The 288,358-nt window shown below is 37.6% G+C and overlaps 1 protein-coding gene and 4 pseudogenes across 2 annotated transcripts; 3 read left to right on the forward strand and 2 right to left on the reverse strand.

Moving 5' to 3' along the window:
• Positions 1 to 15,044: 15,044 nt before the first annotated feature.
• Positions 15,045 to 15,998, reverse strand: LOC119540614 (annotated as a pseudogene).
• A 33,790-nt stretch (positions 15,999 to 49,788) lies between these two features.
• On the reverse strand, positions 49,789 to 77,652 carry LOC119540976 (annotated as a pseudogene).
• A 1,035-nt stretch (positions 77,653 to 78,687) lies between these two features.
• On the forward strand, positions 78,688 to 93,282 carry LOC119540615 (annotated as a pseudogene).
• Positions 93,283 to 97,873: 4,591 nt separating this feature from the next.
• Positions 97,874 to 159,822, forward strand: LOC119540616 (annotated as a pseudogene).
• Positions 159,823 to 238,044: 78,222 nt separating this feature from the next.
• HMGN3 (high mobility group nucleosomal binding domain 3) lies at positions 238,045 to 272,429 on the forward strand. 2 transcript variants are annotated; one of them, XM_037844880.1, is made up of 7 exons: positions 238,046 to 238,227; positions 261,561 to 261,611; positions 267,370 to 267,399; positions 270,075 to 270,125; positions 271,312 to 271,425; positions 271,546 to 271,588; positions 271,956 to 272,429. In XM_037844880.1, the coding sequence occupies exons 1-7, from the start codon at positions 238,213 to 238,215 to the stop codon at positions 271,967 to 271,969; spliced, it is 318 nt and encodes a 105-aa protein (XP_037700808.1). In that variant the 5' UTR covers positions 238,046 to 238,212; the 3' UTR covers positions 271,970 to 272,429. The 2 variants fall into 2 exon arrangements, with proteins under 2 accessions (XP_037700806.1, XP_037700808.1); XM_037844878.1 differs by having other exon boundaries at positions 238,045 to 238,227; positions 271,546 to 272,429.
• Positions 272,430 to 288,358: the final 15,929 nt, after the last annotated feature.

Below are 288,358 nucleotides of genomic sequence, written 5' to 3' on the forward strand. Positions count from 1 at the left end.
TTTCCCTTAAAGTGATTATTTCAAGCCTCCTAAATATTTATACAAGCCTCTTAAGAAAGATAAAATGCTCACCTTGGCCACTGTTGTCAGCTTATAGTCTTTACATACCCAATGAAATATTTCATCCTTAGAAACAAAATTCCTTGTTAAAATATCACTGTAATAGGGTATATACTCATCTTCACTTCTCACTCATTTGTTACCTAGTTAAACCCTTTCATGGAAATATTTCCCAAAACACTCAATTTTTTAAATTATTTCTTTGTGATATATGATTAAGTAATTTTATATGAAATCTATTTTTAAAGGTTATATCTTAAATATAACTGCTAATCAAAACAAATTAATTTATACATGCACATGGTTTAAAAAAATTTTTTTAGCAGTACCAAATAATATTCAATGAGAAGTGAATTTCCCTCCAATATCCTCATCCCATGACCCTTAGGCAACCACTGATAGCATTTTAAGTGCTCCTTCAGAGGTATTCTATGCATATGCAAGGGTATTTGTCTAGATATCTCTCCTTTTAGAAATACAAATGGTAGTATATGATACTTCCTGGTTTGCACTTTGCTTTTTTTTTTTTACTTCATGTCTAGTTTATAAATGTTGCAGTATAAGAAAAAATATACAAAATCTTCAGTTGCCTAATGGGCAAAATTTTGTCCTTAAATATCTGCTGGTGTATTTTTTATAAATTTTGCGTCTACACTATTTGCAAGCAGTATATCAGTAGTCTTTATTATTAATAAATAAAAAGCCAATTTTGGTAGAAAAAAAACTAGATCTGAACTTTGAAGGGAAAGTATTAAAAATGAACTCAGTGCTCTATACATATAGTTTTAGTAATGAAAAAATGAAATATTTTGACTTCATTTTCAACCATCTCATGATAGTTAATAAAACTGCTGCAGCAATCCATATCTGGGATTAACGACCATCTGCACTTATTGTCTTTTTGTGTCTCTAAGGCAGATATTAATCTCCAAGACTTACCCTGCTCCTAATTGATAATAACAATATAAAGTTTTGCCCCACAGTTCTTGTAATGTTATCAAGCAATTTGTGAGTAGTTCTCTGTGCATCATGCAAAATGGATGGAGGGAGAAAAGTAAGACTAAACCACAAAATTAAAAATCCGTAAATGTCTCATATCACCTTTTCCTTTTAATTCTCATGTGGTTCAGCCAGACAACACTGCCTGTCCTTTTCTGATTTGGCTGATTTGGACATCTTCACGGGATACAGGTTTTCAGAGTTGGCTCTGTGCAAAAAGTTGACAAGGCTTCCTTCATTCCCTTGCTTTCTTAGTATTTAATTCTACACATTTTTCCTTCAATGTAGCACACTTTTCCAAGACCCATACTTAGCTGTCTCCAAGTTTCCTCTCTCTCAGAATCCAGGATGTCCATCCCCCTACTCAGGAACCTTTGCCTCTGCCCTTTCCATGAACTTTCCACAAGAATGGCGACAACAGTTCACAGTGAGCAGAAGCAATGAGGACCCAAGAATGGTGTTTTTGCTCTACAAACCAGCCCAGAATTGGTGTTGGCAGCCACTTCTGACGCTTATGACTAAGGCTGGCCTGCATTCTTTTTATAACTTTGAATCCAATCCATATTGTGAATTACAATTAAGTGGTATTTTGGCAGAATAAATACTGAAATAAACCTGGATATTGAATGTGCCTCACATGGATTTCCTTTAGAGGGCACTATTGATTCTCTGAAACCATGGAAACCTTTCTTCATGTTTCCTTGGTAAAGTTGGCCAATTTTGAAGTCATTGGGTTTCAAATCTACTCATATAATAGGAAGTTAATACTATACTTGTTACTAATTCTTACTTTGAGGAAATTGTCCATGTACAGAATAATTTAGAAGGTAAGCCAGAATGCTGATTTTTGTGACAAGTCATGAATACAACATACATCATTCTCTATTTGGAAACTTTGGTTTATTTGCTTTTGAAAATTCTCCAAATGGGAATTTCCTTTTGTAAATTGATGCAAAATTTAAATTAAGCTATTCAGTCTTTTTTTAGCACTTCTTTGGAAACTAATGTCTCATTCTATAAATAGATCATTATTAATACATTTTTGGAAGAAATCATATTTATGGTATTTTCTTTGACATTCATTAAGATCTGGAGATATTCTACTAAAATTTGTTCATCAGATTTCTTAGGTTTCATAGACTCTGTCAATTCATAGAATTTTGATAAACACTTTGTTGGTAAAGTATTTTTTCTTTCTATTTTCATCCTCTAAAGTTAACAGAAATAGAAATTTTAACTTGCTCATTGCAGTCTTAAACTGATTCTAAAATAAAGGAAAATGCAAAATATTGCAAATCTCAGAAACATAATTTTTCAGATGTTAATATATCCAAACCACCATTTACCAGTGTTTGCTTAGTTTTCCTATCATAAGGTACTCTTCCAACACATGTTTCTTGTAATTTCTTACTAAGTTTCCAATATTCTAGGTTAGTAGTGGGTAGTAGTCTCACAAGTGTTGTAAAATTAAACAAACAAAAAGGTCATATACCAACGATGAGTAAAAAAAAAGATCAATTTAAATATAAATTCCTCAGACGGACTTTCAAGACTCTTCACAGAATGACCTCTGTCTACCATCCTAGTCTCAGCTTCCTCTACAAGTCATCTAATGGCCAAGCAAATAGCACCACATGCTATCATCTGGACATTTGTGCTTTCTCATAATTCCTTCCACCTGGGATGTATTCTTCTCCCCCCCCATCATTCCCAAACCCAAAAATAGAAGTCCAATCCATCCTTCAAGCAGCATTTTGAATACCACTAACTCAACTGTGTCCCCTTTAGAAGTGATCTCTCCATCCCACAGCTCACTGGGTACAATTTCTTGTGGCATTTATCAGTTTTGTTTTGTATTCCAGTGGTTTGAATGTTTATTCCATCTTTCTGAATTATAAACTTTTTAGAGCTTGTTTTGGAATCTGTATCAAGTCCTAGTGCCCAGCATGTGGTAAGGGCTCAGTATGTATTTTTAAAAATGAATCATGTTAATCTGAGGCACTGTTGCCATTTGTCAAATGAGGGGCACTGAAGGCTGAAACTTTGATAGTGGTGGGAATAGAGGGGTGAGGATGAATGCCAGGACATTAAAAGTGGAGTGAAAGAATTTAACAATTGATTGGATGTGGAAAGCAAGCGCTCTGTCACTCTTATACTTCCTACCCTGTTTTATTTTTAATCATTGAACCCTATCTATCTGATTTAATACAATATGTAGTCCTTCACTAAGGTGACGCTCCATACAGGCAGGAACTTTGTTTAGGTCACCACTGTGTCCCTGGCATCTAGAAGAGATGAACGCAGATGTTAGATGTTCAATAAGTATTTGGTGAGTAAATGAATGAATTAATAAGGATTCAAAGGTGACAGCAAGTTCCTATGAGAAGGACAACACCATCAACAACAGTTTGGTAAATATAAGAGAAAGAATAAGTTTCGGGAGAGGATGATGATTTCATTTAGTTAGAGATGGATAGATGGACATCCAGTTAGAGCTGATGAAGAAATAATTTAAAAGTGGCATTATAACTTGAGGAAAAAGTCAAATATGTAGATTTGGGGTTCATGACAGCTGTGATTTCTGAAGCCATGAGATTAGATGGCTTTTTTTAAAAAATGCAGTTTTATTGAGATATGTTCACACACCATATAATCCATCCAAAGTATACAATCAGTGGCTCACAGTATCATCAAATAGTTGTGTAATCATTGCCACAATTTTAGAACATTTTCATGACTTCAAAAAATAATAAAAATTAAAAAATAAAAATAAAACAACACCCAAAACATCCCATACTCTTTATCCCCTCCTTATTTATTTATTTATTTGTCTTTATTTTATTACTTATCTGCCCACAAACTGGACCCAGGTAGTGTCAGTCACAAGGTTTTCACAATCACATGGTCACACGATAAAAGCTACATAGTTATACAATCATCATCCAGAATCAAGGCTACTTATTACAGTTCAACAGTTGCAGGTATTTCCTTGTAGCTATTCTAATACACTAGAAAACTAAAGGAATGTCTATATAATACATAAGAATAGTCTCCAGAATGACCTCTCAACACTATTTGAAATCTCTTAGCCACTGAAACTTTATTTTGTTTTATTTATTTTCCACATTTTGGTCAAGAAGACAGTCTCAACCCTATGATGCCAGCGGCAGGCTCATCCCCAGGAGTCATGTCCCACGTTGCCAGGCAGATTTACACCCCTGGGAGTCATGTTCCACATAGGGAGAGGGTGGTGAGTTAATTTGCAATGTTGGTTTAGAGATACAGGCCACACCTGAGCAACAAAAGAAGTTCTCTGGGGATGACTCAGGCATAGTTATAAGTAGTCTTCACTTCAGCACTGGAGAGAGAAGTTTCACAAAGGCAAGCCTCTGGGGCTTGACTTATTAAGTTGGAAGCCCCTATTGCTTAAGAGAATAGCAGGAATGCCCCAGATGGGAAAGTTTAATATTTCCACATTCCCACATTTCTCAAGAGGACTTTGCAAATACTTTTTTTATTTTCTGCCCAAAATATTCTGAGATGTATTGGGTATTACATTATCCTGTACAGAATAACAAGATCTCAGTACTGCTTTTGCTGCATCCCATAGGTTTTGATATGTTGCATTCTCATTTTCATTCATTTCTATATATTTAGCAATTTCTCTTGCTATTTCTTCTTTAATCCACTGATTGTTTAGGAGCATGTTCTTTAACCTCCAGGTATTTGTGAATTTTCTAAGTCTCTGATGGTTATTGACTTCTAATTGTATTCCATTGTGGTCAGAGAATGTACTTTGAATAATTTAATTTTTTTAAATTTATTGAGACTTGTTTTATGTCCCAGTATATGATCTATTCTGGAGAAAGTTCCATTAGCACTAGAGAAGAATTGTGTATCCTGGTGATTTGGGATGTAATGTTCTATATATGTCTGTTAAATCCAATTCATTTATCAGATTGTTTAGGTTTTCAATTCCCTTATTGGTCTTCTGTCTGGTTGATCTATCTATAGGAGAGGGTGATGTGTTGAAGTCTCCCACAATTATTGTGGAAACATCAATTGCTTCCTTTAGTTTTGCCAGTGTTTCTCTCATGTATTTTGTGGCACCTTGATTGGGGGCAGAAATATTTATCATTGTTATTTCTTCTTGCTGAATTGCCCCTTTTATTAGTATGTAGTGGCCTGCTTTGTCTCTCATAACATCCTTGCATTTAAAGTCTATTTTATCTGAGATTAATATTGCTACTCCTGCTTTCTTTTGGCTGTAGCTTGCATGAAATATTTTTTCCATCCTTTCACTTTCAATTTCTTTGTGTCCCTGTGTCTAAGATGAGTCTCTTGTATGCAACATTTTGTTGATTCATATTTTTTGATCCATTCTTCCAATCTATATCTTTTAATTGGGGAGTTTAAAAAAAGCATTTCTTGAATCAGCCATCCTATCATTTGGTTTATGTTTGTCAGATATATTTTTTCCCTCTCTCTCTTAACATCCTTTATCATACTCATACTGAATCTCTTTAGTAATGAACCTTTCTCCATCTCTCTCTCTCCTTTCTTTGTTCCTCTGTCAGTAGGGCTCCCTTTAGTAGGTCTCTTGTTAGCAAATTCTCTCAGCATTTGTTTGTCTGTGAAAAATTGAAGCTCTCCCTCAAATTTGAAGGAGAGCTTTGCTGGTTAAAGAATTCTTGGTTGGCAGTTTTTCTCTCTCAGAATTTTAAATATGTCATGCCACTGCCTTCTCGCCTCCATGGTGGCCGCTGAGTAGTCACTATTTAGTCTTATGCCATTTCCTTTGTAAGTGGCGAATTGCTTTTCTCTTGCTGCTTCCAGAATTTGCTCCTTCTCTTCAGTATTTGACAGTCTGATCAGAATATGTCTTGGAGTGGGTTTATTTGGATTTATTCTATTTGGAGTTCGCTGGGCATTTATGATTTGTGTATTTATGTTGTTTAGAAGGTTTGGGAACTTTTCCCCAACCATTTCTTTAAATACTCTTCCCAGACCTTTACCCTTCTCTTCCTCTTCTGGGACACCAATGAGTCTTATATTTGGACATTTTATATTATCTATCATATCCCTGAGGCCCATTTTGATTTTTTTCTATTTTTTCCCCATTCTTTCTTTTGTTCTTTCATTTTCCATTGTCCCATCCTTGAGGTCACTGATTCACTGTTCAACTTCCTCTAGTCTTGTACTATGAGTATCCAGAATCTTTTTAATTTGGTTGACAGTTTCTTTTATTTCCATAAGATTGTCTATTTTTTTATTTACTCTTGCAATTTCTTCTTTATGCTCTTCTAGGGTATTCTTCATGTCCTTTATATCCTGTGCCATGCTCTCATTGTTTGCCTTTAGTTCTTTGATTAATTGCTCCAAGTATTGCGTCTCCTCTGATCTTTTGATCTGGGTGTTTGGGTTTGGGTCATCCATATCATCTGGTTTTTTCATATGCTTTAAAATTTTCTGTTGTTTTTGGCCTCTTGGCATTTGCTTAACTTGATAGGGTTCTTTTAGGATATGTAGACTTATTCAAACACTTATATCTAATTTGTCAAATCTGCAACTTGGTGGACTACACTTTAACTAACCAATGTGTGGCATCTGCAAGCCACCTATTCCCCTCAAGCCAGTTCTCCCCAACTTTGTCTTTGTGGTGAGTGGGGGTCTGAGTCTTGTGGGGGTCCAATTGGTGCACCAAGTTTGTATGTGTAGTTGGTGCTGCCTGCCCTGAATGTGGGGCGTGTGTCTGTGCAGTTAGGGAGGAATGATGGCTTTGATAATCAAATCTCCCAGGTGTTCCTGGAGATTTAAAGCTGTTGCAAGAGTCTAAACCTTCAGTTCAGTCTCACCACATTTTGTCTCTGCCACTGACCCACAAGTCCTTGGTATTGGCGTATGGTCCCTGGGACATCCAAGTGGGTCCCTCTTCCAAGCTGTGCCCTCCTAGGGCCTCTGCTGATGGAAGGTTGTGCTATGTCACAAGTGTGCACCATCCCTCAAGGGAAGCCAGGCCATGTAGGCACATTCCCAGCCTGGTGTAAGGGTGGCTGTATGGGGTGTGTTAATTTCCCCCTTTTCACATAGCTTCACCTTCCCAGCTCTGGGACAATTAGCTGTGGGTGTGTGAAAGGCTATTGTCCATGCCAGATATTGTGGTGTGTGCCTGTATTGCTGGAAACACTTCCCATTGCACTGGGTTGTTTGGCACATCTCTGGGCTATGGTGCTGGCACCGGGCAGGAGCATTCCCAGCCTGCCAGGAAGATGGCTATAAGGGGCGTGGTTATTTTCCCCTTTTGGCTAACCTCTGCCTTCCTAGCTCTGAGACAATTAGCGGCGGGTGCGCTAAAGGCTATTGTCCATGCCAGATATTGAGGCTGCCCACAGGTTGTGGGGACACAGTTCCCACCACACTTTGCTATGCGGTTCTCGCTGCCGTATCTGCAGCTGCTTTTGGGTTTTTAAAACTAGCCTGACTCCAAATGACAACCCACGGTTTTCCCAGACTGCAGCATGGCTGCCAGTTATTCAGCAGGCTTACTCACTTGTTTCAGAATGCGGACTCCCAGTTTCACCAAGTGCATGGTCTCTGTGGATTTAGCAGAACTTGTCCAGCTGGTGCATCACTGGAACTGGTGTTGTGGGTCATTTTCTGTCTTTTATCTAGTGTTTTTCACAGAGATTTTTTTTTGCCCTGTTTCTCCTAAGCACCATCTTCTGGAAGCCCATCAGATCTCATTCCCTATTTTATTCTAGGTTCCAGGTAATTACATTGTTTAAATAAACTGACCAGACAGGTTAAATTAGATCATGTACTATAGAAAATGTAAATTTTGTACCAAATAAACCTCTCTTCCTTTGGTCACATACAAAAGTTGGAGTTTTAAAATACAGTTAATATCATTCTTTTACCCTGTATTCTAATTTATCTTAGTCCTAACCAAGTCTGTTTCATTCATATCTCTAATTATAGTCTGATCTCTCTTTTTCAACTCCTTTAACAGTTGCTGTTTGGAGTAATGCTGACTTTCAGAGCTGCAGAATTCTAACTCTGAGTCTCAGGTGTCACACAGATACCCAAATTTCCAGGGAACTACCAGGTTATCTACAAAGAGCTCAGCATCTCAAAAGTTAGAAATAACAGTTAAAAGTCAGGCATAGATGTGACTGCTGTAAGAGTTTACAATCTAGGAACCTTTCTGTACTCCTTATTGAACATTCCGTACAATTGATTGCCCATCTCTGCCCCCATTCTATCCCCAGATAGCCGATGCTCTTAAATTCAATTCTCAGTGTTTGCTGATTATAGTTAGTTTATACTAGTGAGGCTTTACAATATTTGTCCCTTAATTTTTGGCTTATTTCACTCAACAGTGTCTTCAAGATTCACTCACCTAGTTGCCTGCCTCACAACTTCAGTCCTTCTTGCAGCTGCTCAATATTTTGTTATATGCCTACACCACAGTTCACCATTCTGTTCGTCCATCAGTGTACCCTTAGGCCACTTCCATCCATTGAAAATCGTGAATAATCCCACCATAAACATCAGTGTTAAAATGTCTATTTGTGTCCCTGCTCTCATTTCTTCCAAGTATACACCACATAATAGGGTTGCAGGATCATATGACAGCCCTTTACCCAGCCTCCTATGGAACCACCACACTGTCTCCAGAGGGGTTGTACCATTCTACTTCCCTACCAACAGTGAATAGGTATATCTCTCTTCACATCTGCTCCAGTACTTGTATCTTTCTGTTTATTTTTTTTTATTTTGAAATAAATTCAAAGTTATAGAAACAGTTGCAAAAACAATACTAACCCCAAACACAGAATTCCATCATACTCTGACCCCCCTCCCCCAATAGCTCAGTCCCCCAACTTAAACATGCTGTCACATCTCTATTTCTTTCCCTCCCTCCCTCCCTCCCTCTCTATCATCCATCATCTATTGCTCTGTCTTCTGAACATATGAGAGCTAGTTGCACACATCCTTGAACATACACTATAATTCACATATACACTTCCCATGAACAAGAACATTCTTTTGTGCAATCCCATTAAGCGCAGCTAAGAAGTACAAGAGATTCAACAATGATACAAAGCTTACATTCTATATTTCCTTTTCCTTATGTCTCAACTGTGTCCCTTTGAGCCACCTGTCCTCTATCCTCCAATCCCATCCAGGTTCATCCTTGGCATTTAATTGTCATCTATTTAGACTGTCTTTTTTTTTTTTCAGTTGTGGAAACATATATACAGCCTAAATCTTCCCATTCCACCCACTCACTAGCTTTCCATTAGTGGAATTAATCATGTTTAGAATGTGGTAATGCTCTTTCCCACCATCCATTACTAGAAATTTCCCTTCACCTCAAACAGCAACCCTACACTCATTTCTTAACTCCCCATTGCCCCTTCCCCCCTTTCTCTTAACCCAAACTCTACTTTTCATCTCTATGGTTATATTCTCTGATAATTTCTTTGTGTTTACTGTGGGGCTTAAAATTAACCTCTTAAATCCATAACAATCTTGTTTTTCTTTGATACCACCTTCACTTCCATAGGACACGTAAACTATGTTCCTATACTCCTCCATTCCCCCACTTTTATATAGTTGTCTAAAATTACATATTTTACATTGAGTTCAAAACCACTGATTTGTCCTTAGAGTTTGCATATTTTATATCATGTAGGAAGTAAATAGTGGAGTTACAGTTCAAAAATTATTGACTTCTATTTGTATTCCATTGTGGTTGGAGAATGTGCTTTGAGTATATTCAGTTTTTTTTTTTCCTTAAATTTCTTGAGGCTTGTTTTATGTCCCAGCTTATGGTCCCTTCTGGAGAAAGATCCATGATCACTGGAGAAAAATGAGTGTCCTGGTGATTTGGGATGTAAGGTACTATATATGTCTGTTAAAATTCTCTATATCTCTTTCTCCTTTGTGTCTCTGTTGGTAGGGCTCCCTTCAGTATCCGAAGTAGGGCAGGTCTTTTATTGGCAAACTCTCTCAGCATTTGTTTGTGAAAAATTTAAGCTCTCCCTCAAATTTGAAGGAGAGTTTTGCTGGATAAAGTATTCTTGGTTGGAAATTTTTCTCTCTCAGCATTTTAAATATGTCATGCAACTGCCTTCTCGCCTCCATGGTGCCGCTGAGTAGTCACAACCCAGTCTTATATTGTTACCTTTGTATGTGGTGAATTGCTTTTCTCTTGCTGCTTTCAGAACTTGCTCCTTCTCTTCAGTATTTGAGAGTCTGATCAGAATATGTCTTGGAGTGGGTTTATTTGGATTTATTCTATTTGGAGTTCGCTGGGCATTTATGCTTTGTGTATTTATATTGTGCAGAAGGTTTGGGAAGTTTTCCCCCACAATTTCCTTGAATACTCTTTCTAGACCTTTACCCTTCTCTTCCCCTTCTGGGACACCAATGAGTCTTAAGTTTGGACGTTTTATTTTATCTATTGTATCCCTGAGATCCATTTCAGTTTTTTCAATTTTTTTTCCTACATTCTTTCTTTTGTTCTTTCATTTTCTGTTCTGTGGACTTCTAGGACACTGAGACGTTGTTCAGCTTCCTCTAGTCTTGTATTGTGACTATCCAGAGTCTTTTTAATTTGGCCAACAGTTTCTTTCATTTCCATAACATCTTCTATTTTTTTATTTACTCTTACAATGTCTTCTTTATGCTCTTCTAGGGTCTTCTTTATGTCGCTTATATCCTGGGCCATGGTCTTCTTGATGTCCTTTAAATCCTTTGCCATATTTTCATTCCTTGATTGTAGTTCTTTGATTAATTGTGCGAGGTACTGTGTTTCTTCTGGTATCTTGATTTGTGTGTTTGGAGTTGGATTCTTCATATCGTCTGGTTTTATCATATGCATTAAGATTTTCTGTTGTTTTGGCCTCTTGGCATTTGCTTTGCTTGATAGGGTTCTTTCAAGTTGTAAAAAAAAATACATATCTAATTTTTCAGAAACACGGTTTGGTGGCGTACACTTTCTCTAACTAACCAGCACATGGCGTCTGTGAGTCACCTTTACTCCTCAAGTAAGTTCTCCACCTTGTCCCTGCAGTATGTGGGGAAATGATTCTTATGGGGTTCAGTTGGAGAACTCAGTTTGGGTGTGTTGCTGGAGCCATCCGCCCTGAATGTGGGGCGTGTGTACAGGTGGCCAGGGAGGAAGGATGGCTTTAATATTCAAATCCCCCAGGTTCCTGGAGATTCAAGGCCGCCACAGTAGTTTAAGACTTCATTTCATTTCAGCCCCAGACCCTCTCTCTCGCTGTCCCACAAACCCCCAGACTTGGTGTAGTGTCCCTAGGTTGTCCGAGCAGGTCCCCCTGCCCCACCGCAATCCTCCAGGACCTCTGCCGAGGGAATGCCATGCTGTGTCACCAGTGCGCACCATCCCTCAAGGGAAGCCCCGGGCTGCCAGGCCGTGCCGGGGCGCTTTCAGCCTGATGCAAAGATGGCGGAATGGGGCGTCTCTACACTCCCCTTCTCACACAGTTCCTCATCCCAGCTCCGAGACAACTGGCAGGGCTCTGCGCTGTGGGCACAGCCCCGGGCAGGAGTTTATCCAGCCCTCTGGGGAGCCAGCTGCTAGCCGCAGGGTTTCTTTCTGCTTCCAGCTCTCCCCTTCGTTCCCCTGGCCCCGAGGGCATCTGCAGCAGGCTATCTTCCAGGCCAGACATCAAGAGGCCAGCCCGGCCCCCTCTTGCTGTGTTTTGCTGCGTGGTTCCCACTATCGCAGCTGCAGCTGCTCCTGGGTTTTTCCCTTTTTTTTTTTTTTAAAGAGCCCGTCGGTCTCCAAACGCCAAACTCTGGCTTCCCCAGACCACCGGGTGACTGCGGGTCTTACAGCCAGCTTACTCACTCATTTCAGAATGCAGACTCCCAGTTTCACCAAGTATATGGCCCTGTGGAACTAGGAGACCTTGTCCAGCTGGCACATCGCTGTAACTGGTCTTCTGGGTCATTTTCTGGTTTTTATCTAGTGTTTTTCATGGAGGTGTTTTTTTTGCCCTGTCTCACCTAGCTGCCATCTTAGTTTCCCCTCTGTTTATTTTTTAAACAGTTTTATTCACACAACATACAATCCATCCTAAGTGAACTATCAATGGCTTCCGGTATAATCACAGAGTTATGCGTTCACCACCACACTCTATATGAGAACATTTCCATTTCTTCCACAAAGAAAGAAGGATAAAAAAAAATAAAGAATAATACAAAAAATTAAAAGGAGTGACAACCACAATGACAACAAGAATCTCATACCCCTCCCTTATATCCCCCACTTATTAACATTTAGCTTTGGTATATTGCCTTTGTTACAATTAATGGAAGAATATTACACTGTCACCATTAACTATAGACCCTAGTTTGCGTTGATTGTATTTTTTCCATATACCATCCTATTTTCAACCCCTTGCAATGGTGATTGTGCCAGTTTGAATGTTTTATGTCCCCCAAAACACCATTATCTTTGATGCAATCTTGTGTGGGCAGATGTGTTAGTGTTGATTAAACTGTAATTCTTTGATTGAGTATTTCCATGGAGGAGTGGCCCCGCCCATTCAGCGTGGGACTTGATTAGTTTACTAGAGCACTATATAAGTTCAGACAGAAGGAATGAGCTCACTACAACCAAGAGGGGCACTTTGAAGAACACACAGAAGCTGAGAGAGGAGCTTCAGCTTACAGAGACATTTTGGAGGTGGCCTTTGAAAGCAGACTTTTGCTCTGGAGAAGCTAAGAGAGGACAAACACCCCAAGAGTAACTAAGAGTGACATTTTTGAAGAGCTGAATCCTAGGGAAGGACGTCTTGGGAGAAAGCCATTTTGAAACCAGAACTCCGGAGCAGACACCAGCTACATGCCTTCCCAGCTAACAGAGGTTTTCCAGACCCATTGGCCATCCTCCAGTGAAGGTACCCAATGGTTGATGCATTACCCTGGACACTTTATGGCCATAAGACTGTAACTGTGTAACCAAATCAACCTCCTTTTATAAAAGCCAATCCATTTCTGGTGTTTTGCATTCTGGCAGCATTGGCAAACCAGAACAAGTGACATTCATTTGTTCTCCCTCATGTAAAAACATTCTTATATTTGTACATTTAATCATCATCATTGTCCACTCTAGGTTTTGCTAAGTTATACAGTCCCAGTTTTTATACTCTGTCTATCCTTCTGGTGTCATACATTCCCCCAGCCTTCTTTCAACTATAGTCACACTCAGCTTTGTTCATTATACTTTCAGTATTGTGCTACCATCAGATAGTATTTTACTAACCATTTCTGGATCTTTACAATCAATCCTGTTGAACATTCTATACTCCTTCAGCATCTAAATGCCGAATCTCCACCCTCTTTCTATCTTCTGTGTTCTTAACTTTAGCGCTTAGAGCTTGCTCATTATAGTTAGTTCATATTAGTGAGACCATACAGTATTTGTCCTTTTGTTTCTGGCTAATTTCATTCAACACAAGGTTCATCCATGTTGTTATATGTGTCATGACTTTATTCTGTTCTTACAGCTGCATAATATTCCATTGTACGTATATACCACGTTTGTTTATCCACTCATCAATTGATGAACATTTGGGCTGTTTCTATCTCTTGGTAATCATGAATAATGCCGCTTTAAACATTGGTGTATAAATGTCTATTCATGTCCTAGCCTTCATCTCCTCTGAGTACATACCTAGTAATGGGATTGCTAGATCATATGACAATTCTATACTTAGCTTCCTGAGGAATCACCACACTGCCTTCCAGAGTGGTTGCACCATTCTACACTTCCACCAACAGCGAATAAGTGTCCCTCTTTCTCCACATCCTCTCCAGCACTTGTAATTTTCTGATTTTTGATAATGGTCATACTAGTAGATGTGAGATGATATCTCATTGTGCTTTTGTTTTGCGTTTCCCTAATAGCTAGTGAAGTTGAGCATCTTTTCATGTTTTTGAACCATTTTTATTTCCTCTTTGGAAAACTGTCTGTCCATGTCTTTTGCCCATTTTTTAACTGGGTCCTTTGTTTTTTTGTTGTTGAGTTGTAGGATCTCTTTATATATTCTGGATATTAAACCCTTATATATAGTTTCCAAATATTGTCTCCCATTACATAGGCTGCCTTTTTCCTGACAAAGTCCTTTGATGCACAAAAGTGTTCAATTTTGAGGAGATCCCATTTGTCTATTTCTTTTTTGTTTGCTCGTGTTTTGGGTGTAAGGCCTAGGAATTCACCTCCTATCACAAGATCTTTAAGATATTTCCCTACATTTTCTTCTAATAGTTTTATGGTCATAGCTCTAATGTTCAGCTCTTTGATCCATTTTGAATTAATTTTTGTGTAAGGTATGAGATAGGAGTTCTTTTTTTTGGATATGGATATCTAGTTCTCCAAGCACCATTGGTTGAAGAGGCTGCTCTGTCTCCATTGAGTCAACTTGACCACCTTATCAAAAATCAATTGTTCATAGATGAGAGGGTCTATTTCTTAACAGTCAGTTTGATTTCATTGGTCAGTATACCTATCTTTATGCCAGTACCATGCTATTTTGACCACTCTAGCTTTGTAATATGCTTCAAAGTAAAGTACTGTGAGACCTTCCACTTCATTTTTCTTTCTCAAGATATTTTTAGCTGTTCCAAATAATTTGCCCTTCCCTTAAGGGAATAGCTAAGGGAGGGGCATGAGATTCTTGTTGTTTCTATCTCCTGATAACATGTGTTCTTAACTTTAACGCTCAGAGTTTGCTCATTATAGTTAGTTTATATTAGTGAGACCATACAGTATTTGTCCTTTTGTTTCTGGCTAATTTCATTCACCATAATGTCCTCCAGGTTCATCCACGTTGTTATATGTTTCATGACTTTATTCCATCTTACAAGTGTGTAGTATTCTTACTGCTATTCCAAATAAATTTGCCATTCCCTGCCATTCCAAATAAATTTAATTATTGGTTTTTCTATTTCTGTATTTCCATAAACATGAAGACACCCATATTGCAGCTATAAATCCAGGCCAGCAGTGATTATTGGAAAACTGGCCACAGCACTTAGAGAGTGAATAGCTATTAACCAACAGCAGGTGTCTATTGTCCAAAATATTCCTGAAAGGAATCCTGGTAAGATTGCTTCAGGATATAGTTTAGGACTATTTTTCATGGCTATAAAGTAGGCCAGAAAGTAGACCATACTTGCAAGAAAGATGTCACTGAAGTGTGCAGAAACATAGCCTAAATTCTATTGACTTGTCCCTGCATATATACTATCATTTCTTTTACTGTGGTCCCTGATATAAATGATTGGCACAAACATGGATCCATAAAGTATTCTACATATCACTGTAAGACTACAACGCACTATGTGGTGTTGCACTATAGAAAGTTTATCTATCCAGGAATAATCACAGCAGTTATCTTGAGTTTGGTTGACTTCATGGTCTGTGATTAATGGTGTGGTATGTTACTTGGTATTTCACTTTTGATGAACAAAAATATGAAAGCACTTAATACTTATAGCCAAGCTCCAATGTAATTTAGGAGGGGTTTTGATACTTCTTGCACATCCATTCCAAACCAGCCAAACCTTGAGCTTGACCAGCCAGTTAATGCATTAAATGTTCCCCAGATTAAGATTTGAAGGCCTAAACCAATGGTTTTGATAACTGGGACAACAGCAATATTCCCTGTTGCCCAAATGCAGCCCTTGAGCATTGCAAAAGGCCAAAATTTAGGGCAATGCAAAATCAGATTGACCACCAAGGCAACAAACCATATGGCAGCACAAAGAACCCATTGAAGAAACATTCCATCACCAGTATCACATTTTTTAAGTGGCACAAAGTTTGAGCCAAACAAAATGACAACTACAGAAGAAGAGATGAAACCAGTGGTTAGAGCTGTTTCTTTACTGCTCATGGTTCCCTTTCTGCCTGACTTGAGCTGGCCCATTTTAGACTGGACGTACTTTTTGAGAGCTTTGGGCTCCAGGCTCTAGATGGCTTTTTGAAGGGGCAAATGTAGGGAGGTCTGCCCCAGCTACATCACTGGTTAGCACCTCTGTTGAGGGGCAGGACTAAGAGTCCAAGAATGAGTAAGAAATTGCCAGAGAAGTAAGAACATAACCAGAAAGATTCTGTGCCCTTTTCTTGATTAGCCTCTCTGTTCTATTTGATAATATTGAGCCACCTTGAATTTCTCTTCTCTTTTGGTTTCACCATTTTTTACTGGCCCTTCTCATCCCACACTAAATGCTGTAGATTTTTATTTCCTAACTATCTCTTGCATTCATTCTATCATCTTCATGCTCACCACATAGCTGTATTTCAGAAATTTCATCATCTTTACTGGACTATTTATCACCCTCCTTATTGGTACTCTAGCTTCTGGCCACCTGCCTGCCTAGTTCATCCTCCACCATTTCATCAGAGTGATCTTTCCAAATTTAAATCTGATCATGTCACTTCTTGGCTCAAAGTTCTTCAGTGTCTGCCCATGATCCACATTGCATTGTCCAAACCCTTGGCTGACTTGGTCTCAACCTTTTTGAACACTTCTGTCTCCTGCCCCTCCCGCACACTGTACACCCACAACCATACCAAGCCACTGGTAGCTCCCTGACTGCACCATGCTGTTCCCTGTTCCTTTGTCACTTTTCAATTGACAAATATTTACTTTTCCTTGAAAAGTAAACCAAGCATTTCCTCATTGTGATGCTTCCCTGACTCCCATCAGGTTTGGATGCTTCCTTCTCTTGCATGACTCCATTATGGCTCTTACCTGCTGTTCCACTGGCTTATCTCCTCACTGGTCTGTGTATTCCTCGAGGGCAAGGTGTGAATTTTTTTTAGTGTTTGCCTTCTCACCATCTATCCTAGTGCTTGGTATGTAGTAAGGGGTCAGTAAATATTGGTTGAATAAATGGGTACAAAGGAGGAGACAGATTCATGGAGGAGGATATGGTGATCAGAGCAGTTAGAACTGGCCAATGGGATTTGCATTAGTCTACAGTGAAATGACTCTTCAAGAGATCAGATTCAGTGGCATGGTTGATGCAGAAGCAAGAACCAAATGTTTTGGCAATGAATGTAGACTATGCTTTCAATAACTGTGGTAGGGAAGCCAACATAGCTTGATGTAGAAGGTTTGGGGAAACTTTGATTTTTATTTTATTTTGGTTTTTGCTTGTGGTTTTGGGTGGGGAAGAAGCATAGGCAAGAGGATCCAATAAAAAGGGAGCTATTACAAATTCAAAAGAAAGAATAAATTAGCACAGAAAAGTTCCATAGTAAGGAGGAGATGGATTCAAAGACACAGAGTGGACCTAGTGACAATCTAACCAACATCCAGTACCCTATCTCATGGTAACTATCCTAAAGTTAAAGTATTTGCAATTTCTAAGTCCAGAGCTGCCAGCTGAATAACTCCAGGAAGCACTATTTGCATTGTATTTTTTTTTAATTCAGTTTTATTGAAATATATTCATAAACCATACAGTCATCCATGGTATACAATCAACTGTTCACAGTATGATCATATAGTTATGCGTTCATCACCACAATCTATTTCTGAACATTTTCCTTACATCAGAAAGAATCAGAATAAGAATAAAAAATAAAAGTGAAAAGAGAATACCCAAACCATCCCCCCATCCCACCCTATTTGTCATTTAGTTTTTACTCCCATTTTTCTACTGATTTTTTTCAATTTTTTAACTTTGTTTATCAAAAATTTAAAAACAAACAGGCAAACAACAACCAAAAATACCCCACAACATTTCAAACAAAGCAATGGATTAAGGAAAACAAATAACCTAAAATAACTACTTTGCTTCCAATATGTTCCTACCATACCCCAAGAAAATTAATAAACCATGTCCAAACAGAGGAATAAGAAAAACAAATAATCTAAAATAACTACATTGCTTCCAACATGTTCCTACCATACCCCAAGAAAATTAACAACCCCTAAGAAAACAAAGGAATAAGAGAAAAAAAAAACCTAAAATAACTCTATTGCTTCCAACATGATCTTACTATATCCAAGAAAGTTTACAAACCATAATCATTCCTGAGCATTCCCATAACATTGAGATTACCCTCCATAGTTTATCTGTTCTTATTAGATTATCATTCCCCCTCCACTAATTGGTATCTCTAGGTCCCCTACATTCTACAGTATAAAACATTGTACATTTTTCACAGAATTCACATTAGTGGTAACATACAATATCTCTCTTTTTGTGCCTGGCTTATTTTGCTCAGCATTATGTCTTTTTTTTTTTTTTTTTTTAATCTTCATTTTATTGAGATATATTCATATACCACGCAGTCATACAAAACAAATCGTACTTTCGATTGTTCACAGTACCATTACATAGTTGTACATTCATCACCCAAATCAATCTCTGACACCTTCATTAGCACACACACAAGAATAACAAGAATAATAATTAGAGTGAAAAAGAGCAATTGAAGTAAAAAAGAACACTGGGTACCTTTGTCTGTTTGTTTCCTTCCCCTATTTTTCTACTCATCCATCCATAAACTAGACGAAGTGGAGTGTGGTCCTTATGGCTTTCCCAATCCCCTTGTCACCCCTCATAAGCTACATTTTTATACAACTGTCTTCGAGATTCATGGGTTCTGGGTTGTAGTTTGATAGTTTCAGGTATCCACCACCAGCTACCCCAATTCTTTAGAACCTAAAAAGGGTTGTCTAAAGTGTGCGTAAGAGTGCCCACCAGAGTGACCTCTCGGCTCCTTTTGGATTCTCTCTGCCACTGAAGCTTATTTCATTTCCTTTCACATCCCCCTTTTGGTCAAGAAGATGTTCTCCGTCCCACGATGCCAGGTCTACATTCCTCTCCGGGAGTCATATTCCACGTTGCCAGGGAGATTCACTCCCCTGGGTGTCTGATCCCACGTAGGGGGGAGGGCAGTGATTTCACCTTTCAAGTTGGCTTAGCTAGAGAGACAGGGCCACATCTGAGCAACAAAGAGGCATTCGGGAGGAGGCTCTTAGGCACAACCATAGGGAGGCCTAGCCTCTCCTTTGCAGCAACCGTCTTCCCAAGGGTAAAACCTGTGGTAGAGGGCCCAACCCATCAAACCACCAGTCCCCTATGTCTGTGGTCATGTTAGCAACCATGGAGGTGGGGTAGGCGAATACCCCTGCATTCTCCACAGGCTCCTCAAGGGGGCACTACATCTTTTTTTTTTCCTTGTTTTTTTTTTTTTTTTAACTTTCCCTTCTTTTTTAAATCAACTGTATGAAAAAATAGTTAAAAAGAAAACAAACGTACAATAAAAGAACATTTCAAAGAGACCATAACAAGGGAGTAAGAAAAAGACAACTAACCTAAGATATCTGCTTAACTTCCAACATGTTCCTACTTTACCCCAAGAAAGTTACCTAATATAGCAACATTTCTGTGAACTTGCTCCTACTATATCCATCAGAAATTAACAGACCATAGTCATTCCTGGGCATCCCCAGAACATTAAATAGCTTATCTGTTCTTGGATTATTGTTCCCCCTTCCTTAATTGCTCTCTATTGCTAGTTCCCCTACATTCTACATTATAAACCATTTGTTTTACATTTTTCAAAGTTCACATTAGTGGTAGCATATAATATTTCTCTTTTTGTGCCTGGCTTATTTCGCTTAGCATTATGTCCTCAAGGTTCATCCATGTTGTCATATGTTTCACGAGATCGTTCCTTCTTACTGCCGCGTAGTATTCCATCGTGTGTATATACCACATTTTATTTATCCACTCATCTGTTGAAGGACATTTGGGTTGTTTCCATCTTTTGGCAATTGTGAATAATGCTGCTATGAACATTGGCGTGCAGATATCTGTTCGTGTCACTGCTTTCCGATCTTCCGGGTATATACCGAGAAGTGCAATCGCTGGATCGAATGGTAACTCTATATCTAGTTTTCTAAGGAACTGCCAGACTGACTTCCAGAGTGGCTGAACCATTATACAGTCCCACCAACAGTGAATAAGAGTTCCAATTTCTCCACATCCCCTCCAGCATTTGTAGTTTCCTGTTTGTTTAATGGCAGCCATTCTAACCGGTGTTAGATGGTATCTCATTGTGGTCTTAATTTGCATCTCTCTAATAGCTAGTGAAGCTGAACATTTTTTCATGTGTTTCTTGGCCATTTGTATTTCCTCTTCAGAGAACTGTCTTTTTATACCTTTTGCCCATTTTATAATTGGGCTGTCTGTACTATTGTCATTGAGTTGTAGGATTTCTTTATATATGCAAGATATCAGTCTTTTGTCAGATACATGGTTTCCAAAAATTTTTTCCCATTGAGTTGGCTGCCTCTTTACCTTTTTGAGAAATTCCTTTGAGGTGCAGAAACTTCTAAGCTTGAGGAATTCCCATTTATCTATTTTCTCTTTTGTTGCTTGTGCTTTGGGTGTAAAGTCTAGGAAGTGGCCGCCTAATACAAGGTCTTGAAGATGTTTTCCTACATTATCTTCTAGGAGTTTTATGGTACTTTCTTTTATATTGAGATCTTTCGTCCATTTTGAGTTAATTTTTGTGTAGGGTGTGAGGTAGGGGTCCTCTTTCATTCTTTTGGATATGGATATCCAACTCTCCCAGCCCCATTTGTTGAAAAGACCATTATGGCTCAGTTCAGTGACTTTGGGGGCCTTATCAAAGATCACTCGGCCATAGATCTGAGGGTCTGTCTCCGAATTCTCAATTCGATTCCATTAATCTATATGTCTATCTTTGTGCCAGTACCATGCTGTTTTGGCAACTGTGGCTTTATAATAAGCTTCAAAGTCAGGGAGTGTAAGTCCTCCCACTTCGTTTTTCTTTTTTAGAGTGTCTTTAGCAATTCAAGGCATCTTCCCTTTCCAAATAAATTTGATAACTAGCTTTTCCAAGTCTGCAAAGTAGGTTGTTGGAATTTTGATTGGGATTGCATTGAATCTGTAGATGAGTTTGGGTAGAATTGACATCTTAATGACATTTAGTCTTCCTATCCATGAACATGGACTATTATTCCATCTTTTAAGGTCCCCTTCTATTTCTTTTAGTAGAGTTATGTAGTTTTCTTTGTATAGGTCTTTTACATCTTTGGTTAAGTTTATTCCTAGGTACTTGATTTTTTTAGTTGCTATTGAAAATGGTATCTTTTTCTTGAGTGTCTCTTCAGTTTGTTCATTTCTAGCATATAGAAACATTACTGACTTATGTGTATTAACCTTGTATCCCGCTACTTTGCTAAATTTGTTTATTAGCTCTAGTAGCTGTATCATCGATTTCTCAGGGTTTTCTAGATATAAGATCATATCATCTGCAAACAATGACAGTTTTACTTCTTCTTTTCCAATTTGGATGCCTTTTATTTCTTTGTCTTGCCGGATTGCCCTGGCTAGCACTTCCAGCACAATGTTGAATAACAGTGGTGATAGCGGGCATCCTTGTCTTGTTCCTGATCTTAGAGGGAAGGCTTTCAGTCTCTCACCATTGAGTACTATGCTGGCTGTGGGTTTTTCATATATGCTCTTTATCATGTTGAGGAAGTTTCCTTCAATTCCTACCTTTTGAAGTGTTTTTATGAAAAAGGGATGTTGGATTTTGTCAAATGCTTTTTCAGCATCTATTGAGATGATCAATTGATTTTTCCCTTTTGACTTGTTAATGTGTTGTAATACATTGATTGATTTTCTTATGTTGAACCATCCTTGCATGCCTGGAATAAACCCCACTTGGTCATGGTGTATGATTTTTTTAATGTGTCTTTGGATTCGATTTGCAAGTATTTTGTTGAGGATTTTTGCATCTATATTCATTAGGGAGATTGGCCGGTAGTTTTCCTTTTTTGTAGCATCTTTGCCTGGTTTTGATATTAGATTGATGTTAGCTTCATAAAATGAGTTAGGTAGTGTTCCATTTTCTTCAATGTTTTGAAAGAGTTTGAGTAAGATTGGTGTCAGTTCTTTCTGGAAAGTTTGGTAGAATTCCCCTGTGAAGCCATCTGGCCCTGGGCATTTATTTGTGGGAAGATTTTTGATGACTGATTGGATCTCTTTGCTTGTGATGGGTTGGTTGAGGTCTTCTGTTTCTTCTCTGGTCAGTCTAGGTTGTTCATATGTTTCCAGGAAATTGTCCATTTCCTCTACATTCTCCAGTTTGTTGCCATACAGTTGTTCATAGTATCCTCTTATAATTTTTTAAATTTCTTCAGGATCTGCAGTTATGTCACCTTTTTCATTCATTATTTTGTTTATATGGGTCTTCTCTCTTTTTGATTTTGTCAGTCTAGCTAGGGGTTTGTCAATCTTGTTGATCTTCTCAAAGAACCAACTTTTGGTGATATTTATCCTCTCTATTGTTTTTTTGTTCTCTAGGTCATTTATTTCTGCTTTAATCCTTGTTATTTCTTTTCTTCTACTTGGTTTAGGATTGGTTTGCTGTTCATTTTCTAGCTTCTTCAGTTGATCCATTAGTTCTTTGATTTTGGCTCTTTTTTCCTTTTTAATATATGCGTTTAGTGCTATAAATTTCCCCCTTAGCACTGCTTTTGCTGCATCCCATAGGTTTTGGTATGTTGTGTTCTCATTTTCATTCGTCTCTATATATTTAGCAATTTCTCTTGCTATTTCTTCTTTAACCCACTGATTGTTTAGGAGTGTGTTGTTTAACCTCCAGGTATTTGTGAATTTTCTAAGTCTCTGATGGTTATTGACTTCTAATTGTATTCCATTGTGGTCAGAGAATGTGCTTTGAATAATTTCAATCTTTTTAAATTTATTGAGGCTTGTTTTATGTCCCAGCATATGATCTATTCTGGAGAAAGTTCCATGAGCACTAGAAAAGTATGTGTATCCTGGTGATTTGGGATGTAATGTCCTGTATATGTCTGTTAAATCTAATTCATTTATCAGATTGTTTAGGTTTTCAATTTCCTTATTGGTCTTCTGTCTGGTTGATCTATCTATAGGAGAGAGTGATGTGTTGAAGTCTCCCACAATTATTGTGGAAACATCAATTGCTTCCTTTAGTTTTGCCAGTGTTTCTCTCATGTATTTTGTGGCACCTTGGTTGGGTGCATAGACATTTACGATTGTTATTTCTTCTTGCTGAATTGCCCCTTTTATTAGTACGTAGTGGCCTTCTTTGTCTCTCAAAACATCCCTGCATTTGAAGTCTATTTTATCTGAGATTAATATTGCTACACCTGCTTTCTTTTGGCTGTAGCTTGCATGAAATATTTTTTTCCATCCTTTCACTTTCAGTTTCTTTGTGTCCCTGTGTCTAAGATGAGTCTCTTGTATGCAACATATTGATGGTTCATTTTTTTGGATCCATTCTGCGAATCTATATCTTTTAATTGGGGAGTTTAATCCATTTACATTCAACGTTATAACCGTGAAGGCATTTCTTGAATCAGCCATCTTATCCTTTGGTTTATGTTTGTCATATTTTTCCCCTCTGTCTATTAATATCCTTTATTGTACCCATACCGAATCTCTTTAGTACTGAACCTTTCTCCAAGTCTCTCTGTCCTTTCTTTGTTTCTCTGTCTGTAGGGCTCCCTTTAGTATCTCCAGTAGGGCAGGTCTCTTGTTAGCAAATTCTCTCAGCATTTGTTTGTCTGTGAAAAATTTAAGCTCTCCCTCAAATTTGAAGGAGAGCTTTGCTGGATAAAGTATTCTTGGCTGGAAATTTTTCTCACTCAGAATTTTAAATATATCGTGCCACTGCCTTCTCGCCTCCATGGTGGCTGCTGAGTAGTCACTACTTAGTCTTATGCTGTTTCCTTTGTATGTGGTGAATTGCTTTTCTCTTGCTGCTTTCAGAACTTGCTCCTTCTCTTCTGTGTTTGACAGTGTGATCAGTATATGTCTCAGAGTGGGTTTATTTGGATTTATTCTATTTGGAGTTCGCTGAGCATTTATGATTTGTGTATTTATGTTGTTTAGAAGATTTGGGAAGTTTTCCCCAACAATTTCTTTGAATACTCTTCCTAAACCTTTACCCTTTTCTTCCCCTTCTGGGACACCAATGAGTCTTATATTTGGACGTTTCATATTATCTATCATATCCCTGAGGTCCATTTCGATTTTTTCAATTTTTTTTCCCCATTCTTTCTTTTATGCTTTCATTTTCCATTCTGTCATCTTCCAGGTCACTGATTCGTTGTTCAACTTCCTCTAGTCTTGTACTATGAGTGTCCAGAATCTTTTTAATTTGGTCAACAGTTTCTTTAATTTCCATAAGATCATCCATTTTTTTATTTAGTCTTGCAATGTCTTCTTTATGCTCTTCTAGGGTCTTCTTGATTTCCTTTATATCCCGTACTATGGTCTCATTGTTCATCTTTAGTTCTTTGAGTAGTTGCTCTAGGTGCTGTGTCTCTTCTGGTCTTTTGATTTGGGTGCTTGGGCTTGGGTTATCCATATCATCTGGTTTTTTCATATGCTTTATAATTTTCTGTTGTTTTTTGGCCTCGTGGCATTTGCTGAACTTGATAGGGTTCTTTTAGGATTTGTAGACCAATTGAAGTCCTTATCTCTAATTTATCAGATCTACAGCTTCGTGGAGTACACTTTAACTAACCAGTAGGTGGCGTCCATGAGCCACCTGTTCTCCACAAGCCAGTTCTCCCCTGCTTAGCCTTTTTGGTGAGTGGGGGAGTGAGTCTTGTGGGGTCCAATTGGTGTACCAAGCTTGCGTGTGTAGTTGGTGTTGCCTGCCCTGTATATGGGGCGTGTTTCTGGGCAGTCAGGGAGGGGGGAGGTGGCTCTAACAATCAAATCTCCCTGGTGATCCTAGAGTTTTAAAGCTGCTGCAATAGTCTAATCCTTCAGTTCAGTCCTGCCACAGTTTGTCTCTGCCACTGACCCACAAGTCCTTGGTATTGGCGTATGGCTCCTGAGACTTGCAAGTGGGCCCCTCTTCTAGGCCGTGCACCCCCTGGTCCTCTGTTGAGGGATGACTGTGCTATGTCACAGGTGAGTGCCGTCCCCCCAGGGCAGTTCTGGGCTGCTGGGCTGTGTAGGGAAGCTCCCAGTCTGCTGAAATGATGGCTGAATGGGGCTTTGTTAATTCACACTGCTCTACCTTCCCAACTCTGGGACAATCAGCTGAGGTTGCAGGGAAGGCTAATGTCCACGCCCAGTTTTGTGGTGTGTGCCTGTTATTTGAAGCACTTCCGTCACACTGGGTTGTCTGGGGCCGTTCTCGGCTATGGGGCTGGCGATGGGCAGGAGTGTTTCCTGTCCACCAGGATGATGGCTGTGAGCGGACACCCCCCTTTTCTTGGGAAGTTGTGGTGTTTAGTGAATTTTCTCAGCCACTGGATTATTGCGTTTTGTCTCAGATCTCTCCTAGTTCTGCTCTTGACTTGATCTGCCCAAATAGCAAGTCTTTGAAGCTTTCTGTGTTGGGCTTCTTAGAGTAATTGTTTTAGAAAAAGAAAAAAGGATTAAAAAAAACAAACAAACAAACAAACAAACAAAAAAAAAACGGGCCCTCCTCAGAGATCTAATGGCTTATTGAAATGCTAAGAGACAAAGCAACCAGGGCCATTAAGGAAAGGTCCACAGGGCAGAGAGATCAGCTTTTCTTCGGGATTTGTATATGCGCCTCAGGGCCCTTCCCCTTTCTATGTTCACCAGAACTCCAAAAATCCTCCGCTTTTATTTTGGAGTTTTTCGTGTTGTTGTTTTTCTATGCCTGTCTCCTCTCTGCTGGGCTGGCTGCTCTCAGATTCTCTGGTGTCTGGTCTCAGTGTATCTATGGTTGGAGTTTGAATCAGTAGAATGAGTTTCCGATAAGGGCTGCCACTGCAGTTCTCCCTTCTCCTTCCCGGAGCTGACAGCCCCTCCTCCCCCGGGACTGAGCCTGGCAGGGAGGGGCGCGGGTCCCCTGGCCGCAAAAACTTACAGATTTCGCTGATCTCAGCAGTTCCACGTTTTCATGAGTGTTGTATGACGTATGCCCAAAGTCAGATTGCTCTGTGGTGTCCAGTCCATGCAGTTCCTGGCTTTCTACCTACTTTCCTGGAGGAGTAACTAAAACATACAGCTCACCAGTCTGCCATCTTGCCCCGCCTCTTGCATTGTATTTTATGTGAAAGGCATAGAGCAGTTCCAGAATAGAAATCCATATTAATGGTGCCTCCTGGAACTGTGCAGTGAACAATGCTGCCTGGTATCCCATATGTACCAGGGAAAGTTGACTCAGTCTTGTTTCTAGAAACAGATATGGGGGGCTGGGGTGCAAGCCTAAAATAAGTAACATGAACCTATCACCTGATATTTAGTCATTTAATTTAGATATGAGAGGAGTCTTCTTGGGGCTTTTGAAAAAGCAGCTTCTTTGCTCTTCTGTGGAAAGTACTGGAAGCAACCCTGGTTCTCTGTTTGAATGTGAGCAAGGAGGTGTGTGGCCCTGGAAATGCTGCAGCCATCTTATGATCATAATGGGCTCTAGCTGTAAGCTGAAGCTGATATCAACAGAGGTAGAGAAGAGAGCACAATTCAATTCCTCGTGACACTGGTGAACTGCTGAAGCCTGCTCTCCCCCTGGTTTTCCAGTTACATGAACCTGAAATCCCTATGTAAACCCTATAGGTTTCAGTTACATCAACCTATAAATCCAGTTTAAGCCAGTAACTGATACAAATAGAGCTGGGATTGCCTCAGAAAAAGAATATAACCTCTTCTTCATTCAAGACCAGAGGGTGAAGATGCAGAGATACATTAGAGTAAAGAATAAGAAACTTTTAAAAAAAATTTTTGCTAACGTCTCTATGTGTTTTCTATTTTCTGAAGTATTTAATATTTTATACTTTTTATTTCACATATCCTAACTTTCCTATGAGAATTATCACCCCCATTTTATATATGAGTAAACTGAGGTTCTAAGAAATTAAGCAATGGGCTAGGTCACCTGGTCATAAGTAGTAAAATTTGCAAATGAGTAGAATATGAATCAATTTGCCCAAGAGTCTTTGTCCTTTCTGCCCTCAGCCATTAGTGTAGACCACAGTGGTTTTCCCGGGAAAGTAGGGAGCATGCTTCTCTGTAGAATGAGTGTGGAGAGGGAATAAGGAAGTGCCTGAGGAGGGTGGAGAAAGCAGGGATTCAGTTTTGAGATAAATGAAAAGTATTGTTGAGTGAGAGAGAGATTCTGGAATATTGAATCTGTGTTCCACAGATTATTTTGAAAAATATAACAAGGAAAAACTGAACTGCCCCATGACAGTATACAAGCTTATCTTCATATCAAGTATATTGAACTGAGGAAGACTTGAAAGGTCAGAACCGAGTTAAACTGCCTCACCTTGTAGATGTGGAACATGAGCTCCAGGGAGGACACTATGTAATACTTGTAAAAACTAGAGCCTCTGACATCCACAGCCTGGCCAGTTCTCCCAGGATTTTTTGAGAAACCATGTTCCAAGTAAATAGGTTAGATATGAATGGCATTTACAGGGGTAACTGTACCAGGCAGAGATCCAACCTAGTACCGTGTGTATAGACTCAGACCTAGTTTGTCAATGGAATGTAAACACTGATTGATACCAGGAACTTCATGCTTCTACTATACCTTCTTTCTTTCAGGAAAATCTCTTCAGTTTTTGCCTCCCACTTTTTGCCTTTACAGTCTTTTGAATGTGCCTGGTGGTGAGAATAGCACTAGAATTTGAGTACTGGAAATCCAGGGCCAAGTTCCTCCTCAGCCCTGACTATGCTGTGGGCAGTAGGTGCCTTCTCTGTTTTCCTCAGCCACGCTTATCCTGCTTACCCCAGAGTTGTGGTAAATGAGTGAGAGAGGGGGTATCCATTGGAATATTGTATAATGAAATTCTCTGTGAAAAAGCATTTGAGACATCAGGGACTGGTAGAACTTGAAACCAGGCCAACTTCTAGTCCTTGTCTTTTACAAAATGGTTTTCAAAGATGAGTAAAGGTAGAGAAGGCTTACTTAGTAATATGCGGGGGACACAACTGCAAAAAGAGGTAATGTATTGTTGAACAGAGTTAAGAATCAAAATGACTTTGATAGACTTGGATATAGGGTAAAACAAATAATATATAATTTGAGGATTAATATAAAGGCTGGAAGGTGAATCATGAAGTATTATAACTGTATAAAGCCTGCTTTGGAGTTGAAGAATTAATAGAATAAATTCAAATTAGGGCAGATGGACCTTAATATTGCTCATGTGGAAATTCTATAAAAGTGTTTCAGCTGACTTAGTCTTGGTATGAACCTCAGCCTTTGCTGCATACAGATAAAGGGAGCAAATAAGTGGAATGGATTCTGGCCACCCTAAGCACATCAGGAACATGGGGCCTATTCTGGATGACCCACTGCACACCAGTCAGTCATCCAGGTGCTGACAGCTGAAGGACCCACAGAAAAGTGTGGCATGTGTGCAGGAGGAGTCAGGAAACCACAAAGAAAGACTGAATCAACTAGGGATGTTAAACTGAAGAAAAGATTTAGGAAGCACTGGGAGGTGTCTTTAAATAGTTGAAGGGCAGCCATATATAAGGAACAGGAGTTATTCCACATTTTTCCCAAGGGAAGAGATAGGACCAGCTAGTGGAAACTGTGGGGAGGCCGACCCAAGTTCCATTTAAGAAAGAACAAATATTTGGATTCATCTGTGAATGGAATGAATTTATCTGGTGAATTAGTGAGCAAGCATCACCAAAAGTATTCAAGCATCATCTGTGAAAGATAAGGTAAAAGAGATTCTAAGATTAGGTGAGAAATTGAATTAAATGATCTCAAAATCCCTTCAACTCTAAGATTTAATGATTTATGATCTTCCAAATCATGTCTAATTCATGCAGAGGGAACCATTATTAACCTAGTATAAGTAACCTTCCAGTGCTTTCAATGTATATTTATATGTAATTATTCATATTCTGTATATTCTACATATTTTTTCTTTATAAAATGAGTAATCTGTATATACTATTTTATAATCTGATTTTTTTCACTTAACATATAGTAAACATTTTTCTATGTCATCAAATAATATTTTACAACCTGGCTTTATAGGCCACATTTTAGGGGTACTCCATAATTATGCAATTAGTCCCATATTGTTGGACACTTAGATTGTTTCCAAAATTTTAATGATTATAAATAGCCATGCAATAAACCTTCATATCTTCTCTTTGGCAAAAATGGACTCATCTTTAAGGAGAAGAGGTTTCATGAATACATCAAACAAACCAAAAATCAAACCAGAAAAGAGAACTAATTTGCTCTTGACATTTTAAAAGGATCTATTTTCTTTATAGTTTTAATTAGCCTTGAAACATTTTGAGGCAGGAATTCTTGCTTTTAAATATTCTATATAGCAAGGAACACACCATTCATTTTATGCATATGTGGTGTGTTTCCATTTATAAAATTGTCCCCCCATGTTAAAATTACCTCAGAGTACAAGTACAATATATAAAACATTTAATTAGATTAAATAAAGCAGAACACTATTATGGTAGCATAATTAATGTTAACAACAATAAGAAAATATTATAGCAATTTTTGAAAATGCAGAAGAAAACCCTAGGTTAGTTTTAAAAATATAGGATGTGAAGTATTTCAAATTAGAGTTCAACATAATAAGTAACAGTACCACACATGACCACATTAGATACAAATTGAATTATTTTAAAATAATGCTGTTTACTTTCCCTGTTTGTTTCATTGCACAATTCTGAGATAAGTACACTAAAAGCAAAATAATTCAAGGGATTTTTGGATTCAAGATCAAAAAGTAGGTGTGGATAGGTATGAGCATATTTGGAAAGGTTCCCTTTGCAACTAATGGTTGTTTTTATCAATTCAACCCCCCCTTTATTTTTGTGCCTTATGATTTAGTTAAACAAGTACTTATGGAAAGTATTTTATTTGCAAATAAAGCCCTTTGGCATCATAATGTAGACATAAGGCCAAAGTTGGGTCCAATCTACTTTTCAAAGAATTAAAAAAAATTTAAGATAGGCAACCCTTACAGAAATCTCTAAAGATGTTTAGGAAGACTGAAGTTTAGCTATGAATCAAGATGGTGAACTCCCCAGGGACAAACCATCTCCCCATTATCCCAGAAGGCTTTTTCTGGCTAAACATTTACTGAGCGAAACAGGCTGGTCAAGAAAGGAATCTCAAGTAAGACCAACAGCCACCTGGAAACAGAAAGTGTTACCTTAGTGGGTAGTAAAGAATTCACCTTACCCAAAGAAAGGTCTGGCCTTTGCTCTTAACTCCTGGGAGATGATTTCCAAGCCCTTGAGATATGCCTGATAAGAGTGTCTTTGTTTACCTGGGAGGCTTGGACCATTTAACAGTGTAATTTAGAGAGGGACAGGGAGCCATGGGGAATTAGCTTGACCTGTGGAGGGGCTGGAGCTGAGGTCAGCTATATGGGCAGCCAACCAGATGTATGTGACCGAATCCTAATAAGACTCTGGATACCAAGGTTCTGGTGGGCTTTCCTATCAGTCACTATTTCCACTATTCCATATGTATTGTCACATGCCATTGCTAAGAAAGTTAACGCTGTCCAGGACTCTGCTTGGGGAGGACAACTGGAAGCTCCAGGTTTGGAAATTTCCTGGACTCTACCCCCTGTATCTCTTTCCTTGGCTGATTTTAATCTGTTTCCTTTCACTGTAATAAACCACAACCTTGAGTATAACTGCTTTCAGTGAGCTCCGTGAGTACTTCTAGCAAACTGTGGAGTCTGCGAGTGGTTTGGGGGACCACCAAAATTGCAACTAGTGTCAGGAGTGTGGTCTTGGGAATCCCTGCACTTGCAATTAGTGACAGAAGTGAGGGTGATCTTGGACTGCTCCCTAACTTTGCATTAGGCAGCAACCCAGTTCTCTCCATTGTTCCTCATAATGACTCACCTGTGAACTATGTCACCTTCTCCTCCTCCACATTTCCTCTTTGGCCCCCACCCCACCACTCTAAAACCCAGCATGCCCACTATTGTATAAGATCATCCCACCCAAAGATTCCCCCTTTACCTTCCACTACCCTTTCTCCAGGAGAAATTGTTCTAGTCTGGTTGCTCCCACCATGATTTCTCTCATCCATGAATATTCTGCCTTTACTCAGTCTGTTTCCTTGCCTGGAGTCTCCTACTTATGCCATCTAAATCCTACTTGTATAAACATTTAGAAAGAGAGAGGGAAAAATGTCTGGGGAAATTTATTTGAAATAAAATCAAGATCAATTATAAACTTGTAGGATGAAAGAAGAGGCAACAGTCTACTTTCATTTATGTTGATGAAATGATGTAATGGCTGCAACATTCCATATCACCAGAATTCAATCACGAAAGTCTTTTGTCTGGTTTTCAGAAACAAATGATAATTTGTTGATATCTTATTCTACTGGGTTCTGTGATTAGTCTCCTCTGCTCACAACCAGCATTATCCTCACACCTGGACAACTGGAGGCAGTAGAAGAATGTCTGGGACTTCACCTGTTCTAGATTAACATTTCTGGATTTGAGGTCTCTTTATTACAAAAGTACGAAATGTTGAAACACAATTTGTTCTACTGTCAGTTTTCTGAATGTATTCTTTGCTTTTTCCCCCTTTTCATCGTATAGATTTAAAGAAAAAAAAATGAAAATATGGATTTATGCATTTGTACCTCGATAATGCCAAAACATAGAAATATACAAACTACCTAGACCATCACAGCATTTCCTTGAATTTTCCTGATATTTTCTTGGCTGCCTGCCATAATATTCACAGCCCAGTTCCTAGGTCTCAGGTGACACTGGTGACATTAGAGACTGGCCAATTGCAGTCCAGAGGATCCACCATACCCCAAGCTGCACACTGCTGTAAAACATTCAATAGTAATTATAATGGTAGGTTTACAAAATGGACAGTCGTTTAAAGGTCCTTTTGAAATAATTTCATGCCTAGCTTGCTTCCAGTGTTCCAATTCCTTAACAGATGATCTTGTACCATATCTGTACTTGTGTATTCAGTAACGAATGATCTTTATGACATTTTTTTAAGAAATGAAAGTTCTTAAAATGTCATATCCTGCCTTTGGTGGGATGTTTACAGATTTTTCTCACTGCCCTTTCATCCCAATATAGACAAGGAGGAAAGACACCCAAAAATGGAAGGGCACTTTGCCTTGGATCTATTGGAATTTCTGATTGGTAGCCTCAGCCCTGTATTCAGGAAAACCCAGTTTCTTCAGCACTGGGGAAGATGCTTTAACAAAGCACACAGCGTTTCCACCTCTTTCTATTCCAGAGCTGCTCCAAAGAAGTTCACACGTCCTTAGGGAACTGTCAGGTTTATCAGGTAATATATGAACAGCTGTCAGGTTTTTGCTAAGCTCACCACTGCCTCAAACACAATTCAGTGCCTCCTCGCTCTCAAGGGGCTCTTCTATTGTATATCCTTTTCCTCCATCAACACTAGCCACCCTCTTCATTCCCCTACACCTACCCAGCCTCTTCCACAGCTTTAATCATAATGATTTTCCCACCCAGAATGACACCTTTTTCTCATCCCATCTCTTGAAGCTAGCCACCCTTCAAGGTCAGCTTCAATAGCCTTCCCCATCATGAAGGCCCCTGTGCTAAAATCCCTTCTAATTTTAGTTTCTCCCCTCCCTGACTCCAAATGAACTAATATACAAAATACTCATAAAATATTTAGTTGGAAGGAACTTTGGGGACCTTTCAATTCCACCTCCCACCGAATGCGGTAATTCGTCCCAGTCCATATGTGAATTCAGAAGAGCAGCAGAGCGCCCTCCTAGACTGCCACTCGGACTTTGGATAGCTCTTTTGTTGGAAGTTCTTCCTCACACTGAGCAACAGTCTGCTTCCCTGCAGCCTCTTGGTGTGTCCTCCATACCGAGTCAAATAAATGAAGTCACAATTGATGCAGGAGGTCATTTTTAAGGTCAGTGGATAAGATATGGTCAAAATTACCCTTGAAAATCTGTTATCACCCAGAAATTATAGTAAATTTGGTTTTGTGTATGTAGTACCTTTTTTTAGAACATCTACCATAGCCAGTTTTTTCCCCCGTTTTTGGAACAAATTGCTACTTCTTTGGCTGAACACCATATGAAGTCGTTGATTTGAAATCAAAGGCTACCATATACATATACATATGTATATAATGTTTTTAAAATACTGCCATCACATTAATATAGAGATATGCTCACAGATGAGAAGCATCAAGGAACTGAGACCAGTCAAGGTAATGGTAGGTTTATGTTCACTTGGGGATACATCTACTCCTGACGATGGATTTCAAATGTTTAATGGTAACTTTCAGCTATCCCCAGATTGTTTTTGTCATTTTTGTCGCTTTGATGATCCCGCTGCTCCCCACTATTCCTCGGTGGTTTTAGTCTTTGACCTGACAACTCTGATGTTGATGTTGCAGGGTTTCCTGAGTTTCCTGAGAAAGAGCAGAATTTCAAATTTAGATACGTTGGGTTGAAGTGAGTGTGGGGCAATCAAGCAGAGATTGTCCAGGAGGCAGGTGGGCAGTTAAAGTATCAGAGCTGAAGCTCAGGCAGGAGATCAGAACAGAAAATACAGACTTTTGGAGTCACTCTCAGGAAGATGATATTTTTGATCTCACAATCAGATTATATGATCTCTTGGGAGCAAGGGCTATGCCATATATTTCTCCGAATCCTCACGGCATGAAAACAGAGCTCAACAAGCACTAAACAAGTATTTGTTAGATTACAATTCAATCTGAGTCCTAGGGAGCCCAGAACATAAAAGCAACTGGTTTAGAGAAAAAGCAGGGAAGGAGGTATGAATATGTTACATTTTTTATGAACAAAAGAATCATCTTCCTCTCCACCCCCCTTCTAAGCAGGCATGTGTGTCCACACACACACACACACACACACACACACACACACCATATCCCTTACAAATTGGCCTACGCAGAATTCCTCAGGGATAGGGAGCGGCATGTGGTAAGGAGGGAATAAATGAAGAGGGCTTCAGGCTCCCCAGCCAACCCCACTTCAAGCAAAGCAGCTCTGTTTTTAATCTGTTGTTCACATAGAACCTCCTGGTAAGACTTTCTTTGATGAAAGGGTCTGGGGGAAGAAAGAAGAGGAGGAGTAGATGCATGAAGAAGAATTAAAAACACTGCTGTATTCCACAGCAGACCAACGTTAAAGGGCCATCTGAGCACCAGAGGTCTCCAGGCTGGGACTATCCAAGCCATCATTCTCAGGGTTAATGGCTGAAGGACACTTGATCTGCCTCTTGCTTCCACTCTGCTCACTAACAATCCTCTTTTTTTTCTGTTGTAATACTTTTTATAAATTGTCAAACTGATTATGTTTACCAAGGGGCACCATTGCAGGAGAGAAAGCAATAAGATAGCTCTATCAGACCTAGTTTTTGCACTTCGGAAAAACTAAATATGATTTCTCTACTTTTGGCAATCTGTCTAATGGCAGAGAAGTCTTGACAGTCTTTAGATCTACTTAATCTATGGCTCCCATTCAGTGAAAATTCCAAATGCACCCTTGCAATAGAGAATCATATAAATGGCAATGGAGATGGGTGGTGGGTGAGAAAATAATAGCTTGAGCTCCCATGAGCAGAGACAGGGCATGGCTGAGGATGTCCAAAAGACCCTTCCAGTTGGAGCAAAGAGTGACAAATAAAGCCACGTCTCAGGTGGAAGGACCCTGAATGCCCAATGAAACAATTTGGACTTTATTCCCTGGGCAGGGAAGAGCATTGGAGGTTTTTCTTTTTCTAAAGGAATAATCAGAGCAGTGCATTAAGATGATGCACTGATGGAGGTGGGGGCTGAGTAGGCAGACTGCAACTCATGAGGTGTTTTTGTTCTGTTCTTAACTTCTCTGAGCCTTGGGTTCATATCTCCAAAATGGGGATAATATGACTCCCTTTAGAGGGTTGTAGTGAGAATTGAATGAGAAACTATTGTTGCCATTAACTGTTCCAGCGGCAGTGTGGCAGGAGTTTACAGGCAGTCTCTGGATTCAAATCCCTGCTCTCCTGATAAATTCTGTCACCTCAGGCAAGTTACTGTAAAATAGGAATGATAACAATAGAATGTGCTTCATAGGGCTGGTGTGAGGATGAGGGTTAAATAAATGCAAAGTGCTTAGTAAGTACAGTGCTATTGTCCATGTGAGAGGTATAACCCAGGATACTGCCAGGGGGAATGGAAAGGAGCAATTAAATGTGAGCTACATTATTAAGATAGAATATGATACAACTGAATGTATGTGAAAGATAAGAGGGAGGAGTAAAGATAACTGTGAGATTTCCCTTCTTAATGACAAGAGAAAGTAGCATCATTAACAGAACAGAGACACCGGGAGGATAAGCAGGCCTGAGAGGATAATTCATGAGGTTTTTGGGGGTATATTGAGCATGCTGACACGACATCCATATGGAGATACCTGGCAGGTGGTGAGTATTGCAGGACTAGAGCTGAAGATCGAAGCAAGGGCTGGCAACATAGGGCTGAGGTGTTTACGTGGTTAGATTCAGTGGTTGAAATTATGACACTGGTTGAGATCACCAAAAAGAGAGTGAAGAAAAAAGAGATGACAGAGGGTAGAAATTTTAGAAGCCTAGAAAGGTCCATTGTAATACTTGCTCACTGTAAATAGCTCATAAATACATGAAAGTGCAAGGCAGGGGTGGGGAGAGCATGGATAATAACCATTATGTATTACATATTAACCATTTAATATTTAGGTATGGTTCCTTCCAAATAACTGTATCTGTTTCTATCTCAATGGGGATTATACTACCTATGACAGTATCATATTCTTTTTTTTTCCCTCATGAATGATATGATTCATTCATCAGCATCTTCTCATGTCATTAAAGATTCTAAGGGAGCATCATAATGAGTGGCTGCATAATATACACATCCCTTAAAACTGACAGGTCAAAACTGTGGTGAAAGGGGCATAATCATTTCTATTCAAATTTCAGAGGGAAGAGTAGCAGCCAGGACTTCCTGAGGCATTATATTTCCTGTCCCTGGGGCTAGGTTACAGCTCCCTCACCCTAAGGAAAGATAACCACCATGTAAAACACTTAACCTGAAATTAACAGGAACAGCTGTCAACAAAACCAAATGTATTGTTCCTCACTAAGTCCTTGTAAATTACAATTGTCTTCCTAGAAGCAAGAATGATCCCTTTAGTGTTTGAAAGCCACATTAAGCACTTCTGAAAAAGGCGTTCTTTGCTCTTTGACCAGAAAGACTCTACCATCTTGCACATTAGTAGAAAAGACTTGAGCTCAATAGGTGTTTTCAGCCTGCCCAGGTACATAAGATAGCTTTGTATACAATTATGGCAGTACCAGATGGGGAAAAAGAGGTTGATTTCATTATTTTATTATCAGAATCTCACAAGCTAAATAGACTATTCAGGAAGAAGGAATCGGTAAATTGTTCCCCTAGGCTCGTAAATTTGAGTTATCTGCAAAAGTGTAATACATCAACTTTCCCCACTATCAAGATTATCAAGATGATCTTATTTTGTTCACCCACAGAAAACAGAAGAAGGTGAAATTAGAACTTTGCTGGTTTCTGATAATAAAACTTAGGGGCCAAACTATGGGAAAATAACTAAATCCCCCTGAATCTTCCCTCAAGTGCCTAGCAGTGAGGTAAATCTCTCAGCCCATGTGATGTGTTTTCCCAATTATTTCTCTTTAATGATACTACAAAAGTGTTCAGACGGTATACAAGACAGGTGTGTCAAAAAAGGGGGAGGAAATTATATTCAAAATGAATTCAGAATTCAAGAAAAAAGGTAATTCTCCATTTCCTTTCAACCATGTTGCCCTGGGTTTGTGTAGCTCGTTTGGTGCAGAAGGGAAGGAGACTGTTTCAAAGAATGGATTCTACCAGTGCTGTCACCTGGAGCATGAATTTGGTTCACAATCAAGGAATTTTTTTAAACATAATAAAATACTCTCTATTGAAATTCCAATTAAAATACAAGAATTCACAAAAACATAAAACAAAAGAAAAAATTTAAGCTTAAGAAAAAACTATAATTCAAAGGAGATTAATGTCTCCTTGTGTTTCTGCTTTTTGCAAGGAGAAGAACATGCCTTGGTTAGCTACTGGTCCAAGGAAGATAAGAGACTCTTGGAGCAGACCTGGATCCAACTTGTAGCCCCAAGCAATACTAACCAATCCACTGGTACAGAAAAGAGACATAAATGCTTATTCCTTTATGCCATTGAGATTTTGTGGTTGGTTGTTGTGCAGGGTTAACGTGACAATGGTTTGACTGACACGGCACAAACTTGCTCTTTCCATTCACTAAGTTATTTAATCCTGGAAGCAATCAGATGAGGTTATAGTTCAGGAAGCTGAAGCACAGAAGTTAATTATCTTCCCTGAAGTTCCCAGAGTAAGTGGTGGAGCCCAGGCTCTCTGGCCCCAGAATTGAGCTCTTATGCTGCCTAGCATTTCAACTGTGCATGCTTCCATTCACTCCCTTGAAAATTTTACACAATCTGAAGCTAACTCCCCATTCCAGTCCCCTCTAACTTCATTCTTTTTGGCAGGCACTAACTTACTCTCTTTCTCAGATCCTTCATATCATTGGTTTTCAAGCTTATTTGCTCATGTACCTGCTAAAAGAATTTGAAACACTACTAAGTCATACAAAGTCTGAGTCATAACAAAACTGTCATTTCCGCAGGTTAAAATGGTCAAACATGAGCAGTCTCATTTGATGCAACTTACCCCTTCACACATTTTAAAGTAATTTTTTTCATTCTAATTTAAATTGTTGCAAATAATGTGCTTTCAAAAACATTGGAAATACTGCATTTTCAAATAAAAATTTACTGCACCGTTAATGTATTCAATGGGATCTAAATACCACTGAAGTAAAATTCACGTGACATAAAATTCACCATTTTAGCCATTTTAAGTATACAAGTCAGTGACTTTTAGTACATACACAATGTTGTGCAACTATTCCTAGCTTCTAATTGCAGAACATTTTCATCACCCCCAAAAGAAATCCTGTATCCAGTAGCAGCCTTTCTCTGTTTCCCTAACAAATCCCTCAGACCTAGGAAACCACCAATTTACTTTTTGTCTTTAAGGATTTGGCTATACAGGACATCTCTTATAAATGGAATCATACGATATGTTGCCTTTGGTGGACAGCTTTTTTACTTAGCATAATGTTTTCAAGGTTTGTCCATGTTGTACATATCAGTACTTAATTCCTTTTTTATGGCCAGATAATATTCCGTTGTGTAGATATACCATATTTTGTTTATCCATTCATCAGTTGATGAACGTGTTTTTTTCCTATTTTTTAGCTATCATGAATAATACTGCTATGAAATTTGTGTACAAATTTTTGTGAGAACATATTTTTTTCTGTTCTCTTGGGTGTGTCATTTGGACTGGAATTGCTGTGTTATTTTCTGAGATTCAGCTGCTTCTTCTCGATTAAACAGTTCTCTGGTCACTGTAAGCTTTTGATTATATTCTAGAGTTCCAAATAGGTTGATTCTGAAAGTTTTTGCCAGTATATTTGTTGCTTTTGTTGAGGGATGGACTTTTGGAGTTTCCTACTGTGCCAGTTTGAAACTGTTATGGACCCCAGAAGAGCCATGACCTTTTAATCCAATCCTGTTGGGTAGAAACTTTTGATTGAGTGTTTCCATGGAGATGTGACCCACTCAACTGTGGGTGAGAACTCTGATTATATTATTTCCATGGAGGCATGGCCCCGCCCATCCAGGCTGGGTCTTAATTAGATCACTGGAGCACTTGAAGAAAAGCTGACACAGACGTGAGACACTTGGGAGCCAACAGAGATGCTTAGAGATGCTTGGAGATGCAGATAGAAGGACATTTGGAGATGCAGATAGAAGGACATTTAGGGATGCTGAGTTAAGAGATGAAGCCCAGAGTTTGCCCTGGAGAAGTTAAGAGAGGACTCTCAGATGCTAAGAGAGAAATGCACCAGGAGAACCAAGCAGAGAGCCGAGAGAAGCTAAGAGAGACCCAGAGACATTTTGGAAAATGCCGTTTTGAAACACAACCTGGGAACCAAGGACCAGCAGATGCCAGCCATGTGCCTTCCCAGGTGACAGAAGTGTTCAGGATGTCATTGGCCTTTCTTCAGTAAAGATATCTTCTTGTTGATGCCTTAGTTTGAACACTTTTATGGCCTTAGGACTGTAAATATTTAACCAAATAGACCCCCTTTATAAAAGCCAATCCATTTCTCATATTTTGCATAATAGCAGCATTAGCAAACCAGAACACCTACCCTGAATTTTCACTGATATTCATTCTACCATGGCAAAATACTTGAAAAAACTCAGAATAGTCAGAAATTTTACACTATTTCTTCTCCTTCTTGAACTCATCCTTCTTCTATTATAGAATTTTATCTTAAAATATATCTTTATGCAGAAAACTCCTTTATTTATTACTCTATAAACTCTGAATATATATAAAGTTTAAAAATTCCTTTGATTGTAAGCTTTTGCTGTTGAAATTGTCCCCTGGATTAAATTGTAATTACAATTATTATAACTCATCATTGATTTAAATATAGTAAATATATTAAACATTTGCTAGATCTAATCAAATTTTTTCAAACCATATGAGATGGATGAGATGTCCCCTTCCACTCAGTTCATGTACCTTTGGATAAATCACTTACTGCTCAAATGAGGCAGGCACAAGGGCCCAGACTGAGAAATCTTGTTTGCTTAAATAAGTAAATGGAATAGAAGAAGTTTTATTACTGCAATGTCACTCAATTCTTTGAATTCCATTTGGGTTAGATGCCAAAAACACATAGTAATCTATGTAAACATTTTTATTTTTAATTTCCTAATGCTGAGTAACTTCTATTCATCCTTCTAGGCCTACGCCATCCTTTTCTATCCTACTTTCTGCCTGGAGGCTGACCTGTATTCCATGGACTACACGCTCTCTTCCCTTTTTGCTTCCAGTTGGATTTGACCAATGAGGAGCCTTTCACAGGAGATCATAGGGAGAGAAGAGAAGGCTATTTTTAACCCTAGATCCTTCTCTGTGAGATTACCTCTCCTCTCAAAGTTAATTTCTCTAAACTGACTGTTTTCTTGGTTCTAGTAAATGCTCCCTCTCCTTAGCCCATCAGGCCCAAATATCATAACTACCTTCCTGTTTCTACCATCTGGGTATTGCAGCTATCCTTTGGTGTTTCCCTATGTCCTGCTCACATTTATAAATTGTCCATTTATTAAACCCACCTTGACCTATTATCCTGCTGTGAGTATGCCATTTGTTTCTTGCTGGGACCATGACCAATTCAAATCTATCCGTGGACAACACAAATAAGTTTTCCTTCAATTCTGTTGAAAACAAAGAATTATACACCACCTAATTTATGAAAGGATTTATTAGTCCTGCACTGTACAGTATGGTAGCAACTAGACAGGTGTTTAAGTTTAAATTAATTTAAATTAAATAAAATTTAAAATTCAATCCCTCAGTCACATATGCTATATTTGAAGTGCTAAGTAGTCACATGAAGCTGGTGGCTCAACATTGGACAGTGCAGATACAGAACACTGCCATCATCACAGAAAGCACTGTATTAGACAATTATTTGTATGGTAACCAGGAAATTAATGCTATATCCTGGGTCAAAATTTTATAGTTCTTTGAAATATTCATTTATGAACGAACAATTTGTTTTCCTTATATTTGTTGATGTATAAATCGTTCAATTTTTAAACTTTTCAAAAAATAAAATTTTCTTTAAAAGTTACTCAATGTTGATTAGCTGAGAATTAAAACTATTAAAGGCACAATGAAGTAGATTGATTTCAAACATGGACACTGTATTAGTTTCCTGTAGTCACAACAAATTGCCACAAACTTGGTGGTTTAAACAACAGTAATTTATTCCCTCACAGTTCTGGAGTATGAAAATGAGGTGCTGGCAGGACCTTTAGAGGTAAAGGCTGTAGGGTGGATTTCACTCCTTGCCTCTTCCAGCTTCTGGTGGCTGCTAGCATTCCTTAGCTTGTCGCCACATCACTCCATCTCTGCCTCTGTCCCTATATGGCCTTCTCCTCTCTGGTCTGTGTGTCTCTCCTTTGTGTGTCTCTTATAAGACACTTGTAACTGGATTTAGTGCCCACCTAGATAACCCATGATGATCTCCTCATCACAAGATCCTTAACCTGCTCAATCTGCAAAATGCTTTTTTTCCAAATAAGGTGCCATTCACAAGTTATGGGGATGAGAACATGAAGATATCCTTTTGGGGGTCACCATTCAAGACCACAATTTCTTGCATCCCTATATTACATGCCACTTCTCCCATCAAAAGATGGGTCTATTTACTCAGCCCTTGAATCTGGTTTAGACATGGGGTTTGCTTTGACGGATAAAATGCAGCAGAAGTAACATTCTAGAACTTTTGCGCCCAGGCCCACAGAGGCCACATAGTTTCTGCTTTTCCTCAGAAGGAAAAATGAGCCACCATGTAAAAAAAAAATCTAATTATTCTGTGGGAGACAGAAGCCACATGGAGAGAGAAACATTTTGGAAGATGAGAGACTGTGAAGGGAGACAGAGAGAGGTGCAGCCAGCCCCCAGCCATGCCAGCCACCCAGCTGAGGTTCTAGAAACATAAGTGAAGCCATTGTGAACGTGTCACCTGAGGTCCCCAGTGAATGGAGCTGCACAAATGACCGCAGTCCACACCCTAAGGAACAGAAGAATCACTCAGCTGAGCCCAGCTAAACCAAAGCAGCATGATGAATAATATATCATTGTTTTAAAGCATTCAATTTGGGGGTGTTTTCTTATAAGGCAATAGAAAACTTTTATAGAAATTGGTACCTGGAAGTCAGGTGCTACCTTAATAAAATCTTAAAACGTGTTGGATTGGATTCAGAATTGGACTGCAGGTAAAAACTGAGAGAGCAACAAGGGGAATATTCATGGAGGTTAGAAGAGCAATAAGGAAATTATTATTGGAGGCTGGAGAAAGAGGGCTCTGTATTAAGCAATAGGGAACCATTTGTCACTACTTCTGCAGGAATGTGGCAATAGAAATGTACTTAATGGATGTGTGGATCTGGTTCAGCAGGTTTCCAGGCAGAATGTTGAATGTGCCAATTGGCTTCTTATACCTATATATGAAAATGGTAAGATGTGGCAACAGTGAAATCAACTAAAGAAGGAATCATACAGTTTTAACTAGGACTTGCTGGGTTGAAAATAGAGCTTTTTTCTCTTTCCCAGATATTCTTATAGTAAAAAAGGGCTCCAGGAGAAAGAGCATATCTAGGACATTGTCAATAAAACCTGGCTTTAGGGTGAAGATAAAAACAAGGGTGTAGCTATAAGATACCTGAAAGATTTAAGGCAGTGCATCACCAACCCTCTCAACCAAACAAAAGGGCTTCTAAGAATTTTAAGGGTGTTGTCCCATGGCACTCTAACTCAAAGCCTGAAGTAGAGATGGGCTTATAGTGAAGAGGTTTGCATGTGTGACTTTTGTATTTATAATTTGATACATTTTAGATTTTGGATTTGTAATTTGAAACACAGGGAACTCAAATATTTTACGGTCATTATGTATCAGCTTGGACTAAAAAGGACAGAGGCAGGGAAAAAGAAAAAAGGCCTTTGGACCCACAATTTTCTTTAGGCAAAAAGTAGTCCAAGAAAGCTACAGAGCTGCAAACATGGGACATTTCTTACGAAAAAGGAAAGATAACTCAGAGGGTGGAGCCCAGAGGCCAGAAGGTGAAACCAGGAGCTATGAAGAGCAATGGATTAGAGAACCATTTCCAGATAGCAGAACTGGGCGCTAATGAAGAAATAGTCCCTGCTCCAGAGTAGGGGACATGATTCAGAATTGCTATTGACTAGTGACTGCTATGTGTCTCAGTTTCTCCCCCTTTTTAATGGGAGTGTTTTATTGTGACATCCTATTCCCCTTTTTATCATTATATTTTGGGCATGGAGGTGCAGAAAGCTTATCCTTTAGCTTCACAGTCCTCTATTTCAAAAGAAGCTGCACTTATAAAGCTGCATACACATCTGTATGATCCCAATGCAGATCAAGGGATACTGGGTTTACAACCAGATGTCATAATAGGATGAGACTTTGGCAGTCTTTGAAGGAGTTGAGTATAATTTGCCTGGAACGGGTGCAAAGTTTTGTGGCAAGAGGACAGAATATGGTAGATTGATTGCAATTATGATAATACCAATTCCTTTTATCCCTGCATGCAGAGGCCACCTCTCCCAATAAGAGGTTGGATCTGTCTTCTCACAACTTGAATGCAGACTGGCCGGGTGGTTTGTTCTGATAAATAGAGTGCAGCAGAAGTGATATTCTGTGACTTCTGAGCCCAGGACTTCAAAGGTTGTATAGATTTTGTTTTTACTCATAAGGGAAACTCACAGCCATGCTGGAAAAAGAGGCCATGTGGAGAAAAAGAGGCCCGTGAGTATAAGAGCCTATGAAGGGAAAGAGAGAGGCCCAGCCAGTCCCCAGCCATTTCAGGCAACCAGCTGAGCACCAGGCATATGAGCAAAGCTGAAATGGACTCTCCAGCCAATACCATTTTGCAGAAATCAGCTTTCCCTACTGAGTGCTGCCTGAGTTCCCAAACACAGAATTGTGGGCATTAAATAGTGGTTTTAAACCAGTAAGTGTCAGGGTGGTTTATTATGGAAGACTGCTCAGCCTCTATTTTTTGTGTATATTTGACATACACCTAATTAAAATTTCCCATGTTTGCCACTGCTCTTGCACCCTGGTCTTCTGGGCTACATAATCTTTCAGGTAATGGCACAGCTTGTTGGAAAATCAAGTGTTCAGCTGGGGGCAGTAGCAGCATCAAGTACGTCTAGCCATCACATGAGCCTACAAGGAGTTAGCTGTCTCCAAATCACTTGTGTCCAAGAACATTTTGTTTTATCAGGAAGCAACCTCCATGCCTTTGATAGGGAAGTGTTAGTTATGTTGAGTCTGAAAAGGGTGAGAGAAAGACAGAACAGGTTACTGCTGGCCATCTTTCAGATTTAACCTCGTGTTGAAATGACAGTTGTCTTCACTGAACATGCCTCTCAGAAGTTGGAAGTACAAAGTTGAGGGCTACCAAACCCAATTCGGCTGACTTTAATGGAATGATTGATTCTACTACTTGCTTACAAAATGAAAACATCCAGGGCAAATGCTAAACTGGATGGGATGCAGAGTCTTTAATCCAGGATTTTACCAGGCAAACCAAGAGCTTTTCTGTTTTTTGGTTTCTGATAAATATACCAAAAAAGCTGAATCAAGATTTTCCAATTGACTGTTAGCTATGCCTGTAATACTTTCTTATAGAGTCATCTTCTTTGTGGAGCTGGATTTGGGCAAAATCTAGTAAAAAAATAACCCCATAAAATTGGAAATTGCAACAATTATTTTCTTCATCCGTGAACAAAGAACTATTTTATGCCAAATTTCAATATTTTAGGTTGACTTGAAGGGCCTTAAAAAGGCATGGCAGATGGCTCTAAAGACAGACACTTGAGAATTAATACATATGGGTTGCTTAGTAATTTCATTTCATGGTTGAAAATTAAGTTTATGATTACACATTTGACAGTGTTAAAATATCAATATCTAAGAGGAAGGAACTAATCCTAATTAAATAAAAAAATATTTTCTGAAGTTCGGGATATTACATCCTAGATTGCATTTTGAGAATATTTTGTCATATACCCATACCTAAATAGATGTTCCACTTTAAAGATGTACTTGTTTTCTTACACTGTTGGGAATTGAAAGCAAAACAAAAAGAAGGTATTCAGTCCCTAGTAATTGCAGGGTTTATAAAAAGTGACTTAATGATTGCTAAGTGCATTATCTACAGCACAGCAACATTAAGTACAGGCATAAACATAATGATTGATGATTGACAGTGAGTAGTAAACGTTTGTCCACATGAAAAATAGACATAGATTTCTGCTATACAATAATCTTTCAAAAAGATGTGACAATATTGCAAGTAAACATGTACATTTTGATCTTTTCTTCCTTGAAACCATGCAAAATACACAACTTAAATGCAGGCCAAGACACAGGTAAATAATACAACCCACAATGCTCATTTTCACACTAAGTATCAAAAATGTAGAGAGAACATACTTTTTAGTAGATTTGAAACATCCAGGCATAATTTTCACAATTAAATATTCTAAGTCCTTGATAAATAGATAAAAACCTATGATTCAAAATATCTTTTCATAAGTTTGTAATTTGGGTGAAATAAGGCCGCTAGGCCTTCAATATTTCTTACTGATGATCTTTTTCCCCTGCTCTGGCAACATTTCATATTTTAAAGGTAACTTTTGTTTGATGAAAGGTTACACCATCCTGGGAAAAATACATCATGATTGGATTCAAGAAGGATGAGAGTTTGTTCTTCTTAGGAAAGTGGGAGAAAGGTGATTTTGGCAAGAGGAGAGGAAAGCCTGTTAGGCAGGGCATGTGTTTTAGGAACGAGTACATATGAAGGGCAAGAATCTGGAAGATGATTCCCTTAGCTTCCCCAGTTCATGTATCCTTGGGGAAGTCTCCATGTACTCTGATGTACACGTACCCCCGTTTGAAGAGTGCTACTTCACATTGTCTTATATGTGATAATCAGGTCCTTTAATTGGTTACCCATAGTGGGGTCATCTCCACTACATGCTGTAGTCTGCAGTGTTGTACTTGTGTCTTCATTTCTGCCCAGGAAACGAATATTTTTGTGACTTTAAATTGGATGAGAGTTCAAATTCACACATTTTCTTCCGTCTCTCTGTGCTTTATTACATGCTTAAATGTTTTAACATTTATTGATTACAGGTGTTTTATTTTCCAGTAATTACTGGAACTCACTTGATTTAATTATGCCAATCTATTATCTTCAAGAATTATTTTTTAAAAATTCCTTTTTTAGAGTTCATATTGTGTCTCTGGCTCTCTTGATCTAAGAATATTCTAAGAAATGTTATCATCTTACAAATGATCATTTAAAAGGATTTACTGAGGATTTGTTTTCTTATGCTATATCAAAGTTTAATAACAGAGAATGGTATTTGTAGATTAATATTTGGGGCAAATTCTCAAATGCTTTTCTAGCAATGATCTCTACACTTTCCTCCTGAATACAAAGTAATCTGCTTCTGTTTTAATGGGAACAGAAGTGGATAACACAGTGATGTAATTCCTCATTCAAAATATTTCTGCAGCTCCATAATAAAAACATTTTTGCTTAAATGACTTACATTTTTACTTATCATAGAAGAACCACAAGAGGAAGAAGAAAAAAAAAAGTGTTTTCCAGATGGTCCTTTCTGCATTAATATTACTAACACAGGCATCAAAAACAAACAATAAGGTGTTGAAATATGTAAGTTGGGCCAAAATATCACAGCGTTGAACTTTGAAGGGCTTTGCAATTTTAAGAGACAGCTTGACGTGCACATGAAACCCACGTGGCTATGATTCTCACCGCTTTTGTGTTTCCCTTTTCTATAGCGTCATTATATACACATTTCTTCCTTTGGAAACAGAATAATGATTATAACCATTATTGCACTTGGGAAAGGCATGGACATTTGTTTGCCTGTTGGAAAGGGAAAGGAAAAAAAAGCCTGTTTCAACCTTTATAGTGGAATCAGTTGTTTTTGTTTGCCTGGTATCCATCTGCCTTTCTTCCAGTAAAATAAGGCATATTTTCCTCGGGGAATCCCCCTCTTTCCCATTCCTATACACGTGGGACTCATGACTCCAAATTGACCCAATGAACCCAAATCCTGGAACTTTTATAGAACTATTGAGAAAAGAAAAATTTATCTGGACTGGGAGCTCCTGGCGTCTCCACATGGAGATAACATTACAGAGGAAATTACAGAGGAAAACAAAGCTGAGCTATGGGGATGGGGAGAGAGAGAGAGAGAGAGAGAGAGAGAGAGAGAGAGAGAGAGAGAGAGAGAGAGAGAAAGAGAGAGAGAGTCCTGATCTTGACTATTTCAATTGCATGAGCCAAAAATTCCTTCTTTGCTTAACCAGTATGAGTCAGGTTTTTCTATCACTTGCTTCAGAATGAGTTCTGACTAAGACAAAATCTGTCCAGATGTGATCATGTTCAAAATGGAACAATTTAACAGATGTGAGGGTCATCTACGTGCTACACTCTGCTGGGTCCTGGGGACATCCAGGTATCACTAAGACAGGGTTTCTCTGTACAAGAATGCTGCTACAAACACTTGAGCTTATTTCCACCTTCCCAGTGACAGTTACCTTCATGGAATCTATTTTTTCTAGGAAAGATATCTTTTTACAGGTAATGGGAAAAGACTGATTCTGATTGTGAGAATAGGATTGTGTATTGTTACTGTAAGGTAAACGTATTTCTGAACTCCTAGAGAAATTACTAGTATTTAAGTAAATTTTTCTTTAGGACATTGGGAAGGAGAAGAGCTATTATTATTTAAACGGAAGCCTTGGGCAGCAATGCCTAAAGAGGGAGGAACATCCAAGGCCAAAGACTGTTAACCTAATTATCCTGCTAAAGTTGTAGGTTACACAATCATTCTGACAGAAGATCACATAATCAGAAAAAAATAGGTTATGCTGCTAGGCCCTCCACTAAACAGAGATTTCATATAATATGAATATATATGTTAGTCTATTGCTGGCTTGTAAATGAAGGGAGTTATCTGTTTAAGATCTCTCAAATATTTCAGTAAAATCCCTTGTCTACCAAATATAGGTGGAAATGAACAGTTATCCTCATGCTCTATTTAATGTAATCTTTGGATTTCTAAAGCCCCTCAAAGCCAGCACAGGCCCTGTCTCAAACATTTTAAAAGTACAGGTTATCTGTTTTTGTTTGTTTGTTTGTTTTCGGGAAAAAAGGGAGAAGTAGAGATTGCCACTGGTGAGCAATACTCAGCACACCAGGTGAGTTCATGTACACAGAAATATCTGTAGTACAGTAGGAGTGAGAAGATTATATCATTTAGAGAACCATGAGTAGGCATTCTCATTTCTCTGAGTCAGAGGTTGTCGAGGTCTGTTGTACATCTTTGAGATCGGCTTTTGGGACCACCTTCCCTCATTTCTACCACTTGACACTCCCCACTTCCCCACTCCCTAACAGAAAGTCAAGTGGACAAGTCGTGCCACATTCACTATTATTGTCCCTTTTCTATGCAGAGCTCCTTGGGGAGCACTAACGGATGCCTCTTTCTCCACGGGTTCAGCCACAGAAGTCCACAAGTCCTTTAGGAATCAGCACTTTCCATTCACATCCTCAGCCATTTCCACCCAGGACATACTTGCAGTGCCGAGGGTACTGGTCCAAAGAAGTTCTGGCACCAGCCTTGCACTGGGTTCAGAATTAGTTCCCCTAAGCTGAGTAAGGTCCTGGATTGAATCATGGTCAACCAGTTCAGTCTCTCCTCCCTTATGGTAAATTATATCTTGGAATTTAATTATCCTTTCAGCCTTCTGGCCTCTGTCATGACTTCTGAAGCCCATCAGGCCCATTCTGACAACTCTGAACCTGAGCTTGGAGGAGTCTGATGGGGACACCCATAGGCTTAGGGGGGAGGGAGGGCTATGAGACTCCATCAGCCCATAGAGCCAGTGCCCCAGGGCCAGATCCTGCGAAGTCCAGGTAATCTCCTCCTCTTAGCACAATTGGTGACTATTTCCTTTACATTTATGTCAAGTAGGGCCTATTCTAGGATTTTCTCCCCCAGAAAGAAGCCAGTTCCAAAGGTGGGTTGACACTTTCATCATTAGAGACAGAAAATTTCCAACAGTTTCTAAGTAACCTGTTTCCAGTTTAAAAGAAAATAATAAATATATGTATCATACATTTTAAAAAGAATCAGACAGAGCAAAATGCATTGAATATTGAAACTCTGATGAATGCAGTTTTTGGATAATTAAGAAGCAACCTCAACAGTTCTTAAGAGCCATCACTGTAGAAGTATAGGAGTGCAAATTAAAGAGCATCCCAGTTAACAGAAACCTGGATACAAGATTATTTGTTGCATTTATTATGTATTCACATGTGTGTTGCAGGATCTTAAGAATTAAAGTAGTAACAACCTTTGCTTTCTAGGAACCTCTAATATTTTTTATTTTTTTTGAATTTTTTTGCTATTAGATTTTTTAATGTAATTTTGTTTAGCAAAAGGTTGTATATATTTTAGTGACATTTACAGCTCACTTCTCAACACAAAACATACAGCACATCAAAAATGTAGCCTCTTCTATGAGGAGAAATTGTCTTCCCACAGAATTCACAATTTAAAATGAATTTTTGAACCAAAGGATCAGTTTCCTCTGTTTTTGTATAAACAGAAAGTGGAGAGAAGTAAGAAAGTGATAGATGGACCCTTTTTTTTTTTTTTTTTCCAGAAAAAAGGTCCGAATGTATGCTAGCTTAGAATTTTAGCCCTCTGATTTAGTACCCTCTTTTGGTGCTGGAGTTTAATTCAGACATTGGGTCACCAACATGAGTGTCCCTTGCGAAAAAGAAACATCTCAAAGAAATGGATAAAACGTACCTGGTAGTTAAAAGTGAAGTTATTCACAGTGCAAAAAGTCACCACTTACTAAACCATTTTATTTCATTCCATTGAACAACTTTAAGGTGGGGCTGACCTAAACTCCAAAGTAGCATCAGCACATATGCTGACAAATACCAAGCTTGGCCCATAATGTGCACTTTTAATTCACATATGACCATACTAATGTTCTCTGCCTAAAGCACAGAGTCCATTCAGGGTTATGTGAAGAATGAGGAGATAAACACTGGGGTCCTTCAGGATGACAGCGTTCACAGATGACTGCCGTGTCTCCATGTTAATGTCGACTAAGGCAAACAAATGATGCACAATCCCAAACATTTCTGTATCTTTCAGAGGAGCTAAGGTTGGGTCTTCAAGATGAGATACTCCATCATCTAATAGAGCAAGTGACGGAGAGTAGGAATAATCTGGAGCTTACAGCAAGTGCCCAGCAGAGCTGCTACATTATCTGTCATTTCAAGAAGTAGGCCGCTGTAAAGAGCTTCTGATTGCTGCCTACGTACTCCTGCCTCAGACTCCCACCCTGCACACGGTACCCCACCTGCCTCAGGAAGGCTGTGAGGTCCTTCTACTACCGGGGCTCCAGCCCCCCCAGCACCTCCATTGGGGCTGCAAGGCCGCTGACCACATCATCCATCAAACACTCTTTCCAGAACGACAAGTAATTCATCATTAAATAGGACTGTCTGGAGGATGTTGTTCAAAGCTGTCTGTTGCTGCTCCAGCAGCTCCACAAAGGGTTGAAATTCTTCTCCAAGAGTAGAGATTCTTGTTTTAAAGCACTTAACTGCCCTTCCTGGGAAGACATCCCATGCCCGGCATCTGGCAAGTCCACAAAGGCAAACTTTCTAAATACCATGGGATCCAAGTAGACAGAGTCCCTTCACTTCTCGTGCTCAAAGCCACGACACTTCCCTTGCAGGAGACAGAATTCAAACTGGCCATCCAATTTCACATGTAACTCAACAATGCCATAGGCAATGATGGTGGAAGCCGGGATCTCCAGCACCACGTCATGTCCTTTATGATGTTCCCGTCCTCCGTCACTGACACCTGCACAGGCTTGGTCTAGATCCCCACCAAGCCGCCACACTTCTCCTTAATCTGAATGTGCTCAGATATCATGCACTTCTGTGACATCACTATCTTCTGTGTCAAGACGCACAGGACCTCATTCATCCTCTCCAGCACCTGCTGTAGCACAGGACTTTTCAGGTTTATTCTTCTCTAGACAGAGTCTCTGATGAGCTGCTGCAAGTCCACCCCCTCTTCCTCAGGGTTCCAAAGGAAGACAGACTCTCCACAAGGACTTTCCCTCCAACATTCAGTTTGACCTTCCCCAGGGCCGACTGGATGGTCCCAGTCACGTGGTTTTCAAATTTGCCCTCATACTTACTTCACAAATTCCGACTCCACGACCACTGGACTCAGAAACTGGTCTTCTGTGAGTACATCTCCAAGGGTGATGGATAAAAACTGCTGCTTGGGTGTCTGCCAGCACCAGAATCTCTTCTTTTTCATGACTAGACTTAGAAGTTGTAACTTATGAGAGTCATTCGAGTTTGATACTGTAATCAGGTTCCCACCAGCATCTACTTCACTAAGAAAATTCCTTGTTGCCTTGGCAAGCATTCTGAGGGCTCCAGAGCACCCAAGGTCATAAGAAAGAGAGAAGCAGCCCTGACGTCTGGGGGCTCAGCTGGGCTCTTGTGTTGTGACAACCTGGCCTGGTCCTAGACCAGGGCTTGGCAGTCTCCCTATGCTGCACAGCCCAGGTAGCTGCGTGCTCCCCGCCAGCACCCACCTGATGGAGGAGCCCCGCGCGCGGCGGGCCAGGGGCAGAGGAGTGCTGGAACCTCTAATATTAAGTTAAAAGAATGCTATTGTCATGGGCCACCAGTACAAATCTGATACTCCCCACTGTTCTTGGCATCTTTCCAGACAGTATCTGAATTCCCTGACTTGTTGTGGGTATTGGGGATGGCGTTAGAATAGAAGAGAACAACTTGAGGGAGTGCAAACCATGGAACTGGGTTACATGGACCATATTCAGGAAGAGAAGGCTTTGGCTGCAGCAAGTGGTTTCAACAGGGCTCTGTTCAGATGTCTCGGGAGTCTTCTAACTTCCCACTGGGGCAAGAGGGCAGGCTTGAGCGGGGCTGTGCAGATTTTCTCAGATGCTATTAGTTCTAATGTTTTAGGTTTCTTGTTGATCACTCCTGTGATGTGGCTGACATCTTCTTTGTTATAGATATATTACCATTACCTACTAGGGAGCTACCAAGTTAGGATCTATCTTTTTTTTTAAATTAAATTCAGTTTTATTGAGATTTATTCACATACCATACAATCAACCATGGTGTACATTCAACTGTTCAAAGTACGATCATACATAGAAGTAAAAAAGAACATCAAAATTGTCCCCCCATCCCACCCTAATTTTCATTTAGTTTTTGTCCCCATTTTTCTATTCATCCATCCTTACACTGGATAAAGGCAGTATGATCCACAAGGTTTTCACATTCATACTTTAAGCTAACTTTGAATATATTTCCTCTTATCTGCAGGATCTGTATAAATGAGGTATTCAAGACAGATGGATAGATTCAAATCCTTGCCCTGCCACTGATTTGCTCTATGGCCCTGGATAAGTTCTGTATCCTATCTGTGCTTCATTTTCTCATCAGTAAAATGAAGTTAATAATAAAATCTCCATTATAGGCTTGTTATGAGAATTAAACTTCTTCTGTAAAGAGCCAGACAGTAAATAAGTTTAGGCTTTGGGGATCATAAAGTCTCTATTGCAACTAGTTACTCAAGTATGCTGCTGAAGCATAAAAGCAGCCATAGACAATACATAAATGCTTTAGTATGGTACGGCCCCAGTAAAACTTTATTTACAAAAACAGGCAGTGGCTGAGTTTGGCCTGTAGGAAATAGTTTGTTGCCTAATACTTGTGCACTAATACTTTGCCTGGTCCATTGTAAGAATTTAATACATAATAGCTTTTGCATCGCTTTTTATTGTTGTTATTGTCATCATCATCATCATCATTATATATACCCTCATTCCAAAAAGTATAAAGTTCCCATTATGTGCTAATTTTATAATAAAGCTCTCAAAGTGTTGGATAGGTTTTGCTGCTGCTTCTATGCATTTCATAGAATTTCATTTCTACACTTGAGGTCTCAAACTTTCCACTAAAGTCCCTTTTTGATGGCAGAGGAGAGTAAACTCCCAACCCTTGGTTCTGGGGTTGGCAATAGCTCTAAAAGCAGAACACGTCTTTGAAATATCATATTTTATCTTAAAAATTCATGTGATTTTTGCATGTAATCTATGTAATGTTTTTTTTTAATATAAAAAATGGCTATTTAAGTCATTCATCACTGAGTAGAATTGACCTTGTTAAGTGTGTGTTATAAACGCATACATTTATAAAGTGAGAATCATGGCCTATGATGACGGGATTTAGAATGTGAGGGAAATAATCTCCTTGGGGATTAACAGCCTTGGTAGTCTCTGTGGCTATTCAACCTTTCTCAACAAGAGGGAATGAAATTAAGAAACGTGGATACCAAAGGGTTCACTGCAAATTTCAGGGAACTCCGTCAGCTCCCACCAGGCAGGGCGATGAACCGTGGGTCTTGGCTCCTGCAGCTCTGCCCTCGTGGCTCCGGAGCGTGGACGACACACGGGAAATCAGCATCTGCCCATCAGGCCATGACAGACAGAAACTGCCTGGGGTCGATCTAGGAACGTAAAAAGGAAACTAACACACGGGATACTTTGTGTATGTTAATGAGAATCATTGCAAGTTGATGCATATAAAATTCTCAATATTTGACCATTTTTGATATGTAAAAATACAATTTCCTATGGTTTAACCTAATATTTCCTCAAAGCTTATTAAGCAATGATATGAACAGCACTGCTTTTTAAGTGAAATACTGCCACTGTCGATCATAATAAAGATAGCACTTTCAGATTCTTTGTAAAAAGTGCATACAGAATGTAGAATGTGGACATAGACAATAAAAATTGGAGGATAATGCTGAAAACAATCAGAACGCTTTATTTTCAGTAGCCTAAGGGCTGCTTTGTGATCAAGGTTCACAGTCAGAATCCTTCCAGACAATTCTGATAAATGATCTTTGTGGGTGCTTGCTGATCCAGCAGGTGTTAAGAAATAAAACATCAGGACCAGAAGAAAAGCCTTAAGAATTGTATGAGAGCACTTGGAGAGATGAAATCCCCTGTGCTTTCTGTGGCCATAAACAAAATGCATTTATTCAACCATTTTATCAGTGTGAGATGAGAAGAAATCAGATGTTTTTCTCCTCCTCTGTTTTCATCAGCTGCCAGACAATGCTCTCTAAAGCCGTACGGCCAATTTCTCTTAACATCACCATTTCCCTTAGTGGGCAGCTTAAGCGCCTGTAACAGACTTTTTACACTTATATTTTAACCAAGATGCATTCTTTCCTAACACTCATTTAAATTCCAGTCCTTATCTCAAATTTTAAGTTTTATACAGGTAAGCACAAACTGTTGATAGAACCACATGGGACACAAACAAAGTAACCACCTCAATAGTGTTAATGACATCTCTATAGCACAAGGATGGCATCTGTGTTGACCTTTGCAAGTTGGTATAGCAATTCTGTCATGAAACAACCCTATGAGTGTCTTTAAATTTTAAATTCCCAGATCTGGATCTCAGTTGGGTGGAGAAGAAAAATGGAAGTTCAGAAGTGCTTATTTGGGTAATCAAGGTGGAAAACAGAGTGTTTCTATCATACGTGAATGGTTTATACGTGTAGTTTGGTGTACCTTATATAGTCTTGGATTTCAGATTTGCCTTCTTCATTATCTCTTGGATTTTATGACATGAAGCTTCAACTGAAGAGGGAAGGAAAGAAAAAAAAAAATTAAAAACCAAAAAACAACCAAACCAATTTCAGAAGAATATACACAATAACTAGTAAGCAAACAGTTTTCTGATGGAAACTTCTCTGTCAAGCAAACAAAAAGCTTGGTCCCACTATATCAGATTTGATTCAAATGGAGAGTATTTTCTAATTAAAAACTCTAGATATGAAATATCTAAAAGTAGAAAATTCATAAGATACGAAGTAGATTAGAGGTTACGAGAGGGATGACAGGAGGGGAGATTTGTTGCTTGGTAGGTATGGAGTGTAAATTTTTGAAATATTTAAATTCAGATTTTGAGAGAATAGTAAACAAGCCACTTAGATTCAACAATTTTCAAATTTTTCCATTGTTGCTTTTGCTATCCCTTTTGTTGTTGTAGCATTTAAAGCGAATTTCAGCTCCATGTCATTTAACCCCAGATACACTTCAGTATCCATCTCTTAAAAAGTAAGGATATTTTCTTTCATAACTACAACACCATTTGGGCAAAATTTAAATAACAAACACATTAAAAAGAAGATAACTTTTACTTACCTTTCATTCATACTCTGCCTCATTGCAAAACATGCATACAACAAAAAAGGAGAAAAAGAGATAAACCTAAATGGAAAATAAGACTAGAATAGCAAAATGAAGCCAGGAATAAAAGTATTGACCATCAATGTACATGTAAGGTCCCATACTAACAGAAAACTTAATCCTTTGCCTTTTTTGGAGCCAAAGCAGGAAGGAAATCCTGGCAGTCATAAGCTTCTATGTCCGTACAAGAGAAATATCACCATTTCTCAGGAGAACGTAATTTTCCCTTCTGTAAAGTTTGTGAAGAATTTCTCCTGGATAGCTTCATGAAGAAGACAGTATGAGATTTACTAGACAATGTGCTTAAAATTCCCACAATAAATACAGACATGATTTTGTGCTGTTCCTTATTAGAGTTCCCTTGCTGCAAGCTGAGACACAGCAAAAGTTGAGTAAAAAAAGTTGAGCAAAAGTGTTCTGACAAGGGACAAGAGCAGTCATGTCCCAGTGGTGGCTGCCACCCCAAGGTACATCATGAAACCCAATTCATTTCAAATAGTTTTTTAATCTCCCTCTCAGACTTCCATTTCCCCATTAATTTCCCCATTAATAATACAGCCCTAATTTTAAAACTCTAATCCAGCTGTTACTACTTTTAAGTTCTGTTATACATTGCAAGTCAGTGTGATGCCATATGCGTCTTCCACATTCATCATTTGTGAATTTGGCCCAGCCACTGGATTTTCTTTCTCCTGTTGTTCAAGAGGGTGCAAATGCCAAAAGCAATCAATCTATGGAGCAAATCAATGTGAGCAGCCATCAGGGGGAAGAGCTAAGCCTGCAGCTATCTGTTATGTTTTTGAAACAGCAGCTGAGCTTGTCTTTGGATCTAATGACCAGAAAACTCACACACTAAAAAGGCTGTCTCCCTTCAGATTTTAAAAAATTATTATTTAGGGCTAACTTTGCAGATAGTTTCCAAGCTGCAGCAACAGCATGAGGCTGGGGGTGGTGATCCTGCTCCTTCGGCTGCAACAAAGCAGCTCCAGATGTCCTTGGCTCTCCCTCACCTCCATGCTGCTGCATTGATCCCCGATAAGTGCTCTGGCTCCCCAGCATTATACTACCTACCACCGATATCTCAGTGGAGGGTGCAAAATGCAGTTTCTTTTTTATCTTCAATGTTTGTGTGTGAGTGTGCGAGACATAGCTTATCAGGCTTCTAAAGATTTTCTCCTGGCTTCTGCTAACAGTTTTGCATGCTTCAAACCTGTTTGATGCGGCCATTTCTTGGGGGTCCAACCAAAAAACATACTGAAATCATATATTTAGTTCAGCGGACACAAAGGAACAATGAGGAAAAACAATCTCAATAAATAGGATGAAATTTTGAATACATAAATATATTCTGTCAAACTAAAAAAAAAAAATAGAAATATTTTGGGACATCTGATCATACCTACAGTGGCAAACCTGCTCCCACATTGCATGTTTTCCTGGGTATAAATTCCTATTTTGAAATTGTAGTTATAGATCAAAGAAACAAAATGTCTTGAAAATTCCATTTTCTGGACGTAGCACTGTATGCATAAAAGCTTTTTTTCCTACTGAAAATTATATTGCAAAAAGCATGAAAAACGTCAACTCAGAAAACAGAGTAAGAGAGCTTCTTGGAAGATGGTGAAGTAGGTAGCTCCAGGACTCAGTCTCTCCATGAGAACAACTATTAAACAAGCAGGAACTGCCTGAACCAACTATTGTGAAACTCTGGAGTCTAGTGGAACACTGTGCAGCACCCAGGGAAGAACAGGAGAAGAGGCTGGTAAATTGAGGTAGATACTAGTGAACTGCACTCTCTGGGCAGTGATTACCATCACCCACCCCCCAGTCTTGCTGCAGGAAGCAGTGAGGTACTCAACCCCAACCCCTGGAACAGCTTGCTGGTGCCAGGGTGGCTATACACACCTTGTTCCCCGAGATCAAGGGTGTGCAATCTAATAGCAGATGGCTGCTTTTGATCAGCTACTTCAGATTGCTGGGGTCCCAGCTCTGAGGGTGGCATAGTTTCCTACCTGCCTGGGCAACAGGGGCAGAGAACCTTAAAGATAGTACCCGTCCTCAAATCTACCAAGAGAAGTGAAAAAGTTGCATTTACTGGGCATTGCTGAATCAAGAAAACACAGTTTCAAAGATCCATAGGAGAAGCTCCTGGCACCCTTGCTGGCCCCTCCTTCACCCCCTCCCCAGGGCAGTTTGGAGCCTGCTGATGGTCCTTTTCTGGGTCCCTGGCCTTGTTCCAGCAGAGAAAGACTGACCAGGGAAACTTTCTAGTCCCCCCACCTTTCCCCACCCCCAAATTTGCCCTCCAAGCAAAAGCAGCTTGAGACAGGGAAAATGGTATAAGAAACAATTGAGTTGGACAGCCTGGGGCAAAGGCTTACCTGTTTTAAGTGCTGTGGGGGAGCACCCAGGAGGGAGCAAAGGTCTCTTCCCTGGAGAGGAGAGGGGTCATTCAAATTCCTGTAAATAGGGGAACTCCTGAGGCCACTAGCAAGCACAAGCCCAGGACAAGACACAGGCTCAGAAAAGACAGGAGGACACTGCACTTTGCATTCACTTTGGGCTGACGTTCTTGATAGCTGGGCTGAACACTGAGGTACAGCACCAGCCAAAGCAAAGCCAATCTGCAAAGACTGTAAAAGGTTCTCTTTGCATTAGTTTGTTTGGTATTTTTAGCTCCTGACACTTAAGAAAACTGCTGTCATATCACTATCTGTATACAAACTCAAGAAACAGAGAGCCTGGGAACCAAATACTACAGTTGACATTTTCAAATATTAAAATATACAGTATGCAACAAAAGATTATAAGAAAAACAAATAAACTGGAAATGAGTGCCCAGCTATGTTGGTTTGAAGCAGTATGTACCCCCAGAAACATGTGTTCTTAAGTCTAATCCATCCCTCTGGATATAAACCCATTGTAAGTAGGTCTTTTGATGAGGTTACTTCAGTTACAGTGTGATCACCTCAATCAGGATGGGTCTTAATCCTCTTACTGGAGTTCTTTGTAAGTGGGAAGAATACAGACAGAGAGAGAAAGTCACAGAAGCAAGAAGCTGAAAGCAGCAAAACCGTAAGTGAAGGGAGAGACCAGCAGACGCTGCCACATGCCTTGCCATGTGGCAGAGGAATCAAGGATCACTTCCAGCTGGTCTTTGGGAAGAAAGCATCGCCTTGATGATGGCTTGGTTTGGACATTTTCCTCAGCTTCAAAACTGTAAGCTACTAAATTCTCATGGTTAACCCAACCCATTTCATGGTGTCTGCTTTCATTTGCCTAGGAAACTAAAACACCATCCAAAGGAAGAGAATACAAATCCAGAAAACATCAGTGAAGATCAGATTGTGGACATACTAGATAAATACTTTAAAAAATTGTCCTCAATATGCTCAAGCAAATGAAGGAAAATACAGAGAAAGAACTAAAGGATATCAGGAAAATAATGAATGAACAATATGAGAATCTCAATAAAAAGATAGAAATTTTTAAAAGGAACCAAATAGGAGTACTGGAGTTGAAGGCTACAATAACTGAAATGAATAATTCCCAGGAGGGTTTCAACAGCAGCCTGGAGCTGGTAGAAGAAAGAATTAGCAAATTCAAAGACAAAACAATTGAAGCGAGTCAGGCTGAGCAGCAGAAAGAAAAAGAACTATAAAAAGAGAAAATAGCCCAAGAGACTTCTGGGACACTATCAAGCATATGCATTATGGGAGTCCCAGAGGAGAAGATATAGAGAAAGGGGCAGAAAGACTATTCAAGGAAATAATGAAAGAAAACTTCTCAAACCTAGCAGAGAGCATGAATATGCATGACTATGCAACTCGAGAAGCCCAGAAAACACCAAAAAAGATAAACTTGAAGAAAAATATATCCTGTCACAAATTGATCAAACTGTTGAATGCAAAGGACATGGAGAGAGTTCTGAAAGCTGCAAGAGAAAATAATGTGTTGTGTACAAAGGGGTCCCAATTAGATTGTCTATTCTTCATCAGAAACTACTGAGGCAAGAAGGCAGTGGATTGAAATAGTTAAAGCGCTGAGACAAAACAATTCCCAACCAAGAATTTTATATCTGGTGAGACTTTCTTTGAAAATTGAGGAAGAGAACCTTGAGGACATTATGTTGAGCAAAATTAGCTAGAACAAAAAGACAAATACTGTATGGTCTCACTAATATGAACTAACAATAATGAGCAAACTCTGAAAGTTTTAGTTAAGAACACAGGTTATCAGGAGGTAGAAAGAGGGTAGAGATTGGGCATTTGATGCTGAAGGAGTAGAGAATGTCCAACAGGATTGATTGTAAAGATCCAGAAATGGATAGCAAAACACTATCTGAAGGTAGCACAATATTGTAAGCATAATGAACAAAGCTGAGTGTGAGTATGTTTAATAGAGGAAGGCTAGGGGCATATATGATACCAGAAGGAAAGACAGAGGATAAAACTGGGACTGTATAACTCAGGAAAAACTAGAGTGGACAATGATGGTGATTAAACATAGAAATATAAGAAAGTTTTTATGTGAGGGAGAACAAGCGAATGTCAATATTGCAAGGTGTTGAAAATGGGATGGTATATGGGGAAAACACAATCAATGAAAACTAGGGTCTATTCTTAAGAGTAATATAATATTCTTCCATTAATTGTAACAAAGGCAATACACCAAAACTGATGTTGAGAGGTATATAAGGGAGCGGTATGGGATTCTTGTTGTTGTTTCTCCATTTTCATTTTATTTTATTATATTTTATTTTTTTTCTTCCTCTTCTTTATTCTGCAGAAGAAATGGAAATATTCTTAGACAGATTGTGGTGGTGAAAGCATAATTATGCAATTATAGTGGGTGCTATTGATTGTTCACTCAGGATGGATTGCATGGTGGGTGAATAAAACTGTTTAAAAAATAAACAGAAATATACAAGTGCTGGAGAAGATGTGGAGAGAGATATACCTATTCATTGTTGGTAGGGAAGTAGAATGGTGCAGGTATATGCTTGGAAGAACTGAAAGCAGGGACACAAATAGACATTTACACACTGGTGCTTATGGCAGCAGTATTCATGATTTGCCATGAATGGAGGTGCCTAAAGGTTCATCAACAGGTGAACAGAAGGGCAAAATATGGTGTATACATGCAGTGGAATATTGAACAGCTGCAAAAAGGAATGAAGTCATGGGGTACGAAACTAGGTGAACAAATCTTGAGGATATTATGTTGAGTGAAATAAGCCAGAAACAAAAGGAGAATTGTTGGAAGTCCTCACCAATATAAACTTACTATAATGAGCAAATGCTGAGAATTGAATTCAAGAGCATAGGTATCAGAGGATAGGATATGGACAGAGATTGGACAATCGACAATGCAGAAGTACAAAGTGTTCAATGAGGCTTGTTGTAAAAGTTTGTAAATTGTAAGCTCTTACAGGGTACACCTATTCCTGAGTTTTGACTGTTACCTAAGAGAGGTTTATTTGTTATAAAATTTATATTCTCTGTAGCCCACTTTCTAATATAACCCATATGGTCAGTTTATTTAAACAATGTGGTTGCATGGATCCTAGAATGGGGAATGAGATCACATTATTCTGTACAGGTTAATATGATACCCCAATGCACCCCAGAGTACTTTGGGCAGAAAATACATAAGTATTTGCAAAGTCCCCTTGAGGGAATGGGGGAAAATATTGAAATATTAAACTTCCTCACCTGAGGAATTCCTGATTTTCCATGAGTATTAGGGAATCCCAGTTTAATAAGTCAAGCCCTAGATCTAGGGACTTGCCCTTATATGAAATTTATTCTTGCAAAGGAGAAGCTAAGGCTACTTATAATTATGCCTAAGAGTCACCCCTGGAGAACCTCTTCTGTTGCTAAGATGTGGCCTCTTTCTCTCAGCCAACTCTGCAGGTAAACTCACTACCCTCCCTCCTACATGGGACATGACTCCCAGGAATGTAAGTCTCCCTGGCAGTATGGGACAGGACTCCCAGTGATGAGCCTGGCCTTGATATCATGAGATTGAGAAAGCCTTCTTGATCAAAAGGGGGAAAAGAAATGAAACAAAATAAAGTTTCAGTGACTGAGAGTTCTCAAATAGAGTCAATAAATCAATCTGGAGGCTATTCTTACACATTATATAGATATTCCTTTTTAATTTCTAATGTATTAGAATAGCTGGAAGGAAATACCTACATAAGTTGAATGGTAATTCAGTAGACTTGATTCTTGATGATAATCATATAACCATATAGCTTTTATCATGTGACTATGTGATAGAGAAAACCTGGTGATTCACACTCTTTTAAACCAGTGTATGGGCAGATGAGTAATAAAATAATCACAAAAAATATATAAATAATGGGGGGTGCATAAGGAGTATGGGATAGTTTAGGTGTTCTTTTTATATTATTTTTATTTTCTATATTGTTTTTCTTTATTTGGGAGTAATGAAAATCCTCAAAAATTGATTGTGGCAATGAATGCATAACTATATGATGATACTGTGTGCCAGTGATTGTATACTTTGGATGGATTATATGGTGTGTGAGTATATCTAAATAAAATTGCATTAAAAAATTGAGGAAGAGATTAAGACATTTTCAGATAAACAAAAGCTGAGGGAGTTTGTTATCACTAGAACTTCCCAGTAAGCAAAGCTAAAAGGGAGTTCTTCAGGCTGAAAGGAAAGGACACTAGACAATGAATCAAAGCACCAAAAAGAAATAAAGACCCTTTGAAAAGGTAATCAAATCAGTAACTATAAATGCCAGGACTATTGTATTTTTTAGCATGTAATTCCACTTACTAATTCTTACAGGTTCAAAATGCAAATGCATAAGAAGAAATGATAAATCTGTAGTTTTAGACATACAATGAACAAAGATATAATTTGTAGCAAGTACAAAAAAAAGGTATGGGGACAGAGGTGTATAGGACCAGTGTATCTGTAGGCTATTAAAGTCAAATTGGTATCAAATGAAAATTACTGTTACATATTTAGGATGTTAAATTTTAACTCCACAGTAACCAAAAAGAAAATGTATGAAAAATACATCCATAAAATAATGAGAAGGGATTCAATTATGATAGCAAACAAAAAAATCAAATAAACATGAGAGTAGGCATTCATGGAAGAATTGAGGGTAAAAAAGGTAAAGACTTGCAAAATCTAAATAGCAAAAAGGCAGAAGAAAGTCCTGAATTATCAATAGTAACTTTAAATGTAAATGGATTAAACTCTCCAGTTAAAAGGCAGAGATTGGCAGAACAGATAAAAAAGCATGACCCAACTATATGCTATTTTCAAGAGACTCATATTAAATTCAAGGACATAAGCAGACTGAAAGTGAAAGGATAGAAAAAATATACCATGCAACTAATAAACAAAAGAGAGCTGGGGAAGCTGTAATAATATCAGATAAAATAGACTTTATGTCAAAAAGTATTACAAGGGACAAAGGTCATTATATACTGCTCAAGGGATCAATTTAACAAAAAGACATAAAAATTGTAAATATATATGTACCTAACAGCAGAGCCCAAAAATAGAGGAACCAAATATTGACATATTTGAAAAGAGAAATAGATGGTTCAACATTAATAATATACCACTTTCAATAATGGATAGAACACATCTAGGTAGAAAATTAATAAGAAAATAATAGACATAACAGACATACATAGAACACGCCACCCCCACCCCCACCCCCCAAAAAAAGCAGAATACACAATCTTCTCAAATGGCTCATTCTCCAGGAAGACCATATATTAGGTCACAAAAAAAGTCTCAATAATTTAAAAAATATTGAAGTCATACCATTAATCTTTCTCAACTAAAACAGTATGAACCTAGAAATCAATAACAGAGGGAGAAATGGAAAATTCACATATATGTGGAAGTTAAGCAACTTATTCTTAAATAACCAATGGGTCAAAATAGAAATCACAAGAAAAATTAGGAAATATCTTGAGGTGAATGAAAATGAAAATACAACATACCAAAATTTATGGGATGCAACAGAAGCTGGGAGGAAATTTTACATCTCTAAATGTTTACATTAAAAAAGGAAGAATGCCAGGGTTAAGCATAGCCCTGGCATTGTGGGATTGGCAATGTCTTCTTGAACAAAAGGGGGTAAAGAATTGTAACAAAATATGGTTTCTGTGACTAAGAGATTTCAAATATAGTTGAGAGGCTATTCTGGAGGTTACTCTGCTGGTTTGAGTCTATTATGTACCATGTTATTTTAATCCAATCTTGTGGGTGCAGGCTTACTGTGGGTGGGGCTTTTTGATTAGATTATTTCCATGGAGATGTGACCCTGCCCATTCAAGGTGGGTCTTAATTATTTTATTGGAGTCCTTTAAGAGAGCTCACAGACAGAAAGAAGCTCAGAGATGCTTAGAGAGAAAACACCCAGAGACATTTTGGAGACTGCCACTGAAACCAGAACCAGGAGAGAAGCTAAGAAATGAAATCCAGAGTTTGCCCTGGAGAAGTCAAGAGAGGATCCCCAGACACTTTTCTGCCGTGGCAGAAAAAAGCAGGACACACAGGAGCTGGAGCTGAGAGAGAGAAGCTAAGACAGAAACCCAGAGACATTTTGGAGAAAGCAAAGGAAACCAGAAGCTAATCCCAGGAGAGGCCCAGCAGATTCTGGCCATGTGCCTTCCCATGTGACAGAGGAATCCCAGATGCCATCAGGTTTTCTTCAGAGAAGATATCATCCTATTGATGCTTTAATTGGGACATTTTCATTGCCCTAGAAGTGTAAATTCATGAACTAATAAACCCCCATTGGAAAAGCCAATCCAATTCTGGTATTTTGCATTTCAGCAGCTTTAGCAAACCAGAACAGTTACTCTTATGCAAGCTTCAGCTAGATATTGCAAATTGCCATGGTATGCCAAGCCTGGGCTCTATCCGAGACTTTATAAAAGTTTCACTCAGCAGGTTTATTTTTCAGAAACATAAAACCTCCAGATTGTTCCTATGCCAGATAAGCCCAAAAATTGAAGGGTACCATTTTCTCCAAGAACATCAACCAATTGCATCCCCCTACCACATAATGTAGACACTCCTTTTCAACATGACGAAGTTAGAATGGTCATTGCCCAAATTTCCCTGAAGTTGAGCAAATGATCAAATGAGGAGTTATAACAGAGAAGATAGGATTTAACAATTGATTATGACTACTGAATCATTATATAGATATTTCTTTTTAGTCTCTAATGTATTGGAACAGCTAGAAGGAAACACCTGAAATTGTGAAACTGTAACCCATACCATCCTAAAATTATAGGTTAAACTATACCTTGAAATGTATCACTTTTCTGCAAATAGGTTATATTTCACAATAAAAAAAGTTTTAAAAAATCTTAAATCAAAACAAAACATAACAAAAGGAAGACTGATCTCAAATCAGAGACTTACCCTCAAAACTGGAGGATCCAGAAAAAGAAGAGCAAACTAAACCCAAAGTGAGCAGAAGGAACAAAATAATAAAGAGTAAAGTGGAGATACTGTTTGTTGTAGAGGAAATCAACAAAAACATAAGTTGGTTGTTTCAAAGAGCAATAAAATTGACAATATTTTGCTAGACTAACAAACAAAAAGGAGCGAGGACAGAAAATAACTAAAGTAAAAATGAAAAGGGTGACATTGATACTGATCCCACAGAAATAAAAAGGACTATTAGAAGAGACTATGAACATATGCCAACAAATTAGATATCCTTGAGAAAACAGACGAACTCCTAGAATCACACAAACTACCTACACTTAACTCAAGAAGAAATAGAAGATCTCAACAAACAAACAGCTAATAAAGAGATTGAACCAGTAATTAAAAACCTCCCCCCTCCCTCCCCCCAAAAAATCCGGGACCAGATAGCTTCACAAAGAAATGTTACAAAACATTTCTGTGATGGTTAGGATTATGTGTCAACTAGGCCAGGTGATGGAGCGCAGGTGTCTGGTCAAACAAGCACTGGCCTAACCATTACTGCAAGGACACTTATGGCTGGTTAATAAACCAGAAGTCTGGTTTATTAAATCATCAGTTAATTGACTGCATTGCAGCTGATTATATCAATGAAGGGTGTGTCTTCTGCAATGAGAGAAATCAATCAGCTGAAATTAATCCAACCAGTTGAAGCCTTTAAGGGAGAAGAGAAAGAACATTCATTTCTTCAGCTAGCTAGTGTCTCCTGAGGAGTTCATTGAACATGTTCATTGGACTTGCCAGTTTGCTTCTTGCCCTACGGAATTTGGACTTGTGCATTCCCACAGTTGTGTGAGACACTTTTATAAAATCTTATATTTACAGATATCTCTTGTTGGTTCTGTTTTCATAGAGAATCCTAACTAATACACATTCCAAGAAGAATTAACACCAATCTCACCCAAAGTCTTACAAAAAATTGAAGAGGCAGGAACATTGCCTAACTCATACTAAGTAGCGAACATCATCTTATACCAAAGCCAGATAAAGATAACACAAGAAAAGAAAATTACAACCCAGCATCTCTTATGAGCATAGATAGAAAAATTCTTAACAGGATATTAGCAAATTGAATCCAAACAGCACATTAAAATAATTATATACCATGACCAAGTTAGATTTATCCCAGGTAAATCTTTCAACAAAAGAAAATCAATTACAGTATTATTCCACATTATCAGAACAAAGGATAAAAACACATGATGATCTCAATTGATTCAGAAAAGGCATGTGACAAAACCCAGCATCTCTTCTTGATAAAAATAGAAAACTAGGAATAGAAGGAAACTTCCTCAACATGATAAAGGGCATATATGAAAAACCCATGCCTAACACCTACTTAATGAAGAAAGACCAAGAGTTTTCCCTTTAAGATCAGGAACAAGACATGCATGCCCACTGTTGCTACTGTTATTCATAATTGAACTAGAAGTTCCAGCCAGAGCTATTAGGCAAGGAAAAAAAAAAAAAAGCATGAAAATTGGAAAGGAAGAATAAAAACTCCCTATTTATAGATTACATGATACAGAAAATTCTGAAAAAGCCACAACAAAGCTCTTAGAGCTGATAAATTAATTCAGTAAAACAGTGGGATAAAGATCAATACCCCAAAATTGGTAGTGTTTTTATATGCTAATAATGAACAATCTGAGGGAGAAATCAAGAAAAAAATTAATTTACAGTAGCAATCTAAGGATATAAAAGACTTTTACACAGAAAACTACAAAATATTGCTGAAAGAAATCAAATAAGACCAAAATACATTAAAGAACATTCCATGTCCATGGACAGATTGGAAGACTAAATATTAAGATATGAATTCTACCCAAGGGGACTTAGAGATTCAACACAATCCCAATCCAAATTTCAACTGCCTTCTTTGCAGAAATGGAAAAGCCATTCATCAAACTTATTTGGGAGGGTAAGGGGCCCCAAATAGCCAAATCCAACTTGAAAAAGAAGAAAGAAGTTGGAGGACTCATACTTCCTGATATTAAAACTTACTGCAGAGCCATAGTAATGAGAATAGCATGGTACTGGCAAAAAACAGATTTATGGAATGGAATTGAGAGTTCATAAATCAACCCTCAAATTTGCAGCCAACAGATTTTTGACAAGGGTGCCAAGTCCGTTGAATTGGGAAAGAACAGACTCTTCAACAATTGGTCCTTGGAAAACTGGATGTCTATATGCAAAAGAATGAAGGTGGAACCCTACCTCACACCATATACCAAAATTAACTCAAAATGGATTTTAGACCTAAATATAAGAATCAGAACTATAAAACTCCTAGAAGAAAACATAGGGAAGCATCTTCACACCTTGTGATAAGCAATGGTTTCTTAGACTTTATACCCAAGGCACAAGCAACAATAACAACAAAAAAGATAAATCTCCTGAAAATTAAAAACTTTTATGCTTTAAAGGACTTTATCATGAAAGTAAAAAGACAACCTACAGAATGGGATAAAATATTTGGAAGCCACATTTCCTATAAGGGTTTAATATCCAGAATATATAAAGAAATTCTACAACTCAACAACAAAAAGACAAACAATCCAATTTTAAAATGGGCAAAAGACTTGAATAGACATTTCTCCAAAGAAGATATACAAATGGCCAAAAAGGACATGAAAAAATGCTCAACATCATAAGCCATTAGAGAAATACAAATCAAACCACAATAAGATACAGAATGGATAATATTAGAAAAATGGAAATTACAAATGTTGGAGAGGATGTGGAGGAATAAGAACATTCATTCACTGTTGGTGGATTTGTAAAATGGTGCAGCCACTGTGAAAGAAAGTCAAATACAGAATTACCCTATGACCTGCCAGTCCCACTTGTAGGCATATACCCAAAAGAATTGAAAGCAGGTATTCAAAAAGATATTTGGACCCTGATGTTCATAGCAGCATTAATCAAAATTGAAAAAAATGGAATCAACCCATATGCCCATCAACTGATGAATGTATAAACAATATGTGGTATTTAAACACATGTATATTATTTGTCTATATAAAAGAATGAAGTTCTGATAAATGCTGCAACATAGATGAACCTTGAAGACATCAGGTTGAGTGAAATAAGCCAGACACAGTAGGACAAATATTGTATGACCTCACTGATATGAAATAATTAGAATAAGCAAACTCATAGAGTCATAATCTAGAATATAGATTGTCAGGGGCCATTACAGGTGTAGGGAATGGGGAGCTAACGCTGAAATTGTAGTTTCTATTTTGGATGATAGAAAAATTTTGGTAATGGATGATGACGGTAGCACAACACTGTGAACATAATTAACAGCACTGAAATATGTATTTGGATGTGATTAAAAATGGTAAATTTTAGGTTGTATATATGTTACTAGAAAAAAATTTTACAAAAATATCCTAGTACTGTACAACACACACAGTGAACCCTTGAGTAAGCCATGACTGGACTATAGTTAATAGTATCATTATAAAAATGTTCTTTCATCAATTGCAGCAAATGTACCACACTAATAAAAGGTGTTAATAATAGGGTAGTATATGGGAACTCTGTATTTTATGCAGGATTTTTCTGTAAACCTACAATTTCTCTAATAAAAAAATAAAAAACAATAAAAGTAATGGGTGGTTTTCAAAAAAACAGGGATTAAAATGTTCATGAAATACTGTGCTCAAATGACTATTGTTAATATTTAGGTAGAATTATTCCCCACAGGCAAGAACATAATAAGATGCCTATAGGGTAATATATAAAACAACAGTGGCAGAGGAAATAAAGCTAAAAATGTTAGTAATTTTTTAGATCATTTTAGAAAGTTGGCAGAGAGAATATCCAACAACAGGATAAGGTTTGTTAATATTGCACAGGAGCTGAACATTTCAGATTATTGTTTATTTTTCTAGTATACCAAAAAGAAAATCTTAATTCTCATGCTCTTAATTCTCTCCCATGCAAACCCAGCCAACCTTCCTTTTAGTTTTCTATTTATAATAAAACAGTATTTTAAATTTCCTAAATGCACTCCTTTACTTAGAGTGTTTACATTAAAAAAAATCTAGACATTGAATCATACTTTTCTGTTTGCTATTAGATATCTGCTTTCCTGAGTTCCAAAATAGCAAGTATTTCAAATGTGCTTCACTGTTTTTCCATTTTAATTGAAGTCTCCTTGTAAGTATTGCGTTCAGTATCTGGGGAGTTACAAGACCATGTAATCAAGGAATTCACAATTAAATTTAAAAAGGACAAAGAAACTTGACAGTAACATGTGGATTCTTGCCAGAAGGAGGTGAAGCTCAAGCTCCCTGTCCAAGAACTGGAGGGATTTAGGTGTAGAGGATAGGGGAGGCTGTTCCAAACAAAAAGGATGTATAAAACCACTCAGCTGCAGAGGGTACACTTGGACAGCAGCGGGGTACCTGACAAGAGAGGGGCAGGGAATTCTTCCTTGCCTATGATCAATGGTTATAAAAGCCATACTGCTGACAAAGTCCAGGGCAAGCTCTTGAAGGTGTGGTATTCGATATGCCCTCTTTAGTTCCAGTGGGGGAAAGCAGGGCCATTCACCCACCAAATGCACCCAAAACCACACCAGAAGAAACGGGCCCCTGAGATGAGGGCTCATGAGGAGCCAGGCCAGGAAAGCTCTGGGGATGATTAAAGTGTTTGGTAATGAAATGTTCCACACTACACTGCATTGATGACCCAACTCTTCCAATCACTGAGAGCCCTTCTGGAACTCATCAGCATCTACATCTACCATCCCTGAGTCTTTTTCATCCTAATTAAGGGGTTCCAATTCTTAATTGCCTAAATCTCTCCAGGCAAGTCTCAATACACAAATCACAGATTGATTTGTTTGTGGCAGGACAGAATTACCATGCACTGCCCCCCCCCACTCCCCCACCCGCCCTCGTTTTCAAATCTCTTCTAAATACTCATAAAACTCTATGATTGGGGTCATTCTTGATATAAAGCAGCGGCATATTACAGGAGAGGAGATTCATAATGATCCCAACCATCTGAGGACTGACTGTAAGTTCAGGATACCCAGATTTACAATCAGGCTCCAAGATTTAAATAAAGAAAGGAGTAAGGATTAGAGAAGAGCCTTTAGTTCTCTACTTGAGACTCTAATTTGGCATAATAAATGAGGATGAATAGTCACTCTTTCTTTAAAATTAGGCTTAGAATTCTTTATATTCTCTTCAGTGGTGGCAGAGCAGAATGAGTAAAATAAGTGTTTTATCATTTTATCCTGAAAAATCAGTTGTCCTAAGGGGCGCTTTCACAATGGCCAGAAAACTACCTTCCTTGAGCCCCCAACCATGATGCCAACTGGTTGATCAACAGCAAATAGTTTTGCCTCCATTCTGCCTTAGCTGGAGTTTTGAAGAACTGTTTGCCATATAGAGAAATCTGTCAGTTTTTCTGCCAGTTTTTCCAGCTAAGCCAATATCAAAGAGTTTTGCATTCTCAATTAAAATGAGTAGCAAAAGGTGGGGCTAATATTTAAATTCTGGGCACCATTCTAGCAATATAGGAATTGGGAATGATTCTTTGGGGGAAGGATTTCTAAGTATTGCAGTGATAATCTGGACATCAGCTACACAGCTTGGTACATACCTCTAGCTGAAATAGTAAGAAATCATATACCAACCCCCTTGGAGTCAACTTTGTTAAGGACGCACTTTTATATCTTACTATATTTTTGGGTGGGTTGGGGGAGGTAACAGTTCTTTAAAAAAAGATCGGCTCTAAGGCACTCCAAATATTCAATCAGAATATACATTTTAGTACTAGATGTGCTTGAATTGCATGCAATTGTGATCTGTTCAGTCATCCTCTAATAAACTGTTTTCATTTTTCTTTCTCTGTCTCTTCTAATAGTCAACTGACTAAAATATAATGAACATAGCCTCCTGGCAATGAATATTTCCCAGTAAACTCAGCTCCCTGGTTCTACCATGGCTCACCATTTATAAATGCCTGTGACTCACACTGTCTCCAACCCAAGGCTGAATTTACTGTTTCTGTCACGTTATGAGACATTGGATGTGCATGGAACCAAAGGGTCTTTCTCTGTCCTAGACATCCCTGACTAATCAGTATGAAAATCATCCAACGTAGTAAATGCCACTTTAATCATAAGCTTGCTCCAACTGGATTAGAGTAAAAATAAGCATGCTTAAAAAAAAAATTAGATATGAAAAGCGAAATTAGTAACTGAGCTTCTGGAACAAGAATCCATTTTTATTTCATGATTAAGTGGTTTTCTTTTCTAATTCTCATTTAATGTTCTCATTTCCACCATAAACCTACACCAGCATCCAATCCCAAACCTTGTTTCTCAAGTGATTCCGTGGAAGTGAAGAATCAACTTTGTTTCCTTTTTTACTTGCTATTCTGGTATAACTTCAGGTTTACTGCCTCTCTCCACTTCAGGGCAGCCCTAGTTTTAGATGCAGATGTTAAGCATCAAGGAAAAGCTGTAACAGTAGAGATTACTAAGTAGTTATGAACAGTGGCTTCAGAGTTAGACTTGGCTTCGAATTCCCAACACTTATTAGCAGTGATTCCTGCACAAGTTACTTAGCTTCTCTAAGATCCCATTTCCTTAGTCATAAAAGAGGAAGAAATAAGGATAAATGAGCTAAGGTAGGCAGTGCATTTAGCAAAGGATCTGACAAATGCTTTAGGATCACCTGACAAATGCTTCTTAGTGATATGGCTAGGAGGATGCCCCCCAAATCCCTGTGTAAATCTGGGATCAGGAAGACTCACGTTCAAACCCCAGCTCTGGCTATTGAGACCTGTGTGACTCTGGGCCAGGTGCTTAACCTCTCTATGCCTCATTGGCTTTTTTTACAAAATGGAGATAAAAACACCTGTTTCATAGGTATCATTTCTGGGTGCCCTGTCGATTAACAAGGTTTCTTCTAAAAGTGGAGTCTAATGCTACATTTAAATATACAGAATAAAGTGACTACCAAACACCTTTCTTTGAAATACCTTGGTAATGAAGAAGAAAAGGTGATCATCTCTTGTACACATTCCCAGTGGCATTTACTCTTGCTCTGTTCCCATGGCCTGAGATAACACTTCAATCCTTTCTATTTAAAACACTCAGATCATTGTGACAAACTTCTTACTTAAGGCCAGGTTCTCTGAGATTAGAGTAGACAGAGCTATGAACAAGTTTTTCTGCTTTGTATTCATTCTACAGATTCAAATTACATTAGGAGGGCAACCAGAACAGCTGAGCCTAAATCAAGGCTAACAGGCTCCAGAAACCACGTGGCCTAGTGTTTATAATTTTGAAGAACCAAATACCTCAAACATTTTTAAAAAGAGATTTCTTTTTCTAGTCAGGGATAAAAGTATTACCTATGAACCAGCTACATTACAACAAGACATATAGAAGAGAGGGAGAGCTGTTTATTTAACCATTAGCAAAAGTGCCTTGTGGTAGGTTGTGTTATTGTCCCCAGTTATTTGCTGCTGTTCTCTGTGAGGGGATCATACTTCTCATGAGAGTATGGCTGAGTACCTGGCCCTTGACTTACTAATAGAATCCAAGTATTGCAAAGAATTATAATAATCTTGGGTGATGAGAAAACAATTCACTTTTTATGTGCTTTATTATTTGAAAGTTGCAGTAGTACACATTATCAGGAATGGTTAGAAATTCAAGTTTAAATAAGACTCCAAGAATATGGTGATATTCTCTCTTCCCTTCTAAATTGGGAACTCACTCATTGCCCAACTACGGTGTACAAGAATATAGTCTGGTCTTCTAAATCAGTTCTATTATTTCTGGGTTTTGTTGATGCTTTGTTGTTGTTAATACAGGCTATTTCAAGAACATTGTAGCTAACTTACTCAAGAGGTAATATCTTGAATAGATGTAAGGGTAAACAAAAAGTTTTGCCTAAAAGCCTAGATGGTTTAATGTATGTTAAATAAATGTCTAACTTAACGTGACTAGACAAAGCCTCTTCAATTCATGATTGATAGATTTACTAATTCATCGAACATTTATTGATCCCCAACTGCATGCTAGGCACTATACTAGGCATTGAAGAGAGAACATTGAACAAGAAAAATAAAATCTATTTTCTTATGATTTTATATTCTAGTGGGAGTGGTTGACAAATAATTTTTAAAAATCAGGCAGTGACAAGTGATCTGCAGCTAATTAAATAATGTGGCATGACAGAAAGAATCTGGTAGCTCCTTCAGTGCTTCTCAGTGTCTTGGCACCTGGTTTTCTTTCTTTGAGCATCTACCTGGAGAACAGACCCCACTGGAGGCAGATAACATTAGTCCTTCCTTCCCCTTGCCCTAATATCACTGCATCACATAGGGCATCTAAAGACAGAGTGGGCAAAATTTCTGGTTCCTCTCTCATTTTTTCACTTCCTCTTCTATCCATAACAATTTAAAATCTATAAATGAGAAGGAAAACATTCAGAATAACAAACTTCCAGCCTAGGATGCAGCGTCAAATCTGGTAAAATGAATACATTTTGGTTGACTTTCTCAAACTCTTCTCCATCCAATTCCAGGGAACAGCTTGGGTTGTTCTGATGGGATGAATGCATTTCTTACAAAGGTATTATCAAGAATTTTCACCCTCCTAAGCTTATACTTCAGTGTCTTCACTTACTCCAGTATAGGGACACCCTGGAGGAGATGTTCCTATAATTCATACAAAGATCCAAATAGGACAAAAGATGAACTGTAGTGGATGCTGTGATGTGCACCCCAGTATCTCCTTCAGGACAGAAATTTACCCCCATCCCTCAGTTATCAGCACCTTCAAAACTAATTGCCTCAGGTGAAGAGAATTGTCTCATTCAAGGTTAAGCCTCCTTGCAGAGCAGCTGGCATCCAATGACTGTAGATGCAGGAGTATAATTGCCTAGCCCCCTTGCCCTGACTTATGACAACTCTGAAAAGTCATTTCAGATACAGAGCTCTCTGTTGGATAGACCAGGCCTTCACTGAGACTGCACTGCAGCTCAACTTCTCCCTCTGCTCAGTCCTGCTTCAATCCTTCTCTTCCACAGGTGGTGATCCCAAGGGCACTTCTGTAGTAAGTCCCCTGTTAGCTAATTTCTGTTCAGAGACAGTGACATAGGATGTCTCTTGGACCTCCTTCTAATTTGGCTTAGGGTGACTCCCTATGTGGGTTGAAAGTGGGTGATGGTCATTGGACTTCCCACCCACTTTCTTCTAAAACCACCCACTGATCTTCTTAGCAATGCTGCATGGATATGCATAGTTATGGATAGCATTTCACTTTAGAATGTGTCCTCAACTTTGGTTTTCAGTCAAAGTATACATGCACACACATATAGAAACCTCACATATATTTATTTTTTTCTAGACTGCTGAGTAAATTCCCTGTCTTTTGTTATCTTCTGTGAGATAATTTGACTTCTTAATGCAGTTGGAAAATGTGGTGCAAATGATACTGTAGTAAATGAAATAACTTCATCAACTTCTAATTAAAAATTGAATCACTATGTGGGTAGCATAATAAAATAGCCTACTTTTAGTTATCTACAACAGAAATTATTTCAGGGAAGACTTTATTGAAAGGATAAGATTTAAATGCTCTAATTAAATGCACTTTAAAAATGTCCCCCTAACTTCCGGACCAGCGCAGTCCAACTGAACTTTCTGAAACGATGGAAGAATTTTATGTCTCTGCTGTCCAATATGGTGACTATTAGCCACATGCAGCTATTGAGTGCTATAAATGTGACTAATGCAGCTGAGGAGGTGAATTTTAAATTTAATTGATTAAATTAAATTAATTTATATTTAAATTTAAATAACCACAGATGGTTAGTGGTTACTGAGTTAGGCAGTGCATCTTAGACCCTGCATTGAAAGAGTATCTTTTCGCATCACCAAAGCACTCTTTCATGTTACTATATTTGGTACTAAGAAGCTTCCATGTGTGAATTTGTGTGTATATGTTTTTACATATATGTTTATATATGTATGTATGAATATACTTGTGTATATATGTATAGAAACCTCTCTCTCTCTCTATGCAAGTACAAGACAATCACACCGTTTTTTTTTCAGGCAACCATACCATTGTAGATCTAAGAAAGGAATGTCCTTTCTGTTTCAGACTCATATGGGTGCTTTCAGTGGTGATCTAATCCAGCTTTAAGGAGCAAATCTTACAATAGAGTATTTTCCCCATGATATTCCCAGTACACAAAAGACTAACATCACATCCTAGAGCTGAAAGCCAAAGACATTCTTATCAAGTCCACCCATCAAATCTGGAAAGGACTAATCCCAAATTATCCTAAAAACTTATAATATTATACTTGCAAATCTCTATACTTTAGCTCCTCATCATTATAATGGGAATTAGACTCCCAATTCCCTCAAACAACAAATTTTGTTGCCCTGAGTGGTTAAATTGAAATTAGCCTACATTTCAATCTCAGTATATAATTAACAAAGGAGTTTACATCCCCCAGTTTCAAAGGACTCATCTCATTACAAAGATGTAGTATTCTAGGATCTACTATAATTACTAAGAGCATGGGCTTTAGAAAATGATAATTCCTAGTTGTAAAGACTGATTATTTGGGAAGTCTCAAAAACTAGAGGCATGGGTATTATTAGGGACATTTGGATACTGAGTCTGTTTACGTCCTCATGTATATGGCTTTCATAGACCTTCTCAGGGAGTGGACTCTAGGGATTTCCTTGCCAGTACAGGCCACATTGGTCATGGCTTTAGAGAGGTTTCTGAATCCTGGCTAATTAGTCTATTCTTACCATGGGTGTGCTGTGTTTTCTTAATCTATAGAGCACCGGAAAGACTTAGAACATTATTCCACTTCCTTACATCAGTGTAAGAATTAAACAAGTTAATTCATTTACAGGACTTAGGATAGCAATAAACTAATATCATGCCCTCAATAAATGCTTACTGATGAGGTTTTTATTTTTATTAAGATTAAAAGTGGGGAAAATGTAATTTTACATGAAGAATAAAAGTCTTCTAATATGTGTAAGCTCTTTTGGAATGAAGGGAAGGACTATTCAGTAGAATAGTATGCCAAGTATACTATTATACCCAGAATACTGACATCAAAAAGCACACCAATGACAAGGTTTTACAATTTTCTATTTTAAAAAGTTTGATGGAATGACTTGTAGATGAGGCTTCCTTCTACAATCTGGCCATGACCGACCTTGCTCTTTATTTCATCTGAGAAAAGGAAGTTAGTTGTTTGTAGTTGCTCAAGTGCCAGACCCTGGAATTTCTACAGGATTTCATCTCCGGTTTCCCTCAGCCTTTGGACTGTAATTCATAAAGCTCTAAGGCAACTGCCCCTCTGAGCAATGGGTCCCAGAGGAAGCTCCTATAATTGTTTCAGGGATCGCCTCTGCATGCAAGGGGGACAGAGGAGGATGCTAGTCATCAAGTCTTCCTTCAACAGACAAAGAAATCCCACCATCAGGATCAACGTCAAATACACCCATCACCCATTCAACTCGGATTTTCTTTACTTGGAAACTAACTTGGGTGTTTTGAAAATATACTAACTCTTTCAAACACTGAATTTGACACTGCAAGAGATAATGTCATTTTCCAAAGTGGCTGACCAGCACCAAGACCTGGCTTAGCAATGAAGAACTCAAATTAATATAGCAAAAGAATATTAAAACATGGGAGCAGCTATCTTACAATGTATAATGTAAAATGTCTATCAATTTTGTATCAGTTATTTCTACTTCTAAAGACAATGTATCGAGATTATTTTTTCAAAATACAAACAGAGCAGGAATCAAAAGGCATGGGTTTATCAGGAACATGTTTTATAGTCGTTGTATCTTTATTCCCTAGGGAAAAATGTAAAATTCTACACAGCCAAAGTGTCAGCTTGATTGCTTCATGATGGTTAACATTTAGGAATTTGCTCTGGGGAAAATAAAGTGGGAATTTAAATAGTGTTGCAACTTGCCATTAGTGCTGGTTTTCACTGTTTATTTCCAAATGAGGAGACAAATGAAAGATAATGGGGAACCAATTCGAACTATATTATGCTCAGTCAAATCCTCTTCTGCTTATTGATTCTGTAGCTACACAGTGCTTTAACTGCATAGATGACTTTGTTTTTAAGCTGTCAGTCTTTAAAGACACTTTAAAGTTTCTTTATTTAGCAAATATTCCTATAGTCCTTGGACACAAAATGTCTACATATACATACAGAAGCAGAGCTATACTTCATATCCATCAAACAGAACAATTTATTTCAAGTTGCAGTTGTCTCCTCTAAGAAAATAATGACTCTTCTCATTGCTGATTATTGTACATTCCTCCCCCCTTGCCAGATTATATACTGACCAGTGCCTTTACTTTTGAACCCTGGCAAAGGCACAATGCACTGTGACTTGAGACTAATAAAATTTTAGGGCATATCCAAGTGCTAGAAATAAAAATAAGACAAGTGCATATATAATAACAATAGTAATCGTCAGAGCTGTCACTTCAATTAATTAATGCTTTGTAATCAACCAACCTAAACATCATAATGCAAAAGCAGAAATAGAATTTCAATTTCAATTAACATTCTGCACAGTAAAAATCAGTAGGGTAAGGGTGAAATTGACAAAGATACTTTTACTTTACCCATGTAAACATCAGACTGTTTTTTCTCCCTAGGCTTGCTTTTCTTTCTTTGGCATGACAGTTCTGATTCTTCAGCCTCCCCATGAAGAAGAGAAAAATTCCCTTGAAGCTGAACTAAATTCATCAGCAAATGGAATTACATTCATTTGATAAAATGCTAAATGGAAAAAGGCAGGTTTATTTTAAGCCGTCAACAGACTGTTTTAGTTAATCATGCACAGTGCAGAAGACAGGAGTTTGGTTGCTAAGAAAATGGTTGGCATGCTTCCATGAGATCCATGTGATGTAAAAATGCATCTGTTCATTTTAACAGTGAAATAGAAAAAAAAATTAGCATTTCAGGGTATATTTGGTGACTCATTGTGGAACACAGGGCCAAAATAACTTATATGTATGTCATCAGTTTATTTTACATAACCTTGTTGTTATGTTAGCCTTTTCTTATAATCAAAAAAATTCAATTTAATAGTCATATTTTACTAGACAAGTAATACATATTCATCATAAATCAATTGAAAAATATAAAATAAGAAAATAAAAATGTACTACAGTTCATACATACATACACAAACAAATCAGCCAATATCTACAATGCCTGACACATGCATAGTAGGTGCTCAATATTTATTTGCTGAATGAATTAATATATATAATTTTCTTTAGAAAAATAGGATCATAGTGTATATACTTCCCTAACCTGCTTTTTGTCCATTAAATTAAATGATGTGTCATAAATATTTTCTATGTTATTAAATCTTCTTTAGAGTATCACTTTAATAGTTTCATTATTGTGGGACATGGATGTTGTTCAGGAACTCCTAAAAAACTTCGTTGGCCAGGAACTGAATACAAGCATCTCCCTAATGAGGCTGATACTGTGGCACTGATAAAATCTGAACATGTTCAAGATTTTTCTGCTCGGATGTCACACCTATTTCTCCAGTTACTGAAACAGTGAACGGAGTCTCAGTTGTTCTGATCATGTGTAATTCCACTATTTCCACCACCAGATACAGAGCTTCATTATGTCTGGACAAGTACTTGCTATCTGCATCCAGGTGTACAAATGTGGGAGAGAAAGGCCAAAAACAGCAACCTGTCTGACACACCCCTGCACAGCTGCACAGTGTTGTGGAGCCACCATTACACTGACATTTACACCATCTTCATTGTGTCAGCTGTGGACAAATTGGAAAGGCAAAATGAACACTGTTAAGTCACAATGCAAGAGAATATACTGATTAAGGAAGCCACTGACTGCATCATCCAGAAGGCTGAGAAGTTCAAAGCAGAAAAATCAGAGGCAGAGAAACGTGGTTGTTTTCTTCTAAGAACTCACTTGAATCCACTGCCTTCACTAAGGGCAAAGTGGAAAGCAGGGAAATTCAAGGTAAAAACAATGATAGAGGGAGACAATACGGAAGATACAGTAAAGTCACCAGCTGGCTGAACAAGACCAGCCTGCTGAAAAGAAAGAATTTGAGTGTCTGCAGGAATATTGGAGAATGTCTGCAACTTCACCTTTATGAGCTGTGTCAGGGAGCTGAGTACATGCCAAGAGAAATAGCTTCACACAGAGAGCCTCTGTCACAACGTGCCTTGTCTGAAACCACTAGCAAAGGGGGGATCTGTGCTGACCAGAAAGAAAGCACGCTCCACCGACTTGTCAAAAGTTTAACTATGTGGCCAAGTCAATTCAGCGTCAGTTTAAAAATTTGTCTTTGAACTATGGATTAATTGTAGAGATAAATAGATCCAAAATTGTATAACGGCTCAAACAAAATAGAAGTAACAGTGAAAGGCAGGTGTTTGAAGGCTGCTGCATGGTTCTGCTCCACACAGTGACTCAGAGACCCAGGCTCATTTTATCTTGTCTTCACCATGGATTCATCCTCATCATCTGAATCCAATTAGTGGAAGAGAATGAGAGCAAGAGGGAGGCACATCTGCCCAGCAATTTGGTATTCATCCTTTCTGCTTACATTTTACTGCTAGAACTCAATTTGTGATTTAACTGCAGGGAGGCTGGGATGTGTAGTCCAATTAAGTGCCCACGGAAAAGAGGAAATGGCTTTGTTGGGAGAGTGGATAGCTAATATTATCTGCTGTTGTATAAATCTGGTTGTATTTTGAATACTTGGGTGTTCTCATTGTACTATAGCAGGGTTGTAAATGAGCAAAAAATAAAATTCACATCTTGGTGAATAAAGATCCATTTTAAATTGATGCCATAATAAACACGGAATTTCTGGGCCAAATGGCTTACAAAATTCTAAGTCTTTTCATTAAATATCATCAAATTGATCTTGAGAAGTTGCAATTTTTATTCTCACCTGCAATACATAGGAGAGAAACTGTCCTCCATGTCATCATCCTACACTCTTGCTAACGCTGCATACAGCATTATCATTTAAAAAGTTTTTTTTTCTTTTTGTTTAAGAACAGGACAACACATCAAACAATAGAGAAAAGATACTGAGAGATGTTTAAAAAAATCACCAGAAGTAACCACCATTAATCTTTTGTTGCTGATCTTTCATACAACTTTCTCTCTCTATATATATATTCCACAAATAAGATAATATTCATACTTGTTGCTGTTGTTGTTTAATCATTGGAAGCATTCTTTTTCTCTTGTTCTATTTTTCCTTCTTTTCTTTTTTGGTTTATCTCCTTTCTTTCCTCCCTCCCTTTGTCCCTCTCTTCCTTCCTTTTCTATTTTCTTTGTTGGTGCTCCTCATGGCTTTACTTTTGGATGGTCATGACTGAGTTACTTTACTGGGTCAGTCCTGACTTTAGGAAGAGCCTATGGCATGGTGATTAAAAGCATGGACCCTAGAGCCACACTGTTTGGACCTGAATTCCAGCTTGTCCATGTACTTGCTGTTAGAAACTCTCTGTGTCTCAATTTCCTTATCTGTAAAATGGGATAATGGCAGCTACCACATTGTGAGGTTCCAAATCACAGTACCTAATAATTGTGAGAATTAAATGAGTTAATATATGTAAGTTTCCTTTAAAAATGCCCAGTGCATAGCAAGTGCTGTAAGTTTTACTATTAATCTGTCATATACTTTACAAGTATTTTCTCCTGTCTATTGTTTGTCTTCTGTCTTTCTTTATAGTATTGTTTTCCATACAGACTTTAAAATGTTTCCATGAAAACTTTAAAATGTTTTTAGGCAGTCAAATCTATTCCGCATTTCCTTTATAGCTTTTGCATTTCTATTTGTCTTATTTCCTTTTATGTCACACATGTTGCATATATATTCTCCTAACTTATGCTTGCTTTCAAATAAAATTTATAGTGGAGATTTGGTTAATGTTTTGATAAAGTGAAAGCTATCATTCTATTTCTTAAAGGTTTCTACGTTGAGTGTTAGCTTAGATAAGCCTTTGCTACCCATTTACAGTTTAACTAATGTGTTAAGAATTCATATAGGCAGAGATATATTTTTTTTCTAAATTGTTTGCCTGTTATCCCAACACCATTTATTACTCTATCTTCTGAATTAAAGGGGTCCATCAGGGGATGCACAGAGGTTTCCTCCTACAGCTTTCTCATCAGGGCTTGACTTGACTGAAGCCTTGTTTGGTTACAGAGGAGGTTAAGAGAGAGGTCTGTATGTAGAGTTATCTCTTAATTACCAGCCCATACACAATCCACTAAAGAAAGCAATGTAATTATAAAAAGCCATACTCTTAAAAGATAATCACAGGCTGTGATCCTCACACTACACTCTATTAGGCTCTGCTCAGATACACTCTTTTAGGCTCTGCTCAGAAAAGCCAGTCTATGTTAACTTTACATAAGTCAGCTTGGAAGAATAATTATTTTAAGTTATATAAATGTTTTACAGAGCTAACTGCAAATGAGATTTGAAATTTCCAGCACCTAGTTCTCTGCGCATTGGGCTCTTCAATGATTAAGTAATGGAAAGCTGAATTCTGTTTCTGAAAAAATGAAATCTATATGTTTTTACCCTGAATCAGGAACTCTGGTATAATTTTATAGAATGGGATTCAGAAAAGAAAAGGGATTAAAGGAAGTTTGGCAGAAAAAAGTCACTGGGATACAGGTTTTTGGCACTAGATTTTAGGATTTTCAGCCAACAGTTTGCAAAACCTTTTTTATAAGACCCCCTTCTCTTGAAGGATTCAAAAACCAAACTTTCCTCATCATAGAGTGCTCAAACCTGAGCAATATATGAGTGAGGAGTTCAAAGAATATGAGAGGCCATCACGTCTTTTTTTAAACCAAAGTTTTTATTAACAGAGCTATGAATCTTGGACTTTAAAATCTGTTTCTTAAAATACTTATGGCTCAGTTAGGGTCTAGGCTAATGCTTCTCAAGCTATCTGAGGTGAAGAACCAGTTATTTTTTTCCAATCTGCTACAGAATATTTCTATAAAATATAATAATAATGAATTACTGGAAAAATTAAATTTAAAAAATACACATACACAAAATACAAGCACAATTTTTCATGATTGGGTTTAGTAGATACATAATTACTATGTTAAAATTGCTCTAAAAGTTTTGGAATTCTAACTCTAATTTCTGTATTTATTTCATTGCACACAGTAACAGTTAGTGGACTGATCTAGTCCATATATCACACTTTAAGTAGCATTTCTCTATACCATTCCTGGCCCATAAGGCAATGCATTTTTTCAAAGACAAACGCTCCTACCAAGTAAGAGAAGGATGAGGCAAGGACCAATTTAAGTGTCATGTATGTACCATGCAGCATGGCCTCTTCATTCCTGCCATGCAGAATGATCTCTTCATTCCTGTGGTCTGGTTAGATACAGTTTCCAAATTATGTCCTTGGCTTGGTATTTAGTTCCAAACTGATAAAATCATGATGTATTTAGAATTTCTTATTTTGTAGATTATGTTCAGTCCTAAACGTGCTGGTTGCATAGCACGTTCCCTTTTATAAGTGAAAAAAAGTATTTGTTTTCCATGCTTAAGAATAATTTTTAAACAAAATCAAGATGTTATCTCCTATGAATTTGGTGTCATGTGGAATAGCATATGGACCTCCCCATTTAAAGTTTACTCCACATGAGAGTTCGCCAGAATTCCTTTGGTCTATGGCTTCCCAAACAGGGCTCTTGACATTTTAGGCAGTGTCTCAGCTTTTGTTCTGAGCATTGAAAGGACTTCTTGTATCCAAAAAGGAGCATTCATGGAGATCATTTTACTGATTTCTTCTCCTCTACTCTGTATGACTCCTCTTAAGCCTTTGTCACCTTGTGTTTTCCTTATGATGTAAACCATTCAGTGTGATTAGACTAGAGAAGCTTACAGAAAAATCATGCATAAAATATAGGGTTCATATATGCCACCCTATTATTAACACCTTGCATTAGTATGGTACATTAGTTACAATTCATGAAAGAATGTTTTTATAATTATACTATTCACTGTAGTCCATTGCTTACAATAGGTTTCACTGTATGTTGTACAGTCCTAAGTTTTTTAAAAAATTTTCTTCTAGTAATATATATAAAACCTAAAAGAGAAAACCATTTCTTGACTGTCCTTTCTCCCTGAAAAATGTGGATCTCCCAGAGAAAGAACATCAATTTTTATGCAGTTTACATAGTGGTATGATAACTCCATTTTATTGTTTAGACTTCAACCAGCAATTTTCTTCAGCAATGTTGCCTTATATAACAAAATATTGGTCTTTAGATTATCTTTAAACATTTGTAGTGGTAAGAAAAAAATTAAACCATTCATTCACCTTTCAGGGTATGGCTTTTTCACCTATCTATGATTAGAGAGTGTGTTTAGAAAAAGTAAGCATATGGTTAAATGGTGGGCACAAAAAATAAGCAAAATTTTAGTGTCAAGTTTCCAGTAAAATGCCATCCATACTGTTCCAGTTTGCTAATGCTGCCCATTATGCAAAATACCAGAAATGGATTGGCTTTTATATAGGGGGTTTATTTGGTTACAAAGTTACAATCTTAAGGCCACAAAGTGTCCAAAGTAAGGCATCAACACAGGGTACCTTCACTGAAGGATGGCTGATGGCATCCAAAAACCTCTGTTAGCTGGGAAGGCACGTGGCTGGCATCTGCTTGCTCCCAGGTTGCGTTTCAAAATGGCATTCTCCAAAATATCTGCATCAGCTTCCAATGGCCATCTTCAAAATGTCTGTCTCAGCTACAGCTACTCTCTCAGCTCCTGTGCATTCTTCAAAGTGTCCCTCTTGGCTCTGTCAAGCTCACTCCTTCTGTCTGAGCTTATATAGTGCTCTAGTAAACTAATCAAGGCCCACACTGAATGGGCAGGGCCACACCTCCATGGAAATTATCCAGTCAGAGTTATCACCTATAGTTGGGTGGGTCACATCTCCATGGAAACATTCAATCAAAGAATTATAATCTAATCAACACCAATACATCTGCCCACACAAGACTGCATTAAAGAATATGGCTTTTTCTGGGGGACATAATATATATACAAACCAGTACACATACTGTAAATTTTATCATAATATATCTTAGTTCATTGACCTTATGGACAGTTCTATCTTAACCTTAACAGAGTAGCTGACCTCTTTTAGGTTAATAGCCTTCCTCTTTCACTCCCTACATTTGTTACATTATCATTTTAAGAAGAAAAATCTGCTAACGTAAAAGTTCACATTTACCAAACATACAGTACTCTGAAGGCATTTGTATGCCAATCAAGATATGTAATATACATAGTTATACATATTAATTAACAACAATATATAGGAGGATAATTTCTAAGCCCTACTCTAGATAAGTTTTAATCATTTGCCAAAAGGAGAAAGTCTATTAATAATCTTAAGTTTCTCTGGGTCTGCTTCAGAGACAAGGCTGTAGCTGTTTGAAGGAAGAAAAGGGTCTGAGCATCCAGAAAACAGGCACTTCCCTTTGGCTGGGGAAAGAGGGTGAGAGAAGACCATGGTGGGGTCAACCACAGATCGTTGGTTGACCAATTAGTTGACTTTGGTTTTACCAATTAGTAAAAACAGGGTTTGAAGTCATCAACACTGTTGCCTAATGACCTAAAAGTCTTGAGGCAAACTATCCATCAGGCATTCTCGTCTTGCCAGGACTCATCCTATCACTTCCATTCTGGATTGCACCTCTTCCATCATCCTTCCCCCTCTGGGACCCTATGTCATCAATTATCCCGGACATGTGCCTGCATAGAAATCAAGCCCAGGGAGCGTCACCATATTCTCATATCTCATTCAAGCAAAGGTGGTAAAGCCTCTAAAACATTTCTTGCCAATCCACACGTCTATAATATCTGGAATTTTACAAATGAAAACCCACTTCCGGCATTCACTATCCTAATTATCAAAACCTCTGGGGTTGATCAGAGGTAAAGAGAGCTTAGGCACTGTTGCTGCCTCTGGAGCTTGGGCTTTTGTTTAAATGCTACCACTAACCACCTTTGGAGCATGTATTCACAATTAGAATAACTGCCTGCTTCAGGATCTGGATTAAAACAAACTGAAACACTTATGTACACAAATACATAAAATATGTCTGCCACAATATTTGAAAGTAAATCACAGACCACATAACATCTTCCCTTTATAAAGACTTGAAACGGGGACCTACACTTAGGATCTCCTCCTCTTTGCGCTCTCTTCATGATTAATCCGGGGCAATCCAGCCCTAAGGCTTTTCCTGCCCAGGTCATTTATGACCTAATGCTGGCTAGACTGTGCTGGGTCCTAGCGCAGTTCCTGAAACAGTTTTAAAGCATCAATTTTCATTCCTATAATTTTAGGAAGAGTTGACTGTGTCTCAATCCTATTTTTCCCTTGCCGCACACTCTGAAAGTTTTAATCAAACTTGTGAAAAACCTTGATTCAGGTATGAAACAGGAGAGTCTGGAATAGTAATTAAGTGGAATATGCCATGTTCATTATTCAGAATTCTCACCTTGCATGAAATAGTTTTAAAAAAAAGTCAGTTTATTTCAGTGAGATGCCAAGCTCTCCTACAAATACCCATCCAGACAATCCAAATATGTAGAAGTATCTGAAGATAATGGTCAATAAATGTCTCTGGGAAAAGCACATTTATGTAAAGATTTTCTCATGGACAATTTCCCACATTTTTCTAGCAAATCCAGTAGAGCCTACAAATTGTTGACAACAAGATTCTCTCATATATTAAATGCATAATATTTCCTTGTACATACCAGTTTTAACTTCTGTTCAAAGCCTTCAGACCAAATAAAGAAATTAGAAGTAGGTTATATGTTCACAGGGCCATTTCCAGGGGTGCATTGGTTAAATTATAGTACACACTGTTCCAAAGCTCTCTGAATCTTAATTCAACACAAACAGGAAATGCATGTTTTCCACTCAATGGTATTTGAGTGCTTTCCCTCCCATAGAATGGAATGCTGGGTGTGTCTTTCTTTCCATTCAAGTGGATAATATATATGTGCATGAGATGTGGAAGATACCCCTAGTAATAACTGAAAGTTCAAATGAGAAAAGCCTCAATTACAGAGAAATAACAACAGATTCAGAATGGGTTTGGGGAGCTGCCAAGTCATAAGTAGAAACTTAAAAAAATCCTTCTCTTATTTTTTCTGACACTCAGAATTAAGAGAGCTCCTCTGATTATCTTTGAAATGGTCCTACCATTCCTAGAAAGAGCTACAAGGAGCATAAAGGATAACTACATGAGTAAAAGTCAGGAGGGAGAGAAATTCAGGTTCTGATTCAACCTACATTTAGGATGGACCTGATAAGTTTCAGACTCATGCTTGGTGCTTTCTCAAACAGTAATATGCCATTGTGTACTCTGCTTGTACACAAAGATACCAGCTCAGGGAGGGAAAAGAGAGAAAATGTATAAGGATACTGTATTAGTTAGAGTTCTCTAGGGAAACAGATCAACAAGAGATATCTATAAATATAAGATTTATAAAAGTGTCTCACACAACTGTGGGTATGCATGAGTCCAAATTCTGTAGGGCAGGCAGCAAACTGGCAACTCCAATGAAGATGTTCGATGAACTCCTCAGGCAACGAACTGGCAACTTCGATGAACTCCTCAGGAAACGCTTCACTGGTCAGCCAAAGAGGAAGTGAAGGTCCTCGATCTGTCTCACTTAAAAGTCTTCAACTGGATCAAATCCAGCTGATTGCATTCTCTCATTGTGGAAGACACGCCCTTCTTTGATGTAATCAGTCACAGCTGCAGCCAATTGACTGATGATTTAATAAACCAGCCTTCTGGTTTATGAACCAGCCACAAATGTCCTTGTAGTAAGGGTTAGGCCAGTGCTTGCTCGACCAGACACCTGGGTACCATCACCTGGCCAAGTTGACACATGAACCAAACCATCACAGATACATATATTTTTCTTTTTCTTGTCATTGATGTATGCATGTGTGTGTTTACATATTTGTTTCAACAATTCTAATTTACAATTTCCTTTTTAATGACTGAGTAAACATTCCTCCAGGGATTATACCTGAAATGTGTTTTGTCAAGGATTCTGTTCTTCCTTAGGTAGTCTCAGTTCCCATTTACTTCCCATATTGTGGAAGTCTCACTGTGTATAAGGTGATCCTGGTGTTTGAAGTAAAGTATTTTTTCATGTAATATGACCCCTAAATACCAGTCAAATTTTCTTCATATTCTCTGTTGAAGAATTAGTAATCATTCTAGTGTTGGAATTAAAGCTGGTTGTGTCCAGTAGCCTGGACACTAACATGAAGACTTTCTATAAGGTTCCCCAAACATTCTGAGTTTAGAGTCTAATCCCAGTACAAGATGTGCCTCCAATGAACTTCCTTTAGTTTAATTCCCACAAGAAACCTGTGAAGATTAATAGATTTATTAACAGTGTCACCCACTCCCTGTATGGTAATAGCCATCCCCTTCCATGCAGAACTGCTCCACTCTGACTCCACCCTCATCATTGATAATTATGGTTTCCTGCTTCCAGATAGGAGAGAGCACATGTGACTCAGGATGCACCAATCAGAGTAACCTGTTAATCTGGTCACAGAGATTTGTCCAGGGATACAGACAGGGTGTTCTGGTTTGCTAAAGCTGCTGGAAATGCAATATACCAGAAATGCAAATTTACAATTCTAAGGCCATGAAAGTGTCCAAATTAAGGCATCAAGAGGTATCTTCTCTGAGGAAAGGCTGATGGCATCTGGGGTTCCTCTGTCACATGGGAAGGCACATGGCAACATCTGCTGGCCCTTCTCTCTTCAGAATGTCTCTGGGCTTCTGTGTGTCTTTGCTTGTTCCTCCCAGGGCATTTCTATCTCAGAGTCTCTCTCAGCTTCTCTGAGCTTTCCTTCTCTGAGAGCTCTCTTAAGGACTCCAGTAAACTAATCAAGACCCACCTTGAATGGGTGAAGTCATCTCCATGGAAACAACCTAATCAAAAGATCCCACCCACAATAGGTCTGCACCCACAAGACTGGACCAGAAGCATGGCTTTCCTGGGCTCCATAACAGTTTCAAACCAGCACACAGGGGATCCAAACTAGGTCCTTCATTGTCCTCCCTTACAATTTTTTTTTTTCTGGGATTAGCAGGAAACAGCCTTTCTTACCTTTCTAATTAAGTTATGTAAAAATATTATGTTTAAGTGTCAGAAGACCACACCCCCATCTCATAATGCAGCCTGAAAATACAGAGAGGAACAGAGATGTGAAGTAGAGAGAGGGTCCTCTCGGTATCCCAGCCTCTGTATCCAGTCATTCTAGAGGGCAGTTTCGACCCTCGTTCTGCCCAAGACTTATTTTGCTTGTTTTATTTTTCATTCTTTGTTTAATTCAGTGAGTTGCCCCGGAATCCTTCTAATTATTACCCTTTTTGCTCTAAGCAAATTTGAGTTAGTTTCTTCCATTTGTCTGTTTCACAGATGAGGAAGGATATAGTTCATAGGTTAAACAACTTCCTAAGTTCCCAAAGTGAGTAAATGATGAAGCCAGCCAGCTGCTAGAACCAACCATGTCCAAGGCACTATTGCAAAATTCATATGGCTGAGATTTCATTGTTGTGAGAGTTTTGGTGGAGTGGGATAGATTTTACTTTACTATTTTTTAAGTGAGAGAAGCTCCTTTTCTACATAGGCATAGAAAGAAAGTCACCCTAGATGAGATCTTTTTCTAAGAAAAGTCATTAAAGTGATGCCCCTCCATTATACAAATGAATAGCAACAAATATTCTTCTGGGAGGAAATTAAAACAAATTCTGGAGCTCCATGAGGGCTCAACTTTGTACATTCTGGTGCTGCAATTTACATAAGAAACCCAAAGTTTTCTAGAAAGCAAGACATCAAGACCCCAATGTTTGCTCTCCAAGGTTCAAATTTGGAAATACTTGTTGTGGCACACTGGAATGACCCTGCGGAGTCTCTGGTTGGGGAAGAAAAGGAGGGCCTTTATGTTGCCTTATTATACAGCAATTCAATTCTTCCAGATATGACCACTTAGATGAACTCACTCAGTGTTCCCTCACTGACCTGAGAGGTAAACTCGGCACAATCCTAAGCAGAGTAGAACATCACTTAAGGGAAAAGCCATTTGCACTGCAGTGTGTGCCTTCTGTAGGATCTGAAACACCCAGGGCAGCATGATGATAACAGTAGATAACAGTTATTGAGTCCTTCTATGTGCTGGGTCCCCTATTAAGAGTTGGACATTAATATATATTGCAATCTTACCTAAACTAGCAGTCCTGTCTCTTCCATCATTCTCATTCTCCTTACAAGAAAACACTGCTGGCAGGTAACAGAATCAAGATTTGAATTCAGCTGTGTGTGACTACAAAACTTTTGCTTTTTAAAAAAAAACATTTGGTAAAATTGCATAACAAAAAATTAACGATTTTAAAATGAACAACTGAGTGGTGTTTAGTACATTCACAATGTTCTGTGACTATCACATCTATCTAGTTCCCAAACATTTTCAACACCCCAAAGGGAAACCCCACACCCATTAAGCAGTCTCTCCCCATTCCCACCTTCCCCAACCCCTGACAACCACTAATCTGCTTTCCCACTCTCTGGATTTACCTGTTCTGGAAAGCTCATAAAAATGAAATCTTAAAATATGTGGCCTTCTGTGTCTGGCTTCCTTCATTAAGCATAACATTTTGGGGGTTGTTGTATCAGTATCAGTACTTCATTCCTTTTTTACAGCAAAACCTTTGCTTTTAACCAGCAAGTTATACTGGCTTCCCCTATACAGAAGTGGTGGATGGGTTAAAATGGGCCAGTGGTGGCAGGAAATGAATGAGAGGAAAATTAACTTTGCCCATTTCACATCTCAGCTCAAGGTTTGGCACATGCTAAAAGACAGGTTTTTTGATTAAACAAATCTGAGTTCTTTACCTGAATCTACCACTCCCCACCGGCGTGACTCCAAGGCCAACTAAAATTTCAGAATTTCAGTTTCTTCATCTGCTGTCTCCTAAAGGTTTCTGAGAGATTTAAATGAAATAATGGTGGTAAAAATATTGGAACAGGTGGTAACTTCTGAATAAATGTTACCAATGATCCCAAGAAAAGAGATTGGTTCTAACAAATAAACCAGCTCTCCTTTGCCTCCCCCACATACAGGGTTGTTTACAGGGCTGGGCTCCAGTGACTGCTGTCGGTTGCTTATGACTGACTGATCAACAACATAGTTCACTCATATTCATCTAATCATCTTTTGAAACCCTTCTCTATTTGTTCTCTGCCAGTGCCCCTATAGATACAGTGAGATCTCAAATGTGAGTGTCTAAAAGGGCCTTGCTTGTAATGAACATAAGGATCCAATCATAACAGTGGAAGAACATAGACTCTTGTAATGAATGATTGGGCCATGCACATTCCTTCTACGAGGAAGCCCCAGCCTATTAGTTTTGCTCTGCAAATGTAAAAGGGTTTTAAAATATATTTTCATATTTCTTTGGCAAGCATACAACGTTGCTTGACTTCCAAGACTGTTTCTGTCTATAGGATAAATTCTTAGACAAATGTCCTGTTTCAAGTGATGGTGCTCTTATTTTCAAGGATACTGTAGTTGGGGCTTGAGACATTTGGAGATATTTGCCCAGGGCTGTCACTATGAGCTGGGAGAAGCACACAGATTTTCTGACAACTAGTTGAGTAGGCATTTACTGCTGTCTTTATTTACTATATCAGAAGAGGTGACCATAGGTGTGATCATTTTTTCTCTAGTTAAGAACCTGCTCTAATTTTCAATTATGAGGACCTCTTTTTAATATCGATAAGTATTACCTATTTCCACCCCACCCCAAGAGCAGTTGTCCATTGATTGAGGAAATATGTAATGAAAGACAATTATAGTGAATTAACTAAGACTTTTAAATGAACTGATGTTTTATGAATCACATTAACATCTACAGACAGCTGAAAGATGGTAGTGTATTTATGTGTTTGACATTTTAGCTATGCAGTGAACATCCATCCAGAAAGCAAGCTGAGAATGTTTTGCATTGACATACTGGCACCTCAGAGGCCTACATCCTACAAGAATTTGGAGAGGAAAATACCATAAAGTTAATTTGAACTTTATCTCTCTGAGTGGTCTATAATTCTACAAATGACTTTCTGAATTTAAAATTAAAATAATGATAGGTTAACTGTAAGTATAATTTTGTTTTTTGAACAGGAAAGTATGAATTTCTACTTGCTTCAGAGCCTAATTTTTAACTACGGTACACTGATCTAAGTCTTAGCAGGATACTAGATAGACACAATTTGAAACAATGAAGGTGTAAACCCAAGGGAACAATGTATAATGCTTGAATTATGTTCAAACTGATTGAGGGAGTAGCTAAGGGGGTACTAGATTAAAATTATTGAACAGGAGAGTGACTTTAACCACAACATAAAAAGCAATTTGCAATTATCCTTCTACTTTCCTCCATGTTCCATTCTAATTTAGTGCTTTAGTAGTTTGTAGAAAAACTAGGATTTTGCATCTTTTGGGTTCCTAATTTTTTAAAAGAAAGAAAAAAACTTTATATTTCATTTCAATGGTACCATGTAACAAATTGCTCTAAATTTAAAAGAATTAGTTACCCCTCTGACCTCCTTTCTTTCACTAATGTTAAAGGGAGTTTCCGATTTACATAGGATGAGAAACTGATTCCTTTTCTTTTATCATTAAGTGATCAGGCAGGTGACATTGTTGCAATCTGAAAGAATCTGAGGATGAAATATATATGTTACATTATGGAAGTGAAACCCTTTTTAGGTGAATCAGTATTTTTAAAGTGGGATCAAATAAAATTATTTATTTTAATCATTTCAGGTTGACTTAGCTCTGGGCTATCTAAAAATGAATTTCTTTATGTAAGAAATACTCAGCTGTTTAAAATAAATCCCTGACTTTGAAACTTACATACCTAAGAATCCTGGAATACAGGAACACTCAAAAATGATCATTTTTTCATGTATTTGGGGATAGAAATGCTACTATTTCTTCTCTTAGTATTTCGTTGTTATTTTAAAATTCTGGCTTTATGTTTTAAGAATTACAATAGAAAATTAAGATTCAGAGCAAAAGCTTCACAAATAAATGTGTAAACGAAACTGTGAGAAAAAACTTTGTAAATTAAAAAGAAATACTGGGGCCACATCTATCAATAATATTTAATGGAAAAATAATTTCATAAATAGGTGTAGTCATTCATTCATTCCTTTATTTACTCAACATTTGTGAGTAGCAGGCATTCTGCCATAGTCTTAGGATTCATTCGAGGCAGTGGGGAAGCCGGATATTTTAGTTTCTAGAGTCTGGGTTTGAATTCTGGCTTCATCCTTACTTATTGTGTGGCATTGGGCAAATTACATGACCTTTCCATGCCTTGATTTCCTCTTCAGTAGAATGGGGATATCAATGGCTCTTAACTCAGAGATTTTGAGGATTAAATCATATAATTATCATAAAACTCTCAGCACAGAAAGTGCCTGGAATGATGGTTTGTAACCTTGAATGAGCATTAGAATCACCCAGGGAGCTTTTAAAAATACCAGTGTATTCATCGGTTGGCTACAGCTCTAGCAAAGTGAGAATGTTGATGTAGGTTCTGACAGCTGACTCACAAGTGTCATGGAGAGGACATGCAAATCTGGCTTCTCCTGACTCCTTCAAGGAGAGCCCGGTATAGGCTGGGGATCTTGCAGGTGGAATTTAACAGTTGCTTCATTTATATTCACAGTCATAACTTTCCCCATATCAATATGGATGTGCATAAATATCCCAACAGAGTACGAAAGAGCCATCATCTTTAGATTGGGCCAAATTTTATAAGGAAGAGCCAAAGAACCTGGTTTGTTTTTTATTCTGCCATAAATGATAGCTTGATCAAAGTGGACATAAGAACTATTTCATTGTATATTCTTTTTGAGGAGATTCTTACCAAGGATCCAGTGACAATTTGTGTGGATGATGTGGTTTGTCACCAAGTTCAGAATGCACCATGGCAAATATCACCAGTGCTGACTTGGAACCCAATTTTGGCACCAAACTTTCTCAGGTCCTCTGTGACAGAGAAGAAATTGCACACAACATGCAACGTATTTTGGGTGATGCTGCTGATGCCTGGGGATAGAAGTGGAATGTGAGGAAATTGAGCGAATGCACCTGTGTGACTCTCAAAAGCCACAGGTTCAGAAGCATCCCACAGCACACAAGCCAAGGTCATTGCAGGTCAGAGAGAAATGGCTGCATTCTGGTCTCTGAATGAAGTCTCCATGGTCATCACTGAGTTCCTTGATGCCCTTACATCTGGACCCTCCAGGCACGAACTACTAGCCTTTCTGAGAAGAACATTGATCGTCTTCCTCATTTCACAGATGTATGATGGAGTATTGAATTAGTTTCCTAGTTAATTCCTAACAAATTACCACAAATGTAATGGCTTAACATAAATATTTTATCTTACAGTCTGGAGGTCAGAATTGGAGTCAGAAAATGGGTCACTTGGGGCTCAGATCAAGGCATCAGCAGGGCTGTGTTCCTTCTCGAGGCTTTAGGGGAGAGAATCTGTGTCCTTGACATTTTTTGGCTTCTAGAGGTCACCTGCATTCTTTGGCTAATGGCCTGTGTCCCTCTCTGACCTTTGCTTCCATTGTCTCATCTCCTCCTCTCTCTCACTCTCCGTCCTCCCTTTATCTCTTATAAGGACCCTATGATTACACTGGGCCCACCTGGATAATCCAGGATAATCTTCCCATCTCAAGGTCCTCAATTTAATCACCCCTGCAAATCTCTTTGCCATGTAATGTATTATATTCACAGGTTCCAGGGATAGGATCGTTGGGGGTGGAGGTGGGAGCATTGTTTTTCCTCACCAGAGCATCATGGGGCAAAATACTGACCTGATGAGGTCAAGGCAGAGGCTAGCCTTCAACACAGAGGAGAGACTAGGGCAAGGTGAATTTGGCCTTCCCCTTCCCCACAATTTGAGTTTGCTGTGTTTAAAATGTGCAACAGATGAAAGAATTGTTAGTCTGTAAATATTGAGAGACTTATAACTTGTTGATTTATGTAAGAAAATCTCTTAGCCTTCATAATATTTGAGTTCTTCTTTTCTTTTGGGTTATCATTGAGAAGCAGGTTAAATTTCTCTTCTTTCTGGCTTCCATAGAGTCACTCTGCACCTGGAAACAGGACAAAGTCCAGTGGGCAGGTAATAGCCACCACCAGACCTTCTCTTATTCTTCTCCTCACTTCAGAACTTCTGAAGAAAGTATTCCACAACACTTGTTTGGTCTCTGAACCCAAACTATACTTCAAAATAATCCTCACCTGGGAGTAGGCATTTCCTTACCAGCGCCTGCCAGCACTGGGCTCACATAAGTGATCCTGACAGAGGAAATAGCTGCTCTCTTCAAGCCTCAGTTTTTTAGTCTGTAACATTAGGAAGCAGCTTCCAGCTATCAAAGGCCTATGAATCTGTGTACATGATCCTCCTCCTCCTTCTGGGTCTAGAAGGCCAGAGGTTGACATTTATATCACTTCTTTGAGGCTCTGAGTTCACTCTGAAAAGTCCTTACCCAAAGCCACCCATGGTATCTGTCCTAGGATGGACAACTCTTGTCTGCCAGTGCTTCAAGAGTGACCCCCTTATCCATCCCCTGAGCTTAATCCACATTCTGTCTTCCCACACCCACATTCCTAGCCAAGCCCACTGGAGGCATCTGGAATTCTCTGTCTCAGAACTCAAGTTGCATTTCTTGTTTGAAGTTTAAATTTTAGTTTTATCTGCTTTCTCAGAGATATCACCCCATTCTGATTGAAAATCCCTTCTCTGACTTAGAATAATGATGTTTTTGGTTCCTTGAGTTTCCTTAAATCTGAATTCCAAGCACCATCCACCCCCTCCAATTCTGCCTTTGAGAAGTTGTAGTCCATTAGGTTGGAACTAAATCATTAGGGAGGGAGGGAGCCGAGCCGTAGATCCAGGATGAGAGAGTGAGGGCAGCTGTCCCCAAACACTTGATGTATATAAAACTGTTCAACTTTTATAAAAAAAATAGAAATAAAACAAAAAATGGTGGTCTATCGCCACTCAAAACCTGGCTTGGAGCCTAGCATCTGAAGTTTTTAAAAATTCCTCAGGATATTGAAGTGTATAGGCAGGATAGAATAACCCTGGCTCAATAAATATTGGGTACAAAATAATGGTAATCATGATAATAATGAGAAGTTGAAAAAGGAACCTCCAATTCAGTGTGGATAAACAACCTACCCAAATGCAACATGATAATTACCGTAACAGGAGTAGTACTTTGAGAGTATACCAAGGGGGTGCCTGAGCAGACTGGAAGGGGTGGAGGGAAGGAGGGAAGAAGGTAATGTTTGTTTTTAAAAAAAACACTAAGGTCTGACAAGTGTGAACTCATGCCAAAGAAAATACAGGCTGGTACTATATGCATTATTAATTGTATAACCTTTGACTATACTACGAAAACAATAGAATTCTTATTTGGAATATGTTGAGACGTGTGCATTAAAAAGAGTAATAATAATGGAAATCAATGGAACAGAAAATATGTTTCTGCTGCCAAACATTTGCTCTTAGAAGCCTGGGAACCTGGAGCTTGCAGCTACTGACTCCTTATTTTCTTAGCACCTTCCAGCCCAGAGAAGTTAAACATGTGCACAATAGCAAAAAGCACCAGGCCTGGCCCAGCAAGATGGAAGAGGTGTTTTATGGAGCAGTATGTTGATGAATAACTGAAGCCTTGATGTCTGGTTCCCTGGGGCCCAATTACCACACTAGACAATGTGTCTGAGTGGTAAGAACAAGGTTGGATTCAGGCCTCTGTGTGATGCTCAATGTGGTGTTACCCAGCTGCTACCAAGGAGGAAAGTACCGGCTCAGGACCCGTGGCTTTCTGGACTAAAGAACCTTTAGGGCCTTGGCCAAACCACAGCTGCAGAGGTGGGCAATACCTGGAGAGCTGACTGCATTCTTTGATTTTTATAGAGGTCTATATCTAATGCCAGGCTTCAAATAGGACTGAAGCGTCAGCTAATTTGTTTGAAAACCTTTGTTTTTCAAAACAACTTTGAGGTATTTTTTTTTAGTTATGATTTTTTAAAAAGTATTTAAGATAATTAGGCCTGCTTGGCTAAAAATCCCAGGGCAAAACTGAGTTGTTAGCCAAGAATTAAGTTAAGAGTATAAATAGATGTAGCAAATTAACAGGCCAAATGCTGTAATAAAACTTAAAGGATCCTGTTAAAGCTACTCAACCTCAACTTGAACCTCTTTAATTTCTAACATAACTATATAAAATATTTGTAATTGTATTTTCTCTCTATTCCTTTTTCCCCTTCCCCCCCCCCTTAACCCCATAAAACAATCAGTTCATTTCCGTGACCTTAAATTTTGAGGCCTTGCGCGTAAATGGTGAATAAATAGAATATCTTTTAAGATCTAAAAAATGCAGTAAACCCACACTTTTAGAAAATCACTGTGCACTATCTTGAAATAAAATACAGGTCCAGAAGAGCAACTGATAGCACTAGAAAAATGTATCACTAAAATTCATAAATGAAATTCTGACTTCTGAAGAATCATGTCTATTGATATCACTTTGACCCAATTTAAAAGTCAAAGTTTACGCTAGAGTAGAAAACAGAAACAAAAGAAAAACATTTCTGTGCTGTTTGCTTTTTGACTGACAGGAAGACAACCAGATTCAAAACTGTGATTTCCAGGAAAATAAAATTAATTCAAAGTTCTCAGGAAAAACTTTTTAGTAGTTTTCCTTTGTGGAAGCCATTACTACATGTTTAAATAAAAAAGGTAGTTTTTATATGGGGACCATTTTAGATAACTAAGAAAAGTGGATCAGTAGAGGAAAAACATAAAAATGTTGATAAGATACTAATAAAGAGAAATTGTGCATCAGGTGATGAGATTAGTTTCCCAGTTTTAAGTTGTGCTTTGCACTCACTGACCTCTGTGGTCAATTGCTGCTTTATGCCACTCTATTCCTAATTTGATTTTTTTTTTTTTAATGCAGCTAGAATGAATGATGCTGTCAGAGTATTTAGCACCAAGCAGGGCTAGTGATGAGTAATTTTCTAAGTGCAGGCCGCTAAGAGATATTTTGTGTGCACAAATACATTGGGGGTATGCCTTCAAGTAATTTTTTCTAAATTATTATTTCTCTCCCTCTGTTGGGGATAAAACAGGGACAGGGAGGAAGAAGAATATGAGCACTTCAATAATTCTCAAGGATTTAAATAATCCAAAAGAGAAATTGTGAGGTCCCTTAACTGCTGATAACTCCTGTGTGCAGGAGAAAATTCAGGAAAACATTGGGTAGCTGTGACATGACACCAAGAGGGCTACAATAAACAGTCCATAAACGTCTTCAAAAACCAATCATGTTTTATGCTCTTTCTTTTCTTTAAAGAGATTTTATCCTTCTCAAATTATTATTGCAGTAAAAAAATCACATTTCCATTTTATGAGGTTGAATAAAGTTGCCTGGTAGTCAAAAGCATTTTTCTAGCTTCCAAATAACTAATGAAATGTCAGTAAAGTTTTTACATGGTCTCAGCCATAGGTAATCAGAATTGCAGTTTATGAGGTTGGATCTTGGACCTTGGAATGTATAGTACCACACAGTTGTTACAGTTCTTTACCTTAATGCTACAACTTCTTTCCAAATACTTCTGGTTTGGGTTGAACTTTGTGTCCACCCAAAATATGTTCAAGTCTCCAAGAAAGTGACCTTATTTAGAAATACGATCTTTGAAGATGTGATTAATTAGAGCCAAACTGGATTATGGGGGGCCCTACTCCAGTATGATTGGTATCCTTATAAGAGGAGGAAATATGGACACAAAGACAGACGGACATCGGGGAGAGCGCCATGTGGCTACGGAGGCAGAGACTGGAATTAGGCAGCTGTAAGCCAAGGAACCCCGAAGATTGTCAGCAAATCACAGCTAGGAATAGGAAAGTAAGGATTCTGAAGGAACAAGGCCCTGCAGACACCTTGATTTCAAACTTCTAGCCTCACAACTGTGAGACAATGAATTTCTGTTGTTTTACGGTACTTGGGTTAGGCAGCCCTAGGAAACAACTTCCATTACTCTTTTACCTTTTCACAAAGTTGAGGATTACATTGGAAACACACTGGGAGCACACCAGGCAAGGGCAGACTCACCAGCCATTCTAAAAGTAGTGTTAGGAAAAAACAGCTTGGACCCTTTAATACAATAAAACCCCTGCCTGTCCACCCAGTGCTGTGGTTCATGCCAGATCAATGTGGAAGGAGAGCTCTCTGCTCTTAAGTCAAGGTCATGTCTCCTTGAATTAAGATGTCATTACTATCTTGGCAGTACATCCCTTACCAGGAATAAACAGGTGGGTGCAGTTGGCAGTAACTGACCCCTTTTTCTGACTTAGAAAGGACGTGGCACACGCTCCACAACACTTAGCAAATCCCAGAAGCCCCAATCATCAGGTAATTGCTTGATTGTGAGTGGATTAGTCCTGGGGGCTAGAAGTGCCTGATAAGGAAAAGGATACAGAACTGTGGAACTCCATTTTTCTGTTGTATTTGGCATTTCAGTAGAAAGCAGACCAGGATCACATTAGAACTTTAATAAAGTAGACTTTTTCTACTCTCCCATCACCCTTTCTTTTGCCACACACAGCCCTTACCTAGAAATTGGTGGGTATTCTCTATGTGGTGAGAACAACACAGCTCAGAAGAAGAAAGCCTGCTAGTTAAATCTGCTAGACCAAGGAAAGCAATCAATTATCTGAAAGATTTGGACCCCTAATCTTCTGTGTCCTGTACTGCTCAGATAACTCAGGTGAAAATAGGGCTTTTCCTAAATTGTCTCAAAGTTGCTTCAATTTCCTTCTTTGCTGGTGGAGTTTTTGTAGCATTGTGCTTTTTCAGCTGAAAGGCATTTCAAACAGGAAGGAGGATAGAATTGTCCTTGTGTCAATAGGATGGGTGTGGGTTTTCTGAGAGATTAATGTGTTTGCATGTGTTTTCTTCTCACTGATTACTGCTCTCCAACAGCCCCAGAATGCTGTTGCTTGTACTATAAGCCAGTGCCAGCTTAGGCCCTGGGCAAAACGGTTAAGGAAGAAGAGATCCTGGTGAGAAAAGAACAGAAGTTGTGGTAAAATATGTCTGGGTTCCTCTCCTAGGCCATTCCACTATTTCCTGCATGCCTTTTGGTAAATTGCTTAATCTCTCTAGCCCTAGTTCCTGATCCTTGAGAGGACAGGCTTCATAGGATTGTTCTGACAGTCAGATGAGAGCACAGATTTAAACAGTTAGTGCAGGGGAAATATAAACAGTCAGCATCCAAATTCCCTTCTTTACCACCAAGGAATAATGCCCATACATCCTGGTTTTCCTGTTGTGTAAGTATAATTATTAATAGCCCGCAACTATCTTGGTAAGGATGATAAATTACACAGTTACCCTATACACAGGTAAATTGATCTTTGATCACTTGCTAACTCTATTTGTCTATTTGTCAGAGAGCTTTAGTTGCAAGAAATGGAACCCATTCAAGCCAGCTCAAGCAAAGAGGGGAATTTACAGGGAAACTGCAGAGGTAGTTTACAAAACAGCCAGGCTTCCTGAGGGGCCAGCTCTCAGAAACTGAAGTCACTATTTGCTCTCTCCAGAGATGCATGGTCTCTTGCTGCTTCTCTCTGCACATCTGTTTTATCTTTTCTCTTTATGCATACTCGCTTTTGCTGCTTTAGCATGAGAGTGGCTACCATTTTCTCCAGCTTTATACCATCTTTCAGTTCTCAAGTCCAGCAGACATTAAAGTGAGATCTTTAACTCCAAATTCCATATTCCTGAATAAAAGAATACCTCAGTGTTTTCATGTTCACAAATACATTCCAAATACAACTGTCTTGGGTCTAATATCCAACTGTGGTTAAAGCAACTGTGACTAGCGAGGAGAGAGGATGTCACGTGGTTGGCTACCCATATATTGAGATATATTCACATATCACGCAGTCATACAAAGTGAGTATCCCCTCCGAGAAGGGAGCATGGGAAAGTACACTGAGTGTGGAGTAGAGAATAAATGGTTGATAGAGGAAAAATGGACTTTTCAGTGACCCCACCCCTCACAGTGGATATTCTGATCTCTCACTGAGGCACTTCGTACCATTGTTCAAATGGGATGATTTTTTACGCTCCCAGAATTCAATCATACTTATGCTTCTAAGGCTCATTAACTCACGTATTTTCTCGGTGCTAGGAGATATATAAGCTAATAAATTAACTGTCCTCAAGTGTTCATATTTGAGAATGAATTTAAATGTTCTCTCACTATTGCCAGTCAACATGTTTTGTTTTACCAGAGGCTTCCGAAGGACAGGGTGTCTCAAACTAGAACTTCTCAAACTTTTCCAACAGAAAGAATTCATATTCTGAGGGTTCTAGGATTGTAGCACAAAGTAAATGTGAAATTTCTAATATTTCAGCTTTTAAGCACAGTTCAAATTTGCATTTTATGAAACATTAGCGTTTGTTTAGATATAACGTTTTCTCTCAAGTTTTTGAGTGCAACCACTGTTTTTGAATAATGTACCATGCTTTTCCTGTGTTCCAGTGCCTCCAGGCACATTGCCACATATCTGCCAGGCTATGCATGTCCTGGTTTGACAAACATGGAATTTAGGTATTAAAAGGGAGTCATTTGGGAGTAGAGGACCTCTTATTTTTATTTTTTATTTTTTGCCTCTCGGCTCATGTAACATTTGAACATCTGTGGGTGGGGTTGGGTATGAAGGATATTCATTCTTTCTCCCACTTTCAACTAACTAGCTATGGGATCCTGAGCAAGTTACTGGGCTTTTCTTGACCTCTGTTATCTTATTTATATATTAGAGAGGTTAATGAAGGACTAGGGTAAAAACTGAATGAGATATTATACATATACTACCTGGTATGGTATCTGGCATATGTTATTTCTCCTCTTCTCTTTCTTTCTTTCTTTTTTAAATTCAATTTTATTGAGATGTATTCACATCCATGCAGTCATACAAAACGTACAATCAATTGTTCACAGTACCATTATATAGTTGTGCATTCGTCACCAAAATTAATTTTTGAACATTTTCATTACCACACACACAAAAGTAATAAGAATAAAAATTAAAGTGAAAAAGTATAATTAAAGTAAAAAAGAACGCAGGTGCCTTTTTTTTTTGGCCCCCATTTTTCTACTCATCCATCCGTACACTGGACAAAGGGGAGTGTGATCCACATGACTTTCCCAATCACATTGTCATCCCTCATAAGCTACAATGTTATACAATCATCTTCAAGATTCAAGGCTTCTGACCTGTAGTTTGATAGTTTCAGGTATTTACTGCTAGCTATTCCAATTCATTATAACTTAAAAAGGTTACATTGTGCCTAAGAGTGCCCGCCAGAGTGACCTCTCAACTCCTTTTGGAATCTTGCATCCGCTGAAAATTATTTCATTTCACATCCCCCTTTTGGTCAAGAAGATGTTCTCCATCCCACAATGCCAGGTCTAGTTTCCTCCCCAGGAGTCATATTCCATGTTGCCAGGGAGATTTACATCCCTCGGTGTCAGATCCCAAGTAGGGGGGAGGGCAGTGCTTTCACCTGCCAAGTTGGCTTAGCTAGAGAGAGAGAGCCACATCTGAGCAACAAAGAGGTATTCAGGAGGAGACACAGGCACAATTTTAAGCAGGCCTAGCCTCTCCTTTGCACTAACAGTCTTCCTAAGGGCAAGTCTGGTGATAGAGGGCTCAGCCCATCAAACCACCAGTTCCCAACGTCTGTGAGCACATCAGCAACCATCGAGGTGGGGAAGCCCAACACCCCTGCATTCTTCCCCAGGTCCTTAGGGGGGCTCTGCATATGTTCTTCATTGTTTTTTTTTTTAATTAACTATTAACTATATAAAAAAATTTTTTTATAAACTTACAATTAAAAAAACACTTCAAACAAACCAAAACAAGGGAATAAGAAAAAGACAACTAACCTAATATGACTATTTTACTTCCAACATGTTCCTCCTCTACCCTAAGAAGATAACCTAATATAGTAACATTTCTCTGAACTTGTTCCTACCACACCCACCAGAAATTAACAAACCATAGTCATTCCTGGGCATTCCCAGAATGTTAAATTTACCCATGATAGCTTCTCTGTTCTTATTGGGTTATTGTTCCCCCTTTACTAATTGCTCTCTATTGCTAGGTCCTCTACATTCTACATTATAAACCATTTATTTTACATTTTTCAATGTTCACATTAGTGGTAGCATATAATATTTCTCTTTTTGTGCCTGGCTTATTTCGCTCAGCATTATGTCTTCAAGGTTCATACATGTTGTCATATGTTTCACGACATCGTTCCTTTTTACTGCTGTGTAGTATTCCATTGTGTGTATATACCACATTTTATTTATCCACTCATCTGTTGAAGGACATTTGGGTTGTTTCCATCTCTTGGCAATTGTGAATAATGCTGCTATGAACATTGGTGTGCCGATATCTGTTCGTGTCACTGCTTTCATATCTTCCGGGTATATACCAAGAAGTGCAATTGCTGGATCGAAGGGTAACTGTATATTTAGTTTTCTAAGAAACTGCCATACTGTCTTCCAGAGTGGCTAAACGGTTATACAGTTCCACCAACAATGAATAAGAGTTCCAATTTCTCCACATCCTCTCCAGCATTTGTAGTTTCCTGTTTGTTTAATGGTAGCCATTCTAATTGGTGTGAGATAGTATCTCATTGTGGTCTTAATTTGCATCTCTCTAATAGCTAGTGAAGCTAAACATTTTTTCATGTGTTTCTTGGCCATTTGTATTTCCTCTTCAGAGGACTGTCTCTTCATATCTTTTGCCCATTTTATAATTGGGCTGTCTGTACTATTGTCATTGAGTTGTAGGATTTCTTTATATATGCAAGATATCAGTCTTTTGTCAGATACATGGTTTCCAAAAACTTTTTCCCATTGAGTTGGCTGCCTCTTTACCTTTTTGACAAATTACTTTGAGGTACGGAAATTTCTAAGTTCGAGGAGTTCCAATTTATCTATTTTTCCTTTGTTGCTTGTGCTTTGGGTGTAAGGTCTAGGAAGTGACCTCCTAATACAAGGTCTTAAAGATGTCTCCCTACGTTATCTTCTAGGAGTTTTATGGTACTGTCTTTTATATTGAGGTCTTTGATCCGCTTTGAGTTAATTTTTGTATAGGGTGCAAACTATCCAACTCTTCCAGTCCCATTTGTTGAAAAGACTGTTACATCCCTTTTCAGTGGCTTTGGGGGCCTTATCAAAGATCATTCAGCCATAGATCTGGGGGTCTATCTCCGAATTCTCAATTTGATTCCATTAATCAATATATCTATGTTTGTGCTAGTACCATGCTGTTTTGACAACTCTGGCTTTATAATAAGCTTCAAAGTCAAGGAGTGTAAGTCCTCTCACTGTGTTTTTCTTTTTTTAGAATGTTTTTAGCAACTCAAGGCATCTTCCCTTTCCAAATAAATTTGATAACTAGCTTTTCCAACTCTGCAAAGTAGGTTGTTGGAATTTTGATTGGGATTGCATCGAATCTGTGGATGAGTTTGGGTAGAATTGACATCTTAATGACATTTAGCCTTCCTATCCATGAACATGGAATTTTTTTCCTTCTTTTAAGATCCCTTTCTATTTCTTTTAGTAGAGTTATGTAGTTTTCTTTGTATATTTCTTTTACATCTTTGGCTAAGTTTATTCCTAGGTACATGATTTTTTCAGTTGCTATTGAAAACAGTATCCTTTTCTTGAGTTTCTCTTCACTTCGTTCGTTTCTAGCATATAGAAAACAATACTGACTTATGTGCATTAATCTTGTATCCTGCTACTTTGCTAAATTTGTTTATCAGCTCTAGTAACTGTATTGTCAATTTCTCAGGGTTTTCCAGATATAAGATCATATCATCTGCAAATAATGACAGTTTTACTTCTTCCTTTCCAATTTGGATGCCTTTTATTTCTTTGTCTTGCCAGATTGCTCTGGCTAGCACTTCTAGCACAATGTTGAATAACAGTGGTGACAGCGGGTATCCTTGTCTTGTTCCTGATCTTAGAGGGAAGGCTTTCAGTCTCTCACCATTGAGTACTATGCTGGCTGTGGGTTTTTCATATATGTTCTTTGTCATATTGAGGAAGTTGCCTTCAATTCCTACCTTTTGAAGTGTTTTTATCAAAAAGGGATGTTAGATTTTGTCGAATGTTCTTTCAGCATCTATTGAGATGATCATTTGATTTTTCTCTTTTGATTTGTTAATGTGTTGTAATACATTGATTGATTTTCTTATGTTGAACCATCCTTGCATGCCTGGAATGAACCCCACTTGGTCATGGTGTATGATATTTTTAATGTGTCTTTGGATTCAATTTGCAAGTATTTTGTTGAGAATTTTTGCATCTATATTCATTAGGGAGATTGGCCGGTAGTTTTCCTTTTTTGTAGCATCTTGGCCTGGATTTGATATTAGATTGATGTTAGCTTCATAAAATGTGTTAGGTAGAGTTCCATTTTCTTCAATGTTTTGAAAGAGTTTAAGTAAGATTGGTGTCAGTTATTTTTTGGAAAGTTTCTTTTGTGTCTTCTATGTGCATAAAGATTGTTCTCTCCCTCCTTTCCTAATAATTTACATGTTTCTTTAGTCATGTAAGTACCCTTCTTATCTCTTTAGTTGAAGTATCTATGTACTCTGCCTCATGAAAATAAGCCAGAGATGGGCAGGGCTAAAAATCAGGCTGGATTCCTGTAGATCTCTCAATGTAAATTAAATGATTCTTGTTTTGTAATTCACATCCACCCTCCCTTCCACCTTTTCCTTTCACGTATCATATGGAACCCAGAGATAAAAGGGTTACCAAAAAAGTGGTACAAGCAATTTCAGAATTGTCTGTAAAGGTCCATTCCCCTCATGTAAAGGCCACAGGCAACTTAGAAGAAGCACTGATGACTAACTTGGGGCATCCTGTGGACTCCTTCCTCCAGTTTGGTGCCTGGTTTTTGTCTTTCTACCTAACCCTAACCCCCATTCTATCCTTATGCCTCGACTCTGTCTCTCAGAAGCTCAGCATAGCAATTCAGACTTGTTTCTGCTTGCCCAGGAGGTAGAATGAGGGTGGAGATAGATTTCACCTACTTGTGAAAACCATCCTCAATGAATTCCTTAGAGTAAACAATATAACATGGACTCAAAACTTGCGTCCCAAAGCACTGCAGGCCCTGAAAGCAAGATGCATTTTCCTCCCTCTGGTAGATTTGCCATGCATTATTTTTACCTAAGTAAGAACAGAGCAAGAATTGTATAAGACAAATTACCAGGAGACCCCAAAGAGAAGGGCACACAGAAGTACAATAGCACAAGGCACAATAGCACAGCCTCTCCTTCTATGAATTGTTTAAAGGAAGTACCAGGGGGAAAAAACCATAGTCCTTTGAAGGCCCTTAGATTCAAAGCTATCAGTCAGCCACCACTCATTCACCTCCCCTCTCTGCCCCCATATACACATACAAGGAGGGATCCCAAGGCATGAGGGTGGCAGGGAGAACAACTACTTGTAAAGGGTCCAATATAATGGCAAGTGTCTCAGCTTCAGGAGAACCAGGTATTAGTCAGCTTTTGTCTCAATAATGCTGTATAACAAACCACCCCAAAATGCATTGGTTTATAGTAACCAGCTGGACTTGGTTTCAAGCTACCGGTTGGGTTCAGGGCTGCTTCACATGTGCTGGTACCTGGGCCTAACTAAGGGGCAGTAGCTACCATGAATTTATCACGGTGGATCATGAGGACTCAAGAACTCAGTAAAACCGGGCAATCACATTGAAAGCCTCTGCTGAGCCATGTCCGCAAATATTTCACTGGTCAAAATAAGTCACATGACCAAACCTATGGGGTTAGGAATTATACTTGATCCCAAGAAGGACAGGCTCAAATTGACTTTTTGCTGGACAACAATCCATTCTATCACACCAGGTTCAGCCACATACAGATCCCACTGACACTAATTCATTGAACCCTAGCAGCTTAGAAGTGGAGGGGAAGTTAGCAGTCATTTAGTACCAACTCCTCTTCCCAAAACAGGTATGCTCCCCACAGCATTCCTGAGAGGTGGTGATGAAGCCTCAGTTCTAACATGTCTGCTTGATCTAGAACTTTCATTATCTATGAGGAAGCATTTTATAAGATTCTCATGTTAGAAAATTCTTCCTAAAATCCTCCTCTTTCTTTCACTCATGTGTCTTGGTTCTGGATGTGGAGCCACATATAAAACATTTAATCCCTTGTCCAGATGGTAGACCTATAATAAAGATATGCTTAACCAGGCCGGGCATTAGCCTCCACAGTGGGCCTGAGAACAGGCTCTAGAGTCAGGCTTCTGAGGTCAAATCCTGTCTCCACCACTTCGAGCTGTGTGCATTTACAGTGTGCCTCCATGCCTCCATTTCATTTGTCCATAAAATGGGGTAATAATTTCCACATTACACAGTTACTGCTAGTCTTGAACAAGCAGTGACACACTGTAGTAGTACTTAATAAACACTGGCTAGTATAGAATTGGAAAAATGCCATTACCTCACGTCTTCTTCCAATGAAACATCCTGTATTCTTTCAACTGTGTTGTATGCATGGTGTCCCAGTGCCTCCCTCTCCTCAACCTCTGGTTTAATGTGGTCTGTGTTTTTATCTCATTGGGCACAAGGGAGGCCGCCCATATTCTCCTTCACATTCAGGACAGCTGGCTCCTTGGTGTAGCCTAAGATTGTATCAGCTGTTCTGTAGTCCACTCACGTTTAACTCACTGGAGCACACCTAGCTGTTTCCAAATGGATTGTTGTTAAGTAGTCTTTCTGCTACTGTATTGCTACAGGAAACTTTAAAAATTAAGTACAAGGTTTTAAATGAATTCTGATTAAATTTTACCATTTACTTTGCCCAGTATTTTAGCCTTTTAAGATCTTTTTTGAATCCTGATCTGTTTACTTTTCCCATTTCTTCCCCAGCTCAGTAATCTTGATGAATGTATCTTTGTGATTTCATCCAAATTATTAATAAACATATTGAACAGGGCAAAGCATCCTACAAGATTCCACTGAAGTAGGTCCTCTAGGTTCTTTCATTCAATCATCAAAAATGTATTAAGCACACACTAATGCCAGGCCTCTTGCAAGGCATTAAGGATATGGTGGTGAGAAACACAGCCATTGTCCCTACCCTCATGGAGCTTACAGTTTAAAGGGCGAAATGGACATTGACTACAAAATCACACCCCTAAAGGTATACTTGTAAGGGATGATAAATATTTTGGAGGAAAAATAGAGGGAGCCAGGAGGGGAACCTGACCTTATATGAGGATTCAAGAAAGGCTTCCCTCATCAGTGCTATCTGAGCTGAGATCCAAAGGAAAACTGGAAGCCAACAGGTGAACAGGGGGAGGGCACTGCAGGCAAAGGGCACAGCTAAGGCAAAGGCCTAGTGATGAAGCACAGTGTGGTCAGGAAACAAGTGAAGGTCGGTGTGGCTGGAGCACAGATACTGAGGGCAGTGGTGTGGGACAAGGGTTGGTCTAGAAGTCGGCTCTTTACTGGGAGAGCAATGGATAGATTTGGAAGGTTTTATGCAGGGGGATGGAACAGTAAGATCTTCACTCTTAAAACTTCACTCGGTGTTGAGAAAGGTTTAGAGAAAGGCCAGAGTGTTTATGGGGAGACCATTTGGGAGGCTACAGTGGTAATTGAGACAAGGGACGAAAGTAGTTTGGACTTGGGTATGGGCAGTGGAGGTGGAGAGAAATGGATGGATTCAAGAGGTACTTGGGAGTGAAATAGGACTAACTGACAGCAAAAATATGAAGAGGGAGGAGAAGAGGTATACAGGATGGCCCTTTGTTTCTCATTTTTATAACTACATGAATGGTGGTGCCCTTGATTGTGCCAGGGAATACTGGAGGTGGAGCAAGTTTGGGGAGGGAATGGGATGAGTTTGACTTCAGACATGTGGAGTTTGGGTAACACTGACACATCCAAATAAAGATACTGAGGATTAACAGTGACAGCAAACACTTGTGTCATGCTGCACGTCAGGTACTGTTCAAAGCACTTTGCACATAAGATGTGGTTTACTCTACAATAACCCTACATGACAGGTTCTATTATTAATTCCATTTTGTAGATGAGGAAACAGAGGCAAAGAAAGGTTAAATATTCTGCCCAGAGTCATACAACTAGTTAGTAGAGTTCAATATGCAAGTTTAGAACTAAGAAGAAAGGTCTAGAATGAAGTTATACATTTGAGAACCTCTTGCAAGCCATGGGTATGGAGGAACTTGCCCAGAAAGAAAGCATAGAGAAAGAAGAGCTGAAAACTTGGGACTTTTAAGAAAAACTATCCAAAATCTATAAATAAGGCAAAGTGGATGACTGCATGTCCTTTCAATGTTATCCTGAGTCATTGTTTATCAGGCTCACCCATGGATTACTTAATTTTCTAGGAAAACATATCATTGTTTGACTTTGCTTTTTACTATTAAGTAAGAGCTTGGACTCTATGAAATTCCATGTACTTGTATATTTGTGCCCAGTAAATATTTCCTATCCTGTGGGAAAAAAAGAACCCAAACGTTACAATTATTAAGAACATTAACCAATTCATTAACAAAACAGCAATCTTACATTCTAACTTTTTTTCCTTAAAAGAACCACATAAACCTCAGTTCCCCAAATCCTCTTAGGACCAGCTTCATCATTTTGTTTGTTCTATCATTAATTGATGAGTTGAATAAAACCATTGGCACATGTTATTCTCTATTTGTAAGAGTCATGTTTTAACTTTTGAGAATTACCCAATGAAAGAACCAGGCCTTGAACATCTTCAATAATTTTGGGGAGAGTCATTTTACTAGCCACAAATCCACCCACAATTACCAAGCCCACATTTCTCCTTTTTTCATTTATTCTGTCCTTAAAAAGTACTATTGGAAAAATGTTTAGTACAAGGCATTGTGTAAAGCTCAGGGCATGGAGGTGGGGATTCAAATATGAAAAAGACATCTTTGGGATGCTTATGGTCTATGGGGAGGAGGTAGACAGACAAATCAACAAGAAATTGTAATATGAAAAAGTCCACAGAAGAGCTACTTGGCCTGCCCATTTTTATTGCTGTAAGCATGACACCTGTATGGGATTTTTAAAGCAAATTTTAATTGTGGTAAAATATATACAACACAAACTTTCCCATTCTGACTGCTGTCATATGTACAATTCAGTGATATTTACATTCACAATGTCATGCTACCATCACCATCATCTATTAACAAAACTGTTCTATCACCCCGAACAGAAACTCTGTACCCATTACACAATAACTCCCTGACCCTCCTACCTTCATCCGCACCCCTGATAACTGTTATCTACTTTCTGTCTCTATGAATTTGCTTATTTTAGTTATTTCATATACATGAAATCATACAATATCTATCCTTTTGTGCCTGATTTATTTTACTCAACATGATGTCTTTAAGGTTCATCCATGTTGCAGCACATATCAAAACTTCATTCCTTTTAATGGCCAAATAATATTTTACTATTTGTATATACCACAGTTTGTTTATCTTTTCATCTGTTGGTGGACACTTGGGTTGCTTCCATCTTTGGGTTGTGAATAATACCACTATGACTATTGGTGTACAGATATCTGTTCTAGTCCCTTCTCAATTCTCTTGGTTTTATACCAAGAAGTGTAATTGCTGTGTCATACAGCAATTCTTCTGTATGGGATTTTGAGTCAAGAGACAAAGTTTCTCCTTAATGTTGAAAAAGAAAATAACCACTATAAAAACAGAGAATTAAAAATAATCACCAAGGTTTCCAGATTTATTTTCTGAGAAGGTGGCTTTGAAATTCATGCATAAAAGAAGGAATAACTATCTAAAAGTAGATCTTCAAAATGATGTTCCTAAGTTTGTCCTGTACAAAATCAGACAAGGCAGTCCTTTTTATTGCCCTGCTCAATGTTATAAGGCTATATTTTCTGATACAGATTTCACCTGCATTTATTGAGTCCTTACCATGTACCTAGCATGTGCTGGTTCCTTTCACCTTATCGTTCTTACTTCTTATAATGACCCTGTATGATTTTTCTTTCCATTTTACATTTGTTCTAGTTTGCTAATGCTGCCAGAATGCAAAACACCATAAATGGATTGGCTTTTATAAAAGGGAATTTATTTGGTTACACAGTTACAGTCTTAAGGCCATAAAGTGTCCAAGGTAACACATCAGCAGTCGGGTACCTTCACTGGAGGATGGCCAATGGTGTCCGGAAAACCTGTTAGCTGGGAAGGCACGTGACTGGTGTGTGCTTCAAAGTTCTGGTTTCAAAATGGCTTTCTCCCAGGACATTCCTCTCTAGGCTGCAGTTCCTTAAAAATGTCACTCTTAGTTGCACTTGGGGTATTTGTCCTCTCTTAGCTTCTCTAGAGCAAGAGTCTGCTTCCAATGGCCATCTTCAAAATGTCTCTCATCTGCAGCTCCTGTGCTTTCTTCAAAGTGTCCCTCTTGGCTGTAGCTCCTCTTCAAAACATCACTCACGGCTGCACTGAGATCCCTCTGCCCATCAGCTCATTTATATGGCTCCAAAGATCAGGGCCCACCCTGAATGGGTGGGGCCATGCCTCCATGGAAATATCTCATCAGTTACCATGTATAAGTTGGGTGGGTCACATCTCCATGGAAACATCCAATCAAAAGGTCACACCCTAATCAAAAAGACCAATCAATCTGCCCCACAAGATTACATCAAAGATAATGGTGTTTGGGGGACATAATACATTCAAACTGGCACAACATTCAAAAAGAATAAGCAGAGTGCCCAAGATCTTAGAACTGGGTTTGAACCCAGACCTTCTAACTTAAGGTGCCCAAAGTTAGCTAAAGAGCAACTAGTTGTCAGGAATTATTTTCTGTACAGGCTTCCTAGCTCAGTTGGCAGGTTACAGTGTTCCTCTGTATACCCATGTTCCTCTTATACCCTTGGGATTATGGACTTTGTTCCTACAGTGACAAAAGAAGATCCTGGAGCTCCAGTCCTCTTTACTATTACTCCCTATCTCAGGTCCAAGGGACTTTACTCTTAGAACATCTATTAAGTGCTTAAAACATCTTATAAGGTCCTCATTGTATGAATGCATCTAGCTAGACTATGCCGTTAATATAAACCAGGCACCTAGTTAGGGACTAGAAATAGAATCCCAGTCTACAAGAACCATATCAGAATCTTCCACAAAGATCAAATAGCTCTTTCCTTGCTTCTAGGAGAAACCCTGTATTCTGGTTTGCTAATGCTGCCTTTATGCAAAATAGCAGAAATGGATTGACTTTTATAAAGGCGGTTTTATTTGGTTACAAAGTTACAGTCCTAAGGCCATAAAAGTGTACAAACTAAGGCATCAGCAATAGGGTAACTTCACTAAAGAATGGACAGTGGTGTCTGGAACACCTCTGTCAGCTGGGAAGGCACGTGGCTGGAGTCTTCTTCCTTTGCTTCCAGGTTGTGTTTCAAAATGATGTTCTCTAAAATGTTGCTCTCGGGGGATTTTGTCCTCTTTTAGCTTCTCCAGGGCAAGCTCTGGGCTAGTACCTCAAAGTGTCAGCAAGCATCTGGGTCTCCTGGCTTAGCATATCCCAGGCCATTTTTATCTCTCTGCTCCCTTTAAAGGACTCCAGTAAGCTAATAAAGAGCCACACTGAATGGGCAGGGCCACACTTCCATGGAAATAATCTAATCAAAAGTATCACTTACAGTTGGGTGACTCACATCTCCATGGACACAACCTAATCCAAATATCCCACAAGATTGGATTAAAGATCATGGCTTTGTGGGAGACATAATATATCCAAACGGGCACACCCAGTATTTTAAATCTATATATTTCATTTTGTTTCCACAAATATTTATCAAACCTATATTATGAGCCTGGCACTGTTCTGTGCCAGGAGTTACAGGGAATGCTAAGACGTGAAAGGTCTAGTCCCCGCCCCAAGGAGGACAGGTTCTCACCAAGTAGAGGAGATCAGACATGTGCTAAGTACCATTAGATGAACATATAAGGAAACATACACTTTGTGAGAATTTAAACTGGGATAGCCTGTTGAAGGACAGTTTGGCAGTATCTACCAACACTTTACATGTGTGCACTCTTTCATACAGAAATTTCACATCTAGAGTTATCCATAGAAATAGTCACATACGTACATGAAGATATGTTTAAATGTGCATGGCAGGTTTGTTTTTAACAACGGAATGCTGGAAAATAAATGTCCTTCAAAGGATTACTATATAGCCATTGAAAAGTACAAATTGTGTGTGCTGACATGAACTGTCTAAATATAATCTTCATAGGTAATTCCAAAACAATGTATAAAGTATGTATTTCATTTATGGAAAAAAGTAACCTCCATCATAGGTATGTGTGTGTGCATACATGTGCATGTGTGTGTGTTAACTCCAAGAGAAAGTTCCGGGAGGATATGCAGCAAATTGTTAACAAGGCTTCTTTCTGGAGAGAGGAATGGCATATAAGAGTTGGGGTGAAGATAGTTTTCCTCTTTTTAGTATGCATACTTTTACATAAAAAATTGTTTTTCATGCATTACCTTGGATTTTCATTTAAAACAAAAGCATGCTGAGAGGTAAATATGATCAATGTGCTATAGGAAATCAGCAAAGTGATGGATTCCTTCTGGCCTGGGGAAATCACAGCAGATGAAGATACGTTTTAGACTAGTTCTCAAAGGATCAGAAGTATTTTAAAATTAAAAAAGTGCTCTTGATAAAACAATGGAGCGAGCAGAAAGCATGGCTGCTGTTCATTCTGCAGGAGCATATTGACAGCAGCTAGCAGAGGGTCTAGGTGTTCAGTCAGTCCTGAATGACTAAAGCATTAGCTCCTCTGAGAAACTTTCCAAGATTCCCCTCTCTGATTTAGATCTTTCAAGTGTTTGTCTATTGCTTTCATTATTGTAGGTGATTGGATTGATAAACATTTGTGGACCAAGTGAATTAAATTATCTATTAATTCTTTAATGCATAGTATCATGTGTATACCTACATCATAGCACTTACTACACTTATTAAACACCAATGTAATTTTCTCCCCAACTTGACTATAAGCCTTTGGAGACAAGAAGCATGTCTTTTTCTTTTCTTTTCCTTTCTTTCTTTCCCTCCTCACTCCATCCCCCATCCCTACCCCACTCTCTCTTTCTACTTTATATTCTCTGGGCCCAATACTTTGAACAAAATAGCCAATCTAAAAGGTTTGTTAAATAAATGAATGAAAATGTTAGTAAATGAATTAATCAAGTGTGAGATAATAATAAAAAATAAATAATACATACATAAATGAAAAGGGGGTTGATGCTCAACAGTAGATAGCTATGAATGCCAGGCTAAAACTCTTGGGCCTATTCTGAGGGCAGCAAGAAACCACTAAAATTTTTGTGTAGATAATGATATCAGAGCTGGTTTGGAGGATAGAAGGGAAGAACAGTTAAGAAATTATTCAAATAGTCAAGGCATTAGAGGTGAACATACAAAATTATCTAAATCAGATCACACTTGAGTTAATGTAGAGTTGGTATAAAAAGCATCATCGTGAGAACAAAGAGGGAAAACATAGTGAACATGTTTTTATCAGCATTACTATTCCATGAGGAATGGTTCAGTCATTTTCTCTAGGGAAGGATGGGGGATAAAATGAGGACAGGAAAGAAGTTGAATAAATAGGTGAGTATGTGACCAAAGACCCAGTTCTCATATTTTTCAGGGTAGCCCCTTAACTTCACTTATGCACAAAATATTGCTGACCATTCTGACTGCCTACTTACATTTGCTGCAGTAACCAGGTTACTGGTTTAAGAAAACTAGAAATAAAAACCTCTGCTCATTTATTTTAGATAATATAAGACTGAGCTCTTTGTGTATAACCTGGTCATTCCCTGGAACTTCAGGTATCTGTGTGACACCTGAGATTCAGATCTAGAGTTCTGCAGCTATGAAAGCCAGCATTACCCTATAGAGCAACTGTTAAAAAAAAAAAAAAAGCTGAAAAAGATCAGACTTCAATTAGAGACATGAATGAAGTGGATCTTTTTAGAACTACAGCAAATCAGACTAAAGGGTAAAGGACAATATTGACTGTATTCTAAAACTTCAACTTCCCTATGAGACCAAAGGAAGAGAGGTTTATTTGATGCAAAATTTATATTTGCTGTAGCACACCATCTAATTTAACTTCTACAGTCAGTTTATTCAAACACCATAATTACATGGAACCTTGAATAGGGAGTGAGATCTTATTGGTTGTGCAGGTTAGTGAGATGCCCCAATAAACCCCAGAGGTATTTGGGCAGAGAATAAGTATTTGCAAAGTCCCCTTGAGGGACTGGGGAAAAATGTAGAAATATTAAACCTCCATCTGGGGAATTCCTGATATTCTCGCAAGCATTGGGGCCTACCAATTTAATAGTCCAAGCCCTTGATCTTGGGACTTTTCCTTACATAAACTTACTCCTGCAAAGGAGAGGCTAAGCCTACATATAATTAGGCCTAAGAGTCATCCCCAGAGAACCTCTGTGGCCTCTCTCTGTAAGCCAACTTCGCAGGTAAACTCACTACCCTTCCCCCTACGTGGGACATGACTCCTGGAGATGAGCCTGGCCCTGGCACTGGGGATTGAGAAAGACTTCTTGGACCAAAAGAGGGTAGAGAAATGAAACAAAACAAAGTTTCAGTGGCTGAGACATTTCAAATAGTCAAGAGGTCAATCTGGAGGTTATTCTTACGTATTATACAGATATCCCTTTTTAGTTTTTAATGCATTATAACAGCCAGAAGAAAATACCTGAAACTGTTGAATGGTAACACAGTAGACTTGATTCTTGAAGATTATTGTGTAACTATATAGCTTTTATGGTGTGACTGTGTGATTGTGAAAACCTTGTGACTGACACGCCCTTTATCCAGTGTATGGACAGATAAGAAAATAAAGACAGAAAATAAATAAATAATAGGGAGAGATAAAGGGTATGGCATGTTTTGGGTGTTCCTGTTTATTTTTATTTTTATTTTTATTCTTATTTTTATTTGTTTTTTGGACTAATGAAAATGTTGAAAAATTGATTTGTGGTGATGAATGCACAACTATCTGATGGTAACCATGAACCACTGATTACACTTTGGACGATTATCTGGTATGTGAATATGCATCAATAAAATTGCACAAAAAATTAGAAGCCAGAAATAAAAGAATATTATTGTGTAGGCGATGAAAGTTATGTCTACGAATATTTATAATCATTTTACAGGTTATGTTCCTTAATAAATGAGAAAGAGTTCCAATTAAAAAAAAAAAGATAGTGTAACAAAGCAAGAAATAATACAAGAAAGCAAACCTTTGTTATTCTTACAAACGATGCTGTGGATACAAAGAGAAAAGGAGAATTTAAAAGTATAAATAAGAGCCTGAATTACTGAAGCACAGAAAGTTCCTGAGGCCTCTTGCACCAAATGAACACACTCCTGCTGTTGCAGATTTTTTCACCTATGTTTTGCAGAAAGGGAATAAATACAATTGGTGTCAACCAAAGTATTTACTGTTTTGACTGAAGAGGACATGAAGAATTGGAAGTTTTTTGTACCCACAGACTCTGGGGACCATTTTCTGCTGTCAAATTCCAGTGGTAGCATTTGGCAAAGTAACACATGAAGCTCTGGTGGCAGACTTAGCAGTTACCAACCACAGCCAAGGGAAGAAAGAAATGGAAGAGTGATGTGGGAGCCTGCTTTAGCCAAAGACCCTGATAAAACAACAAATACAACAACAGCAAACATGAAGTTTTTGAAATTCTCCTTAAAACAAGGAAAGAAGTTTTTTGTTTTTAAAAATGCTGTTGTTCTTAGGGGTAGATGAATTCGTATCTGGTTTTCTCAGAGAATCCAGGCGTATACCAGGAATGTTTTCACCTGAGAAGTTTTATTGTGTCCTATTTAGCTCAAAGTAGAAAACTGGATAATAAGCATAACCATAAAATAATGAGATAGCCCTTTTAGGCAGACATTAGAATTTAACGTATTCAATTGAGCAGGCAGGTAAGTGTTTTTCCTTTGAGTCACTCAGTGCACATGTCCACACCAACTCCATTGCCCAGACCAGGATGGGAAGTTCTCTCTAGGAATTGCCTCTGGAGAGCTTTACCATCCTACTGTGTGTTCTCGCCTACTTGGCTGTTATATTTATCCGCTACAGTGTCAGCATGATGTTCTCTGTAAGGCACTGGTACAGTTTCCGTAGGGCAAAAAGGGCAGGGGAGGGAAGGAAAGCTGCATTTATTTATTCAACAAAATAGGTGCTAGGCAAAGTGCTGAGTATTGGGATAAAATGGCAAGCCAACTTCATGTTTAAAAGAACCCAGCCTGAGTTCTATTAGTAAATTCAGAGGAGTTCCTCTTTTTATTGTCAGTCAATCAGTGGGCCAGCCAGCCTCCACGGAACTGGGCCTCTGCTTTTGTCACTGTGCAGAAAAGAGTTAACGTAGCAGGCCTGAGGCTGCTTTCTCTAGAAAGGCCTGCTTGCACGGTTGGCCCCTGGCTGGCATCTGGGAACTTGGATTTTGGTAGTGTTCCCACCATTCCCTAATTGATAAGGGTAATTTACTGGGCCTAAACTGTGCAAAGCAACGTGGATTATGCTGAACACCTGCTTTCCTTCCGAGACTCTGAAATTTTGGTACATGCCAGGCAGAGCGTACCTATGTGATCAGCCTCCCAAAATAACCTTGAGCACTTGTCTCTAATGAGCTTCCCTGGTAAAAAATACTTTACATGTGTTACAACTTGTTACTGGAGGAATTAAGCACATTCTGTGTGACTCCACTGGGCAAGGACTTCTGGGAGCCTATGCCTGGTTTCCTCCAGACTCCCCCTACATGCACTTTTTCTCTTATGGATTTTGTTTTGTATCCTTTTACTATAATGAATCATAGCTATGAGAACTACTATCTGTTGCATCTTATGAATATTTGTAATGAATCACTGTACCTGGGGGTGGTCTTGGGACCCCTCACAGTGTTTTTACTGGACCCTACATTTAGATCAACCCGTTTAAATAAATCACAAATTAGGGCCATTTTCAGCAGCTGATTCACTGAGATTTTCTGAAAGTAGAGAGTACCAGGGGTGATTTCTAAAATGAAAAAAGATAAGCAGGGGGCAAGGCAGTTATCCAAGCCTCACCAGCAATTCTGGAGTTTAATATATGCAGTATTTGTTATTACTGTAGTTTGGTGTGTACTTTTTATGATGACATATCTTATGTTTCTTGTATTCTGAAGGTGACAACTAAAGTTCATGCATCTCCACAATTATTATCAAAATTGTATTTGTCCAAGTGTTGAGTTCTTCATTATTCTCAAAATAAGGATTTTAAATACCAAGTATTAGATTTACAGAAAAAACACTCTGGTTTCCTGAATTTATCACTACAGTCCCTTGCAAAGTTCTTTTACCTCATTTTAAATGAGCCTCCTTTTGTCAATCTCTGCCTCTTGATTTTTTTTAATGTAATTTTATTGAAATATATTCACATACCATGCAATCATCCGAAGTGTATAATTGTTCACAGTTTCATCATATAGTTGTGCATTCAACACCACAATTTTTGAACATTTTCATCACTTCAAAAAATAGAAATGAAAATAAGAATAAAACTAAAAGTAAAAAGAACACTCTAAATGTCCCATATCCCCCTCCTCCATATTATTCATTTACTTTTTGTCCTCATTTTTTCTACTCATTTGTCCATACACTGGGTAAAGGGAGTGAGTCATAAGGTTTTCATAATCACATGGTCACACCATGTAAGCTATATAGTTATATGATCACCTTCAGGAATCAAGGATACTGGATTGCAATTCAACAATTTCAGATATTTCCTTCTAACTATTCTAATAAACTAAAAACTAAAGAGGGATATCTATATAATGCATAAGAGTTACCTCCAGAATGACCTCTCACTCCATTTGAAATCTCTCAGCCATTGAAACTTCATTTTGTTTCAATTCTCCTCCCCCTTTTTGGTCCAAAAGGCTTTCTCAATCACATGAGGTAGAGTCCAGGCTCATTCTTGGGAGTCACATCCACATTGCGAGGGAGATTTATATCCCTGGGAGTCATGTCCCACATAGTGGGGAGGGCAGTGAGTTTACCTGTCGGGTTGGCTTAGAGAGAGGGGCCACATCTAAGCAAAAAAGAGGCCCTCTGGGGGTGACTCCCAGACACAATCATGAGTAGGATTAGCCTCTCCTCTGCAATATCAAGCTTCGTGGGGGCAAGCCCCAAGATCGAGAGCTCAGCCTACTAAGCTGGTTGTCCCCAACGCTTGCAAGAATATCAGGATGCCTCTTGATTTTTAACAATAAAGGCAACTAAAATGGAATTACAGGCTTCTTGTAGAAGTCAAATATATAGGTATGTGCCCATGTGTATGTGCATGTATCCATGGAGGGGAGCTCTTTGTTTTGTTTTTAGTAGATATTTGTGATTTCTTTCTTTTCTTTAGTCTATACACACATCTTTCTTTCCTACATTTTATTGGTTCCCTTAAGCCTTCAAATTCAACTACTGACCCTTTCAGGAGGCCTTGAGAGCTTCAGAGCAGGATAGTAAACAAATAACAGCCCTTCTTTGCCCTAACGTTCAAAACGGCCATACTTACCTTGACTCTAAGCACTTTTGATGGTTATTCTTGGCATTGAACGTGGCAGACACTGGTGGTTGGCATACCCCACAGCCAAATATTTCCATCTTCCTCCTTGCTAACAGAACTTTGATTGTTTTTTTTTTGGGGGGGGGGGTAGAAGTAGGGGACAATGTGCCAAGCTCCAGGGGATGAATCATGATAGGTTTAAGTACGTCATGGCAACCCTATTCCCTTTCCCAGTAATTGTTCTTGACATGGTCAGGTGACCTAGTTCTTCTCCTTTAAGAGGATGCATATACATAGAGAGATCTTTTGCTTCCCTCCCTTCTTTTCTGTTTTAGGCACAAATAGGTGAAAACTTGATTTCTGGAGGTGAAGCAGCCATCTTGTGACCATGAGTTTACAAAACTAAGGAAGAAAGCTAACATCTAGCAATGGTGGAATGGATGGACAGAAAGTGCCTGGGCCTTTGACAACTTTGTTGAAATGCTCAACCAATTATACAGCCACCCTCCTTCTGGTTTTTGTTTGTTTGTTTGTTTTACATTATCTCATAGCTTCACCTCATAAATTTCTAGAGCTTGACAGTCAATATTAATTTGACAACATCAGTTCCACAAGCATTTTTCATCATGAGAGAATTTCTGGTTTTGATCTTGATAAATCAGTCAATCAATGCACTGATCCACCCTAGAGTTGGCAAATAGGTCCTAAATAACCAAACCCATTTTTAAAATAGTAAGTTGGGTTAAATATTTTTATAATTCAATGAATTTTATTCAGATTTCCCATTTATTTTCTTTTGGTTTAGCAGAACTCAACATATATTTTTTGCTTTAATACATAATTAGCAATGTCTGAACTTTAATTTTCTTTGGATTTAGATATATTCTATTTGCACATAATCCATGGCTAATTTTCACAAATGGGCTGCAAATCCCTCAGTAAAACTCAGTTCACACTCACAGACCAAAAAAATCACTTTCTAGGTAGGTATTAAAATATGTGTCGCACATTAAGACTTCCGTAAGTTCAGTGGTTCTCACTGTGCCTTCCATAGGATATAAGCTTCAATTTGTACCACTGGTTTCATTTTGGCTTTCTTTTCTATTTGTTTTGGTTTCAAATTGTGAAGAATGGCAGAATGGTCTGAATATTTTAAGCATAAGAATCCATATTTCTAGTGTCCTATGTATATTCTAATTCATAAGAAGAGTTTTATTTAGTCTTTTTTATTTTCTATATATTAATATGTATGTAATAACCTTATAGTACACATGGAAATAATTTATATTCACAAAATACTTAGCATATACTAAGTCAAATTCTATCGTAATTCGCAGAACCAAAGCAAAACCAAATTTACTCAGCATAAACTGTTATACAACATCAAAGTTAATTCAATTAGATAAACTCTCCATATTATTTAGGCTTAAGAAATAATATAAATTAGAAAAATTTATATTAAAGCTGCCATACTTTAATTAGAGTCTTTATTTGGAGCAGAGGTGGCTGGGGGAGAGAAGGAAGAATAAATTTAGCAATACTAGTATTTTCATAATATTTATTATCAACATATTTCTATGCATAAAATATTCCATATTTTATTAGACCATCTGTAGGAGTTGAGGATAAATGCCTTCTGCTTTACAGGAAGGTTCTTCTGATATAGGAAGCCCCAAAGCACTGAGGGGTAACTGAACAGGCTCATGATCAGTTTTTACAACCGTTTTCAGGAGTCTCAGATTCTATTATTTAACAGTTTCTTTTTTTACTGTATTATACTTTGAATTGGGTTTGACTGGAGGTCAGAAGGCAGGAAGAATATCTGTTATAGAGAGGTCTCTGCACAAACATAAATACCAAGAGTAGTGCAGACAAAATTCTATTTCCCTGCTATTGCTATGATTTTACTTTCTCTCTCTCTCTCATTCTCTCTCTCTCATATGCACACATGCACAGACTCAGGGCATGTATTCTAGTACACAGGAGTCTGCATACTGTATGTATCAGCTTCCAGACCACTCTGACCTCCAACCATAATGATTTCCTCCAGGCTCCGCAATAATCAAGAAAACCACTTTCTCAGAGTTTCTTGCTTTATCTTTATATTCCAAGTCACACCTCTTGCTTTTCATTGCCAGAATTTCGTCTATGAACATTTTTGCACTTTGTATCTTAAAACTCTTTCAAATCTAACTTCACCTCCAGCCTTAGAAAAGTTTTTAAAATCTGAAGCAAAAAGAGAACTACTGCCACATTTGATCAGCATGGGGGGCAGAGTAAACACCATACTACAAGAGAAAAGTTCCCAGTTCCAGTTTCAGTTGTCTTTCTTTTTTAGATACATGACCCCAGGCAAGTCATTCAACTTCAGGGGGCCTTGGTCTGCCAACAAGAATATCTACCAACCTCACAGGGTGATTGTGAGAATTAAGAGATCTAGTTACAATAACTTATTTCTATTATTTGTTAATGCATAATACATTTTTGACACTTTTCTCAAAAATTATAATTTCCTTTGGCTGTGATATTTTCCCTAGTGGATTTTATGTTCTTTTAGCGCAAGACTCATGACTAATTTGCTTTGAATGATTAACACTTACTGTCTGGCAATTTCTATATAATCCAATAATATTTATCTAATAAATATTCACCAAATGCAAACGAATTAATTAAATGAAAGCAAATAATTTGTATGATACTATGATTCCATATTAAGCAAGCCACACAAATGTAAGGTGTTTTTATTTTTCTTTCATTCATTCATTCAACAAACGTTTCTGGAGTGCTTGTTCTATAGCAGGTGGAGAAAGTAGAAGCCTCATGTACAAGCAGCAACTCTTAACACAGGAATGCTCTTCACTGATCACTTGCTGAGCAGTTAACTGGAGAGCTGAGCAGAACAAGAGAGTATAATATCTCAGTAGTACAAAAGAACTTCACTTTGACTTTTTGTTCTGGTGGGTAGAAATGCAAGAAAACATTCTAAATTTAATATTTTATGAAACAGCAGATTTTACCCAAATGTGCCATCTCTTCTCTTCATGTCTTTTGTTTTGCCACTTTCACACAGATAAACCCACATATTTATAAGGCTTTACCTTCTTTAAGGAATCAGATCAAACTAAGACCACCAAATACGTATTTGTGAAAACCATCTCTTTTTCAAATGAGAAAAGATTTAGCCTTTGAAACTTCTTCAATGATAGGTAGTGTGCAAATAGAGTTCTTTCTCCAGAAAATGTTGAACACAAACAGAACAGGACCAGTTACATGATTTGATTTAATTCCACAAACATGTATGGAAATTGTACTAAACCTGGGCCAGGTTTAAAAGGGCATACCAAATTGATTTAAATAACACCACCGTCCTCAAGGAGCTTACAATTTAGTAAACAAGATAAGACGTGCATATAAATATTCAGTCATAATTGTGGAAAACATATACCATAAGAAAGGAGTTAATGTATGTATTGTCAAATATTCAGAGAGAAATTGTCGTTATTGTAAATGGATCATGATTACAGCCTCACAAGGTGTTAAAATTGCCTGTAAAGCCTTGAAGTAATTAACAGAATGTCTCCAGTGGAAAATCAGTCATTTCTTGGTTATTACCCAAGCCTTTACCACTTAGATTTTCCTTGCATAATCTCAGAGGCTTTTGTGTAGTAACAATGATTCATCTTGTATTTTATGTAGTCATTTCTGCAACCATTGTTTGTATCTCTAATTGCAGTCCACATGGACTAAGCATCTTGATGCATATTTAACATTGCATGTGCATAGAAATGTTCTCATTTACCTGTCTTTGCTGGTCTTATTCTAGTACTTTAAAAGCAGTTTGCAGCGGAGCCATTTGTCCCTATCCTCGTGTGAGATGGGCCTATAGCTCACATATAGTGGAGACAGAATAGCTAAACAGTTTTTATTTTAGCCTGGAGGACCACAGATCTGCCCCCTGGGATTTATGCAGTCATTTCAAACCCCCAAGCTAAGTGAAATGTGTATTGTCAGACTAGCTTTACCATTCTTTCAAATGAATGTTTAATCAACTTGACATTTACAATAAGGAGTGTCTTGGTGACAGCATTTATGCAGCATACAGCAATCTTTATCCATGAGTGAATATGAAAATGTGGAATCAAGAAGGATGGCTGAGGATATAATCAAGACTCTAAATCTAAAAACAAATTTTCAAGTGCAGAGACATAGTTGAAGCTGTCTCATGCTTTAGAGGCCACACTTTTTCCTCCATACTACTAACAGGTTTTATGGGGAAGAAAAAAAGATTCTTTAGTCAAATGAGTTTTGGGAAACACCTGGGTCAAACACAGGAAAAAATGTTTAATTTTAGAACTTCTGTGAACTTTCAATATAGTGACGTACAATTTGAAACTCCATAAAGGATATTTTATGTGGCTTTCCAGAATTTTTAATGATCATAGAAACTTATTTTTTCAGGGAGCATCTTTGGGATGGAAAATATTTACCACCAGAGAATTTTAGTTGCCTTGGGTTGTTTTACCTTGCCATTTTAGCAGTGAAAATTGTTTTTCTTTTGTTCTTTTCTTCTCTTTCTTTTTTGTTATCAGAGGTCCTTGAGGTTTCCTTTAAAATATTCTGAGCCTTCATTTAAAAAATTAAGAGATAAAATCCAGGTAGATTTCCTGTTTTACAGCAATTTTGATGTACCAATATAGCCACTAAATGGGTTTACAAGATTTTGGTTTATACTATGATTATGATATCTGGTTTATAGTAAAATATATTGTTTACAGATTATAAAAATTGAATTGTTTGAATATTTGAAATTATTTATCTGTCTTTATGAGAAAAGAGAACTGAACAGGTAGATAAAAAAATTAGTTCACTAGAATGGAAATCTAAAGGTTTTGTAATAGTCTCAATTAAGGTAATAACTAACAATGCAAATATTTGGTGTTTCAATCAAACTCTCCAAAATTGTTTGGATCTTAAAATAAAGGTACTTTAAAACTTCAAATTAGGTTATTTCCCCAAAATATGCATATACAAATTCTTATTGATTGTATTTTGAATTTATATTGATTGCATGTTTCTAAATTAACTTCTCTTACTATGAGCTGAGAAATTTACCCTCACGTTTTAACCTCTTGGAGCTCCAAACTGGTATTACCATTACCATTATAATTTCCCATATAACTGATATATGGTTAGATTTATAGAAGCATTTGGTATCATTTAAGAAGATGTCTCTGCAATTGGAAAGCATGCTTCTGTATTTCTTTCTTTTCTAACTCTGATCTAGAGGACCTTTTGGCCTTTCCTCCCTCGCCCCCCAAATATGTAGCATTTATTAAAAGCACAGTTCGTTTGGGAATTTAAGGACATTTGTGAAATAAATATAAACCCCAAACAGTGCTTAATGATCATGTGTGGCAGTATCTGAAAAACAAGATATGTATAGCAACACAAAACATTTTTCTCACAAGAGCGTTTGCTGCCTGCTTCCCTTTTCTGCAGCACTGGGCAGGTGCTCCAAGGAAATAGATGTGGGGTTTTCATGAAGGACAACAGAAACATTGATATTCCTGCCACACAACCAAATCCATGCTGTATGAAATAAGGCTATATTCACTGGGTACAAATAGAGTGGTAAATGCATTCAGCAAGGTGGTAATTGAAGAGGGAGTTGTAGGAATTCTAGGTGAGGAGAATTGCGGGTGTGCTTGCCATCTGTCTTCTTTTGAGTCCCAGAATAGAGTTTTAGGAGCTGTTTGTGTGATTAAAGGAGAAAGCCTGAGAAACTGCAAAAGGGTCAGCATTTCAGAAACAAGGTGAGGCTTGGAGGCAGGAGGACGAAAGAAGATGAGATTAGGATAATGGAAAGGCACAAATAAGGGATTCAAAATTTTCTGTGGAGAGAACAAAAATGTTTTCCCCCTGATCAACATGAAAATGTCTCTCATCAGCTCCAAAGAAATTAGAAATTTCCATAGCTCTAAAAAGGCCTGATCAATGTCTATGGTAGGCCTAATTCACACTTGCCAATGTAAATCAGGAGGACATGAGACTGAAGGCTGGTGGGAAGGCTGCCCAGAGATATAAATCAAAGACACTCTCATGCCTTATAAATTCTCACTTATTATCTCACCTCTGAATCACCAGGACATCCAGCTAGAAAGAAGGTTTTACATGGGTGAGAATGGTACTGTTGAAGAAGGGGAGAACATCGATTGGAGCCCTATGCCCCAAAGGTTTTAAGAATGCAGAAAATTTCCTACAGAGACTTCATCAGGATAATGCAAGAAGGGAGTCCGCAAGGAAGCCAGGAAAAAGAGAATACCAGCCCCAACTGCAGTACACATAGCAAAAGGATAATTATTATGAGAGCTATAGGTGATTTCTTAAATCTTTCAACACCCAATCTCTATTGTTTTTGTTCCTCTCATAGAATATTCTGTAGCAAAACCCTAAAATAAAAGGGGTGTATGATCCTTTAATTCTGAGTCAGAGAAGAAGAGAATGTCAAGGAGAATGTATCCTAATTCTATATAGTCTTGAGAGCAAGAGCAGCTGGAAGGATCAAAGACAATGAACCAAATTCCTGAGATCTGGGATTAATGCGAGGGTTTGGGACAGCCTCCCTAGAAGAGAACAGACCCCATATAGAGTTGACTGTCAAAATGACTAATTCAAAATTATATGTGTATTATTTTTTCAGTTGAATTGCCACAGTGATACTATAATTGAATCAATTCTATAAGATATTCAGGTGTAATAGTACAACTTGATAAACTGAGCTTGAATATGAAGGAAAGTAATCTCCAATTTAAGGCAAAAACAATGGGAAAACTTAAGTCTAGTTACTAAATCATTTGCATTTTTTCTCTAATGGTGATTTATTTGAATTAAGGGTTATACCCAGAGAAGATTTATTAAATCTAGAAGTCACCATTTAAGGGATCAGCTTGACTCACAGTTTCACAGAACCCTGGATTCCTTTCTCTGGGGCACCCGTGTTTCCGTGTCAGTGTCGACACAAGGTTAAGTGTCATTGTATTCTCCTACTTATACAGTAAACTTTATTCTGCTTGCTAGCTTCCTGCTGAGGAATCTTTTTCTGTTAGTCCCCACATTGTGTTATTTGAAGGGTCTACCTCTATGGAGTGTTCTGGAACACATCATGCTCTTTCCGCCGCAATTCTGCTGTTTCCCAGCACCAACTCCCAACTGCCTGGAAGTGGCTCTCAAACCTTTCCTTGCACAAAAATCACCAGGGGAATCTTATTAAAACACTGACTCCTGGTTTTGCATTTCAAACCAGTTGCCCAGTGGTTCAAACCAGCTGCAGATGTTTCTCAGATCACATTTTGACAAACACTGCCTTATTTTTCTTTCTTGCCTCCCTAATGAAGCCTTCCAAACAAATCCTGTTGATACTGATTATTTCCTCTGACTTTGAGAGTGGCCAGTGGACCTGTGATTTAGCCCAGAATAGTTTATCAGCTTGCACTGTTTATGTCATGTGGTTATATCTCAGTTCTGAACTAGATCAAACACTCTCGGAAGGCAGGAACCCCATGTCTTAAGCTTCTGTTCAAGAAGTTTTCAAAGATTGTCAATACTTTTGTTCTCAGTTTTCTTTTCCTAATGTCAAGTTATTTCCTCATTTAAAAAATATTTATATATATTTTCTCCACTCTTTTAAGTCCTTATAAATTAGAGGCAATTCCATTTGATCCTATATGTAATTATTCTGATTATTTGATCCTATATGTAATTATTCTGATTATATATATATATATATATATATATATATATATGTATATATATAAAATTTTCTGAGGCTTTTTAGCAAACTAATGTTCATTTCTGCCATTTTTAAATTGTGGTAACATACATATATTTTATGTAATATGTATATATTACATGAAATTTGCCATTGTAGCCATTTTATTTTTCTAAGCTGGCATAGAAGTTCTCTGAAGGATTTACATTTCTAAAGAATAAATTAAGTGAGTGAAACTTTTATAGAGACTCAGACAGGGATTGGGTATTCATTAAGGTTTTGGTGACTACTGTTGACTTGGACTTATACTGTGGTCATTTGGCATATCTAGGTGAAGCTTACATTTAACCATTTTTCAGTGTACTACTCAGTGACAATAATTACTTATACAATGTTGTGCTATCAACACCACTCTCTATTACTAAAATTTTTTCATCAAAAGAAATAGAAACTCTACCCATTAAGTGATAACTCCCCATCCCACCCTTCACCTCTCCCCTATAACCTCTAATCTGCTTTCTGTCTCTTGCTTATTCTACATATTTCATAAAAGTGAAATCATTCAATATTTATACTTTTGTGCTGGCTTTGTTCACTTAGTAAAAATGTTTTTAAGGTTTATTCATGTTGTAGCATGTCTCAGAACTTCATGCCTTTTAATGGCTGAGTAGTATTCTATTGCATGGATACACAGCATTTTGTTTATCCATTCATCTGTTGATGAGTTGTTTCCACCTTTTGACTTGTGAATAATGCTGCTATGAACATTGGTATACAAATATCTGTTCAAGTCCCTGCTTTCAATTCTTTGAAATTTCCAGGACGTATGGTAATTATATGTTTAACTTTCTGAGGAACTACCAAACTTTCTTCCACAGTGGCAGCATTATTTTACATTCTCACCAGTGATACACAAACTATGCCCAATTTTCACATTCTCACCATTCTCACCAACACTTGTTATTTTCCGTTTTTACGTAATAGCCATCTGAGTGGCTGTGAAGTGATGTTTCATTGTGGTTCTGATTTGCATTTCCCTAAAGACTAATGATGCTGATATTGAGCATCTTTTCATGCCTTTCTGCCATTTCTTGTGGGAAGTGTCTTCTTTGAAGATTTTTGCATCTGGGAATCTTCCTGAGATATTCTATTATCCTGTCCTTAAAAAAATAATCATCTGTAAAGCATTTTTCCACTTTATCTTACAATTTCTTTTCTTTTCACTGCTCTGTAAAATGTGCATTTCATAATATAACATTATACAAATTCCCAGGCTCCTTTCAGCCCTACAAGAGCCTGTATAGTTTTATAACAAAGGCTTTGTAAGTTTATTATTATTATTAGCCTAGTTGATATACAAGTATTATTTCAGTAGCTTTAATTTTACATTAGAAATGATAGACAAGAAGATTACTTCTCAAATTTTCTTTATAATTTCTGCTACAAGTATTAAAGATTTGTATCTTTTTTCTGTCTTTCGTAACATAATGCCCTTTAGATGTTTTGTTTGTTTCATGCTAAATATTATTACTTTTTATTATTAAAGCAAAATGACAATAAAAGATAAAGAAAAAATTTTAAGGAAAAATATTAGTCATAATTCCCTCAATTTACCACAAAATTTTCAATCATGCATGTTGGTGACATGAGTATTTTAACAAAATTATAATCGTGGTGTAATGCCATTTTATTACTTTTTTACTTGCTAGCCTATCATAAACAATGTCTAATTATTATTTTTTAACAGTTGCATAATTTTAATTGAGTTTGTTACATATGTCCTATGTTCCTGCATATTTAGGATTTTTCTCCTATGTCTTTATTCTTTTGTGAACTGTTGTGAACATCTTCATGCAGATAGCTTTTTTCTACTTTTAGATTATTTCTTTAGGAATAAGACAACTGTGTCAAAAGTAAGAAAATTTTGAAGGTTTCTGATAAAAATTATGTTCTTGCTTTCAAAATGTGTCAATTTACATTGCCACCTTTGGAATAAATCCACTAGTTAAACACAAACTTACCCTAAACACGGGGTGTTATTCTTTTAATTTTTTGCTTTGCACACCATTTATTTATTTATTTATTTTTTCATTTTTATTGAGATTGTTCAGATACCATACAATTATCCAAAGATCTAAAGTGTACAATCACTTGCCCCTGGGTACCCTCATACAGCTGTGCATCCATCACACTTAATTTTTGTTCAATTTTTAGAAACTTTTCACTACTCCAGACAAGAAATAAAGTGAAAGATGAAAAAAGAAAAAAAGAAAAGGAAACTCTAATCCTCCCCTATCCCTAACCAACCCCCCTCAATTGTTGACTCGTAGTATTGGTATAGTACATTCGTTACTGTTTATGAAAAAATGTTGAAATGCTACTAACTGTAGTATATAGTTTGTAATAGGTATATAGTTCTTCCCTATATGCCCCTCTATTATTAACTTCTAATTGTATTGTCATACATTTGTTCTGGTTCATGGAAGCGATTTCTAGTGTTTGTACAGTTGATCACGGACATTGCCCACCATAGGATTCAGTTTTATACATTCCCATCTTTTGACCTCCAACTTTCCTTCTGGTGACATATATGACTCTGAGCTTCCCCTTTCCACCTCATTCGCACACCATTCGGCGCTGTTAGTTATTCTCACATCTTGCTACCAACACCCCTGTTCATTTCCAAACATTTAAGTTCATCCTAACTGAACATTCTGCTCATACTAAGCAACCACTCCCCATTCTTAAGCCTCGTCCTATATCTTGGTATCTTATATTTCATGTCTATGAGTTTACATATTATAATTAGTTCCTATCAGTGAGACCCTGCAACAATTGTCCTTATGTGTCTGGCTTATTTCACTCAGTATATTGCCCTCGAGGTTTTGTCATCAACTCATTTTTTTTTTAATATGGTTTTGTTCACTCACCATACATTCCATCCCAAGTAAATAATCGATGGTTCACTGCATGGTCATACATTTATGTGTTCACCACCTTCACCACTATCTATATAAGGGCATCTACATTTCTTCCACAATGCAGGAGGGGGAGTCTAAGAAGGTAGAGAGGCAAAAGAAAGAGGAAAAAAAATGACAGCTAGGAAGCAGCAAAAGGAAAAATAATCTTAAATCAAAGTAGAATAAAGAATCAGACAATACCACCAATGTCAAGTGTCTAACATGCCTCCCCTATCCCCCCCTCTTATCTGCATTTACCTTGGTATATCACCTTTGTTACATTAAAGGAAGCATAATACAATGATTCTATTAGTTACAGGCTCTAGTTTATGCTGATTGCATCCCTCCCCTAATGCCTCCCCATTTTTAACACCTTGCAAGGTTGACATTTGCTTGTTCTCCCTCGTAAAAGAACATATTTGTACATTTTATCACAATTGTTGAATACTCTAGATTTCACCAAGTTACACAGTCCCAGTCTTTATCTTTCTTCCTTTCTTGTGGTGTCTCACATGCTCCCCACCTTCCTCTCTCAACTGTATTCATAGTTACCTTTGTTCAGTGTACTTACATTGCTGTGCAACCATCCCCCAAAATTGTGTTCCAAACCACGCACTCCTGTTTTCTATCACCCTGTAGTGCTCCCTTTAGTATTTCCTATAGGGCAGGTGTCTTGTTCACAAAGCCTCTCATTGTCTGTTTGTCAGAAAATATTTTGAGCTCTCCCTCATATTTGAAGGACAGCTTTGCTGGATATAGGATTCTTGGTTGGCGGTTTTTCTCTTTCAGTATCTTAAATATATCACACCACTTCCTTCTTGCCTCCATGGTTTCTCCTGAGAGATCCGCACATAATTTTATTAAGCTTCCTTTGTATGTAATGGATCGCTTTTCTCTTGCTGCTTTCAGGATTCTCTCTTTGTCTTTGACATTTGATAATCTGATTATTAAGTGTCTTGGCGTAGGCCTATTCATATCTCTTCTGTTTGGAGTACGCTGCACTTCTTGGATCTGTAATTTTATGTCTTTCATAAGACATGGGAAATTTTCATTAATTATTTCCTCTATTATTGCTTCTGCCCCCTTTCCCTTCTCTTCTCCTTCCGGGACACCAATGATACGTACATTAATGTACTTTGTTTCATCCTTGAGTTCCCGGAGACGTTGCTCATATTTTTTCATTCTTTTCTCCATCTGCTCCTTTGCGTGTAGGCTTTCAGGTGTTTTGTTCTCCAGTTCCTGAGTGTTTTCTTCTGCCTCTTGAGATCTGCTGTTGTATGTTTCCATTGTGTCTTTCATCTCCTGTGTTGCGCCCTTCATTTCCATAGATTCTACTAGTTGTTTTTTTGAACTTTTGATTTCTGCCATATATATGTCCAGTGCTTCCTTTACAGCCTCTATCTCTTTTGCAATATCTTCTCTAAACTTTTTGAATGGATTTAGCATTAGTTGTTTAAATTCCTGTATCTCAGTTGAAGTGTACGTTTGTTCCTTTGACTGGGCCATAACTTTGTTTTTCTTAGTGTACGTTGTAATTTTCTGTTGTCTAGGCATGGTTTCCTTGGTTATCCAAATCAGGTTTTCCCAGACCAGAACAGGCTCAGGTCCCAGAGGGAAGAAATATTCAGTATCTGGTTTCCCTGCGGGTGTGTCTTAGAAAATTGCTCCACCCTTTGATGCCTCGGGTCACTGTGCTTTTCTGCCCAGCAGGTGACGCCTGTTCGCCTATAATTCTTGCCTGGTGTGAGGAGGTATGGCCATGTTCCCCCAGGCTCTGGGGTCTGGTTCTGAATGGAAAGGGCCCCACCCCTTTCCTCCTAGAGAAGACAGACCCCCCAGGTGGAGGTCATTAGCATTTCAATGGTCTCGCTCTCTGCTTGTGCTGTCTCCGCCCTTCCCTGAGTCACAGCCCTGGAAACTGAAAATGACTGGGGCTTTCTCCACTGAGCCGAAAAAGAAACAGATATTCCCCTTCAGACCCAGTCCAAGGCGACCCTCCGGCTCTCCCAGGTCAGTCGTCACCCAAAGCCTCTGTCTGTTTTTTGGGGATTCGTACCTGTAGTGAGCAGTTCACACTCGCTACTTAAAACCCCAGTTGGAGCTCAGCTGAGCTATATTTGCTTGCTGGGAGAGAGCTTCTCTGTGGCACCACGAGGCTTTGCAGCTTGGGCTATGGGGGAGGGGGTCTCACGACTTGGATCCGCAGGTTTTACTTACAGATTTTATGCTGTATTCTCGGGCATTCCTTCCAATTCAGGTTGGTGTATGATGAGTGGATGGTCTTGTTTGTCCCCCTGCAGTTATTCTGGATTATTTACTAGTAGTTTCTGTTTTTTTGTAGTTGGTCCAGGGGGACTACTTAGCTTCCACTCCTCTCTATGCCGCCATCTTGCTCCGCCACCCATTTATTTTTTATGAGATTTGAATAGTTTCCTCTTCTTATTACTTTGTGCTGCGTCTTTTTTGAATCATCAGTTCATGTCCTTTGTCAATTTATTTACTGAGGTTTTTTTTTTTTTTCCCTCACTGTTTTTCTAAAAATCTGATTGAGTCCCTTGGTGGACATCAGTTCCTTTTGCCTGTCCAAGTCCTTTGCCTTTTGCTCCAGGATTTTTCTTTGCGAACTACCCCTTCTCCATGGCATGCTGCGTTGGAGGGAACATCAAGCATGACCCTCACCCCAGGCCAAGTAGACACTCCCTGGAATTTTGAGAAGAATGAAACAAGAATAGAAAACTACACCTTGATGCCTGCAGCTCCCTGAAGACTGGCCAGCCATTGGATTTTCTGTTACCCGTATTTCCATAGTTACCCTGGCTCTGTTTTACCAAACCTTATTTTTTCATTCTTTCCTTTAGTTTTGCAAGCAACATCATATAATTTAATTCCAACAAATTCTTTCTCCTTTTCCTTCTTCTTCTTGGCTAAAGTTGATTTCTATTGTTTATAATCAAAGAACAGTACTTGACAGACCCTGCATATACATTGTAGAATAAATCCTTAGTGATATTTTATGTAAAATTTTCCCAATTCATTGACAACTTTTTGAGTTTTATTTGTTTCACTGTTTAGAAGTTTTCAATTTTGTAGAGTCAAGTCACTATATCTTTATATGTGACTCTTTTCTGTTCCTTCAATACTCCCTCCACCAGTCTATAATTAATCTCACCTTCTATATTGATAACTTCCAAATTGTTCCAAACTATGCCCAATTTTTCATTGTTCCAATATACTTAATTTTTTCATGTTTTGCAGTGACTTTAATTAATATGCTTTTATGTAACTTCAACTCCCTAGGTCTCTGAAAGTGTTTGATTTTATGATATAACAGATACTTGCCATTAGTGGAGGAATCCATTCTAAAGCACCTAAGGTTAATAATGTTCTACAAATACTATATTTTAGGAAAGAAGGAAGTAGCTGAAGTATGTGCATAGCTATTCATTGCTTTTCTTTCCATTCTCATTTCTTCTTTTTTTTCTTTCTAGTGGAGAAAGCACAAGCATTGGAGAGGAGGTGGGAGAGTAGATCTGGATATAATCTAGGGGGGCAGAAGAGGACTTTGCTGGGAAGATCCCAAATCAGGAGCAAGGGCTAAATGGGAGAATATGGACTGTGAGAGAGTTCACTAAAGGTAATGGCATAAGGGTACTGGAAGCCACTCTTGGCCTCAGGCTACCCTGAAAGCTTAAGCATAGATGTATGAAAGAAAATGACTGAAAACCCTTTTCTCACATGAAATTTTATACAGAAGCTCAGTATCTAGTAGGTAACAGCAAAGTTGCTCTGATTGAAACCCAGCCCATCTGACTTCTTATCCTGCAATGATCTCTATAACATCTCATTGGAACCCTAGGAGTCTGCAGAAGAGGATTTGAAAATGACTGGTTTAAAGGAAAAGAGGCATCATACATCATCACAATTTATGTTCAAGTGAAAATGGCTGACAGGAGCTTAAATAACACCTCTACCTGAAGGAGTTTAAGTCGGAATAGGGATCAAAGGAATTGCAGCTCAATGGAAGAATTTCATAAATCAGAGAGTGAGTTGAAGAATTGGAGGGGAGGGCGTGGTGGCAGACATAGAACCAATTCAATTGCACTAAAATCATGTTATGTGTCCTGTCACCTACTCCCTGGATGAAGTGATGGCCATGGACAATTTATTGTGAGTTATCATCATCAAATGACAATGCTTTTTTAGGATCCCTCAGTGCACTATTCACAAAATTAATCCTATTCTTACCAAATGTGACATAGGCCACCTCATGAATATACCTAATAAAAAACATACCATTTAAAATGATTTCCAGGGAAGACTAGGAAAGACAATGTTGGCAAGTTACAAAGAAGAATTTAAGATTTTTCTCCAAGTCAATCAAACCAGGATAACATATTTAAAGGGAAAATGGCAAGTCATGATTATTTAGCATCTGAGAACCTGACAGAGGGGTTTGTTTGTACTCTCAGCCAATGAACTGAATGTTCCATCATGTCAACGAAGAAGGAAATGTCATCTGGTGGAATTAATGGCTGATAAGTTTAGAGCAAGTGAAACCATTACTTTGTACCACATTTAGCCAACCTGTGAAACCCACTGACAACAGGAGGTTATGGAGTTGAACACTGTAGTTGGATTTAAAGCAGAGTGAATAACTTTATGACCAAAAAAATGCCAGTTCCAGCTCTTCATGTAAGATAAAAGAGGTAATCAAAGCAGATATTTCAGAGCACAGATCAATTGCTGCGGGGGTCAGAAAATAGGAAACTTTCCATTATAAACACTGATATATAATTAGCCATATGGAACACAAGAAACATTTTTACTTCTCTGTCAAAAGTAGGTATTGCTCTCTTCAGAAGCACAGTTTGAGGTTTCCTGGCCCAGGAGAGCAGCTACTGCAGAATTATCTGGGGAAGGATGGTGAGTGAGGTGCCTGTGCCAAGCTTCCACAGCCACGAGCTACTAATAACAAATAAGTAAGGAAACAAACAAAAGTGATGACTTTTCTCTTGCCACCCTTAGTTAACCTACTCCACCAGCTCAGGCATTTTCATCCTGGGTTCCAGGCTGCTGACTAAATGTATGGCCTCCCTTCTCCACTGACTGAACACCCACCTCCTGCTAGTCCCTGCTAGTTGTACCTTCAACAAATAACAAAATGGATACCCCCATTTCTGAGTGCGTTCTCAGAGTTCACCATGCATTCTCCATCCTGATGATCTGAGCTGGATCATGAAGAAATATGAAGGATCCTTAACACTTTTCCTTGAGGTAGAAGTTAAAAATAAAATGCATCAAAGGTCCAGGCAGATAACATTAAGTGTTTACAGCAGCCCAAGTATAAGGCCATTTTACCTCTAGACACAGAATCAAAAATAAGATATTTTTCACTAAAGTAGAACTAAATTAAAAGTGTGTTCCATAATGTAATAGATTTAGTATTTTAGATTATATATTTAATTCAAAATAAAAAGATTAATTGAAAAATATCTAACTCCAACTCTTTTGATTTGGAATTAGAAAACTAGTATCTTTTTTTCTGCTCAAGATGTATTAGGCCTTGTCTTTCTTTTTGGAATGCACAGTACAGAATTTGGCTTTCAATCCCTTAATAGAGAACAATGTTTAGTTGTATTTCATTTCATAATGGAGAACAGATGTTCTCAAACGTAGGTATTTCCAAACATAGTTTGGTTTTATATTTAGAGTAACTACTCTCAAGATATTTGAAGAAATCTAATTTTCCAATATCATCATATTTAGTATTCAGTATTATATTGTACTGCTATATGATTTTTATAACTTCATTCATTCTATCAGTACTAATTGTGAAAGACAAATTTAACAACATTAGTTTATTTTCAAAAAGTTTAAAGTTAGAGAACATTATTTGAGATTGGTTCATCAACTCTGCAACTAGGGAGTTCTCATAATTTCCCATTCTGAAAACTGAGTTTAACTTAAGAAGAGTGGTGGAGTATTCCTTGCCAAAAATCCAATTTTCCCAAAAATAAGAGACTCAAATCATATATTTTAAAATTATTTATAAACCCCTTTGTATTTTTTATTAATAGATAACTACTTCTCATGGTACCACTACTTATTTTATTTGCTTCTAAAATTGAACTCCATTGAAATTCCTGTTGTTTTCCTCAATTCATTAAAATTTCCATCATGCATTATCTTTCTATGGTTTGTTTCAGAATGATGTCTTAAATTGCATTCTTTAGACAAGACACACTTTGCATATTAAACATGTAAGAATAGTCTCTAATTCCACAAAGAACCCTGCCCTCTCCTACTTTTCTTGGATTATGTTGCCTTTCTACTTTTGATTTGGACCTGGGAATACAGTACCTTCCCAATCTCCAGAAAAACAACAGCACAAGTATAATGAAAAACGGGAACTGACCCTCGGCCTCGGTGTCAGGTTCATTAAATAAGATGTGACTCTAGTAAAGTGGAGAAAGCATGTCTGGTCCAAAGGAAATGATGATTACACAGCTCTAGCCAATTGTTTCCTTGCAGGACTGGGACCCAGTGTTGCTAGAACATCTGGACATTTCCAGGGAGACCACATATCCAGATTTTCTCCCAAATTTTAAATGTAGTCATATAATTAAAAACTTTAAAATAAAATGTGTACCACTACATATCCAATGAGAATGGCTGTAATCCAAAAGATAAACGATAACAAGTGTTGGTGAAAATATGAAGACACTGGAATTCTCATAACATTGATGGTAGAAATATAAACTAGTGCTGCCATTTTGGAAAACAGTTTGGCAATTTCTTTAAAAGTCAAATATAAACCTAACATACAACCCAGCAATTCTACTTACTCCTGGGAATTCAACAAAGAGAAGTAAAACCATAAGTCTTCACAAAGGTATTTATGCAACTATTTATAGCAGCCTTATTCATAATACTGCTGAGCTGAAAACAACCCAACTGCTCATCAACTGGTGAACAGATAAACCAAATAAGACATATCCATATAATGGAATAGTATTCAGCCATAAAGAGGGATTACTTACTGAAATACATTATAGCATGGACGAACTTCAAATAATCATGCTAAGTGAGAGAAGCCAGATGCAAAAGACTACGATTCAATGACTCCATTTATATGACATATTCAGAAAAGGCAAATCTATAGATACAGAAAGCAGTTCAGTGGTTGCCTAGGAGTGGGATAGAAGTGGGGATTTACTACAAACAGGCACAAGGAATCTATTTGGGTGGCGGGCATGTTCTAAAACTTGATTGTGGTGCTCACTGTACAACTCTATAATTTATTAAAAATCAACAAATTGTTCACTTAATAGAGTGAACTTTATGGTACATAAATTATACCTCAACAAAGCTGTTAAAAAAATACAATATACTGCATGAGCCAAACACAACACACTGTTTGGGATTAGCCAGTTTGTAACCTCCACCATAAAACCTAGATTATATATTTGGGCCTAAGAATCCCCCCTTTTTTCTCTTTCTTGGCTCCACCCTGTTCCAAATTTCACAGTTAAGAGTGCTACCGAAGGAAAATGTTCCCTTGGTTTAATCTTACAGCTCTGCAAAGATGAGATGACAGACAATGGAAGCCAGCAAGGAGACTAATGTTTTATGAATCCTTTGCACTAGGGGATCAAGGCACACTCAGGTATGGCACCAGCCAAGAGATGCAGTTCCCAGGTTTTGAATTCCAGGGATGGGTACTAAGATGTGTATGTTGGGGGTTGGGGGAGCTCTTGCTATCAGAGGTGTAGCCAAGAGTGAAACTGTCAAGAGGAATAAATCCCAACTGAGTCCCTAAAGAGCTTTGAGGAGAACATTGCAGAAATTTATGTAAGCCCATAGAGCAAATGGCCAGATATTCCCAAGAGTAATGAAAGCTTGTGTCGACACAAAGACTTGTCCATGAATATTCACAGCAGCATTATTCATAATAGCCAAAAAGTGGAAACAATCCAAATGTCCATTACCTCAAGCATGGATACACACATAAAATGTGATATATACATACAATGGAATATTATTCAGTGATAAAAAACAAATGAAGTACAGATACATACTACAACATGGATGAAACTTGGAAACATAAAGCTAAGTGAAAGAAGGCCATCATAAAAGAACACACATTGTAGGATTTCATTTATATGAAATGTCCAGAATAGGGAAATCTATACAGACGGAAAGATCAGTGGTTGTCTAGAGCACAAGAGGGTTCGGGGGGTTAGGGGAAATTGGACAGTGACTGTTAAGGATAAGGGGTTTGTTTTTAGGGTGTGGAAATGTTTTAAAATTGATTGTGATGAGGGTTGCACAACTGTGAATATACTGAAAACTTTAATTGGGTGAATAGTATAGTATGTGAATCACATCTCAATAAAGTTCTCTCTCTCTCAACTTCAATCCGAGCCTTTATATGTATATATAAAGGCTAGGACTGGAGTAGAAAATTGGGAAGTAAAGCTTTGGGACAGGAAACAAGAGGAGCCAGAACAGAATAGGAAGATCCAGGAGACAAAGAGGCTGGGCATTATATATCATGTCTTATTGAGGAGAAGCAAGGTCTAGAGTCAGTGTAATGAATGACAAAGGGGTTTATTCCAGAAATCTACCCAGAACGAGTGTTTGATGGATATTGGAAGATAAGGCTTGATGGCATTATTAGGGAGCAGATGGAGAAGTGTCAATACTGGTGACCACCCCTGACTAAACAGCTCCTCCTTTGGTCTTCTGGATTTGCATGATCACATGGAGAGAGGGCAGGAATTCCACTGTTGATGGAAATTAAATTTCCCATCATCAATGTGGGTGGCATCTCAGTGTAGATTAAATTTGCTTTATGGTAACACTGCAGTAAAGCTGGCTGAAGAGGGCATTGTGTTTGTCTCAGTGATATCCATTCTCTTCTTCTCCCTCTGTGGTGTGTTGGCCATGAGGTTTAGGGAGACTGATCTTATCCCTAGCACCAAGCAAGCCCTGATAAGTCTTAATCAGAATAAACCTTTCTCCTTTACCACAGTACAGACCTACCTCCCATAAAATGTTCTGCTTTTTGCTATAACAGTTCTTGAAAAGTTATGCCATTTTCAAACAATTCTTTTTTCCTATATGGATTTTTTCATCCCCTCAACACACCAAACAATAGAAATAATAATAGAAGTAATATTTTTGACATTATGGTTTCAAATACATGCTCATCAATTTATTCAACACAACATTTCTAGTCAGACAATATCATATGGATCCAATTTGAATTACGTGCAATGTTTGGATAAACCCCAAAAGATTGACTTTGCTTATGTGTGCCAAACAAGAGGGATAAAAGTTTGCAACTTCAGCAACTCTTGGTCTGTTGTGTATATGCACTATTTCCATATGTTTCAAAGCATTCATTTGCTTAGCTTTAACTGTATCCTAAAAGTATTATAATGTTTACTATAAATACCATATGAGTGCAAGATTATCTGAGTCCCAAAAGGTTGAAAAATTGATGACGAAATGGTACAAAATGAAGAAAGAATAAACAAATGCTTTTCACATCATCTTTTATGTATAAACTTGTATAATTTGCTTTCAAATTGTTGGATTTTTGAAGATTATATAAACTTGCTTCATTGTTTAATGATTTTTCATTTAGCAATAGGAATTCCAGGAAGCAATTAGTCATTAAATGAGGGACAAGTGCAAGTGTTTCAAATGTCTTAAAGTAGGTCAATAAGTGCATGGCATTTTTCTGGTTATAGGATTTGGTTCAGTGGATGCCCATGAGGCAAAGTTCAGGAAATTCATTTGATAGGGAAGGGACTCTCAACATAAATGTGTAGCTCTATGAGTAGTTGGTAGCCATTTTATGACCATGTCAGGGAGATAGGTAGCTTTGGATTGCAGTTCACATCATGAAAGGTTGAGTGAAAAGACCGAAAAAAAAAAAGATCTATGGCTTTGACAATATAATTTATTTGCTAAATCAAACTAAACACAAAAATTACCTTATTTTTAGAGTTTCTAGTTATCTCTCTGCTGTTTAAGGCAAAGGTACCTGGATTTTCTATAAGTTGCAACAAAAAGTGTCCTAAATTGGGCCTTCAGTTTCCAGCAGTATGATGGACCACATGTGCAGAAAAAATCCTCTCAGGAACGAGAGAAAAATACAAAGGAAAATATTTTAAAAAATCTTTCTCAGAGCATAGCTGAGCTAGAAGTAAAGAAATGGAAATAAAGGAGACAAACAATAAAAAAGTGTGATTCCATGAGGGTTAGCTGAGCACTGGAGCTGGCTTTATCCCTCAGGGTATCTGCCAATTATAGTAGTCTCGAGCCTGGGTTTTAATTGGCAATGTGTTTAGGGGACAGAGCCAAAACTAGGGGCCAATGCAGAATAGCAGGTAGGATGAGAGACACCTACCTGGAGACAGAACTACTGACAAGTGATACCCACAGTGGGAAAAAAAAAAAAGCAAAAAAAAAAACACAAATCTGATCCACAGAAGGAAAGATGCCTGCGTCAACCTCCTTTCTGGATGGAGTAGAAATAAAGAAAACAGTCTTCCTTGAGATCTTCTCTTGACTGTAAGCCATATGCACATGGGTTTGCCACTAAAATTTATGCCACCTATAGGACCTGAAAAGAAACCCAAGCTGAAAATAAAGTTTAAAGTGACCCCATGATGGTAATGCCCCAGATACTATCTTTTTGGAGAAATGAACTTTAAATGCACGCCTCAAAGAATTCCCTCAAAGATCCAAGGATCATGAAATCACAATGAAAAATGATCAACACATGAGGAAACAAGCAACCATGAACAAGAGACAGCATAAATAAATAAATAAGCATAAATAAGAAGTGCAGAAGCAAATCTTCAAAAAACTATGGATAATGGAAAATCAGATGTAGAATATAAAATGAGTATTATTTCTAAAGAAATAAAGAGGCAAGATAAAGCATGACAAAGGAACAAGGGACTATCAAAAACAACTAGGCATATTTGAAAAAGAATGAAAATGAAAAATATAATAAATGAAATAAAAGCTCAACAGATCAGTTAAATAGTAGATTAGACAACTGTAATAATATTCTTATATTAATTGTAACAAAGGTACCACACTAATGCAAGGTGTTAATAATGAGGTGGTTGGGTGTATATGAGAACTCTGTATTTTCTGCATGATTTTTCTGTAAACTCAAAATTCTCAAATAAAAAAATATTTTAAAAATAGCATATTAGATACAGTTGAAGAGAAATGAACCATAAGATGGATCTATAGAAATTACCGAGAATGCATTATAGAGAAACAGAAGGATGGAAAATATAAAAGAGAAGTTAAGAGATATAGTGGGTTAAGAAATAGTGTTCAATGTATCTCTAATCTCCATATTAAAATAATAGAATAAAGTGAAGAGAAGAAATACCATGGGTGAAGAGATAATAATGAGATATTTCCCAGAACTGATGAAAGACACCAAATCCTCAGATTCAGAAAATTATTCTAAGCCATAAAAATAAAAAGAAATCCACACTTAGACACAACTTGGTGAAAAAGCAGGCCACCAATGACCAAGAAAAGATCTTAAAGCAGTCAGAGAGGCAGATAAATTACTTACAAAGGAACAATTAGACTGAAAGCTGATTTCTCAATAGGAAGCCAAAAGACAGTGGAAAATATTAGGCTCAACCACATGAAATTGCCAAAAGTCCACCGGTTTTTACATACTAGAATGGTGATATCATAGAGTTGAATATAATATCTTCAAAGTGCTGAGAGAAGATCATGCTAACCTAGAGCTATATATCAAGCTAAACTATTATACAAAAAGATGTAAAATAGACAGATTTTAAAATAAACAAAAACTGAGGAAGTTCATTAACAACAGGCCTACTTTAAAGGAACTTCTAAAGAATATACTTCAGAAAAAAGGAAAATGATTCCAAATGGAGGCTCTGAAATGTGAAAAAAGAATTACAGTAAGGAAATTAATAAATTCATGGGTAAATTTATAACATCATATTGTATGCTATCATAAAAATGTTTAAATCAAGGGGTTAAAAATCAGGATGGAACTGAAATCCTGTACAAAAACAACATATAATTTGGGATGGAGCTACAGGATCAAATTAAAAGCATTATAAATTAATTATATTGTTTGGGGGGAAGATAAAAGTATTGGTTAACTTTAAGCTTTTAAAATTAAATACATATGTTAAAAAGTTTAGATAATCACTAAAACAGAAAATATAACATACAAACCACGGAAGGAGAATCTTGGAACAAGAGAAGATAAAAAGTCAATCACTCCAAAAGAAGGCAAAAAAGAAATTTAAAAGAAACAGAAAAACTGGGGGAAAGAAAAAGCTCACAACAGATATTATAAATAAATAAATACACACATACCAGTATGTGTGTCTGTGTGTGTATAATTACAATCAATGTAAACAGTTTTAACTCATCAGTTAATAGCAACTTGTTTTTAGCACTTAACCATAAACCACACACTTCTCTAAGTGTTATATACTCATTAACTTATTTAATTTTCTCAGCAACCCTGTGAAGAAGGTACCACTATTATGCTCATTTTATGGATGAGGAAAATGGATGACAGGGAGGTAAATAACTTGCTTAAGGTCACACCGCTAGTCAGTACAGAGTCAGGATTCTAACCTTTGGAGTCTGGTTTCAGAATGTGCTGATTATGAACAGTTAGTCGAACTGGATAGCAAACATACAATCCAGCTGTATACTGTTTACAAAAGACAAACTTAAGAACACAAGAAATGGAAAGGAAAATTACAAAGGATCATCAATGGATACTAAAACCATTACGCTGATAAGGAACTGGACATGCACATGATATTAGAGTATACTATCTCATATTACTTGCTCATTGCAAAGGAAAAAAACCATATGTTTAAAATGGAGAGATCTGTGGTCACCATCTCAACCTGATGATCAACCTGAGGAACACTAATTATGAGAAAACCTGATATTGTGTACCTCCAGGTGAGATGAAACAAGAATCAGAGAGTGTCATCCAGCATGGATTCTTTAGATCTAATTTACAGTTTACAGAAAATACAGAGTATAGAGCACAATTTAAATAGTACCAGAATAAACAACCAGAGAAATTAAGAATCTGTCACACTCTCTATGACAACTGTTCTCTACCAGAAATTTGTATTATGGGGGAAAATGTAAAAAGACTGTTCTAAGTTAAAAGAGACTGAGAAGACATAAAATACAAAGGCAATGCATGGTCGTCAATTGCAGGTTAGTTTGAAAAAAAAAACAATAAATACAAAGGAAATTTAAATATGGATTTTTTATTTTTAAAAAGTACTTGTGAATTATTTTAACTTCATAAATTTCACAATATTTGAAGTAATAAGCTAAAGGGTTGTACCACCTGTAATTTAAAATAATTCAGCACAAACACAACTACACACTCTATATACACACACATATACACACTATCAGATGAAACAATATGACAATCTACTAATAATTGTTGAAAGTAATTCGTAGCTATTTATATTCATTAATATTGTATTCATTGTTTATTCCTCTACTTTTTGGTATATTTGACATTTTTATAATAAAGTTTTGAAAATTAAAGGAAGGGAGATGGGAAAATTTTTAGTAGGCAAATCTACTCAAAAGGAGGTTACTATAGCTTTAATAAAATAAATTTTAAGGCAAAACTATTATTAAAGTTAAAGAGAATCAGTATATATTGATAAACAGTCCAATTTCCAAAAAGACATAAAAATTATAATCCCACGTGCCTCTAAAATCCTAGCTTTGAAATATATAAACACAAACTGATAGAACTGCAAGGACAAGCTGACCAACCCACCATCATACTGGGAGATTTCTAATACATCTCTCTCAATAATTAATAAATTAAGCAGGAAAAAAAAAGATGGAGATAACTTGACGTATGCAATTAACAAGCTTGATCTAATGGGCATATATAGAACTCTGCACCTAACAACTGGGGAATACATATTCTTTTCAAGTATAAGTGGAACATCTGCAAAAACTGACCATGTTCTAGGCTAGAAAGAAAGTCTTTTCAAATTTTCAAAGAATCAGTATTATATCATATAGACAACAATCTATAAACAATGCAATTAAATTAGAAATCAAAGCAACAATAATGACAAAACCTTAAAAAGAATGTATAGAAAAATACAATTCTAAATAAACCTTGGGTCAAAAAAGTAATCATAATTGCACATAATACTTAACACTATATATTAATAAAAATACTACTTTTCAAAACTTCTGAAGATATAGACAAAGATCTTTAGAGGGAAATTTAAAGCCCAAAATTCTTATATTTGAAAAGAAGCAACACTCAAAAAGTCAATCATCTAAGCATTTAGCTAAAGACATTAGAAAAAAGAAAGTGTAATAAATCCAGAAAAATATAGAAGAAATAAAATAAGGACAAGAGCAGAAAAGAATGAAGTAGAAAACAAAAAGAGGATCAACAAAATCAAAGGTGGTGCTTTAGAAAGTCTAATGAAATTGACAAACCTCATACAAGATTGATTAAAGAAACGAGACAGCACAAAATAATATTAGGAATGGAGAAGAGGGCATAACTAAAGAGGTAGCAGAAATCAAAATAATAAGAAAATAAAAACAGCTTTAAAGTAAGCACAATTGAAAAATTGGGTGAAAATTGGGTGAAATGAAAAAAAATCCTTTTAAAAATTACAAATTTGACTTCATACTTGGTCAAGAAATAAAAATCAGAATGGTTCTATAACCATCAAAAAACTGTAATTAGTAGTTCAAAATTTTCCCTCAAACAAAACTGCAGGCCCAGATGATTTTACAGGAGTATTCAACCAAACAGTCAAAGGAGAGATAATTCCAAAACTAAATTTTCAATTCGTAGAGTAACAAGAAGCACATTTGGACGCAATTTATATATCTAATTCCTTTTGTTATCAAAAGTAAAGTGAGTAAAAGAAAGGAAAAAGCAGGCCTACCTCTTTTATAGGTACAAAAACAAATTCTAGAAAAGAAAACGTGCAAATTGAATTCATCAATGTATAAAAGGGTTTATTATCATCATCACCAACTTGGATATATTTTAGGAATGAAATTTGATTTAACATTAGAAAATCTACTAAGTAATTTACCAAATTAACATATATAGAACAAAAATTATGGAATAATTTCAATAGATATAGAATAATTAGTTGATAAATTTAATAATAATTTTGATACAAATTCTCAGTGAACAAGGAATAAAAAGGAATTTCCTTAACCTTATGAATGTACAAAAACCTTACAGCAAACATTATAATCAATGGTGAACCATTATAGTCATTCCCACCATAACTATTTCTATTCACCATTGGAATAGCCAGTGCAATAAAATAAGAAAAAAAAATTAAAAGCTATGAGAATTGGAAAGAAGGTAAATTGTCATTATTCAGTGATAACATGATTATTTACAAAATAGAAAACCCAAAAGAATCCACCCATTATTATAATAAATCATAGATTTCAGCAAAGTTACTAATTAAAAGATCAATAATCAAAAGTCAGTGATAGTTCTGTACACCAGCAACAAATAACTAGAAAATGAAAATTTAAGAATATACCATTTACAGTAGTAAAAAATAATAAAGTACCTAAGAAAAGGTTCTAACAGAAAGTATGTAAAAACCATACTTTAAGTTTTGTTTTGACCATTCAGGTTTATTCCTTAAAACAAATCAAATAGAAACTTAGGCTGCCATTTTAGTGGAGTTTCAGAAGGAAGAGGGGGTAAATGGATGCCTCTTAAACAGACTGCCAATCAATCCTGTTTTAGCCCCACCAGTATCCCACTTCCAGGGTTAAAAGAACTTTTGGGGAGTCTGCAATGCAAATCAGCTTTCCAGGATCTGATAAATTAGTTGCCATATGTTCATCTACCATTCAGATTCCACTATTTTCTCTTTTCTTGTTCTCTTTGTCCTTGGGGGTTTTTGCCTTTTTTACGAATCCCTTTGCTGTTGCTTAAGAAATTCTGGAGTATGTAGAGGTGGGTATTTACTTGCTAACCTAGGAGAGAATATGCTCTTTTTTGTAGCTGGGCGGAGAGTTCCTGGAAACTCTAGCCATTGGTTAGTAATCACACCAATTGCCATACATACATATATATATATACATATATATATATATATATATACACCAAGTTTATTTAACTTGGGTTGAGGGTATTACCAGTGACAGAGTTGGAGTAAGTCCCACAAATGGGTTTAGGGGGATATCAAAATGTTGTTCTTTGGGCCTGGTTAAATGTGGCTCAAAACACAAACTGTTGACTAGTATATCAGGATGCTGTTGTAAGGCCACAGTAAACAAAGCACACCCCTTCCTTTCTTCCCGAGTCTGACAAGAAAAGGTAAAATACAAAGATATGCCTTTCAGATTTTGTCTTTTGAAACTGATGTTTGATATGCACTGTTCACTACTGCTGTTCTTCTCAGTTTTTCATATTACACATGTACCCTAAAGTGATCATTCACAATTGACATGGTTTTAGAAATGCTTTTTAATGATGATTTAAAAAGATAACGGTTATAAGAACTTTACTAATTTAGGCTGTGGATACTTATCTATAACTGAATAAAATTACACTCTAATTTCCTTCAAAACTTGTAATTCAGCACAGAATCAAATCTTTCTTTTCATCTTTAGATCTTCTGCCTAGTTTCCAAATCCCTTGAGATCAAGCTAATCCTTTAAGATTTTCTTCTCTTTAACTCCTTCCTTCTCAGGAGTTCAAACCACGAACCATTTTCTCAGAACCTTCAATGCAGGTCCTGCAACAATCGCTTTGGCAACATTTTAAATGTTAAGCAAATAAATCTAAGGACCACTGATCTTCGAGATAAGGGTTTTCATTATAAGTTACGTTGTGTGCTTGGAAAATGCCTTAACCACAGTTCCTAGTCTTATGGAGTGAAATAATAGTATTTATAATCAGTAACTTTATTTTTGTAAATAAAAGAGTATGTATAGAAAGATTAAAATTAAAGAGATATATTATATATATGTAGTTGTTCCTAGTTCTTGACACCTGTGTACTGAAATATTATGAAAGAAGGAATAAAATACAAGAGAAAAGAGAAAGGGGACAGATAATTATGAATTATATGTAAGAATATAAAGTGGTTCTTACAGAAACTGTTCTAGAGGAAAAGGTAGCCATGGACCTTGTTTTTAAGAAGGATTCTGTCCAAATCAGTGATGTAGGAAAAATCATCATGAAACACATATATGTATCTCAACAGAGTGGTATGGAAAAACTACCCATTGCATGTTAAAGACTATATTTAATAGGAATATCTTACCAACACTACAATACTAGGGATGAATAATTCGCAGCTGATAAGAACTCTGGGATGTGTTATGATAATTGTTTAAAGTTGAGAGTGATGAGGTTTGTACAACTAACTGAAGAAAATGTAAGAAACTGACTGTTTATCTTGGGATAGAATATATATTAAGTGAAATTAGGAACCCACTACTTAATAAATCAAGCCCTCGACTTCGGGTATGCTCCTGTGAAACTTAGGGTTGTAAATGGGAGGCTGAGCCCTCCTATAATTATGCCTAAGAGGCACCTCTAGGGAACCTCTTTTATTGCTCAGATATGGCCTTTCTCTCTCTCTAAGCCCAACTTGACAAATACATTCATTAACCTCACTCCCCTACCCCCCCCCCCCCACACACACACAAGGGACATGACTCCCAGGGGAATGAATCTCCCTGGTGATGTGAGACATGACTCCCAGGAAAAAGCCTGGCCCTGGCAGCAAGGGATTGAAAATGCCTACTTGACCAAAAGGGGGAAAAAGAAAGGTAACAAGCTGAGGTAACAGTGGCTGAGAAATCCCAAATAGATATGAGAGGCCATCCTGGAGGTTTCTCTTATGCAAGCTCCAGCTAGACATCCCAAATGGCCACAGTATGCCATGCCCTTACCAAAAGTAGTCCCCAAATACCTAGGTCCCTACCTGAGAGTCTATAAAAGATTCACTCACTAAGTTTTATCTTTCAGAGACTTAAATCCCCCAGAGTGTTCCTATGCCAGACAAGTCCTAAAACCCAGAGGCAACAGCTTCTTTAAGAACAACATCAGATGCAGCCCCCTTCCCCAAACTGTCAACACCCCCTTTCAGTATGAACAAGTTAGGGTGCTCACTGCCTAGATACCCCTGAAGATGGAGAAAGGGATTAAGTGAGAGGAAGGGGTATCAACAAACAAGATAAGATTCAACAAGGTCTATGAATACTGAAACTTTATATAAATATATATATTTTTAGATGCCAGGGTGTTGGAATAGCTGGAAGGAGGTAAATGACATGGTGAAACTGTAATCTATAACATCCTTTGAAATTTGCTCTATAGGTACTCATTGAATTGTGCTTTGAAAGTCTTCACCTTTCTGTATATACCTTGTATTGCATAAGAAGGAAAGAACTGAAACTGCAGAACTGTGACCCATAACAATTTTTGAAATTACCTAAATAACTGCTCGTTGAGCTGTACATTGAAAGTTAACACCAAAAATAAAAAGAAAATCAATGGCATTATTATCTCAACTGGAGAAAATGGAAAGTAGAAAGCTTATTTTATAGGAGTAGTTATTTTAAACACACCTAATAAAAAGTATTTTTCAATGTTCAGAAGAGAAAAGGAATGTTATCCTGCTCCATTTTCACCTTAAATTTTCATTAGCTTGGCATTTTTTTTATTGAACTAGCTCTTGTTTCCAACTTCATCCCCTCCTTGAAGCCATTCCCAAATTCCAAAACAAAATTAATTCCTCTCCCCTTAAGGTTTCATAGGACTTTGAACTTAATTTTCTTGTAGCATTTATTGTTAACATTTTTGGTATTGTTCTCCCCCCTAGGCTGTGAGCTTTTCTAGGAAAAAAAGTGTGACATTCTTTTAACCCCAATGCCGAAGTAGAGGTTGGTACATATTCTGAATAAAATAATATGTTCTTTTTTATTCTTTTCATTAATTATTGGCTTTTCAAGGTGGATATTTAACCTGTGTAGATTATTTACTTTGAACTTTGGTTTCTGTTATGTCTATTTATAGTTTTTTAAGTATATTCATCATTTCATTCATGTAATTAAGATACAACCTCTTTCCAAATATTGCACTATGATCCATAAAATAAAATGGCAGTGACATCTATCACCATTTGGTGATATTCCACATAGACAGAATTCTTTATTATTATATTACTGTCACAAATTAAATGTCCCAGCATAATAAAATGTCACCTGAATTTTACCACTAGTTGCTTCCATATAGGACTTGGCCAATGACAAATGCCCTGTTTCACTGACCTTTTTTTTTCTTTCCTGAATTTGAAGTATATCTGTTCTGAAAGCGTTCAGAGAAAAATTTAACAATGCCAGACTTTCAAGACACAGTAGATACTTTTACATCCCCCAAACACATTGTCTACATAGAGGAAAAAGAACAGTGGGTTTTTAAAAAATTGCATTTCACTCACGATAGAGAGGGAGGTAAGTGACAAATAATTCCATGGACAAAATGTTAGGCTATAGATTTTATGCTTTCCTGTCAGGTTCCAGTTTCAACACCTCTGCTATTAAGTGTATGCCTTTGGCCATGACATCTCTCTTAGACTAAGTTCTTTATCTATAAAACAAAAATGTAAGACAGGATGATAACTAACATTCTTTCCAATACATCTGCAGTGAGACCACCTTATAACAAAGCCTTATTTATTTTTGTAACTAAACACTTTGGATGGTATTCAGTCCTGACTTACCCCATGAGCAATTTCAGTCTACAGCAAGTAGTATTATAGGGAAGCTCTAGTATGCATATATAATCACACTCCACGCCTACAGGGTTGCATACTTGATTACATTTGATAATATAAAACAGCTTTGAGCTGGTGATGGGTTAACGTTAAAAAGATTAAGGCTTGCTTTGACATGGGCTGACATCCAAAAATTAAATTTAATGTTAACAGCTAGAATGCTTAGAAAATAAAGAGTAAGTAAGAGACACAAATGAAGTTACACTAGAGCAAGTTGGTGTTAAAGGCATGTTGAAAAAAGTTTAGAAAAATTTCATTCAACAGCTAAAAAGAGCAGCGACGGCAATAATTCTCATCTATGATTACAAAATATAGAATAAATACCTTAGGTAGAAATTTTCATCTTTCAAGATAGGTATTGTGCCACTGGTAACATGTTTAGAGAAATGACAAATCTTGGAGATTTTTTTTTTTTTTATAGCACTCTTCAGCTTCAGAGTACTTGAAAAACCATGTTAATATTTAAAAATCAAGATCTGTTAAATCTCTCAGTGTGTCTGCCAGAAAATTAACCTACAGGTCTGAGCAGAACAGGTAAATTTTGATTAAAAACGTTTTTCATGGCTGACGTGGGGCACATCTTAAGATACTGGTGAGCTGCAAGGGGTTGACAAGAACCAGTATTCACAAAATAGCCATAAATTCCTTTCCACCTGATGATACAACTGCATCAGAGTTACAAGGTGGGGAGAGGAGAGTGGAGCTTACTGAAAATGCAAACTCCTGGTCCCCACTCTAGACCTACTAGAAGCAGAAAGTCTGGGGTGGTGCCTAGGAATAAACACCCCAAATGATTCTTACGTACCAAAGTTTGAGAACCACTGACCTATTTTCTGAGCACCCTCAAAACTCTTAGACCAGATCACACATCTTATTTTTACTGTAAAACACTTGTTAAATATTGTCCTACACTGAGTTGTGTAGTGGATATGACTAAGTTTGAGGTCTCCCTCCACTCTAGAAGGTCTAGTAGGTGAAACAAACATGAAAACAAACATGTGCTTATTCACTGTCTGAAATGCCTCCACCACCACCCCCCCCACCTTGGAGTCCAGCTAAATTCCTTCCTTTTCATTCGACACCCAGTTGCAGTGTCTCTTCTTCCTAACCCCCCAGAGCAGAGTTGATTACTGGCTCTCCACAGAACTATTATTTAGACTCACTACAATACATACAAACTATAGAAGTGCCACAACAGCACGTTTCGAACTGTCTCATTTGCAAGACTGCTCACTTGAGGGCAAGGAGAATCTCTTAAAATTTTATCCCCAGTTCATTGTAGACTGCCTGAGGCAGAATAAATACCCAATAAATACTTTTTGAATGATTACAGAGAGTTCACAGGATTTTTGAGGTGTTTCAGTTTTGACAACAGCATGGATTTTCTGTTGAGATGTACTGCAATTAAAACACAATATGATAGCCCTCAAGAGTTATAATAGAGATCCACATTGGCTTTAGCAGGCACTTTACCAGATGCATTGGCAACCATCCCTTCTATGATAAATTTAATAATTAAATGATGAACTTGGGAAGCTCAAAAACTCAGTTTAGCAAAGTTTCCAGATACAAAATCACTATATAAAAATCAATGGTACTTTTGTAGACTTGAAATGAGTAAGCTGAAAATGAAATTAAGAAAATAATTCCATTCACAATAGCTTCAAAAAGAATAAAATAGGCATAAATTTAACAAAAGAAGTACAAAACTTATACTCTGAATACTAAAAAACCTTGTTGAAAGAAATTAAAGAAGATATAAATAAATGGAAAAACATTCCATGTTCATGGATCAAAAGACTTAACATTATTAAGATGTCTTAACATTGTTGCGATCCTCCAAACTGATCTACAGATTCACCTCAATTCCTAGCAGTATCCCAGCTGACTTCTTAGGAAAATTTGACTAGGTAATTGTAAAATTAAGATGCAATTACAAGGAACCCAGAATGGCCAAAATAATCCTGAAAAAACAAACAAACAAAAAAACAAGGTAGCATCACTCAACTTCCTGATTTCAAAACTCCGTACAAGCAACTGGCAGCTGAATAGACATACAGATCAATGGAATAGAATTGAGAGTCCTGAAATAAACCCATACATCTATGGTCAACTGATTTTTTCACAAGGGTGCCAAGACCATTCAATGGGGAAAAAGTCTTTGTAACAAATGGTGATGGGAAAATAGGATATCCACATGCAAAAGAATGAAGTTGGGCACTTACCTCACAACATATACAGAAATTAACTCAAAATGGATAGGAGCTAAATGTAAGCACTAAAACCATAAAACTCTTAAAAGAAAACACAGGGGTAAATCTTCATGACCTGGGATTTGGCAAAGGGGTCTTAGTAAGATACAAAGAGCATGAACAACAAAATAAAAAATAGACAAATTGGACTTCAAAATTAAAAATTTTTGTGCTTCAAAGGACACGATCTAAAAAGTGAAATGACAACCCAGAGAACAGGAGAAAGTATTTGCAAATCATATATCTGATAAGGGACTTGTATCTAAAGTAGATAAAGAACTGTTACAATCCAATAATAAAAAGATAAGTAACTCAATTAAAAATTGGGTAAAGAATTTGAATAGACATTTCTCCAAGGGAAATATACAAATGGCCAAAAAAATACGTCAAAAATACTCAACATCATGAGTTACCAGGGAAATGCAAATCAGAGTCACAATGACATACCACTTCACACCCACTAGGATGCCCAGTGTTAAAAAGTCATATAGTAAGAAGTGTTGGTGAGGATGTGGAAAAATCAGAACCCTCAGACACTGCTGGTTGGAACTTAAAATGGAGCAGCTACTTTGGAAAACAGTTTGGCAATTCCTTAACCCATTAAACATGCAATTCCACTCCTAGGTATATACCTAAGGGAAATAAAAACATATGTACACCCCAAAATTTGTACATGAATGTTTATAGCTGTATTATTCATAATACCCAAAATACAGAAACAATCCAAATGTCCATAAATTAATGAATGAATAAAACCATGACATATTTATCTAACGGAATACTATTCAGCCATAAAAAGGAATGAACTACTGATACATGCTATGACTTGGATGAACCTCGAAAACATTATGCTAAGTGAAAGAAGCCAGCCACAAAAGTCAACATTTTTGACCCCATTCATATAACATTCCAGAATAGGGAAATCTATAGAGACCAAAAGTAGATTAGGGGTTGCTTAGACCTATAGTGGGGGGAGGCAGAAGGGAATTTGAGGGATAGGAGAGTGTGATGGTTAGGTTCATGTGTCAGCTTGGCCAGGTGATGGTGACCAGTTGTCTGGTAAGGCAACCACTGGCCTAGCCATTGCTGCAAGGACATTTTGTGGCTGGTTAATAAACCAGAAGACTGGTTTATTAAATTATCACTCAATTGATTGCATCTGTGGCTGACTACATCTACAATCAACTAAGGAAGAGTCTTCCACAATGAAAATCCAATCAATTGGATTTAATACAATCAGCTGAAGACTTTTAAGGGAGAAGAGAGAACTTTCATACCTGCTTCAGCCAGCCAGCCTTTCCTGGGGAGTTCACTGAAGACCATCAGAGTTGTCAACTCATGGCTTGCCCTACAGAATTTGGACTTGTACATCATGCCCTACAGAATTTGGATTCATGCATCCCCACAGATGCATGAGACACTTTTATAAAATCTCATATTTACAGATACCTCCTGTTGGTTCTGTTTCCCTAGAAAGCCCTAATTAATACAGAGGTGATAGCTAAAGGGTAAAGGATTTCTTTACTAGGTAATAAAAATGTTCTAAAATTGACTGGGGTGATGATTGCACTGTCTGTGACATACTAAAAAATACTGAATTGTATACTTTAAATGGTTGAATTATTATTTGAATCATATCTCAATAAAGCTGTTTTTATAAAAAACAATTTATAAAAAAGAATGTTTATTTTCACTTTCAACTATTATCTTCTTAAAGTCTCTGATAAGTATAAAGATTAGACTATGTCTCTTGCTGTAAGTCTCCCTGGTAATCCTCTGATGCACCTAAACTCTGTGCCTCAAACATAAACATATTTTATTTTTTCTATAATTGAAAGTCTCTAATATTTTAAGTTCTAAACTCTAACCCCCCTATTCTCACATAGTCCTCTACCCACAGGCTTTGCAATCTAAGTTTATACTTTATAGTGGTAATTGTCATTAAGAATCCTGCTAAATTATCATATTTCAGCAATCCTAAGATGCATATTTTTTCACATTTTACATGGTTGGAATCAGGTTTGTCTTAAAACCAATGATGTCTTTTTAATTAAATACAGTAGCTTTATTTTTACCAGTAGTCACTGTAAGCAATCACAAAGTAATTAAATGTTATATCTAAAGTTTCTATAGAAAACATTTGCTTGTAAGAGAAATGAAGAAAAATTCACCAAATTTCTGTATATAAATATTCCAAGAATAATATAGAAGAAGCAGCAGTTTCTTTTACAGGCAATTCTCTGAAACACAAACTTTAATGCATACTTCATCTTTTCTTTTTCATACATAAAGCTATGACTTTGTGAATTGTGTAGCTTCAGATATTAAAGAATGTGAACTTTTTTTCCCAAATTATACCCACAGACAACTTCTCTTTGGGCTAAGGAATGTGGCCTGTTTCAGTAGTACTTGAAAGAGACAGTCCCCAGAAGTAGGAAATGAGGTGACCCTTGGTAGTTAAACTAGTTAAAATTAGCACATATGGATGAAAGTAGCCATCTGTAAGAGATGGTTTAAAACATTTCCTGGCTGGAAAACTTTGGAAACATACATGTTCCATCAAGAGAGCAATTACAGAAAGGCTGGACCAGAGCAGAGGGTGACCGTGATCAAAGGGGTCGCACTTGGCTCCGTAACAAAGTGTCTTCCATGGAGGTGAGATAAGAGAATCCTAGAAAAGGGAAGCTCCGCAAAAATTTGGAGAGTTTATTGCTCATGGAATAGGCACTCTCAGTTCTTGCAAATCCAACCATTTTAATCTTGAAAACGTTATTCCCATTTGTGGGGCAGGGATAGTTCACAAGACTATCATCCTAGAAAACTTCTTGTGCTCTGAATCTACTTTTGTGAAGTACATTTATATTACCATATTTTAAAAAAAAAATCAATAAGACATTCTATCAATTTAATAATGGTTTTTCAAGAAAAAATAAGGTACATATCAATGCTAGTATAATGCATCTGATTTCAGAAATGAACTATGAAATAGACAACTAGAATGAAAGACAGTGAGTGGAGACTGATAACTGCTTTCTCCAACATCCATTTCCCCCTTTCTCTTTAATAGCAAAATGCTAGTTTTATTCAAGACAGCAATATATGCAAAGATTAAATTTTTCAGACACTTTAGCAGCCAGTTATAACCATAAATTTTAATTAATGTGACAGAAGTGAAATCCAGTAAATACTTGTCTCGTTCCCTCTTTTGTCTTCCTACCTCCCTCCTTGATTCCTGGAATGTGGAGGTAACGTCTGGAGTGTTAGCAGCCATTTTGGATCTTCAAAAAATTTGAATATGGGAGATACTAGCTGAAATCATGGAATAGAGAGAAAAAATGGTAGGTTCCTGATGATCCTATACATCACACCAGAGCCAGACGGCGTGCTTTCAGACTTCTTTAATGTGAAAGTAAAATATATTTCTATCTTGTTTAAGCCACTGTATTTGGGAGTTTTCTGATATGTGCAGCCAAACCTAACCTTAAATGGTATATATGATGATTCTACTTCCCCGTGGGTGCCTCAGAAAGTGGACATATATATATTTTGGTCACTAGAAAGGTATATCTCTTATAATCAAAGAAGAAATTGTTCTCTGGTTTATGCATTAGGTTCTTTTGAGTTGGGTTATTATGTGTCAGTTGAGTTACCATAGGTGGTCAATTCTTGGGTGCCCTGAAAGAGTGGATTTGGGGTTCTAAAAATCTATGAAGCCCTGCTTAATTGGTCAACTGGCTTCTCTTCCTCTATTATCTTTGTATTGCCAAATTCAGTCAATAGCCTCTACAGTTACCCCTATTGTACATAAATTCAATTCTTTACTTAAAGAGTAAAACAGATTATGACTCATTTTTCATCATATGAAACCAAAAACCTAAGGAGTTTTAAGATGAGGGGGACCATCCCAGTGTCTAGCACAGTACTAAGCACACAGTTGCTTCTTGAGCCATTCCATTCATGCGGTGTAACAAACCATATTAAAAACAAGTGTTTAAAAACAGGTGTTTATTTCTCATTCATACATCTGCAGGTTGGCCAGATTTCAGCTGATTTAGGCTAAGCTTGGCTGGGCTTGGTGCCAAGCTGCAGTTTTGGTCCAGGTCTACTTCATATGTCTCTCATCCTTCTTGGATCAGATGTTATCCAAAGCAGGCTTGTCTCATGGCAATGGTAGAAGTAGAAGCACAAGCCAGGCCTTTGCTCACATCACATCTTCTAACATCGCATTGACTAAAGCAAGTCCTGTGGCCAAGCCCAAAGTCAAGGGGCAGGTAAGCACCCTCCAACCATTCTGAGCCATTGCCAAGGGTGTAGATGTGCAATACCAGTAGAGAGGAGTGAAGAATTAAGAACAATTAATCCACCACCATTCTCAATAAAAATCTGCTAGATGAATGAATGAATATGGTGGCAATTATAGTTGAAGCGTCTTGTAGCAACTGAGTAGTAGTTCAACTGAGTCTGGCATGCAGGGCAATGCTGGGAAATGGGTAACAAAATTCTGAGAACTGTAAATTTGGAGGTGAAAGCAGGGGTACAGCCACATTTGGATATTTATGGTATATAAACCATAACACAGCAGGAATAGTAGGGGTAAGCAACTGAAAACTAAGGAGATATTCTAGAGTCAACAGGGTATACAAAGAAAAAATATACTACATTATGAGATAATAATTTTAAGTTGTAATGTTTCTGGTTCCAAATTCACCTGGGCTAGCTACCATCTTAACTCCCTCCTTATCAAAACTTTATCATTATTTATTGATAAATACATAAACACACTTTAGAAATATACCTCTGATTTTAATAATGATACTCAAATGAAAACTTTTTGATTAAGTTTGTGGAAATTCATTTTGACAGAATGCATCTATTTTCCTTTGGAAAAGTATAGTAATGACCCAGACAGAAAACTCAGCCTTCCCAAGTGGCTAAGTAACATCCAGAGAACAATTTAGGCACTAGGAAAAAATAGAGATCTGCGAATAATCACCACCAGAGAGGAAACAGAGCATTGTGATTAAGAACACAGGCTCTGGAGCCTTTTATTATGAGTTCAAATCACAGGTCAATCACTATATGAAAAGGGAATGACAATAATACCTACCTCTTAGGCTGTGATGAGAATTAAATAAAATTTACAAAAAGTGCTTAGAATTTAACAAGCACTCAAAACATGTTAGCTATTATCACAGACAGATAATTCTACCTTCTCAGCCTTTGGTGGACCAGAAACAGCATATAACATTTAAGACTTAATGTCCCACAATAGGTTGAAGTGTTTCTCTACTGAAAAGATCAGCTTTGGCAAATGTACATACATGTAAAAACGGCAAATATATACATATCAACTATACATAATTACTGTTCATTAATTCACTTTTTTGAAGGAGCAACTGATTTGCCCAGAACCTCCCTTTTTAACCTCTGTGCCCTCTAGTTCTCCGAAGCAATTTTCTGTAAAACAATGCAGAAAGTATATCTGATCTGTGTCCAATGATAGGAAACCACAGTTGATGTGTTTTCCACTTTAATCCAGGCACAGAGCACAAGTACAGAACATGAAGGTAGGTGCAGGGCTGAAAAGTGTTTCTGGTCAACCTTTCTTTTTATGCCTATTGAAAGAAACATGGCTGTGGTCTTCCCACAAGCAGAGATGTGTTCATTGGCTAGAAGTGTATTTTCAGAATGAAAACAAATACACACTCTTAAAATTCATCTGGCTTCTCTTCTGGGAAGGAACATTCCAAAGACAAACCACTTGACAGTTTTATGAAATTAACTTAGAAAAGTAATTATGTGCATCTCTCAATTGGGTATTGATTTATATTAAACTGATATTGGTGAAATAATATGAAAACAAATAGTTAAGAAAAACACTGAGAGCATTCAGCATACATTTTTTACTGTGGTTTCTATAAAATAGTCTTTATTTTACCTCCTCTAAGAAGCCCTTCCAGATTTTTCTTAATAGAATTAACTTTGTTCTCCCTCATGACTCTCATAAAATTTGGTGTGTATGCTTATTCTAGCCTTCCTAGTATTAATTTTTTAGCTATCTATATCACCTCTTAGTTCTGTGTTCTTGGAAGACAGAATGTCTATTTAATGATAATGGTAATAATTATTATAATTGACATGTAAACATTCTTACATAGTTTACAAATGGCTCCTGCATAAATTTTCTCATTTGTTCTTTATTCCTTCACAAATCCCTATTTTCAATGTATTCTTTTCAGCACTGTGTATGATACTTTGTATATATAATAGGCTTTTAAAAATATTTGTTGGATTAATTTTTAAAAACCTGAGTGTGCATATTGAATTAAAATGCTGCCAATTTCCTGAATTTTTATCTCCTCTAAATCAATTAAGAAAGAGAAAGAACTTCATTTATTTTGTGTGCAACCAATATATTCCTAGCAACTACAGATCAAGTATAATCTCATAAGATAACTATCCCAAATGACAAAAGCTTTCTTCTCCATTATCCACTCTAAGTAATCTGGTTCTTTCTACCAAGACCTTCTATTTTCATGGGCAATTTAAAAATCACTTACAACTCTAGCTCACCTCTCATACAGTTCTTTAAGACATCTGTAAGCAGATTCCACACTGTCAAAAATCATTACTTATTTTCATTGGACTCAAATTGCCAACGGTTCTCTGGAACATAAAGACCATTCAAAATGAAATGGAATGAGACGGCAGCTAATATCCAGAACTAGATTTTTTTTTTTTCTTTTTAAAAACAAAATTTGAGAGGAAGAGCACTTAGAAGCTAATATTGGAATGAGAAGTAAGGCTTCTGGAAAAAAGAATAAAAACAGAAGAGAGTTGAGTACCAGAAGGAGAAGCAATGTATTAAGAAATGATTAATGGGGTACCATCCTTTTGCAGCTCTCTCCCTCTCCTCAGCCACCACCTGAAGGAGGAAAGAGAGTGACAGGCCTGGAGACTAGAGTTCCTTATCCTTCATACAGGACAGTAGTTGCAGGAGATATTGTTGTATGTGCCACAGGAAATGCCAGACCAATAGGTGGAGCTGGAGTCGCTGCTCTGCTAATTGGACCAAATGCTCCTTTAATTTTTGACCAAAAGCTTCGTGGGACACACATGCAGCATGCCTATGACTTTCACAATCCTGAAATGTTCTCCAAATATCCTGTAGTAGATGGAAAACTCTCCAAACAGTGCTACCTCAGTGCATTAGATGGCTGCTATTCTGTCTACCCCAAAAGATCCCTGGCCAGACAGAAGGACAGAAATGATAAGGTTTTTACCTTGAATGATTTTGGCTTCATGATCTTTCCCTCACCATATTGTAATTGATTCAGAAATCTCTAGCTCAGCTGTTGCTAAATGACTTTCTTAATGACCAGAACATAGATAACAATAGTATATATAGTGGCCTGTGAGCCTTTGGGGCTGTTGAATTAGAAGATACCTACTTTGACAGAGATGTGGAAAGGCATTTTTGAAGGCTAGGTCTGACCTCTTTAATCAGAAAACAAAGACATGTTTGCTTGTCTCAAATCAAAATGGAAATATGTACACATCTTCAGTATCTGGCTCCCTTGCTTCTGTTCTCGCACAGCACTCACCTCAGCAGTTGGCAGGGGAGAAGACTGGAGTGTTCTCTTACGGTTCTGGTTTGTCTGTCATCCTGTAATCCCTTAAAGGTACATAACATGCTAAACAGGATCTGTTCTTGATAAAATAACAGCAAGTTTGTGTGTTTTTTTTATGTTGCGGTAAGTTTAAATCCAGGCTTGACTTAAGAATTTGTGTGGTACCAGCCATCTTTGCTGAAAATATGAAGCTCAGAGAGGACACTCATCATTTGGTCAACTATATTCCCCAGAGTTCAATAAATTCGCTCTTTAAAGGAACATGGTACCTGGTTAGAGTGGATGAAAAGCACAGAAGAACTTATCTCGGCGCCCCTCACCAAATGATGATGCTTTGGATGAAGGAGTAGGGCTTGTGCATTCAAATGCAGCTACCGAGCATATTCCAAGTCCTGCTAAGAAAGTGCCAAGACTCCCTGCGACAGCAGCAGAACCTGGATCAGCTGTCATTAGTAATGGGGAGAATCAAGATATTTCTGTGAGATGTCAAGACTTCAGTGTGGGTTAGCCTGGGCAGCAATATGGGTAAGGTTGGGGAAATGGGAAGTCTCAGGACAATTTTAAAGGATTACAAAGTTGCCTAAATTTTTATGTGACTGACATGTAGCACAGAAAACTATCATGTTCTTTGGAAAGTCTTTTTGCTCAGTTTGCTAATATGCTTCCTATTGTGGTTTAGCCAATGCTAAATGATGTTAAGGGCTCTGTAAAACTTTATACCTCTCTGGCTATTTGTATGCACGAAGTTTAGTTTTTAAATGTGGTTTAATGGATTGTGTGCTTCTGGCAGAAGAAAACAGAGGTAATAGTCTCCAATTTTATTTTTTTTTTAAATACATAAAATTTTTTTTTTCATTTTTATTGAGATTGTTCAGATACCATACAATTATCCAAAGATCCAAAGTGTACAATCACTTGCCCCTGGGTACCCTCACACAGCTGTGCATCCATCACACTTAATTTTTGTTCAATTTTTAGAAACTTTTCATTACTCCAGACAAGAAATAAAGTGAAAGATGAAAAAAGAAAAAAAGAAAAGGAAACTCTAAACCTCCCCTATCCCTAACCAATCTCCCTCAATTGTTGACTCCTAGTATTGATATAGTACGTTTGTTACTGTTTATGAAAAAATGTTGAAATACTACTAACTGTAGTATATAGTTTGTAATAGGTATATAGTTCTTCCCTATATGCCCCTCTATTATTAACTTCTAATTGTATTGTCATACATTTGTTCTGGTTCATGAAGTGATTTCTAGTATTTGTACAGTTGATCATGGACATTGCCCACCATAGGATTCAGTTTTATACATTTCCATCTTTTGACCTCCAACTTTCCTTCTGGTGACATATGACTCTGAGCTTCCCCTTTCCACCTCATTCACACACCATTCGGCGCTGTTAGTTATTCTCACATTTTGCTACCAACACCCCTGTTCATTTCCAAACATTTAAGTTCACCCTAATTGAACATTCTGCTCATACTAAGCAAGAGCATCTACATTTCTTCCACAAGGCAGGAGGGAGAGTCAAAGAAGGTAGAGAGGCAAAAGAAAGAGGAAACAAAAAAATGACAGCTAGGAAGCAGCAAAAGGAAAAATAACCTTAAATCATAGTAGAATAAAGAATCAGACAATACCACCAATGTCAAGTGTCTAACATGCCTCCCCTATCACCCCTCTTACCTGCATTCACCTTGGTATATCACCTTTATTACATTAAAGGAAGCACAATACAATGATTCTATTAGTTACAGTCTCTAGTTTATGCTGATTGCATCCCTCCCCCAATGCCTCCCCATTTTTAACACCTTGCAAAGTTGACATTTGCTTGCTCTCCCTTGTAAAAGAACATATTTGTACATTTTATCACAATTGTTGAATACTCTAGATTTCACCAAGTTACACAGTCCCAGTCGTCATCTTTCCTCCTTTCTTGTGGTGTCTCACATGCTCCCCATCTTCCTCTCTCAACCGTATTCATAGTTACCTTTGTTCAGTGTACTTACATTGTTGTGCTACCATCTCCCAAAATTGTGTTCCAAACCACACACTCCTGTCTTCTATCACCCTGTAGTGCTCCCTTTAGTATTTTCTGTAGGGCAGGTGTCTTGTTCACAAAGTCTCTCATTGTCTGTTTGTCAGAAAATATTTTGAGCTCTCCCTCATATTTGAAGGACAGCTTTGCTGGATACAGGATTCTTGGTTGGTGGTTTTTCTCTTTCAGTATCTTAAATATATCACACCACTTCCTTCTTGCCTCCATGGTTTCTGCTGAGAGATCCACACATAGTCTTATTAAGCTTCCTTTGTATGTAATGGATTGCTTTTCTCTTGCTGCTTTCAGGATTCTCTCTTTGTCTTTGACATTTGATAATCTGATTATTAAGTGTCTTGGCGTAGGCCTATTCATATCTCTTCTGTTTGGAGTACGCTGCACTTCTTGGATCTGTAATTTTATGTCTTTCATAAGAGATGGGAAATTTTCATTAATTATTTCCTCTATTATTGCTTCTGCCCCCTTTCCCTTCTCTTCTCCTTCTGGGACACCAATGATATGTCCATTATTGTACTTTGTTTCATCCTTGAGTTCCCGGAGACGTTGATCATATTTTTTCATTCTTTTCTCCATCTGCTCCTTTGTGTGTAGGCTTTCAGGTATTTTGTTCTCCAGTTCCTGAGTGTTTTCTTCTGCCTCTTGAGATCTGCTGTTGTATGTTTCCATTGTGTCTTTCATCTCTTGTGTTGTGCCTTTCATTTCCATAGTTTCTACTAGTAGGTTTTTTGAACTTTTGATTTCTGCCGTATACATGTCCAGTGCTTCCTTTACAGCCTCTATCTCTTTTGCAATATCTTCTCTAAACTTTTTGAATGGATTTAGCATTAGTTGTTTAAATTCCTGTATCTCAGTTGAAGTGTACGTTTGTTCCTTTGACTGGGCCATAACTTTGTTTTTCTTAGTGTACGTTGTAATTTTCTGTTGTCTAGGCATGGTTTCCTTGGTTATCCAAATCAGGTTTTCCCAGACCAGAACAGGCTCAGGTCCCAGAGGGAAGAAATATTCAGTATCTGGTTTCCCTGCGGGTGTGTCTTAGAAAATTGCTCTACCCTTTGATGCCTCAGGTCACTGTGCTTTTCTGCCCAGCAGGTGACGCCTGTTCGCCTATAATTCTTGCCTGGTGTGAGGAGGTATGGCCGTGTTCCCCCAGGCTCTGGGGTCTGGTTCTGAATGGAAAGGGCCCCACCCCTTTCCTCCTAGAGAAGACAGACCCCTCAGGTGGAGGTCATTAGCACTTCAATGGTCTCGCTCTGCTTGTGGTGTCTCCACCCTTCCCAGAGTCACAGCCCTGGAAACTAAAAATGACTGGGGCTTTCTCCACTGAGCCAAAAAAGAAACAGATAGTCCCCTTCAGACCCAGTCCAAGGCAACCCTCCGGCTCTCCCAGGTCAGTCGTCACCCAAAGCCTCTGTCTGTTTTTTGTGGCTGTGTACCTGTAGTGAGCAGTTCACACTCACTACTTAAAACCCCAGTTGGAGCTCAGCTGAGCTGTATTCGCTTGCTGGAAGAGAGCTTCTCTGTGGCACCACGAGGCTCAGCAGCTCGGGCTATGGGGGAGGGGGTCTCCCGACCTGGTTCCGCAGGTTTTACTTACAGATTTTATGCTGTGTTCTCGGGCATTCCTCCCAATTCAGGTTGGTGTATGATGAATGGATGGTCTCGTTTGTCCCCCCGCAGTTATTCTGGATTATTTACTAGTTGTTTCTGGTTTTTTGTAGTTGTTCCAGGGGGACTACTTAGCTTCCACTCCTCTCTATGCCGCCATCTTGCCCGAGTCCTGCAGCTGGGTTTTAAATACATAAAAATTTTGTAGTGCTTTTAACAATTACTGAAAGTACCTGTGGTTTTTGAAAAAAGTTCCTAGCTTGGGGAATGTGATGTTAAAATGTGATATGCACAAATCCTGTTTGAAAATGGCAAGACTAAACATGCTCTTGTTTCTAAAATTTGTAAATCTTGAAGGAGGAGAAAAGAGGACAGTAACATTCGTTCTAGAGATTGGAATGCTGATTTAAATCCAGCCCAGCAGCGATTGGAAGTTACTGTAATGAACTCTGCGAACAGAGAGATGCAAGCGTTGAACAGTCTTCTGGTATAGAAAACACAGTACCTTTGGGAGCTGTGGACATAGCTCTACGTCGGCTCCTGAATCACTTCTAGGTGGCCTTTGCTGGACAACACTGAGATGTTATTGGGGCTTTGTATGAGGAAGTTTGTTGTTGCAATCCTTCTTAGCGCCTTATCTTGAAGGACAAATGAAACCTTTTTTCTGCCTGCCTTTTTTAATTTAAAGTGAAAAGGTAGGATAGGGGCAGGGCATTATTCTGTTACTTTTGATGCTACCGTGTTATAAATTCAACTTAAAGACTGACAGCCTAAATTCATCGTGTAAGTACTCTTGTCTTTTCTTCTTTTTTTTTTTATTTTTTTGTATCTGGTTAATAAAACTAAGAAGGTACAACCTAAGTTTTTACATACCCTGCGTAGCAAAAAAGAATATTCCATTTCAGAGCTTGGAAGCAGAATTTATAAAACATTCTCTCAGACTTTCACCTTAAAACAACACAAACAAAAGCTCTCACATGGGATGAATAAGACTAGTTAGACAGGTTTATAGATCTTTTTTTAGTGCTGAACTATGACACGAGCCTTATAGATTGTAAAATAGAGGTAGTTGGAACAAATGTACAGAACTAAATTTTTTTTAACTTTATTTGCTGTTAAATTCTGTGAAGTTTCAGTTGTCTAAAATACACTTACACAAATATGAAAATGTTTCAGATTGCAAGGTAATGTGGAATGTACTGTTCATAAAATACTCTTGTCTAATATTAACTAGTAGTATTTTGATTTGTGTGTCATAATTTGTTACAATGACTGCATTTTAACATCCAGTATTTAATAATGTAAGTTCAGATTTGAAGGTTGATGGGAAAACAGTGCATTTTACTTTTTCAAATACTGGAGTTCGGAATGTTTTGAAGGAGTAACTTAACTTTTGGGTGCCAGGAAATGGGTTTTCTCAAAGTCTACTCCCAGCAGTGGACAGGCCTAGTGATACTGGCCCAGAGCATTAATTGTACACCTTATTAGCAATGAGGTGAAGAACCCTGAAATAAGGTTTTAGAGAAAAAAAATTTTTTTAATGATAAGTGGCATTCACGTGTAGAGTACATTTTCAGTGTCTTGGCATTCCACTTGCAATTCAGACTTTTTCCCTGTGGGCATTACGAATGTACTAAATGAAAGTAAAACTGCCAACAGTAGTGGCTGTTTCCCCATAGGCCTCTGAGAGACAGAGCCTGTATCAGGGAATGGGGAGAAAATGGACAGGACACATTCCTGTCTCACAAACTAAGAGGGGAGACAGATGCATTTATAGCACTATATTACAGAAATCAGAATGACGAAAATGCTCAGATTGAGGAAACAGAACTTTTTTAAAAGTGCCAAGGGAGCATAAAAGTGGAAATAAGTAATTCAAACTAGGATTATTAGGAAACTCATCAAACAAGAATCAAAATTTAATTTGGGCTTTGAAGTGAGTGGGAATTAACTTGATAGAACAAGAAGGGAAAGTACATCCCAGTTTGAAGAAACAGCAAGGAGGCATGACAATGAGTGCTACATTCAGGAAGCAGTGAGTACTCCTACGCGGCTGGAGTGTGGGGCCAGGAGAAGATGGTATTGAAAACGGCATTGGGATTCTATTAAATCAACAAAGGTTTTTGTAGAGAGAGTGAGTGACATGATCATATTTGTGGTCTAAAAGGACCCCTCTGGCAGCATAATAGAGAAATTCTTAGAAGGGAAAATCCCCAATGAAGAGCTTTAAGCTACTGCAATATTCTAGGAGTGAGAGAAAAAAGGCCTGGCATCTGGCAGTGACATCTGATATAAGGAGGTAATGAAAACGAAAGACCTCAGGAGATAAAGTCAAATGGACTTAGTAGCCTCCAGGCTACAGAGGGTACGGTGGAAGAAGTTGAAACTAAGAGGACAGCTTAAAATTTTACAGAGCCTTGGATGGATGGTGAAGTAGGGTACTAATTTCCCAGGGCTGCTATAAAAAATTACCACAAACTTGGTGGCTTCACACAATGGAAATTTATTCTCTTGCAGTTCTAAGGGCTGGAAGTCTGAAATCAAGGGGTCTGCAGGGCTGTGGTCTCTCTGAAGGCTCTAGGAGGAATCCTTCTTTGCCTCTGCCTGGTGGTGGTTGGCAATCCTTGGTAATCCTTGGCATTCTGTGTCTCGGAGCTATGTCCCTCCATTCTCTGTCTTGTCTTTACCTGGGGTTCTCCCTTATGTGTTTGTGTCTGTCTCTTCTCTTCTTATAAGGATACTAATTATATTGGATAAGGGCCCACCCTCCTTAACTTGACTGCATCTACAAAGACCCTATTTCCAAATAAGGTCCCATTCACAGGTACTGGGGTTAGGACTTCAACATATCTTTTTGGGGAACACAATTCAACCTATAATAATTAGCAACTGGGTATATTAATTGAGATATGGAGGCGGGGGGTGTAGACGGAAGTGACCAGCAGTCAGTTGAAAATGTCACATCATCAGAATGAAGGTAATAGTTGAAACCAGAGAAGTGAACCTAAAGTATTAGAAAGAGTAGCATTTTTTAAACTTTGTGGAAACATTTATACTAATTGCAGACTGCTACTTATACTAATTGATAGATGGCTAGTTTAACTAATTTCCATATTTATTAGGTACATCATTAACTTCAGAGGCACTGAGATGTAAGATATAATGGATAGGTGTGTCCTGCTTTATCAGCTTAGGGCACAGAATATTACCTCCAATATTCAAATTAATATGGCTAGCACTTACTCATCCTCCTTACGATAAGAATGTCTTCCCTCTTCATTACTCAGTTCTAAAGATCTGTCCTTCTTTCTAGGCTTCACCAAGAGAAAACGAAAACACCTCATTAATCCACCAGAGGCCCCCTTCTCCGCCACTGTGTATCACTCCAGAAAGCTGGTGGCTCTGCAGCCCCAGCAGGCCTCTTGCCACAGTGAGGGCAGCCCGCTCTCAGAGGGCCCCCCTCCCTGAAACTAACCAAGTTATTTAAAAAATAGTATATAAAATCAATTCCAACATCACTTTTTAAAGATTGAGAAAGAAAAGATGAAATTGCCTCTGGATATATTTTGGAAAGCAACATACAAAATTGTAAGAATAATGTGCCCTCAACCTGTCAAAAAATGCACAGGAAAAAAGGCATGAACAAACCACATGGGGATGTTAACAGGGATTGCTTTGGTTAAATTGTGGACAATTTTTTTGCTTTATCCTTTCTAGACTATTCATATTTTCTATCTTGTGTAGTATATCAATTATAATGTGGGGATAAAACAAAACGGTTTTCCATATTAGTTGGGCTCAGCTGTTCAGAGCCTGGGGCTAATGAAGCTAGATTTCAGGAGTTCATTTCTGTATTGGGTCGTATTCCCTAAAGAAATACTCTGTTCCACAGACATTGACTACATTGCATCTTTAGGCAACTACCTTGAATGTGTGTGTCCCTGATCCCAGAAGAAACTTTGTAAGACAGTAAGATGAGTTAGTGCAAATCCCACATGGAATTACACAACAACTCTAAATGTTTGCTACGCTCATTGTGAATTATCTTACTATACTCAGGACAGCATATTATCACTTCACAGACTGATTTTTAGGATTAAAGAAAGTGATTCCTCAAGAAAGCACCTATTAATATCTTATCTGGCTTCTGTATTTAAAAGTTATGGCTAAGTTATATTGTGATTAATTTGTGTTGAGATTAGGAAGGACAAGAATAGTGACTATGAAATATTAGAAAAGAAACTTATTTGAACTTTATGTACTGAGACCATATTACTTTTGAATTTGAAAAAAGGAGAGTTAAAGTTATACTCACAGGCTGGCAAAGTCTTTACATTCCAGTTAAACTAGTTTAAAACCTCTCCTATTGGCCCTTGGGAGGCCAATTCAGTGTCTCATAAACCTTCTTATTTTAAATTATTGTTCTAGTGGGTGAGTTAAATAAAATAAACTACTGGGGATCCCCTTTGCTCTTGAATTTTAAATGTGATTGATCTGAATGTCCAAAGATAATAAATTGGAGGTGATGTTCTAGACTTAGACAACAGCAGAATTAAATTTATAATCTGCAGGGGCAGCACCCTCCCTTAACTGATGCTACTTAGGGGATGGAAGTTTCCCTAACGCACCCTAACTCCCAATCTGAACCTCCACAACATTTATTCATGACAGAAAACAATGAGAACTTCTAAAATGCTTAAGGAGTAAGAATGGCATCCCTCAGGATTTTCCATTTTTTAAGTACCTCTCATACCCAGAATTTAGGATGATTTTTAAAGTTTTAAAATTATGGTTATTTTGACAAATAAGTTTTTCCATTTTAAATACTAATAATTCAAGAATTTTATATATATATATACATATATATATAAAAGTTACTGCATTTAACAAAAAAATTTACAAAGGTGATTGGGACTTGCCCTTATGAAGCTCATTACTGCAAAGGAAAGGCTAAACCTGTTTACAACTGTGCCTAAGAGTCTCCCCGAGTACCTCTTCGTTGCTCAGATGTGGCCCTCTTTCTAGCTAAGCCAACTCAGCAGGTGAACTCCCTGCCCTCCCCCCTACATGGGATCTGACTCCCCAGGGGTGTAAATCTCCCTGGCAACGCGGGATATGACTCCCAGGGATGAATCTGGATCTGGCATCATGGGATTGAGAACATCTTGACCAAAAGGGGGATGCGAAATGAAACAAAATAAAGTTTTAGTGGCTGAGAGATTCCAGATGGAGTTGAGAGGTCACTCTGCTGGGCATTCTTACGCACTGTATAGATAACCCTTTTCAGGTTTTAATGCATTGGAATAGCTAGAAGTAAATACCTGAAACTATCAAACTGCAACCCGGTAGCCTTGATTCTTGAAGACTACTGTATAGCTTACAAGAGGTGACGTGTGATTGTGAAAGCCTTGTGGATCACACTCCCTTTATCCAGTGTATGGATGGATGAGTAGAAAAATGGGGACGAATGGTGGGGGGGGATGATTTGTGTGTTCTTTTTTACTTTTATTTTTTATTCTTATTTTTACTTTTTATGGTATAGGGAAAATGTTAAAAAAATAGATTGGGGTGATGAATGCACAACTATATGATGGTACTGTGAACAGTTGCTTATACACCACAGATGACTGTATGATATGTGAATGTATCTCAATAAAACCGAATTTAAAAAATAAAAAAAAATAAAAAAAATTTACAGAGGGGAAAAGTAAATCCTTTACCACCTCCAAACTCCAAACCCTCTCCCCTCTTCAGGAATAGCAATAATTAACAGCTTGATGAGTATCCATCAAAACTTTTTCTGTGTTCTTAAATGAACTCATCATTTTTGTTGCTGTGTTTTGTTTTGTTTTTTTAAGCCGATATTTCTTAGCCTGGTTGCACTATCATTTATTTTTCACCATTGATGGACATTGAAGGCATCGTAATGAACATATTTGCATCGTCCTCTTTGAGAACATGTGTGAATATTTCTCAGGGTGGACACTTGAAGTAAAGTTACTGGGTCAGAAAAAAAAATGGATTTTAAAAAAGAAAAAGATACTATCAAATTTTCCCAGCTAAATTTTGTGCCAATTGATAAATCCATTAATAATCTATGAAAGATCCTGTTTGCCTACTCCCTCATCAATAATGGAGACTATCAGCTTTTGTTTATTTTGTTTTCTTCGTTTGTATAAATCACTCTGAATCAAAAATGATATTTTGACAATTTAGTGTAAACTTCTTGATTACCAGTAAAGTTAAGCTTTTTTAAATATATTGTCCATTCATTGTATCTTTTTTCTATGAACTGTCTGTTTATATCATCTTTTTCAGTTGGCTTATACAAATGCTCTCTAATATGTACAATATCCTTTGTCTATTTTATTTTCCCTGTTTTTAAATTTGTTTATAGGGTCTATTCTGCATAGAAGTTCATAATTGTATGTAGTTATATCTGTTTATATTATTTTCAAATGGTTTCCAGGTTTTGTGCTTCTCTGCCCTCAAATTATAAATATTTCCCTTTTTTTCAAACCTGTTTAAAGTATATATAATCTGTATATGGTATTTAAAAGATACATATTTATATGTAGCCAACTTACTGAATTCTTTTATTAGTGCTTTTGTTTTTTTCAATTGATCATCTTTTATTTTTTAAAAAGAAGTCCTATCATCTACAAAAAATGCCAAAATTGTTTCTTCTTTTCCAATTTGTATTTTTTATTCTTTTGATTTTCTCATTGCATTGTCTAGGATCTCCAGAAAAAGAAAAATGTTGAACACAAAAGTGATAGTGGCATCCAAGTCTTATTTCTAACTTTAGTAGGAATGATTCTAATGTTGCACTATTAAATATGATATATATTATATTTTCCCACACATATACTTGTCAAGTTGAGGAATGGTCCTTCTATCCCTAGCTTAGTGAATATGTTTTGTTGTTGCTTTTGCTGTCATTTCAAATCAGGAATGGATGCCAAATGGTCCTAGGGGCAAATGTATAAGCATGTTTTTAAATTGAAAACCATCCTTGAATTACTGAGTTAAGTTATACTTGGATGTGATATGTCATTCTTTTAACATTCATCAGAATTTTACTTCCTATTCAGGAATTTTGTGTCTATGTTCATAACTGAGATTGGCTTGTAGTTTTTCTTTTCTGCTACCTTTGCCTAGTTAGGATATGAAGATTATGCTAGCCTTAAAGAATAAGGTGGAAAATATGCCATATTTTCCCATTTTCTGGAATAGCAAATAGTAAATCAGTTTTATACTGTCTGAACAGTTATAAGTCCCTGAATAGGTTTTCTAGAATTCACCCATAAAACTAAATGGGCCTTTTTAAAGTTCAATTTTTAATTGTCTTTTAAATTTCTTTTATGGCTGCTTATTTATTCAGGTTGTTTTTGAACTCTTTATTCAATTTTGGAAATGTACATTTCCCTGAAAAATTAGACCTGTATAATTTATTGAGCTCTTTCCATGAAATCATTAATGACATCAATTTAATCAAATTATTGGCACAAAGATAGCAGTCTCATATTCTTTAACAAATCTCATATAGATTTGTTCTATAATTTTGTTCCTTTCTAACTCCTAATGTTGATTTATGGCTTCTCTTATTTTTTTTTATTTACCAAGCTTGCCTACTTTTGTAGTTTTTTCATGATCTTTAAAAAAAAACTAGTATGTGTTTTATTGATGAAATTAACTGGAGTGAGTTTTTTACACTTCAGTGATCTAAGTTTCTATCTTTACTTAATTCCTTCTATTCTTTTCCTTCTTTTTATTTTTGTTACTGTTCTTTTTTCTAATTTGGGGATTAATTTTTTAACATATTCATTGTTTAATGAGGACATCTAGGACTATACACCTTTTCATTTGAGAGCTATATCTACTTCATCCTACATGTAGTTCTCTCATTCTCATTTATTTATCAATAATATATATTTTATTTTATTTCTTCTTAAATAAAGAGCTTTTTAGAGAGAATCTTTTAAAATCCACATGTTCTTTTAAATGTACCCTTTAATTATTGAGTTTAATTTTTTGGCATGTTTTTAGAGATCATATTTTGTTGGTACATTTTTGTCCATATCAATACTTTACATGTTTCTACAGCACATTCTTCTGGATGAGCCTCTTAGGTATAGTGTGTCTCAGGATTTTTTTCCAACCCAAGTATAGAGGGATTTATTTCTCATTATTTTTTCCTATGAGAAGACTGAAGCAAGGTATGTAAACAAATGAAAAGTCATCACAATCAGTTAATTAACTGCACAGAATAGCAATCAGTCATGTCAATAAAAATTAAACAATTATTTAAAAAATTTATTTATTATTATTAATATGCTTGGGCTTGTTCCTGCAATCTTGTTTTATATTTTCTGTTTCGTATTCTTTTTTTTTTTTTAATTTTTAGTTGTTGTTTGTTTGTTCCTATCTTTTTGTTAGGAAGAATTTTTTGATTTCACTTATGTTTCCCTAGTGCAGGGGATGGCAAACATTTTCTGTAAAGGGCCAAATAATAAGCACTTTTGTGGACTATGCAGTCTCCATTGCAACTGTTCAACTCGTGGTAGCACGAAAGCAGCCACAGAGAATTTGTAAACAAATGGACACAGCTGTGTTCCGATAAAACTTTATTTTAAAAATCAGCAGAGCAGATTTGATCTACCGGCTGTAGCTTCCTACCACAGCTCTAGTGTTTGTAATTATTTTAAAGCCATCTAGTGAGTTGCCTCCCTTCCATTTTCTCTGTTGTCTCTTTCTAGAAATCCTGTTAGGCCTGCACTGGTCTTTCATATCCCTTAATCCTTTCTTACATTTTATATCTCTTTCTTATTTGCCTCCTGGAAAATTTTCTTTTTGATAATAATAGTGCATGGATATGGTAACAAATAAAATAGTACAGGAAAAGCAACAATCTCCAGTCTCTTTGCTCCCCACCTACAAGTCCTCTCTCCTTTGTTAACTGTCTTTTTAATTTTCTGGTGATTAACGCCACAATGCTATGTTATATATTTATACCTCTATTTCTTGTCTTGCTAATATGAAAGATAGAGATTTAGTTCATTTATATTACCATTCTCTTTCTTAACAAAATTTGATATCAGTAACATTATCTTTAGCTCTTCTAATGGTTATCTTAATTCAATCAACTCTGACAGTATTTCTTGATTCCAGATTTTGTACAATAGATATTAACATTTGTTATCTCTTCCTTCCATCCTTCCACTTTCCTGACTACACCTCCAAACTTTAATTAGGCACACTTAATGTTATTTCTTTTATGATTATTTATGCTTTTTCCTGGAAGTCAACCAAGGCTTCTATGCTTCACCCATTGTTTTGAATCTAAAAGGTGAAATCTACAAAGATATGTACAATTTTCTAAGCATATAAATATTGCATAGAACCAGACCAAGCATCACTATGAGATTACCTTTTCTTTCAGTCATGACTCCTAAATCAATTATAATAATGATCTTAAAATCAAGGGCAAATAGATTTTTTCTTAAATTACATTAATTACTTAAAATTAGGTTTTAATTTCTTTTTTTTAAATTCATATAATGACTTTTTTTACTCATCTTTCTTCTCTCTTGTTGCACCTTTCCTGTTATTCTTCCCTTCTTTTCTCTTTTCTCCCTTTATTATAGCATGGCTTCTTTTTCATACATTTCATCGTATCACCTATTCTCTTTACTTCCCTGCTATTTTTCTGAAGAAATTCCTCCTAGAGCCCTTTATCCACCCATCTTCCTGTTCTATCTATCTGACTACTCCTTATTCCTGTTGCATTTCATCCTCCTAGGATCGCCCTTCACTGCTCTCCTGGTCAGAGGCTTCTGTTTTCTGGATCCCATGGAGACTTTCCTTGCTTGGCTTGCCCCCTAGTTCTATTAGCATGCACCCTCAAAGGCAATTATATTTATAACTTCTAAAAATTCTTTTTGTTTTCTTATTGTTCTATCCTGTAACAGCCTCCTATGAATTTTTCTTTGCAATATCCCCATGAAAATATCACTTAGAATCTTTTAAGTTCTTCTTTGTCCTTCAATTTTTCCTGCTTCTTTTGAGTAAGTTTTGCTTGTCTGTTGTTCTTATTGTTACCACCCTTTTATTTAGTTCATTTTCCACAAAATACGATGACATATTTTCCATCCATGTTTATGAATGAAAAACTCAGTTGATATCTGGTAGCTGATATGGGGTTTCTCTCCCATGAATGGCAAATTTGACTGCAGGGCTTAGGTAGCTGGGTGCAGCCTGTCTATCATGAGGCTTCACTTTCTGGGTCTCGGCAGGGAGCAGGCAGGCATGTTGGAGTTCCCAGTTGATAAGTAAGAAGGGCTTTTCTATGGCAATGGAGACCTTTAGTGTTTCTCTCTCCTGGACAGAGCCTCCTTATTCCCTTGGTTGACTCCATTTTTCGCTCAGACATCTATACTTTCCCCAGCTCTCCCTTAGCTGGCATAGATAGCACTGCCTTTGGAATGTATCTTGGAGATTTCATGCCTACCAAATATAGATGTTCACAACTCTGGTGCTAAGAAATAGGTATGGGGTATCTCTAGGGGAACAAAGCAGACAGGAGAGATATATAGTAAATTTTCAGAGATTTTTATAAGAATTGTCTCATGCTACTGTGAGGATGGTCAAATAAGTCCAAATTCTGTAGAGCAGGCCACAAGCTGGGAACTCCCATGAAAGTTTTTGATGAATTCCCCAGGAGAAGCTGGATGGCTAGAGTAGAGATAGAAAGTCTCCCTTCTGATTGCTGAAATCATCACTTCTCCATTTAAGGCCTTCAAGTGATTGAATAAGACTTCCTTCCTTGTTGAAGGCAATCTCTGCAGCTGTTTGTAGATGTAATCAGCCATAGATGCAATCAACTTACAGATGACTTAAATCCATGAAATATCCTCACCAGTAACAATCAGGCCAGGGCTTGTTTGACCAAACAACTGGATACTACAACCTGGCCAAGTTGACACATGAATTTAACTACCACAGGTATCAATTTAGAAACACCCAATGAGAGTGGAGCATTCAAGTGGACAAATAAAGCCCATCCAGTAACTGGAAGCCTGTGACAGGTACCCATCCAAAGCACCTGAGGTATCAGTAGGTGGGCTGTCCTTATGGGGCTCTGATACCTTCCAGAAATTTTGAGTATCTAAACCTTTACATTTGCACTCAGCTGGCTATCTCTTCAAGTGTAGCTGAATTATTTTATGACCACCTTGCTGTACTCTGAAATGAGATATCCTGAAAGGAAATGGAATATTTTAGCTTTCCTTTGTAGCACTTTTGGTCCTCACAAACTCTGGAGTTAGTGATATCTCTTTCTTTAGCATTACAGCCTTCAACAACTAACCACCTAACACCGGCTGACCACATTTTTTTGGTAACTGGTAAAACAGGGTCTTTCTCTTAACAGAATTGTCCCATAGAGCTTATTCTGCTAGTCAGTCTTTAAAAGAGGAACTGAATGGAGCAGTAGTAACAAAAATTCCCAACAGCTCAAAAGCTCTCCCAGCCAAGAGAAAGCTGACCTCATTCCTAGATCATTCTCTGACATAAGTTTCTCAGTCATGAGATATTTTTAGAGACTTTATATGAAACATAAGAGAAAAAGCATCATTCCAACTACATCAGAGACTAATACTATGATATGTGTGTGTATATACTTTTCAATTATGTGTTCCAGAAATGAGAAAATCAAAATGGAAATTTGAGAACTTGCCGGTCTTACCAAAACAGAAAATATAACTGTGGCTGGATTTTAGCAGAACTGAATGCTAAAGAATGGGTCTTTCACAAGTTTCAGAGGAGAGATGGCATTTTATGTGGGTGACCTTTAATAACTACCAAATTACTAACATAGAAAACTGAGTACCCAAATTCCCAGCCTTAAGAATATATTAGGACTATAATTTTAAGATTAAAATCCAAGTCCACAAATATGTAGCCAAGAACACAAGCTTCTAAGATGAGCCAGGAAAAAACTACTGATGTTTGACTCAGTTAGCTATTCTTTTTGACAGATTAAAGTCGCCTGTGAAATTTCTTTGACTCGTGACTCATTTAATTCATTTAGACACAGCCAGCAGAGCAAGCTATGACAAAGCAGACCCATCTTAACAAGCTCACTCCTAGCTGTTCTAATAAAGAAAAATAATTGAATTTCTGATTTTGATTTTTTAAATGCACTCAGCATTTGAGCATTTTGTTTCATGCACCAAATAAACATATAAATACTGACTACATCATAATTTCCTTCAGAGTGAGTAGAGAAAGACCTCACAGAATTAGCTCCAGGTATCCTTTAGACTAGTGCAGCATTGCACTAGTTTATCTTCCTTAAGTTTAATTTATTTATTATAACCAAACTTTTAAATTAAAATCTCAGTGCCTCATTTGAAGCAAGCAATGGTTCTAAGCACATAGAACCACATGGGTGCGTGAATATGCTGAAGTTAAGCACATCTACAGTTAATGTACTTCTCATGAAGCATTTGCTGCAGCAGAAAAGAGTCAGTCTCCGTAAAAGTGGGTCGCATGTAGAGCTGAGGCAGCAAGCTGGCGGCCACAGACATGTTTTATTCAATCTGAACAGTTTTGTCCTTTTTTTTTAAATTGAGCCAACATTTAAAAATCAGAAAATTCCACATAAAAATTCAGACCTGCACTTCCCTTGAAAATTTACAAGAGCTTGCAACAGGGAGCTAATGGCAGAAATTCATGGGCACTAAGTAGCAGTGGCTTCCTCTATTGCTTTCAGCAAATGTAGCATTGCTCCCACAAAGCCAGCTTCATTTGTATTCCCTGTAACACTTGGGTTTGGAACCACTGATGTAGGGAGTAAAGCATAAAACTTAGAATTAAAAGACTTGAAATCTTGTTCCATTATTGGAACCAAGACTATCTTCATTTGGATAAATCTATTAGCTACATTCCACCCAAATCTACTGAAATGACAGAATGTGCATCATCCATTAAATGCCAGCTCTACCACAGCCATGTCCAATGCACAGAAACTTTTTCAAGTAATAAATTATACTTTACTAAGGTGGGAGGGCAGGGAATTATCATTAATTTTGTACCTATGTCTTAGAACTTTAGATGTTATCTAATTTAATCCTCACAATAAGGTCAGGAGAAGGATATTTTACAGGTTAGGAAAGCAAAGTTAAGGGCAGTAAAACAATTTACATAATGTATCTGACTAAAAGTTCATATTTTATCAATTTCACCACATTTCCATGGAGCTATAGCTCCTCTCTGCAAAGTGAGAATATTATTAATCATCTAACTCTGAGAGGTATTCACTAAACTAATAATACCATTTTTATAATGTTTGTGATTCTATGGGGAACATAGGCTTATAAATACAAATATTTCAAGCTCAAATTAAAAACAGAACTTTAAACAGAACCTTTTTTTAATCAACCTCCAAGTGAGCAGTTATCCTTCCTTATATTAGTTTGGCAGCTGTAACAGAGACCCAAATTAACAATGGCTCAAACATGGCAGAAATTTATTTCTCTCCACATTATAATCTGGGAGTAAGCAGTCCACAGCTGGTCCTATGGTTCCAAGGGGTCAGGCCTCGGGTTCCTGTTATCTTGTTCCAGTGTTCTAGAGTGACCTCTCTCATCCCCATGGTACCTGATGGCTCACCACCCTCTACAATCCAGGCAGCAGGATGGAGGAGAAGAGGGGAAGGAGGACATTTCCTTTAACCATGCGACCCTGAAGTTGCACACATTATGTTCACTCATATCTCAATGATCAGAACTTAATCAAATGGCCTCACCTGGGTGTAAGGGAGCCTTGGAAATGCAGTCTTCACCTATGGGGCCATTTCCCAGCTAAAATTTTATAACCATGGAAGGATAATGGAGGAGGAAACCAATATTGTGGGACAACTATCCATCTCTGACACAACCTTAGAACTTACAGACCTAGTACTACCCAAACCACACTTACCCCTTCCCACGTGGACATACATCTCTGCTTCTTCCAATTTGACTTTGCCTGTACTTTCATTTTTGTTTCACTGTCAAAGACTAAAAAGTCTAGATAAACAAATTGTTGTATATCTATGTGATGAAAAATTACTCAGCAACAAGAAGGAATGAGCTACTGATACAATAATTTTGAGGAATCTCAAAATAATTATTCTGAGTGAAATAAGCAAAGAAAAAGTACATGCTATATAAGTCTATTTTATATAAAACTCAAGAAAATGCAAACTAATCTGTAGTGACAGAAATCAGAGTCATAATTGCCTGGGCTGGAACTGTGAAGAGCGGCTAACTCCAAAGGGGCTGCAGGAGGGAATTTTTTGTACTAGTGGAAATGTTCTGTATCTCTGTTGTGGTAGTGGTTACTTAACTCTATTTGTCAAAACTCACAGAATTGGATTGTCTCTATCAGAGTATAGCTTAAAATTGACTTCCAATAAATGAATTATAGGTCCTTTGTGTATATTAGAAATAAAGACAAACTGAATTTTTAATAAAGAAAACAATCTATTGATTAGTTTTCATCACTTTTTTCCTTGATGTTGGCCTATGACATAACACCAACGTCTAATTCAAGAAAGGCAAAATTCAAGAGTTAAAAAAAGTGAGATCCAAGAGTATGATGATCTTACTTGTACTAAGGAGAGAATATCTAATACCCAGAAGAATAAGTAAACTGCTTACCCCTAGTCAATTCACCCACAAACACTATTTCTTACAGTAATTGTGATAAGACTCAAAAAGCTGAGAGTTAGATGTAAGAATCAGGATTGCAGATATCATATATTACTGATGATTAGACTTGGATAATCAATGAAAGCGGAGTGTAGCAGTTATCCTCTTACTGCAAATTAAGGAGTCTAATCGGCACACATCTAATCTCAAACAGATGTAGACCTGTGGTCAGGACCAAATTTCTTCAGAAATTAATGGTCTGCACACACATACACATTCACACACAATTAGTAAGTTCTGTCATATAGAACAGTATTTTTGAAACTTGTGGCAGACAAATTCTTTTTATAATGAAACATCAATGACCAAAACAGATAAAATTAACATATAGGTGTTTTAGAAAGTTTAAATCTTCATATTCTAGTAGAAAATATATATTGCTTAAACCTGAAGTACCCTATGGGGTCTAGGATTCAGAAAAACTCACTCGTTCATTCATTTAGAAAATATTCACTGAAAAACGGCATGTTCCAAGCACAGTGATAAATGATATTTCAGCGATCAAGAGAGAGCTCACACTTTCACTCAGTTCACCTCTAGCATAGTTTAGAACCTCTGTCATAAAGCATGGCCACAGTGATTTTAGGCTTGAAAATTTTCAAAGCAAGAACAAACAAATACCAACCTTTCTCTTTCTTTCTTTCTCTCTCTCATGCACACACACACACATACTCAAATATCTACATATATTTGCATATATATATGAATATATATTATAGAGTTGCCAGATAAAATACAGGGTGTCCAGTTAAATTTGAATTGCAGATAAACAACAAATAATATTTTAGTATAAATATGTCCCAACTATTGCACAGGACATATTTATACTAGAAACATTCATTGTTTATCTGAAGTACAAATTTAGCTGGATGTCCTGGCTTCAGGGTGTTAAATCTGGCACCCATAATATATTTATCTCAATAAATTATCTATCTATCTATCTATCTATCTATCTATCTATCTATCTATGTCATGGTATGTCTATTTTTAAGCAATTTAACTTCTTAGAGAAACTTCCAAGATGAACTGTTTTCACACTATATTCCAAGGTAATTAAATGTAATGACCAGGTTTAAGGTTATTTGATATAAACTAATTAAGTGCTTGAGGCCTACTGCCAAAAATGATTATTTTCATTTAAAGTAGTTAAACCATTACCAGTGGCAATAACAGGATATCAGAATAAGTTTTCTCTGAGGCCACTGATAGTTCAAGCAAATAAAACAACATTAGCATATATTGCAGAGGAGTTCATACATAAGTGGAATAAAATCAATAAGCCACAGGGTGAAGAAAAAAAAAAAGAGAGAAGGGATTAGAACAAACACATTTCCCTGTTTTCCTCTGCCAAAATTAATGTCTGATATGCTAAGAGAGGATTCCAGGAAGATGACAACATATCTACCCTTCTACTCCCAACTCCAGACTTCATGCCTATTCTGAGCCATCAATGGATGGCTGGGTGTTAGGGTGGCCTTGGACTCTGACGACACCCCCGGGGAGAGAAATGATGTGAAGCCTCCCTCTGGGCCTGTACAAGAGTCTGAGACCTGCATCAGAAAACACAGCGAAAGGGTCAGGAAGCAAATGATTTGGAAAGAGGTTGGCCCCCAGGGATCTGTTTACTATAAAGAAAAAGCCACTATATTCCCCACATTAATATGCCCGATCTCCTAAAAAAGCTAAGGAATTGCTGAATGGTTGCGCTGAGTCCTCCTCATTCCTAAGGCTGGAAGAATAAGGAAAGACTGGGACCCTGGAGGCTTCTTTTGGTAGTTCATTTGTCTTCCACTGTACTGGCAGCCCACATAGTACACTGCTTCACCATACATCACTCACCAGACTGCAACAACTTGGGGTGCTCCATCAACCAGCCCAGAACAAGTAAATGAGATAAAAACCTAGCTAAGGGCCCAGCAGCCAGAGAGAGGAAGTTCAATCAGAACGAATACAATCAATACTCCAGGTGAAACAGAACTGCTATAAGAGAAAGATGATAGAAAAGGTGTTCAAGAAGATTCAAATGAAGCACATTGAAACAATTCAGTACATGAATTGAAAAACAGGATGGCTATTACAGAGGCAAAAAAAAAAAAAAAAAGAAAAAGGCCTAGAAAACTATAGAAGAAATAGCTGAAAGCACAAGCATATGAAATCAAGATAGAAATCATGAAGGATAAAATAAGAAAACATGAGGATAGATTTAGCAGATATAATATGCAGTAGGAATTCCTGAAAGAGAAATAAATTAATAAAATGATAATAGAAGAAAACTTCTATGACCTGAAGAAAGACCCGAGTCTGCAGACCGACAGGAATTACTGAGCACTACGCAGGATTGATGAGAAAAGGACATACATGGGGCATATCCAGGTAAATTCCTGAACTCTCAAAATAAAACAAAATTGCACAAATTTCTAGGCAGAAAAGGCAAGTATCCTACATGAAAAATAATAGCACAGGAAAAGACAAGATTAATGGAATTAATTAATTAATTGAACTAACATAATGGAAAAGTAGATTAGAACATCCACAAGAAAAAGGAAGTGGAAGAAAAAACATTGTAAAAGAAGTAAATGTAAAGTAAGAAGGAAACAAGAAAGCGAAGGATATCTATCATTACATTAAATGTGAATGGGATGTTTTCTTCCATTAAAAGCCAGAGATTGTCAGATTGGGTTAAAACACAAAACCTACTTGTAAACAGCTTAAAGTATTAAAGAAAGGTTAAAAATAAAGGCATAGACAATTGATCTTTGATAAGGCGGTCATGTCGAGTCAACTGGGACAGAGCAGCCTCCTCAACAAATGGTGCTTGGAGAACTGGATATCCATATCCAAAAGGATGAAAGAGGACTCTTATCTCATACCTTATACAAAAATTAACTCAAAATGGATCAAAGACCTAAACATCAGTGCTAAGACCATAAGACATATAGAAGAAACATAGGGAAATATCTTAAAGAACTTGTGATAGGAGGTGGTTTCCTAGACCTTACACTCAAAGCAGAAGCAATGACAGAAGAAATAAATAAATGGGATCTCCTCAAAATGGAATATTCTTGCAAATCAAAGTACTTTGTCAGGAAAGTAAAAGAGCAGCCTACACAATGGGAGACAATATTTGGAAACCACATACCAGATAAGGGTTTAATATCCAGAATATGTAAAAAGATCCTACAACTCAACAACAAAAAAGACAAACAACCCAATTAAAAACTGGGCAAAAGACATGGATACTTTTCGGAAGAGGAAATACAAATGGCTCTAAAACATATGAAAAGATGCTCAACTTCACTAGCTATTAGGAAATGCAAATCAAAACCACAATAAGGTATCATCTCATACCTACTAGAATGGCCATAATCAAAAAAACAGAAAGCACAAGTGCTGGAGAGGATGTGGAGAAAGAGGCACACTTATTCACTGTTTTGGGGAATGCAGAATGGTGCAGCTGCTCTGGAAGGCAATTTGGCAGTTCCTCAGGAAGCTAAGTATAGAATTGCCGTATGATCCAACAATCCCATTACTAAGTTTATACTCATAGGAATTGAAGGCTAGGATGCAAACAGACATTTGTAAACCGATATTTATACCAGCATTATTCACAATTGCCAAGAGATGCAAACAGCCTAAATATCCATCAATGTGAATAAACCGTAGTACATACATACAATGGAATATTACACAGTTGTAAGACAGAATAAAGTCATGACACATGCATCAATGTGGATGAACCTTAAGGACATGATGTTGAGTGAAATTAGCCAGAAACAAAAGGACAAATATTGTATGGTCTCACTAATATGAACTAACTATAATGAGCAAACTCTGAGAGTTCCAAGTTAAGAACACAGGTTATCAGGAGGTAGAAAGAAGGTAGAGATTGGGCATTTGATGCTGAAGGAGTACAGAGTGTTCAACAGAATTGATTGCAAAGATCCAGAAATGGGTAGCACAATAGTATCTGATGGTAGCTCAATATTGTAAGTATAATATTGTAAGTATTGTAAGTAAGCTGAGTGTGAATATGGTCGAGAGAGGAAGGCCAGGGGCATGTATGACACCAGATGGAAAGATAAAGGATAAAAACTGGGACTGTGTAACTTAGCAAAAACTAGAGTGGATAATGACAGTGATTAAATGTAGAAATATAAGAAAGTATTTACATGAGGGAGAACAAATGAATGTCAACATTACAAGGTGTTGAAAATAGGATGGTATATGGGAAAAAATACAGCCACTGCAAACTAGGGTCTATAGTTAACAATAACATTGCAATATTCTTCCATTAATTGTAACAAAGGCAATATACCACAAAGCTAAATGTAAACTGGAGGATATAAGGGAGAGGTATGAGATTCTTGTTGCTGTTGTTATTGTTTCTCCTTTTTAATTTAATTTTTTATTTTTTATTTCTTTATTCTTTTATATTTTTTCCTGTCTTTTTTTGTGTGTGTGTGTGTGTGTGTGTGTGTGTGGAAGAAATGGAAATGCTCTCATATGCGGTGGTGAAAGCATAACTATGTGATCATACCAGGAGTTATTGATTGTTCACTTAGGATGGATTGTATGATGTGGAAATAAAACTGTTTCAAAAATAAACAGAAAAATACAAGTGCTGGAGAAGATGTGGAGAGAGAGATATACCTATTCACTGTTGGTAGGGAAGTAGAATGGCGCAGCCCATCTGGAGGGCAGTGTGGTCGTTCCACATGAGGCTAAGTATAGGGTTGCCATATGATACTGCAACTCCATTATTTGGTATATACTTAGGAGAACAGAAATGAGGGACATGAGCAGGCATTTGCACACTCGTGTTTATGGTGGCACTATTCATCATTTGCAACGAATGGAGGTGGCCTAAGGGTACATGACAGATGAATGGAAAGGAGAACTGTGGTATATACATACAATGGAATACTGAACAGCTGCAAGAAGGAATGAAGTTGTTAGGCATGCATGAATATTGAGATCATTATGTTGAATGAAATAAGCCAGAAATGAAAGGAAAATTATTGTAAGGACTCACTAATATGAACTACCTTTAAGAACAAATGCTGAGAATTGAGTTTGAGAGCATAGGTTATCAGGGGATAGAACATGGGCAGAGATTGAGCAACTGACGTTGCAGGAGTACAGAATGTTCAATAAGCCTTATTGTAAAGGTTTGTAGATTGTAAACTCTTACAGCAATAACTTTTAAAAGTTATTTAAAAGATGTTCATTTGGTACAAAATTTATATTCTCTGTAGCACACTATCTAACAACCTTATGGTCAGTTTATTCAAACAATATAATTACATGGAACCTAGAATAGGACCTGAGATCTTGTTAATCTATACAGGTTAATGTAATACATGATACTTCTCAGAGTATTTGAGGCAGAAGATAAAAAAAGTATTTGCAAAGTCCTTAGAAAGGAGTGGGGGAAAATGTGGGAATATTAAACTTCCCCACCTGGGGAATTCCTGATATTCTCACAGGCATTGGAAACTCCCAGTTTGATGAATCAAGCCCTCAATCTTGGGGCTTGCCCTTATGAAGCTTATTCCTGCAAAGGAGATGCTAAGCCTAGTTATAATTATGCCTAAGAGTCACCCCAAGATAACCTCTTTTGTCGCTCAAATGTGACATCTTTCTTTCAGCCAACTCTGCAAATAAACTCACTGCCTTCCCCGCTACATGGGACATGACTCCCAGGTGTAAGTCTCCCTGGCAGAGTGGGACATGACTCCCAGGGATGAGACTAGCCCTGGTATCATGGGATTGAGAATGCCTCCTTGACCAAAAGGGGGAAAAGAAATGAAACAAAATAAAGTATCAGGTGCCAAGAGATTTCAAATAGTCAACAGGTCATTCTGGATGTTATTCTTATGCATTATGTAGATATTCCTTTTTAGTTTCTAGTGTATTAAAATAGCTAGAAGAAAATACACAAATTTGTTGAACTGTAATCCAGTAGACATGATTCTTGATGATAATTGTGTAACTATATAGCTTTTATTGTGTGACTGTGTGATTGTGAAAATCTCGTGACTGACATTTCTTTTACCCAGTGTATGGGCAGATAAATAATAAAATAAAGACAAAAATATATATAGATAATAGATGGTATAAGGGTATGGGATGTTTTTGGTGTTCTTTTTTATTTTAATTTTTTTCTTTAGAGTAATGAAAATGTTCTAATATTGATTGTGCAATGAACAACTATTTGATGATACTGTGAGCCACTTGTATACTTCGGATGGATTATATGGTGTGTGAATAAATATCAATAAAACTGCATTAAAAAATAAAGGTGTAAACAAAAATATCAGGCAAATGCAAAGAAAAGAAAGCAAAGTGGCAATATTAATATCAGACAAGGTGGATTTAAGATTAAACACACTCAAGAATAAGGAAGGACATTATATAATGAGTAAAAGCTCAATATATGATGATGGCTATTGGGCTCTGTTATGCAGAAAAATCACCTGCACACAACACAAATGAGAAAAAGAAAGGAGCCCAGAGCATGGCTGGGATGCAGACAAGGAAGGAAAAGTGGTTATCCTGCTGAAGAGGGTAGATTTTAGGGGTGTGGAACAACACTGAGCAAGCAGAGATGAAATGCAGGGAAAAGAAGGGGAGAGCCTGAAACAACCTAATAGAAATGGTTACCTTCAGAGAACAGATGGTAAGGAATTTGCAATGGTGAGATGACAAATGATCCTTAAGAACAAGCATGTTTAATATTTAGTGATGTAAACCTCTTCCACAATCAGTCCCAAAACTTCAGTAAAAATCAGCCACACATTAAAAAAAGGCACAATCTATGGAGAAATGAAGTCTTAAACCTATATGCGCCAAATAGTATGGCAGCTAAAATCTAAAGCAAAAATTATTAGAAATGCAAGGGGAACTTGATAAAAACACAATTAGAGAAGGATATTTAAATCAAGTTCCTTCAGAATTGAACACATCTAGTAAACAAAGCAGTAAATTTCATTTAGCAAATCTTTATACAACCTTAAATCCCTCAAATAGAGAATATAAATTTTCTTCCATAGATTTCATGAAAAATTTACAGAATCAATCATGTATTTGGCCAAAAAGAAAAGCTTAACAAAGCAGCTACATAAACAGATATTTGCACGCCAATGTTCACAGCATTATTCACAATTGCCAAGAGATGGAAATAACCCAAATGTCCTTCAACAGATGAGTGGATAAATAAAATGTGGTATATACACACGATGGAATATTACGTGGCAGTAAGACGGAATGATGTCGTGAAACATATGACAACACGGATGAACCCTGAAGACATAACGCTGAGCAAGATAAGCCAGGCACAAAAATAGAAATATTACATGCTACCACTAATGTGAACATTGAAAAATGTAAAATAAATGTTTCATAATGTAGAATGTAGGGGAACTAGCGATAGAGAGCAATTAATGAAGGGGGAATGATAACCCAATAAGAACAGATAAGCTATCGTGGGTAAATTTAACGTTCTGGGAATGCCAAGGAATGACTATGGTCTGTTAATTTCAGATGTGTATGGTAGGAACAAGTTCAAAGAAATGTTGCTATATTAGGTTACTTTCTTGGGGTAGCATAGGGACATGTTAGAAGTAAAGTAGTTATCCTAGATTAGTTGTCTTTTTCTTACTCCCTTGTTATGTTATGTTTGTTTGAAATGTTTTTTTACTGTATTTTTTAATACATTTAATTTAAAAAAAAAAGTTAATTAAAATAAAAAAAACAATGAAAAAAATATGCAGAGGCCCCTTGAGGAGCTGGTGGAGAATTCAGGGGTGTTGGACTTCCCCACCTCGATGGTTGCTGATGTGCTCACAGACATAGGTGGGTTGAGCCCTCTACCACCGGACTTGCCCTTGGCAAGACTGTTGCTGCACAGGAGAGGCTAGGCCTCCCTATAATTGTGCCTAACAGCCTCCTCCCGAATGCCTCGTTCTTGCTCAGATGTGGCCCTCTCTCTCTAGCTAAGCCAACTTGGCAGGTGAAATCACTGCCCTCTCCCCTACGTGGGATCTGACACCCAGGGTAGCGAATCTCCCCGGCAACGTGGAATATGACTCCCGGGGAGGAATCTAGACCCAGCATCGTGGGATGGAGAACATCTTCTTGACCAAAACGGGATGTGAAAGGAAATGAAATAAGTTTCAGTGGCTGAGAGATTCCAAAGGGAGCCAAGAGGTCACTCTGGTGGGCACTCTTACGCACAATATAGACAACTCTTTTTAGGTTCTAATGAATTAGAATAGCTAGCAGTAAATACCTGAAACTATCAAACTACAACCCAGAACCCATGAATCTTGAAGACAATTATATAAAATGTAGCTTATGAGGGGTGACAAGGTGATTGGGAAAGCCATATGGACCACACTCTCCTTTGCCCAGTGTATGGATGAATGAGTAGAAAAATGGGGCAAAAAAAACACAAAACACCCAGTGTTCTTTTTTACTTTAGTTGTTCTTTTTCACTTTAATTTTTATTCTTACTATTTTTGTGTATGTGGTAATGAAAATGTTCAATAATGAATTTTGGTGATGAACACACAACTATATAATGGTACTGTGAACAACTGAATCTACGCCTTGTATGACTGCATGGTATGTGAATATATCTCAATAAAAATGAATTTAAAAAAAAGAAAAGTTTAACAAACTGAAATTGCATAAAAGAAAAATATATTTTTTCAAGTTATCTTCTTTGATCATACTCCAATAAAATTTAAAATAATTTCTGAAGGTTTTAACTTTTGGAAAGTTAATCAATGAATCAAAAAGAAAATTAAAAGTGAAATTACAGGCTATTGAGAAAGCAATGAAGTGGGACAGTAAAAGCTATACTGGATGAATTCATTGCCCTAAATGTCTTTACCATTAAAGAAAAAGAGGAAAAACAAAGAAACTTAGAACTCATCACCAGAAATTACAAAACAAACAACAAAAGAAGCCCAAAGAAACTAAGAAGGATTAATTGAAATAAAAGCCAAAATTAATAAGCTAGAAAACAAAAACAAAAAAGCAGAAAGAATAAATAAATCTAAAAGCTGAGTTTTTATCAGGACCAATAAAGCAGATAAACTCTGTAAACTTTATGAAAGGAGAGCATGCACACGGCAAACACACAAAGGAGAGGCACTTGGAAAAACATGCAAGATTAAAATGAGAAGGAGACAAAACCACAGATACAGTTGTGATTAAAATAATTTTAAGAGATTACTGCTTTCAATTCTATGACTACAGACTTGAAAACACAGAGGAAATGAATGATTTCCTAACAAAATGTAAATTAGTTAAATTGCCAATCACTGAAGAAGATATTAGGCTGGTAATTAACGATTTATCATTGAAAAAGGCACAAAGACCAGATGGGTTTAATCTTTAAGAACAGATGATTTCAATGTTATTTAAATGTTTCTAGGCCATGAAAAAAGAGGAGAAAATCTCCCCAATTCATTTTATGAAGCCAGATTAATTTTAATTCCAAAGTTTGATATAATACCAAAAGAAAATGCTAGACCTATTTCGCTTAAAAATGCAGATACAGAAGTTTTAACTCAAGTATTAGCAAATACAATGTAGCTCTGCTTCTGTGTTATAGTTCCTCGGTTAGCCAGAAATATGCATGCTAAACACTTTTTGGGGAGGTCTCTCAGGGACAACACCTGTAAGAGAGAGAAGTGGGATTGGAGTAGGGTGAGAAGTTGAATTGCAATACAGTTGAAATAGAGGCCTCAGGTCATCCCGTGGAGAGCTTTGAACCATTTGTAAAGATCATATAATGATTACATGAATAGATGCTGAAAAGGTATTTGATAAACATGCTAAATTCATCAGCCATTTCTGATCTATCATTTTACATTTGGCAGAAATGTATATTTATCATTCATATTAATTGTATTAATTGTGTGTATATAGGTTTTTTGTTTGTTTGTTTGTTTTTCGCTTATCCTATTTTTCTTGGCTTTCCCTCTCCCTCTCCACTCAAATCATCCCAGGACAGTAACAGAAAAGAAATAACTATATTATACTGGCCCTGAGTAAGTTGAGACAGGTTTAAAATTTGTTCCAGATTTGTTTCAGAAATAACCATCCTATATTCCCGGATTCCCTTTTATACAGATATTTATTGGAAAATTTTTAATTTATTTGAACTTCTGTATCTCTAGAGCCATTTTATGGAGCTCTCCATTGAATATACCACCAATATTCCCTGGAGATAAATAACTGACAGGAGATAAACAAAAATAAACAAATATACGCTCAAAGATCTTCAAAATATGACAGTATGTCCAAACAGAAAGCACACATCTTGGTAGTATAGCCATAAATCACCACCTATTTATCAGGAAATTTAATCAGATCCATTCAGAAGTTCCCAATCTACCTTCATTAATTGCAAATGTTATCCCAACAAATACCTCTCCCACCCACAATTAGAGAGATTAAAAAAAAGTGTGAAATCTCAAATATGAGAAAAAATGATAAAATCTAGGTTTCTTGCGGACATACAACAGCACCTATCAGGAATTGATCTGGATCCTTACCTTTTGCAGATCACTTCTGGTGGCTTACAGATGGAGCATCTCAATCACTGGGTGCACTCATGCTTGCAAAGCTGATATGCACATCTGACCTCAGAGACTGCTGGAACTATGACTCTTCGTCTATAGGATTAACCAACAACTTTAGGAGCTCACCCACTCTAAGAACATGTTCTCAAAATACACATGGGAAGCCCAATGAGTTCCAAATACTTCGGGTCTGACATCTAGGACTCTTTTTCTCCTCAGGGCAGCTACATGAGCACCACCAATATCTTCTTCTGTGATTTTCATTTTTTCAATGTAAAAAGGTTCTGGTCAACCCCCCTTCTAACTGGCTCATTCATTTTTAGATATGTTAAGCTAAATTATATCTGTTGGAAAAATTTTAATAAATTGCTGATGACCCAACTGTTTTTTTCATATTGATATGATGTGAAATACAATAAACCAGACCTACAATTGCATCTGACATACAAATATTTGGAATAAATTTTCTCTTAGAGAAATTCTAAGAATAAAAAAGAAAAACAGTTCACTTCACTTTTGTTTGTTTGTTTTTGCATAAAAGAAAGAGCTAGCAAAAATAGGAACAACTTCAAGCAGCTTAGACAGTCATCTGACTGGACACAGAGGACTGGACAAGATGATTCTTGGGACTCTTTTCCAGCTCTATACTACAGAGCTTACATGCCAAAAGGAATCAATCTCTTTACATGATTTTTCCAGTGAATATCTGAAGAAACAGAAATAATTCTGACATTCAATAATCTCCAATTCTTTATAAGAATTTGGACAATAAGATCATTACTTTCATATTTTCCATCCATTTTGTGCTGTTTTCCCAAGCCCTTATTTCTTTTCATTTTAATTCAAATTCTTTGCTGGAAAATTGCAATTACATTTAACTACAGAATGGTAGTCACATGGTACATGCATAAATTGTATGTTTTAATGGTTCTTTCATCCCTTTGTTAAATCAGAGTAATATGTCTCTATTCAACTGGTCTAATAACCAAGGTCAATTTAGTTAAATTGCAATGTTAAAACAACCAAAAGCACATTATATCGAACACTTCTTGCTAACAATATGATTTCCTTTTGTCTTTATTGTATCTTCTTTTTTAAAATCCTCACATTCCCAATTAGAATAATTTTAAATAGCACTGAATTAAGAAAGGAGACTCTAGATGGAGGTTTAGCAATAGTGATCTGTAAGCTTCCCAAATGCAGATGAGGTGGGAACTTGGCCCCAAAGAGGATAATTACTAAGTGTTCTAGCTTGTACCCACAGCCCTACCCCAGGACTGCATCTGTGTCTATACCTGCATGTCCACAGTGATCTGGGGACTCTGATAATTGTATCAGTACTGATAACCCAAACTTCATCAATGGTTGAGTTGTATTATTTGCCAAAATTGACTGTTAGAAATTGTGAAGCCCAAAAAATACGTTCAAGTCCTAAGCCCCAGTCTCATGAATGTGATTGCATTTGGAAATGTTACTAGGAAATAACATCTTCAAAGATGTTATTAGTTAAGATGAGGCCAGACTGGAATACTAAACCAGTATCACTGGTGTCCTTATAAGGAAAGGAAATTTGGACACAGACAGAGAGAAAGAGAAAAGACAGCCCCATGACAGAGGCAGCCATTGAGTCATGGCCACAGATTGCTGGCAAGCTGCCGCCAGTACCCTGCAGAATTCAGAGAAAGCATGGTCCTGTCAGCACCTTGATTTGGGACTTCTAGACTCCAGAACTATGAGGCAATACATTTCTGTGGTTTTCAGACACCCAGTTTAGGAAATTAAGACATTGACTATTTTTCTCTTTACTTGTACAGATGTTTGGCCTTTGTGCTATTCATTCAACACCCATTTGATTTATCTATCCTACAAATATAAGAAATTTCTTCTACTTGGCAGCACTAGAATTTTTATATAGGAGGGTTTATGGACAGCAGTCTGTTTGGAACTGGGAATGGGGAGAAACAAACACTGTTCTATTTAGGCTGTATGTATTTTGAAGACGGCTTTATGGGGATGATTGAGATTATGGTGATGGGTGCTGAAGTAAGAGAGACCTTACCAGGTAAGCCAGAAATCAAGTTTTCTAGGAAGGAACCATGTCACACTTTGAGGTAAGAGTACCAGGACAAAATATAATTAAAGTCCAGGGTCACAGACAGGTCAAGAAAAAAGAAGGGCATGGGGTATGGTTGATGGGGATGACAGGGTTCCATTAAATACCTCTGAGTAAAGCGAAACCTTTTGGCAGATTTTCATTACCCATTAATGCTAAAACTGAACACCAGACGAGTGATGCCATAAATAAGGACTCCTAAGCTTTCGTAGTGACAAACATACTCACTTGAGTTTCTCTGTAACGTTATCGCAAGGATCTACCATGAAACTAATGTAGTGTACAGGGTCCTTTTTCCATTTCTAGTAATGACATATAAACCTTTGCATGGTTTCCAAAGTGCCTTATCCTAAATTACGTCACTTAATCAACTGACAATATAATAGAAAGCTTCTAATATAAGAGAGAAATGAAGAGAGAATTTGGCCTTTCTGTGTCATCCTCTTTCCTTCAGGGTTATAGCTCTTCTAGTAAGATACTGAGATTTTGTTGTTTTTCTTTCACTTTGCTTGAAGATGTTCTCTTGCAGTGTGTCCAGAGCTGTGGCCTGGGAAGTATATCAAGTGATCCTACTCACCTTTACTTACCTTTTAAGAGTGTGATGTAGAGACCATGTCTCTGGAATGAGAATCAGAAGTCTTATTTATACTGCTTTTAAAATGTGTAACTTCAGACAAATTACTTTACCACTCTAAGCTCCATTTTCAAAATGGAAGGATTAAACAAATATTTTGGTTTTCCAACCATTTTTAGTACTAGAATTCTTATCTGCAAAATAGATCAAAGTGAAATGTCTTAAATGAAGCAAGGAAATGTAAAATGTTACATGGAGCCCTGTCTATTTGATCCCTTACTTGCACCTTCACTGCCCCTGTGTTAGCCGCTGAGTCACTTCAGTAGATCTCAGAAGTTTGAGAACCCATTTCCAAAAGCACAAACCTAGATGAAACCTTTCAGTTTCAAAGTCTGTGATTTAACAGTAAGTTACCTCACTCTTCTCTGCTGGAATCCAGAGCTTCTGGCTGAATTTATGATTAGTAAATGTAATGTCAGAGAAAAGGAAAGTCAGGAGGTGACAACTTTGTAAAAAACTAAAAAACAAAAACACTTTACCCTAACATCCAGCAGAAAACAGACCTCAAATCTAAGTAGGAATGCTTATTAAATTGGTTTGAATTCCACTGTTATGTCCAATGGCATTACTTTCCAGGTTTGGGTCTGAAAAGTTAGTTTTAATGGAGTGAGGGCTCTCCCTCACCACTGTAGGACAGAATCTTCGACAGGTTCAGGCTCTACCCAGCTCCTAAACTGTCTGCAACAGAGGTCGAATCCACACCAGTAAACATAGCCTCCTCCCCACCTTCCATTCCACCTTGCAGCACTTGGGAACTGTCATTAAGAATTCATTGACATATCCAACTCCGCAGTGCCCCATAGGTTCACTCCATGTTCAGCAAAATAAAAGGCTAGGAGCTATATAAGAAAGCTCCGGTGCAAAGAAAACAATAAAATAGTAATAGTTATTGTTTCTTGAGAACTTCCTATATGTTAGGTATTATTATGCTAAGAGCTTTATTACTATACATATCTTGACAATAATCCTGCAAGGTAGATATCATCCCCCCTTCACAGATGATGAAACTGAGAGTTCTAAACACATTAAGTCAATATCAAGCACACCAATAGTGAGCCCCAAGCACCTGCATACTGTCCTTTCTCTACCCCCTGGAACCATGCTTGGAATCCCACCCTGCTTAGCTGAGATTCAGAAATCCTGACAAACCTTTGAATGACTGGTTTCCTGGTCTCTTCTTTGGTGCAGCTAACAAATTGGCCACAGGGAGTCCATCAGTCAAAAATAGGCCCTTTACACACAAAATGATCTAATGCTTAAAATGCCACTAGATGTTTGGTAAATATTTTAGAATACAGTGGAAAGTAATTTACATTATGAAAGTAATCATTTAGTCACTACAATTAGCCAAATTATTACCTATTCAGCTAATTCTCTTTTACTTACGTAATTAAAAAATTAAACATATTATTCTAGCCAATGCCAAATTTTTATTTTATAACTTCCCAATGAAAAGTATAATTTACTACACAGTACAATGTAATTTTCTACAGAAAGTACATTTCATTTTATTCTTAATTACAGGATAAATCTTCCCATAATTGTCATGACCTGTACATAACCAATGAGAGAAATTGGCCTTTCAGGAAAATGTAATTATAAAGGCTAAAACAAAGGCAGTCAGGTTCTTCCAGACATGTTAGAAAGTACTAGCTTTCCATACAAAAAGATGATATCATCAACCTTGCAGTAGTTCTCAGGTAGCTGCGTATTAGAATTCTCAGTGGAGTTGGGGGAAGGGGGTTAAAAAAATAGAAGATACCCAGGTGTCACCCCTAGAGATTCTGATTTAATTAGTCTGAGGTGGGGCCCAGCATGTTTTTAAAAGCTCTCTGGATCATCCTAATATTCAGTTGAAGTGTAAAACCACTGAGAAGTTCATTTTAGCCTATTCTGCCTTTGATTTCATTTTTGTTTTCAGGGGAGCTGCTGGTAGACACTGAGTCAAGAAGCATAATGTTGGGCATCTGGGGAGCAGCAGGGCAGGATACAAGGATGGATCCAGGAAGATCCAGACAACCATCGTGACTGTAGGTTTATAAGCTGAGAAGTTAGGAGTCCGCAGTGTTGAAAGGTGAGACATAGGCTACAAGCCAGGATTCTAGATAGGCAAGCTCAGCTGCAAAAATACATCAGTATCATTTGCCAGGGACTTGTAAAGGGTCTGAAATTTTGAGTAGACAACTTACCTGCTATGGAAACACAGGACTGTGCACTTAGGAATGGAAAGCAAAGGTTATTTAAGTTACACTCAAAATGGATTAAAGACCTAACTATAAGAGGCAGGACCATAAAGCTCCTAGAAGAAAGTGCAGGAATGCATCTTCAAGATCACGTGGTAGACATTTTTCCAAAGAGGAAATACAAATGGCTAAAAAGTACATGAAAAGATGCTCAACATCACTAGCTATCAGGGAAATGAAAATCAAAACCACAATGAGATATCATTTCATACCTACTAGAATGGCCATTATTAAAAAACAGAAAACTCCAAGTGTCGGAGAGGATATAGAGAAACAGGAACATTTATTCACTGCTGGTGGGAATGTGTAACAGTGCAGCCTCTGTGGAAGGCAGTTTGGCCATTCCTCAGCACCTAAATATAGAAGTGCCATATGATCCAACAATCCTGTTACTATGTAGATACTCAGAAGAACTGAAAGCAGGGTCACGAACAGACGTAAGTAGTGCTTTAGCGGCATCCCACAAATTTTGACATGTGTTTTCATTTCCAGTCAGTTCAAAATACTTTCTTATTTCTCTTATTGATTTCCTCAACTTATGGGTTATTGGGAAGTGTGTTATTTAGTTTCCAAATATTTGAGGGTTTTTTCCACACATCTTTTTGTTATTTGTCTTTAATTTAATTCCATTGTGGCCAAAGAACATACTTTTTTGTGACCCAAATACTTTTAAATATATTGAGATTTTTCTTCTAGCCCATTATATGTTCTACTTTGGTAAATGCTCAGGTGCAACTGGGTAACGTGTATATTCTACTTTTATTGGGTGCAGTGATCTATTAACATCCCTGCATGAATTTTTATTTTGTACCTATTATTAGATTTTGAGACCACTTATAAAAACGGCCAGAGATTTTTGTGCCATCTCTTTTAGAAAAATAATTTCCTTTACAATGTTTTCTTTGGATCAATTGCTTGTTTTGTGAGTTTCTCATGCTAGCAAAGTACAAACCATTATTTTTAGTTTTTAAATAATATGTTAAACCAATGGGTGAGTAGAAGAGGGCAAGGTCACTAAACCATACAGAGAAGGGAAGTTCTGGATTGCTTGTCCATTTAATCTGGAAAAATATTACTAATTCTATTGTCATTATAAATATTTATTGATGTTGACTTCTGGGCAATTTTTGTTGGTATATTAAAAAATCAATCTCATGATAATAGCTAGAGTTGGAAACAACCTACATGCCCAATAATAGAGAATTACTTTAACATATTATGATTTATCTAGATAATTGAATTTTATACAGTCTTTTAAAAATGCCACTCTTCTACATTGTTCTTCTAAGAACTTATGTCACTTTATCCATAGAATCCTACCTTATAAAATAGTACTATTATTTTCCTCATTTTACAATGAAAAAACTGAAGCACAGAGAGCTTAAATTGTGGACTCAAGTCTCAAGCAGTTGAACTCCAGAGCACATATTCTTGTCTACCATTCTGTGTGTCTCCCATATTTAATGATGTAGGAAGCTAGACATAGTTTAAGTAAAAAAACATTACAAAGAATTATATATAATAGTACTTCATGCTTAATGAAAAAAAACACAAGGAAAGACAAAAGAGTGGAAGTGTACATTCCAAATTATATAGAATGGTCATCTCTGGAGATACAATTGTGGGTGATTTAATTTTCTTCTTGGTGATTTTCCTTTTTTGTGTGAGTGTTTTTGGTTTGGGTTTTTTTTTTTTTTTTTTTTTTTTTGTCTTTTTTACAAAGAGCATGTGTCCTTTTACAATTAGAAGATATTTTTTAAGTAGTTTAAAGGAAAAACCTATGTCAGATGAATACGGGTACATCAATTTTGTAAATGAGTTTGCTGGCAGATGCCAAAATCATTCCTAACCTTATCCTTTCATATCATTTTAAAAGTTTACAAATGTCTGAAAATACCCAAATGTAATAATTCACTTCAAAACACAAATTCCTAACCAGGAAAGGCAGGATTTATGCAAATTATTCTTGGCTCTCAGGCATGAAGATTTTCAAAGTTAGAATCAGAGTCTACCAAAGGTGGGAAGGACATTAAAAGACACCTAGTAGTATTCTTATATAAAGCTTGGATCTCTCCCATGTTTCACCTCGGGACTGATTACTCTCTTAGCACTTCTGCCCAAGTGTGCCTAAGATGGAAAGACCAGAGTTAGTATTACCAACACCATTCCAATGCTCCCTTTCCTTTCTCCAAGCTCGGAAACAGCCCCAGGTGGCCCCTTCACCATCACCACCATCTGCTCCAAACTGTTCTCCTTAAATCCCCTCTCCATGAACTCAGCTTAGCTCTCTGTATATTGGCAATTTAACCTCAAACTGACCCTTTAACTATGATCCAACACTTCATTAAGAAGCAGTTTTCAGTAACTGCCTTTTGGTTCCAGACACCAAGACCCTTGGTCAAATGGCACCAGGTTTCACACCCAATACCAAGCCAGACCGCAATTCCCATCCCCATGCCCATCCCAAGCCTGCTTTATACCCACAGAAATGTCTGAAATTTAGCCCAACACATCTCCATGACTGACTCTCAAATACGATCCTTTCATTTTTAAACAATTTTACTTATTATAAATTTAGTTTGAATATAGAGCCCAGATCTGTCTCCCAGTAGTTTCTAACCAATAAGTCCTAGTTCTTCATCTTGGGATTAAGCAGAACAAGTCCAGTTCCTCTTCCATAAGACAATGTTCTGAGAATGTGAAAAATCCTTCTTAGTTTTCTATCAAACATCCCAGCTACTTAAGAGGATTCCTCACATGATGTGATTCCAAGGATTTTTCATCTTCCTACTCCCTTTCCTAGAACATGGTCCACTGGTTTATAATAGGAGTGGCCAGTTCAGGCATCTATGGAAGCTTGGCTGGAAATAGGTAAACTGAGGGCTGGAAAGCACAGATCTCGTCCAAAGGGGGCAGCAGCTACTCAGCTCCAAATGATTATTGCAGAGGGCAAGGTGGGCTCAGCTTTGCCAGATCTCACCAGTTTTTGAGAGAAGCTGAAAATCAAGTCATATGGCATTTCTTGATTTTTTAAATACTGACATTATTCACTTTCTAACCCCCACCCTTGCCCGGGACCAAACAAAGATGCCTGAAGGTCAGATCCATCCTGTGAGTCACCAGTTTGAGATTTCTAATTTACTGCCTTCTTAAGGAATAGCAATTAAAAACTCAGGACATTGAAGATTACAATGTAATGTAGATTACAAGGGGTGACAGTGTGATTGTGAAGACCTTGTGGATCACACCCCCTTTATCTAGTGTATGGATGAGTAGAAAAATGGGGATAAAAACTAAAGGACAAATGGGGTGGGATGGGGGGATGATTTGGGTGTTCTTTTTTCACTTTTATTTTTTATTCTTGTTCTGGTTCTTTCTGATGTAAGGAAAATGTTCAGAGATAGATTGTGGTGATGAACGCATAACTATGTTATCATACTGTGGACAGTGGATTGTATATCATGCATGATTGTATGGTGTGTGAATGTATTTCAATAAAACTGAATTTAATTAAAAAAAAAAAAAAAAAAAAACTCAGGACATTAGCTGTGGTCTAAGCAGTGTGGAGTAGAGGGATTCTAGGCCAGTAGTTCTCAACCCAAGCGGACTAGGATGGTGCATTAGAACTTCAATCCAAAAGGCTTATCAGAATCTTTGGAAGGAAGGACTCTGCTGTGTGTATTTTGCAAAACATTACTTCCCAGTGATTTTTGTTTTGTTTTGTTTTTTGTTTTTAATTTTTTTTTTCCTGAACTTCTTCATATACCATACAATTATACAAAGATCCAAAGTGTACAAACAACTGTCCACGGTACCAACATACAGCTGTGCATCCATCACCACAATTAATTTTTATGGAATTCTTAGAACATTTTCATTACTCCAGAAAAGAAATAAAGGCAAAAAAGGGAAACTCAAATCCTCCCATACCCCTAACCTCCCCCTGCTCCATTATTGACTCACAGTATTGGTATAGTACATTTGTTACCGTTGATGAAAGAATGTTAAAATACTACTAACTGTAGTTTGCAATAGGTATATATTTTCCCTAAATGCCCCTCTATTGTTAACTTCTAGTTGTAGGGTCATACATTTGTTTTAGTTCATGAAAGAGATTTCTAATATTTGTACAGTTAATCATGGACATTGCCTACCACGGGATTCACTGTTTTATACATTCCCATCTTTTAACCTCCAACTTTCCTTCTAGTGACATACATGACTCTGAGCTTCCCCTTTCCACCACATTCACACACCATTCAGCCCTGTTAGTTATTCTCGCAATGTGCTACCATCACCTCCATCCATTTCCAAACACTGAAGTTCAACCTAGTTGAACATTCTGCTCATAATAAGCAACTGCTCCCTATTCTTTAGCCTCATTCTATATCCTGGTAACTTATATTTCATGTCTGTGAGTTTACATATTAGAATTAATCATATCAGTGAGACTGTACAATATTTGTCCTTATGTGTCTGACTTATTTTACTCAATATAGCGTCTTCAAGGTTTCTTCATCAACCCATTTTTTTAAGACAGTTTTGTTCACACACCATACATTCCATTCTAAGTAAACAACTGATGGTTCCCTGTATAGTCATGTATTTATGTATTCACCACCATCACCACTATCTGTATAGGGACATCTCCATTTCTTCCACAAAGAAGGAGGAAGAGACAAAAGAAAAAGAAAAAAGAATGAGAAAAAAAATGAAACAGAAAATAAACATGACAGCTAGGAAGCAGCAAAAGGAAAGATAGCATTAAACTAAAGTAGAATAAAGAGTCAGACAACATCACCAACGCCAAGAGTCCCATACCTTCCCTTGTGCCCCCCTCTTATATTCATTTAGCTTTGGTATATTGCCTTTGTTACATTAAAGGAAGCATAATACAATGTTTCTGTTAATTATAGTCTCTAGTTTCATTGATTGTATTTTTCCCCCAATACTACCTTATTTTTAACACCTTGCAAGGTTGATTGATATTCATTTGTTCTCCCTAATGTAAAAACATATTTCTACATTTTATCACAATTGTTGAGCACTCTAGGTTTCACTGAGTTATACAGTCCCAGTCTTTATCTTTCCTCTTTTCTTCTGGTGTCCCACATGCTCCTGACCTTCCTCTTTCAACCATATTCACAGTTATCTTTGTTCAGTGTACTTACATTGCTGTGCTACCATCACCCAAAACTGTGTTCCAAACCTCTCACTCCTGTCTTCTATCAGTCTGTAGTGCTCCCTTTAGTATTTCCTGTAGGACAGGTGTCTTGTTCACAAAGTCTCTCGTTGTCTGTTTTTCAGAGAATATTTTGAACTCTCCCTCATATTTGAAGGACAGTTTTGCTGGATATAGGACTCTTGGTAGGCGGTTTTTCTCTTTCAGTATCTTAAATATATCACACCACTTCCTTCTTGCCTCCATGGTTTCTACTGAGAAATCCGCACACAGTCTTATCAAGCTTCCTTTGTATGTGTTGGGTCGCTTTTCTCTTGCTGCTTTCAGGGTTCTCTCTTTATCCTTAACGTTTGATAATCTGATTATTAAGTGTCTTGGCATAAGCCTATTCAGATCTATTGCTTGAGGTATGCTGCGCTTCTTGGATCTGTAATTTTATGTCTTCCATAAGAGATGGGAAATTTTCTTTATTTCCTCTATTATTGCTTCTGCCCCTTTTCCCTTCTCTTCTCCTTCTGGAACACCCATGACTTATACATTCATCCATTTCACATTGTCATTCAATTCCGAGATGTTGCTCATATTTTTCCATTCTTTTCCCTATCTGTTCTTTAGTGTGTAGGATTTCAGGTGTCTTGTTCTCCAGTTCCTGAGTGTTTTCTTCTGCCCCTTGAGATCTACTGTTGTTTGTTTCCATTGTGTCTTTTGTCTCTTGTGTTGTGCCTTTCATTTTTGCCAATTGTTTTGCTGAACTTTTGATTTCTACCTTATGTTCACCCAGTGTTTTCATTATATGCTTCATCTCTTTTGCCATATCTTCCCTGAACTTTTTGAATTGATTTAGCATTAATTGTTTCAATTCCTGTATTTCAGTTGAAGTGTAAGTTTGTTCCTTTAACTGGGCCATAACTTCGTTATTCTTAGTGTAGGCTATAGTTTTCTGTTGTCTAGGCATCTGGTTTCCTTGGTTACCCCAATCAGGTTTTCCTAGACCAGAACGGGTTCAGACCTCAGAAGGGGGCCTTCCCAGTGATTTTAATGTATACTGCTCCCAGTTAAAAACCATTATTCTAGATCACTTATTCTCAAATTTGGCTGTACTTTGGAATCACCTGGGGAGTTTTAAAAACTACTGGTGCTTAGGTCCCATCACTGAGATTCTGGTTTAATTGGTATTGAGTGTGGCTTGAGCAAAAAGAATTACAGAAGTTCCCCCAGGTGATTCTAGTGTATAATACAGTTGGAAAACCACTGTTCTAGATACTAAGACCCAATAAAATCAGTCTAAACTCATCTTACCTTTCTTTGGCAGCCACTTCATGCTGTTGACTCATATTAAGTTAATTATCAACTTAATAAGTTTTCTTTCTATAATAAATTGCTAAGTTACATTACCCCCATCTTGTACTTGTTCTACTGAGCCTTTAATCATTTGTAAATTTTATTTTATTACATAGAGCCTGTGGCTCTAGTTAGTCAAGATTTTCTCACATCTTAATTCCTTTATCTAATGTATTTGGTATTCCTCTCAGCTTTACATCTAAACATTTAAGGAGTGTGTCTTTTATCTAAGACATTGATTGAAATAGTGAACACAACAGATATGTGGACAAGGTCTTCCTTTGCTCCATTAGGGTTCTCCCTTCAGGCTGACATTGTGCATTAATCAGCATTTTTAAATAAGATCATTCAACTAATCTTTATTTGCCTGATTGTCCTTATATCCAAACCATAATTATCCATTTTTCGCAAGTAATTTATGACAAATGAGCCCTCTTTATGACTTTCTGATAGATCCTTCTTAGTCTTTTTTATAGGTTTCACCTCTGTGCATCCCTCAAAATGGTTGGGCTTCTTTAGGGTACCATTTGGAGGCATGTTCTTCTAATCCACATGCTTCTGCTTATTTGTGAAACTACTAACTATACACTGATGGCTTTCTAGCCCCATCTTCCTCCTAAACATGAGGATCATTTATATAACTGCCTGCTGGAAATCTCCAATTAGATATCTTAGAGGTTCCTCAGATCAGCATGTTCAGAGCTGAATTCACCATCCCTTCCATATCTCATCTGGTTCTCCTTCTGATTTACCCATATCAGCTACTGTAACATCATTTATCTAGGTACCATGCAGAAAATACATGAGTTATTCTAGATTTCTCATACTCTCACCAAATCTAATCAGTCATTATCTTATATTTCAAGTTTCTCAAATCTGATCCTCCTCTTCACCCTTTCTGTTCTGGGTTACTAATGCTACCATTATGCAAAAAAAACAAAAATGGATTCGCTTTTATAAAGGGGGTGTGCCAGTTTGAATGTATTATGTCCCTCAAAATGCCATTATCTTTGATGCAATCTTGTGTGGGCAGATGTATTAGTGTTCATTAGATTGTAATTCTTTGATTGAATGTTTCCATGGAGATGCAACCCACCCAACTGTAGGTGATAACTCTGATTAGATACTTTCCATGGAGGTGTGGCTCTGCCCATTCAGCGTGGGTCCTGATTAGTTTACTAGAGCACTATATAAGCTCAGACAGAAGGAATGAGCTTGCTACAGCCGAGAGGGACACATTGAAGAATGCACAAAAGCTGAGAGAGGAGCTGCAGCTTACAGAGACATTTTGGAGACAGCCTTTGAAAGCAGACTTTTGCTCCAGAGAAGCTAAGAGAGGACAAATGCCCCAAGAGCAACTAAAAGTGACATTTTTGAGTAGCTGCAGCCTAGAGAGGAACATCCTGGGAGAAAGCCATTTTGAAACCAGAACTCTGGAGCAGACACCAGTCACGTGCCTTCCCAGCTAACAGAGGTTTTCTGGACACCATTGGCCACCCTTCAGTGAAGGTACCTGATTGTTGATGCATTACCTTGGACACTTTATGGCCTTAAGACTGTAACTGTGTAACTAAATAAACCCCCTTTATAAAAGCCAATCCATTTCTGGTATTTTGCATAATGGCAGCATTAGCAAAACGGAACGGGGGTTTATTTGATTACAAATTTACAGTCTGAAGGCCACGAAAATGTCCAAATTAAGGTATCAACACGACTATACCTTCACTGAAGGAAGGCCAATGGCATCTGGAACACCTCCATTAGCTGGGAAGGCATATGGCTGTCATCTACTGATCCCGGGTTGTGTTCCAGTTCCTCTTTCAGCTCCAGTGCATTCTTCAAAATGTTGCTCTTAGGATGTTTTGTCCTCTCTTAGCTTCTCTGGAGCAAACTCTAGGCTATCATCTCCCAAGCATCAGCAAAAGTCTGCTTTCAATGGAAGTCTCCAAAATATCTCTCTAAGCTGCTCTTGAGGTCCTTCTGTTTGTGAGCTCTTCTGTAGGACTTTAGTGATTAAATCAAGAACCAACTGAATGAGTGGGGCCCATATCTTCATGGAAATAATCTAATCAGACATTTCACCCATAGTTGATTGAGTCACATCTCCATGGAAACACTCAAAGGATTCCAACCTAATCAACACTAATACGTATGCACCCACAAGATTACATTAAAGAACATGGCATTTTGGGGGACATAATGCATCCAAACTGGCACATTTACCATCACTTCCCTAGTCCAGGAACTAACCACTTCTTGATTGGATTCTATTAAACACCCTGAATTTGGCTCCACGTTTGCTGTTTTGTCACACATCATAGCCAAAGAGGCCAATTTAATTTGCAAATCTGACAATTTCACTCTAGCAGTTAAAATTAGTCAGTGGGTTTCCTTTTGATTCTATAAGAAAATCCAAGCTCATCAACTTGGCAAAAATTTCCTTCCCTGCACCTGACCTCAACCGACATCTCCTTCCACTTCCTACTTTACACTTTATAAGAATATCACACTGAGTTTCACTCTACCACTAAACATACCACCTCAAGCCTTTATGCCACTGCTGATGCAGATCTCTCTGCTTAGAATACCTTCCTTCATCACCAAACTAATTCTTGCACAGTTTTCAATACTTAGTTTAAGCTTCATTTCTTCAGGTTAGTAAATTGCCACTCTTCAAAGATCTTTACCATTCTGATCATACTCCTTTCATAGCAATTACTGCTTTATTTGGAATCTATATTCTGCTGTTGCAGTGCCACAACAGCCATGGACTGTTGTAAACAAATGGCTGTGTTCCATAGAACTGTATTTACAAAAATAAACGATGGGTCAAATTTGACCTGCGCATCATAGTTTGTCCACTTCTGAGGCAGACACTTCCAAACCCACTCTAAAAATTCATATCAACATCAAGTAGCTGGTATTTACTATGCAAAATCTCTCTGTTTTCATTTTTTGAAAATACTGATGTTACTTATCCTTCTCCAGTTTTCTGGAATCTCTGTCATTCTTTATGATTGTCATTCTTTACAACTGGAGCAGCAATATAATTTGGATATTTTTCATAGAACATTGGGATTCAATTTATCTGAACTGGGAGACTACTTAGAATAACTTAGTTCTCCTACCTTAGGCTTCTCTTTATCCTGCTAAGGTGTCTCTCCTTCTCACCCACTCCCTCCACCCCAATTCTCCTAATAAGAAGAGCCATAAAACTGGTTGAAGAATATAGCTTTTCCCAATTCACCTTTCAACAACAGACTACTGTCTACTTGACTCCCTTCTTGTTCCTCTTTTTCAAGCAAACATTAAAAATTGTGTTTATTGTTCCCTTCATTTTTGCAATCCTCCAACTTATTTTGATATTTAGGTTTAGCTATCCTCATGAGCTCACCCTTGGTTGTATGCCCTTTTCTCATATAAAATACTCTTTATCTTGTAAGAGAGGGATTCCCTTCACTGCAGTGGGACAACACACTGTGTGCAATTAGGACCTGGAATTCCATTTCCAGGTTTTTAAAAAATGTTTTGTTCACTGTTATATTTATAGGTTCTAGAATAATACCTGGCACTCAATAAATATTTGTTGAATAAATAAAAATAGTTATTATTAGACAGAGCAACATCCAGATAACAAGTAAGCCAAACATCAGAGTATTCACCACTACATAACCAGGGATCACCACCACATTACCAGGGATCCTAACAGGTAGGCGGAGCCTGGTTACAAGGGCTCCAGGACAAGTGCTTTGAGCACACAGCAACAGGCAAGTTGGCCTGCAGGCAGTGGGACTTCAGAATTGCCAAGGCTTTAGGGACAGAAATGCAGACTGTTCTAGTTTGCTAATGCTGCTGGAATGCAAAATACCAGAAATGGATTGGCTTTTATAAAAGTGGGTTTATTTGGTTACAAAGCTATAGTCTTAAGGCCATAAAGTGTCCAAGGTAAGTCATCAACCATCAGGTATCTTCACTGGAGGATGGCCAATGGTGTCCAGAAAACCTCTGTTAGCCAGAAAGGCACATGGCTAGCATCTGCTCCAAAGTTCTGGTTTCAAAATGGCTTTCTCCAAGGATGTTCCTCTCTAGGCTGCAGCTACTCAAAAATGTCACTCTCAGTTGCTCTTGAGGTGCTTGTCCTCTTTTAGCTTCTCCGGAGTAAAGAGTCTGCTTTCAACAGCCGTCTTCAAACTGTCTCTCATCTGCAGCTACTCTCTCAGCTTCCTTGCGTTCTTCAAAGTGTCCCTCTTGGCTGTAGCAAGCTCGCTTCTTCTGTCTGAGCTTCTACAGTGCTCCAGTAATTTAACTCAGACCCACCCTAAATGGGTGGGGCAACACCTCCATGGAAACTATCCAACTAAAGTCATCACCCAACGGGAAACACTCAAAGAATTACAATCTAATCAACACTGATAGGTCTGCCCACACAAGATTACATCAAAGATAATGGCGTTTTGGGGGACATAATACATTCAAACCGGCACACAGACTTTGGGAAAGAAGTGTCCTCCAAAGCAAGGAAGGGCTCCAGATGTATAAGCATGCTCTCCCCGACTATTTACTTACAATGGGTTTCAGACCTGGGGCAGTGGCAAACCCAATTTTTAAATGCAGGCCATGTCACTGGGGATAACAGCAAAGGTGACTTCATGCTGATTTACAAGTAAAAGTTCCCTAAATTCCTCCTGACTAACTTGTTTCTTGCTTCTAACCTGAGCATTTGAAATAATATTTCCCACAAAACTATTAATCCTAGTTTCCCTTTAGAGTCAAAAGTAGAAGTAAAGGTTCCGAGATTTTTCCCTCTGATGTTCCACTTTGTACAGAAGCAGAGCACCCATGTAGTCAGGTGCGAGACTGGATTCAATGGTCTAGCTAACAGCCATGGTCTCTAATGTCCCAGGAAGATGAAGACCTATGGGGCAAAGGTTCAGAGGCTAAGGCCAGGCAGAACCTATGAGTCTTTGGAATGAAATTCTAACTTTTCTATATTTCTTAGGTTTTGCATTTGCTAAGTGAATTTCTACTGAGGGTATCTAGAATATCCATATAAAAAAACAGAGAAATACAGAGTTTTAACAGGTGAAATAACTAATTGCAGTTGACAAGGACCATTTCTTGTCTCAGGCTGTATTCCTAATTCAATGCCTGGTAGGAGCCAATAAAAAATTATATGGGTGAATAAAAGAATGAAATAACCAGTCAGCTAACCTAATTTCACCTTATTGCGTTTATTTCATTTTTTGTGTGCACCAGGATTGACGATTTTAATGTAACTCAAGGCCTTAATTAAGAGATGTCTCAGTGTTCATTTCAGTAAAGGGGACAATCAATGGCAGGGTTCCTGCTTAAAGTACAGCAGAACATGGCTAAAAAAGCAGGTACAAGTGTGACATTTCACCCACTTACAGAGTTGTTTTGCTCTATTATATTTAGAAAGTGCTTTGAACAAGATTCTTGCAAGAGCTCTTAAAAAATGCTATATCACATACCAATCATACGATAGTTGAGGTTCTTTCAGTGTAGAAAGGTAATGAAAAGACTAAACAGCTACAATAAATTCCCCCAAAACTTTAAAATCTTTTTACATTTTATTATCAAAAACACATATAAACATATAAAAAAAAGAATATACATATGTGTAAAACATACTATGCAATGGTTAAGACCATAGACTCTGACATTAAATGACTTCAGTTTAAGTACCACTTTATCCATTTGCTAGCTCTGTGGTCTTGTGCAATTTCCTTAACCCCTCTGAGACCATTTCCTTATCTGTAAAGTGAGGTTGATAACTGTACTTACCTCATAACATTTTTAGAGGACTACATGAGATAATCCCTACAAAGGCTTGGCATAATACAGAATATAGAGCATAATAAATATCAGTTAATTTTATTTATTCAGTTTACAGATATACTTGTAGGTATTTACTCACATGTTCTTACAGTAATTCAATGACTTCCCAGGGATCTGAAGACCACAGGTTGGAAAACACTGCAAGGCAATGTGACATGGAGTACTTTTAAAAGAATAATAGAGAGCTGCCTTACTGCTGAAGGAGCTGGACACTGGGACTTGGAAGTTTTTGTCAGAGTTTCCTCCCCTTGGGGAAGGTGGCTGATTATGGAGCAGCCCCTGGAAGGCCCTGTCACCAGAACTGACAGGAGCTACAACTAAATGAATTAGTAGTCCCTGAGAGCCAGGCACCACTGCCGACAAGAGTGCTGTCAAGAGGTTCGACTGTGGTCTGCCCCAGGATCCCTGCTAACCATGAACACCAAAACAGAGTGGGGACTAGGGAAATCCAAGGATTCAGAGTTTTCTTGCACTCTTTTCCTATCACGGCCTCTTGCTTGCAAAAAGGATTGTCAGCCCTGTGCAACAACAATGGAGTAGTTAAAAAATACTATACTCTGTCAATAATCCCCTCCCCTTTGAGAAAGGTCAATAACAAATTCCTACCAAAAAAGCTGGTAGAGTTGGAAGCCAGAAACTGGGTGAGGAAGTCTAGAGGTTTGATCTAGAATCGGGTCCTCAAGATCTTAGGGGATTGTTTGAATCTTTTAACTAGGGTACATGTCAGTATTCTTTTCATATGCATGGTAAAAATAATCATGATTAAGATTTTGATGCTCATTTTTATCTATTTATATGGCTCCACAGCATCACTTTTATTATTATAATACCTTAGCAACAACTAATGAGAACTTGTTTAGGTGATGTTAAATAATATATATTTGTCCCCAAGTCTGAGAACAGGAGATTCTCAGTTCAAATCTCAGCTCTATAACCAAAAAGTGTTTCCCTGAGGCTCAATTTTGTCATCTAAAAATGAGGCTGTAGAAGCATAGGTTCTCAAGGTCACTTCCAGCTTACACATTCTTTGACTAGATCACTGTAGAATAATAAGGTCACATGTGTGAAAGCCAAGGCTTCTCCCACCTCTTTCCTCTTTTATGCCTTTGGAGTGTCTTATTTCACCTTATCATGTTTCCTCCATGACATGCTTCCAGTAACAGTGCCCATTACCAAGGTTTCTCCCTCCCCCAATATCGGTGGTTCCACCAAGGATTTTAAATTCTGGTACAAAACTCCACTCCCAAACCATTAGAGAGGCCATTTCTGTAATAGCTTGGACCCCATCAGCCTTCAGTTAGTCCAGTTACTTACTAAGTGAAAATTGATATACACAATTGCTCAGTCCTGTCCTTGGAATATCTGTGAGTTTTCCTGCAAAACTAATAGCCCAAATTCAACCATTTCCTCCCTCTGGTATAGGAGGTTTGCCATATTTTAAACAAATGACCATTTTCCATAGCCAATCATACATTCCTCTTTCCCATTCAATTTATATTTCCCTAAATTTCTTACTAAGAGAATATTTCTTAAATACCTCTGACTTGGGATTTTTGACAGCTATTTCAGTACTTTCATTTCTTTCCTTCTAGATTCAATACCATTTTCCCAAATAAAGATACTAGTGATAATAGAAATCAATATGTATACAAATTATTTTACATATTTTTGTTTGATGTTAGGTTATACTTCAATTTTTAAATGTCATATACCAAATTTGAGACTTTTTAGCACACAGATATCACTAACACATGGCAAAGTAGAACTTATCACTTTCAGAATGGGAATGGAAGAATACTGTTTGTACCCAAGAAACAGCATGATGCATCAATATCATACAATGAAGCTGACCTTAGAAGGGATATCCTAGTTTTCCTAAAAAAATCTGAAAGATTGTCAGTGGAAGTGAATTAGATATGCTTACAAGAGAACCAGAGATTAGAGTTAGGACAAATAGACACAAGTTAAATCAGATTTTTTTAAGGACTATTTACATTAACCTTTAGATAGAAGCTGCTTTATAGGCTCTTTAAGCATAAGGGGATGGGATTTGAATTCAATGACCTTCCAGCCTGAGGTTCTTTTATTCTACTCCAGAATCATATGGTGTGTTAGCAATCTTTTAGTGTTTTGTGAACTTTTAAAATCCAACAGTTCGATTTAGAGTGTAACAAAATAGACCTTCTTGATCTAAAGGGCTAAGCCTCTAGGAAATAAGACAGTATTTAAATGAATTCTTAAACCAAATAAAAACGTAAGCATTCAGCCTATGAGATTTAATCTTAATATTTTTTGTCAACATGAACTCACAGCTTGTGATATACAAAGTAAATATAGTTTTTGTTAACATGTTGTCAGAGAAATTGAAAATGGTTTGAGGTTTAGCTCCAGATCTGAATGTGTATAAGGTACATTATTCAGCAGCACAGACAACTGATTAAAGGAGCTGTTCCCATGTGGACTGCAAAGATGAGCTCTTGACAATTTCAAATCTGTACTATAAAAATTCTATTTCTTAGAAATGTGCCCTCTGGAAATATATATAGTTTTATTATGGTCCCTTATTGTGCTATACCATTTTTGGGTCCTGTTTTCTAAAAATTAATACATCCTCTAGGTATTAAAATAACAGACTGAACTTAGTAATATGTAAATAACATAACATTAAAAAATATAACTAAAAATAAACAGAAATTGCAAAAACATTAAATCAAAGAGAAGCACCAAGAGTCCAATATTCCTAGTTCTTTCTCCACAAAGCTCAAGTGATCACCAAAGCCTACATAAAATTGCTAACCTTCAATTATTTTTTGTCCTATAAAACAACAGTTTCACATGGCCCAACCTGATACGAAATAGGAATATGAGCATTAGGTAAATTATTTAAATTAGTTGCTCAGAGTATGTTTTTCCGGTTGGGAGAAAAATCATCATGAGATTAGACACAGCTTTTCAGTAGATGCAACATGATATTCTCAGTTTATCACCAGAAAGAAAGAAAAAGAAGAGTGGTTGTAGGAAAATATAATTTAAGGACTCCCCTGAGACTGGCAGGAGAGGAATCAACTAAGTGATGAGAGTGAGCACAGACAGCAAGTAGCTATGACATGGGAAGTTTTCTTGTGATGTAGAATGCAAGAGAAGGCGGGATAAACCCTTAAGAGTCCATCCTAAAAGTAATGTTCAGGTAGATGGCCCAAGGCTTTTCAAAACCTGGACGACTGATAAGCAAGAGAAGGGAAAGGTCTTTCCGAGGCTATGAAATCAAAGCACAGTGTTAACAGTTCAGCTTAGTAGGCAATGCTAATTAAATTACACCTCAATTTTAGCATTCCTAAAATATATTTTTTATTCCTAAAAATAACTTGATAAAACAGTTTTTGTGGGGATGAATTGACCGTGTATATAAAGGAACTGGCACCTGATAACTGCTTGGAAGTGTCAGTTCACTTCAAACTTTCCTGCCTTTTCAGAGTTTGACTACAGATCTTAAGCGATGGGAAAAGGTTCAAAGAATTTAAATAGGGTCTAGAATGTTTAATAGAATAGCTGCTTGCAAGTTGGTGTCACACTATGCTATTCCAATACAAAAGATGCTAGATTTTTCTTATAATACCATGAAAATATTTACATTCACTCTCATTCCTCAACTTTCATGGCTTCTCAACCTATGGAAAATTGGCTTTCTCCTGTCATTGCTCTAAGCAGGTCTGGTGAATGTCACCAATGACCTCCTCATTTCCAAATTCGATGCACACATTGGAGTGCTGGATATACCTGGATACTTCTTGGTGCTCTTGTCCATTTCTGACATTTTTCTCTCCTGGTTCACCTTTACCTACTTCCATCTTCCTCTTCTCTGGTTTCCCCTTTAAATGCCAGTGCTCCCCAGAGCTCTGCTCTCACCCTCTGCTCTTCTCTTTTAATCAAACTCTCATGACTTTATACAAATTCATGGCTTCAAGTACTACCTACACCTTCTTGTTCCTATACCTATATCACCATTCAGATTGTCTTCTCCAGCCTCTGGCCTGGAAATCCAACTTCCAGCTGAATAGTTCCACTGGAAAGTCCCTAAAACATCTCAAATTTAACACACTCCAAACTCTCCAACTCTTCTCTGCTTCCATGGTACCTCACAGATGCCTTATCCTAAGGTTGATTACACTGTACTGCTGGGTTTTTAAAAAGGTATCACTGTTTCACTGAAGGCAGGGACTATGACTTACTCAACTTTGAATCGCTAGCTCCTAGCAAAGCACAGGCACATAATAGACAACCCCTAAATATGAGTGAGCAAATACAAGCCTGCTGAATTGGACCTGACATGAAGCATCTTCACCCTGCGTGCAGTGTTTCCTTCTCTCCTCAGCTCAGTAGTATGCCTGGGTTATGTTTTGGTTACTGGGTTGCTTTGTTTTTAACTTCCTGATTGTTGCTGGGTGATTTCCTTGGGACTCTCTCCTTGTTGCTATGCTTTACGTAGTCTGAGATTTCCATTTGTAACTAAATGGTCACTTTTTTTTTTCATCAGTCTCTGGACTGGAACAGGGCCTGAGAGAAGCTCAATTGCAACCACAAACATATTTGTGGACTACACGAAGCAGGGAAGAAGTATGGCAGGAAAAGTGACATCATCAACAAGGTATCATAAAACATCCCCTATTAAAAAAACCTCCCCAGAGCTTCAGGGAATAAAAGGACAAATTTCACTTGCTTAGAAATCTGGAGTGCAGTAGAGACTGGAGGAGGACTCCACTAATGCTGAATCAAAGAAAAAGGAAAATATCACATAGAAAACTTCCATCCTGGACCTCCCAGTCCACTGCCTCTCCCACATTCAGTCCTGAGCAGCTTGGGGAGTTGCTCAGAGGCAGCAACCCAGATCACCCCACCTACCACTGGGGACAGCAGTGACAGAACTCCACAAATATCCAGGCACAGGGATCCAAGTCCACAGAGACCCAGGGCAGAACTCAAGACACTGAGAAGTGATGCATACAAAAGGGCACCTGGGGTGGTGAGGGAAGACTACAGTAAAACAGTGGCTGAAAAGTGCTGCACTCAATCCATTTCTGTTCACTGGACCACCTAAACACAAACTGACTTTTCTGGAGTGACCCACCTTTCTGGATTGGCCCATCTGGTTCCCCAGGGCAGGACAGATACCTTATGGGGGAAGAAACTATAGGCAAAAAAGCCTCACAGAGGAAAAAGAAATGGGTGTGTGTGCTGGTCGGGGGGGGGGGGGGGGTGGTTAAACTAAACTGCTACAGGAGGGTCCCAGAACTGAAAACAGTAAGGAAAACAGGGCACTGAGGGAGAAAATTTAAATAAATTATAGGAACTGGGGAGAAAACTTTGCACAAAAACAAACAGAACGATCAAGATTCCCAGAGAAGGAACAGAGGAGAGGAAATTTTCTCCTGGAGGTAAAACAATTATGCAAAAAGTGCAATCTTAAAAATTGTACCACATATACAGGGCAAAAATCAGTTGAAGAAAAGCTGAGAAAACCTGAACAGATAAACAAGGGCTATTCTGAAGGTCTAGAATAATTTGGACCATGTGTCAAAGAAAAGCCTTAACACAAAGCCCATGAACAATAAAACCCTAGACAAGCGGGAGAGACTGACCCTCAGAGTTAACTCATCAAGATAATCAGATGCCTACATATCAGCAAAAAATTACAAGCCATACTAAGAAACAGGAAGATATGACTCAGTCAAGGGAACAAATTGAAACTTCAGAGGAGACACAGAATTTGAAACAACAAAATCAAAGAAGTTTAAACAAATTTCCTAAATCAATTCAAATAGATAAAGGAAAATATGCATAAAAAGATAAAGGTTATTAAGAAGAAAATGTATGGGAATAAAGAATTTGAAAGTATAAAAAGAAACATATCAGAAATTATGGGGATGAAAGGTAAAACAGTAGAGATTTAAAATACACTAGAGGCAAATTGGAACAGGCAGGAGAAAAAATCAGCAAACTAGAACACAGGACAATCAAAATAATACAGTCAGAAGAACAGATACAGAAAAGAATAGAAAAAGCATAGAAAAAATTCAGCAGTATCTCAGGGATTTGAGTGACAGCACAAAGTGCACAAACATAAATATCATCAGTGTCCCAGAAGGAAAAAGAGAAGGGAAAAGGAGCACAGAGAATATTTGAGGAAATAATGGCTGAAATTTTCTCAACTCTTACGAAAGAGAAATATGCATGTCCAAGAAGAGCAACATATTCCAAACAGAATAAATCCTAATAGACCCACTCTGAGACACATACTAATCAGAATGTAAAATGCCAAAGATAAAGAGAGAATTCTGAAAGCAGCAAGAGAAAAGCAATTCATTACATACAAGGGATCCTCAATAAGATAAAGTGCTGACTTCTTATAAGAAACCATCAAGGCCAGAAAGCAGTAGTATGATATATTTAAGGTACTTAAAGAGAAAAACTGGCAGCCAAAAATCCTTTATCTGGCAAAACTGGATAAGACAGGAGACAGGAGAGAGTGGCTTGGAGTAGTGTGAAGAAACGAAGATTATCAGTAAGGGTAACTAAAAGGGTAAATGCAAAATTCAATAGTACTGTATCCTCAATATACCACTCTAAGATTTAATTCCTCTAAGAGTCAGAAAACAATTGAACAATAAAAAGGCATATTTCTGGATAATGGGCATGCAAAATATAAAGTGGTAAAGTGGGACAAAAACAACATAAAGAGGGAAAATGGGGGGATATGGGAGCAGAGAACATGTATGCTATTGAAGCTAGGTTGGTATCTTTTCAAATTAATAAGTTATAGATATAGGATGTGTAATATGAACCCCATGGTAACCACAAAGAAAATATTTTAAAAATAAACAGAAACAGTGGGTGATAATTAATAGTACTATTTTAATAATTTTTATCAATTGTAACAAAGGAAGCCACTGTTTTAAAAAAAAATTAGTACAATCACAAAAAAGTGCTACCATCAATTGTAACAAATGTTCCACATCAATGCAAAGTATTGGTGGTAAGGTGGTAAATGGGAATTCTGTATTTTATGCATGATTGGTGTGTAAACCCACAACTTCTCTAATAAAAATTAAAAAAAAAAAAGATTCCTAACAAGCCAAAAGAGACAATTTTCATGAAAAATAATAATTTTTACAAAAAAAAATCACTATCCTTACTTCCCTTTTCTGCATTTTCAGGATATTTTTTGGTTACAGAGAAAGGAAGAACTGCAGTCTTCATAATCTTATATATAGATGAGAGTTTACCCGTGATGAAAAACTATTCAGTAATACCCTAAAAAAAATCAATATTGAGTGAAAAAATTTAACTTCAATTGGATATGATTATAGAAGGAACAAAATATTCTAATTTGTTTTTATGGTAACAGCTTATTTCCAGACAAAAATACAACAAATATAACATGCAAATAAACACATACATTTACACACAGACACCAATTTAGGAGTATTCACAATATGAGCAAAGCTGAACGTCTTAGTCCTGATAGAGAAGTAAAATCAATGGAGAAATCAGTGATGGAATACTTCAAAAGTAAGAATATAACTAAATTTGGAAGGTACACACATACACAAAAAAGTCACAGAGTGGAAGAAAAATGTAGGGCGGGAGCAAGAGAGAAAGAAAAGTTGTTTGGATGGAGGAAAGCAGAGAGGAATTCTGATTTCGGTACTTGGGTTGAGAGTGTAGTCATCCCAGGGTTGTGAGACTTAGACAACAGGACTAAAAATAGTTTCCAACATAGTTTCATATGCTCTAGGACAATAATTGAGAAATCACTTATATTCTGGTCCTAATTTATATTATGGCAGACAAATAAAAATGTTTTGACTTTTCAACAGTTTAGAATGGAGCTCCAGGATATTTAATAAGACAATTAAAGATATATTTCATAAAATAAAAGAAGAAAAAGTTTGGCAGGAGTTCCCTTATCTCCGCCCAGAGTAATCCCTTGTGTCTTGTTTCACTGCTCTCTCAAAATGGATTTTGCTTTCTCAGTATTCAACACTCCAGTTTGAATGTTGAATCTATGACCTTGAAAAATGAAAGGATTTATTAACTTCAAAATAAAAATTAAAGGGTTGAAGCTTTTTTCTAGCCTTTGGGGGATAAGGTCTTTTTATTGTTGCTTCTCTTTTAAACTTTAAAACAAATACTCTGAACCATTTTTTTTTTTTAATACAAGACTTTTGTTAAAATCAGGATTTGGAGAGACGTCTAGCATAATTTGCCTTTTACAAGGATATTATATTAAACTTCCTGTATCTGTAAATGTTGGGAACCAAACTGTTCTGATTAATTGAGTACTCTGGTAATTCAATCCAAAAATATTTTTAAAATGCTTGCTCAACACTGCCCTAGACATTAAGAGGAAATCAAAAGTGGAACTACTTTAAGTACTTAGGGATGAGGAGAAGTCTAAGACACCTGATTGAAGATGATATTAGTGAACCAATAGAAATACTTAAATGGGCCCTCAAAACTCACAAAAGTACTGTGTTGTAATCTTCTGGTCAACTTATTCTTCCTCCCTCCAGAATGATTATTTCAAACTCTCTCCAGTCTCCTCAGGCTTCTTATGCTCCACTGCCACTGCCACAGCCACCACCACTAACTCCACTTCCACTCCCACCACCTCCCTCACTCTCAGAGGGTGAATTTGACTCCTACCTCAGAGCAGAGAAGAAAACATAGAAGCCGTCAGAAGATTCCTCATCTTCCCAAGGCCAAATGCATCAACCTACCTACACCTATCCCTTCCTTTTCACTCCATTTGGTTATAATAATGGAACTACCCCTTTTCATATGTAAGGCCAATTCCTCTCCAGTGTGACAGATAGCTTCTCACTCTTCCTTTCAGAATTCTTAAAGATACCTATTCTTTCTCATTTTTATAATTTTAGTCCCTCCATCAGAATTTTCAATGGTTTTTAAACATTCTCAAGAGTTCCATTTAAACTCTCTCAATTTCCATACCCCCATAAATACTGCTATCTTTCTGTCCCCATAACAGCCATACTTTGCAGAACAGTTGTCTCCACTTCCTCAAGTCTCATTCAATCTGGCTTCTGTCCCCATCATTCTACCTTTGAAAATGTGACCAATGTACTCTGTGTTGCTAAATTCAATAGGCACTCCTTAGATAGCTTCAATTACCATCTACATGAAAATAATTCACACAACTTTTCTAAGAGATGACTCCAACACTGAGGCTAGACTTCCCATGTTTGAGTCATAGCTCCACCACATACTACTTCTATGACCTCAGGCAAATTATTAAACCTCCCTCATTTCTTCACATGAAAATAAAAATAACTAATAACTAGTCACAAAGGCCTATGCCTATTAAATGCATTAATACATACACATATTTAATCTAGTTAGAATAGAGCCTAGAAATTGTTAGGTTTCCAGCCCAAATCTCTCTTCTGAATCCTGAACACACATATTGAACTGCATACTAGACATTTCCACTTGGATGTCTCAAGGTACTGAGTTAGTATTCTATTACCACTGTAACAACTCACCACAAACTTAGCAATTTAAAATAACTTAAATGTATTATCTTACAGTTCTGCAGGTTATAAGTCTGACATGGGTCTCACTGGGCTAAAATCAAGATATCAGCAGCGCTGCTTTTCTTTCTGGAGGCTCAAGAGGAGAATCCATTTCCTTTTCTTTTCCAGCTTCTAGAGGCCACCCACATTCCTCAGCTCATGGTCCCTTTCCTCCATCTTCAAAGCCAGCAACATTGCATCTCTTTCTCTGACTCTCTTCTTCTGCCTCCTTCTACACATTTTAAAAATTGAGATGTGACTCACATGTGATGAAATTCACAATTTTAAGGTGTACAATTCAGTGGCTTTTAGTATATATACAAGATTGTACAAGCATCACCACTATTTAATTCGGGAAATGGAATCATACAATCTGTGGCCTTTTCTGCCTGACTCGTTTCACTTAGCAAAATGTTTTCAAGGTTCATCCATGTTGTAGAATGTATCAGTACTTCATTCCTTTTTATGGATGAATAATTTCCTATTGTATGGCTATCCCACATTTTGTTTATCCATTTATCAGTTGATGGACATTGGGTTGTTTCCACCTTTAGACGATAATTAATAATGCTGTTAGGGACATTCAAGTACAAGTTTTTATATGAACACATGTTTTCAATACTCCTGGATATATACCTAGTAGAGGAATTGCTGGGTCATATGCTATCTCTATGTTTAACTTCTTGAGGAGCTGTCAAACTTTTTCCAAAAGTACTCCACCACTTTACATTCCCACTAACAATGTATGAGGGTTTCAATTTGTCTATATCTTTGCCAACACTTGTTATTTTCCACTGTTTTGGTTATAGTCACCCTATTGGCTATAAATGGCATCTCACTGTGGTTTTGATTTGCATTTCCCTAATGTCCAGTGATGATGAACATTTTTTTCATGTGCTTATTGGCCATTTGTATATCTTCTTCAGAGAAATTTCAATTCAAATCCTGTGTCCTTTTTTCAAATTGAGTTATTAATATTTTTATTTTTGAGTTGTAAGAGCCATTTTTATATTCTGGATACTAGAGTCTTATGAGATATATAATTTGCAAAGATTTTATGCTTCTCTCTCTCAGCTCCTATGCATCCTTGCTTGTTTCTCTCAGAGTGTTTCTCTCTAAGCATCTGGGGGTCCTCTCTTAGCTTCTCTGGGGCAAACTCTGGATTTCATCTATTAGCTTGTCTCCTGGTTCTGAATGGTTTCAACAACTGTCTCAAAAATATCTCTGTGTGTTTTCTCTCTAAACCTCTTTCTGTCTCCATCTCTGAGCATCTTTGAAGGACTCCAGTAAACTAAGACCCATGTTGAATGGGTAGGATCATATCTCCATGGAAACAACTTAATCAAAAGGTCCCACCCACTATAAGTCTATACCCACAAGACTGGGTTAAAAGACCAGTCTTTTCTGGGGTACATAACAGATTCAAACCAGAAAAGTTCTCTTGAAACACGTAAGTTTTTAATTTTGATTAAATCCAATTTGCCATTTTTTCTTCGGTTGCTTGTGCTGTTAAGTGTCATATCTAAGAAACCGCTGCCTAATGAATGGCATGAAGATTTTCATCGGTGTTTTCTTCTGAGCTGTATAGTTTTAGCTCTCACATTTAGGTCACGGATCTATTTTGAGTTAATTTTTATATATGGTGAGGAAGGTGTCCAAATTAATTCTTTTGCACGTAGACATCCAGTTAGCCCAACACTATCATTGAAAATACTATTTCTTTCCACATTGAATGATCTTGACACCCTTGTCAAAAATCAATTAACCATAGATATACGGGTGTAGTTATATAATCTCAATTCAATTTCAATGATCTGTATATCTATTCTTATGCCAGTAACACACTGTCTTGGTCACTGTTTCTTTCTATTCGGGTTTGAAATAAGAAAGTGTGAGTGCTCTGACATTGTTTGTTTTTTTTTTCCAAGATTCTTTTAGGTAACCTAAGTCTCATGCAATTCCATATGAATTTCAAGATTGGCTTCTCTATTTCTGTAAAAAAGGGCAGTTGAAATTTTGATAGGAATCTCACCATGTCTGTGGATAAACTTGGGGAGTGCTGCCATCTCACAAATATTACATCTTCCAATCCATGAACATGGGATGTCTTTTCATTTATTTACATCTTTTCAAATTTCTTTCAACTTATTTTTGTAATTTTCAGTATATATATAAATATATATATATATATATATATATATATATATATATGTATATATATGTTTTGAACTTATTTTGTTAAATTTATTCCCAAGTATTTTATTCTTTTCGATGCTAAGTGGAATTGTTTTCTTAATTTCATTTTCTGATAGTTGATTGCCAATACAGTTGGTTTTTGTATATTGGCCTTGTATCCTACAACTTTGCTGAATTAGTTTACTAGCTCTAGTAGCTCTTTTGTGTGCATTATTTAGGGTTTTCTATATGTAATGTTACGTGATATGTGAATAGAGGTAGTTTTACTTCTTCCTTTCCAATATGGATTCCTTTTATTTCCATGGAACACCTGTCTTTTTCCTGATCTTAGAAGAAAAACATTCAGTTTTTCCACCATTGAGTACAATGTTAGGTGTGGGATTTCTTGTAGATGCCCTTTATCATGCTGAGGAAGTGCCTTTCTATTCCTTGTTTGTTGAATGTTTTTGTCATGAAAGGGCACTGGATTTTAACAAAAGCTTTTTTTTTGCATCTATTGAGATAACCATGAGGGTTTTTCCCTTGATTCGATTAATATAGTGTATTATATTGATTCATGTTTGAATGTTAAACTAACATTACATTCCTGGGATATAATCCATTTCATATGCAGCCAGACTTGGTTTGCTAGTATTATGATGAAGTTTTTATATCTATATTCATAAGGGATATTGGTCTGTAGTTTTCTTGTGATATCTTTTTCTGGCTTAAATATCAGGATAATAGTAGCCTCATAAATGAGTTAGGAATTATTCCCTTTTCTTCTATTTTTTAGGAAGAATTTGTGAAGGATTAGTATGAATTTTTCTTGAGGATATATTTATTGTAGCACAGGACTCTTAGTGATGAGTTCTCTCAAATTTTGTTTATCTGGGAATATTTTAATATCACCTTCATTTTGAAGAATAGTTTTGCCAGATGTAGAATACTTGTTGCTTGTTGTTGTTGTTTTTTTAATTTCAGCATTCTGAATATGTAATTCTGCTGTCTTCTGGCCTCCATGGTTTCTAAAGAGAAGTTAGCTGTTAATCTTATTGAAGATCCTTTGTATATAAGTCACTTCTCTCTCATTGCATACAAACACACAGTCACACATAATAACAAAATAAACAGTCACACAAAATAAACAAGCAAGAAGCAAACAAACAGCTGTGCTCTTCTACTTTTCCCCATCTCAGTGGTTGACAGAATCATCTACATTGTTCTGTAAGCCAGGCCTAGAAGTCATTTTTCACACCTCTCTCTCACACCCTCCATATCTCATCCATCACCAAATCCTAGTGATTGACTTCCCAAACATCTCTCTAACTGGTCCACTTGTCTACATTTCTATTTCCTTTACCTTAGTCTAAACAAATGTTGCTCAAGCCTTTCTCCATTACCACTCTCTAGACTTTTTAGAGATTTTTTTCCTAATTGCCCCATCCATGAAATGTTAATACCACAAATATACTGTATATCTATATAATGTATGTATTATCTGTGCTTTATACAGATATAAAGACATAAGCATAAAGCTTACTTTTTTTATTCAGTGCAGGATTAAGAATGACCAAGTAAAATTTTCAAGTCAAAGGGCAAATTAAAAATAAAGAGCTATCAACATTTAACTTAACTTTATAACTGTATTTGCTGAAAAGCTTTTAATGTAATGAATATGCCTACATAAATTGTAATGTATCAAATTATCTGCAAATTAGTAATTTCTATAAACACATAATAATAATTTAATGTTACCAAACTTTTAAAAATATCACTCAAAACTGCTCTTTTATCAAAAGTAAAACTACTGAAAAAACTACATGAATTTCTTAAAATTTATTTTTAGGGAACTTAACTTTTGACTTTGCTTGATATGAGAAAATAAATTTTAACTTAACCAGCTTTTACATATCCATTCAGGTATTGGACATTTTTTCTTTTCAGCATTTGAAAAGTAATGATGAGTTGATTAATTAACCTTTGTGGAATTAATAAAATTAAAACTATTTTTATTTAATTATCAAAGCCCTATTCATACATGAAGTATGTGGTTAAAACATAAAGCAGAAGATTCGAACAGAAACACACATAAGATGGCTAATGGCAACACCAGGCATACATAAGCAACCTTCTGCAATATGACTTCAAGATCAAGCAATCAATTGAGGAAAAGTCTTCCAGTCATAGTCATCAACAGTTTTGTGGCATTGTTCTTGAATACATTTTGGGCATCTCCAATAAAATCAGTGTCAATGATGAGAAAAAATTCCCAAGAAATCCTCAGAGAGAAATTAAATACTAAGGACTAAGAATTAATTGGGTAGGGTTGAACTTTGGAGGGCCACAAACCATTGTAGTCTCTTAGATTTTTCTGCTTCCCATGAACTGATTTTGCCCTGTTTGGAGTTCTGTTGCCCCTTGTTTAGAATGGTCTAAACAATCATTATCTATCACTTGCCTTTCTAAAACAATCTCCTAATAGTCTGCTCTAGTTTGCTAATGCTGCTGGGATGAGAAACATCAGAAATGATTGGCTTTTATAAAGGGGATTTATTTGGTTACAAAGTTACAGTCTTAAGGCCATAAAGTGTCCAAGGTAACACATCAACAATCAGTTGCCTTCACTGGAGATGGCCAATGGCATCCGGAAAACCTGTGTTAGCTGGGAAGGCACGTGGCTGGCATCTGCTCCAAGTTCTGGTTTCAAAATGGCCTTTTTCCAGGACGTTCCTCTCTAGGCCGCAGCTCCTCTTCAGAACGTCACTCTCAGTTGCTCTTGGGACGTCTGTCCCCTCTTAGCTTCTCCGGAGCAAGAGTCTGCCCTCCAATGGCCGTCTTCAACTGTCTCTCATCTGCAGCTCCTCTCTCAGCTCATGTGCATTCTTCAAAGTGTCCCTCTTGACTTGTAGCAAGCTCGCTCCTTCTGTCTGAGCTTATAGAATGTGCCAGTAAAGTAATCAAGGCCCATGCTGAATGGGCAGGGCCACACCTCCATGGAAATTATCCAATGAAAGATCTCGCCCACAGTTGAGTGATCACATCTTCATGGAAACATCCAATCAAAAGTCTCCAACCCAATCAACACCAATAGTTTCCTGTACACACAAGACTGCATCAAAGATAATGGAGTTTGGGGGAATATAATATATCCAAACCAGCACAAGTTCTTACTAATTCATTCTTGCCTCTCTGATCTGTTCTATACAATGCAGTCAGAGTAATTTTCCAAAATGTAAATCTGATCACACACCTCCTCCTTCAATGTATTTAGCTACTCTCAGAATAAAGCCAAAATGCCTATCACTGCCTATAAATCATTCATAATCTTGTCCCAACTTGGCCTCATCTCTGCACTCCAGCAACCCTGGCTTTCTTTCAATACATTGGACCACCCTCTTGCCACAGGATCTTAGCACATGTTCTATTCTGCCTAAAAGCCTCTTCTTTGCCTTCTTTGCTTATTTAAAGCCTATTTCTTCAAAATTTTGCTAAATCAATCCTTCCTCAAAGATGTCTTTCCTGTTATCCTCCATTTCATAAAATCTGCCTTTAATCAACTGTCACACATACTTTCCCCTCAATGGCACTCATCACAGTTGTAATTTGTTATTTATTTGTGTTATGGTAGCCTAAGTGCTGTGTCTGGATTTTTTTGGCCAATATTTACCCAGTATCTTGCACATGTCTGGCACACAGTAAATGCTCAATGAATTTATTGAATGAATAAATACAATTTATCAGTTAATTGTCCTTTAAAGAACTCAAAGGTTGAGTCATTCAACAAAGTAAAAACAAGGGTTAGATGGTCTATATGGTAACAGAATAAAAATCTTTTTAAAAGCCCATGCAATTACACTATCCCAAGTTAAACCATGAACTTTAATTAATAGTATAATTATTAAAGTGTGCTGCCATCAGTTGTAACAAATGTTCCACACCAATTTAAGGTGTTGGTGATGGGTTGGTACATGTATACATAATTGCTTTGTAAATCTTCTCTAATAAAAAGTTTTTTAAAATAGTAAATAAATAAAAGCCATACCATAAAAATCAGCAAAGGCTTGATGAGGCAAAAGTAAAACTATTATAACAAGTATAAAATAACACTGGTTAGTAATATGACTCTAGAACTGGAGTCTTCTATTAACTTGTGTTCCAGAAATCTTATTTTAAAGTCCAATTAAACAAATTGTGTTTGAGCATTGCCATAGTGTCATCTTGGAATGCTATCATATATAGTAAATGCTAAAACTGGTCTATATGTATTCTTTGGTACTTCAGAGCACACCTGGGAACTTGTAGTACCTTCGGACACCACTGTGAACCACAATAATCACAGCAAAATTCAGCAGGCACAGACAGCACAAGCTTGCTTTCAGAGTCAGTCAAAAATGCTGCACCAGCATTTTGCCTCCCAGTTTTCTGCCTTGCTCTAAGATGAAGACAACATCCTGGCTTACAAGCAGGCTGGCAGAAGCAGCTCTCACAAGACTTGGGGTATGAAGCCTGCCACTAACTTCTATCTACAGAGAATGGACTTCATCCACTTACTGCACAAGTGTTTAATGCTGTCCATGCTGAGAACAGCATTAATGTAGTGAAAAGAATGGCAGTTTCTAGTCGGAAATTTGGGACTTAATCCTGCCTCTGTTATTAACCAGCTGCATGACCTTGGAAAATGGATTTGACCTCCCTATACCTCTGTAGAATGTTAAACTAGATAAGTAGTTAAAATACTTTCACTACTAAAATCTCCTATTAATAATTCTCACCATAGACCTTATGCTTCAAAACATCATGTCTAGAAAAAGTCACTTATTGAGAATAATTATTTCATTTGTTGTTCTGTTAAAAATCTGACAAATCTCTAAGGAGAATTAAGAATGGTGGTAACACAAATGAGGGAAGCTGGGGGATGGGGCAGAGGGCAGAGTAGGTAATTGGGCAAGAAGGAGATGTCAATCTTGTCAGGCAATTAAGCAACAATTTGATGTTCCAATTTTATGAAACAAAGACCTTTATAACAGAGCACATTAGGGAAAAAACCATCAAGACGCGTCTAGGCATGCTGAAATACTGAAAATAGCTCACCCCCTATTACCATCTCTCTGATTATTCAAAGATCTCAGGCTGGACAATAGTGCACAAGATGATCCTTGAAGTCCCTAGAAAAAATGTTCTCTAAAATGAATTTCTATTAAGTGAGCTTTGGATCACTGACTTCTCTAATTAAATTAGGGAAGAGGTTTTCTGGGGGAAGCGGGAAGTGGAGTTATCGCTATACATGATAAAATCAAATGCAAGAAGGCAAAAATTTTTCACTATACATTTCAAGGGGGAAATATATATTTCTTACATATATTCAAAATATTAATTTTATAAATATTTTCTATAAGTAGTTTAAATTCAATTGCATTATACATTCTCAATGGGGACAATATCACCTCCAACAGGGCAAAATTTGTTATTGTTTTTTTTTGGGAGGATGTAAAAATCTTAATTTTGACAATGGTTTGTGACCCTTTAAACCCTCCATGATTAACACTTACTCCTTAGTATTTAATTTCTCTTGTTGAGTTTTGCAATTTTTTAAGTTTTAAAGAAGCAGCATTGTTGTTGAATTTATAGAAGATACATGAAATCAAGATCAGCTCTACAAAACTATGGCATACAGATGACTGTGATTAAGGACTTTTTCTTGCTCAGTTGCTCAATCTTAAAGTCATATCATGCGAGATGGCTTGCCCTTGCCTATGAGATATGGATGCTGCTTATGTTTGATCTTCAGTGCTTTTGTGTGTGAGTTGAGCTTTGAGAATTAAATAAAACTAACTTATATTTTGTTATTTAAATTTAGAAAAAGTATTCAATTCATCATTAGGTATGTCAAGTGTTGAAAAGAAAAATGTTAGTACTGAATAAATATCTAGCAGCTAAATTAAAAGTTATATACTCATATCAAGCAAAAACATCAAAAGCTAACTTTACTAAAAATAGTTTTTAAGAAATGATTTTAATTTTTTCAATAGTTTCACTTTGCTGGAAAAGGAACACTTTTTAATGAAGCTTTAATATATTATTACATTGCAATTATTATATATGTATATAAATTGCTAGGATTTGTCCCTCTCTTTGAATCCAAAAGCTCTCTGGTGTCTTTTAAAAAAAAAAAAAAAAGATTTTCTTAAGTTATCCAACTTTTTTGCAAGTTAAGGGTGGGGGTGATTGTGCATCACAACATTCCAAATCCTAACTGAAGCAGAATATGATTTACTTTAATTTTGCCATTTTGATAGAGGGAAAAATCAATAGGATACAGGGGGTTTATATATCTGATTTAAATCTCTAAGGAAGGTGGGGCATGTCAACATTTGAGATGAGGATTAATTCTCCAGTCTAAAGATAGTGACACACTAGGCCATTTATTCTGAAGGGGATCTCAGTACAGGGGAAGTTGCCAAAGTGAAATCTTTAGAAATGGGCCACAAGAAGGGAATGATCCTGATTCTCAGATTGTGGGGCTAAAGATCTTTAAGCCCTTTTTATGTAAAGTCAATTGATCCTCACCTTTGAACTAAAATTTCTCATCGTTTCCCTTTAGAGTCAAAAGCAGATGTGATGTCTCATTAGAGCCTTTTCTCTTTGGTCCAGGAAACAGAGGTTAATCAGACTAGTGTCAAATGCCAGACCAGATCAAAGATCTAGAGAGGAGTCCCGGTATCTAAGGTCCCTGCACCGTGACCCTGTGGTAAGCTCCGATTACAGAAGCCAGCAGCTGGCACAGCTGGCATCTTTCTTAAGTTGCAAGTTCTGAAAAATGAATATCCCTGAAGTGAGGGGATCTTGTACACCAAGTAAAGAAAGTGATGAGTTAGGTAAAAACTGGGTGTAAAAAAAAAGTCCGAATAGAAAAAAATACAATCATTTTGCTGTGTAAAAAGCCTGGATTTATTTATAACCTCATTCATCCTAAAGCTTTAAAATACTTTCCTGGAACCCACTAATCATGTCGTAAAGCTTCTCTTTAAGGCCAAAGGCATAAGAAAAGCTCCCTGAGCTACTTTCCCTTACCTTCTGGGAAAGAGAGGACAGTGAAGTCCCCAAATTGTTTAGGGTCCGAAAATATAAAAAGTGGCTCTGAATGTAATCAAAATGTTCAAGGTTTTTCCCATCACTTAAGGGAGGCAAAACAGCTTGCTTTATTATATCTATTATTACATGGCTGGACCTGGAATTTAGGAACTGTCTTGGCATATGATCCCCCTTATAGCCAAAGGGATGCATTTTTGTGACAGCTGGCCATGGTGAAGTTACTCTCACGCTGGCATCTCGGTTTTGCAGAACTTTGTAATCTAGGATGCACACTATCAAGTTTTTATGACACAGACAATTAAAGCAAAGGCAATCTGAGTCTCTGGGAAGCTGACAGGCATAGCCCAACACCTCTGTGTTTCCGTTTGCCTACCCAAGAGCCAATACAGAGAGCAGTTGAGGTACCTAAAATGCTGATACCAGTAGACTAGCTCTTCCACGTCTCTTCCCATTCTTTGCTTGCTTTCCTCACTATGAGCTCCCTCTACACTAGAACGACAAGACTCACTCCCTCAATGATTAAATTCAGAAATGCAACATCACCTATTACAATGCAACTCTATCAAGTGCTACTCAGTGAATTCCCTGCAGTGCCTTAAATGATACCTAGAAACCAAAGCATTGTGGCAGAGACTGCAACTAGCTGTTACACTTCTTCCTCAGTAACAGAAGCCCCAAATGTTAGTTAAGTATATGGACACCCAGATAAAGACTGCATTTCTTAATCACCCTTGGAGCTTGGTGTGGCTATGTCAATAATTTCCCACTAATGAAAGAGTATGTGCAACTTCTGGACAATGTCTTAAAAGGGAAATACTGAGCCCTTCTCCTTCTCTTTTCTCCTTCTTTTTCATGTCTGCTAGCCTGAATGCAGCTATGATAGCAGAAAGTGGAGCAGCCACCATGGGCCACAAAATGGCATCTACATGTTGAGGGGGATAAAGCCTGGAGTCTGATGACTGTAGGTAGCACTGCCATATCAGCCCCAGACCTACCTTTTACTTGAAATAGAAATATACATCTACTCTGGTTAAGTCACTGTTATTTTGGAGTTTCTGACAATTATAGCCAAACCTAATATGGAATTAGGTACCTAGAGGTCTGGTGTTGCAAGTAACAGAACCTAAACATGCAACTTAATGAAGTGGTTAGGCTGTGAAAGATATATAAACTGGAAAACTACTAATTCTTGTTATTCTGTGGCAAATATTTGGTGGTAAAGTGGCTATAGAAACCTTGACAGGCAGGGAAAAGGTGGGGAAAATTCAGAACGTAGGTGTGTATTGAGTATTTCTTGCTGTCTTCAGCAAAATCCTATGGGAAAAAGACAAACTCAGGCTAGAACTGAATGGTGTGAAAATAGAGAAAGAAAGGAATGCAGCTCAGCTAAGAGAAAGATACCTGCCTGCAGCTTGCAAACCAGTTTGACTAAAAGTCTGATAATGTAGAGTTTTGCCACTTTGAGAGCATACACTTTGGTATGCTCTGAATTAACTGTAATTGCTGGAGGTAAGACTGTGACCCCAAGCTCAAGAAACTTCTATTAAGAATTGTCTGCCAGACAATGGAAGTCAGTCCAGCAGAAAAGATGAGAATAAAATATTTTCTTCCTACTCAGGTCTATTGTTTTGCACACCCTCAAGGTAGTCATTATTTTGTTGAGCAGGAGGAACAGGAGGAATATAGGGCCCAGAACTTAAAAGAACACAACCTTGAGGATTAAAATTAATGTCCACGCAAGATCTGGCTATTGCTATTTGCAAATGGAACTGACTGAAAGAAACTAAATTGGAAGTCAACCTAGTGTTTGGAAGAACTAAGGATATCATAAGCTTGGAAACCTTCAAAACAATCCTTGGGCACTCAAACCTATACCAGAAAGAATGTGGATACCAATGCTTAGCAGTTCCCCAATACAATAAATTCTCCAATGCCTATTTCAGACAGGCCCTAGAGGAAGCAGGGCAGGGGAAAAGAGCAAAGCCAGGGGACGGGTAGGAAAATGGACATGAGAGATCCTTCTAAAGAGGAAAACCTGTCATCCAATCTGCCAGATGAACCACTCAAGGAATTTAATGCCAAAGAAGTCAGTCTTATCTACCCCACTGCAGTATATTAGGTGTTGGGGAACAGATAACTTGGCCACATCTAGACCTGATGTAGAGGACTACCTATCTCCTGAAGGCCCTGGACTTTGATCTGGATACCATACCTGGAAAGCATGGATGGCATTTGAAGGGTTTCTCCCATGGACAGAGGATGACTGTGTTCTATATGTGATGAGAAGAGTGTGCAGATATTTGGGTGACCAAATCGGGCACGGTGGCTGAAGTGCTAGTTTATTTAGTTTTCTATTGCTGCTGTCACAAATTAGTGGCTTAAAACAACATAAATTTATTATCTGACAATTTTGTAGACAATTTTGTGGGTCTCAGTAGGCTAAGATCAAGGTGTTGGTGGAGCTGCATGCCTTTCTGGAGACTTCAGGGAAGAATCTGTTTCCTTGCTTTTTCCACCTTCTAGAGGCCACCCTCCTTCCTTGCCTCATGGCCCCTTTCCTCCATCTCAAAGCCAGCAACAGTTGGTCGAGTTCTTTTCATGTGGAATCTGATCTTTCTTCCATAGACAGTTCTTCCTTTCTAACCACAGCTGTAAGCTTTGAAGAACCCATGTAACTAGACTGGCCCATGCAGATAATCCAGGACAATCTCCCCATCTGAAGGTTCTTACCTTAACCACATCGGCAAAGTCCTTTTTATCCATGAAAGTTAACATATTCACAGGAATATTCTAGGAATTAGGACTTAGACACCTTTGGGGAGCCATTATTCTGCATACCACTGCTAGTTATTCCCCAATATCTGTTTTCTCCTTTTTTCAAAAATGGAACATTAATAAATAGTAGCTGGACATATTGCTGCCCAGAATAAAGACCCTGTTTCCCAGATTCTTTTGCTTTTGATATGACTAAATTCTACCATGGGATGTGAGTGGAAGTAGTAAACACAACTTCCTGGAAATGCCTTAAAGAGAAGGCATTTCTTTCTCTTTCATCCTTCCTGCTGGCCAAAAGGCACACATGATGCCTAGAGCAGGATAAGGCATGTTGGACCATGATGTACAAGTTGCATGGTGAAGGTGTCAAAGCAATGAGACAGGAGACTAAGCCCCAAGTGATCATGATGCTACCACTCCAGCCCTGTGTTTTTAATGAGAGAGGAAAAATTAACTTATACCTTCTTAAGGTTCTGTTATTTGGGGTTTTTGATGCTCACAGCCAAACTGAATCCTATCAAATATACAGGGTGAAATGAAGTAGCCAATCCAACATATAGAAAACAAGATAAATGGATGGGGAATAAGAAAAAGAGATTTTGGGGTTTCTCCTGGCTTGGGTCAAAGAAGAAGTGAACTCTTGGGTGGGCCCATGGTCCCCCAAACAAAGGAAAAAACCAAGAGAACAAGGTGTAATGGAGGTACAGAAGAGAAGTTGAGGCTCAAATACAGCAGACTTTCCGACTATATAAGTCTCTGATCAAAGTTCTTCTCTGAAATCTCTGGAAGATCCAGATTTTAATTTTATAAGTGAAATCCTTATCAGTTTTCACTAAAAAAGGGAGAATCTCCACATTTCAGTGACTAAAAACAACAAAGGTTTATTCCTCGCTCTACATGTCCACAGTCCACTGTGGGTCAGCAGGGAGTTTTGCTCATTTTAATACCTCAGGGACCCAGGCTGAGAGATGGTCAATTTGAAATGTGCATCCATGCTCACAAGCAGCAGGGAAAAGGGAGCATGGTTAACTATATACTGGCTCTTAAAGATGGTGCTCACGAAAGATATATCACTTCTGTTCACATTTCACATTTAATTAGCCAAAGCAAATTATATAGCTATGCCTAACTTTAAGAAAGAGGGAGGGGAAGTGTAATCTTACCATCGGCCTATAAAGAGTAAAGCAGAAATATGTGGTGAACGGCACTAATGATACCCACAATCTACTCTTCTGGTCATGAAATATTCCTTTCTCCCTCCCTCCTGCACACAAAACGCACTTACTCACTCCCTTTTCAGGGAAGATAATTTGAAAGTCCCAGTGATGGCAACAGTCTCAAAGCCCAGGATCTCTGGGTGATGTACGGTCTTCTGTATCAGGGGATAATGTGTGAGTAGCCTCTACATCAGGTCCTCTACATCCAAAGACCTGTCCCTTCTCAAACACACACACATATATACATTCCCAGTACCCAATGGTGAAACATGGAGGATAACTTCAATAAATACATTAAATATAGGAAGAATAGGAAACATATGGCAGTCACTGGCATCACTGGCCTGTAACAATGATGATATTCTAGGCTTTAGGACCCTTTATCCTAACGGTAAGGAATGTTCCCCAGATAGGCCCCATATGAATTTCCAAAAAAGGACTCCATTGTCCATTGTTCTCCAGGGTCTTCCTTTTCCATTATCTTTCTTGGCCTTGTCTGAAGTAGACTTTGGAGATTATGTCTGCCTTAGAGGATGAGCAGCTTTCCCAGCCTACTTCCTACCTGTAGATTGTAAGGAGCCTAAGGGTCTTTTAAATTACAATAACACCAGTCATATTTAGGCCAGGTTGGTCCTCTTTCAGCAGTAAAACTCTATTTAAAACTTCAATTTAGCTGACTTCTTACCCACTTCCATGGTCCTTTATAGAAATAACTTTGGGGTTTTCTCTATTTCTGTGCTCTTTTACCCCAATGCTTCTCTCCCCCACCTCCCTCCCTAATTGTAGGTATTCTGAGGTTAGAAAGCTACACCTTTTCCCCTGAACATTTTTAAGTCATTTTGGGCCAGTTTGATCCAATTGAAAGGAATTAACATCACACCACACCCTAATCCATGGTCAGGGATTTCATCCTTGCTGCAAAGCTGAGCTTTAATAGGGCCTTTGTTGCTCAAAGCATCAACTTCATCTTTTACTGTTTGGGTTGAGAAGTAGTACATTTCCAACCTTATAAGTCCCTGAATTTTTTTTTTTTTTTTTTTTGTCTATCATTGTAAACTGACCATACCTCTTTCTTGTTATATCTTGCCAAATGCAGCTAACAGCAACCCAAAACAACAATAATAATCTGTTTCCAACCTCTTCCCTAAGTTTCATGTTCATTAGGTATATCTTCTGTCTTCCAATTTACTGCAGGGAAGAGTTTTATCAAAGAAAGCATTGATTTCCATTGCTCTACCTTCAATAATAGTTTCCGTGATTCCTTCTGACCAACTCTTAAGCCAATGCCACATATTTTAGGGTTTATTTTATTATTAAAGCAGCACTCCACTCTTAGATTCTAATTTCTATATCATTTCAGGATAGGATAGATGCTCTTGTGGTAACAAAGTTCCCCAAAACCTCAAAAGCTTAAATAAGATTTTCTTCACTTGTGCTCCATGTCTGTTGGGGAGGTATGCAAAAGGTTCTGTTTACAGTAATCACTTGTGGATACAGGCAGATACACTCCATCTGAACATACACTTCCATAATCATTGCTGCAGGGGGAAGTGAGGGTGCCTCTTAAAGCTGGGAATATCAGGTAAATGGCACTAATAGAAGCTTTATATCTCTGGGTTCAGTTGCAGAAAACAGAATCCACTCTATCTAAATTAAACAGGAAGAGACAAAGTCACGGATTAAGTGACTTACAGGATAGTTTGGAGGACTAAAGAAACAGACTGTAGGTTACGCTTGCAGAAAACTCTCCCAAAGTCAACACCCCAGAACCAGGTCACCAAAGGATCTATGACTCTTCTGCAATCAGGAATCCACAAGGATCAGGGCTCCATGAGAATAAAAACATGTCAGTTCCAGACTACATCACACTTGCTACAATCTATAACTACAGAGTAGATGCTGGGAGACTTGCCTTCCAACATCCACAAAGCTGATGACTGGGATCTCTGCTGGTACTGTCACAGAACACCGGAAGTAGCAGATACTGCAGATGTAGCATAAATGTGGCTTTTCCCTCACCTCCATTTTGCAAATCTCATGCTAGTGTGTCTGTTTGGTCAAATCCAAATCACATCCAGACCCTAGCTTCAATGGATTATGGAATATAGTCTTTAGATTTCAGCATCAACAGTACAGGAAGGCATACTAAAATGATTGAGTAATAATCCAATATATCTGCCCCTTAAAATACAGCAGTAGGCCAGAGTGTAGGGTACCACACTCTACAGCATCGATATAATACTTTTTTATACTCACTGACTTAAAACAATAATTTAAAGAGGTTTACACTAATGTTCACAGTTGGGCTGTTAGGAAAATTTAAAGTTTTCCCATGCTCTTTTTTATACTCTAAGAGGGAATACAATACACTTTCTCCAACCAAAATATCTTAAGTACTTTGCATTAGGCATATGTGCTTTCACACAGTTTATCATCTACAATCTTCACAACAATTCCGCAAGGTAGTGTATGAGATTTCATATTCCACTGCATGTCAAGACACCCACCAACAACTGCTTGACCAAACACAGTGTTTATTTTCCATACATAATAAGTAATCTGGAGCTGGGCAATCTAGGGCCAGTGTGGGGACCAGGCTCTTTCTGTCTTTCTGCTCTTTCAACCTTAGGCTGTGGCTCTTATTCTCATGGACATAAGGTGACTGTTTGACTTCCAGGCATTACTATCAACTTCCAGGATGAAAGAAGGGCAAGATTAAAGGCAACAGGCAGCTGCTGGCTGGGTTTGCCCTCTTTTAAAGAGCTTTGGTAGAAACTCCACCTCACGACTTCTGGGTACATCTCGTAGTGACCTTAATCTGCATGGGAACCAGGAACTAAAGTTTTTGCTTTGTTTTGACCAGGCCTTTTGCCAAAATCAGAATTTTCTTAGTAAGGAAGAAGGTTAGTGTGAATATTGGGTCAGTAACTAGCAGTATCTGCCTTGGATAAGCATTATTATCTCTGTTTTGCAATAAGGAAACCAGGGTTCAAAGAGGTTAGGTAATGTGATTGTAGCTCATGGGTTTGGGCTTATGACTGCAAATTCAAGGCCTTTTACTTTTCAAACAAAACAAAGCAAAGCAATAAGAAAAACAAATATTCTAAAATAACTTCATTGCTTCCAATATGTACCAATATGCTATGTTTTGTTTGAAATGTTTTTTATTTTTTGATAAAGTTAATTTTTAAAAAAGGCTTTTCACTAAGACTATTAATAATTTTTTAAAACTTTTGGGGGGCACATACAGGTAAACAAGATTATTCAGGGGAAAAAAAGAACCAATTTGCTAAAGATTCTGGAAAACAGAAGTAGGACTGTGAATGAGTACCTACAGGTAGTACCCAGAGTACCTATGGGTACCTACGTAGTACCTATGGGTACTGCTGGAGCCTATGGGATTGTGCTTGCAGAATAGCACAATCCCATGCTTTAAAAAAATAAACCCCAAAACTCTAAGCTTAAAAGTAGCTTAGAAAATTATGGCACATTTTCAAGATAGTTTTCCACTGCTGGATAAAAATGTATTGCCTTGTTGCTAAAATCCATTCTGACCTAGCAAGAGTCATTTTATTGCCCCTATTTACTCTTACTTGGTGCCTGAGAATTACAATAGTTATTAAACAAGCTAATGTGAACATCGTCTCCAATTGCTATATGGTCTTTTCCAAAATGATTCCTTTGATTGCAATTTCCCTAAACTGAAATTTGTTGCTTTCATTGGAAATAGGAAAATGGTATGATCTGCCCTGAGAGGCAAGATCATTGTAATTGTAGGGGGGTTAAAAGTGATGGGGCTGGGGCTGGAGGACATTTCTTACAAGCTCCCAAGGATTCTGAGATTTGAAGGAAAAGTTGAAGACATGGGAAACAGGTAGCCAAGATCCTCAGCCTAGAGGGCAGGGGTGCAGTCCTTTTTGACAATATATTGGCAATGACAGTACTACAAGACTGTGGAACTCAGCCTAGAGTTCTGCAACAACCCCTAAATGGTCTTTGGCACCTTGGAGCTTGTGGCTTTTTCCCCAGGGGGATGGGATGTGACCTTACTCTGCTGCGTCCTACCCATGATGAACCTTGGGGATTTCCCTCCCTTAACCTCCCCTGCCTTGAGCCTGGCTGGCTCTTGGCGCCAGATAGGCTAACAATTCTAGCAGAACAGGATGGCTGAATAAATGTAGCCCAATCCCTGGTTCTAGCTACTGAACATGCCTAATTCATCCCCAAATAGTCATTCAGGAGTTTCAAAGAGCAAATTAATTACACTTTTGTGAGTTTAAGCAGCAGCAGCAGTAAGAAGGAGAGGTAAATAGCAATTTGATCCTGAAAAGGACTGAAGGTGGGAAGGTTAAAACATCCTTGGGGTAAAGAATTCATACACACACTAAATTTGACTGAAGCCCGGGAAAACAAAAAGTAGGTTCCTGTCGGAAGATCACAGACCGTCCCTAGCCCACCTCACTGTTGATGCAGTTACAGGTTATGCTTATACAATCAGTGAAATAATAAAGCTTTGAAAGGTGTGGCCTGTGGGGCTTTCCTCAGATCAGGTTCCCTTTGAGGATGGGGGGCCAGGGAATTTAATCTTGCCAGGGGCTCAAGAAAGGAGCTGCCTAGAGCTCTGCCTGGGAAATTGGGAGAAGATACCTTTCTAGGGATCTGGTTAAGTGCAGTTTTTAATCACCCTTCAGTGTCCTTGCCTCTAGAGAGGAGGAAGCAGAATTTGAAATTAGAAGGTAGTGCCAGGCAAAACTGGAAGTTAGAAGAGATGAGTTAGTACAGATGAGGTCTTATGAAGGGAGTTTACACCCCACAGAATTATGCTTCTGCTTTGGAAATATGTTAAAAAGTCTACAGACTTTTATAGATATACATCATTAGAACCTGAGTACCAGCATTCAAATATTCAGCAAGTATTTGTTGAAAGCTAAGGCCTAGTCTGGAATTTTCAAATTCTAGTGTGAGAATCACAAGAGAAGCTTATTTGAAACACAGGTTCCCCATCCCAACCATAAAAGATTCTAATTCCTGGGGGTGGAAAGTTGGAGGTGGAATCTAGATATCCACATTATTACTAGGCAGCTCAAGTGATATGGGACAGGTGGCTCTTGGACTGTCCTAGTTGCCCCGTAAGAACTAAACATGGTCTCTTCAAATGTTAAAATAAAAATGCAAACAGAAAATAGAGTATGTCTTCTTTGCCACCTCGTGTGTCGCTTTTGATGTTGTTTTGTTACACTCCTGAATTCCTTCACTTCTGGAATTCTTTGGCTTCTTTACTGAGTTACCAGAATTAAAGAGCTATCAGAAGCAACAACATATAGACAATAGATCTGACTTCTTCAGTAATTTGCCATTACTTAGAACAAATACCTAAGGGAGCCTACTTGTGCCTACCTGAAAGAAGGAAAGAAGGACAGGTTGAGAGGGAGGTGATCTGCAAGTGCTCCTTTCCTCTCAAAATTTGGATTTGAAGATTAAGCACTTTTCTTACAGGGAAAGAAATTTAGAAAGCCCCAAAGATCCAAAAGATTTTTTTATTTTTAACCAAAACTCATCCCAATATATATATATATTTCACATCACAACCCAGAACACACATTTATATATACATGTTTGTGTGAATTTGTGTGTTTAAGTATGAAAAGTGGAAACAATCATTTTATAAAATAGTACTTATTTTTATCATTAAGATGCTCTGGTATTTTCTATACCCTCCCCTTTCCTTTCCCTTCCCCTCCCTCCCTTCCTTCCTTCCTTCCCTCTCTCCTTCCTTTTCTTTAATGCTAGTCATGGCACCACAATCAGTTTTGCCCTGCTGTTTGAAAAATGCTAGGTATAGGATGCTAGGTATAGGTATAGGATGGCAACAGCTATGAGTAGGAAAGGAGAAGCAAGGAGCTAGAATTGGAAAAGAAGTTTGTTCACTAATTTTTCCTCCCTTCTTCCTCAGGCAGTAGCTCCCATAATTTATCCATTACCTATCTTGGCCAAGATAGTATACACATCTTGTACAAAAGTCTTTATTGTCTTTGAAGTTGATATTTCAAAGCAGAAAAAAAAGTAAGTGGCAGGAGAAATGCTCAGTGGAATATTCTGATAAACAAATGAGTCTTTGCTTCTTACTAGATTGTCCTGTTTACCGCATTACATGTGACATGCTCATTTCTACTCAGGGTCTACTCAGACAGAATTCAGATGGGAATTCTCTCTACCCACCAAATCATTGTCTCTGCTAACTCCTTTTACCTCCATGGCTGTCCATGGAGGTCTCAGCTGATTTTCCCAGACCTTGAAGGCTACCGAAGGTAACAAGGGAGAGCTCCATTCCCTAGTGTCCTCAGTCAGGTGCAATCAACTTCAAAGGAAAGACAACTAATGCTATTATTTATTTTACAACTAAAGCTGTTATTTTCATCAATTGTAAATGAAGTAAAAGACTCAAATGACTCAAGGTCCCCACAATCAACTTTTCTTATTCAACTAGCAAGCTTCTTTACCACTGCAGACATTTTATTAAGTGCAGTAAAAAAATTTCTAATTTTGTTTGCTGTTGTTGATTGAGTGTTTAGCCTTGAAAATTTTAAACTAAAGAAGCCAACTTTGTGAGTCACATTTCATCACTGAGGGGAACAATTCACCTTAGCCCCATCTTTTTTGACATAGTTTCTTCTCCACAGAGAAAAACAGCAATTCAACTCAGAATTCAAGCGCTACCCAACATCTTTTCCACACATATCTTACTTAAAAATGTCTTCACTGGCATTTTTTTTTTTTTTTTTTACCATTAACACACTTTGCAAATTAACTCTCTTCCAAGTCATCTTCATTATAAATATTTTTAATATAAATTATTAACCTCTAAAGCAAAGTATTGTTTTTTTTTCAATTGTTCTTTTGAGTATATTGTGATCCTGAAAGCAAAAAATCTATCAGAGACAACTGTGATCATGTCAAAAGGACACAGGAACCATATGACCTGGCAAATTCCACTCTAAGTTATATATCACAAAGAACTGAAAGCAGAAACTCAGATACTTGTGCGTCAATGTTCGTAACAGCATTATTGCCAAAAGGTGGAGCAACCCATCAACAGATGAATGGAGAAACAAATTTACATACAATGGTATACTATTCAGCCATAAAAAGGAATGAAGTTCTGATACATGCTACAACATGGATGAACCTTGAAAATATTATGCTAAGTGAAATAAGCCAGATACAAAGGACAAATATTGTATGATTCCATTCATATGAAATATCCAGAATAAGCAAATTCATAAAGACAGAAGGTAGATTAGATGCTACCGAAAGCTGGGGGTAGGAAGAATGGGGACTTATTACTTAATTGGTACAGTTTCTGTTTTAAGTGATGATAGTTCTGGTAATGGGTAGTGGTGATGATAGCACAAAATTGTAGCTGTAATTAATGCCACTGAACTGTATACTCAAAAATGGTCAAAATGGCAAATTTCATTGCACACACACACACACACATATAAAACCATAATAAAAAAACCTAAATTTTAAAAAGGCCTTACAGTAAAGCCACCATCAACTCCTATCCTTCCTGGTTTCCCTCCTTTCTTTCTTGACAGAGCTGCTGGAACAATTTCTATAAAACTTGAATGAAAATTAAAAAAAAACAAAAAACAGAGGACAGTACAACACAGTGAATCCTAACGTAAACTATGGGCTGTAATTAATAGCACAATTATAATAATATTCTCTCATCAATTATAACAAAGGTACCACATTAATGCAAAATGTTAAAAATGGAAACGACTATATGAGAACTCATCTGCATGATCTTCTGTAAACCTACAACTTCTCGAGTAATATGAATAAATAAATAAATAAAATTGATGGAGGAAAAAAGGGACAGCTTAGATGGTACAAAAACATTAAAATGTCAATTTCACACACACACACACACACACACACACACACGGACACAGGTGCTAACCTGAAAAGGCACTCATTAAATATGGGGCAACAAAAATATTAGCAACAACAAAAAATGATGGCAATAAATTGAAGCACACAAATACATAAAAACCAATGAGTTCACAAAGATGCTCCAGTCTCCTCTAGAGATTGCTAGGATGCCAATTCATTATTCTGAAAATTAAAAAAGTAAAAGTTAAGCATTAAAAAATAATTGTTTAGTGATAATGTTTAATAAATATTTACAGCCTCTGTGACCAAAGTGAATTTGTCTATATTGTAGTGTAAGGTTTCAATACATTTTCCCAAGATGAAAATTTTGCTTTCTAAGATGATTCTAAAACTAATTTTGCCTACTTTTGCCTTTTCTGTAATTTCATATAAATGAAAGTATTCAGCATGGTCTTTTCTATTTGTCTTCTTTCACATAGCTTTTTTTTTTTTTTTTTTGATATTCACATGCATTGTTGCATGTATTAACATTTTGTCTCTTTTTTATTGCTGAATAGTAATCCGCTGTATAGATATACCACAATTTATTTACCCCATTCATCAATACTTTTCCTGTATCTATTGAAATGATCATGTTACTTTTCTCTTTTATCCTATTAACATAGAAATTTACATTGATTGACTTACAGATGTTAAACCAACTTTGCATTCCCAGGATAAACTGCACTCAGAACTGATGTATTATCCTTTTTCTTTTTATATATCATTAGTCTGGATTAAAATTTTGTTCATAATTTTTGTCCATTTTTTTGAGTATCTGATAGTGTTATAACTGTCTTTTTCTTTTGAGATCTCTGATTAGTTTTGGTATCAGTAAAACTGGCCTCATAGAATATATTTTTTTATATTGCCTGGTTAATGCCTTGGAAAACTTTGAAAAACATAAATTAGGCATAAAATGTAGCATCCTTTAAATACATGTTGAAATATAAAATAATGTTTTGACTTTGTTCATTCTTTTCCTAATTTCCATAACAAACATGTCCTATTTATCTTCACACCCAGCTTGAAGTTGGCTGAATTAATCAGTGACTTGTAATTACAGGCTTTAGAAAATTGGAGCTAAACAATTTAGGGCACTATAGTCACTAGATATCTACAGGGGGTACCGAGACCTTACAATATGCCACAATTCTGAACCAGAGTACCTCCCAACCCTCTATAGGCCTCCATTGCGAGACACCTGTTGCAAGGCTTTATGGATAGGAAACAAAGTGCTTGCTGTGTACATACTTACATTATATAGTTGACGTATCCATCCTTACTCTTCTTCCTCCCTTCATCGGCCCAAACTTTTCTTACTACTAAAATCCAGAGAAGTATTAGCAAAACAATGGAACTCCAGCCTTGTGGGGCCTACCGGTTACTGGTTGAACGGGGCATGCTCAGTCGCCGGGCAGATTTTTCGGTGAAGTGGAAACTACAACAGAGCGTACAGTGCGTGGGGAGGTGGGCGTGCCCTCGTGGAATTTAGAACGTTGTGGCAGCCAATGGGGCCTCGCGGCTGGCTGGCGAGGGCCCTCATTGGAGGAGCCAGAAGGAAAGAGAGTGGAGGACCCAGGAGCAAGCCGCGGAGGTGCAGGTCGCGGCGGCTAGGGTACGGCGCCCTCCGCGTGAGCAGTTGCAGCGGCGGTGGCAGCATCCAGCGGTGGTAGCAGCAGTTCCAGCCCGTTGCTTTACTTTTTGCTGCACACAGTCATTATGCCGAAGAGAAAGGTAAGTCTTGCCAAAAAAAGATCTCAAAGGCCTTCCAATCTTGCTTACAGCAAATCCTGTCATTGCAATGGATTGCGCGGAATGCGCGTGGTAGTAACTCGTAGATTGCGAACCGCTCCCCTTCTCCACGCTTCTTTTCAGATGCCTGTTGCAGGCATTCATTTCTCCTTCCTTCTTTCCCTCCCTCCGTCCTCATCGAGCTTGGAATGTTACTTTCTTTCTAGCGACGCAGCTTCCTCTGTTTATGAACTCATTCTCGCTGGTATGGTTTCCCGCCCCCTCCCCCCCCCCCCCCGACAACAAGAAGCAAAAGCGGCTTCCCCCTAACAGGAGGGAGTTTCCTCTTTGCAAACTGCTAGGTTGTGATTAGTGTGGAGGGAAAGCAGGAAGGGGAGGAAAATAAGTAAAAGCATAGAGAGATCGGAAAGAAAGGGTAAAAAAAAAAGGTCAAGCAGTTGTTGGGGTCATTCCCATGTGGGCCATGCCTATGGCTGGGAACGCCGCGTTGGCTCTGAGGCTAAGGGAGATGGAAAGCCATGTTTAAAATAGCGCTCACCCTCCTGCTCGTGTCGGCGGCAGACCCGTATGTACCAACTCCAGTGTCAATCAAGGCTGGGGACGCCGCAGGCGGGGCCGGGGCGGCGGGGATCTGCCGGCGGTTTGCAGTCGGAGCCGCGGAGTTGGCAACGTGGAAGATGGGACGGCGCCTGCGGTGCCCACCGTGGCCGGTCCACCGGCCGGGGATGCAAGGTCCTCCTCAGCGGCGCGAGCCGCACTGGAGTCGAGGAAGGCGGGGTTCGCGCGCTTCCGTCCCTCTCCGCGCGTAGAGGGAACTGGGGTCATTTTAGGCTCGTCTTTCGTTCCTTGCACAGTGTGCCCTTCCGCGCCGGCTTGCGAGCCACGCAACGGGTCGCATGTCTTCCCCTGGCTCCGGCTGCTACTTGTCATTGTCCCAGGAAGGAAAGGGAAGACTGACCTCCTCCCCAAGAAAACCGATTTGTAGCGGCTGGTTCTTAAGAAAATGCTTTACACCCTCCCACACCCTTTCCCAGTGTTTCCAACAATGTCAACTAGTCTAGGTGTTAAATTTGAAGCAAAATGACAAATAATATCCTGCTTTATCAGTTGAGGATTGTGTGTGTGTGTGTGTGTGTGTGTGAATGCTTTAGTAGAAAATATTTGTCTTAAAAATCCAGTAGCTTTTGCTACTTACGTGTCATTACTAAGAATGTAGTGGAAAATTGTCTCCCACTCCACTTTCTAAAAATCGTAATCAAAATAGTTTTAAAAAATCTTATAGTTTCCATGTACTATGAGGGTATGGCTTACATTGTCTCAGAACACCTTGAGAGAGGTGTTTATGGCTGATGAGCTGGGGCTTAGTGATGTAAATAGCCTAACATCTCACCAGTCAATAATTAGTAGTACAGATTTAATCACATACTGTAGTCCCAAAGTCCTTACTCTCAACCATGGGGTTTCTTTGTTTGTTTTTCCTTTATTAGAGAAGTTGTGTATTTACTGAACAATGATGCGTAAAATACAGGATTCATATAGACCACTTGCGTTGGTGTGGAACATTTGTTAAAATTGATGAAAGCACATTTTTATAATTTGGCTGTTAACTATAGTCTATGGTTTAACTTGGGGTTTACTGAGATTTTGTTTTTAATTTTATTTTGTCACCATATATACGATCTAACATTTGCCCTTTTAATCACATTCAGATATATGTTTCAGTGCTGTTAATTGCATTCACAATATTGTGCTACCATAATCACCAACCATTACCAAAACATTTCCATCATTCCAAATAGGAACCCTGTGCATACTCATGCTCTTCTTTTAGTGGTGGGTGGGTCAAGAGGAATTTAGGAAATCCAAAAAGCCCCCACCACGTGCCTAAGAAGATGGGTAGTGTATTAAGGGTACTGATACTTAAAATTAATTATTTAAACCTAATTTTTATGGAAATACTGTTTTTCTAGATCTGGTGTACTTGAGTAAGAATATCAAAATAATGCCACCATTTTCAGCATTTTATCTGCAGGTCATTTGGGGGAAGGGTGGGAACATGGCATTCTTATAGAGTTAAAGGACTTAATCATCAAGAAATAGATCAGAGGGTGAGTTGGTGCCATCTCCATTCCTGGGAATTAGTAACAGAAGTTTAGACGAACAGTAGTCTAAATATGCACCTTTTATGTATAATGGATTCTGAGGTGGTGGAACCATTAGTTGTTTTGTTCAAAGGCCAGAGTTAGTAAAACCATTACTTTTATTTTTCATCACTGCCCACCACTCACTCTCAAGGACACAGAAGGGAAGAAGAGCAGTAGAAGAACTGGCTTTTGATTATGATGTCTTTTATCTGGAAGGCAGGGACCACCCCACCCCCATGAATTAGCTGGCCAGGTGTCCTGAGCAGACTTGTGTATAGGTCATCCACCGGGACATGGGAGTGTTCTTCAGAAATGGAAAGCCTTGATTAACAGGAAAGGTTTTCATTTATACCTGGATTGCTAACTGGGCAGGAGCAGCCTGATTAAACAAGGCTGCCAAGGCCATCCCATCTTTCAGTTCTGGAGTTCACTGGAACTTACATTGGAAACCACTGTCATCAGGTAAAGCCTGAGTAGATGCAAAGAGAAAAACTGGAGACAATACAGACTGTGCGTATCTCTTCGAGATCTGTAATGCTGGATCAATATTTTTCTTGACTAAAGAAGAATTCTTCATTCTACATGTTAATAAGCTTTAAAAGTGCCCCATGTTTTTTGTTTTTGTTTGTTTTTGTTTTGTTTTTTTTGCCATCTTAGCTCCTTTATCCACTTCTTCCCAGAAATCAAAAAATGTTATTTGTGATGGAGCAGGTTGTTCTGCAGAGCACAAAGCAGCACTGAAAAAAAATCAATAAAAACTTTTGGAATCATAGGCATATTTTAATGCTGTCTAGATACACAGCTTGCTCTCATGGAGCTTATCATTAATTCACTGCTCTCACTGAGTTCATATTTAATCCAATAGGTGTTAGGACTAGCAGACACAAAACAACTGTATAACATTAAGGCTGTATATATGTTCCAGTGTTGGTAGTATAGGTTCTAAAACCTTTAGGGTAGAGAAGGAAAGAAGGTTCAGTTTGGGTATCCTGAAAGTATGGCTAGGACTCAATATACAAAGAGAGAAATAATAATTTTCTGTTGCTGTTGTCAGGTTTCTGAATGCCTATCAGGTCTCTTTTTTTTACCTGTTGGATTTCAGTTTATAGTAGTGGTTGAATGAGCATGATTAAAACACATTGATCTTGGATTAAGAAATTAACGTTTGGGATTCTGATTGTATCTTAACATGATTGGGCCTCAGATACATAACTTCAAGTCCATACTATCATCCTCATTAATAGAAAATGCTCTTATAACATTTTCTAGTAATATCTTTTTGAATTTTAACTGTAATTTTCTATGTGATAATCATAGCTACATTAAACCAAATGGTTTTTAAAGCAGTTATAGTGTGTTTTGAAGGAATACAGTACTCAAATGTACTGTATTCCTTCAATGTGTATTAATGCTTTTCTAAGTTTCTGAGGTTTAAATAAAGTTGAGATTCCTGTATTTATTACCTAATAGGTGGCAGGTTACCACCCATTAATAGTGAGTAGAATAGCAGGGAAAGTGATAAATTCCTGCTCACAGGTGGTGGAGGGAAAATGAGTGATGAGTTCTAGACTGTTCTGGTCCAACATCCACAAATGCCTGCAGTGGTCACTGCTTTCTATGATAATCAGATGTTCTGCTAAGCACATCAGCCAGTGAAGCCTAGAAGCACAGTCCTGGGTTGATTAGCAACAGCAAACACATTTTCACCTTCTTTTTATTTTTCCAGCTCTTTTATCACCAGAACTATTGGAACTGTCTAGTATAGCACATCAGAAATTCTCTAATGGGGCAATTTCCCATGAATTGGGGATGTAAACACTAGTGACTCACTTAAAACAAAAGTGTAAGGAAGATATGCTGTCTGCCTCTAGCTTTGAAATCTGAAATTCAGTTTTCTACATTTCCTTAAAATGGGAAGTCTCGGTAGTATTAGATCTGCTGCAGGTGATGCTTAACTAACAATGCTCAAGGGTTTTTATTAATCTTTCAGAGGAATATTACCACTTGTTATAGCACTGAACACAGAAACTGTATTTGAAAATATAATAAACTTGACTACATAAAAAATGAATATTTCAACATGGCAAAAAAAGCTATTAACAAAATTTAAAAGCTTGTGAAAACCCAGGGAAAATATTTGTATTTGTACCATGCATCGCTGAAAAAGGATTACTGTTTTAAAGAGGTAGAGAGGTCTCACGCATTCTTATGTAAAAGATATATATTGTTATAGAAAAATAAACAACTCAAATAGACAATTCATGTGAAAAATGAAAAGCTTTACTAGAAATTTTTTAAGTATATTATTGAAAATAATGAGGTGCAAAGACTGAAATTATCACTGCCCAGTGCTGAGTGATATGAACACTCCAGCACCCCTACACAATGTAAATACGAGTATAAGCTTTGTTGAGGTATGATTTACCTACCATGAAATCCATTCATCCATTCAAAGTATACAATTCAATGGTTTTAAATAAATTTATAGAGTTACACAGCTATTTTTAAATGTTTTAAAATATTTCCGTCACCCCAAAAAGTTCCCTCATATCGTTTGCTGCCAATCTCCACTCCCACCCCAGCCCCAGAAAAGGTCCATCCATGTTGTAGCCTGTATCAGTACTTCATTCCTTTTTATTACCTAATAATACGCCATTCTATGGAAAAAACCACTTTTTGTTTTTCCTTTCTCAAGTTGATGAACATTTGGGTTGTTCCAATGTTAGGTTATTATAAGTAATGTTGCCATGAATATTTACATATGTCTTTGCATATACATATGTTTTCATTTCTCTTGAGAAGTTTCCTAGAACTGAAATTTGTGGGTCATATGAATGTCTATGTTTAATATTTTTAAAAACTGCCAAACTGTTTTTTCTAAAGTGACTGTATTATCAGTGCAGGAGGGTCCCAGTTTCTCTACATCCTCCCTCATGCTGGGACTGCCAGTCTTTTTGCTTATAGCATTCTATATATTTTAATTTATATTTCCCTAATAACCACAATGATGAGCATTTTTTCATGTGCTCACTAGCATAACATATCTTAGGTGAAATGTCTCTTCACATATTTTTCCAATATTTTAATTGGATTGTTTGTGTTTTTACTCAGTTGGGAGAGTTCTTTATATATTTGGATACAAGTCCTTTATCATATATATAATTTGAAGATATTTTTCTCTTAGTCTGTGGCTTGTTTTATTTTTTTTTTCCTTAATGGCATGTTTTGAAGAGCAAATGTTTTTAATTTTGATGAAGTCCAGTTTATCAATTTTTTCTTCTCTGTATCATGCTTTTAGTGTCACATCTAATCTTTGTTTAAACCAAAGTCACAGATGTTTTCTCCTATGTTTTCTTATAGAAGTTTTATAGTTTTAACTCTGCTATCCATTTTGAGTTAATTTTGTGAATAGTGTAAGATGAGAGTTTAAATTTATTTTTTTGCGTGTAGCTATCCAGTTGTCCCAGCACCATTTGTTGAAAAGACCGTCCTTTCTCCACTGAATTGATTAGGCACCTTTGTCAAAATCAGTTCACAAAAATGTGAAGGTTTGTGTCTGGACTCTTGTGACTGTAGACCATATACATCTATCCTTAACACCAATACCACACTATCTTGATTACTGTGGTTTTATAGTGAGATTTGCAATTGGGTAGTGTCATTCCTTCAATTTTGTTCTTCTTTATAAAAATCGTCTTGGCTATTCTCATTTCTTTGCATTTCATTATACATTTTAGAATCCTCTTATACGTTTCTATAAAAAAGCCTGCTGTGATTTTTGATAGGGATTACATTGAATCTATACATCATTTGAGGGAGAATTGCCATCTTAACCGTATTGAAAGGGCCTGACGGCCTGACAGGTAGTATGTCATCCATAAGTGCTTCCTGAATTTGAGTTCAACATAGTAAGGAACCTGTACTGAGTAAAAGCTCCAGAATGCCAGGTTTATACATTTTTTTCATTCATTCACTCAATGTTAAACATTATGGAGCATCACCTTTATGTAAGGTATCATCACCTTAGGAAATTAAGTGAAGAATTATTGTTTTGTTCATCACTTTTTGGAGTGAATAAGTAAATGTCCTTGATTTTGAGGATCTTTCATTCTGACAGGGTAGGTAAGACACATATGCAAGTACTTATAATTCATGATAAAAAATGATAATGAGCCACTAGAAAAGTTATGAGCTCTAAGCATTCAAAGCTTTAGCCAGACTGCATGCCTAAAGAAAAAAAAATACTGAGGAAGAGTTGCTGTTTAGTTAAAAGGGTTGAGGTTTATAGCTTTTTTTAAAAAATTCATAAGAGGATCAGTGCTACTTTGTTACTAAAGTGATCTGTCATTGGTCTTTCTCTGAAGACTTTTTTTCTTTGAAGTATGTGGAAGTTAAATTCAAAGCCTGATACAACAATTGAGATTAGATTGCATCTACCAACTACCCGTCCCTGGCGATAAGAGATCCAGTACTTCTTTGTTCCATTACCTTTCTTTTAACCACTCTCTTGTGTTTTAAAGGTTGTTGTCTGACACCTTGTTTCTAAATTTGCGCAAGTATTTGATCGATTACCTATTTTGAATTAACTTTGTTTTTTAATCCTTCTAATTTGACTTGATCATGAATCTTCGATGGCTCCCCATCTTTCCATCTTTCTTTTGTCCCATAGCACCTAGCATAGGTAGTGTAAATATTTGGTGAACAAGTGGATGACTGAATTGTTTTCAAGGAAAGAAAGTAGTGCATTTAATTATTTCATATAATTGTTGGGGGAAGTAGTCCAGTATAGTCCCAGTACTTTATAGCTATATGATCTGTGGCAAGTTACTTAACCTCTTCCTAAATTTCTAAGCTCCTAATTTTCCAGGGCTCAGTTTCCTCATCTGCAAAACTGGTATAATATACTCTACCTCATCAAATTGTTGTGGAAATTAAATGAGACAGTGAATGCAAAGTTCTTAGTATGGTGCCTGGCATATAGAAAGCAGTCAATGGATAGTCATTACTGGGGTGATGATGTTTTTAATTATCATGACTACAGTGAAATAATAGACTTGTAATAAGTGTCAGACTTCCATTTTTTTTAATTATCATGACTACAGTGAAATAATAGGCTTGTAATAAGTGTCAAACTTCCATTATGTTGGAGGACAAATGGCACGTGCTGTGTATAGGGAGCAAGCAGATTTCACCCTGGATATCTAATAAACTGCAATTATAGTTGTAGACTTTCAGCAACCAAACAACAAATACCGTCTTTTGAAAGAGCATAAGCTTTAATATGGTGCATTATTACATGGCTGATTTTTCTCAGGAAAAAAAATGTTTAAAAATATTTCCATCTAACATTAAAATTCCTGTGGCAAATCAGTTATCAAATGATCTTCTGTTCCTATTTTTCCCCTAAAACACTGCCTTTGTTTACGCCAGAGTTAAATATATTCCACTTTCCTGCAGGGTACAATTTGGAAATGGTGACTGAAATAAACACCATTTAAGCTGTCTGCTATCACCATACCTAGTATGTTGAAATATGATGTCTCTTGAGTAATTTAAAAATCAGTGTTGAAGATAACAAACCAAATCACAATGTTGAATTTATGAATTTATTTTTCATTGTCTGCTTGTTTATTGAATAGTTCAGTCTTCTTGGAATAGTTCAGTTGAACCACCTTTTGGTTCCTGGTCAAGGTATTTATTGAGACTGGTATTGTTATATTGACATGTTGTGAACAAGGCCATTAGGTAATAAAGTTAATGATAGGCATGTCCAGAAGTAGGGAAATATAGACAACTGTCTTAAATTTCAAAATCGGTTCCAAACTTTAATATTTTAAAAGAAATTTGTATCAGTGATTTAACATATAAATATTTTTATTAATATTAAACTTTAAATAGCTACTGTATATTGAATGCCTGGATGTGCCAGACCTGAGCTATGTATTCCATATTTATTATTTCATTTAATTCTCACAACAATTCTATGAGGCTATTCTCTTCCCACAGATGATAGTGACAGATATAAATAAAGAACATATAGGTGGTTTACTAAGAATCAGGCATTCTTCTTAGCTCTCCGCTTTAATGTACTTAGTCTTCCCAACCAGCCAGTGGGGTGTGTACTCTTCTCATTCCCGTTTTACAGATGAGAAAATTGAAGCACCAAAAGGTTAACAGATTTCCCCAAGGTCCCACTTAGAGGGAATTGCAGAGCTGGGATGTCAATCCTGGCAGTCTGACTCCAGAGCCTGTACTGTTAACCATTGAGCCATTGCAGCCTGTTTCATGCGCAAATGTGAAGACTGTGACTTAGTGAGACTAAGGAATTTCCTCTGGGCCACACAGCTAGGAAAGGATAGAACCAGGATTCTCACCCAAGCCTCTTTTCCTCGAGAATTTTGCTCTGAACCATCACACCATAATATCTCCCCAAAATGTTTATTTTAATAATGTTACACATTTTTATTTAAACTGATACACCTGATGAATGAAACGAAGACTCAAGAGTTATTTAAATACATATTGAGTGTTCATTTGCTTTATTAAAATGTTGTCTTTATTAAGATACAGGCTACCATTGCCTCTAGGTGCCAGTCATAGAAAGTTACCCAATAAGCCATTATTATTTGTGACCATGCCTTAAGGCTAGCCTCAGGGTCCAGGCCTCTACTTGTAGGAGAGGCACATTGTTAGAAAACCTTTAGTAACTAATGATGGACTGAGGAGTCACATACACCATATCCTCTCCCAAGTATTGATTTCTATGAGTAGTGAAGTCTAAGACTTTGTTTTCTCAGATTCCATCATGAACTGCTGGATTTGCTATTTCCAAAATATATTGTCTTCATGAATTCGTAATGTTGAAAATAATAGGGTTATTCCCCTATCAGCGGGAACACATAAATATGCTTGCATGTTAGATAGTATATAAAGAGACTGTAATGTAAATATTAAGTACCATTCCTTAGAAAAAAGAGCAGGAGCTTTAATTTTTGAAATTCATAAAGTGAGAATTAAAAGCTTAACTTGGAAAATCTATTAGAGCTAGGACTGACCAGATTTTGTTCACTGTCCTAGATTATTAATTGATTAATGTTTACTTACAAAAATTATTTTTTAAAGGTGCAAAATAATATTATTTTAAAATTATATCTTGATTTACTTTTGGCTCCATATAAAAGATAAATACAAAGTCTACCCTGAAAAGTGTTGGTGGTGTTTTTGTTTTTATTTTCCTTTTCTTTGTCTGTTTTTTTTTTTTTTTTGGTAGTATAAGCCATGGGTTTCTTTACTATATTGGACCGAATTAGTTTAATTCTACTTTGTGGGAGGTCATGAGTATTAGGTTTGGTGTATGTGGGAGACAAACCTACCAAAGTACTAGAGACAATCAAAATGTGAGGCTTTAAAGACTCCTTCTGAAGTTCCACATGTATTCCATATAACACATTTTTTAAAACTATATTCTTTGTAGCTACTTCTCATTGCTTTACCTCTTCTCTTAATCACAATTTTTAATCATATTATTCTGCCATTTAGTATTCACATGCAGATCACATTAGAGCCAGCTGACTAGTTTGGGAAAAAAAATTGAGTAATATCATAACTGGTGTTTACCATTTACTAGAACTTAATTCATATCTGGAAAAATTGGAAAATAACCATCTAGTGACATCCCTTTAAGAATTCTGGTGTAAGAGCTGGAAGATATGGATCTCTGTGGACTCTGTAGAATATTAAGATTGTCATCTGCCTCAACACTACTGAGAGGATCAAAAGCAACAACAAACGTGAGAGTACATTGAAAAATATAAAGTGCTATGAAAATGATAGAAATGATTAGGTGTTTTGCCTTTAGTTTAATAGTGAGATAAAAATACTTAGATCTGTTCATATGGCCATTTAAAAACAGAGAATAGTAAAATTATATGCAACTCAACATACAGTATTTTAAAGGGGAAATCGTTTGTTTTCACTATGAAGGGCTCACAAATGAGTGGGAACAGGAACCACTCCATTACGTATTATCTGCTCCTTGGCTGGGGCTGCAGAGTAAAGCATTTCCCAAACTGGAAGCCATTTGGATCTTCTGGCATCCCAGATCTGCACCCAGTTTTGAAATTAGGAAAGCTGGCACAAACCATTTAGAGTTGTATACTGGTTAAGAGTGTGAACTCTTAGCCAGCCTACCTGGGTCCAAATCCCAGCTCTGACACTTACCAGCTGGGTAACCTTGGGCAAGTTACCTAACCTCCTTAACCTCAATTCCTCATTTATAAAATAGGCATGACACTATTTTACCAACCTCATAGGGTTGTGGTGAGCATTAAATGAGTACTATATGTAACACTTAAATCCTTGCCTCACACATAAGTGCAATATACTTGTTTATTAATATTATTATTCCTCTGAGCCCCTTTCCATGTCCTTTCTTAGACCGCAGTGCCTGGCATCCCCGTAATATGTACATGACAGTTCTGTTGCGTGATAAATGAGTACACGAGCACCTGAGTAAGGCAGGTAAATGAAACCCAAATCATCCTCTGAATTTAACTCAGGCCCAGGGAGTCAGGCATGAGTCAGTCAGGAATTCAGGCTTCTGACTTCAGCCAGGTGCTTTCTCCATGATCCCATCTATATAAAATCATAGCACATGAAAAAGGCAACTCAGGTGAAAGAGGCAACTCTGACCAAAGAGATCTGTAACATTTGAAATTATTATTCTTAAAAAATAGTCCCGTTATTGAATAATATATGTTTACGCTATAAAGTTTCACTGGACATACTTACACATGGAATTTTCTTTATTTTCACTTATTTTTTATACCTGAATACATTGTGAGATATTTTCCCCAAAAGTAACCCTCAGAAATTAGAGAGTTGCTGTTTATTTCCGTTCATCCAAAACAACAAAGCATTATTTGGGGAGGACATGCTTGCCTGCAGCAACCTTAATCAATGCAACTTGGATTTATAGAAGTCACTGGATGAAATTGATAAAAACAACCAATGGATGAGTTGGCAAAGATATTTAACATGGTTGTGATAATTAATTCTCTGTATGTGATCCCTCAATTCCAAGTATTAGATTTTTAAGAAATGCGATATGGGGGGATCCCAAACACACATCAACTGGGTGAATGAAAAACAACTATCCTAATGTTATGTATATGGTCCTTTTGGCTTTGGATAAAATTTTCATTGTTTCATGTGCTATATGAATATGTGAATTTTTGAGAACTACCTGTTATTTGAAAAATTTAGGATTTCATGGCCAAATTATTTGCAGGGGAACCTTGTGTTAATCAAGTAGTTATGGGTTAATTTTAGCAGAAGAGTGACAGAAGTATGTATAGGCACATTTGTCTTTCATTTGGTGGGTCACAGTTTTTATCCTAGAATGGTTTGCCTTTTGCTAACCAGCTCACTTCTGGATTGTTTTTTTTTTTTTTTCTCCAGCCTTGGGTTTGTATTAGAAAATGCAAATTAATTTCAAAATAAGCCTTATTGACCAGCGAATTAGAGAAAAATCACCTCAAGGAAATAAATTCACGAAGTTAAAAGAAATGATGTTGATTTATTTGTACTGCTTTATCTATACCCTGCTTTCCCACATCAACCCAGATAACCCAGGAACTGAGACTGGATTTGTTCTGTGGCTACTGGCAAATGGTTACTTGAGTTTTGTAAGTACTCTAGGCTCTCGGCTAATACACTGAAGTTATAAACCAGTTGCCCTTGTCACTTACCAGTGAAGACTTTTTGGAACTTAGATATAAGAACATTCCAGCATTCAATGCTGAAAATGCTGAGCCCTCTTCTTGCTTCACAGTGTGGCTGAGGAACGTAGCAGCAGGGTACAGTAGCCTTACACGTCCCAGCCTCCTGCCACACGCTCAAATTATCTGTTCTTTGCAGTGACGAATCTACAGACCAATGCTGTCTAGGCTTTACCAAGCAACTGTCAAAGGGCATAAGGATTTTCCCCTCATCTCTGATTCATACCTACCTGAGTTTGGAGGGAGAGAATTGGGCTCATTACCCTCACACAGCCTCTCTGCAAGGTAGTGACCATGGTTTACTGAAAGAGAAGCTCAGTGATTGGGTGCTTTTTCCTGTTGATTCCTATGGATGGTCTATAGAATGAAAATTCCAGGTTTATTTTTTTTCTTTGTTTACTGATAAGGGCTTCTGGTTCTGCATCAGTCTTAAGGAAAATACAGTCGTGTCCCCTTCTGTAGGGTTAGGGTCCCACAAATGCCAGGCCCATTTGTATTAAGAAAGAATGGGGATAGTGCATTTTATCAGCTGCTGAAGAAATCCGTGCTCCCTGTGCCCTTTTCTCCTCTCTCAGTAGCTCGATGGAGTTCTGAATCAGTGTTTGTAATACCCACTACTTCCCATCTTGCTCAGCCCCAGTTCTTTCACATTAGCACAAATGAAACAATTATGAATTATGTGCCTTGAACAGAAAAGGAAGAGACAATATATGAACCTGATTTATAGGCCATTTAAGTAACACAGAAAATGCTATGAGTAAACCTAGTCGTGGAATTTGTGATGAGGAAAAGACGTAGTGCTATTAAACTGGGCTTGATGGAGCAAGTTTGCTTCTAGTTGTTTTTTTTCCAAACTTTGATCCCTTTCCCTTATCAGCCTCCTTAGAGGTCACCATTTTCATAAATTTGGTATGTTTCCTTCCAGGCTATATTTTTATACTTTTATTATACATATATACATGCATAATATTGATTTGTGCATATTTTAAGTTGTTTAAAAGTTGAATCCTATACATATATTGTTCTGTTTCTTCCCTCTGTCATTTGACAGTTTAATGAATAGATAGAATTTATTTGGGCATATTGTGATTACTGATATATTTCAACTTCTTCTAATAACTTATTTTGTATTTATCATGTATTTATCATGCATTTCCTTTGTTTTGTTCTTTTCTTCCCCGCCTTTTTGGATATTATTTGCTTTATTCCACTCCTCCTGATTTGGAAGTTATAGATTCTATTTCTATTCTTAAAATTGTTAGTGGTTATCTTTAAATTTTATTGTAACAAAAGCTAAAATTATTTTTTGTCTGTATCCTCTTCCAAAACAAAACCAAGTCCCTCACCTGTTTTAACTTCTCATCTATTCACCTAGTCCCATTTTTGGTGGTTGTGTGGTCTAAAACAGTGCTGTCAATCTGGTGGCCACCAAGTGCAAAAGGCTTTTAAGCACTCAGAAAAACAGGAATTGAATTTATTTTATTTATTTTAATCAATTTAAATTTAAAAACTGATAATAGATTGAGTTATTGGAAATTTTTAAATATGTTTGGAACAACCTGGATATGTGAACAACCTGGGTAAATTTCATGAAATCTAAATACAGATCAAGCATTTCTAATGAGAATTTAATGTTTGAATGGAGATGTGCTGTAAGTATAAAATACACATTGGAGTTTGAAGATATAGTACAGGAAAAGTTTGTTAAATATCTCAATAATTGTCACATTAATTGCATGTTGAAGTAATAAATTTTTAGATATTGTCAGGTAAATAAAATATTAAAACTAATTTCACCTGTTTCTTTTTACTTTTTAATGTGGCTATCAGAAAATTTAAAATTACATATATGACTTGCATTGTATTTCTGTGGGACAGCACTGGCCTAGAATTTCTTTTGAAACTTTTTTAAACATACAAAATAATAAGTATTTTTTTAAGGCAATAGTTAATTAGATTTATCAATATATTTTATGCATTTCTTATATCCATCCCTTCCATCTGGATTTATTTTTCTTATTGCTTAATTTGCTCCTTGAGGATTAGGTTCCTGTTTAAAGAGTCTGTTAATGGTAAACTTTCTCAGTATTTGTATTCTAAAATGGTTTTATTTTGCCTTCACTCTTGAATGATAACTTAGCTGGATGTAGGATTCTGGATTGACTTCTTTTTCCTTAGCTTCTTGAAAGTACTCCATGTTTTCTTACGTTTATAATTGCTGGTGAGAAGTAATTCTTTGTAGATAATCTATCTTTTAATTCTGGTAACCTTTAAGATTTTTCACATTTTTCTTGATATTTTGTAGGTTTGTTACAGTATATCTCATTGTATTTGTTTTTCTAGTTTATTTCGTATAGTGTGTTTTTATTCTGAAGACTTCAATTTGGGAAAATTCTCAACCATTGTCTTTGCCTTTCTACTAATACTTGTGTTCTCTTGTTCTGGAATGTTTACTAGACATATGGGGAACTTCTCAATTTATCCACCATGTCTCATAACCTCTTTTTCATAGTTTCCACTTCTTTATTGTGCTTTGTTAAATTCTGGCCTAATTCCTCAGCAGCCATTGACAATTCACAGTTTCTTTCTTCCACTGTCTCTGGCCTAAAATTTGTCTGTGTTTTGTGTGTTTTATTTCAATGAGCCTACTTTTCATTTTCAGAATTTGTAATTTTTTGAAAATCAACTACATTTTTTCCTTCATAACTGTTTTTGCTTCAAAAACTCTTAACTTATATTTTTATAAAATTTAAGATATTTTAGAGTAAATAGATCATAATACATACATAGTGTCTACATGTGACCATCAATGTACTCACCACCCAGCTTAAGATATATAACGTTAACCAATGACTTTGTCTCTGTGGGTCAAATCACCCTCCCTCTCCCCACCCAGAGGTAACCTCTACCTTGATTTTGTGTTTGTTATTCCTTTGCTTTTCTTTATAGGTTTACCACTTATATACATTTTTATTTTTTTTAATTAATTTTATTGAGATATATGCACATACCATGCAGTCATACAAAGGGTACATTCAGTTGTTCACAGTACCATTATCTAGTTGTGCGTTCATCACCAAAATTAATTTTTGAACATTTTCATTACCACACACACAAAAATAATAAGAATTAAAATTAAAGTGAAAAAGAAGAATTAAAGTAAAAAAGAACACTGGGTACCTTTTTGTGCCGGTTTGAATGTATTGTGTCCCCCAAATGCCATTATCATTGTGGTCTTGTGGGACAGACGTTTTGGTGCTGGTTAGATTTGCTTGGAATGTGCCCCACCCAGCTGTGGGTGGTGACTTGGGTGGGATACTCCTATGGAGGTGTGACTCCACCCATTCAGGGTGGGCCTTGATCAGTGGAGCCATATAAAACATGCTGACTCAAAGAGGCTGAACGGAGTACAGCTGTGAGTGACGTTTTGAAGAAGAGCAAGCTTGCTAGAGAGGAATGTCCTGGGAGAAAGCCATTTTGAAACCAGAACTTTGGAGCAGACGCCAGCCATGTGCCTTCCCAGCTAACAGAGGTTTTCCGGACGCCATTTGCCATCCTCCAGTGAAGGTACCTGATTACTGATGTGTTACCTTGGACACTTTATGGCCTTAAGACTGTAACTGTATAGCCAAATAAACCCCCTTTTTATAAAAGCCAGTCCATCTCTGGTGTTTTGCATTCTGCAGCATTAGCAAACTAAAACAGATTTTGGTACCAGAGAAGTGGGGTGCTTTTGCTGCTGACTTTGCAAACACCAAACATGTTGGAACGGCTTTTTAAATGGATAAGGGGAAGTTTCTGGAAGAATTGTGAGGAGCTTGATAGAAAAGGCCAAAACTGCTTTAACGAGACTGCTTGTGGAAATATGGACTCTAAAGATACTTCTGATGAGGTCTTGAACAGAAATGATGAATGTGTTGTTGCAAACTGGAAAAAAGGCGAACCTTGTTTTAAAGTGGCAGAGAATTTGGCAAAATTGAGTCCTGGTGTCAGATGGAAGGAAGAATTTAAAAGTGACAAACTGAAATACTTAGCTGAGGAGATCTCCAGACTACCTGTGTAGGATATACCCTGGCTTCTCCTTGCAGCTTATAGTAAAATGCAAGCGGAGAGAGATAAACTTAGAACTGAACTCTTGGGTTCAAAGAAACCAGAAGCTGATGGCTTGGAAAGTTACAAGCTTCCAGGGGGTGGAATCCCAGAAGCTACAGCCCAACATGAGGATGTAACCAAACATGGAACCGAGCCACCATTTCAGTACAAGCCAAGATTGGAGATGGAATTATCCAGAAAGGATTTGTGGAAACTCCTGTTGTCTGATGGCTTTGACCCCTGCATGCTTCATGCGAAGCCAACAGAATTTTTGCAAGATCTTTACAGACAGAGCCGCTGCCAGTTGGGACTGGAGGAGAGAGACAAGGAACAAACTGAAGGAAAAGTTTCTTCAAAGACAGAGCCATGGAGGTTGAGGTCTGGAGTCAAGAGGTCTCAGGCTGGGAGAGCGGAGCAGCCCACACACATGGAAAGGGTGAGTTTGCCCCGGAGGTCAAGGGTGGGCATTCCACCTCGATGCTCTGGAAGAGTTTTGCCACCCGAGGTCCCAAAGAGGGTGGAGCACATTCCCAGGGAACTAGGGAGAGCCTGGCTGCCACCACACTGTTCGGAAGGGGTTGAGCATGTGCCCCGGAGATGGAAGGGAATCCGGGAGCTGCCCCGATGTTTGAGGAGGGTGGGGCCGAGAAGGTGGTCTCCCCAATGTGTGGATGTGTTGGAGCGCTCACCCAAGTGTTTGGAGAGGAAAGGGCTGCCGCGGAGGTCCTTAGGAAGGGTTAGACTCCCGCTCTCTCAAGCCCCAAAGATGCAATGTCGTTCTGTTAATGACTGTCTGACTTTGAAATCTAATGGAGTTTGTCCTGCAGGTTTTAGGAACTGTTTTGGTCCTGTTATGCTTTCTCCTTATGGCAATGGAAATGTTTATCCTATGAATGTCCCTCCTTTGTATACTGGAAGCATATAACTTGTTCTAAGTCCACAGATCCAAGCTAAATGAAAAGTATGCCTTAGGACTGACCACGCCTATATTTGATTTTGATGGGATTTTGTACTTAACTTTTGTTACTGAAATGGTTTAAGTTTTCATGATATTGTGATGAAATGAATGTATTTTGTATTTGGAAAGATAATGTCATTTTGGGGTCCAGGGGGTGGAATGTGCCAGTTTGAATGTATTGTGTCCCTCAAATGCCATTATCATTGTGGTCTTGTGGGACAGACGTTTTGGTGCTGGTTAGATTTGCTTGGAATGTGCCCCACCCAGCTGTGGGTGGTGACTTGGGTGGGATACTCCTATGGAGGTGTGACCCCACCCATTCAGGGTGGGCCTTGATCAGTGGAGCCATATAAAACATGCTGACTCAAAGAGACTGAACGGAGTACAGCTGTGAGTGACGTTTTGAAGAAGAGCAAGCTTGCTAGAGAGGAATGTCCTGGGAGAAAGCCATTTTGAAACCAGAACTTTGGAGCAGACGCCAGCCATGTGCCTTCCCAGCTAACAGAGGTTTTCCGGACGCCATTTGCCATCCTCCAGTGAAGGTACCTGATTACTGATGTGTTACCTTGGACACTTTATGGCCTTAAGACTGTAACTGTATAGCCAAATAAACCCCCTTTTTATAAAAGCCAGTCCATCTCTGGTGTTTTGCATTCTGCAGCATTAGCAAACTAGAACACTTTTTTTTTTTGCCCCCATTTTTCTACTCATCCATCCATACATTGGACAAAGGGGCATGTGGTCCATATGGCTTTCCCAATCACATTGTCACCCCTCATAAGCTACATTTTTATACAATAGTCTTCAAGAGTCAAGGGTTCTGGATTGTAGTTTGATAGTTTCAGGTATTTACTGCTAGCAATTCCAATTCATTAGAACCTAGAAAGGGTTATGTATATTGTGCATAAGAGTGCCCACCAGAGTGACCTCTAGGCTCCTTTTGGAAACACTCTGCCACTGAAGCTTATTTCATTTCCTTTCACATCCCCTTTTTGGTCAAGAAGATGTTCTCCATCCCACGATGCCGGGTCCAGATTCCTCCCCAGGAGTCATTTTCCACGTAGCCAGGGATATTTACTCCCCTGGGTGTCAGATCCCACATAGGGGAAAGGGCAGTGATTTCACCTGCCAAGTTGGCTTACCTAGAGAGAGAGGGCCACATCTGAGCAACAAAGATGCATTCGGGAGGAGGCTCTTAGGCACAATTATAGGCAGGCCTAGCCTCTCCTCTGCAGCAACAGTCTTGCCAAGGGTATATACATTTTTAAACTTCATTTAGAATCGTGCCATAATTTGATTTTTTTTTGTCCAACATTGTATTTGTGAGATTCATCCCGGATAATGTGTGTACCTGTAGTCCATTTGTTTTCACTGCTATATATTGTTTTATCATACAAGTACAGCACAGTGTATTTAACTACCCTCCTCATGATGGATATACAGGTTGTTTTTAGTTTTTAGTTAATTTTAGCTTGTTGTATATATTTTTAACATCCTTTTACTTTCATGATTTCTGTGCCCTTGGGTTTTTGGTGTGTCTCTTTTATGTATCACACTGATGTTTGGTGTTGGCTACCAGTATTGTTTTATTATTTTTAAGTCTTGAAATTCGGGCCAGCACCCCCACCACCACACACACACACACACACACAAACATCCCCATAAGTTTCTTTGGAAGTGATAAATGGGGCAAGAGGCCTCGCCTAGCTCCAGCACCTAGTGGGAGAGCAGACGAGAATACCTCCACACAACAGCACTCTAAAAGGCATAAGAAACTAACAACAAAAAAATAAAATAAAATCTCCTGTCAGAGGAAACAGGTAAGGGAGCTTGTCCAAGTCAACTTTGGCACTGGGTGTGAGGAAAAAAAGCCTCTCACTGTTTTGACCCTGATGTGAAGCCATAATCCACACCCCATATGTGTCCTGAAGAACTGTGTAAGCCAAGAATTTTGGGGGTTGGTAGTTCCACAGCTGCCTGGAAGAAAAAAGATCTAAATCTTTGAAGAAACACATCTTAATCCCACCTCAGTTCTCACAGATAAGTGTTTAAGGAGCATGCATAGCTCACAATAAAATGAATCACAAACAAAACAAAACAAAAATACAGCAAAATTGAATTATTGAATTTTGAAACTCATAGAGACTGCAGATACTGTAATTATCCAATTCAAGTAAAATAATATATTTGAAGAATTAAAAGAAAGTAATGAAAGTGTAACTGAGGAATAAAAAAATAATCTATGAAAATGACTAGGCATTAACAAAAAGACAGAGATTCCAGAAATAAAAAAATAAAAATCAATGGATGACTCAAACTTCAGATTAGATAGAGACTAAAAAATTATTAGTGAAATGGAAGATCCATCTGGAGAAATTGCCTGGAATACAGCAGTGGGAGATAAAGGTGGAAAACATCAGAGCAAGGCTAGGAAACAGAGAAAAAAGTGAGACAGTCTAATATAGGCTTGATGACAGTTCCTGAGGGAGGAAAGGGTGGAGAGAGATAATACTCAAGGAAATATTAGCAGGGAGTTTTCCAGAATTAGTGAAAGACACAAATCCTTAGATTTAATATCCCAAACTAGATGAATAAAAAGAAATTCAAGCATAACACAGTAGAACCACAGAATAATAGAGATAAAACAGGTTTTAAAAGAGGCCGGAGAGAAAACCCAAAATTATTTCTCAACATCAAGAATAGAAGAAAACAGTGGACAAATATCTTCATGGTATTGAGAGAACATAGTGATTAACCTGGAATCATATTCCTAGAGATACTGTCATTCAAGAGTGAAGATAAAATTAAGATATTTTCAAATAACCAAACACTAAAAATTTACCATCAGTTGATCCTCACCATAAAATATGTCTTGGGAAGAAGGAAAAATGATCTCAGAAAGATCACTGCTACATGTTCTCTTTGCAGAGAGCAAGTGAGGGTGAAATTTCTGTGTGAACTCACTCCTCTCTTTGGACTAGAAGTTTGTAATGTCTTTGGAATTCACTGTCATCTTGGATTTATAAGGTCTACAATGGTCAGATACTCTTGGCTGTAGCAACTTGAGGTCAGAGTTTCAAGTTGTTTAGAAAGTAACTTGATCAGAGAGAAGGCTCTTGGTCGGAGTCTGATGGAAAACTAATGGAAAATGGGAGTCTTTGCTTGGATGGCAGCATCGGCACACGGGCCTTCTAACTGGACTAGCTTCAGTGGGGTGGGCTCCAACTGAGACTATTCAAATTCACTTCTCCAGATTCTGAGCCCCTAAATGTAAAAGGCACTTTCTATGTATTAGAATGGAGGGATAGAAGGATGCTTAGGCCTTGGATATGGCCTCTAGTCTCAAAAGTTTATAATCTGCTTGGAAGGATGAATGCAGGCATTCCAAAAAGGTGGAGACAGTCTGGGCAAGGACGTAGAAGCAAGGAGAAGATGTTAGCAGGAATGTGAACCGGCCCCTTTGAATGAAGTGGAAGGTTTGCACACAGGAGGGTCCCTTTAACCCTCTTCTGTCTTTGTAGATAGCTTGGTCATAATAAGCATGGATTCTAGCAGTGAAAAAAAGAGATTGTCCTGATGCTTCTCGACACACCGTATCAGCCATCATGGATGCCCCGGCTCTCCAATTTACTGAAAGAGACTAGGGTCTACTATGTCACTTACTCTTTAGACCCCTTAGGACCTGGAACAAATTTGTAATCCTCCATCTGAGATTAACACAAATCCCTCTGGTGTACAACAGTCTCCTTTGCTGTAGTGCCCATCTGATTCATTCCACCAACCCCTCAAAGACAGCACCTGAAGACATTTATCTGATAATGACTGGCCATTGTACCTTTTGAACTTGTCCTATAGAAGGTGACACTTGTTCAGCTCCATTCACGCAGTAAAGTTACCTGCCATTTGCAGATTATCTGGATCTGCTGTGTTCGCTTAAACAATTCTTCCATGTCAAAGTTCAGGCCTTCTCTTTCCACATCCAGTCACCAGGTGTTTATTGATCCACCTGCTACCTGCCTGCTGACTTGCCCTCAGATCAGCTCACAGTGGCACCTAGACTCCCCAGAATCCCTGCTGAACCCTCTTTCTGGCCACCCTGTGTATCCCCCACCACCTTCCTGGATGTCAGTTCAGTATCCTTGCATCTTGGGAAGTGAGGAAGTGTCAGATATGTAAACAAGACCTTTTTTTCTGATCATGTTTCTTTGCTTTCTTGACAATTCTGGATTTGAACTGGATTGGTGCAGCTCCTGCCTAGCATTCTCCTCCCAGAATCCCAGATGGGGAGCAGGACAAGAACCCTTGGCATTACCCGCATCCCATATAACTCAATTCATCCTTCACTTCTTCTTCCACCGGCCACTAGAAGTTTGAACCACATATGAAATCATCTATGCATCCTCCTGACCCCACTTTTTCCCCTTTTCTTTTCACCATAAATGTAAAAGTTTATTTCTGGACTCTTGTATTCCATTATGTCTATCTATATGTCTGTCCTTATACCAATACTATACTATCTTGATTACTGTGGTTTTATACTAAGACTTGAAATTGAGTGAGAGCCCAGCACTCCTAGACAACAGAAAGACTGGTTTGGGATAAAAGGGTCAAGTTTTTAGCCATGGAAGTTAGCATAGTATCTTCATATGTTCAGACATTCTAAGATTTTGCTTTCTCTAACTCAGCTGACCTCATATAACACAAGTTCTGTGAATCAGACATCCCTGTGCAAGAGTGCAGGGAACAGAAAAGAGAAAGCCCTGTTTCCCTTCATGATAGAGAATGTTCTATGGAGGAGAGAAAAGAAGTTGGTTGATACAGAAAACAGTAGAGAACTCCATAGATGGGAGATCCTGGAGAGAGATGAACTGATAGATTGGGCAGCAGACAATTCTAGGGGAGGAGAGAGAATTCATTATGTCCTTTGCCTTGAAGAAAAACTTGTCTTTTCCCCAAACTTTATATACTCTATGACCTATGTTTTACATATTATTTTATGATCTAGTTTCATAAATTTAGCTTTGTTTTATGTGGACTTTTCCATGTATTCACATAGCTCAACAACTATTTTTAATCCCATTGCATTAATATGTACCTGGTTTAAGCATTTCTCTATTATTTATTGATATTTATTGTTTCCAGTTATTCCTTATTATAAATAATACAGTTTAGACCATATTTTTATGAAGAGTTTCTTTCTTTGAATCCTGGTTCCAAATTGGAATTATTGGGTCATTATACAATTATTTCTATTTGTCTTTTTCAAATAGCCACATTGTTCTTTGGAAAGATTGTATTAATTTACAGTGCCACCAGCCTCACCAACAGTGGGTTTATGACCTTTATTTTTTTTTCTCATTTTATCAATATGAAGCATTACCTCATAGCTATTTTATCTTCTTAAACTAAACATTGTACCAAATGTCTGTTTGCTGTGTGTAGTTTTTCTCATGGGAACACTATTCATATCTTCTACCCATTCTTGCTGTCGAGATTAGATAGTAACCTTCAATTTTATATAGTTTTAAAATGTGTTAAATAGTTTGATTTTTAAAATTAGTTTAATTGGTTTGTTTTAATCTTATTGAGTAACTCTTTAGCCGATAAAAATATATTGGGGTATGTGATGTGTCATATAAAATGAAGCATATTTTTCCCCATAGTTGTATGCAGCCCATAAAGGTGTCAAGTTTGACCCGTCACAGGAGAGGGCAGAAGCTGCTCCCGGGGTGCTGCCCCCCAGGAACGCTCCAGTGGATGGGGTAGGGTGCTTGCTGTTATGCTGTGCTTGGGGGTGTAGTAGAGTTGCTGGAGTTGAGAACAGAAAAATAATAATCCATGGTAGATTTGTCAAGTTGCATAAGAAATGAGCTGGAAACCAAAATTAGGCAAGTGTGGGATGAAAATATCCTTTTCCTGTTTGGCTTGGGCTTTCTCAGCATTCTGCCCTTACCTTAAAGGAACAAAGTGACTGGGACATTTGGGTGGATTCTGGTCACCAGTGCCACTGACTGCTGGGTCCCTATTCTTTAACCGATGGTGGAGTCATCAAAGAAGAATGAAAATTGTTTAGTGCCAGTGCACATTGAGAACAGGAACTCAAATTGGTCCTTTTGCCACTCTTGTTTTAAAAGTAGAGCATTTATGCAGAAAAATGCAGTGTGTGTGTATAAAACACATATCCTCTTACAGATTTACTTCTTCCCTAAAAAGAATCTGCCTGCTTATATGGTCCAGGGAATTGAAATAGCTGCTTTATTATTATTTTTTTTTTTTTTGGTATCTTCCTCTAATGTGATTTTTCCAGATTAAATGCAATTCACTGAAATATTTCCTTTCTAGTCTCCAGAGAATTCAGAGGGCAAAGATGGATCCAAAGTAACTAAACAGGAGGTTAGTATATTTTTGACATGCTGTATTAAATTATTTAAATTGAAATTCTTAATATTGTTATGATTATCTGCATCTGAATGAATACTGTTCTAAGCAAGATTGTTGAGACTACATAAGCCAGAGATAAAAGTGTCCCTGCATTGTCTTGCTTTGCCTGGGTATGTTTCAGTTGGGTACACTGATGAGGCATTTTCCACTTATTCTATGTTGTTTATGTTTCTCCCTGTCAGTCCCAGTGACTGTCTATTAAAGGGATATTGAGAATTCCTTCTGGGCAAAGAGCAAGATAATAGGTAAATTCATCAAGGAGAACAAAGTCTGTCTTTCACAGCAAGAAAGTGAAAGACTTGATTTCATAAATTTACTGCTTCAGTGAGTGAACTATAAATTACTTTTTAGGCTATGAATAGTTGCCTAAGAGGAGTCATTTCCAAAGTCAAAACCTGGGGAAGGATACCCAAAATGTTGAAATATTAAAGTTCTTTGTTAATCAGGAAAACTGCTAGGGCTTGGCATAACTGATTTGGCAACAATTCAAAGAAGCTCCGTATTAAAATACAGAAACTTCCAAAAAGCTAGGAGCTTGGAAGAGATACTTGCATTTGGCCCTCCATGGTAATATTCTTGAACTTCTCAAGGAGGTGGACTAAAAAGTAGCAGATGAGATTGTAACTGTGATGACAGCCATTCATTCTTGCACGAGCTTTACAGTGTGTGGGAAAACTGTAGCTTTTACCTTTCAACTCTTTCTTTTAATGCATTTTTTTATTGTGAACTTTAACATATATACATAACCTTTGAACTTTTAAACTAAAAGAGGTGATGAGAGAGACAAAAACAATATCTCGTTACAGATTCTTTGGGTGATTTATTGTGGTTAATAATTCAGAGGATTTTGTCATGATACCAAACTCACCACACAAGATTTATACAAGGAAATTCTCTCTGCCAAGTGGAAAACCTTTAATGGAATCAATAAAAAAATAATTTAAAGCAAAACAAACAAAACTGACACTAACTAAAACTCCACTGTCCATTTTACCAGTGGTTACCGTTCAGGGTCTGACAGAATTTGAGAGGTGAAGTTTGTGATTCTGTCCTCAACAAGACAAATGCTAAAACCAACCCCAAAATGATAAATAACTTGCATTTTCTTGGAAAAAGGAAAATATAATTTGTAGGACAGTTGGCTAAGCATAACTTACCTTAATGTGTTTAGTTTTGGACACAGAAAGCATTTAGGTTTATCCTTAGGGATTGGTAGTTAAATTGATCTGTCAGTCAGAAAACCTAAAAACCATTTCAAATGCAGAGCATCTTAGATAGCAAAAACGGTCTTCTCCTTCCCTCTACACTAAAAGCAAATCACGCTGGTTAGAATGTATATAAAGGATGTGTCTGTGTGTATATTTGCTTATACGGCTGTATTATACATATTATTTTAACCCCAGGATTGTTAACAAGAAGACTCTTTACCTGTCATTTAAGCCAAGGCAGATTAAACTAAAACTCATGATATGTCTTCAGAACATTAACACAATTGTTTGAAAACTGAAAAGGCCAATCAGTTAGCTGGAGGTTTAGGGTAAAAACTATCAGACACTATCTTGATTGATTTTTTTTCCTACCAAATTGACTGAATTTGCCCGTTATAACATTGAATATGCACAGCCTTGACTATAGTGACTAGATAGCAATTACAAGATGGGTGTGGGGATGCTCCTTTGAAAATGCTCTGCCACAAATGTGGTATTTGAAAGTCATTGTGCAAAGTATAGTAAGTACTTCAGGAAACTCAAACAACGAATGACCCAAGTAATATATTAGTCATTATATTTGTCAGTTTACAAAGCCTTTCGAGTCCATTATTTTATTTGATCCTTACAATAACCCTAAAATAAAGGAGGACAGGTTGATTCCTCAGCAAAAACATGCTGTACATCTGACATGCCAGGCACTGTTCTAGGCTCTATGGATTGCACAGTGAACAAAACAGACAAAAATCCTTGCCATCCTGGAGCCTCTACTTTAGTGAGGATGAGCAGGAGAGAAAGTAAAATAAAATAATTGGATATTTACTATGAAGAAAATAAGGCAAGGAAGGGATATTGGGGATGTCAGAAAAATCTGCTATTTTTTGGTAGCAGATAGGCAGATATTATTATCCCCGTTTTTACTACAGCAAACAAGATTTCTCAGAGAAATTTATGATTTGCCCCAGGTATCATACTTGTAAGTAGCAGAACCAGGAAAGGTATCTGAATCTCCTGATTCAAAATCCTCTGTTCCCATGTCCCTTCTGTGGTCATCTTAAAAATCTTAAAAATCTCTGTTCCTCAATTCCCCAGCCACGTTTCTGATGTACATCTTTCCCCACTTCTCAGTTTTATAAAGGTCATTTCTGTTTAACTTCTTATTTGTTTTTGATAATTAAAAACAACTCGATTTTTGTTTTTTTTGCTTGAAAGTACATGGTTAGGTCCAGAAGCAATAAGAAATCGCATAAAAATAAGAATACTTATAAATTCCTATAGACCTGTATGGTTTCAATTAGTATTCAGCAAGGTCTAATGATTCTACTTGGCTCTAGATAATCCTGTGAACTTTGTCATAATGAGATTAAACTTCAGTGTTGCTTTTGCAACCAGGACATTACAGTAGAAAATATGTGTTTTAACAGTAGCCTCCACCAGAATTTTATTGATCAGTTAATCAATAAATGCTCACTAAATACTTCCACCATGCCAGTACCTACATAACATAGTAACAAAACGCTCATATTAATGATCTCTGTAACAACCCTGGTAACCCATCATTCTAGAAGCTTTACTTCAAGAGAAATTTTTATTTTTATCTTTTTTTATTTTCTTAGTAGTCCTACCCAACAGCCTGAGTCTCAAATGAGTACTTTAAATTTTAGTGTTTTAAAGCAAGAAAAAATAGCAGTCTAATCTATTTCATATCCAGTAGATAGTCCAATCATTTATGGATTTTTAAGTCTGTGAAAGCTGATGGAACTTTCCAGGAAGGTATACACACTTGCATGCATAATCAGTACTACTGACTGTGAGTGAAAGGCTCATCTCAGCTTCCACTGTTTGCAGTGAAAAAGAAAATCTCTTATGATGGTTACCGAAAAGGAAAATTTAAGAAAAGTCTTTTTTATAGCATAGAAAGAAGAGCTGGTAAATTTTAGGCAGGGAGTCATAAAATGATTTTACAATAAAAGATGTGCTTTGTAGAGACTGGTTGGTTTAGACACCCTAGAGAGGCAAACTTCATTTTTGCATTAAGTTCCTAGGCTTTTTATTTTGAAACTCTTGTGTTGGACCTGAATTAGAAAAAAAGATGGTACATCCTTTGGATCAGAACAGCTCTCAGGCCCTGCAAAGCAGTGCTTTGATTGGAATGGCTCTCTGGAAACCCCAAAGGACTCTCTTAGTTTACTCTGCCTATTCAGTATGTTCAGGTGTTCCCAAGGAGAGGAGAGGAGCAAGTGTTGGTGATTTCTCCACATGATTTTTTATTATTTCAATGAGATTCTACTAAGGACAGCTAGTCAGCAGATAGAGAGGCAGGTATGAATAGTAGTGCACATATTTGGCCCCTTTTCTAGCCCCAAATTGGATACAAACCTTAGGGCCCACTCAGGCTCACAGTTGCCAAGCATTGCTGGTGATTAGCATTTCATTCACCTCAACATTTATTGGAGGCCCCTGCTAGACACTGGGGCTACATAAATGTAAGAGAAGACGGTTCTGTGCAGAAGGGGATTCAGACGGGAAGCAGATGAGGTGAACAAGTGAGGTAAGGCCAACATGGTGCATGTAAGCCGACACCAAGGGGAGAGGTAGTGATTCACATAAGGTTCATTCCCCTCTCTTCAGCCCTCTGGGTGGTCTCTTGAGGCACGCACTCTGCCCACGGTACTCATGAGATGGTGGGGGTAGTTTTTGATGCCGTACAGAAGCTTCTGTGCTGAGCCCTGTTTGGTAACCGGCTGGTGCCCCTCCACTCCTCCACTCTTGGAGAATGTGTCAAAGCAGCACAATTTACCTACTTGCTGACCTGTTTAACTGATAAGTTGCCTTTTCTTCAGTGGTACCCAGTTAATGCAGTGTGACTTTTAAATGAACCACCCTGGGAAGGGCGTCACAAGATTTGGTTCTGGTTCCAGTGCCTCTTGGGTGCATCGTGGTGAATGCAGCTATCTGCATGCTAATCACAGCAGCCTTAGGAGGTGTTTAGTGTGGAGAATCTGCCTCTGACACAAGGACTCCTGCCATGCTAGTCCACAGGGCTGTGGATTGAGCTGTGTGCTGAGCTGCACATCCGCTTACATGTGCAGTGAATTTATCACAGCCAACCTCTTAACCTTCAAGGTCTCCTATTCTCGGTACATTCTGCTAGCTGGCCTTAAGTCGGGTTCTGATCTTTCCGAAAGACCCCTAGGTTAACATTATTCATGGAGTCTCTGGCCCTTTTTTTCCTTCTGTAGTTTAAAGAAAAATGAGTTTAGCTTCCTCTGGCTATTTTCAGCAAGAAAATTCTTAGATGTGGAGATGGCAAGAAATATTTTTTCCAGTTTGGCCTGACCAACTGACCTAGACTGAGCAAAGCACGGCTTTGAGAATTCCATGATGCCTCACATCATGGCACAGGCCACTGCTGACCATTTTTGCTGATCCCCCTTAAGAAAAATTATTTGACTCATTTAAGCTATTGTAATGAGGCAAAGCCTGCAAAAGGGAGTAAGAATTAGGGAAAATCTTAAATTTGTTTAATCAGCAAATTATTTCTTGAGTGTCTCTTCTGTGGTAAGTGGTATGCTACTGTACTGGAAATATGGCAGTGAATAAAAGAGAAAAATTCTGGGGTATATATTTTGGGAACATTTTTAAAGAAAGTCAGTTGTATATTAGAGTATGAAATCCCTTGAGGAGCCAGCTTTTGCAGGATGGTACACAGAATTTCAATTCTGTGTGCTTCTTTCTGAAGTGCCAAAGCCAGTTCTGTTATTTTGAATTATTATTTTTTTTTTTTTTGCAATCTCATTTGCTGTTAATTTGCACTACCCTTGAATAAGAAAAGATTTCCTGAAAAATATAAACCTTAATACAGTTCTCTCCAAATTTTCTAAAATTCCAAATTAAAACAAAAGATTGCTGAACATTTACTCCATTTCAATCTCTGAACATAGACTTTTAGTAGTAAATAAATGTGTTTATTTTGTTACAGGTAAAATGAAGTCTTGTTAACCACCTAAGATTTTTAGTCATTCTCGTGTCTTAACATAGTAACAACATGAGGAACTCCTACTATTTTGGTTTCTCCACAAGTATATGTCTCTTCTTGTATTAACTTAAAAGCTTTAGTTCCATTTTTCATAGTTCCAAGAATCAAACTGGAGACTAGTTCTTATAGCACCTCAATGCTCCTGCTGTGAATTTTATCACAAAAGTAGAGATTATGGTTTGGGCCAAAGCCCAAATTCAGCTTCTTTTCCTTTGCTTACCCACCACACCCTTATTTGGGAGAAGCCATTTCTTTGAGTAGTGTGCCTGTACCTCTTTAGAAACACTTCCCCTTGAACAGTACCTTGGCCAGGGGATTTGAGGTATGTTTTGCTCTGTCTGCCTGGAGAGGTTGATGGTAGCCATATATTCTTTCAACAAAGGAAGACATTAAATGTGAATTTTTAAAAATCAACTTGGTTGTATGTAATCACACAAAAAATGTTTTTCCATTCCCCTTGTAGCCCACAAGACGGTCTGCCAGATTGTCAGCGGTAAGTACTTTAGAAACATTTTAGTGTTACTTCTTATGAGTACTTGGTCCCCTTTCTAGAGCAGAGCAGGAAAAGGAAATTCAGGTGATGCTTCCCTTGAGGGTTTTTGGTTTTTTTGTTTTTTTTTTTTCCGTTTTTGAAAATTGCCTGGGATCACAACATTCTCCAGCAAATTTAGCCATTGTGGCCAAGCACTCACTTGATCACATGTCAGCAAAAACAGTGGCCAGCCCCGTTACCAAGAATGTAATAGCCCGTTGGCTATTACTAGATCTCGGAAGGGAAAGATGTACAATAAGCAAAGTCCTAGCCTTCTAATCCTACCTGTGCTAAAGTGGACAGGAATTCTGTTTCTCTGTCCCCAAGTCATACTTTAAAACATGTGTCAGGCCAGGGTTGGAATGCTCTGAAAGTTTTCTGAATCTGTGTGTTTTGGCCTCATTTGAGAACTAGAAAATCTTTGAAAATGTAATGATTCCACTTTGCCACTTGTAGCCTCTCTCTGTGTGCCAGGCCCAGGGAAGAGGCGAGGATTGGAGTCAAAGTTGGGATGGGAAGGTGTGGCCATGCCTCAGAGATGAACATGTCCCAGCTCTTCCTCACCACTTTCTGTTCTTGCTGGCTCTGTTTCTCCTCCCTGCTGCCCTGCTGATGCACCTGTCCTCATTCCACCTACAGGCAGATCAACCTAACCCTCTGGTGGAGGATTTTGGTTAAAATACATACAGCCCAGGCTGCCCATTAAGATATATAGGAGGGAAGGCGTCAACATTGTGGCTGACAGCAAGTATCCCCAGTCTAGATATTACAAGAGCTGCAAGCTACTTTTGCTTCAGGGAAGCATGGCTTTCACCCTCAACCCACACCTGTGCCTGGAGCAGGGCAGGGACTCAAAGCAGAAGTCACTATTAGTCACAAGTTCAGAAGTATAGCTGAGTTTGGGATGGGTAGACCAGTGTTGTACATGAATACCACCTAAGTAAGGTGTATCAGAGTCACCAGGAAGAGTTAAGAGCCAGAGTGCTATCTTGTGTGTGAGCAGCTGGTCTCAGATTCTGCCCCAAACCCTCAAAGATGGTGTGCTCTGTTCACTACTACCTCCTTTGATGATGGTTCATAGGTTATGCTTGAACTTCTTTTGGATTTAACTGTAGATTATATTGAAGGCATTATACTCTATGAATCTCTAGCCAATTAAGTAAATAGACTTTTTAAGCCAAATAAAAAGTCAAAATTTAAAACAAGACACTTCCTGAGTAGCAGGAACCAGCAATGAAAACTCCTTCCACTGAGAAGGAACATTTCCCATGGTGCCGAACTAGAGCCTCCTCAGCAGCCAGCAGAATTACAGACTGTGAAAACTTGTCATTTCCTGATCCCATCATGACACGTGAATGCTGAGTCAGCTGGAAGGGTCTGATTTACAGAAATAATATAAAAGGAAATAGTTTGCTGTGATTTGAGAAAACAAGTGCATGTAAATATACCATATCAAAGCCTGGAATAACAGAATTTTAAAATCCTGAAAATTTAGGAGCTGTAAAATCTGTATTTGGGGAACAAACTGCAGATTCAGGGTGGTAAGAAGATTAAGAAAAACATTTCTTACTTTTCAAACTCATATATATATATATATATATATATATATATTTGAAAGGTCATTTCTAACAGCCAGTCTTCCAGAATTGAACTGTCTACAATTTCATTTTATGCTCTTGATGAAAAGGCCCAGATTCAATATGAACCTGAACCACCTAGAGGCATTGGCGAGGAACATGCATTTTTCTCCACAGGGGGAAAGCCTGGCCAGTGTTTTCTATTTAAAAAACAGTCTCTCTGGTGTTGGGAGAGATGTACACTTGAATTTTTTTTCTAGGTCTATGAGAGAAATATTTGCCCTAAAATATCTACAGAAAACCATGGTTTAAACGGGTTATCTTTCCCCCAGCGTCCCCGTGTGCCACTCGGGATCAGGCCCCTGTGGAACCAGCCAAAGCTGAAGCCCTGTGTGAAGGGGGCCATGGGAGCAGGGAGTAGCAGCACAGGCGGCAGGAGGACAACAGTAGCCTGTTGGGCTCATTAGCTAATAAGATCTGTTAAAATCTTAAACTTTGAGAGGTAGAATTTGACATTTTATCATAATAGTATTCTTAATAAAAACCTATAGATGCAAGTGAACCCAGTGCCTGGGTAGGCAAAAAAAACTCTTCTCACCTTGAGCTGGAATTAGAACAGGTGAAGGTAGGAATAAACCTGGCGACAGAATGTGAAATCTATGTCAGAGGTAGAAGGATTTGGAAATTGTTTTTAAACACTTCACAGGCAACAGTCTTCATTACCAGATGGGCTTTGTCTGTGATTATGCTATGATTTCTAGACTGTTGGGAAGGTCAGTGTGACCAACTTCATTGAGGTATTTGGCCGAGGGCCTGAGTCATTTCTCTTGCTGCTGTGCTGTGATAAAAGGAAGTACAGAGACATTGAAGATAGAAGCTTAAACCTGTTCCCAGAGAGCTATTCTGGACTGGGGAATAATACGTTGACTTTTAAAACTCACCTGCAGTTTATTTGAGAACCCAAGATGAAAAAAGTTATGAAATGCAGAGGACTTTATGCTATTACCTTATGCCGAAAATAGGACAAAATATTTTGTATTATTTAAATTATCTTTGCAGAAACCTGCTCCACCAAAACCTGAACCTAAACCAAGAAAAACATCTGCTAAGGTAAGAGGTGCTTTTTCCTCCCCCTTTGGCTTTTTAAACAATGACTAATAAATTATAAATCTATATCCAAATATCATCCAAGAAAAGGTCACATTTAATGATTCACGCTAAATGTATTGATCAGAAAACTGGGTACCACTATTACAAGTATCCTCAAAAGGCAGAAAGCATGGTTTTATGCTTTAACAGGAATATGTTTTCCATTTGGTCAACAAAGCGCAGGAAGTCAGAGCATGTTGCTCTGAAAAGCCTTGCATCCAAAGGGGTTTTGACAGCAGCCCAGTGAACATGCAGTTCACATGGCTCTCAGAGGAGGTGACGAAGGGCTCTGAAGACACAGCCGCCAACAACTCAAGAAACTGGGAAAGAGCAATTCTGACTTCCTGTAACTGGTCTTAGTAGGCCATCTGATGACTACGAATTCTTAAAACTAGAAAACATTTATATGACCCTTGTACTATGCCAGACAACATTCTGATTGCTTTTCTCATTTAACCCTCACATCAGCCCTGTTGAGGTAGGTATGAATATTCCGTTTTGAAGATGAAACTGAAGCACGGAATTAATAAGAAACTTACCCAAAATGGTTTATCTGCACTCTGCCCTTCAGAATATTGTCCCTTGTTGTGACTTGATGCTATGTTTGTGTATTTTTTCTTTCCCATATGAGTGGCCTGAGTAGGTGATTTTTGAAGAAAATTTCAGCTCTGTGGCTTGATCTTACAGTTGGGAACTTTTCTCCATTCAGGCCTCCATTATTGAGCACTTTCAGCTTTCTAGTCACTGAAGCTGCATGCCTCCACGTGAGGTGTTTCACTGGAAAGTGGCAGCAAAGCCTGCCATTTCATGGGTTCTTCCCCAGCTTCTGCCTTCTTCACCAAGCCCTACTGCTCCTTTCTCCTTGGCAGAGCCACTTCTCACACCAAGAACAGCAAACACATGAGGGAAATCACTGCCTTTTCCACAGAAGGAAAAGTCGTGGACTTTTTAAGCAGCCTGTTGCATGTTCATAGAGTTTTGGTATAACTCAGTTGAAGCCCAGAAAAATGGCCTTCCTATTTCCCCTAGAGTCTGTCATGTTCGCTACGGTTGTGCTTCACCTTGTATTCGGAGGGAAGCTGATTTTAGCCAAAATCACACTGTATCTAACGTAATTCTGTTTTCCTGTGCTTTGATCCTCTGTTAGAAAGAACCTGCAACAAAGATTAACAAAGGTGCTAGAGGGAAGAAGGAGGAAAAGCAGGAAGCTGGAAAGGAAGGTACTGCACCATCTGAAAATGGTGAAAATAGAACTGAAGAGGTACTTTCCATAAATACCTCCACTGATTGAATCAGTGTCTTAAAAAAAATTGCTCAGTCCTTCAGCTGGTGATAGCCCGTTCATAATGTTTTCTTTCTATTGCCTGTAATGTTATTGCAGATCCACATCTCTCGCTCAACTGTTAATGTCTCAACCTCCAGAGGTATCCTACCCAGCACACTGTCAGTAAAGGGGCACATTGAAACAGTGAGAGTTAAGGGTACAGTAGAAAATTCTGCATGTTTGCAGTGACTAGAATCAGATAGTAGCGTGGTGTTTTTATGAACAGTGGAAGCTTGCAGGTAAGGCTTCCGTGGTTGTTTGAAAAGCAGAAAAAAATAAATGTAGAGAAGTGTCTGCATAATATATTCCTGCCTTGTTGGTTTTACATCCAGAGTTGAAATAGGTTTTGCAGTAGAGCTGCTAAAAAACAAGTGCTCAAAAGAGTGTGTGTTGGTGGGGTGGACTTTTCTTTGGCTTATAGTTGTTTAGTAGTAACTATCTTTTTTTTCTTCCTTTCTTTTTCACAGGCACAGAAAATTGAATCTGTAGATAACGAGGGAGAATGAATTGTCATGAAAAATTGGGGTTGATTTTATGTACCTTTTGGGACAACTTTTAAAAGCTATTTTTACCAAGTATTTTGTAAATGCTAATTTTTTTAGGACTCTGCTAGTTGGCATATCAATAAGGATGGACATTTTACCTTCTCATAGTCCTGCTTTTTGGAAATTTCCATCATTCTTGAGTAAAATAAGTATCAATTTAATATTGGAAGCTGTGTGTAAAATTGATTCAGCATTCCATGCACTTGCTTTAAAAATTTAGTCCTGTGCATACTGTGGTGTTTATACTGTGCATATTTGAATTTTTCATGCAGTTTTTCTAGAGCAATAATCAGTGGTGCTTTTGTACCTAGGTTTTATGTGATTTTAATGAAACATGGATAGTTGTGGCCACCTGCTGACTGTGGTTTAAAATAAAAGGTTTTCTTGCCTGCAAAATACCTGCCTCTTAGTGTCATTACTATATGTAGCAATTGCTTTGTTTTACTGTTGCAGAAAATGTAAGGAATTTCTACAATCTATGTCCTGATGTTGTCTTCAATAAGCCAAACAGATTTGTTTACTAACCTTCTGGTTTCTAAAAATGTAATTCTTTTAATAAATTAATCACCTAAGAGTGCCAGTGTAGAAGAATGACATCTAATACACTTTATACCAGAGGTAGCCAACAATGATCACCATATAGTAAAACAAACACTAATTAAAAAAAAAAAAATCTTCATAAACCAGATAGAGCTCTGTTAAACCCAAGCTAGTAAAACAACTATAAACCAAGGTTCATCCTTGAAAATCTCCCTTTAGTACTAAACCACATTGGTATAAAATTACTTTCCATTCATTGAGGACTTTACAGCTTTGAAATCTCTTTACCCCGAATGACCACATTTCTGCTTTGCATCAACCTGAGAAGGCAGTTGGTGTTGGTTTTATTATTTCTAGGCTAATAGGGAGGCATAAAGAGTATGTGACTTACTTCAGTTCCAACAGGAAGGAGAAGGACCCAAACTTGGGCCTGGTGTTTGGATTATAAGCACAGTGTCCTTCTGTCTGTGCAAGGGCAAAGCAGTGCCAGGAACAGAGGAGCTATTTTTAAATGGATGTCTTTTTTCTTTGCACTCCCAAAGAGTTTGGTAACAACACGAGCACCCCTAGGGAAGCTGAATTCTGGTCAGTCTCCTTAGATGAAGACTTGAATCTTTTAAGATGGAGAGTGCCTGCACTGCTCTGGGACCACTGCAATAAGTTTTTTGTTCCTCAAGGCCTTAGATGCTTTTATGTCACAAAAACAATGTTCCTCCTCCAACTTATATGTTGGGGCTCAGAACTTAAATCTGTGTCACCGTTGCAAGCCTATCATTAGTCTACTACAGATATCAGCCATATTATATAGTGATCTTGTTCACCATTTCCTTGTTTTCTGATTATGAAATAATATGTACCTTAATCCATGAGCAGTTGTGTTAGATATGCTGAAAACCACTTTTCCTCCAAAGAAGACTATCTGGTATCTTTACAAAAGTATTTTCAACACCCAGTTGATACACAGTTGAAGTACATTGCTGGCCATCTTCCCATTTAGAGATGGAGATATTTTTTCTTCATCAGTTTATTTTTTTAAGAATTACAAATAAAATGCAAGTGACTTTAAAAATATCAGATATTACAATAAAATATTTTAAAGCAAAAAGTAAAAAGTCCTTCTACCCCTCATCCCCACATCTCAGAGGTAATCATTGTGTACCATTTTCCGTATATGACTATATACATACATATATGCATAAGCACCTATACTTTTTAAACAAAAGTGGGAATCATACTAAACATCTTATTTTGAATTTATTTGACCAATAAATTATAGTTGGAGATGTCGGTCATTTCTAATATTAAACTGCTGTCAGTGATACTGCAGTAAACATTCTTGTACATATAGATTTGCCTACATATGTATTTCTACTCCTCTAACTAATTTCCTAGACGTGGAATATCTGAGTCAAAAGGAATGTACATTTAACATTTTGACTACTGAAAAAAGGTTGTACCAATTTCTACTCCCATCAGTAGCATGTGAATGCCATTTGTTTCTACCTTTGCCAGTTTTATTATTTTGGTGAGTCTAATGAAAAATAATGCCTCACCATCTTAATCTGCATTTATTTTATTGCTAGTAAAATTGAGCTCCTTTTCATATGTTCAATAGTTGTTTGGATTTCTTCTGTGAATTATGATTTTGGCTATTTTCTCTTTGGAGGGGTTAGTGTGTTTTAAAATGATTATTTATTATAACCATTGATGCTATTACTTTTATTTCTCAAACACACAGAAGATCAAGGGTTCTGTATGCATTGGTCTCCATGCATTGGAAGAATGCAGTGCTTCCCACTGATGAGCAATTACTTTTCTAAAGATATATGTATGTATGTATGTTGTTAAAGCAATGGATATTATCTTTGCCACATTGACAAAGTGAGGGAATATTATAGTTGATAGCTACCCAGAATAACCCAGGAAACCCACATTGATTCTCCAAAACATGAAAATCTGAACATCCTGCCAAAGACCAGTGTCCCAGCCACAATGAAAGGTGTGAGAATGCTCATCCACTGCCTCACTGCTACACAGTCAGTGAATTTATACGCATTTTAAAAAGTCCCCCTTCAAAACATTCATCTGCCAATCTGCTTGACAGTCATAATAACCCTATGAATCTACAATGACTGAGTGAAATAGTGCTTTCTGCTTGTACAGCCATAAGTGCTAACACATGCATCAAAAATTCTTCCCAAAGACTACCCTATGGATTTTGGTAGAGTAAAGGTGAACTTTGAGAAGTGAGTAGTCCTGCAAGTCCCAATTGTAAGTTCTGTGTGGAGATTTTTCTGAACAAAAAACTAAGATCCATTGGGCCAAACAATAGGTGTACTCACTCATAACAATGTATGTTTGCATATTAAGGAATTTAAAATAAGGATATGAAACAGGTTTTTTTCTGTCACCAAATTCTAGGGGAGTGCTCTCTTGGCTAGAGGTACGTCTCAACTTTCTTTTCTGTCTATATTTATAACATATATTTTCTTTAAAGAAAGAAAGTCTAGTTCTGAGGTGGAGGCGGTGGGGGAGCTGGCAGCATCCTGAAGGGCAGACTGCCTGCCACCCACAAGCCCGTCATGGTGACAAAGTTAGAAGGGCCCATGGGAGGCAGAGGAAGAGGGGGCGGGGCATCCATAACTGGGGGAACCAGGCCGCAGAGCCGGGGCAGGGCCCAGGCAGCATCTGCGTCTGGACCCCATGGAGCAGGGGCACCATAGTGGGGTTGCCTTTCATCTGTGGGGCTTCTGGAGAAGCTGTAACGGCTGCCTACTGCTATTGCCAGGGCGGGATGGACCCTGTGCCAGGGAGTGGCAGTTGTATTTGGCTGCCATGCTGGTGCAATGGGTTAAAAAGGAAATCATGGGAGAGGGGCTAAGATGGTGGCATAGAGAGGAGTGGAAGCTAGTTAGTCCCCTGGAACAATTCATAAACAACAGAAAAATTAGTAAATAACCTGGAATAACTGCAGAGAGACAAATGTGACTGTCCACTCACCATACACCAGCCTGAATTGGGAGGAGTGCCTGAAATCACAGCACAAAATCTGTAAGTAAAAACTACAGACCCCCACCGAGAGCCAAGAGCCCCTCCCTCACAGAAGCCTCATGGTGCTAGAGAGCAGCACTCTCTGAACAAGCAAATATACCTCAGCCCAGCTCCAACTGGGGTATTAATGTTAACTGCTCAATACAGACAGCGAATCCCCAACAAGCAGACAGAGGCTTTTGGTGATAAGTGACCTTGGAAGAATCAGGGGACATATCTGTCTCAGGACGAGGAGCCCAGAGGATCGGGTGCTATCTCTGGCCAACGGGTGAATCTGGGAGCTTTCTGTCCCTTTCTCTCTCTGTTAACCTGGGCAGCTCAGTGGAGAAAGCCTCAGCCATTTTCAGCTCGTGGTGCTTTGCAGTAGAGACAGCCTCAGACATTTTAAACTCGCAGCACTCTGACCCAGACAAGGGTGAAAATAGCAGAGTCAGAGAAACAAAGAATCTATTTATATGCAAATGACTTCTCTCTGGGGGGCCTTGCTTCCCAAGAGGAAACAGGAGGGGCCCAGCTCTACTACCTGCCTTCCATTCAGAACCAGACTCCAGAGCCTGGGGGAGGAGATCCACGGGCCACACCCCCTTTTACCAGCCGGTGACAGGCTGACAGGCACCACCTGCTTTGCAGAAAAGCACAGGGTATGTGAATCCTCTAAGACACACCATCAGGGAAACCAGATACTGACTATTTCCTCCTCCTGTGACCTGAGCTTGTTCTCATCTGGGAAAACCTGATTGGGGTGGCCTAGGAGGCCAGATGCCTAGACAACAGAAAACTACAACCTACACTAAGAAAAAAGAAGTTATGGCCCAGTCAAAGGAACAAACTTATACTTCAACTGAGATACAGGAATTTAAACAACTAATGCTAAATCAAGTCAAAAAGTTTAGAGAAGATATGGAAAAAGAGATAAAGGCTATAAAGAAAACACTGGGCATACATAAGGCAGAAATTGAAAGTTCAAAAAAACAACTAGCTGAATCTATGGAAATGAAAGGCACAACACAAGAGATGAAAGACACAATGGAAACATACAACAGCAGATCTCAAGAGGCAGAAGAAAACACTCAGGAACTGGAGAACAAAACACCTGAAAGCCTACACACAAAGGAGCAGATGGAGAGAAGAATGGAAAAATATGAACAAATGAATATCAACCTTGCAAGGTGTTAAAAATAAGGAGGCGTTGGGGGATAAATACAATCAATGTAAACTAGAGACTATAATTAACAGAATCATTGTATTATGCTTCCTTTAATGTAACAAAGGCAATATACCAAGGTAAATGCAGATAAGAGGGGGCATAGGGGAGGGATGTGAGATACTTGGCATTGGTGGTGTAGTCTGACTCTTTATTCTACTTTGATTCAAGGTTATCTTTCTTTTTGCTGCTTCCTAGCTGTAATGTTTTGTGTTTTTGTCCCTTTTTTTTTTTTTTTTTTTTTTTTGCCTCTCTACCTTCTTTGACTCTTCCTCCTGCTTTGTGGAAGAACTGTAGATGTCCTTATATAGATAGTGGTCAGGGTGGTGAACACATAAATATGTGACTATACAGAGAAACATTGTTTACTTAGGATGGAATGTATGGCATGTGAACAAAACCATCTTAAAAAAAAAAAAATGGGTTGATGACAAAAACTTGAGGGCAATATACTGAGTGAAATAAGCCAGACACATGAGAACAAATATTGCAGGGTCTCACTGATATGAACTAATTATAATATGTAAACTCATAGACATGAAATATAAGCTACCAAGATATAGAACAAGGCTAAAGAATGGGGAGCGCTTGCTTAATATGAGCAGAATGTTCAACTAGGATGAACTTAAATGTTTGGAAATAAACAGAGGTGATGGTAGCATGTTGTGAGAATAACTAACAGTGCTGAATGGTGTGTGAATGAGGTGGAAAGGGGAAGCTCAGAGTCATATATGTCACCAGAAGGAAAGTTGGAGGTCAAAAGATGGGGATGTATAAAATTGAATCCTGTGGTAGGCAATGTCTGTGATTAACTGTACAAATATCAGAAATCTCTTTCATGGACCAGAACAAATGTATGACACTACAACTAGAAGTTAATAATAGAGGAGCATATAGGGAGAAAATATATACCTATTGCAAACTATATACTACAGTTAGTAGTATTTCAATGTTCTTTCATAAACAGTAACAAATGTACTGTACCAATACTAAGAGTCAACAATGGAGGGGGTTGGTTAGGGATATGGGAGGATTTGAGTTTCCTTTTCTTTCTTTTCTTTTTCTTTTTTTTCTCTTCTTTGTCTTTATTTCTTGTCTGGAGTAATGAAAATGTTTTAAAAATTGAGCAAAAATTGATTGTGGTGATGTATGTACAGCTGTATGGGGGTACCAGGGGCAATTGATTGTACACTTTGCATCTTTGGATAATTGTATCGTATGTGAACTATCTAAAAAAAAAAAAAAAGAAGGAAAAGGAAATCACAAGTAAAATTAGGAAATATCTTGAGGTGAATGAAAATGAAAATACAAAATACTGGAACTTATGGGAAGCAGCAAAGGCAGTGCTGAGCATGAAATTTCTAAAAGATTACATAAAAAAAGAGGAAATATTTCAAACCAGAGACCTAACCTCAAAACTGGTAGAACTAGAAAAATAAAAGCAAACTAAGCCCAGAGTGAGCACAAAGAAGAAAATAACAAAGTTTAGATTGGAGATAAATGAAATAGGAAAAAAAAAGATAGAATCAACAAAACCAAAAGTTGGTTCTTTGAAATGATCAAAAACATTGACAATCCTCTAGCTAGACTGACAAAGGAAAAAAGAGGATACAAAGAATGAAAATAAGAAATGAAAAGGGGACATTACTACCCACCCCAGTGAAATAAAAAGGATTATAAAAGGATACTATGAACAACTGTATACCAATAAGTTAGATAACCTAGATTAAATGAACAAATTCTTGGAAACACACAAACTACTTATACTGGCTCAAGAAGAAATAGAAGATCTCAACAGACCAATACAAGTGAAGATATTGAATCAGTAATTAAAAAACACCCCTGAACACAAATGCCCTGGACCAAATGATTTCACAGGGGAATTCTACAAAACATTCCAAGAAAAATTAATACAAGTACTGCTGAAACTCTTCCAAAAAATTGAAGAGAAGGGAACACTCCCTAATTCTCTGAAGTCAGCATTACCTTAGTACCAAAGCTAGATAAACATACCACAAGAAAAAATTACAGACCAATATCCCTTATGAATTTAGATGAAAAAATTCTCAACAAAATAATAGCAAACAAATCCAACAGCACATTAAAAGAATTATACAACATGATCAATTGGAACTTACACCAGGTGTTCAAGAGTGGTTCAACATAAGAAAATCAACTTATGTGATACACCACATTAATAGAATGGAGGACAAAAACATGATCATCTCAATTGACACAGAAAGTACATCTAACAAAATCCAGCACCCCTTCTTGGTAAGAACACTCAGAAACTGAAAATAAAAGGAAACTTCTTCAACATGATAAAGGGCATATGTGAAAAACCAACAGCTAATGGTATACTCAATGGTGGAGCCTGAAAGCTTTCCCCCTAAGCTCAGGAACAAGGCAAGGACGCCCACTGTCACCACTGTTATTCGACACTGTACTGGAAGTTCTTGCCATAGCAATTAGGCAAGGAAAAGAAATAAAAGGCATCCCAATTGGAAAGGAAGAAGTAAAACTTTTCCTATTTGCAAATAACATGATTCTGTATACAGAAAGTACTGAAAAATCCATAACAAAGCCACTAGAGCTAATAAACGAACTTAACAAGTGGTGGGGTACAGAATCAACACACGAAAATCAGTGATGTTTTTATACACTAGTAATCAACAATCTGAAGAGGAAATCAAGAAAACAAAATCCATTTAAAATAGTAACTAAAAGTATCAATATATAAGAACAAATTTAACCTAGGACTTGTACATGGAAAACAATGAAACATGGCTGAAAAAATCAAAGACCTAAATGGAAAGACATTCAGTGTTCCTGAATTTGAAAACTAAATATAGTTAAGATGTCAATTCTATCCAAAGCTATTTACAGATTCAGTCCAATCCCAATCAAAATTCCAACCTTTGCAGAAATGGAAAAGCAAATCATTAAATCCATCTGGAGGGGTAAGGGACTCCAAATAGCCAAAAACATCTTGAAGAAACAGAACAAAGTTGGAGGACTCACATTTCCTGATCTTAAACTTATTACAAAGCCACGGTAATCAAAACAGAATGGTACTGGTGCAAGGACAGACACATAGACCAATGGAATCGAATTGAGAGTTCCAACATCAGCAGCTCACATTTATGGCCAACTGGTTTTTATAAAAAATTTTTTTTTCTTTATTAGAGAAATTATGGGTTTACAGAACAATCATGCATAAAATATGGGATTCCCATGCACCGGCTTGACCATCAGCAACTTGCATTGGTGTGGAAAATTTGGTATAATTGATGATAACATTTTTATAATTGTACTACTAAAATCCATGATTTAACTTCGGACTCACTACTTGTGTAGTGTAGTTGCAGTGATTTTTTTAAAAATTTTTTATTCTGTTACCATATATAGAAATCTAACATTTCCTCTTTTAATCATATTCGGGTATATATATCAGTGCTGTTAACTGCATTCAAAATGTTGTGCTACCATCACCACAGTCCATTACCAAAATATTTCCATCATTCCAAATAGGAACCCTGGACATTTTAAGCCTTAACTTCCCATTCTCTATCCCTGCCCCATCCCCTGGTAACCTATACTCAAGAATCTGACTCTATGAGTTTATTATAATTCTTTCAAGTCAGTGAGATTGTAACAAAGAAATTAAGAATTAACCTGATTATGTTTACTGAATCATTATATAGATGTTTTTCTTTCTGTATTGTAGAATAGGCGGAAGTTAATACCTGAAATTATTGAAACTTAACTAGTCTCACACCTGTTTACAGTTACATCACCCTCGTTTATACTTTTCATTGTAATGGTTATTTAGCCTGGTCTCAGCCTTGTATATACTTACTATTGTAATGGTTATTATAGCCTAGTCTCAGCCCTGTTTCTACTTACTACTCCATCCCACCCCTTGTTTGAATCCATAAAAACCCTGAACTCCTTAGATTCAGGGAGACAGATTTTTGGGCTGATAGGCCATCTGCTCTCCTGTTTTGTGCATAGCATTAAACTCTTTCTCTCTTTGAAACCCTGATGCCATGGATTGGCAATTATGCACATTGGGCACAGAATCCACCACTTTTGTCCAGCATTAAGATCATGCAATAAATATTTGTCCTTTAGTGTCTGGCATATTTCACTCAACATGATGTCTTTCAGATTCATCCATGTATCTGGACTTCTTTCCTTTTATGGCTGTATAATATTCCATTGTATATACATACCACATTTGGTTTATACATTCATTGATTGATGGACACTGGGTTGCTTCCATCTTTTTGCAATTGTGAATAAAGCTGCTATGAACATTGGTGTGCAAATATCTGTTCAAGTCTCTGCTTTCAATTCTTTGGGGTAAATACCTAGCAATGTGATAGCCAGTCATTAACTGGAATTGTATACCTACCTTTCTGCAGAATCACCGAACTGTCTTCCACTAAGGCTGCACTGTTTTACATTGCCACCAGCAATTAATTGGTGTTCCTATTGCTCCACATCCTCTCCAACACTTATTTTCCATTTTTTTTTTATAGCAGCCATTCTGGTGGGTGTGAACTGGTATCTCATTGTGGTTTTGATTTGCATTTCCCTCATGGCTATGATGTTGAGCATATTTTTATGTGCATTCTGGACATTTATATATATTCTTTGGAGAGATACCTGTTAAAGTCTTTTGCCCATTTTTAAATTGAGTTGTTTTTCTTTTGGTTCTTAAGTTGAAGGATTACTTATATATTCTGGATATTCTAAGATACATGGTTTCCAAATATTTTCTCCCATTGTGTAGGTTGTCATTTTACTTTCATGATAAAAGTCCTTTGAGGAACAATAGTTTTTAATTTTGATGAGGTCTCATTTAAATATGTTTTCTTCTGTGGCTTGTGCTTTGGGTGTAAAGTACAAGAAACCATTGACTAATTCAAGGTCCTGAAGATGCATCCCTACATTCTCTTCTAGGAGTCTGAGAGTTCTAGCTCCCATATTTGATCCATTTTGAGTTGATTTTTGTATATAATGTGAGGTAGGGGGTCCTACTTTTTTGTGTTTTGTTTCATTTTGTTTGCAAATGGAAATCCAGGTTGTTGAACAGATTATTCTTTTCCAATTGAGTGGCATTTGCCACCTTGTCAAAAATCAGTTGAGGGTGATGTTGCCCTTGTAGAATGAGATAAGTAGTGCTCCTTTCTCTTCACCTTTTTGGAAGACTTTGAGCAGAACTGGAGTTAAGTCTTCTTAGAATGTTTGATAGAATTCCCCTGTGTAGCCATCTAGTCCTGGGCTTTTCTTTGTTGGGAGGTTTTTGATGACTGATTCAATCTTTTTACTTGTAATTAATTTCTTGAGATCTATTTTTTCTGGAGTCAATGTGGGTAGTTTGTTTCTAAGAATTTTTCCATTTCATCTAGACTAGCTAATTTATTGGCATACATTTCTTCAAAGTATCCTGTAGTAGCCCTTTTTATTTCACTGGGATTGGTAGTAATGTCCCCCTTTTCATTTCTGATTTTTGTTATTTATATCCTGTGCCAGTTTGAATGTATTATGTCCCCCAGAAAAAGCCATATTCTTTGATGCAATCTTGTGGGGCAGACATAATAGTGGGGATTAAGTTGGAACATTTGGATTAGGTTGTTTGCATGGAGATGTGCCCCACCCAACTGTAGATGATAACTAATGGGATATTTCCATGAAGGCGTGGCCCCACCCATTCAGGGTGGGCCTTGATCAGTGGAGCCATATAAATGAGCTGACATAACAGAAGGAACTCAGTGCAGCTGTGAGTGACATTTTGAAGAGGAGCAAGCTTGCTAGAGAGGAACATCCTGGGAGAAAGCCATTTTGAAACCAGAACTTTGGAGCAGACACCAGCCACGTGCCTTCCCAGCTGACAGAGGTTTTCTGGACGCCATTGGCCATCCTCCAGTGAAGGTACCCAATTACTGATGTGTTACCTTGGACACTTTATGGCCTTAAGACTGTAACTGTGTAGCCAAATAAACCCCATTTTTATAAAGCCAATCTTCTGCTTTATAAAGCATTCTGCAGCATTAGCAAACTTAAACAGATTTTGGTACCAGAGAAGTGGGGTGCTTTTGCTGCTGAGTTTGCAAATACCAAACATGTTGGAATGGCTTTTTAAATGGATAATGGGGAGTTTCTGGAAGAATTGTGAGAAGCTTGATAGAAAAGGCCTAAACTGCTTTAAAGAGACTGTTTATGGAAATATAGACTCTAAAGATACTTCTGATGAGGCCTTGAACAGAAATGATGAATGTGTTGTTGTAAACTGGAAGAAAGGTGATCCTTGTTTTAAAGTGGCAGAGAATTTGGCAAAATTGAGTCCTGGTGTTGAATGGAAGGAAGAATTTGAAAGCAACAACCTGGAATACTTAGCTGAGAAGATCTCCAGACTACATGTGGAGGACGTACCCTGGCTTCTCCTTGCAGCTTATAGTAAAATGCGAGCAGAGAGAGAGAAACTTAAAACTGAACTCTTGGGTTCAAAGAAACCAGAAGCTGATGGCTTGGAAAATTATGAGCTTCCAGGGGGTGGAATCCCAGAAGCTACAGCCCAACATGAGGATGTAACCAAACATGGAACCCAGCTGCCATTTCAGTACAAGCCAAGATTGAAGAAGGAATTAGCCAGAAAGGATTTGTGGAAAGTCTATTGTCTGATGGCTTTGACCCCTGGATGCTTCATGCGAAGCCAACAGAATTTCTGTGAGATCTTTACAGACAGAGCCATTGCTGGTCCGGACTGGAGAAGACAGACAAGGAACAAACTGAAGGAAAAATTTCATCAAAGACAGAGCCATGGAGGTTGAGGTCTGGAGTCAAGAGGCCTTGGGCTGGGAGAGTGGAGCAGCCCACACGCATGGAAAGGGTGAGTTTGCCCCAGAGGTCGACGGTGGGCATTCTACCTCGATGCTCTGGAAGAGTTTTGTCACCCGAGGTCCCAAAGAGGGTGGAACACATTCCCAGGGAATTGGGGAGAGCCTGGCTGCCACCACACTGTTCTGAAGGGGTTGAGCATGTGCCCCGGAGATGGAAGGGAATCTGGGAGCTGCCCCGATGTTTGAGGAGGGTGGGGCCGAGAAGGTGGTCTCCCCAATGTGTGGATATGTTGGAGCACTCACCCAAGCATTTGGAGAGGAAAGGGCTGCCGCAAAGGCCCTTAGGAAGGGTTAGACTCCCGCTCTCTCAAGCCCCAAGGGTGCAACGTTGTTCTGTTAATGACTCTCAGACTTTGAAATCTAATGGAGTTTGTCCTGCAGGTTTTAGGAACAGTTTTGGTCCTGTTAGCCCTGTTTTCCTTACTGTTTCTCCTTATGGCAATGGGAATGTTTATCCTATGAATGTCCCTCCTTTGTATATTGGAAGCATATAACTTGTTCTAAGTCCACAGATCCAAAGCTAAAGGAAAAGTATGCCTTAGGACTGACCATGCCTATATTTGATTTTGATGGGATCTTGTACTTAACTATTGTTACTGAAATGATTTAAGTTTCTGTGGTATTGTGGGATGAATGTATTTTGTATTTGGAAAGAATATGTTTTTCTGGGGTCTAGGGGGTGGAATGTGCCAGTTTGAATGTATTATGTCCCCCAGAAAAAGCCATATTCTTTGATGCAATCTTGTGGGGCAGACATAGTGGGGATTTAGTTGGAACATTTGGATTAGGTTGTTTGCATGGAGATGCGCCCCACCCAACTGTAGATGATAACTAATGGGATATTTCCATGGAGGCGTGGCCCCACCCATTCAGGGTGGGCCTTGATCAGTGGAGCCCTATAAATGAGCTGACATAACAGAAGGAACTCAGTGCAGCTGTGAGTGACATTTTGAAGAGGAGCAAGCTTGCTAGAGAGGAACATCCTGGGAGAAAGCCATTTTGAAACCAGAACTTTGGAGCAGACACCAGCCACGTGCCTTCCCAGCTAACAGAGGTTTTCCGGACACCATTGGCCATCCTCCAGTGAAGGTACCCAATTACTGATGTGTTACCTTGGACACTTTATGGCCTTAAGACTGTAACTGTGTAGCCAAATAAACTCCATTTTTATAAAGCCAATCTTCTGCTTTATAAAGCATTCTGCAGCATTAGCAAACTAGAACATATCCTGTCTCTTTTTTTCTTTCTTATCTAGCTAAAAGTTTGTCAATTTTATTGATCTTTTCAAAGAACCAACTTTTTATTTTGTTGATTCCTTTTTGTTTGTTTGTTTGTTTTATGTTTCATTTATCTCTGCTCCAATCTTTCCTGTTCCCTTCCTTCTGCTCACTTTCGGTTTGGTTTGCTCTTCTTTTCCTAGTTTTTCCAGTTTTGAGGCTAGGTATCTGGTTTGAAGTCTTTCTTCTTATTTAATGTTAAGTACTCAGGGCTACAAATTTCACTCTCAGCACTGCCTTCACCGCATGCCATAAGTTTCAGCAGTTTATTTTCATTTTCATTCACCTCAAAATATTTCCTAATTTTGCTTGTGATTTCCTCTTTAACCCTTTGGTTGTTTAAGAGTATGTTAAATTCCACGTATTTGTGAATTTTCCATGTCTCTCCATTATTGATTTCTAGCTTCATTCCATTATGATCAGATAATATTCATTGTATGATTTCAATATTTTTTAATTCATTGAGACTTGTTTTGTGACTCAACATATGGTCTATCCTGGAGAATGATCCATGTACACTTGAGAAGAATGTGTCTTCTGTTTTTTGAGTTATAGTGGTCTATATATGTCTGTTAGGTCTAGTTGGTTTAGTGTACCATTCAAGTCCTGTACTTCCCTATTGCTCTTCTGAGTAGATGATTTAGCCATTATTGAGAGTGGTGTATTAAAGTCTTCAACTTTTAGTATAGGGCCATAAATTTCTCCCTTCAAATCTGTCAATATTTGCTTCATATATTTTGGGGGTCTGCTGTTAGGTGCATATATATTTATAATTGTTACATCTTACTGTTGCATTGTCTCCTTTATCAGTATATAATGACCATCTTTATCCTCATAACAGTTTTTGACTTAAAGTCTATTTTATCCGATATTAGTATAATCACCCCAGCTCTCTTTTTGTTACTTCTTGTATGGTATATTTTTCATGCTCTCACCCTCAATCTCCTTGTATATTTGAATTTAAGATGAGTCTCTTGCAGATAACATACAATTGGGTCATGCTTTTTCATCCATTCTTCTGATCTCTGCCTTTTGACAGAAGAGTTTTATCCATTTACATTTAAGGTCACTGCTGAGGGACTTTATTTTGCCATTCTGCTATTTAGCATTTGTAATTTTTATACCTTTTTTGTCTGTTACATCTGCTAATGCCTACTTTTATATTTAGTTGCTTTTTTGGGTTCTGCCGTACTGAGTGCCTTCTCATTTCTATCTGGATATATTTTTCATCTATTTCTCTTGTGGTTACCATAGGGTTAAAATTTAGTATTTTAAATATATAACAATTATATTTGGTTTGACACCAACCTAATTTCAGTAGCATGCACATACACTTTTCTTATACCCCTCTGTCCCCCCCACCATTGTTTTACTTGTTACCACTCCAATCTTGTATCAAACCATAGATTTATCATTACTCTCTATGCATTTGTATTTTAGAATCTGTAGGAAGTAAGAAGTGGAGTTACATACCAAACAATAATACTGTCATTTATAATTATCCAAATGGTTATTACCTTTACTGTCTTTTTTTCTTTATGCTGCTTTAAACCACTGTCTATGTCCTTTCCTTTCAGTCTGAAGAACTCTCTTTAGCACAGCTTGTAGGGAAGGTTTAGTGGTGATGAACTCCCTCAGCTTTTGTTTATCTGAGAATGTCTTAACCTCTCTCTCATTTTTGAAAGAGAGTCTCACCAGATATAAAATTCTTGGCTGGCAGTTGTTTTCTTTTAACACTTTAAGTATTTCAACATGCCTTCTTGCCTCCATGGTTTCTGATGTGAAATCAGCACTCAATCTAATTGGGACTCCCTTGTATGTAACACATTGCTTTTCTCTTGCAGCTTACAGGACTCTCCTTGTCCTTTCATTCAATAGTATAATATATGCTAGGGTGTATTTTTCTTCATGCTTATCCTGTTTGGTGTTCTCTGAGATTCTTGGATGTGCATATTCATGTCTTTTGCTAAGTTTGGGAAGTTTTCTGTCATTATTCCTTTGTCTATTCCTTCTGACCCTTTTCTTTTTTCTCCTTCTGGGACCCCCATAATGCATATACTGATGTGCTTGGTGGTGTCCCATAGCTGTCTTAGGCTATTTTCACTTTCAATATTTCTTTTTTCCTTCTGCTCCTCAGCCTGACTCATTTCAAATGTCATGTCTTCAACTTCACTGATTCTTTCTTCTGCCAGCTCCAGTCTGCTCTTGAAACCCTTCTGGGCATTTTTCATTTCAGTTATTGTGGTCTTCAAGTTCAGTAGTTCTGTTTTATTACTTTCTAAAAATTTCTATTTCTTTCCTTAGATGCTCATATTACTCATGGGTTGTTTTCCTGATATCCTTTATTTCTTTTTCTGTACTTTCTTTCATCTCTTTGAGCAATTTTAAGATCATTTTTAAAAGGCTTTCTTTGGTATGTCCACATTCTCATCTTCTTCATTGGTGTTTTCTGAATTTTTACCCTCTTCCTTTGGATAGGCCATCATTTCCCGTTTCTTTGTTTGTCTTGTACTCTTCTGTTGCACACTGCATGTTTTAATATTTTAAAATGTTAACTGTAAGATTTATTCCCTGAGATGTCTGTTTCTTGTTTTTGTAAGCAGCTGGTAATAAGAAAGAGATTTTCTTAAGCTTCAGCCCTCTATCAGAAAGGCATGCCTAAGGTGAATGCAGTGTGCAGGCCTCTGTCCTTCCATGGGCTTGTGCTTGTTAGTTGTTTTGGAGTTCCCCTGTTACAGGAGTTGGGTTGTTCCTTCTGTTTCCCAGGTATTTGAAGCCAGCAGGCCTTTGTCCCAGACTGTATGCCTCTATAGTTTTTTATACTCCTTTCATTGTCTTTAGTTGCTTTTGCCTGAAGAGCAAATTCTAAGAAGAGGGTAACCCCAGAGAGGACTTCCCCAAGTCAGTCTTTCCCAGCAAAAACAGTGCCAGGGACCCACGAAGGGGCACAGACCAGTTCCCAAGTGCCCTGGGGAGGGGATCAGGAAGCATGCCAAAAGCTTCTTCAACAACTTCCCAATGCTGAGCTTTCCTGACCTTCCCAGCAAATGCAGCCTTTCAGCTTATGTCCCCCACAATGCCTTTGCCCCTGTCCAGGGAGAGTGGAAACAATGGCTGCCGCTGCCTTTGTCTGGGGTGGGTTGAAACAATAGCTGCTCTCAGAGCCTGGGCCCCAACAATCCAAATTTGCTATTCAAAAGCTGTGATCAGTGATCAGGGCCATTTCCTCCCCTGTTCTTGGGGAAGAGGAATTTTGCATCCTTTTCTGTCACCAGTGAGCTAGTCTGGACTGGCCCCAGGACACCTGTTGTGAGAAAGGGGGATGGAGGCTGGTAACTGCCATGT

This window comes from Choloepus didactylus, chromosome 7 (genome assembly GCF_015220235.1).
Source record: "Choloepus didactylus isolate mChoDid1 chromosome 7, mChoDid1.pri, whole genome shotgun sequence".
In the NCBI taxonomy this organism is placed as follows: domain Eukaryota; kingdom Metazoa; phylum Chordata; class Mammalia; order Pilosa; family Megalonychidae; genus Choloepus; species Choloepus didactylus.

Bases quoted from the DNA above. Each gene is read 5' to 3' on its own strand.
- HMGN3 (XM_037844878.1), top strand. The intron at 267,400-270,074 runs GTAAGTACTTTA...TTATCTTTGCAG, and splicing joins GGTCTGCCAGATTGTCAGCG to AAACCTGCTCCACCAAAACC. The intron at 270,126-271,311 runs GTAAGAGGTGCT...ATCCTCTGTTAG, and splicing joins CAAGAAAAACATCTGCTAAG to AAAGAACCTGCAACAAAGAT.